Raw genomic sequence first — 288,358 nt, 5'->3', positions numbered from 1 at the left:
TGTGAGATGCGCTCACTTTGAACCATTGCCCTGATCTTGGGAGCTGGGAACCAAAAGATCTCTTGCGCGCTCAAACTGGAGTTTCCACACGGGATAAATGCCAGATCCAAATGCATTTTTAAAACGGCTTGCTGGAGAAATTGCACTTTCCAGATATGGAAGAGATAGAGAAAAATCAGAAAATTACAATTGCCGGTTTCCTGACTTGGATTCCGATAATAAATGAAAATTTAGCTTTCTTTAGATTCTTCTAAAATTATTAATTAGTCCAAAATAATCTCCCATCTTGTTGATGCTATTAGTATTAGTCGTGACTGCTATTTAATAATAACCTGGGTTAACAACCGCCTTTACTCCCGAGTAAGCCTGGTTGGCAGGAGGCGCCAACCTCTGTCCCAAAAGATAGAATTGGAGTAACCGCTTCCATAAGGTTCGCAGCCTTAAAACACTGTCTTGTTTGCTCAGAACTAAGCCAACTGAGGCTTACTTCCTCGGTTAAGTGTGCTTGGAGTCGTCGTATTTAGGACAAGATGGAAACCAACTCCCGTGGAAATCGGTTGGTGTTGGAGGGTCCTCCCACGAAAATGTTTTGAGGGTTGAGTCTGGACAATGGATTAAAATTCATCTAAAGGGTGCTCGGTGTGGACAGAGGCCGAGCAAAGTTTTGTTTGTTTTTTAAACATTCCCAAAATCGATCCCTCCCCTCTCCTCACAATATTATACTGTGTTCCGTGGGTCTTACTCATAGGTAAACGTACAAAGGAGTGCAGCCTATTGAGTCATGACAATTTTTTTATTATTAATATTATTATTTATGGCATGTGCTGTGTTTACGCATGTGTATGATGCTACCTAATCTAGTTGCTATAACTGGTGGTTAATGTAATAGTGCGACACTACGCACACACTTACCTGGGATTGGACTCATTTAATTCAAGGCTACTTACGTCTGCATAGACGTGCATGCCCCTCTGGGAAGTGCAGAAGATTGCACCGCAAAGCAGCATCGGTACGCCTCAACATAGTGGGGGGCGAATTTATTTTAACCTCTTTCTTTACTTGGGATGTGTGAAGACGGCTATTCTCTGTGGAGAGGGAACTGAGATTAATTTTTTTAAGAAACAAACACTTAAAAAAAAATATCGAGACTTTCTCCCTTAATGAATCTTGTTTAGACGCTTTCGTGATCTTCCCCCATCGATCAGAAGCAGGACCTGGAGAGAGAAATTTGCAAAATCCAAAAGGGATCCCACTGAATGGCGACCTAGAGGGGAGCATTCAGCCACAAGGAACTTTACCCAAAGTAGCAAGCCATGCTCAGGGCTGCCCCCTCAGCTGCCATTAGGAATGTTAATTTAGGATAATATTTCATTATTCCCCGTTCAAGTTCCTCCGAAGGGAAATTGCGTTGATTAAAAAAGATAGGATGTGCCTTGAAATAGAATAATTTCACCAACCCACAGTCTGTACTTTGCGTCCTGAGGTTCACTGGAAATAGCCGAAGAAGAAGAATCACTGACTCGGCATGTTAGGACAGTGACGAAACTCTAAACTTGGCCATCATTGTATAATAACCACTACCTCTATTATTACTGTTATTAATTACGTACAAAGCGCCCCATTTTTCCTTAGTGTTAAGCAAGCAGAGTAAAGTAATCCCTGCCTGTAGGCTCACAATCCAATAGGCACGACATAAAAGGAAAAAGCGACGCGGAGGGAAGAGGAAATCAAGGCTTGGCGCATCTGTTGCTTCTCTGGATCGTGAAGCGGGCCAAGCTGGTTTCTCCCTTACCATAATGATCATTTTGCTGTGTGTCGTTTTAAACATGTTTCTGTATGCAAAGCACCCGGAAGAAAATGCTAACTTTTCTTTTGTGGGATGTGATACATTTGGATAATCGGAAGCAGGTAAACCCCCAGGGTTGGGATATTGCAGACGATGACCGGGCAAATAAGTTTTTTTTGAGAGACGGTTGCTTTTGTTTTTTATTGATTGGCTCATTAATATTGGCTAGGTCCACTCACATGATGAGTCCTTGTGAACTTCATGGAACTTCTTCCCCAGGAAACGTCCTTAGCAATGCGGACAGCGCTCTGCGCTTTTGAGAAAGTGAAACAGAACCTGGCTGAACAAGCGAGACTCTTTCTTTCTTTCTTTCTTTCTTTCTTTCTTTCTTTCTTTCTTTCTTTCTTTCTTTCTTTCTTTCTTTAAACTAGATTTACGGACATGTATTTAGAGACATTCGGGATTTCGATCGGCCGCCTTCGTTGATTTCTAGCAAAGGTGAAGCGCTTGGAGCTGCCGGATCAGAAAAAAAAACATTGCTTGCACCAATCTTTCCCACTTAACCGAGGCTTATTCAAAATTTGTTTGTTCTAGCCATTTCAATGACACCTGCCGCCGCGCCCCCCCCCCAAAAAAACCCTGTCCTCATTTTGTCCTCCGAATTATTCTCTTGAAGCTAGGCTGCGGTTTTGTAGCTGGCTTCCGTGAGCACGTGAGGTTCTGCTTAAACCTAGGATTGGGGCCCTAGTGTCTATGAACTCAGTTAGGTGGGGTGGGGTGGGGTGGAAAGAAGCCCCGTCGAATTAAATGGGGACTTTAAAAGTCACTCGGGATATATATTACAGCCCCAGTAGCATGGGCGTAGCCAGGATTTCTGTTGGGGAGCCAAAGTTGTTGAGCTTTTCTTAGGAAATCACCCCGTAAATGGGACATTGAGGGGGAGGCTTCTGCTGGGGGTGGGGGCAGAACCTGAGATAATTGAGTACTTTCAATGCTTTTCAATAATATTTGTGGATCTTGTGGGGGAGGTTAACTACCCCCTACGCGCGCCCCCCCCCCCGGCTACGCCCATGCCCCGTAGAGTTTTAAAAAACATTTTAAAAGTACGACAGACACACAGGCAGCAGGCTAAAGAAAAACTCCCATACCACCAATGTACTTCTAAACTGGGGGGGGGGGCGGTTATAAATGAGCGTCGGGATTAGCCCCTCCCCCATCCACATCCACATCTGGCACGGCTGCTGCGCCCTCTAACATTTTCATTACAGACAGAAATTCAGAAGGCAATGCTCCGCAAAGAACATCATGACCCCTCCACGCCGGGAAAAGGTGTTCTCTGTCTAGGTCACTACGAGTCCTGGCGATTGGGAAATAGAACTTCCAACTTCAGTAGAAGTCTACCTCCCGGTGCTAGTCATCTATCCGGCTAGGAAACATGATGCTAAACTGGATGGAACTTGGAGTCAGCAGGGACTCCTCTTATGCTCCTTCCTAGCTGTGATGGCTATCAATGGACCCTCCACATTCCGCAGCAGTCTACACCCGCATCTCAGATGCTATCGGAGCAGAGAACGCCGAGGACTTTTACCCTTTCAAGCCCTGTGTTGGTGTGAAAGATGGGGAAAATATATCTAAGTTCATTCACAGATAGATAGGGTGTATGCGCGCGCGCGCGTGTGTGTGTGTTTTCACAGTGTCATGGGACAGCTAGAGGTGTGCTGCAGGAAACAATAGCCGCTTCCCTTACTTACGCCGGCTTTCCAAGCCCCACTTCAATGGGAAGGGTGTTCCGGACAGTGGCCATTTAGGCAGACTAATCTGACTGGGGGGGCTGCAATCCTATAAACATGCTTGCAATTTTGGAACACAGGGCGCCTCCTTATGCCGAGTCAGACTACTGGCCCATTTGGATCAGAACTGTCGACACTAACTGGCAGCAGCGGCTGCTCTCCTACCAGGATATGCGGGAATTGAACCAGGGACCTTCTGCGTGCAAAGTAGATGCTCTGTCACTGATACAAAGTACAAAGTAGATGCTCTGTCATGCAGAGCTGCTGCCAGTCATCCGTTTGTAGACAGGACTATGCTAAATCGACCAATGGTACAAGGCAGCTTGCTATGAGACTCCCAGCTTCTACCTGGAGATGCAAAGGATCGAACCCCGGTACCTTCTGCGTGCCAAACAATTGCTCTGCCGCGACTCTTCCCCTTGTTCTGCAAAGGAACAAAAAGCTCTTTTGTTTTGCTAAGCGCGGCTGCCGAGTCCCTCGCGTGCTTCCCGGAGATTTCTGTTGCTTAGTGTCAGGTGAGTCATGCAGACCCGGAGCAACCATCTTGCTTGCACGCAAACGAAGTCTGTTCCTTTCCACTGCGAAAGAGAGACAGGAGATTCTGAGCTCCAGCAACAAGAAGACCCACAAAGGAACGAGGGAGGAAACTCCGAATTAAGTCACTCTCCGGGTCAAACCGTGGATGGAAAAGTTAAGCAAAGTTGAGGGGGGGGGCGGGGAACTAAGCAAAATGTATTTCGGATCCTCGGTTTTAACTCTGCCTTTAAAACCTGTAACAGATCGAGCATCACCGCACCGCATCCCGCTCAGTATCTCAGATCAGCTTTTGCCAGCCTGGTGCCCTCCAGATGTTTTGCAGTGCAGTCCAAACATCTGGAAGGCTACAAGTTAGTGGAGGCTGTTCCAGCTGATGAGAATGGAAATTATTTCAATCATTACATTCTACCAAGGCAAAGCATATACATTTGTTCTCTCCAATGCACTGTATCCTCTCAACAGCACTGGAGGGGGGGAGTTAAAAAGTAGTGACCTTCTCAAGCTGAGTTTCACTAGTGAACTCACATGGGTACTCCTTGAACACACACATTTTCTGCAGTGCCCATTAGTGGTATAGTTGTGAATTATGAACTATGGAAACCCCCAGACTCTCACCTCCCAAATTCACACTCCTTCTAAGACATATATGAAATCAAATGGATATCAAAATATACGCTTCTACCTGAGCTCTATAAGGTATGCTTAGAAAGCTGGGTGCCTATCCTGGCTTATTTACTGCCATAAACAACATGAGTCAAATGCCCTCTGGATGGAAAATGAGCATCATTTTCCTGGTGTATAAGAAGTGGGGTAGGAAGGAGCCACAAAACCACCTGTCAATCAGCTTGTTGGGCATTTCATAGCTATACATATGGTATCATAAATTATCAGGCTGGTTGCAAAATAATAACCTTATTCGTCAACAGCAAGCATCATTCAGGGGAGAACACAATATCAATGTTCTTTAGTACCGTATATAAGGAAATATACCAAAAACATTAAGAATAATCTTTTGTAGCTTTTATTGATCTTTCTGCTGCATTTGACTCTATTAATCAAAGGAGACTTTGGAAGAATTTCAAATTGCTAACATCAACTGCAGACTTCTGCTGTTGATCCAAGAACTATACAACAATACAGAAATAGGTTTATATGGCGGGTATGCCTGATGCTTTTAAAATTTCACAAGGAGTGAAGCAAGGTTGCATTCTGGCTCCCACTCTTTTAACTTTTACATTAATAATTTGGTACCATATTTAGCCAATGCAAACTCTCCTCTCCAGTAATTAGGAATGGAAAGATTTCCCCCCTTGGTATGCATTGTTGAGAAAAGAGCAATTTAGAGCTAGTTATCTGGCCAAACTCTCACCAGCTTCCTTAATAAATGCCCTTTTGGAGCTGTGTTTCCAAGTGACGCCCACTGCAGTAATAAGGCAGACAAGTGAAGACTGGCTGAGGACATACGGAGGTTGGTGGGACTGTGCCTCATTGACCTTACCCTCAACAGACCAGCTTCCACTGGTTATCAGCCTCATCTGGGTGCTTCCAACCACCTCAGGACTGGAGTGTCCTCATAATCTTTCCAGTGCAAAAAAGTGACTCTGCACCATTTTTATTTCTGTAGTAAGAAAAGGACTGTAGCAATGAGGTGTTACCGACATTCCAGAGAGAGACAGAGACAGAGAGAGAGAGAGACTATCTCTTTTAGCACACATTTCTGCTTGCTTTCCTTGCTCCGTAAGTTCTTTTGATTCAGCAAGAAAAAGAAGCTGATGGAGTCGGGAGAACTTTGAAAGTGGTTTCAAGGGTCTTTTGCAACAAGGGAGTGGATCAGAGGTGGAAATGAAGTTCCCTGTGCTAGGTCAAGAAACCTTTTCAGGAGTAACATAAGAGAAAAAGGAGGAAGTCCCAGGCAGCTGAAAGAATATCCATAATCTCTGTGGCACCTCACATTAGATTTTTCCATTCATTCATTCATTCACTCACTCACTCACTCGCTCGCTCGCTCGCTCGCTCATCACAGCAATCCTCCTACTTCCAATAGCTGGGCTCTGTGTGCTGTCCCTTAGGTAGCCAAAATGGCATCATCCACCTACAAGCACTGGGGAAACCCTGAAGATTTCAGAAGTACCACATTTTTTAGGAAGCACTTGAAGGGGATTGGGAGGTGGGAACAGTTCATTGAGGACTGAGTATGATCATGCAATAGAAGGGTAGAATAGGAACACCAGGGAGAGGACAGGGCCGGCTCACCCATGAGGCGGGATGCCTTGGGCAGCAGAAGCTGAAGAGGTGGTACCTGCAGGGCACCAGTTTTCAGTGCGACCTCCTTGCAAGATTTCATAAGATTTCATGGAGCACACAAGATCTCATGAGATTTTGGTGAGATCTCACTGGAAACTGCCACAGCTGTTGCTGCTTTGCGGGTGCCACCGCTCAACGCAGGTAAGGCAGGCTTTGGTGGCAGCATAGTGGCACAAATGCATGTTCCTGTTTTGCCTTAGGTGGTGAAGTGGGACGCATGTGCACCCTTCCCCAGGTGAGGAGGAATGGAATGAAATAGCTGAACAACTTTCAGCAGCATTTCATGGCAAATCTCATTTGTAAGACTCAGGGCCCCTCCAGATTTCATCTTCACTGTGCATTCATGACTATTTGTGCTCATAATGAAATCAGGGTGTTTACGCAGTCTTGTTTTCTATACTGTTTGTTCCTGTAAAGGTTACAGGGCAAACATACTGCTTTGTTTCCAATTGGTGCGGGTCCTGTAGCTTCCTGCTGAAATCCTGCAAATTTGTATACCACAAATGTTCCAGGGGTTTGTTTTTTCTCCCACTCTTTATGCACCACAGCACAAGTGTGTCTCTCCGGGCAGCAATCATGTGGTAACATTGGGGAAGCATCACAGAACAGCTAATAAAGCAGAATTATGTGTGGATGGTCCAGTATTAAATCCACCACTAATGTGCTATTATTGCAGTCAAAGACATGTTGCAGAATACAACTGCTGAAAAACAAACACCAGATGATTCCTGTGGTGATTATGCATCTCATCAAGTGACTGTTATCTGCACATTCCAGTGTATATTCTTGTCACTTTCATTGCCACAAAATAAATATGTTTCTTTTCTTTCTTTCTTTTTGGAAGAGCTCCAAGTCCACTTTGATTACACAGTGTACATTGACTGGCATATGGATGAATCAGGCGTAACATTATAGAATTTTGCACGGCATAGAGAAAGTGGAGACAAAGGTTTTGGTCCCTCTCTCATAACATCAGAACTCAAGGACATCCAACAGAGCTGAATATGTTGGGAGATTCAGCAGAGACAAAAGAAAGCCTTTTGCACAGAGCATAGTTAAACTATGGAACTCACTCCCACAGGAGGCAGGGATGGCCAGAAACTTGGATGGCTTTAAAAGAGGATTAGTCAAATCTTCTATCAATGGCTACTAGTCGCAATGGCTAGTGCAACCATGGATGGAGGCAGTAATGCTTCTGAATGCCATTTGCTGGAAACCACAGGAGAGGAGAATGCTCTTGTGCTCAGATCCTGTTTGCAGATTTCCCCACAGCTGCTGGTTGGCCACTGTGAGAGCAGGTTGCTGGACTAGATGGGCCATTGGCCTGATCCAGCAGGCTCCCCTTATGAATAGCAGCGCCTGCAATGGAAGGATGGGGAGGACACTCAGAGTGTGCTTCTGATCATTTACGTGAAGGTTGTGGTGCCTGGTGCCATGATAACATCAGGTAATTGACAGATAGGCAGGCCCACACACCTGTCAAAGTGGCCCCCAGGATAGAGGAGTCCAGGGTCTGGCCTGCTAGCTGGATGAAGTCCACTGTCCCAAATTAAGCAGAGGGCAGGGGGGCAGCATTAATTGGGTGACCCCAAAGTTGCTAGAAGAGGATGCCTACACGTTGTTCTGGGAGCTGATCAGTGGTGTAGTGCTGAGTTCTGGAGTGCAGGAGCTCATCATTACAACCCCTTAGACATAAACCCCTTTTGAGACTAGAGAGCGACATCCCAGTAGAGAGGAGTCTCTTCTGGTAGTCACCAAGTTGTGGAATTCCTTTCCCACAGAGGTGTACCTGGCGCCATCCCTATGCAGGTTATATCATATGCCAAAGACACATCTGGTCTTTGACACCTGAGATAGGTATACAGGAGGACCCACCCTCCTCTTGTGACTGCAGCTTGTTTTAAACTGGTTTTAACAAAGTATTTTAGATGGGAGCAACCTACCCTGGTTACCTTATGGAGAAGGGCTAATAATAAATTGAAGTTGTTGTTGTTGTTCTTTTATTGCATAATTTTTTAAGCTATTTGGTTGTGTAAATAAAACCCTTCGTAGTGATTTGCAAAAAGAATAACACAATGACATCTGAAAAAAACACATTCAAATATAATTAAAATCAACAATAAGCTAAAAACAACAACAACCACAGATTAAAACAAATGCAACATTCTACATGGTTGGATAGGCTTGCCAGAAAAAAATATTTTTAGAAGGCACTGAAAAGTGTACAGTGAAGGTACTCACCTAATGTCAATCGACAGGGAGCTCCAAAGTGTGGGTGCTGTCACAGGCAGAGGAAGAGGAGTGCGGGGGGAGTGCACCGCCCCTGGCAGCACACTCCCGGTGGGGTGCCATCATGGCTGCCCCCCGCCCACACTGGGCACCGCACCCCTGCAGGCAGCTTGACCTGCCCCCAGGACGTGCAGCACGCCCCTGCAGGCAGTGCACCACACCCCTGGGACGCGCACCAGCCCCGCCCCTGCCTGCTCTCCACACACACACACACAGTGCCTGAGCATGAAGCTCCGCCACTAGGTGTTGTCCCACTAAAAGATTGGTTTCTTCCAAATTTTCCAAATTTAAAATGTTTTCATTTTTGTTCCTTTGCTTATGCAGATATCATTGCTTCAGTGCCCAGTCAGCTTTATTTCTTTATTTTCCTATCCCTCCCAAATCACTTTGCTTAACACCCAGCTTGACGAAGCAGTTCTAGTGGACTCAAAATCTTGTTAATGATTTTGTGATATTTTGATTGATCACAGTAAAGGAAAATAAAAGTGTCAGTTTAACCCTTAGCCATGCAGGCTGATGTATCCCACTTTTCCTCTGCTCAGCTTATTTTTAATGAGTTTCTATCGAAGCTTATTCATTTGACATACAGAAGTTTGATGAATAGCACATGAAGATACACAACATCCTCATCCCTCCTGTGGAACAAGCAGCAGAGTTTGATCCCTGCCCACCTTTCCTCCATTTCACCAGTGTGAAAATGGGAGCCACACTGTGTGGCTCCCATTTTGAACTAGGGGTGGGGAGCCTGTACCCCAGGAATCAAAAGTTTAGAAAACATCTCCTGAGCGTACAATAAGAAAGTATCAGTGAAGAGCAGCACCCATCCAATCAGTGAAAATCACGAGCTGCATTGTCTAATAAAAGGAAGTGGCTGTATACACACCATACTTTTGGAGCACATGTTAAGCACGCACATGCACACACAGACTGTCGTTTACCCATCACAGAGGTACAAATCCCAGCATCCTTAACAAACTACAGTTCCCGAGATTCTTTGGTGGAAATCATGTGCTTCTCATGGTTCTTGGAGGGGGGGAATAAGATGTTTGAATGTCTGGTGTGTAAGCAGCTTGTGATGAGGCGGATTTGCAAAGCACATTAGTGAAGAAAAAGGCAGTTTAACTGCATATGATGGCAACCATTTAGATCAGAAAAAAATGGGGGAATGAGGAGAGAGAGAAAGCATTCTGTTAGAATATTTGCAGCCCATCTTTGACTATTTCTTTTTTAAACAACAACAACAACAACAAAGTTTGTTTGAACTCCAACGAAGAAAAATGTGCTTTGACATCTAGAACCATAGGACTCTCTCCACAGTCTGGCTCACAAAGGCAGACTGTCCAATCTGAGTGTTTAATTTGGAAGCCCACAGCCAAGCTATCTTATGGGCTCAGAGGAAAGACTCCAATTGGCATGCTTGCGGTTCACATGACAGTCAGTGTATCTCATCTGGCCCTGCATGCTTTATTTATTTTTTACTTGGAAACAGCATCCGAGGGAAGGGCAGGGGAAGGGGAAAAGGATGACCAGGATCAAGTCCACAGAAAGGAGGAGGCGTAATTTCACCTCTGTGATGAAATCCTGACAACACCCCTCCCCAAAAAAGCTGAATTTTTTGTTGGAATAGAAACTCTCATTGATGTCAACATCACACAAATAATTGGTCAATTTATCAAGCATGTCACTTGGCAAACTGGTCAAAAAACAGGCATTCAAGCTAGGCTGATCTAAGAGATTCTGGTGCTCAAGGTAGAAAAACCAAATGGCACCATTCTCCCGCAACTAAGATGGACATAAGTATATCCCAGCTGAACCAGGCCAAAGGCTATCTAGTCTAGCATCTTACATTCCACACAAGCAAGCCATGAATGCAGTAGCCTCCTCTTGCTGTTCTTCCTCAGAGATTGGTCTTCAGAAGCAAGCATCCAGGGGCAGAGGCAGCTGGTGCCCCTTGGAAAGGCAGGGACACCAACAATTGGTGGCACCGAAGCCAATGATAGGCAGATAAATCTGTATTTGTTGCCATCCTCTTAGAACTAAAAGGCAACTCTGAGAACCACCCCATGAACCTGAATGCAGTGGAAGCTGAATCTCCACTAACAGAAGGTAAATCTCGACCTGCTGGTAGATTCTTGGTGATTGGCGACAGATCCAGAAGAGTTTTTGAAGGTGAATGTTGGGAGAGTCAGAATAAAACAAAGTCCTGCATAGATTAACAGTGGACCTTCCTCCCAAAGGAGGCAGCGATGGCCACCAACTTGGATGGCTTTAAGAGAGGATTAGAGAAATCCATGGTGAAGGAGCAGGCTATTGAGGGCAACTAGCCACAAGGACTATGTTCTGCTTCCGTGGTCAGAGGCAATAATACTTCTGAATACCAGCTGGAGGAAACCACAGGCAAAAGCTTGTGGAGAACTAAAAGAATGGAATCATCTGTTGAAAGGTCTCTGTGCTCAGTTCTTATACTGAAAACAAATTCTTGGGCTGAGCATGCGTCCAAAAACACGCTGAGCACTAAGTATGTCTGTCCCCCATTGCCTGGAGTCACTATGTTGCTCCTGTTGGTGGCTCTCAGAATTTCTACTGAAAACAAAGTCAATTCCACAAGCCTGAAGTAATGCTAACACTAAAGATCAATGTGGAGCGTGATCCCATGTGTGTTATCCTGCCAAGATTCATTGAAATAAACAGGAGCGACCCAAGATTCATTTCACTGGGGCATTCATTTTAGTAGAGGTTTCAATGCAATGCCTTTGCTATCTTGGAGGAAGCCTCTTGGGTCGGCACTAGTGGCATTGTGATGTCGGGTGATTGACATCCACCCACCTGCCGAAGTTGACCCATGATGGGTAGGGCTGACACAGATCTAGCCCACTGGCAGTGAGGGTGGGGGGAAGTTTGCTACCCCTGTTCTGCACTGAGTAGGGTCTGCACTGTACATTTACAGCAGTGCTATTCCTCTTTTAAAAAAAAACCAAAACCCATTGCTCCCCACAGATAATCCTGGGAACTGTAGTATATTTAAGGTGCTGAACATTCTTAGGAGACTTCCTATTCCCCTCACAGAGCTACAGTTCCCAGAGTCCCCTAGAAAGAAGGATTGATTGTTAACATAATCTGGGAATTGTAGCTCTGCAGAGGGAACAGAAGTCTCCTAATCAAATATTACGTTAAATAGATTATTCATAATCCTGTTTGGAGGAATGTAATCTGAATCCTGAAATACTGTTCATCGAGGAGGAGGTTAATTTGTATTTATATTTTAATCAATATTACTTTCGCAATACAGTTTGGTGTTGGAAAAATAAAAATCAGTAAAATTTGAAAGGGTTGAAGGGATAACAGTATTAGAAACATAAGAAACTCCTTGCTGGAATAAGTTGATGGTCTATCTAAGCCTGTTTCCCACACTGGCCAATCGGATGCTTCCAGGAAAGGTAGTATGATGTAGTGGTTAGAGTGCTAGGACTGGAACTGGGAGGCCTGGTTTAAAATCCCCATTTGGCCATATAGCTCACTGGGGGCCCTCAGGCCAATCACTCACCCTCAGCCCAACAGCCTATTATTATTATTATTATTATTATTATTATTACCTCACAGGGGTGTTGTGAGGATAAAATCAGGAGAAGTATTTGTGCCGCCTTGCACTCCTTGGAGGAAAGGTAGGAAATATATATGTCATAAATAAATAATGAAGGGTGCAAAGTTGCCAGGCCTTTCGTGCTGGGTGTGTTTTAGGACAGTGGAGGAATTCAAATTGGTTTGCATTTTTTAAAAAATAGTAACTAGCTTTCCAAATAGAAATGCGAACCAAAACACAGATATCTATCAAGATTTGTACTTCTCTGAATTTTGCAGTGCTCTTTTCCAACAAAACAAAAGGTCCAGAAACGAATTTGCTACAGGAAAATGTGGATTAGAATGCCTATATTGGTGAGTTTAATGGTATTAAAAGCAGTATAATAGAGAAAATTGCTTGCACAGATGTGCATGTTACTCGAAACAGCACCTGAATGTGTTTATTAGAATAAATTTGTACTAAAACATTTCACAAAGATTTTATTTTATTTCGAAAACATTTGCAGATTGCTTCAGAAATGTGGAGATCTGAGAGAAACTGAAACTGACAGTTTTGCCCTTTCCTTATGGCAAGCTACACCTCCCGAAATCTCCCCTGTACAACCATAGGAAGGGCTATAGCAGCTGCCTTAAACTGAAATCAGACCTCTGGTCGGTCTAGCTCAACATGGTCTACACTACAACAAGAGGGCACTACCCCCCCCCCACACACACACATGTGCTGCTACTGAGCAAAAGGGCATCAAAGATCCAGGCGCACAGGGTTCCTCCCAACTTGTGGGTGCCTGGCACGTGTGCATGATGTCACACAGCAAGAGGAGGCCTGACAGGGCCCACTGCGCCCTCCAAAAGGCCCAAAGGGGCCTGCCGCAGCTGTGAGGGGCTCTGTCAGGTCATCCTGCAGCAGCAACAGGCTCCATAGGGCCTTTCGTGGGACACAAAGGGCCCCTTTGGCCCTGCTCCCACCATGTGGGCTGCAGAATATTGAGGGGGCCTGACCCCCTTATAGAAAATTGGTGGGGTTTGTCCCCCACAGCCCCACAGAGATGGTGTCCCTTAATAAGGATGGAACCCATGCTGTAGAAGACCTTAATATACTGTGAATGAAAGCTAGGGATCACATTATAGCAGGCAAAGCTCTATGCAGTAATGTCTACATTGGGAGAACTGTGCAGTAAGATGTTGGTTAATTTTCATAAGTGCTTAACATTTGCAAAGTGATCTGGAAACTTGGAGAACCGAACTTAAAAATGGAAAAGTGAGAAACAGAGAGAAACTGAAATGGACATATTCACTCGTTCCTCCTCAGAGGTCCCCTGTAAGGGGGTGAACAAAAATATACTGTCCCCTTCATACAAGCAATGCTAGAAGCAAAATTTAGGCAGAATCAATTGCAAGCTTCAAAAAATTGTGCAGAGTTACTGACTGGAAAGCTTGGCAGAATATTTGAATTCAAGGATAGCAACAACCGCAGCAATCTTAGTTGCCTTAACCCATTATTATTTTTAATATACTGTTACTTTATCTATACTTCATTTCAAGTGCATTGATTCACCAAAGAGAGAAAAACAAGAATGCAAATATCACTATTAAACAGAAGTGCAAACTTTTTCTTTACTGGTAAGGCAAGCATTGAATAATCGCCCTCTTGTCACTTTTCAGAATATTATTGCCGTAATCTCTAAAGTCTGCCTTTTTATTTTTAATGGTCCAAGCTTATTTACTAATCTTCAAAGGACCTTTATTTTACCTAGCGTAGCAATGCAATCCATTAGAGGTCGCAACCCCGCAGGAAATATGGGTTGCCACGGTAACACAAAATGGCCGCTCCAAAGCGGAAAGTCTGTCATTCTCTCCTACTGAGTAATGAAAACAACAACAACAGGAGATCCTATATTTTGCAAACAATTTTGTGCTTGCTATTTGAAGCCCCCATATTGATCTGGTTTTGTAGAAAAGAATATTACATCAAGGTGGAGTTTGTGGGGGGGGGGGGTGGAGGGAGGGCATTTCTTAGATCATAAAAGCAGGATTAAAAAACATTGCCAGACATTTCACAAGTCTCTTGATATCACCAAACAGTAAACATTTCAAGACTCCCAGAATGTTACATTTCCAAAACCAGCATCCAAAGAACCGTGTGATTAGTTCTGCACATTCAACAGAGTTTTTGAAGTCTTGGACAGGAGTTCCATGTGGGGTCATGGTAGACTCTCACAGCTAAATCCAGCCTATGGTCACTTCTGAAAAAACTTGCTTATTGCACATTCATCTTGAATTGTTTGCACCAGGGGCCCCAACCTGCACTATTCATTTAAAGCCATATCATACCACTTTAAACACTCATGGCTCTTATTTAGATCAATTCTGATCTTGGCTGGTTAAGACTCGATACATCAAATTTAAAGAGCGGCTGGCTGAAACTGTAAATCAACTCACTTCCTTTTGTTGAAAGCAGGCAGTTAGCAGCTCACTCATGAAGAAAACTACATGTATCTTTAGATGGGGCTGATTCAGCTACTCTGAGGGCTGTTTCAAATCTTAAACTATAAAATTAACTCTCGCAAGGCGTTGTGATGGCCTCCAACTTGGCTGGCTTTGAAAGAGGACTAAACAAATTCCTGGAGGAAGATAAGGCTACCAGTAGCTTCTAGTCACGATGACTGCGTTCTACCTTCACCATTGGAGGCTGTGAATACCAGCCCAGGGGAACACAGGTTGGGAGAACATTGCAGTTGGGCTCAGGTTCTGCTTGTTGACAGGGTATTACCACATTCTCACCACAACTCAGACATCTTAGGAAATGGGGACAGGGGAGTCACAATACTCTCCTCGCCAATATCCAGAGATGTGATTTGCTCTCTTCTCTAGCCAGGGCCAACCCAAGATAAATGGCAACTCCAAGCAAAACTGGAAGTGCCACCCCCTTGCCACTGCCAGGCAAAATGCAGTCCCTCCAACAGCCGGGAGGGGTGGTGCCACTCCCTGCCTGCTGCTCACTGCCAGGCACAATGCACTGAGCCTCCGCACACATGCCAGTACCTCCTCCTCCACAGTACCCTCCCTTCTAGCTGTCTGGAGGCTGCCACCCTGAGGCCACTGCCTCACCATGGACGAGCAGTCCCTGACTGTAGCTGAAACTGCCATATGGGACACTTTTTAAGGAGGGTGCACACCAAATGGTTTTTGTAAGTCCTTCCTAAGTAAGAGTTCCAGGATGATGGTGAAAGGAAAGTATGAGCATTACTGCCTTAAGTCCAACCATTGGCACACTCCAAGATTTCAGACAGGAGTATCTCCCAGTTTTGTCTGGAGATATTGGGGACTGAAGGTCCAGCCTTCTGCACTGCACAGCATGTGCCTTCCCATGACACTATAGCTTGGCAAACCCTTTACATTCAAACACAAGTATGTTTTCTAAATACCAGTTGCAGGAAACGTCAGGAGTGATCTTGTGCTCAGGGTTTCTCAGAAGCATCCAGTTGGCCCCTGTGAGAACAGGATGCTGAACCAGAGGGGTCATTGGCCTGATCCTGCAGTGCTCTTCTTACATTCTTAAGTGCATACAAACCATGAAAATGTTCCAAAATGTACACTCCAATTTCTTTCCAAGAAACAAGCAAGAAAGAGGGATTTTTAGCAAGGGATGGATCCCAGAAAATAGGAATTGTCTCCGATAAAGAAGTACAGGTTACTGTATTTTTCGCTCTATAAGATGCACCAGACCATAAGACGCACCTAGTTTTTGGAGGAGGAAAACAAGAAAAAAAAATCTGAATCTCAGAAGCCAGAACAACAAGAGGGATTGCTGTGCAGCGAAAGCAGTGGTCCCTCTTGCTGTTCTGGCTTCTGGGATAGCTGTGCAGCCTGCATTCACTCCATAAGACGCACACACATTTCCCCTTACTTTTTAGGAGGGAAAAAGTGAGTCTTATAGAGCAAAAAATACAGTAAGTTGCTGAATGTGTAAGAACTGCAGTAATTTCTCTGTAAAGTGCCCAGAGTGTGCCCAGATTCCATGATTATGGAAGCTAAGCAGGTGTGCTTCTGGTCCATCCCTGAATTGCAGGCCATCTCAGGACCTGCATGTCCACTCCCTTAGTGCCCATTAGGGAAGTAAGATAGAATGTGCATGTAAAAAAAGAAATAAAGGCACATAAGAAGCACAATATGCCCCATTGCATTTCCAAAATCGCATTTAAAAAAGAAACAGCTGTGCTACCGTCCATTCATGAACAAGCCGTTGCCTCAGAAACCAGGGCAGGGCAGGTTGTTGGAGGGGAAAATCAGTGCAGTATAAAAGATAAAGAAGGAGACGCGCTGTAGCTCAGTGGCAGAGCATCTGTTTTGCGTGCAGAATGTCCCCAGTCCCTGGTATCTCCAGATATGGCTGCCTGCCTGAAACCCTAGAAGGCCACTGCCAGTCGGTGTAGACATTACTGAGCTAGATGGAACAATGGTCTTGCTTAGTATAAGTCAGCTTCCTGCGTCCCTAAGGCAGGGAGCAACCCAGTCAATTATCCTTGGTGGGGCTATAGAGGTATCCCCGCCCACACACACAACCATACTACAGTGCCTCTATTTTCAGCTATGATGTGTTGCAGGGTGTGGCCGTGTTGTAACAATCAGAGAGGCTTGGACACTGCTCCTTGGGGATAAGGATGGAGGGGCCAGAAGGTTGTCCAAGTGTTTTATCTGCAAAATGTTGGTGGTTCTGCATTTGTCAATGGATGAACTGAGTTTGCACACCATAAAATAGTTCTAAATCTTATTTTTGACACTTTTGTGTGAGGTTGCTCTCTGGTGATGTATAGGTTTTGATTCTTGGGGGGGGGGGAGCTGGCAGGGGAAGGGTGGGTGGAAATGTGGTTTTAATTTATTGGCAGAGGTGCCACCTTTTAAGAAGGGTGTTTTTAAATGTAAGGTGAGTGTTTCATCATACTGAGCTTTGAAGACAAGAAAGAAAGAAAGAAAGAAAGAAAGAAAGAAAGAAAGAAAGAAAGAAAGAAAGAAAGAAAGAAAGAAAGAGGAATCTGATTTAAATTGTAGATCCTGGCATGAAGATACATCAAGCTCATGTATCAAATCAATTCTTCAAGTTGAAAAAGAAGGGCAATTTTTGTGTCAAAATGTGGCAAGTGCAACAATATTTGGGGATATTGGAGTGTTGGTTCTTCTTCTGCAAAGTAAAGGAATTCTTATGATTTGACTGATGGGTGCTGTGAGTCAGTAAAAGGTGAGAGATTTGTTCGATCTGAAGACAAACCAGAATATGAGGATACTGCAAATTAGGTCTAGTTTACATGCTGCCCTTTCGTCTAGATTTTGTGAATCACTCTGAGGTTGCAATCAAGCAATTTTACAAAATAAATAGACAAATTTTAATGCTATAAAGGAAAAAGTTGCAGGAAACACCATATCGCCTGTCTTATTTTAATGCAAGTGAATGCAAGCCTAGAGCAGCCCATTTACTGTCCTTTTTTTGGGTGGGGGAAGGATTCCCATTTGTCTCCATTGTAAATTATCTCCTTTCAGTGTTCTTTTTAGAGTAGGGAAAATGAATCACTCTGCAGTTTGATAGCTAAATCAAGACCATAAAATGACAACTAGTGTAAAAGACAACTGAAAGTGGTTTCTAAGCAGCCTCCAGAATGTTCATTAAAGAAAATAATAACCTTTGTGGAATGTAAATATAAAGATCTGTTTTGACTATCTGAGAAACCAGAAAATATTCTTTCTCCTGTATTACCAGGTGGTGTATTTTTCCCACCCTAACTCTGCTGCAATTTCCCTCTGCTGTTTGCGGCTTGATAAAAATTCATAGGGTAAGGTAAACATCTTTTGCTATGGCTAGCAGGGTCACAGAATCACCTGTAAAGAATTAGGTCACAAGAAGGATCAGGAAATGCGACTCGCTGGACTTAATTAGAGGCTGCAACTGAAAACCCTTAAAAACAAAAACAAAAAAAGCTTCTGTTCTGATTCAAAACTGCAAACTCCATGTTCTGTCATTTTTTGGGTGTTAAAAAACAAATGCATTGGTTCATTTTTATCTTTCCCCCCCAACAAATTGTTACTTAGAAAACCAGCAATTTGTGTCAGGATCTATATAATGTATTTCACAGTATCATTGCAAAGATATCACAGGTCCAATCCTGCCCTAGATGACGGATGTGTTGAAGCTAACTTCTAACTTCATTAATGTGGGGCCAAACCATTCTGTGCATTATTTCAAATTGCACATGATGGATGAATGAGTTTTCTTTCCTTTTCCTCACGCCCTGCCATATATGCACATTAAACACCAAACAAATGAAAACGACATGCAAAGTTAACAGTGTTTCCGCAGATTGTTATCCCCTTTAAGGGAGAATAAAATGACATTATTTATTTACTATTATCATTGTGCAAATATTTTTAAACATCTCTGCAGAGGCCCCCAATGGTTATTCATTAGAGGCCATAATCATTTTTAGCAACTCCCTGGGAGCACTAATATCCATATTAAATTAGGAAGTGTTCAGCATCCTGAAGATACAGGAAGTATTTGATCCTCCATTTATGTCAAACTGCATTAAACCTCTCCCCCTAAAATAGTTTATACATATTCCCCCACAATAGCTGTTTAGGTTTTTCTCTTTTAAAATGAAGACTTTCACTTCTAGCAGCATTGCCGGTAGATGATGGAATATCTGCATTTTATTACTACAGTTTATTTACAAACCCAAGGCCTGCCAAAGTGCTGATCTGCATATTAAAACAAAATATACAGTAAGGTACAATAAAATGCCATGAATCAATCATTAAAAAAAGAAAACACCACAGAACAGAAGGAGAAAGCTTTTCCAAACAAGTGGCTTAAAGCATGCTCTCACCTGTCCTACTACCCCCCACAAATGTAAGGGACAGAACCCCAAACAAATAGAAATACTTTTTTTAAAAAAGGCTTACCCCTACTAGAAGAATCAAGGGTGCTCTGAGTATGATTTACTGTTACACATATCTGCGTTTCTGTACATCTTAGCCCCCAATTTTAAGTCTCCTCAAACAATATATGCACATAAGCTTTAGAAAAAGAAAAAGAGAGATTTAGTTAAGTGATCATGCATCTAATCAGACTTTTTAACAGCAAGGCGCTCACGGCGGAGACCAATGTGGTGCTTTTTAGCTGGGCAAGGCATCAACTGCAAGCATAGCAGCCCGTTCCAAATTTCTGGCCTTTAACTCAGAGCCATATTGCATTTCAGAAACAGCAGCGGGATCACTTCCAGGTTTCTCCTCTGCTGCCTGCACTCGCATTTGAGAAGGACACAATGTGTAACCAGATATATTTACAGCCAGAATTGTGGGGGGTTTTTATATAAAGAGAGTGAGAGAATTCTTTAAACCCTGATCATAAACACATTGGTCAGAGGAGGATTTCCCAGTGTTTTGTGATCTCAACCACTGAGGGAGTCCGACTTTGAAGCAGAATGTTTAAGGGTAAGGTGCCAGCAAGTGGGGACTTTGCCCTAAATTACGGAAAACGTAAAAGTGCAAAAGTGGTGCGGATGAGAAAAGAGCACTGCTGGATCTCACCACGAAAGGTCCATTTCACTCAGCGTCGTGCTTCCCACAGAGGTCAATCCTGTAGGAAGTTCTCCCCCAAGCGAAGCAAATGGGGGCAGTCTTCTTGCATCTTTCCCTATCAGTGGGGCTGCAGAAGGAGAACTTCCCCCTGGGTAGTCTCAAAATCCATTTGTGAAGTATGTTTAGAAAGAGAGGGGGGGGGAGAAAGAAAATGCACCAGCTGTACCTAATATTTTCAAAATAGTCTCAGGAAAGCAAAACATGTCCCTGTTTTTCCCCACCACAGAGAATCTGGGAAATGTGAATCCTTGCTTTGCTACACCTGAGGCTAAGCAGTGCATAAGGGGTCTCTTCTCACTGTGGCTGAACATAGCAGCCAAGCAGCAACATCAGGTGTCACAACCAGCACGAAAAACGATCAAGGAGCCTTACACAATGCAGAGGTTTTATAGTCTCTTGTTAAGCCCAAGTGCAAAAGGATCTTGACTTGAAATTAAAATCTTATTTAGAGTTCTTCTTGAGTTATTTTATTTTGTTTCTATTACTTTGCTATCCTTTGGGGCTAAGCAAAATCAAGCTGGCTCCATGTATCTGTCCCGAACTCTCAAACCTGGACAGTATACCAGTTCTTATTCAAGGAACTAGCCCAGAAAGGTTAACCAGTCAATGCAAGCCCCATAAGAGCTGTGCAAGAACACTTTTTGTATATTTTATTGTGGCTCGTGAGAAGAGGAACTACTGGCATATCATACCCCAAAGCAGAATTGCTATCCTATATGATAATGGCATGGGTCAGAGTGTGGAATTTTGCCCAATAACTGTTGTGATCTAGCTGCTACAAATTTCAGAGGTGTTTGTACTGAGCAGTGAATACTGCCCAAAATGAACAAATAACTATGTAACACAGAGGCAGGAAGGTGGAAACTCATCCTTAAAATGCATCGTGAATATACAGTAGGTTCTGATTTTTATTAACCAGCAGTATATGTAACTGATGGAGGAAAAGGGAGCTTTCATAGTTTAGACAAATTGGGTTGGATTTAAATTGCAGGTTGCACCCAACACAACATCCATTAATTTCAAGCAGTTTTTCAAGAGGCATACAGTTCAGGATGCAAAATGTAGGAAGCAGAATCAGCACAAACCTATAGACTATCCCAAAAAGAAAAGAATTTTAAAAAAAAATCCTTGGCCTTTCTCTTATGAAATAAAGACAATTCAATATATTTCCACCTGACTCCCAAACCCCGCACACACGCACTGAGGGGAAGAAATGTTCACAGAAAAGTATTTCCTTTTTTCACCTTTTTTAGGGAAGCTAGGCCAAATTTCATCCCAAATGTTTTTGATATGAAATGCCTTTGTATATTCTGTGACTGGGGAGTTTTGCATTTGGGCAGCAAATGTTTGATGGCCTTTCCAGCACGTTATTTAATCTGAATTTTCATGCAATTGATTTCTATGGCCTTTGTTGTCAATCCTTTTGTATCAAAAGGACCCGGAAGTACTTAACATGAAAGTATAAGTCGTGTTTTCCTGGGACTGGCAGATATTTTAGCTAATATTTAGAACAACAATTTATAATTGTTACTACAGAGGAAATTCATGTTGGTTCAGCTGATCAACAGTCAATACAATTACAAACCTAAAAGTAATTTGAATAAACCTCAAATTGACAATTTAGGACCTAAGAGGCAATCTGTTTATGAAAGAAAACACAGAATAATCTGTCTTTTTACCAGCTGCACTGTGGTCTGAAAGAAATCAGGAAATATCCCTGTGCTCATTATAAGTGTACTAAATCCATTTCATAAACTTGATATAGTTGACTCAGCGAAAGAACAAAGCTAATCATTTTACAAATGTAGCAGCATGTTCATTTTTTAAAAAACCCCTAAATAAAACTCATTTATTGGCTTTATATTTTGATAACAAATCAAAATGCATTCTATGTAATCATCCCTCACCGATAATAACCACATCTTAAACACTACACTGCTGATGAATTATATGCATTTGGAATAATCAGAATTTTAGGTTTCAGAAACCAGTTTCTCCAATTTAAACAAAGAAATTAGCTATATTAATTTCAATTGTTAATGTAAAGCTGTTTAGCCTTTCTTCATATATTAAAATAGATAAGGATGTAATGGTGGGGGGGGCAGGAAATACAAGAAATAAGCATTGGCTTAGGATGCAATATTAAATGGTAACATTTAAATGAGAACCGCTTTATGTATCTCAGGTCATCAAACACATTTCAGAACTTAAAATGCAGGGTTCTTGTCCCCCCCCCCCCAACATACAATCACATATGCATACCTATGTAAAAGATACTGAGAGTAATGAAATTGTTATCATTTTAGCTTCATCTGGCATAATGAAAAGTGAAAATACAGGGGCACATTTTAAAAGATTCCTATTTCAACTAAATAGAACAAGCAAGAACAAAGTATTGCCTCTATGAAGGAAGACAGATCCCAGTACCAAACCTTGGAGATTTCCTATTAATTCACACAAAGACAATGTTATAACAAAAAACCTTAAGTGCAGCTACTCATAATGGAGGCAGGGTACAAAATGGTTGCTGTGTTCGACTGTTAACTAGGAATAACACACTTTCAACTTTGGATTGTCACAACTGTTCAGTTCTAATTAGCACAATTTTAAAAGTAAAAAAGAGAAAGAAAGAGATTTCCCTCATAGTCAGTATGATTTCCTTTCAAATGTTCCACAGTAAATCATTCCCGTTTGAGACATCATCACATTGATAATGACATCTGCCACTACACTGAAGAAGCAGTTAACACATATTTGAAACAGAAAGAACAAGAACATATTAAGACAGAGAGAAAATGGGTCCCAACTCTAAGCAATTAATTGCAAGCTAATGAAACTTTATTTTAAAGTGCCTTTAAAACAACAGCCCATTCTCATGTTCATTTCCCCCTCTGAAGCAAAACACACTCAGACTTTGCTGTTTATAAACTTGTAACAACTTAATAAGATAACTTAATAAAACACTTACTTAAGCATACAGCTGCTTTGAATAAAAGAGTTGTTCCCCATATAAAAAACAACAAACCTTTAGAGACTTGTCTCAACTTTTACTGTGATTTCACACACCCACACACCCAAACAATAGCTAGAGAAAATGAGAAGTCAAGTCAAATATTAAACTTTAATTTAATGGCTCAAAGCAACACAACTTTTGCTCTTTTTTCCTTCAATATTCTGGTGCCCCCTTTTGGCCTAAACTGTTCAAGACATTTTCTATTTAAAAAATTAATAATATACAGTAGTGTTTAACTTGTGAAGTCTTAATTTAGACTATTATTGACTCATCCGTCCATTGTTCTCCAGTCCTATTAGAAGCGACTTATCGACCATACATTAAAACAAAATTCTCCATTTGAAGTTCAAAGGCAATTCTGCCTTCTCTGATTAGGGGGAGGAGGAGGAGGAGAAAGCCTCAATATAGCTTTAAGACCAACATTCCTTTTTTCCTTGATAGAGTTTACAGCAAACCACATAAAGGACACAAAATTGCCAGTCTTTACCTTGGCTACAGTGCATTCAGGAAGATAAACTGATTCCTTGTTGCCAGGTGTTTGGGTTCTACATATACAAAGCGGGAGGAGGAAAAAAAGACTTTTGAAAAGGTGTAAGAAATTCCTAGTGGTTAGATCCGGAGCTTCCCATGAACTCTGACATATTTGCCAAGTGAGCCTTAAAAGAACTATTCCTTTTTTAAAAAAAATTAAAAAATTAAAAAGTCAAGTTTACAGAGTTAAGCAAAAACAAAACAAAGCCCTAAAAAAAGGTGGGGTGTTGTTGTTTAAAAAAAGAGAATCTCCCATAAACTTGAGGCTGGTTTCTTAAGAGGCAGTAATTATGTTGAAGAAGAGTAACAAGGTCTTTCCACGTTCAACACTGCTGTTCAGAGAGACAGACTCATTTCCTGCCGGGATATTGAGTTCCACTATCTGAAGGCCCAATCAAGTGTGAAGTACAGTATAGTTTTAGGCCAGACTGAAAGGGAAAGGGTTGGCTACTAGCTTAGAGCATGACAACTTTCATGGATTAGTTCAGACCCTATTCTGTTCCTTGAAAGGGTATCACAGCATGAAGAAAGTTCTCAATGCACTACACTTTAATAGCGGAGTAGCTGACCAAAAGCTTCCTTTCGGTATCTATAGAAACAGCCCGGCCAAAATTTGAGGCAAAGTGAAGAATCTTGAGCTCGGGTGCTCTGTTTACTCTTCATTCATAAAGAGATTCCATCTTTGATTTTGGAGAGGAAGGAATTGGGGAGTGAGGATATTGGAGTTACTCCACACACACACCTCACACACATACATAGACATCCAAAAAATCCTTATTTTGTTGTTTGTTGCCTGCTTCCACAGCTGACTTAACACATGCAAAGTCTGAGCAAATTTATTTATTTATTTATTTGTTTAAAAGAGAGAGCTCGCTGTGTACTTGGTGTTTTACCCAAAGTCCTGGCACAAGACCGCAAGTATGGGTGGAGGGGGTGGAGGAAGAATGAGGGGGATGGAATTAATCCTGGGAGAGAAAGAAAAGAATAGAAAAGAAAGAAGAGGGATTTCCTGAGTTTGTCCTTTTTTCTCCCCCAAAACCAGCATCAAAAGAGAACAACACGCTATCCTGAAAGATTGCAAAACATTCAGTATAGGCAGCATTCGCCATCTGACTCTGTAAGCACAGTTATTATAGAGTTCATAGGCTGTACCCAACTACATTGTACTCAGAGTAGAACCCACTGATATTAATGGGCGATGTTCATTCATTTCAGTGGATCTACTCTTGAGTAGCAACAGCATTGCTTACAACCCCAGGGCTATAACATCCAGTCTAGTTATTATACACCCCCTAACTTGTATAACATCTTGTCCGGTGAAGAGTTCTGTAGAACTGGAAAGCTGGCCACATTTCTGTGACCATTTTTGGCTGGTCCTAATAAAGGCATTGCTCAGCTATGGACTTTACAGGTGTAATTCTTCCTACTGCCCTCCACTGCCTCCACCTTACAAAAACCCTTTCAAAGTTTCTGTGTTGAAAGGCAAATGGCTGGGTTTTTGTTTGTATGTTTGTTTTTCTTTTACATTATCTTCCCCCCTCTAAGCATCTAATAGTTAGCCATTAGTTACTAAGGGCACTTCCAGATTGTCGCTATTTTGGGACAGGATTCTGCAACAAAAAATGCTCTTCCCTCCGACTTAAAAAAACAGAGCTTTTGCAAAAAGCAAAAGGATGGGGCAGTGCACTGGAAAAGGTAGGATAAGATTTATTTGATGCAACATTATCTAACCTCCTCACAAACAAATTGGAATGGGTGTTCAATAAATAGCCGGTGTTGTCTAACCTCCCCATGAGCTTTGTGCAAACAGGACGAACACTCAAAAAACAGGTCATCTGGAAAAAAACTTAAAACTCTCCAACATTTTTCTAAGGGAATCTTTGGGTAGACCTTTGTTTCCATACAGGAGCCGTTTATCATGTCCTGATGCAGAAGGGAAGCATTTATGGGTGCTTAATCTGCAAACAGGTTGTTAGCAACAGCGCTGCTGTTGTTTTTCAGCTTAACAGTATCCCACGCCCACATGTATGCACCAGGAAGGGTAAATCCTGAAAAACTGAGGAGGGAAAATAGAGGCTGTCATTTTAAAGCTGGTGATATCATGTAGATTATATATATATATATATATATATATATATATATATATATATGCATAAGCAACACCAATCCCACAATAAATCCCCACCTAAAACCATTTGAAGACATCACATCTTTGTCCCCCTTGGCATCCTATGTTCAAAGCGGTATCATATCATTTTAAACAGTCATGGATTTCCCCAAATATTCCAGCTGAGATTGGGAGATCCTTATTCCCCAAAGAAAGCTACAGTTCCCTGGGAAGAGTGACTGGTTGTTAACCAGGGGTGTCCCACCCTGTATAATCCATCACACACCATCTGAATGGCAGTGCCCATCAACTTGTGGGGGGGTGCTCAAATATTTTATAGGGGAGACCGAAGGGACCTCAGCCTCTAGGCGCTGGCTCCTGTGTTTTTAACCCACTCTGAGAATTGCAGCTCTGGGAGGGGAATAGCAGCCCTCAGCCCCCTTAACAAGCTTCAGTTCCCATGATTCATTGGGGGAAGCCATGAGTATTTAAAGTGGTGTGATAGTGCTTTAAATGTATAGCATAGATGAGCCTTTGTCTTTGGGGACACCTTCTATACAGGCCCCACTGGAGGAAAATATTGTTCAATTATTCTCAGGCATCAGCTCAATAACGTCATAGAATACTGTACAGTTCTATGCAAGTTATGGTTGTGATGAGTATGATCGACAGGGCTGGCCCAAGACATTTTGGTACCTGAGCCAAATCTCAAAATGATGTCTCCCTGCCTGCCAGGGAAGAAGGGGTGAATTAAGATCTACCTCATGAACAAGGGGAAAATAAAGATCTACATCAGAATCTGCTGCCCCTGTGGAACCTGCCGCCTGAGACGGTCACCTCACCTTGCCTCATGAGTGTGCTGGCCCTTGTGATCAAGCATTCCTATTCCTTACAGCAGTTTGCCATTACCGTACAGGGATTGAATGCTACCTGAAGGTAGCAGCAGTCTGGAAGTGGCCTTAAAGTCCTCCTGGGAAAGTACAGCAAGAGCTCTGCTGCAGGTTTGCAATGGGTTTGTGTGCCCAAATGCAAGAGGCACACTCACAGGCTCACCACACTGGCATAAAGCCGTATGAAATATGAAATTTCTGCAAGCGAGGGGCACAGCAGTGACATGCAGTCATTGGACTAAGACAGGGGTTGGCAAACTACAGCCCCCGGGCTGGATCAGGCCCACCTGGGTCCTAAATCTGGCCCACGCTGTGAAGCCAGAACCCGCCACAAAGCCAAGATTCCTGGCAATGGCAATGGGAGGAAGAGGGTGAGTGGCGCGCCAATCAAATGCCACACCTGGTTTACCTCAGTGGCGTTTGATTGGTCTGAGGTCAACCAGGTGTGGCGTTAGATTGGCAGAGCCGCCGTCGCTTTGCCTCTTCCTCCCATCGCTGTCGCCGCCGCCCTGGTGCTCCTGTGGGCCAGAGAGCGGAGCAGACAAGCTCCCTCTGCCTACCTGCTTCACAAGAAGCATCAGCATCAGCGGCGGTGGTGGCAGTGGCAGCCCCTGGGAAGCTAAGTGCAGCACCTTCTTTCTCTAGGTGGGGAGGAAGCCTGTTTTGCGCCACCACCGCCAGCCCTTCGGTGAATGAGGAAGGCAGCAAACCAAGAAGGGGGCTGGGGTGAGGGCTGGGGAGGAGGACTATTTGCCCCCCTTGCAGTATACATAGGAATTTGTTTTTAAAAAATATATCGTCCGGCCCTCCACAAGGTCTGGGGGACAGTGGCCCCCTGTGGAAAATGTTTGCTGACCCCTGAACTAAGGGGACTAAGCTAGTCCCCTCAATGTTCCCCTGGTTCCTCCTTCCCATGGCCCGGGAAGCTTCTGTCTGGCTTAGGGACGGAGGCACAACACTACAACGTCACATGCCCCTTGCAAGCTAGCACCTCTGGCCCCAACTGTTCCCCTATTAAAAATTCCACCTCATGCCACTGGGGCAGACAGGGCTGGCCCACCCATTAGGCTTGGTGAGGCAGTCGCCTCAGGCTGCAAAGGGTGGAAGATTTGGGCCCCTGAGGTGCACAATGCTCACCACCTCTTGAGCTTGTTATCCAAAGAAACCATCTGAGAAGACTAGGGCTGCTGCTGCTGCTGCCACCACCTGTTCCTCTCCATATTTTCTTCTCCCCACCATATTTAGCACACTGAGGGTTTCCCCGGACCATCTCCAGTCACCTCAAATGGCAGCAGCAGAGGAAGAGGTGTGGAGAGGGAGGAGGAGGAGGCTGCAGGAGGCAAGGATGACAGGCGCCATTTTATGTTTTGCCTCAAGTGGCAAAATGTATTGGGGACATTTCAGGAAACCCTCCTTCATTAGGGTTGAGGAAGAATGTTCCAGAGAGTCCATGTGGAGAGGTGCTTAGAGCACTGGCCTAGAACTGGGGACTTGGTTTCATATTCTGGCTAAGTCAAGAAGCCTGCTGGATGACTTTGGACCAGTGACTATCTCTCAGTCAAGTCTACCCTGCAGTGTGGCCATGAGGAGAAAAATGAGCCACATAACCCTCCATTAGTTTTTTTAAAGGGTAGTGGGATATTTTATTATTATTATTATTTGCATTTATATACCCCGCCTTCATTAACTCAGTCCTCGGGGAAGTTCACTAGACACAGATTCATTTCTGGTTCTGTTGGGTATTCAGGGTTACATCCCACCAAATCCTTACTCATGTCCATTAATTTCAATTAAATTTTATTCTAAGTGGCATAGCGGATTCAGCAGCCAATTCTCCCCTGCCTCCCTTTTTTTTTGGGGGGGGGGGATATTGAGTGTGTTTGCCTTGGGGGTTGGGGGGTTGGGGAGGCATTCCCAGGAAACTGCAGGCATTTAGATTTCAATTTGTTGTTTCTGCATGTCTCTTTTATTTGTCAAGCTAAACGGGGGCCAGAATCTCCCACTCTTGCATAGGGGCATATTTAGTGTGGTGGTTCCCCCTCTCCCCCCACTAAAACCAAGCCTTGCACTTTTTATTTTCCCCCCTTGTGCACACAATCTCTATTCAAAGGGAATATTACACCTGCCTCCTTGCAGCCAGGAGGGTTTTTCTTCTCCTTGCCTTCCCTCCACTGCAACTGCGGGTATCTGGGCTTGGACACAGAGGCCTTTTTCTCCTCTTCATCTGCAGAGATCAGTAGATGCCTCCCACAGCGAGCAGCTCAAGGTCTAGATTGCCCCACAATGCTCTCCTCTGGCCTTTGTAGAAAGCACTAATCCTGAGTCGACTCAGACCCAGAAATTCTTCACACAGAGAATTGGGAGGGGGTGTATTTCTTCCCCCCTCCCCCTCCCAAACTTAATCCAGCTTGCAGGCATTGATGCCCTTTAATCACAACCCCAGCTAAGATATCTGGGATCAACGATCATAAACTCCTCCAAGAAGGGACTCAGCTCAGTCCAGACCCCCAAACGCCCAGTCCTTGGACAGTAAAGCAGACGCTGACCAGGCCACATGGTAGGACTCCCGGCCCTTATCCTGGTGGTGAACCTACTTGATTCACGCTTTCCGAAACAATACTGATCCAATGCACAACTTGCTTTTGAAATCTGCACTTCCTTGGGGTTTGCACTGCAGTTCTACAGCTGCAGGATGAGGGCAGAAATCAGAGAATCAAAGAATCACAGAGTTGGAAGGACCACAAGGATCCTCTACTCCAATCCCCTGCAATGTGGGAATCTTTTGCCCAGCGTGGGGCTCAAACCCACAACTCTGAGATTAAGAGTCTCCTGCTCTACCAGCTGAGCTACATGTCCTAAAGTAAAGTGTGTGTAAAGATGCACCTATTACTGAAAGAAGCGCGTGCGCACACACACACACACTAATGCATTATACTAGCGGGTGGTGGGGAGATTGTTTTGCACACAATTCAAGGCCTTGGCTGCTCTCTCTTCTTCTTTTCTTCTTTTCTTTCTTCATAGTATTACTCTGAGAAAAAGAATGCTAAAAACAAACAAAAAGGTACCTAAGAGTAGCACAAACCACCAGGTGTTCCAGAAAGAATGGTGTAAATTTGTAACATATTTAGAGACTTATTGTGTACATATAAAATCACTAGCAGGACTGAGATAAAACTCACCACGTGAAGGAAATTAACATTCTAATAGGGACCGAAGTGAAAAGTTATGGAGGATGTGAAAAGGATGGAGATGTTATAAATGTGCAAAATAAGTTTAAAACAGAGAGAAGCCAGAAGAGGGATGGAGGGAAGTAGAAGCTCGGCAGAGCAAATGATATAATGGTGGTTATGTAATGGTAATATATAATGGTTGTATACTTTTGGAAAATCAATAAAAATTATATGGCAAAAAAAGGGTGGCACAAACCACATATCATGTTCAATGGCAAAATAAATTTAACTCCAGAGTTCCAGGTCTTGCGGGAAATCCATGTAAGCTGTTGTAAGTGGTGTTTATTCATGCACAAAACAGAAATTCTGCAAAACAGCGCATCATGTGTCTGGTGTAGCAGTGACTTTCAGTATTAGGAGGTGGGGTGTATTTTCCCAATATAGCCTCGGGTTAAGAACTTAATTTGTTCCAGAGGTCCGTTCTTAACCTGAAACTATTCTTAACCTGAGGTACCACTTTAGCCAATGGGGCCTCCTTCTGCTGCCGCGCTGCCAGAGCACGATTTCTGTTCTCATCCTGGGGCAAAGTTCTTAACCCAAGGTAATATTTCTGGGTTAGCGGAGTCTGTAACCTGAAGCGTCTGTAACCCAAGGTACCACTGTGTTCCAAAGGTTCTCATCCCAAAGCATAAGGCCCAAGTCCCATAATGTTTAATGTTTTCCATTTCTGTATGATGGGGAAGCATGCAGTGGCCAATATAGAGATTACTAGATCATTTACTATAGATCTCATGGGCCAGCCAGCACTGGCTGTAACTTACTGGTGAAGCACATGCTTTGCATACAGAAGGCTCCAGGCTCAATCCCAGCATCTCTAGGTAGGCCTGGGCATGTCCCCTGCCAGAAACCCTGGACAGCTGCTACCAGCCAGTGTAGACAATGCTGAACTAGACGGACCAAAGGTCTGTCTCCATATAAGGCAGCTTCCTATGTAGTCAGCTAGATCAGACCAAACATTTATCTAATCCAGCAAAGTGACCTCTCCAGACAGCAGAACAACTCTTCTTATCTCTGCGGTTGCAATCTCCTGGGTGACATGGATGCTGTTGAATGTGCATGTGTACATCCGTTTCCCTCCCACCCACCCTCCCATCTGCACAGCCCCGGGCACTGGCAACAGATGCTACACCACTGCTTGCAGGGACCAAGTGCCAGTGGTGGTCAGGGCTGGAGGCAAAACTGGGCCGAGCAACCAATATAGATTTTACCTTTGCACAGTATGCTAGTTTCCACACACACTCATGCAACCTTCTCTACCCTCCATCTTGTTAAAGATATAAGCTCAATATGCATAAAATGTAATATTTGTATGCATTGAAGTTTGATTTTTTTTTTTTTACAAAGGTCTGAAAAAGGGGGTTCACTCTGGCAAAGGCACCAGAAAAGTTTGGATGCTTCAGTTTCAGTATTCAAGCTAACTGATTACTTGTTGCTGGAAAACCACACAGAGTTATCTCTCACAGCAGGAAGGTGAAACCTGAGAACTAAGCGTTTGGCCAGCGCTGGAGCCAGTAACAGTAGTAACTAAGCTCTGCGATATTGAACAGGAAAGTTGTTAAGGATCTTTCTCTGGGACCAGAGAAAGGAAAGTTCATTGAAGTGTATTAAGGACCTAAAGGAAGATGGGACTGCCCTGCTAGTTTGTTAAAGAGCAATGTGTTACTTTGTATCATGTAATGTTTATTTGTAACTATTTCAAGGCTGTTTCCAGCAAAGTTTTGAAACTCGTTTTGTGGTGCAGAGCATCCATTTCTACTCTGCACAAGGTCCAGATTAGGGATTCCATTACAGCAACCCTTAACACATCCAGACAAGCAAGAGGCATATCAAAGTTCAAGAAAACGAGAGTGCCAACTTTAAGAAGTTATAGTGTGGGTGCCCAGGTTAGCCCCATAACTGTTCACATGACACAGTGTGCATGCACCATTTGAATGGCAACGCCCATAAACTTCGTGAGGGCCCAGCCCCCTCAAATATTTTATTGTGGGGGCCAAAGCCCCCACAGTCCCAGGGAGTTGGCTCATATGCAAGGAAACATTCCCCAGCCAGACAAAAAATAATAAAAGAGAGTAAGAAAGAGGGGTGGTGAGTGCTATGACCTGGTAAGCTGAGGAGGGGGCCAGGCCTGGGGGAGCCAAGGGCTTGGAGGGGCACATGTGGATCCTGTGCCTGAGATTCCCCCCCCCCCATTCCTGCTTTAGGATCAAGGCTTTAAGTAACTGCTGGGTATGGTCTGAAGCACAACACAGAGTAACTAGCACCCAGCACTACATTTCCTCAGCGCTGCCTGCAGGGCTTCCTTGCACATAAAGTCATACCTCGTGCTGTGTTTGCTTCATGATACGTTTTTTCAGGTTGTGTCCCGTGGCGACCCGGAAGTACCAGAAAGGGTTACTTCCGGTTTCGGCACTTGCGCATGCGCAGATGCTCAAAATGATGTCACACACATGCGCAGACGCAGCAAATCACAACCCATGCGCACACAGATGTGGGTTGCGTTCTGCTCATGTTGCGAATGGGACTCCGGAACAGATCCCATTCGCAACCAGAGGTACCACTGTACTAGTCTAAGATACACAGAAACAAACAGAATGCAAAAACTGGCTCAAAGGCCATCTTCAGAGGCAGCAGATGCCTCTGAATACCACTTGCTGAGAATCACAAGAGGGAAGAGAGGGCTGCTGTGCTGCAGTCCTGCCAGCAGGCTTCCCATTAGAGGCGTAGCTGAGCAGTAGAGCAGTTGCTTTGCATGCAGAAGGTCCCAGTTTCAATCCTTGGCATCTCCAGGCAGGGCTGGGAGAGACGCCTGCCTGAAACCCTGGAAAAGCACTGCCAGACGGTGCAGACAATGCTGAGCTAAGTGGACCAGTGGATTTGACTCAGTATAGAGCAGGTTCCTATCTCCAAGGGCACCTGGTTGGCCACCGTGAAGGCAGGGTGCTAGACTAGATGGGCAGGGCTCTTTCTGCATTAATGTTGTCTTGAAACAAACTTTCTGTTACAGGGTTGTTGCTGTTTTCTACTTCAAGGGCCATGGGTTTCTTAATGAAATCCTTTTTATGCTTTGCATCTGAAATGTCAAATTGAGGCTTTTTCAACATTTTGTTCCTCTGGCTTCAGCCATAAAGATACCATCAATCAAAATGTCACAGTTTTGAAAGAGATCTTTTTAAAAACAACAACAACAACAACAACAACCCATTCAAAGCCAGAGTGATCATCCTATTTAGTTTCATTCTGGAAACAAGGAAAGGCGTGTTGCTGTTTTGCTTTGCTTAAGTCACTGTATCTTTAGATCTTTTCCTATATTTTAGGGAAGGCCAGACACGAAATGCTGAATGCTTTTGGGTTGTGGGGGAAGGAAGAAGACTTCTCATTTATAGTACAGAGGGAATTCTTCAAGACCAAGATGAGATGAGATTGTTTTCAAAGCTGCCCAACTCAGTGTTGGTGATAGAGCTTGAAATTAGTTTCACAGGGTTTTTAGTCTCACACAGAGTTGGTGCGGCAGGTACCAGTGCCATTAGGCGCCTCATCACACACACAATCACATAATTCGTTCTCACCATGTGCTGCATCAATGCTTCTTTCTGGCTGAACCTCCCTTCCACTGCAGCTCCAGGGTTTCTGAGAACCCAGAGCTCACTCTCCTGTGGGCACAGCATGGGTTGATACAAGAGGCTGGGACAATGCCAGTGAGAGCTTTTTACTGCCTTGGTGCCACCTGCTTTCCTTCTCAACTCTATCGATCCAAAACCCAGAGCACCATGGTGGCATAGAGACTCCAAAACACAAAAAGGGGTGGGAAAAACCCCACAGGTTGATAATGGACAGGCCCCGGGGGTTCCTCTTTGTTCTCTACCTAGGATGCACATGGTGAAAAGATTCTGTTCACTATTGGAGACAAATATAGGAGCATTCCCATTCTTAGAGGTACCAAGAGATGGTGTCTTCCTAATGACAGTGGAGGAAGGAGATCCTGTTTTCCACCTGTCCCCAAAGCACATTAGTTTACTCCCTGCTAAAGTTTCACAGGGAGATGTGGCAATTAAGGATATATGCTAATCTGAAAGTTCTTCCTTGGTGTGTTGTGCGACAAGCACACAGAGTGCAATGAGATTGAGTGTTTGGGGGGGGGAGGCTCGGTTAATTGCATTGTACACAGGTTGTACATGGACAATAAATGTTGTTGTTGTTGCCTTGGAACTGGGGTGTTCATACCCATTTTGCAGCAAACTGTTTAAGGCTGTCTCAGGTATGCAGACTGTCAATATTTTGAAGGATGGATTCAAGTACATTTTGAGAATTTAGGTTTGTGGAGTTGAAGTGGATTGAAGTACTCTTGTCGCCCTAGCACAACAAATCCACCTTTTCTTTTCTTTAAAAAAGGCTTTTGTGATTTGGAAAAGTCGCAGGGAAATGCACTGAAAAATGTGGGAGAAAGGAATGGATGCAAATCAGGATGAATGCAATAGGATGCTTATTGTCAAATAACCACCCCATAAACTAATGAGAACAAATGCTCAATAGAGAGTGGGTGTAATCTAACCTCAGCATAAGCTTTGTGCTTGCAAATCGATATGAATGCTGAACAAAGGTTGTCTGGGGGAACCCTATGCAAGCCTACGCATCTACGGTGATACCCAGTGTAGAATTTGGATCCATGACAACCGGTGTAGGGCAGATAGAGACACCCCAAGCAGCAAATCCCCCACCCAAAAAGCAGGGTTGAAATCACTACTCATCAGCTGATGGGCAGAGAGCTCAGCTCTGCTGCACCAGCTCCACGTACGCCTACAACACAAAGAGCTGTGCCATCCATAGCCAGGTGCAAATGTTGGCTCAGGGGGTGGAGCCAAATATCAGCTGAGCTCCATAATTCACCCCTGGTAAAAACCAGCATAAGTGAGAACAAATCTACAAACAGCGAATTAGAAATCTGAACACTAAACAAAAACCCTCCCGCATAACTGCCCAAAGATCTGGTCAAAGGCACCCAATTGAGAAAATTATTATTTTAAAGGAGATCCTCACAAGGGCAGCCATGGCAGAGAATTTTTCTTCTTCTATTTTTTTTAACCTTGTGTTTTTTTATTACTCTCGTTAAATTGCTGGGATCCGGAAACCCTTTCTGATCTTCTGCAAATCAGCTGGTAGATCCTGGTAGACTTTGAAGCCAGCCCTGCATTACAGTCAACCTGTCAAGATGTTGCAGGCTAAAAAAAGTGGGGCTCAATTACTTTAAATGCACCCATTATACCATCACAGTGACCATCTCTGCAGACCAGTCTCATCAACTGCCATTCCAGAGCCTTAGCTCTGTTGACTGTCAGTCCTCCATAGCCAATGAACAACCAACTGGGAGGATGTAAAGAGTGGCATGGTCCTTTTTTCAAAATATTTTGCAAATAAACAGTGAGCGGTAGGTACTCCTTTAGAACACACATTCCACTTTCTCTCTCTCTCTCACACACACACACACACAGGAAGGAACGCTTCTTATTTCTAAGGTGGCATTCAGCATGCATGCGCTGTTGCAAAACTAACTGAAGGATATTGATTTGAAGTGTAATTTTTGCACGTATGCAAATGTTAATTAATTGATTGATTTGCCCAATTCACACATGAGGATTTATTTATTTGGGTGACAACTTTAGTTGAAGTGCTCCCCCCTCTTTTTTCCTTTCTTTTTTTTTACTTTCTCTATTCCACGTGTTGATTGAAAACAGGGCAAAGAAAAGAAACAAACCTGATTGCTTTGCATCTGATTCAGCAGAGACAATTAAAAAAAAAAAAAGACATTCACACAGAAGTGCTTGAAACACCCCCTTGTAACAAAGTGAGCCCCCATTTGTTTGAATGCAGGACAAATTCACAACAGTTTCCTCCAGCCAAAGCCATGAAGATATTTATATATAATTTATCTTTCCAAGTTGTCATCCTGGCAAAAGACCTCATGCTGTGCAGCAAGATTCTCTTGCTACTTAAGAGAGAATTACGTGATTAAATTGAGACCTGAAAAGTATTGAACAAGTGCGGGGGAAGAAAAGGTTCCCTCTTAAGGCCTTAATGAAGTGGACTCCGGGCTCCTCCAACATCAACTTAGCCTTGTGTACTTTGTTTTCATTCTGGTTAATCACCGGCCAAAGCTGCAGTGCGGACCACCAGTTCCCAATAAACCATAAAAGGCAGATCAGAAGGCATTGTTCTTTTCTGCAGAGCTTAGCAGACAGCCGCTGAATTAAACCTGTTCAAAGTCAGAACACTCAAGGAGAGGAAAGAGGGGCCATAGACGGCTGTGGGGATGGGGGCGGGGGGGCGGGGGAGGTGGGATCTGAAAAGTACATTAATGTCTTAGGACATAATTGATGGTGCCCCGTACAAAAGCACCAAGCTGAAGCCTCATGCCGTCGTCAAAAATTAAAATATTGGACGGCAACCACAATTTGGGAAATCAAGGCAACAGCAGCTAGCCAGCAAACTTTTGCATGAACGTCGCTCAGAGAGGCTGCAATGTGGTTGTTTTGTTTTTGTTTTTTCTGTAGGGCAACGAGACGCATCACTCTTTATAAAGAAACAAAGGTGTGTATCGCTTACTCCCCCAAAAAAGATTGAGGAAAGCACATGCTAATCTTGCCAAACACAAGTTTTAAAACCTTTAAAACAGGAGTACAGGAGAAGATGTAACTGAATGAGAGAATCAGCAGGTGGATGAAGGGACTCTAAGCTGCTCCCCTCCTCCTGCAACTGGGCTGGTTTTGGATTCCAGTCCACCCTGGGGGGAGTGTTAAAACAACTGGGAAATGGGCATGTGCAGAAAGAATCTGTGTGACAGAAGAATTAAGATGTGCTTCCTACATGCCATGTCTCCCCACCAAGCGCCCTCACTGCACCCTGCAAATGTCCTTGCTTTGGAAAGAGATAACTGCTCTTTCAGAATGCAAGATCTATTGCTGCTCATGACACTCGTTCTTTTCTCTGCCCACTACAATCAGTCCCAAATAGTTTGTGCATGTTCTTTGTAGTGCCACAAACCCTGCAAAATTTTAAGGGGTAGTAACACCAATGGGATAAAAGTGCATGACTGGACAGTCACTGTATGGAGGTGAATGGGGCGAGAGAGTCAAGCCCTCTCTCTTACCATTACAATCTCAATGCAGGGGCGTAGGAAGGGGGGCAGTGGGGATGGTCTACCCTGGGTGTCATCCCAGAGGGGGTGACAAAATGCACCCTGGGCGGATCACCACCACACCGATCGCCCCCCCCCACCAGGTAGGTGGACCGCCACCACGCTGATCGCCCCCGTGGGTGGATCACCCTGCCCCAGGTGCACGGTATGTGCGCCACTCCAGGTGCCCGAGCGGCTAGCTCCGCTGCTATCTCAATCCAGTCCAGATCTCCAGTGTCTTGTTTCATTTGGCCCAACCCCAGGTTAGAAACAGGAAATAAATTTAGTTCAGCCCACGTTTTAATGCAACCTGACCTAATTTGCACTCCCCAAAATATGCAAACCAAAGTCCAACTGCTCCTTGAAATTTGTGCTTCCCCAAATTTTGTGAGGCAGTTCTCCAACCAAAAATTGTAGCAATAGCAAAGCCACACAACAGTAGCTTCCTGGCCATGGAGTCACTGCTGCTTACTCAAATGGGAGAGGTGGTGGCCCATTCGGGGCTGTGCTGGCATACTGGCAAAGCCAGTCTGGCACTCCCACCGGTGTCCATGCAGCCCCAACCTCACCACCGCCTCATTCTTCCCAGTACGTGCCAGCAACTCCACAGCCAGGAAGCTGTTGTGACTCCGATCCAGCAAGTGAGCCATTCCTGCTTTGCACTGGGGCTCCCTAAGGGAGCTGTAGCTTCAGCAGTGAGCAGCTCAGTCTGACTCTGGGTGATTATATGAGAGTGGAAGGCTCCACCCCTTCTGGCTCTCAGCCAGCCCTTGATCCATACAGGTGCTCCTCCTGGGCAGCCTCTTGGGCAGCTGGCCAGGCTCTGAGCTGACATTCAGGCTCTGAGCTGACAGTCTGGTCTACCTGTGGTCCTCAGGGTACTGAGGGGAGCCTGAGGTTTGGCCACTCCAGTCTGGGAGTGTCAGGAGCAAGACAGCATTAAATAATGCCATGCAGGTTGCAGCTAACTCTTTATTAGCAAAAACACATTCCCCAAGACCTAATGAGCTCAGCAACCCATCTCCAAGAAGTCTTGCCCCCATGAAGCAGTTGCTGAGGCTGAAGGTCCCCACCTCCCCACAGCTGTTTAAGTCCCTTCCTCACCAGGGCTTTTCCCAACCAATCAGAAACTGTGTCTACTTGTCATCAATCTCTCCTCTGCCCTTTTCACTTCTGATTCTGGGACACAAGTGGGGAGGAGATCTTGTTGCAGCAGGAGGGGGAGACACCTGTGGCTCTTCTCCAGCCAGACTCATCTCTGCCTCTTGGTCCTCTCGTGCTTCCAATTCTGAATTTGATTCTGGACTCCTCTCTGCCACTGACTCTCCCAGCTCACTAAGCCCTGTTACCTGTTCAGCTTCTGACACCTCCTTCTCCCGGTCTTCTCCCTCTGACTACTCATCATCGTCTCACCACCAATTCCCCAGCTCTGAGATATCTTCCCCTGGGAGCCCCCCACCATTCATCTGCATCCAACCAGTCTATGACATGGACTGGGAAAGGGCACATCCCTTTTCACTACCTGAGGCAAAAGGGGAAGGCACCACCCTGCACTGCTGCAAAAGCCTAGCTTGCCAGGGTCATGCAGCTGCCCCTTGGATTCCTCTGCCTGAGGCAGCTGCCTCAGTCTGCCTTATGGACAGGCTGGCCCTGGGCCTTGGTTCAGTGGTAAAGCACCTGCTTTGCATGTAAATGTCCCAGATTCAATCCCCAGTATCTCCAATAAGACTGGGGGAAACATTGGAAAGCTGCTGCCAGTCAGTGTAGGTAATCCTGAGCTAGAAGGACCAATAAACAGCTTCCTATGTTTTGGATCCAAGGGCTCCTCACAGTTGCTACCGATGTGGAGGAGAGCCCAGGTTCCAAGTCTGGGCAGGCCTGAACCTGGAAAAAAGAATGTGACCCTCAGTTAATCAGGGATGCCTTTTCAGTTGATCAAAAAGCTTTGAATCTAACCAATGCATTGACTAACTGAATCCTGGGAGTAAGCCCCATTGAAATCAATAGGAGTTACTTCTGGACAGACACAGCCAGGGTTGTGCAGTAAGGCTGAGATCCATCTAAGCCAGCAGTTCTCAACCTGTGGGTCCCCAGATGTTGTTGGACTACAACTCCCATCATCCCTGAACTCTGGCCTTGCTAGGTAGGGGTGATGGGAGTTGTAGTTCAACAACATCTGGGGACCCACAGGTTGAGAAAGGCTGATCTAAGCCATAAGCATGGTAGGCCCATTGACATTTACGGGCATTCTCCGTGTATAGCTAACCCTGAATATCATCCTATGCGCCCGTGGTCCTAATTGCTATCAAACCCTTTGTGAAAAGAAGCAAACTCATTTCTCCTTTCTCTTTGAAGTCCCAAATCGGTGCCCTTCCCCATTCCATCTGCCATTCCCACTGGATGTGCTGCCACCTACAGGGCAAGGGTGGATCAACAGCCCAAGCTGACTCCCATCTCCAGAGCTGGCAGGTGTCTCTTCCATGTCCTAAAACAAAACCTGTCCAACACTGGCAAGCAACCGAAGCCATAACATGATTGCATGCTAAGAGCAATTGGACCTGCATCAATGGAGACTTTGCATCAATGCAGCGATCCCCAATAGGTGGAGTTGTGAAAGGCCAAAATGCTTCATGAGCAGGCTCACTGCTCTCTGTACGGATTGCCCTTTATAAAACTGGGGGTTTAAACAGCGGGATAAAACAGGAGTGGGCAGTCTTGGGCCTGGGAACCACATAGGGCCATACACTCTCTTCAGGCACACCAGCCCTGCTTCATACCATCCTTGAGTGTTTTTGCCTGGCTGAACTGTGTCCTTGAACTCTGATCATGCCTCTGAGGTCAGAGGGGGTGGGTGGGTGGAAGTTTAGAAACTAGCATCAACAGGCTGCATCAACAAAAGTCTAATGTCCAGATCAAGGGAAGTAATAGTCCCACTCTGTTCTGTCTTGGTCAGGCCACACCTTGAATACTATGTCCAGCTCTGGGCACCACAATTTAGGAAGGGTGTTGGCAAGCTGGAAGGTGTGCAGAGGAGGACGACCAAGATGATTGTGGGTCTGGAAACCAAGCCTTATGAGAAGCGTTTGAAGGAGCTGGGTATGTTTAGCCTGGAAGAGAGGCGACTGAGAGGAGATATGATAGCCATCTTCAAATATCTCAAGAGCCGTTACATGGAAGATGCAGCAAGCTTCTTTTCTGGGGGGTAGGACTCAAGGCAATGGCTTCAAGTTGCAAGAAAGGAGTTTCCTACTAAATATCAGGGAGAACTTTCTGACAGTAAGAGTTGTTCGACAGTGGAATGGTCTCCCTCAAAAAGTGGGGGACTCTCCTTCATTGGAACTTTTTAAGCAGAGGCTGGGTGGTCATCTGTCATGGATACTTGATTTGAGATTCCTGCATTGCAGGAGGTTAGACTGGATGACCCTCGGGGTCCCTTCCAGCTCAACAATTCTATGATTCTATGATTGGCAGCAGCTCTCCAGGATCTCAGTGGGGTCTTTTGAAGGCCTACCTGGGCAGCCAGGGACTGAACCTGAGACCTTTTAGACACAAGGCAGATGCTTTCCCCCTGAGCTGTGGCTCTTTCCCAAGGTCCTCCTTAGCAGAGAAGCTGCTCACAATAATTCCAGCATGGAATGTGCCAAACTCTCCTTGGGGATGTTTTTATGGCTAAAGCTTGAATGCTGCAAATTCTTAATTTTCTCACTTTCAGGGAGAGAGTTCCCTCTGCCAATCCCCTCATATTATTACAATTAAGAAGACATCTTTTCAAAGGCACCAACACCTCATGTTGAGCAGCCAATATACGCTACACAAAGCACATGGCTTCTCACAAAGAATCCGAGGAACTGTAGTTTGTGCAGGGTGCTGAGAATTATAGCTCAGCAACAGCTCTCTGGATTCCTGGGGCAGGGAGATCTACATGCTTTCCATGTATGTTAACTGTGCTTTAGATGTATGCTGTGGGTTTGACCACTGTTTAAGAATTTTTGCCAGACAGCAAAGTTCAGATTTGTTCACCCTGTGCCAAAACTATGAGAGCACCATATGAGATATTCACTCTCCCAGGTCTTTTTGATGCTGCACATATTAAACAAAACCAGCCACTTCCAAACAAAAGGAAGCTAAAGACCGCAGCAGATCACTCCTGCCTACCTTCTGCCATCATATCAGGAGGAACATCGATGGCTGAGTTGAGGGGAACTACAAAAATTCAACAGACCAGCTAAGCTGTGTGGCCATTAAAAAAAAACCCATCTAGCTTCCTTTTAACAAGTTCTTTTCTCTTTAATTGAAGACTATTCCCATCATTTATTCCTCTCTTTCTCGCTCGCTCTCTCACCTGCACTGCATCTCCATGGGATGGAGGGGGGGAGGTCAGGATGCGGGGGGGGTGGTTTAAAAAACAAAACAACACCTCTCCTTGATTACTTTTAACTCTAGCATTTGGAGTGGAACTCTTTCACCAAACTCTGCTGGCTGTGCGACTCAAAACGAAGCTTCTCTCTTTTCACCCCGCTCTACCCTTCTCCTCCCCCCCCCCCCACTTCTTTTTTCCTTTTTTCTTTTTTCCCCTTTTTTTCTTTTTTTCTTCTCACAAGAAAATCAATTCCCTTGAAGAGCTCCTTAATCCCACTTTTGCAATCAACAATTGCCACTTGTATATCGCTCTAATAGATTAAGAAGTGGGATGATGCGGTTGTCTGGTCTAATTCAACCCTATTCAGGTAACCGCCAGCCCAAGGCACTTTGTACTGGCCGGCTCAGAACACTACAGGAAGACTTTTGCTATCATAATTTCCTGTGGCGCTCGGCGCTGCCCCTACTGAGTGTCCTGAATTACTTTGAATTAGGCCCGACAACCACAGAGACCAGAAATACAACGAGCGACAATAACCAAGTCTTTGAGCTTGACTCGCGCAGCTTAGAGGGGTTCTTTTTTCCCCCTTCCTCTTCTTCTTCTCCTCCTTCTCCTCCTTCTTCATTCGCCCTTCTTCTTTTTGCGTTAGGGGCAGAAAGGAGGGTTTTTAAGACGCACATCTATTTAGAGCGACAGCAACCTGCCATAAATCAAGGGGGGAGTAGGGGAACCACAATAGAGAAAACAGTTTAAGTGCGTGAGAGAGAAAGTTGAAGTGGAAGGAGAAAAATTAATCAAAACAGTTCAGGGGGGGATTTCCCCCCCCCAAAAAAAAACTTCATAGTTAAGGGCCTGTGAAAAATTTCAGGCCTGTAGCTTCACCATGGCAACAAGGGAGCAAGCACATACAAGTGCGGGGCAGGGGGGGGCCTGTTGATTGCAGCTGAGGAAAAATGCCAAAATCATATAAGATTTGGGGGGGTGGTTTTGTTTTTGTTTTTTAGATGAAAGAAACATGTGGATGGGCATAATTTTGTATTCATATGTGAAAGGTTCACCAGTATCAAGGACACACAGGCTCGATCCAGAGACAGACTCCTCCTGCATTTATTAATTTATAAGAATCCGTTATTGGTTAGAAGTTGCTCTGAAACTGCGAAGCAAAATCAAAATATTCTGACTTGGGAGCCTCTTCTTAAACAAACAACTTGATGTCTTGAGGCACACACAGAAATAGGTCTGAGTCATAAAACAACCACTACAAAGAAGCTACGGAGTCAAAAACCCACACAAAATATTGGCAGGGCTTGTGTCATTTACCTCCCTTCAGAAATCCGCTGATGTGTTTGTTTGTTTGTTTTAAACTGCATATACTCTCTCATGGACTATAAAGTTTTTTAAGTTGATGCAAACACCCCCCCTTCTTCTTCTTCTTCTTCTTCTTCTTCTTCTTCTTCTTCTTCTCCTCCTCCTCCTCCTCCTCCTCCTCTCAATCTCTTTTCTTTTATAATTGCCATGGCCCCTTCATAATTACCAACATGGCAAAAATGAATGAAATCTAAATAACTATCGAAGGTTACTCTTCTTAAGAGTTTCAATCGCTGTTCCTATTCTTTTACCTTTTCTGTGTTCCAAAAATAAAGGGAACAAAGGGGGAGCCCCTGCCGATTCAAAACCAGCAGAACAGAGAAACAAGAGGGGCGCAACTGCTCCCTCATGCATGACTGGGATTAGGATAAAAGCAGCAAAGACTTCTGAGAAAAAGAGAACAACAAAAGAGACAGGAGTACTGACAAAACTACGACTTTCTCCCCCCACCCCCTTGCTTTCCATGGAGAAAAAGTGAGGGGCAGAGAAAGGAAAGGCTTGCAAATTATCATCATCATCATGATCGTCGTTATCCTTGATTCGGATGCTGATGATGAAGAATAACTGGTGCAATAATTATAATTTTTGTAATAATTAGTGGAGCCTAGGGAGATGCTTTATACTGAGTCAGGCTGCCGGTCTGCCTAGCTCAGTACTGTCTACTCTGATTGGCAGCAGGGTTTCAGGCAGGAGATATTCCCAGCTCTACCTGGAGATGTTGGGAATTGACCCTGAGACCTTCTGCATGCAAGGCAGTTACCCTACCACAGAGCTAAGTCCCTTTCCCTTGTCCCTGACTTATTCTTAAGGCATATTGTTCCCCCCCCCCCCATATCCTGTCATGCACTGAACTTTGTTCTTTCCTATTTTTTTTAAAAAAATGAATATTCTAGGTTTTGTGATTCTAACGAAAGGGAATGTAAGAAGCTTCCCTAGGTTGAGTCAGATTCTTGATCCATAGAATTGTAGTGTTGGAAGCAGCTACAAGGGTCATCTAAGGAATCCAAACCCCCTGTTATGGAAGAAATTTTTCCCCCAAAATGGGGCTCATACCCACAGCCCTAGTTTAAGAGTCTCATGCTCTCCTGACTGAGCTATCCCAGGGAGAGATCTTGTAGCTCAGTATTGTCTACACTGTGAGAGGCTCTCCAATGTTTCAGGAAGGGGACAATTCACAACTCTACCTGAAGATGCGAAGGATCAGACTTGTGACCTTCTGCACACCCAGCAAATGCTCTGCCACTAAATTACAGAACTGTGGATTAGGAAGTCACAACTCACCTCTGCCATGAATTTACTCAATACCATTAAACAAGGTCTCAGCCCTCCCCATCTGCAATATGGAGGGTGTTAATATTGGGTTGTCATAAAAGTTACAACTACATAAGTTTTCCTTAACCTCAGGTCCCTAGATTAGGGATGGTGCCATCAAGTCCAGCATCCTGTTTCGGACCAGTGGCCAACCAGATGGCAAAAGGGAAGCCTCAAAGCAGTATTGTTTAGATTGGCTGGCAGAGTCTCTCCATGACTTCAGGCAGGAAGCCTCTCCCATCCCTGTCTGGAGATGCTAGGGATTGAACCTGGGACCTTCTGCATGCAAAGCAGATGCTCTACCACTGAGCTACAGCATTTTCCCAATGATGACAGGGATGCACAGTGGTTAGAGTTTCAGGCTAGGACCTTGGAGACCAGAGATCAAACGCTCTCTTAGCCATGAAACTCACTGAGTGGCTTTGGGCCATTCTCCTTCTCAAACCTGGCCTAGCTCATAGTGTTGTTGTGAGGGAGAGGGTGGACCGCGTATGCCACCTCAGGCACTTTAGAGAAAAAATGGGAGAGAAATGTAACAGCAACAGTCATCATCTGGGGTTGTTCCTTCCAGGTAAGGGTCCTTTAAGATTACAGCAGGAATTTATTGAAAGCCCTACCATTTAATGTATTTCCGCACCCATCTGCAAAAATGTGTCATGGGCTAGTTGTGTACTTGGCATTGTCCCTCTGGTTGCCAAATCCTCTGCAGATAAAACTCTCTAGAATCTCATAACGGATCGGCAGCCAGAAAGTCAATATTTCAGCAGCTTCAGGAGATCACTGAAGTCCAGAGAGACTAGGCCAAGAGGAAGCACATTGATTTTCCTTTCGAGGGGAAATTGACCGGCAAAGAAAAGCTTCGTCCCTGCCCATTTAAATCGGGACGGTCTTGGTTTCCTACCAACCTGCAACTCCCAAAGGCTGTTCCTGATGAAAACAACAAAGAGTCCTTATGGCACCTTAAAGACCCACAGATTCATTGTTGCATAAAGCTTTTGTGGGCTGCAGCCCACTTTGTCAGATACATGAAGCTGTTGCCCTCAATTGGCAAAATACAAACATACCCAAAGGGGAGGGGCGGCGGTGTAAAGAGCAGAGTTAAATGGTCATGAATTGCAAGAGACATAATCAGGGACAGTCCTAGCCACAGTTCAGTTGTGTACTGGAGAGATGCAGTCACTATAATAAAACCGCTTCCGTGTAGACATGGCATAGCATCTGATTTCAAAAACTGCCTAAAGTATTGAGCTAGGACCGGGAAGATCCAGGCACAAATCTTCACCTCGTTCTTTAAGATCAGGGGTGGGGACCTTGTGGGCTCCACAAATAGCTTTTGGACACCAGCTCCCATCAGCCCCTGCCAGCACAGCCAGTGGGCAGGGGACATAGGAGTTGTGGGTCCTAGAACATCTAGGGGGCCACATCTCCCACACCTTGACTTCAGTCTCACCAGGTGACCTTGGGCCAGCTGGCCTATTTCTACTCCTCAGCCTAATCCACTGTGCAGGGCCACTGTGAGGACAAAATTGCTGCACTGAGCAGATCCATGAATGGCACACACAGAGGTTGCTGAACTATAACTCCCATCATCCAAGAATATTGATAAGGTGGCCGTGGGTGATGGGAGTTGTAGTTCAGCAACCTCTGGAGGCCCAAGGTTGGAGAACACTGCAATAGGTTGCTCCAGGTATCATAAAACATGGAAATTCCTCACTCCTGTGAGACGGTCGTACACTCATAGAAATAAATTGTTCATTGGACTAAAAGGACAAAGATAAGATAATCTGGTAGCATTTATTTATTTATTTACCATATTTATTTTTTTAATATAGTAAAGGTAAAGGTAAAGCGACTCCTGACGGTTAGGTCCAGTCACGAACAACTCTGGAGTTGTGGTGCTCATTTCACTTTACTGGCCAAGGGAGCCGGCATTTGTCCGCAGACAGCTTCCGGGTCATGTGGCCAGCATGACTAAGCCGCTTCTGGCGAACCAGAGCAGCGCATGGGAATGCCGTTTACCTTCCCGCCTATTTATCTACTTGCACTTTGATGTGCTTTTGAACTGCTAGGTTGGCAGGAGCTGGGACCGAACAATGGGAGCTCACTCCACCACGGGGATTCAAACCGCTGATCAGCAAGCCCAAGGCTCCAGTGGTTTAGACCACAGCGCCACCCATGTCCCATTCAATATAGTAAGTACAGGCAATGCACATCTTACACTTCACTTATGCAATTGCAGCTTTGCATGGATGGGGTAAATTGCAGCTTTGCATGGATGGGGTAAATAAATAAATGGAAGTGGGAGAAACCCACTGTTCCCTGCTCTCCAGTTATTTATTTTCCTATCCCACCTGCAGACCCAGCGGGTTTCCTTCCTTGCCAGGCTCTGGAAATATCATAGGAGGGTCCTGCAAAGCCGCCAAAGAATCTTGTGCCTACATATATTCCTGAAGAACATACGCAAAAATGTGTTACATCATGGGACATTGCTTTGCAAAAAATCTGCATTACATTGGGCAAAAAGATGTAAGACAAAATCGCATTAAGAATATGCATCTTTGGCAAAACTCACACAAAATGCTGGTGAATTTTCATGAGGGTGTTTTTGTTTGTTTGTTTGCTTGCTTGCTTGTTTGTTTGTTTGTTTGTTTGTTTGTTTGTTTAAAAAATACAAACTAATGTGAGGAACTGAACTTCAAATTGGAAAAAGCGAGGAAAATGGGAGTCACTGCAGTTGACAGATTCACCCACCCCACTTCCAGGGGTAAGTATAAGCCTCAGCAAACAGAACCGGTCAGCTGACTGGTGTCTGTAAGCAATGAATATGTATGGCCTGAAACATGGGAATGCACAGCTGTCCCTCACAGAACCTCTCAGCTTTACCAGAGAAAAAGACCAGGGATCCTATGTGAGCCTCACATCATTTTCCTGCGTGTTTGAAACTGAGTGTGCATTTTAAGTGGCAAGTTCACCTATATTTAAAGAGAGCACTCTTGTTAATTCAACACCCATGTCAAAGAGCGGATGTTATAGGCTCAATACAGGTCCAACGCCTTTCTTTTTTTTAAGATCCTCGCTTGCACATCCCTCAGTCTCCCATGTGTTGCTCAGGAAAGCATCACCTGACCAAGAAGTGATACAGTTGAATGTTTCCAAGACTCTCTCAAGGTTTCTCGCATTACGTCATGTGGAAAACACAGTCTGGAGGGGGGGGTATCATGGTATCTTGAACCCCCCGAAGGCAGCTTACTGCATGTTTAATGGTTGGTAAACTGACAGTTTTTTACACACTGTGATTCTGATGTGATTTGAAATTCACAAAATTGTTGATTACAAATCAAGGCCAGCGAAAGGTCAACGGATGCCCCAGCTGGCTCCAGAGTGTACCAGCGCCTGCCTCTCTGCTCCAGTGCTTTGAAATAGGCACAGAGGAAAAAGTCAATTGTCCATTTGAATCAAATCCCCACCTGGATTTGCGATGTGGCGTGCGGAGGTCTTGCAGAGTCGGGAGTGCTAAGAAATGGAGTCTTGTCGAGGTCCAAATGTGCCTTCGTGCAAACAAATTTGTGGGGGGCGGGGGGGACACCCACGCAGCAGTGTGTAAGGGGAGCGCTGTGCTGGCAGCGAAGGCCCACGGGTGTGGCAGGGATCCAAGATGGCCAATTTTCTTCTCGCCAAAGGCACAGAGAGCGCATCGCATTTCATCCGGCACACAACTGAACCATGCAAACAGAGGGAGTGACTGACAAGAGAAGGTCGCCAAAAAGTCATACGTGCCATGAGATTCTTGCACCAGGTGGAGGGTACAGCATGGGCAAGTGGTACAGCGGCCACAAACCCAGCTGTGCTCCACATGCCTGCAGAAAACACTTGTCAGAGGCTGTAAGGGGTGGCCAGGGGCACTGGCTTTGCTTTCCTTTTATAACAACTGGACAAACTCAGAGAGAAGTAAGTTCATCGCTGGTAGGAATCTGGGGAGAAATTGGTTCATCTGGCAATTTTATGCAGACCCTGCCTCGTTTGCATTTCCCAGAACAGTGTGCAAACTGAAGTACACCTGTCCTTCCAAATTCCCAATTCTCCGAATTTGGCAGTGCAGATATCCAGCCAAAAGATGTGTCTAAAAAATGTGTATGTTAGAGGAAAGTTCACATAATAATGCATATTTTATTGAAAATAGCACACTGGATAAATATTGCTTACATGTGGGGGGGGGGCCAAAATTTCATACAAATGTGTATGCTAGAAGAAATGTGTACATTTTCATGAGGCTATATTATTATTATTATTATTATTATTATTATTAATCAAACTGATGCAAGAAGGTGTCAAACTGCACTCAAGACTGGGGAAATTCAGAAAAGGAAATTGATGTATTTCTTCAGCCTTGTTCACTGTTTCATAGCTTTGTTTCATAGCAACCTTTGCTTACCCTCTAGATGGCTTGGACTACAACTCCTATGGTCCCCAGGCTGCATAGCTAATGGGGAGAGATGATGGGAGCATTGAGATGGGATCTCTGCTGCCGTGTACCAGAGAGTAACGCCCAGATGAAGCAGGCCATACTGGGCCTTCTTCTTCTTCTTCTTCTTCTTCTTCTTCTTCTTCTTCTTATTATTATTATTATTATTATTATTATTATTATTATTATCTCCCCAGATGTCATGGGATCCACAGCTCCCATCAAACCAGATCATTGGCTGTTCTGGCTGGAGCTGATGGGAGCTGGCATCCAATAATAGTATCTGGAGGTTGGGGGAGGCTGGCATACATGACATGAAACTGCCTTGAAGGCCTATCTGTTCCAGGTGGCATCCTGACTCCCAGCCTTTTTCCATCCATGGTTGGCACCTCTGCTTATGGACAGCTCCATCCGGCAGTGACACTGCTAAGATGCCAAATCTCTTGACCTATCATCCCTATTGTGGAAGCCTAGTTATGGGGCGGTGGAGGTGAGCACTGGTTACATGGTGGTGACTCAAAGGGGTCCTCACCTCATGTTCAGAAACCCTCTTTATTATCACAACTGGCTCCCTGTTCATTTCCGAGCCCAATTCAAGGTGCTCACACTAGTGTCTGAAGCCCTAAGAAATATCTGAATGACTGCCTACTTTCCTCCAGGCCTTCATGGGTGTTAAGATCAGCAGAGAGAAACCTCTTGCTAGCTCCACCACCCTCAGAAGCTCAGGAGAGGACAACCTCTGCGGCAGCGTCTAAGCTGCAGAATTCCCTCCCCACAGAGGTCTCTGAAAACTTCACTATACAGCTTTCAGCAAATGCTAAGGACACACCCTAGCTCTTGACACTTGAAGTGTATGGGGTTTGGTTTTTTAGCTCCCAACTTATTTTTATGATTCTGAGTTGTTTTGACTGCTTCTAATTTTGAATTTAAAATTGTTGTAACCCACATGCTGGTGACGGTTTGGTATTAAATTTAATATTATAGTAGTTAGTCACAGTAATAATAGTATTTCATTATTGTTATTTCATGTTGTCTTTTAAAGGCAAGTCCCTTTCAGAGATGATATTGGAAGCCACCTGGAGTGGCTGGGGCAACCTAGTCAAATGGGGGGAGGTATTATTATTATTATTATTATTATTATTATTATTATTATTATTAATGAATTGCTTCCCATGAAGCATCTCAAACGGATTTCACAGTGCAATAAAAACTTATGGGATACAATCACTTATTCATTCCCCTCCCCAATATTAGTACTTTGGCTTTTCTTCAAGGGGTTCAGGGCCAGTTGCCTCATGACAGACCTGCAAGGTAGGATAGGCACAAAGTCATCTGGGGAGCTGTAAGTTCAGAAGGGATTTGAACCCAGCTCCTCCTTCTTTCCCAAGTCCAAGTCTCCATCCACCATGGCAGCTCTCCCCCAGTTTGGCACACAGCACCTGTTTCCCAGTCAGCTGATAAAATGAGATAATGGGTGAAAGATTAACATAATTAGCTGGAAAGATAAAGGTTTTCTCTTTAATAGTGTTTCATTGCCATTTATCTGTCTGAACAATATTCCAAATTAAAATACAAAAAAAGAAGCCTACTAAGCGAGCGAGCAATGAAGCTTTCTTCCTGGGAGAAGCTGTCAGAGTTTATGGGTATTCATTAAAATCCTGCCTTAATTGCTCCCTCATCAGCTATGAATTTTAAGAAGCTTAGCTACTAAGTGTTTAAATTCCGTTTATTGACAGAAAATAGAATATTCGCTAATGACTACTGGGTGATGAGTCAGTATTATCGTGCACAGTGCTTGCTTTACATACCCGTACAAAGGATGCTGGTTTCAAGATTTCACCCTTCCTGATGAAAGCCATCGCTGTGGGTAGTCAGTCTGGAGAGCAAAGCGCCCAGACAATTTGAGCTGACTGGAGGAGGCCTCCTGCCTGTTTGCAGAAACTGAAGCGCCCTCAAAATGAAACAGGATGGAATGAAAAAAATGCTGAGTGAGTCCTAGAGAAGGGGCCTCTTCACCTGTTACACAAGCAGGTGTGTGCCTGAGACTTTTTGAGTGTACACCTAAGTGTGACGGTTACAAATTGTGTGCTTGTTAAGACGGATGGCTGCTCGGTTAAAGGAATCTGAGCCGACCACTGGGTTAATTAAGAACATAAGAAGAACCTACTGGAGCAGGTCAATGGCCCATCTAGTCCGGCCTCCTGTTCTTACAGTGGTCAACCAGAGGCCTGTGGGAAACCCGAGAGCAGGATCTGAGCACAGGAGCAACTCTTCCCTCCTGTGGTTTCTAGCAACTGGCATTCAGAATCATTGCTCCAGCTATGGTGGCAGAGCATAGCCATCACGACTGGTAGTCATTGGGAGCCTTCTCTTCCATGAATTTGTCTAATCCTCTTTTCAGGCCATCCACATTGGTGGCCATTACTGCCTCCTGTGGATGTGAGTTCCATAGATCATCTATGTACTGCATAAAGAAGGCCTTTTTTTCTTTTTTAAAGATGATCTTTTTTTAAATGCTGGAAGAAGGAAGGAGGGAAGTCAGCTCTTGAGATCAAGAATAAATGTAAAATGTAATATAATATGTGTATGTATAGTATGGAATTATAAGAAGGGCTTTCTTTTAGCTTCACTGGATTTCCACGGGTTCTAGTGTTATGAGACTGGGGGGATCTCAATTGAGCCATGCATAATTTTATAAACTTCTATCGTGTTGATTCAGTTTGCATCCAAGTAAAACAATTGTTCTGAAACAAGCTGAATATGATTACTTTCTTTGACCTTAGTTGCTTAGGAAGTTGCCTCATACTATTGCCAGACTCATGCAGAGCTGGCCTGACCATCATAGGTGCCAACTCCAGTGGGAGCCTGGGCGCCCGAGCACCCACAAAATTCCACCTTAAAGGGTCTGGGCACCCACAAATTTCAGTGCCAGGGCCATGTACACTGCATGGCACCCATAGCCCCAGGCACCCACAGTCATGGGGCCAAGTTGGCACTCCTCTGGACCATTGTCCAAAGGGAGGCAGCTGCCAGGTTGCATGGGGAAGCAGTAGCTCCCTCAGTCACCATTCGCTCATTCACAGGCTAGGTCCCCATGTTTCTCAACATTTGTGTTAAAGCCAGAGTTCATGAAGATGACGCAGTGTTTGAGAGATGGGGAGGGAGTTGTACTGGTTTAAGCCTGGCTGCAATCCTTTGTTATATGGGTTGTTAATGTTGTGGTGCAAGCGTGGTTTATGTATGAGTAGCTGGTTGATTGTTCAAACCGTCTTTATAAATGACTTGGATGAAGGAATTGAGGGGATGCTCATCCAATTTGCAGGTGACACCAAACTGGGAGGGGGAGCTAATGGGCAGAAGACAGAATCAGAATTCAAAACGATCTTAACGGATCAGAGAACTGGGCGCGAGCTAACAAATTAACTTCAGTAGGGACAAAAGTCAGGTTCTGCACTTAGGCAGGAAGAACTAAGTGAAGAAATTTAAGATGAGGACACCTGGCTGCCAGTAGTACATGTGAAAAGGATTTAGTGGTCTTAATGGACCACAAGCTTCACATGAGTCAACAGTGCGATGCAGCAGCAAAAAAGGGGGGCACAGCTAATGCTATTCTAGGCTGCATCCACAGAAGCAGATCAAGGGAAGTGGACTCTCCTTCCTTAGAAGCTTTTCAGCAGAAGTTGGATGGCCATCTGTCATGGATGCTTCAGCTCAGATTCCTGCATTGCAGGGGGTTGGGCTGGATGACCCTTGGAGTCCCTTCCAACCCTAAAATTCTATGATTCCATGAGTGGAGCAGCCTTTTAGTTGATTAAATCTTTATAAGCCAAATCTAATTAATCTGTTAAACCTGAGTTTGGAGAGGCCACAATAAATAATAATAATAATAATAATAATAATAATAATAATAATAATACAAAATGACCTATAATAAATAAATAATGACCTTATCCGAAGAAGAAGAAGAAGAAGAAGAAGAAGAAGAAGAAGAAGAAGAAGAAGAAGAAGAAGAAGAAGAAGAAGAAGAAGTGATACTCTTGCCTTAACTGTTCTATTGCAAAATATATTTAAGTTTGAAAGGGGAGGGGATTTCTAAAAGAAAAGGGGGAAAACCTTGCTACATTTGTTCACTGTTGTGGGACAAACTTTCTCAGGTTACTTGATGTATTTATGGTCCTCTGACTTCTGAAAATATGACCAGCAACAGGTCATAATTCTCTGGTGTGTGACCCTCCATTTTTCATTAGTGACCCAAACATATGAGCTATTGTGAAGAATTGTGTTGCGGGGCTGGGTTCCCTACCAAGTTCTCCTTTGAGACATATTTATTGAAACATTTTTATGACCTCTCAACGATGGTGTGTAATTTAAAGCTGTGGTTAGGAACTTGACTTTTAAGCAACAGGCATTGATCACTCTGACAGGGTTCCATTGTGAAGGAATCACATTTTCTCAAATGAGTCATCCTCTGACAATATCTTACAAAATCCCCCCAAAAAAATCTCTCAGAAAAGGGGAGGAAGGGAGCAACCACCAATTTGCAAAGGAAAGGGGGGCGGGGAGCAAGGAGGGTTTTCAATTTAAAGGCTTAGTTTGAAGGTGAATCCAAAGCTTTAACTTTTGCCTTGGGAGCTGTTAGCAAAAAAAGGTAACCACTTCAGATGGGAAAAATGTGTGAATTTAATTAATGTTTTCTAAACAAGAGAAACAGTTTTAAAAGAGGGGGTTCTTTAAGCCATATGAGACCAATGTGTTGACTTATCAATGCAAATTTAATTAGCCCAATGCCAAATGCCCGTCTTCATCTAATTATCACATTTATACAAAGCTATTTTCACATCACTCTGAGCCTCGAAATGTTTTGTCATACAATCCAGCCCATTATTCGGGTGCAAAAGTCCACTTATAATAAGCCCAACATGCTCCTTTACTGGAGCAACTTTCAGGCACCGAAACTTTTTTAATTGAATGCAGGAGAAGTGATTAAATGAAATCTTTTCAGAAGGTCGTTCTGCCGTCATCAGAGCCTCCCAGCGCAAACGATGTTAACCAAGGCTAAGCTCAAGTTACAAGCGATCAAGGGTCCTGGAATTCTTTTTAAAAACACACACATACACACGCACACCATTTGGAGTTGTCAAAGGCTCAGGATACAAAGTATTTTGGAGAACAGGAGCACCTTCACACACACATACATGTAGAAGTGGGACATGATAGAAATTTATAAAGTTATGCATCATCCAGAAAGCGTATAAAGAAATGTTTTCCTCCCTCTCTTATTACACTAGAATTCTTGCAGAGAATTCCAAGAGATGAGAGTGTTGTTGCACTTGGGTTCTGCTTTTGTATAACCTGTGGGCATCTGGTTGACCACTCTGAGAGCAAGATGCTGGATTAGACGATCCCTTAGCCTGATACAGCAGAATGATGCTCATTGCATCTCCTCTTGATGCCAAAATTCATTGAGGTCATCACCTGAGAGATTTTAAGCAAGTGCTGTCGGTGCCAATCACAAAGTGGCTGCAGAAAGAGCAAGAAAAAAGAAAGTACCACGAAACAGTAAAAGCAGACTCCTCTCTCATCAATGGAACAACGACAACTGCATTGGCCAATGCTGCAGTTGCTCTTTGCCTCTCTCTTCTGTTCAGAACAGAATGGGTGGTGAGTGTTAGGTCCTGTCATCCAATGAAATGTGGGCATGTTTAAAAAAGTGCATCCAACACAGAAGAGGTCTAGCAAGTGCAAAAACAAACCAAGAGCAAGTTCCTCATGTGCCTGGAAATTTTTGATGGGATATTTGCTGAGACCTTTTGTGGGCACCATAAGTAGGTATTGGCAGGCACCCAGGCACCCCTGGCCTGCTGCTGGGGTGGGGTATGGGGAAATGACTTGGAGAGGCTGACCCAGAAGCAAACTTTGAAGTAGAGGGGAAATCTCCAGGTGACAGTACAGCAACCCTCTTCACTGAGGAGGGATTTGAACCCAAGACTCTCCACACAACATTAACCACTGAATCACATGGAAATATCAAGCAAAATGCTAAAGGAGAAAGAGGGTGGATCAGGGATGTACATAAGCCACAAATCTGCTATCTTGTATTAAAAGCTCCAATTTGTCTTGCTTGTTTCCCATTCTGTGCATTTGTGCAGAGACAACTGAAAGAAACCATGAGTCATTCCCTCCAGCAATGGCTTTCTTGTAGTTTCTTGCCCTTTAGTAGGTTTCCAGAGCACCACCTCAGTTTCCTGTGCATCAATGAAGCTATTATCCCCATTTGCAGCTGTTCCCCTGTTGTCTGTAATATTGTCTCCCTTCCCCTCAGGATTTAGTTTAAAGCTTTCCTGATCAGGTTTGCAAAGACTTTTAGCAAACACATTCTTGCCCACCCCCATGAGGTGCAACCCTTCTCACCAGGAGTTCTTCCTCAAGAAAGTGGAGACCAAGGTCCAGGAAGCCATGCCCTTCCATACAACACCACCTGTGCTGCCAGTGGTTTACTTCCAGTATTTTCCTCTCTCTTCCTGGGTCACAACCTTCAACAGGGTGGTGGGGGCAGGGAACCCACCAGTGCCCCAAGGTACAAGCTTCCTACCCACTCTCCATTTTTCGGACTCAGAGGGTTGTAGCTGCTGAGTTTTACTCTGAGTAGACCCACTGAAACTGATGAGCATGACTAACTTTGATCTATTAATTTCAATGGATATACTTTGAATAGAACTTAATTGGTAGGAACCCAGAATTTGGAATACCTGGGTAAAGTGGAATTTGTTTTTATTTTATGTTACTAAGTATGGTGTGTGCATACTACAAAAATAAAGGGCTCTTGCCAGGCCTCTCATGTTTACCCTTATTTAAAGTGGAACATCACTTTTCTGGGTGATTTTTATTTTTGTTACTTTGTATCACCTTTCCTCCATGGAGCAGGAGCTGGAAAAAAGACTTCTCTTCATTTTATCCATAATCCTGCGAGGCTGGTTAAGCTGGGAGGCAGTGGCTGGACCCCCAAGGTCACATCCAGTGAGTTTCATGGCCATGTGGGGATTTGAACTCTGCTCTCCCAGGTCTTAGTCCAACACTGTATCATAGTAATACTGTTCATTTCCAAACCTTTTGATTTGCAACATGGAGCCTCCAACTTTCCCTTGGTTTGATATTGTGATCAAGCAAGCCTAACCCTAAGCAAGAAATGTGGAACAGACTGTGACAAAAATGAGGAGGCTATAATATTTTTTAAAAAAACAAACAAACAAAACCTGGATTCCCTTTCAGCAAATGGTTGGACAAGGCTTCAAGTTTAAACACAAGGCTTTTCGAAGCAGTTTCGGCTTTAATTACAGAGGAGCGCCCTCTGCTGGGAGAAACAGCCCATCATTTGAGCGCTCTCGCTGTCACAAAAGTCAAGCCTTTCTGCGGGACTCAGGACTCTCATCCTAGATATTTCATATATAATTAGCTAAAGCAAACACTTCTAAGGCAGCGCTTTATTGGTTTGTAAGCTGCAAAGATGGGCCTGCATGAGAAAGGAAACGAAAGTTAGCAGAGGGAGGATGCGGAGACGGCATTCGCCTCATAGCTCCTGTTCCACATCTGCCATTCGGTGTGAAGCTGTGTGGCTGTGGGGACTGTGGAAGGAGCACGACTTGTGTGCACACGCTGTACCTTGAAATCACATTTTAAAGCACATTATTTCCTTCAGAGGATTCTGGGCACTGTAGTTTGTGAAGGGTTGTTGAATTGCAACTCAGTGTGGGTCAACTACAGTTAACGACAGCAATCATTTTTGAACCCTGCAACAACGACTATGTCTGCTAACAGAAATTAAAGAATGTAAAGACTGGAGTCCTTTCTCCCCCCCCCCACCCGCCCCCAATTCATTTTTACATGTAAAAAAAGGGAGGTATTCATTTCTCCTTAGCCCAGAGAGTTGTAAGGCAATCCGGCCATTTCCCCTAGTTTGCAAACGATTCCCAAAAGCGAACAGGGCTGCAGCTTGGCCTTCCGTGCATCTGCCCCACACAGGCTGAGCTGGAGGCACCAGAGTAGAACACTGATCTCCCTGGCATTTTCTTCTTCCGTCTGTTAGTTCCAGCTGATGAAGCCACTCCATGAACCAGTCACCTGAAGGATACAGCCCCACCCCTCACCACCTGATCCCATCCCTGTAACTTCGCTTCCTGCAGGGAGGGCACCGCCAGAAGGCCCTCGGAGCTGGACCTCAGTGTCCAGGCAGAACAATGGGGGTGGAGATGCTCCTTCAGGTATTGGGCCCAGAAAAAAGATGTAGGACCACAAAAGGGAGAGAACGTGTCCCCCACCCCATGTAGTGCATTCAGGGTTGGAGAGCATGAGGCCATGCAAAGAAGAGCTGACCAGGAAGAATGAACAGTCTCTCAAGTGTTCTGGATTTTTTTAGGGGATATCTTCTGAAATGCCATAGGAGGCCCTGGCCAGCACACCACTGCCCAGGAGCACTGCCTTGGTGGCCTCTGTTTTAAATACTGTTATTAGATTAGCACCCACCATGTCTGTTAAATAGTGGATCTCAGAATGGAGCCAAAATGAGCCCTACTGTTGTGCTCTGCTGAAGGATTTGCAGGTAGGGTTTTTGAAATATACTCGGAGTCGAGAGTGGATTTCATGCTCTTTATTCAGCTCATAGTGGTGAGGAGGAATGAAAGCCCCCTCAAAGTATCTGCTTTATATACATTATTTACACAATGGGCTGCACATGATTGGCTAATTCCGGAATTCTCCTGTAGGCCATTCAGGCTGTGGATTCACTTGAATCTGGAGCCGGATTGGGTGGCTCCTGCAGACCAATCAAACTGCTGCATTGTTCTAGGACAAATCAGACTGCTGCATTCTGAATCCTATTGTTCTAGGACCAATCAGACTGCTGCATTTTGGATCCTATTCAACTCAGTACATAACAGTTTTTGACTTAAAGAATAACTGGTTCTAGTGCATTGCAGTATCGTGTCTGGGAAGACCCAGGTTCAAATTTCCACTCATTTGTGAAACTCACATACTTAAGGCGGTCAGTGTTCTCAGCTTTACCTTCCTCACTGGCCTGTTGGGAAGATAAAATGTGGGTGGCAGGAACAGGGAATCAGAAGTCCTGAGCTTCTTGGATGAACAGTAGGGCAGGAATACAAATAAATAAATCTGGCAGGACAGCAGAAGAAGCAAGAAGAATGTGGCAGGTCAGAGGAACCACAGGAGAAGGAACGCAGGTCAGTGGCAAAGCACATGGTTTGCATGCAGACAGTCCTGGGTTCAATCCCCAGCATTGACAGTTGAAAGCATTCTGGGTAGCAGGCCATGGGAAAGATAATCTGCCATGTTCCTGGAGGGCTGCTGTGACTCAGGGAGGACAATGCTGAGCTAGATAGGCAAACAGGCTGCCCTGGTGTAACACAACTTCTTGCATTGCAGACTGGAAGTGGCATGATCAGACCACTGCCAAAAACCCTGTTTGTGCTGCCTCTTTGCAGACAGCCATCTTAGCTATCCGATGGGACAGTTTTTAACATTTGTGGACTGTTAAAATAGTAAGCAATTGGCAAACATATTCATTGCCCTATCAGCTCCTTTGCACAAAGGCACAGTCTTTTCTTTGCCTAACCTTTAGCTCTCCCAAAGTGCAACCTCCGGTGTAAGCAAAAGCAAACGCATGCGCACACACACACACAGAGAGAGAGACTAACCACTTCCACCTTCTTTAATAAGCTGCACCCCACAATATGCCACTTTGAGTGACATACACACTGGTGGAGCTTGCACAGGGCCCTTCATGGCTGAAGGTCAGCTTGCTGCCGAGAGCTCAGGGTCATTGTGATTAGGTGGTGATTCTGGGTAATCTTCTTACAGGACCACTCCACCCTATCAAGCTTGCCTGGATTTCTAAGCCACTAATTTCCACAAGGCATCTTACTTCCATATGTGCACCTTCTTAATATCTTCATTTGCCATTTGACACTCCCCAGAAACAGGCTTGGCCTGGCCATACTTTTAGAGGCCTCTTTCTATCAGTTCAAAGGAATCTTGGGGCAGATGTTCCAGCAGCACCAGACCCTCCTGACCAGAAAATGTAATTGAAAGAAAACCACGACCAAATATGCTTGCAACCCATCCTCCCTCTGTGGTTCCTGCATTAGTGCCTGTGCAGTTGACTCCTCTTCCACTGAACTCCCTGCTCTGATGGCACGATTGCTTAATGCCAGGTTGGTTCAGAGCAAGACTTCACTCATTCACAATTGGATCAGGAATTAGGGTGCCAACCTGGCATTCATTGCCAAGATCCCTGTAAGCCAAATCTTGCTCAGCTTTCTCTGCCTGAGTAGTCAGTGCAAGGCTAACCAGATTGGGGTCAGGGAGGTGTTGCTGTAGCTCACAGGACATCCATCTTCAACATCAGGAAATGATTCTGCCCTGGAACTGGACTTGAGGGTCTGAATCTGGCAACTGGCCATAGAGACAGACTGACTGGGGGTGCTGCTAGTATAATACTTACCTGACTGAGGTGGAGTAGGAGGAACCCAGGATGGTTGTTTGGGGCAACTTCAAGATTCCCACTGAGGTTGCCTGTTGGTCAGCTCAGGACCTTGTGGCTTCCATGACGAGCATGGAACTGTCTCTGGTTGTCGTCAGCCCAACACACAGATGGGTTGTTGCCCCTAGAGGCACACAACTGGATCCCAAACAATGTGAACTAGGCTACCTCTGGAAATGCCTATCCTTGTCTTTGTGGGGTGTATCCAGCCTCATATAACCAACATGCTTAATTGTGATTAATGCATGGAAGGGTTAAGACCATAGAGTAAGCTGTCCTGCCAGGCTTAGCTAGGTCACACACCTTGGCAGGAAGGTTACCAACCTCTTTGTTCTCAGTCTTTTTCACCATGTGAACCCTCCCAGAAAGGAGGGGGGCTTCCCCCAAAGGATCCTGGGAGCTGAAGTCTGTTAATGTTGCTGAGAGTTGTTAAGAGACCCCAGTTCCATTCACAGAGCAGAGTTTCCAGAGAAGAGGGATTGATGGTTAGACCACTCTGGGAATTGTAGCTTCATGAGAGGGGAATGGGGGTCTCCTAACAACTCTCAGTGCTGTTAACAAATTACATTTTCAGGGGTTCTTTGGGGAAAGCCATAATGGCTGAAAATGATAGGCTGCAGCTTCAAATGTATGATTTGGATGCAGTACTTAATAGTTGTCTCTCTCCATCATTGACTCTGGTTCCACCTGTGCTTGTCCTCCCTGCCTTCTGCCCTCAGCCCCAGCCACCACTGAGAAACTCACACCAAAATAACTCAGAAGCGGGGTTTTAGATGGCCGACCCTGTTCTGTGGAGCAGAATCCCCTGTTGAGACACAGCAAGCACCCACTATTTGTCATTTCCAGAGTGAAATGAAAACATTCATTGTTTCAACGAGCTTCTCCAGCCTTATGGATTGTTGTTGTTGTTCTTGTTGTTGTTGCTGCTGCTGCTTTGAAATCTGTCTTGCTTGCTTTTGCAGTTGGCCACAGCATCTGGAGACAATCAGTCAGATACCATATCCAGAGCAGTGACCAGAGGAGAAATGACTGCTGGGAGGAGCACAGGAAGAAACGCCACAGTGTACCTACATCAGCACAACCCGGCACCTGCATCTGCCCCAACTGCAACAACACATGTCTCTCCCATATTGGTCTCAACAGCCACAGCAGGAGCAGCAGGAACAACAACAACGTATATTGGATTTGTTTTATGGATATAAACTTAGAGGTATTTTGTTGTTCATTGCTGTGTATTTTTTCCTTAATGATGCAGTATAGACATTTTTGCAAACAAAACAACTAAACGGAACCACCTCACGCTGCAGCATTTTGTGCAGGTTTCACAAGATACTGATTGGCTCCTTCCTCCCAGTGTTCTGGCCAATGAGTTCAAAGGCCCTGGACTTACTAACAGGGACACTGAATTATTATTTCTCCTAATGTTAGTACTTTCATGCACATTTGTTGCATCACCAATTTCAGAGAAGTGCTGATTTAAAAATAAATAGCTGTGTTTTGGTTTGCATATTGCATTGGGGAGGGCAAATTAGGTAGATTCGTATTCAAATGCAAACCAAACTGAACTCCCCCCCACCCCATTCTTAATAAATATCTGTTATTTGTGGCTTTCGGTGAGTTGTTTTTCTTGGGGAGGGGCTGTAGCTCTGTGGCTACTGAGCTAGATGAACCAATGGCCTGGTTCAGTATCAGGCAGCTTCAGCTCAGTTTGCGGACCCTCTTAATCTCAGGGGTTCAAGCCCCATGTTGGGTGAAAGTTCCCTGCATTGCAAGGGGTTGGACTAGAGAATCTTTGTGGCCCCTTCCAACTCTGCAATTCTAGGATTCTCTATTTTTAACTGCCTACTGTGATTTGTGAGCTGCCTTAGAAGATGACGCACTAAAGGCTAAGAGATTCATTTACTAAGGCTGTGTGCACACTTTGCCTTTAATGCACATTCAAAGCACATTCTTCCCCTCAGAGAATTCTGGGCACTGCAGGTGACCCCTTAAAGAGCAAACAGTTCCTGACAACAAACTACAGTGCCCAGAATTCTTTGAGGGGAAAGCTGTGCTTTGAATGTGCGTTAAAGGCAAAGCATGTACATAAGGTCAAAACTTGGCTCCCACGACATGAACAAGGCTTCACCCTTCATCAATTCCAGGGTGTGAAAAAAATTAGATACATTAAACCCCATCTTCATTAAAAGCCAAGCAGGAGTGATTGAGCAGGGAATATGGGCTCGGCGGCTCGCTCCTCGCGTGACGACTTTGCTCTGTCTCCGCCAGCGACCAAATGGCACCTTCTTGGCAAGCAGCCACTTAAATCCAGGAGACCATCTGCCTGCTGCTGAATCACACTGATCCACCCCCCTCCCCACCTCAACCCCACACGCTGCCCTTCCCAGGGTAAACGCATGCAGGCAAGATGGTATGGGAATGGTGTTTTTAACAGAAGCAATTAGTTTAATCCTGGATTAAACTGTTTAAATGCCAGCTTGTTTGGAGCAAATAAATAAATAATGCCCCCTTGCACGCTGCTGCACACACACGCCCCTCTCTCTAACCCTTCCAGCTTTCCTCTGAGCACACTCCACAGAGCAGGCCCATCCAATAAATACTATGACTTCTATGGCTTCTGAGCTTAATAGCAGCAGGTACCACGCAGGCCCCACAGCCAGCATATAGGTTTATGGGGGGGGGTTGTGATTTGGGGGGAGGGGTTGTCTTCTGTGGAAAGAGGGGACAATTGCAGAAAAACCAGAACTCATACACAGATAGCAGCACCATGTTTTGTTTCGTTTTAAAAATTACTGCATTGCATTTGCTTTTCAGCAAACAATTCGGTTAAAGACGCCCTGTCTGTTTTCTCCTCGAGTAAAAGATCTGCTCCCATATATTTAAAGCATATTAATCCCACCCACCCCTTGCAAAAGAACTCTGGGAACTGTAATTTGTTAATAGACAGTGTGAGGTAATGGTTAGAGTGCTGGGTGAGGGTCTGGGAGACGAGGGTTTGGATTCCCACTCAGCTGTGAAGCTCTCTGTGTGATGCTGGGTCACTTGCTCTCAGCCTAACCTACACCACAGGGCTGTTGTGGTGATAAAATGCAGTGCGGGGGAAGAGGTCTGTAGACCACCTTGAGCTCTCTGGAGGAAAAGCATATGTGGGAACTATAGCTCAATGAGGGGCAAACTATAGTTCCCAGGATTCTTTGGAGACTGCTTTAAATGCATGGTGTGTATACAAACATAAAAACTGAATGCCCTGCATTTCCTTCCAATTTGCCAGTCATATTCAAATATCCACGTTCAGCATTTAAGCCTGCATATGTTTACTTGGGAGTAAGTCTCCCTGTGTTTCATGAGGGGTGTGTGCCCCTAGCAAGTGTGTTTAGGACTGCAGCTATAACTACTGAGCCGTACAGCCACAGGTTATATTTTAGGTAGAAACCCATCCTTGGCTTCCACATGTCCTCTCCAACTAACCTGATCTTGAACTTAAAGGCTCCTCCCTCTCCCCTCCCCCCAATACCTTTCGTACATTTTTTAAAAAAGAGCAGAGTGGGGGGGGGTGCTAATAAGATTCACCTCAGTGGAAATTCTGCAAAGGGTAATCCATTAATATCCTGGAAGCACTTTAAGAGATTTTATAGGAAAGAGGAACTGAGTTAGCGTACATTAACAATACTAGCTGGTTATTACTTTGATCCCTGCTCCACAAATTATGTTTATTCCCTTGGAGTGTGTGTGTTTAAAGAAATGTTTTATTTCTGCCTCTCCCTCCCTCCAATATTACTTCTAAAGCTTTTACACGGAGGTGGGGGGAGGCAGGAGAGTATATGAGAGAGAAAGCTGGATGGGATGCTTATTCACAAATAAAAGAAATTGCCTGTAATTTGTGGTGTTCCTTTTGCTATTACTGGAAAATTTGCATTTGAATAGGGGCTCTTTTTCCTCTGCAATCCAGCTTCACCTTGATCCTGCACTATAATCGCCCTCCCTCGTTTATGAAATCACAGCAGGCCGCCGTAGAAATTATGTCACACATTCAGCTTTATAGATTTTGCTGCAGGTGAAAAAGGGATGCTAAATTGTGCAGGGCGGAGTTGGGGGGGCCTTCCCTTTGTCATTCCTATATGAGAATTAACGATTTTTAACAAGCCCCGTTTTAAATATATATTTTTCAGCTTCTTTGTAAAGGCATTGTAAAAGTGGAGATCATCTTCCACCCCTAGGGATTACGCTGTTACACGTCCTAAATATCAGAACAATACTCATTTCTGTAAAATAGGGTTGGGAGGGGGAATGCAGTAAGCTCAGCCGTTCTCTATGCTCTGAATGCGGTCCCATGTGCGCTATGCATTCAAAGAAGGAACATGCTGCTTTAAACAGTCATAGCCCCCTCCCCGGACCCAAAAGAATCCCAAAGCTGTAATTTGCTGCGAGCTGCAAGGAGACCCCCTATTCCCATCACTTGGCTGCAATCCCCAGAGTCTCCTGGGATTGTTGAACCGCTTTAGGCAGCGGGATCTGCAACAAAATATTGCAGTGCGGAGTGTTCCTGTCTGCCAACCATTCCGTTTTCTGCAAGACCTCATTTCATTCCCACTCCTACCAGCACCAGATTTAGGGCAGTGCAGGCGGTTCGCCCACACAGCCAAGGGGGCTAAATAACAACAACAACAACAACAACAACAACAACAACAACAACAACAACAACAACAACAATCCTATATTTATACAGGTAGTTACTGAGAAGATCCATAATAGAGCAACTGTACACAATTTTGAAATAAGAAATATTTTGCAGGAACCAAATTTTATCCTTGCTCTGGGTGCCATATTACCAAAGTCTTCCCCAGTATTCCCCTCCTCCCCTAACCATCTGTCAGGGGAAGCTGCCTTATACAGTGGTACCTCGGGTTACATACGCTTCAGGTTACATACGCTTCAGGTTACAGACTCCGCTAATCCAGAAATAGTACCTCGAGTTAAGAACTTTGCTTCAGGATGAGAACAGAAATCGGGCTCCGGCGGCACGGCGGCAGCAGGAGGCCCCATTAGCTAAAGCGGTGCTTCAGGTTAAGAACAGTTTCAGGTTAAGAACAGACCTCTGGAACGAATTAAGTACTTAACCCAAGGTACCACTGTACTGAGTCACATCACTGGTCCATCTGGATCTGTACTGTCTACACTGACCAGCAGCAACAGTCTGGGGTTTCAGGCAGTGGTATCTCGCAGTCCTGCCTGAAGATGCGGGCGATTGAACCTGGGACCGATGCTCTACCACTGACCCATAGGGCTTCCTTCCCTATGGTCAGTGAGCAAACACTGTCATTTCTGGGCTGTTTTGGGGGCTCCCTTGTTAGAGCTCCTCCCCACCACCACCCCAGAAAAAACCCTGTACTTCTGCAAACCCCCAAGATCCTCCATGTCTGTTGATTCCTCCCTCTTCCTGACAGATGACACCATTTTATTTATATTGACTTCATACACATGGGCACTCAAGCTTGAGACACCAGAAACAGAGGGAATTGCATATATAACAGAGGGAGTCACTGTGGTGTAGTGGTTAGAGCGTTGGACTTAGGACCTGGCAGACCAGGTTTCAAACCTCCACTTGGCCAGGAAGTTCACGGGGTGGCCTTGGGACAGTCATTGTCTCTGGGCTCTAACCAGTCTTGTAGAGTTGTTGCATGAATAAATGAAGGAAGGAAAGAACCATGGGTGTAGCCAGGACTCTTGTTAGTGGGGAGGCCTTTCGTTGTGGGGAGGACAGAACCTCAGTTAGCTATGCATTTCTATTGATTTTTATTGATTGGGGTGGCAACTGCCCAACCCTGTCCCCCCAAGGTACACCCATGGAAAGAACAGTATATGTCACCTTGAGTTCCCTGCAGAAAAAGTGGGATATAAGTGTAATAGAGTATAACTGTCTATTGTAGCAACTTAAAAGAACTTTCAGAAAGCTGATGATTTGCATTCTGAATGTCTTTTGATCCAAGTTCTGAAGTTACCCACTGCCATGAGATAACTCATTAACAGGGAGAGCAAAGGAAAGCACAAAGTATATGGGGCAGTGGATAAAAAAAGGCCAGCGCTACAGAACCCTAGAAGCAAAAGTCAGAAGCGGGTACTAATTGGTAAGGGACAGTTTTGTTCTCCAAATGGAATTCACATTTCTGAAGCTTAGCCATTGCTGATCCAAACAGATGAACACTTTAATGACGCCGCACACTGGAAGTGAACATGTTCATAGCAATACAGTCATCTATGAATGGATGCGATCCCCTGGGACTGGTTTTTGGGGAAGCATGCCATCTAATCTAACGGGGTGGTGCAGAGTAAGGGAATGCTGAACATTAATTCTGCTGCGCTTTCCACAAATAACAACACAGAACAAATGAGCCCAGGACTGCAGTCATCAGGTGGTAACTGCAACATCCAGTGAGGATATGACTCTCAACAATTAAATTATATCCAGGTTAAACCCATTTAAATTAATGGACATAAGTTAGTTATGTCCAGTAATTTCAATAGGTCTACTCTCAGTAGGACGAACATTTGGGCAACACCCATGGGACCAGTGATTTCCAAATGTTTACCTCCAGGACACTCTTTTCTCAATAACTTAAGAGAGTTGTGGGGCATCCATCTTTCTGGACAAAGTGGGCACATTTGGAATTTTGAGAAAGTGCCATGGGCTCCAGCCACAAAATGGCAACCCCAGAGATACAGGAGCAAAACAGGCTGCCCCCAACTGCTCCATCAACTTCTCAGCAATGGGAAAGCCATTACTTACAGGGAGTAATTACTATGCACCTTCCTTGAACAGAAGGAACAGGGATGTCCAGCCATAGCATTCAAGGTAGGTATGATTGGGGGGGGGGTGTTTAACACAGAAATGCTAGGCCAGTGCAAACATAAACTGAGGGCTTTTACTGCAGCCTTTCATGGGTGCCAGATACTGGCAGGTAGGATGGTATCAATGGGTGCTGTGCTGCCGACTCCCTGCTTTATACCCAGCCAGACCACTGGTCCATATGGTTCTGTATTGCCTGTGTTGGGGAACCTGTGGGACTCTAGATGTTGTTGGACCCCCAAATCCCAGCAGCCCCAGCCAGTATGACCAAAGGGCAGTGTTGGGGGAAGCAGGAGCCAAGCGATGCCTGGAGGACCACTGGCTCTCCAGCTCTGGTTTAAGGAATGCCTACTCTTTTATGCAAGTTCCTCGGGTGACTGCTTTCATTGTGTCCCAAAGGAGGGGGGTTGTTGTATTGTCTATATCATTTTCTTTGAAGTAGTTTTGGAGTTTTTGTGAGACTTTCTCTAATTATTTTATCTGTGGTTAGGATGGGACTGAAGGACCATGATGTTCATGTTTCTTCTCCTATTTTAAGGTAGCTTCTACTGGGGTGTGGTCTGTGATTTTAATGCTATGTTCATTGATTCAATGCGGGTGGCGCTGTGGTCTAAACCACAGAGCCTAGGGCTTGCTGATCAGAAGGTTGGTGGTTCGAATCCCCGTGACAGGGTGAGCTCCCATTGCTCAGTCCCTGCTCCTGCCAACCTAGCAGTTCAAAAGCACGTCAAAGTGCAAGTAGATAAATAGGTACCACTCCGGCGGGAAGGTAAACAGCGTTTCTGTGTGCTGCTCTGGTTCGTCAGAAACAGCTTAGTCATGCTGGCCACATGACCCAGAAGCTGTCTGCGGACAAATGCCAGCTCCCTCAGCTCAAGGCTCAGTGGTTTAGACGACAGCATCACCCGCGTCCCCTTTCCTGTGGGTAGGTAAAAGGTAAAGGGACCCCTGACCATTAGGTCCAGTCGTGACCGACTCTGGGGTTGGGGCGCTCATCTCGCTTTATTGGCCGAGGGAGCCACCGTACAGCTTCCGGGTCATGTGGCCAGCATGACTAAGCCGCTTCTGGCGAACCAGAGCAGCGCACGGAAACGCCGTTTACCTTCCCGCCGGAGCAGTACCTATTTATCTACTTGCACTTTGATGTGCTTTTGAACTGCTAGGTGGGCAGGAGCAGGGACCGAGCAATGGGAGCTCACCCCGTTGCGGGGATTCGAACCGCCAACCTTCTGATTGGCAAGCCCTAGGCTCTGTGGTTTAACCCACAGCACCACCCACGTCCCTCCCATGGGTATAGGGCAGTAAAAAAATTCAATATTTATTTATTTATTTTAAAAAATCCACCTTGATACCTACTTGGGACCTTCTGTCCACAACAAATTATCTCTACCACTGAACTGCAGGCCCTCAATCATCTTTCTGTTGACAGATTAATGTGAGTTGCAGAGGATGCTGGGGGCCTGTTACTGAACAGACATTTGCACTTATATGAAACAGTGGGGGTTTCTGGTTCCAAAACTGTCACTGATCCAGGTTCTGAGCAGACTCAAACCTACTTAGCTTCAGCAAGCTGGTGCCTTTAAGTCATGCACTCAGCCTGGGTAGGCCTCTTGGCTGACCCACATAAAGTGGGACCATGGCTAAACCATGCATTATATGGCAAGGTATCTTTGCAAGGAAACTTATTCTTCATGGCAGGTCTTCTCACTAATAGGGTATCCTAAAAGGCTTTCCAAACCACTAAAACCCAGGCAAGGGCTGTGTGGCTCAGTGGTAGAGCATCTGCTTTGCATACAATAGGTCCCAGGTTCAAACCCTGGCTACTTTGGATAGAAGTGGAAATAGCCATGGTCTGAAATCCATGGTAGAGCTGCTACCAGCTAGTAGACAACACTGAGCTACACCAATGGTCTGACTCTATATAAGGCAGCTAGCTTCCTGTGTTCACAGGAAATACCTGTAACAGAGCAACTTCCAGAGGGACAACCATTTTAGCATGCTGAAAGAAAAAGAGTCACTTGATGCCTTAAAGACCAACATTAATCGTAGCTGATTCTATAGTAAATCTGTTCATCTTCAAGGGACTGCAAGACTCCACCATCAGAGAGCAAGGTACTACAACAAGTGTTTCTATATTCAAATAATACCTTCAGTGAAGTTGGCCGTTCACACATTTGGCTTGAAAGGAAAAGTTGAGCCAGAGAAAGATATATACCTATGTGTAAATTGTTCTAAAAGTTGCATGGTTGCATCAGGACTAGCACGAAATCCACCATCCATGACAAGGTGTTGCTGCCACCACCAGGAGCCCTGAAATTAGGGCTGTTACACGTTCAGAAAAGAAATCACAGCACAATGAGACACACTGGATTATACCCAAATGCAGCCTGAAATTTAACACAATGTATATTAAGTAGTTGCTGCAAAAATGTAGAATGATTAGATATACTGCGTTTTAGGAGTCAATTACATATACTATGATTGTAGTAATAGTGCATTCAAACATTTATACATGTTGCATACAATTATACTTTTCTCACCAATCCAGACTAAAATTCTAGACATTTCCTTCTTCAAAATAAATGAATACTGTGTTGTTGAGGGTGGGCCTTGTGGACATGCATATATGAGGGTGCATTCTACGTTATAAGTGGAAGGGATGGTATGATAGTGATTGGAAGGTATACTACATGTACTGATGAAATTACGACAAACTTGATAGAACAAAGGAAGAAGTACTGATTGCAGAGAAACTTTTAAATGCAAGACTCCAGCCTTCTCCCTACCACCTGTAACACACAGCTCAGAGTTACTGTGCATTGTTATGGGGAAGAAAAAACCCCGATCCTTAATCTTCGTGGAACCAAATTGCTCAAGAGTTCGGCCGCCAGCTTTCTTCTTTTTCCTCTTCTTCTTCTTTAGCCCTTTCCAAAGGTAAATTTTCCCTATTTTCCTCCTCTGCAATTGGCACCAAAGGCAGAGCAATCCGTGTGTTTTACCCATTTGTGCGGGTGCCCTTGAGTGATAACGACACAAATGTTTTCTGAAAAGCAACATTACTAGTAAACTACCAGTTTGGTTCCAGTACTGTCATTTTCTCACAATTTTACGGTTAAGGTGTGCTTCTTCTCCCCTTCACCCTCCCCCCCCCCCCACTCTCCCAAACCTTCTGGTAGAAGTTGCAATTTCAATGGGAGCCTTGATTCCGTACACGGTTATTTGCCCATTATTCTGTGCCTGAAAAGGAGAATTCCCTGGAGATGTTTTTTTTAAAAAAAGGAATATATACAATCTCCAGGCCATATAGTCTAAGGCATTTTGACAACGGCTCCATGGCCTTTCAATATATTAAGATGCCTGTCAACAAACAGCACAGGAGGGGGAAGTAAAGCAAAACACAAAAATATGGCCAACGTGCACAACTGATTAATCTGGCTCTTTATGGAACAACCCAGGGGCACCCTCTGCTTTGCTGTTGCAATAAATCTGTGTTTTCAATGCAGCGAGTCAGACGTCCAAGTGTTTTTCCTCCAGTTGAAAACAGACAATAAATCACATTGGCTACTACAGATGCTTATGTCAACTATAAATCCCTGGCTCCATCACTGCAGAAGGGCGGACCTTCCTAGCAAGCCAAACAAAAGGAGGGGAACAGAGGAGAGGGTTGTAGACCTTTGCATGTAAAAGGTTCTGGGGTTTGATTGCTGGTATCTCTAGGTAGGTGTGGAACCAGGGGTGGAGAACCTATGGCCCGTCAGATGTTATTATTTATTATTTGGTTATTAAATTTATATACCGCTCTTCATCAAGAGACCACAGGGTGGTTTACAACATGGAACACATAATAAAAAGGACACCACCACCCACTTTAAAAGGCCATAGGTTGATTAACAGCCAAAGGCCTGGTTGAAGAAGAATGCTTTTGTCTGGCACCTAAAGATATGTTAGAAAGGCGCCTGGCAAGCCTCCCTGCAGAGAGTATTCCACAACAGGGAGCCAACACAGAAAAGGCCCATTCTCATGCTGCCACCCTCCAGAACTCTCATGGAGGAGAAACACAAAGAAGGGACTCAGGTGATGATCTCAGGGTCTGGGTCAATTTCCATGTGAAGAGGTGGTCCTTGAGATATTGGGGTCCTGAGCCATTTAAGGGTTTATAGGTGAGCACCAGCACTTTGAATTGGGCCTGGAAACTAACTGGTAACCAATGCAGCTGGGCCAGGGTTGACATTACTGTATATGCTCAACCCGCCAAGACCACCGGCCATGCTTTTTGGGGCTGATGGGAGTCATAGTTCAGCAACATCTGGAGGGCCAAAGGTTTCCCACGCCTCATGTAGGTAAACACTGCATTAGATGGACGAAGGATCTAACTAGGATAAGGCTGCTTCCTATGTTCCTTTTATTACAATATATAAACAAATGGTTTTGGGACTTCAGCAAACTAACTAGCTCAAGGTAACTGATGAAGCAGCCACACACAGGTCTGTTGGAACTGTGCAGCTTTATTCAAAACGAAGACAGTGTGGTGGTTTCTCCTCCTGCCAAGAGATCTGTACTTGACACTAAATGCTTGTACATTTGTATAAGGTGACCAGCTAACCTGCAAAGGAGATGCAGACTATTATGTACAGTTGTACTTAAATGTTAAGTTTTTAAAAGTCACATTTTTTTTACATAGGATTCTACCGGACGGTCCTATACTGTGAACAGAATAATCAAATAACTGTGTAAAAAAAGAAGTAGCAAAGTCACAAGAAACCCCAGCTTGGGAGAAGCAAAGTGCGCAGCACACACATTGTTAAACTGGATTCGTTCTTTCAGCTGCAAACAATAATAATAATAATAGTAATAGTAATAATAAACAACTTGGGATGCAGCATTTGTAAAAAGTGATAGAAGTCAAGTTCTCTGGGATTGTCCAACATTCCTTGGGTCCCGTTCTGCTTTTTGGTGCCAAGATACCAACTCTGCATGTCTATTTTAAAGGTGTCATGTTTATCCCAGTACATGGTTAATATATATATATCCATTGACTTGCTGGATATGTTCAAGAGAGACGTGGAAGATCTTCAGTCTACTTTCACAACGCTGTAAATCTTACTAACGAACCAGAAGCACGCAAAAAATCCAATCGTTCCTAAAAAAGAAGAAGAGAAGTTGAGATGTTTACATGCTCCTGGAATGCAAAAGGCGCCCTTCCTGAACAGGGTGAAATGTTAGGTAGTTCTTGTTACACCACCTAGCACTTGGCTTAGGTTACTTTCTCTTTTGCCAGAGAATGGTAGGCTAGAGGGAGTGTTGGTTTGAGTTTGCAAGGCACATCTTGCCTTCTTAAGCAAAACCGCATGCTCAGGATCACTTAACATGCACATCAATTACGCGAAAATTGTTAAAGTGATCCTGAGTGTGAAAAGTTGCCTTGAAAACTTAAGTCACATGCAGGGATTATCTATTTAAAATCATAATAGACCGCGTAAGGCTGTAGTTAACTATCCTTGCTCAAGAAGAAACAAAACTCCTGTTAACCTAGCAGCCAAATCCAAGCTGAATATCCACTGTATTGTTCACCCAACATTTTCTCAGTGGCAATGCCATTGGCCTAACCCTGTGACTCACTACCCAGAGTCACTTCTGGGAAGCTGGGAAGAATGTACAGTACACCACTATGAGAATGGAGACAGAAGGACTCAAGTCAATCATTCTGGACTCATAGTGCTCTGTGAGCCTTTAGAACAGCCCTGCTGGATCAGGCCAGTGGTCCGTGTAATGCAGCATCCTGTTCTCACACTGGTGAACCAGGGGCTTCTGGGAAGCCTGCAAGCAGAGCCTGAGTGCAAAAGCAACTCTCTCCTCCTGCATTTTCCAGCAACTGCAATAAAGCAGCTCCCAGAGTCCTGGAAGGCACATGGAATTGCCTGCCTCTTTGTGCACTGACTCTATGTTACAAACGTGCCTGCAAACGTGACATGAAGGCTTGCAACATGAATCCTGCTGTGTGGAAATTCCTTGCAGATGGTCGCAGTGCCTGGAGACAGGCAAGTTGTGCATCCATAGCAGTGACCAGAGGAGGAACGCAGAGAAAAGAAATGCCATGGTGCATCTGCAGCAACACAACCAGGCCCCTTCGTGTGCCCCACCTGCAACAACACATGTCTCTCTCCTGCATCAGTCTCTACAGCCACAGCAGGAGCTGTAACTCTCCAACAGTTTGACTTTACCCCTGAAGGTGCACTCTTCCATTGTCTCCCAAGACAAATGGATGCCAATAACAGTATGTGCACTGAGGTCTACCATGGCTGAGCATAAAGCCAGAATTCCAATACTCCAAATAACTACAAAGCAATGCTCATGTCATGTGTTCCCTCCAGATCATACACCAAACATGAAGAGGGAGTGGAGACGTGCCCTACTGGACACACCTGAGCTTGATTAGTTATGCCTGCCAAGAGGTCCTTATGTGTGTGCAACAATCTTCATGCATGCATCTTCCATGTGATCAAGGGCTCATGCACAGCTAGGTGCACACAGGTGTCCCTCTGCAGGTATTCAGCTTAGCACGAATCCATTGGAAAGAGGAGCACAACGACGGAGGTGAGAGGACACCAGACTGGGTCCCAACTCCCTTGCCACCCTGTACAGAGGTGGGTGGCTCTTTGCACCATATGTGGACATGGCAAGAACACAACAACCTGCCCCACATTCTTTTCAGGGAAAGGACATAGCTCAAGTGGTGGATGGAGCATCTGTTTTGCACACCGAAGTATCTGGGTTTAACCCCCAACATCTCCTGACAGGGCTGGGAGAGACCAGTAACTGCGATCCTAGAGAGTCACTGCCTGGGTAGACAATACTAAGCTAGGCATGCCAACATTCTGATTCCTGCTACTTAAAATTTACTACTTAAATTTTGCATCTGTGTCCACTCTTCTGAGCTGCCTTGTTTTTAGGGGGGGAGGGGGGTGTTACTGGTTGGGGGGGGGGAGAAGCATTAAGAAATAAACTCTGGTTGCTGCCTGTTTCCAAGACATTCACATTTCCCACAGAACTATCTCTAGCGCAAATGCATTGCATACGCCCTTCTAGATAGCAAGCCATGAGAGAAGCACAATGGCTTTGCGAGCACCTCCTTATGAACTGAATCCTTATGCATGCATGCAGATTAGGCAGGTCAGTAGCTGCTGCTAACCAAAAGAAGGCACCCTTACAAAGGAAAAATAAAAGGGTTCACCCCGACCCTCTCCCCCTGCAAGCACTGCTGCCCTCTTCCCCACCACCACAACACACCTGGCTTGATATTCTAGTCCCCTCATATTGCCACTTCTCTCTTTTCCCCCAGTTAAGGCCTTTTTTTCCCACAGCCTGCTATTATGTTCTGCAGATTACCCTCTTCCGCAGGGTTTGCAGCTATCATCCTTTCAAACAGTGGGGGGACGGCAGATTTACTGCGCTTGATAGGAGATCATACACCAGCCACAAAAGGATATTTAATTCCTTTATGGGCTTGACATCTCAAAGTCTTTCCAGTCTGCAGTCGATTCTCACTCCTCCCCACTGTGTGAGGCACTCCTATCTGGCGCTAGTGTGACCTCTGTGGCCTCCCGGATCTCACATTTAAAATTTTTGTTTTCTAGGGATCCTCAGATGGATAGATGGAGAGTTAGACAGACAGAGGGCACATAAGCACACACACACTCCCCATGCACACATAAGCATCTAGGAGTTCAAAAAAAGGATTTCCAGTTCCTAGATGTTCCGACAGGCTTTACACATATTGCACTGGTGGTGAAAGATCTGCACTGACTACCTATTAGCTACAGAGCCAAATTCAAGGTTTCATTGTTGATATTTAAAGTCCTAAACAACTGGGGGAGGGCAGCATAAGAGCATAAGCAGAGCCCTGCTGGATGAGGCCAGTTCCCCCTCAAGTCCAGCATCCTGTTCTCACTGTGACCAACCAGCTGCCAATGGGATGGATATCTAGCACAGCTTTCTTCTAAAATGATAAAATAAATCTATCTTTTTATTTTAGGAAGTAATGGGTGCATTATAACCTTCTGAGCTAAGAACACTCACTGAATCTGGGAGGGGTAGATTTGGGGTGGGAAGTAACCTCTCCTCTCGCCCCTGGTAGTTCCTTGCAATGAGACAGTTCTAGCCTCCCTTAGGACCAAGGCTCTCCAAACTCCCTTGGGATCCTACCATCTCAAGCAGAATAAAACACAGCCAAGAGCCTATTGGTGTTCCAGTATAAACTCAAGCAGGCATAGGGTGGAGAGAGTGGATAAGAGAAAAGTTTTACTCCTTATAGAATACTAGGAACTCAGTAAAGCTGAGTGCTGCAAGACTCAGAGCAGGCAAAAGGAAGTGTTCCCCCCCACAACAATACAAGTTAAACTATGAAACTTGCTTCCACAAGAGATAATGATGGCCACCAAAAGAGGATTTGACAAATGCATGGAGGATAAAACTATCAACAGCTACTAGTCACGACGGCTATCTGCTCCCTACACTTGGAATATCCGCTGCCGGGAACTGCGGGTGGAGCAAGTGATCTGGCACTCAGGATCTGCTTGTGCGCCCCCACAGGCCTTTATCTGGGTTGCCACTGTGAGATCAGGATGCTGGACTAGATGGGCCATTGGCTTGATCCGGTAGAATGCGTCTTATGTCATAAACATATTGCATTCCCAACAAAAAAGCTGAAGATTTAGACAAGTTCGAGCAAACAGAGAGCCTTAATACATGAATAATAAAATGGGCATTCCCATATTAATTATTTGGACTCAAAGTCAAAGTGTGGCTTCCAAAGGCTCCATCAAAGTAAAGAGCAAAGGTCAGAATTCCCCTACTGCAGAATTACTGCAAACCAAGATCTCCTTTAGCAAAACCACAACGCCAGCGATCAAGCGATACGGTAGTGACTGGAAGGAAACTCAATAAAGCTGTTCAGCTATCCAAGTTCAGCCGTCCTTGCCAACACCAAAACCTGTGATCAATTAGTGCAAGCAAAAGAAATAATTGGAAACACAGGTCAAGAACAAAGCTGCATTCCCCACTCCCCGTGTTTTTGCAAACAGAGACCCTTCAACGCACCTCTCTCACTACAGAGGTAGCTGTCCAAATCCAAATTCCCTATAACATCCAACTTAAAAGTGCCTGGCTGACAAGGCTGTTTTGCATTATCAGTAGCTTTCACCAAGCGAAACAGGATGTTTTCCTAAATAAAAGCATTTTATGGAACATAAAATACCATTCTGATAGCTCATAGTAAACTGTCAGAAGGGTTCCTATCTTAAAGGTTACAGAATGATGTGAAGAACAAGGAGGCTACTCTGTGCAGCTTGTCAGGCAACATGGGGGGGGGGAGGAGATCCATTAAGTTGCTCATGTCCTCCCCCCCAAAAAAAATTAAGCCTGAAAAAAAGGCCTTATCAGGAGAAGAACAGCTTTTAAAGGCAGAACACCACATATCTCTTATATGGCATTTTATGGAACACTAGATAGTAGGATTTATCAGAGGTGAATATACTAGAATAAATGAACCACTTGCTCTCACCAGTAAGGGAGTTCTTGTTATTTATCTGAAGAAAATATGGAATTCCTGAAGATGGAATTTAAGTTTCATGAAGCAATTAAGTCCCCCTCCAGTGGTTGATATCTATTTATTATAATTGTGCATTGCCTTTCAGCAAAAACAAATACAAAACTCATAATGATAAAAACAAACCAGGAAATCCCCCAGGGCTATCTGGGAAACCATTAGATCCATCAAACTCTGAGAGCCGACCATCCTCATAGGTCCCTCACCACTGGGGGGGGGGGGTGCTGAGAGCCTAAATCTCATCAAGAAGTGGTGTGACCATGACAAGGGACTGATGTCAATATTCCCTACTTTCAGATCACCCTTGTCCTGCCCAGACAAGAAAACAAGGTCCAGAGTGTGACCTGCCACATGAATTGGATCAATGACATGTTAGAGCAGCCCCGTGCTTGTTGTGGCAACGATGATGTCCTGAGCCACCTGCTTTGGCATGGACGCTGAGGTCCCTCCACACGGCTTCAGTCTCAGTGATACAGGCCAGATCGGCTCCCTCATTCCCAATCAGATCAACAGCAGCAGCACCGCGGACCTGAGGGCTGGCTGATAAGACAACCACAATTCCCCAGGTTTGAGGGAGCCACTAACTGCCTGTGCCCCTCACTAGGCTTGCCCCACACATGGTATCTCCCCCTTGCCTAGAACCACTGCAGTTGGGATTTCCCCTGCTCTCTTCAGCTCCTCTCTTTCCAGGAACACCTTACCTCCCTTAATTTAGAAAAGGGGGGGGGGAACCACCCAAATTATAAAAAAAAAGATAAAAAGCAGTTACAGTGGTGCCCCACAAGACGAATGCCTCGCAAGACGGAAAACCCGCTAGACAAAAGGGTTTTCTGTTTTTGAGCTGCTTCGCAAGACGATTTTCCCTATGGGCTTGCTTTGCAAGACAAAAATGTCTTGCGAGTGTTCCGATTTTTTTTCGCTTCCCCCCCTTTTTCTAAGCCACTAAGCCGCTAATAGCCTTTTAGCCGCTAATCCGCTAAGCCTTTAATAGCCGCTAAGCCTTTAATAGCCGCTAAACCGCTAATAGCGCTAAGCCGCTAAGAGGGTTGCTTCGCAAGACGAAAAAACCGCTAGACGAAGAGACTCAAGGAACGGATTAATTTCGTCTTGCGAGGCACCACTGTAAAACAAATTTAAACATTTTAAAACATTAGGGCAAGGCCATCCCTAGAGAAAATAATGTTATGGGGATGATGCTTGCCTCTCCCTGATGCCGTTCCCTACGAAGGGGGCAGTGCCAGCCCCTACTCCTCTGGTAGATTCAGCCCAGGTGGGTTCTCAGTCAGCCAGCCAGCAGGGGGTGGAACAGGGCAGTCTTCCCTCTGCTGGCCAGAGGTGCAAAAATGCCTGCTTCCTCGAGAGGAGGGGGAATTCCAGTGGCTGTGGAGGTGGGCCAGATGAACAGCTCTCTCCTCCATTGTTGATCTCTGGCTGCTGCTACCCCTGAGAGTGAAGTATCTTGGGACTGAAAGGGCAGAAGGCTGAGAGGCTAACCATGGGTGGGGAAAGAGCCAAGGGCAGTTGGTGCCAGCTATTTCTGGTTTTGTCCCCATCCTCCTCCCTGCTAAATTCCACAAGGAGAAACCTGAGGCTAAGGAAGACAAAACTGACAGCCACACAGACCACCCACACTGCTTGTTGGTGGAGGCTGGTAAAAAGGCAGAAGTTGGTGGGGCAGCGTCCCATTTGCCCTAATGGTCTAGCCTGCACTTCCACCCTCTGCAAATCTACAGAGGACACTTTTTTCAATGGAACATTAGCTAAACTGGAGGATTCACTGTACCACACTGAACAAGGGGTTCGTGAAATACTCTGGTGATGTGGACGGCAATGCCTTCTAGTTACAGGCCTGAGCAGAGGGAACTAGCTATTTCCAAACCATGTATTTACAGGGACCACTTCTCTAATTAAAACACAACATTGAAAGACAAGCACACATCTGGTAGCAGATTCTCTTCCTCATAATCTTGTCTGGATTAGACCCCTCCCCCTTTATTGCATTATAGACATCACTCTAATAAATGTCTGAAGCAGCCTGTTTGTCCAAAGTGTCCTTTCTTCTAGAAAGGGCACAGCATTCACGTACCTCTTGCCGCAAAATTTTGCAAGCCAGAGCCTCGGTCACTAGCTCTGGAAGCTCTGAGTGCACGAAGAATGCAAAGGGCATGACATTGCACACAAAAACGGAGAGGCTCACCGGGCAGGATGCATCCCAATGAGGTTCGGCTGGATATCTCATGTGTATGCATACGAATTGTGAATGTCTGCACAGTGTTTATAGCCAAGCTACAAGGTCAGTCAATTCCCTTTTCTGTTACATCTCGGTGTTGTGTGCGCACACATGAGATTATGGGTTGTATCCAGTACAGCAGTAAGTTAAAGTCATTCGGTGGTATACCTGTTTCATCGGAGAAATGCTTTGCGCTAATGAAACGCTGCTGCAATGGACAAGCTGGTTGCTGGTAACTCTGTTGCACAATATACTGCCCAACAAGTTTCCGCTAGCAAGAGAGTTGTATTTTTATTCCTCTGTTGCACAACTTTGCAACTCACCCATATGCTAGTGAAAGAGCCTTGGTGGTAGTACGCAGATAGCACTGGATACAGCCACAAATACACACACACACACACACACACACACACACACACGTAGATATGTTAGAACCAGGTGCCTCCCGGGAACCAAGAAAGCACAATGACCCTTCATCCAGAAGTGCCATACAGCTACCATGACTAATAAACCTTGACGGAGCTCTCCTCCTCCCCGGAATGATAGGTATGTACGCCTGTATGGTGGTGTGGTTCGAGAGTAAGAAGACGACCTGGGAGACAAGGGTTCAAAACCCCACTCAGCCCCAAAGTTCACGACCTCTTAGCCTAGTCCACCACACAGAGTTGTTTCAAGGATGAAATGGGGGGGGGGACCATGTACCCCACCTTGAGCTTCCTGGAGGAAAGGTGGGACATAAGTGCTAATAACAAAACAAGTACCGTAATTCCTTTTTAGAGCTATTCAAGATGGTGGTCATTGCCATAGTCTTGTGGCAGAAAATCCCACAAGTTAACTATGTGTGTTTTACTGCCGGTCACCCTGCATTCCCCAATTTTATAGACAGATGGAGGAACAGCCTTGCTCACTGAAGTGCTGCCCTGCCATAAAAGTGTTAGATGGGATGTTTCAAACCACCCCCACCACCCCCCAAGCCTAAGCATCCTCTCTAGTCAACATGCAGGCTCATTTTATTATGCTCAGACTAACATCCCAACCTCTTCTCTCTATTGTTCTCCCCCTCCTCTAAACACCATATGTCAGTAATGCAACAGATCAGGAACTACTTCCAGTCTGCATGTGCTCTATAGAAGTACTCTGTGCTGACATGGAGAAAAGCTGCATTTTTATATTTTGTGTGTTTCTTGGTTCCCCACCACCAATGACCATAACTCAGTGGTGAAGCAAAGGATCCTAGGTTTCATCCCCAGCATCTCCAGCTACAACTGGGAAAGACTTCCTGTCTGAATTCCTGGAGAGTCACTGCCTGTCAGTGTATACAATACTAAGCTAGAGGAACCAATGGTTCATAAGGCAGCTTGCTATATTCCTAGGTAATGTCACAATACTTGAAATGAGTCTGTCTATACTATATTGCACCTGACTCTTTGCAAATGTGCATTTAATGGAGAGAGAGAGAGAGAGAGAGAGAGAGAGAGAGAGAGAGAGAACTCAAAGCTCTGGCCAACTGCAAGAAAGCAAAAAACAGAATATATCCTGCACTCTGGCAACATGTGTGTGTGTGTGTGTGTGTGTGTGTGTGTGTACGCACATTGGTTTTCTGCAACCAAGAACTCTCTACATCATACCGCTTTCAATCACCACACAGTGGGGGCTGCTTTCGGAATCTGGAATTCTAAACACAATTTACCCAGGAGATCAAAACTCAATTTTGAAAATGGCATGAACTCACAAGTGAAAATGATGATCACAAAACAGAGGGTGTAGAGTAGCCACCTGCTTCCAACTAAATGCAGCATTTTCTTCTGTGTCCAAGCACGTAAGAAGGACAGTAATCATAAAGCTATCCCTGCGCAAAATATACCCATTCACTTACCATATTATTATCCGGAGAATCATACTGAAAATTGCTAGCTACAAATTTAGAAGAACAGAAATAATAATTGCAAGAAGCAGCATGGTATTAGGCCAGCACAATGAGGTCCTCATGGGCTATTGGGGGAGCCCCGAAGATGCCCAAGCTAGGGGCCCAGAAGGGGTGGGAAAGGGGTGAGAGTCAGACACACAAATCCAGGCACTGCCATCTCACCCATAAAACCACTTGTCTTCCGTGGAAGGGTAGAGAACCACCCAGCCACATTCTCCTTCAGTGCTCTGGCCCCTGTTGCCTGGGCATGGGAACCCAGTTAGGATCACTGACTGGCAGCAAGGAAAAGACCTATTGCACAAGATGACACAGGGCTCTGCTCTTTTGAAGGTCCCAGGTCAAATCCTGGCAGCCAGAGAGCTGTGGAAGCCCCTCCCCTGAGACTTCAAAGAGATGCTAAGACCAGACCAACGACACAATGCTGGATGAAAGACATCTTAGCAAAGGCAGTTTCATATAATGTAGGGGTGGGGGACCTTTTTCACCCAGAAGGCCACATACCCTAAAGGGGAATCTGCCTTGCCCCACCCTCCAGCCCAAGGAACCTTAAGGAGGGTGTTGCTGCTGGAGGAACAGCTGTGAGGGGTGAGAGACTCAGTGTTGGCCAGCAGATAAAGGCTTTCCCCACCTGCCTTGCTCCGCCCTCCAGCCCTAGGAGCCTTCATAAGGGAGCTGTTTCCAGAGGAAGAATTGAGGGGTTAGAGACTGTCTGCCATCAGGGGGTGGTTGGTTTCATCTGTGCCGTTGCACCTCCAGCCTGACAAACCTTTGGAAGGGGAGTCTTTGAAGTATGTGTGCATGAACTTAGCAGTGCTTAGTTTATTTTTTGGCTGCTATTTTGTTTAGGTTGTTTTATAGACTACAAATGCTGTATTGTTTTGCTCATCATATAATATGACCTTTGCTTTAATTGTGATGTTTAGCCATTTTTAAAGTTGCTGCTTTGTTAACAGTGTTTTATGGATTGTAATTGTTCCACCGATTATTTGTTGATTATTGTATATGGCTTATGCTGTACGTGGGATGTTCTATAATGTTATTGTATTGCTATTTATTGTTTTTAAACTGCTTTGGGATGCATGGGAATGAAAGGCAGAATAGAAATATAATAAATCAGCTTTCTGGGGGCCACATAGCAATGCTGGGTTGGACTTGATGCAAAAGTGGGCAGAACAATGGACATAACTTACTGAAGTTCAGTAAGTTATTTTCCACTCATGCAAGCCACAGGTCTACACACACACACACACACACACACACACTTCATTCCCCCTCTTACAGGCACACAAGAGACATCATTATTATTCACGGACACATGCCAACCAGGCAAAAGCACTCAAAGGGGGGGGTGTTCTGGAGAGAGATCAGAAGGCAAAACAGAGAGGTCTGGATATCATGGTTGCTTTGTATTTTCCATGGCACTTGTTTGGTAAGACTGCAACTCTTCGGTGAGTACAAACCTCCAATCCAAAGTCTGAAGGATAAGGAACACACCCATCTTCCTTCTCACAAGCTGATTACCTCCTTTTTTTCATGGTTTGCCAATGGTGCAAACCAGGAATTGCCTTCAAGCCATGATTCAAAAAGGTGGTTTGAAAGTGGGTTTGCAAGCCACAGTTTGGAGACAATAATCAGCACTCAGAGGGCTAGAACAAGCAAGCAAAGAGATATGTTCCTAAGCCTCCAAACTGTGATTGGCACATGACGTCTAAATCAGACCTTAACGCGAGAACACACAGGTGTAAACTTTGCCACGGCACATTTAAGCCTCACTGCCCTTCGTATCAAGGAGATCAGGGCCGACATATCTGACTATTTTAATCCCTTTCAGCAGCAGCTGTGACAATTTCAATTATCATTTCCTATATGAAAAGGATATTTCTGATTCTAGCAATTTATATCACACAAGCGAAACTGAAATTGGCAGCTAACCCAAGCTAAACCCAGACAGGCATTAGCATACTGCTTTAGTTCAGAATTAAAACATTTTTTTGTTTTAATGCTAGAATTTATTTGGGGTAAATTATAGGGGGGCCATCTGGAACTTGCCTGCAGAGCTGTGGACTTAAAGAAGGGTTTAGCTGGGAACACCAATTCCCATATTTACTTACTAATAATTTTAAATTGGTGAGATTAAATCCTACTCGCTTTCTACTTTCATCCAACTGAAGACAGCTAAAGAAGAAATCCTTCTGCAAGGCCACAAGCAAGGATGAGAAAACCCTTTAATGAAAGCTTCCAGGAGAGCAGCCATGTTTGCTTTTTTATGCAAAGGGGAGTAGGAACACAGGGAGTTGCCTTATACAGATTCAGACTACAGTATTGGGTCCATTTAGTTCAGTAATACCTATACTGACTGGCAGCAACTCTCCAGGGTTTTTCCAGACAAAAGGCTTTTCCCACCAGCCCCACCTGGAGTTGCCAGGGATTGAACATGGGAACCTTCTGCATGGAAGGCAAATGCTCTGCCATAGAGCTAAAGCCCCCACTCTACCCCTGCCTTCAGCCGAAAGCCTTTACGGAGTCTTGTGGCACCTTAAAGACTCAAAATATCATAATAAACACTTGATAATTTTATTTGTCTTTAAGGTGTCATGAATAGCAAGAGAAACATGATTCTAGCAGAATTTGGGGAATTATTATTTTTTTCACTTTTATCATGTTATGCTCCCTGAATACTCTATCCATTTGTAAGCTCAATCCACCCTTCAAATGCACATTGTCCTGGTTCACATGTACAGTAAGAAATCAGCATATGTGCGCATTTGATTACCGGCAGGTGAATGTTAGAAAACACCTTTCAGTGCTGAATGCTCTGAAAGAAAGCACCCAGAATAAAATGGCCCAGGAATGCATGAATTAATGATGGCCACATTCAAACCCAACATTTAAAGCAGTATCACACCACTTTAAACAACCATGGCTTCCCCCAAAGAATCCTGGGAACTGCAGCTAAGGGTGCTGAGAGTTGTTAGGAGACACCCCACCCCATTCCCCTCACCCCACCCCATTCCCCTCACCCCACCCCATTCCCCTCACCCCACCCCATTCCCCTCACCCCACCCCATTCCCCTCATGGCTGCCTTCCATGCAGAAGGTTCCCATGTTCAATTACCAGAGTTCCCTAGGAAGGATTGGTTGCTGAACCATTCTGGTACCTGTAGCTCTGCGAGGGGAATAGGAGTCTCCTGAGAACTCTCAGCACCTTTAACAGACTGATTTCCATAACTCTTTGGTGGAAGCCCTGTGCTTTAAATATATGTTGGGAAGGTGGTTGATGTCTTTGTGCTCTGAGTGGGTCCCATGTGTCACATACTAATCCCACCCATACTCCTATGTTGTGCCCTCCAGATGTTTTAGACTACAACTCCGAACATCGCTGACCATTGGCCTTTTGTAGTCCAGATCATATGGCAGCCACCCAGATAGGGAAGGCTGTTTAAGCCCATATTCTGCCATACTGGGACTTTAAGATACAGGGGTGGGGGAGAAAGGAAGAGCTTGCAGCTGAGTAGTAGAGTATGAACCCTGCAAGCAGAAGGCCTCACCTTCAGTCCATAGCACCTCCTGTTCAAAGGAGCACAGGACGACTCACCTAAGGCAGAGGGCAGACAATCCTGACTTGCATGGAACCAAAGTCTAGCTTGGTACAAGGTGCCTTTGCATATGCTCCTATACGAAAGACGTATCTCCCAACTCTGAGATGCTAAAAGACTTGAGAAATTGACTCACCAGTGAAAAGGAAGAAAATCAAGACCATGATCATTGTATATCCGAAGTATAAAATGGTGCTGGCAGTTCCTGTGATCTGAAGTTTTGAGAAGAAATAATGGACTGCGTAGATGAAGAGATAGACGGCGGTGAAGCTGCTGGTTAAGAATGACCTCCACCACCAATGATAATCCTAGAGGCAAATCAAAAGAGGTTGAGAGGCAAGGAAAGCATGAAAGACCCCAAAAAAATGCTTCCCATGTTTATTTAGTGGACCAGCTTTAAGCTGGTCCTTGCACCTGTCCACACTTACTAGTCTGAACTATGCTTTATTAGATTTGTTTCCCAGAATTCTACTTCACAAATTCCTGCAGGACAAATCTGGCCTACCAAGCCGCTTCCATGGCCTGCCATCCCCTGCAAAATCAGGTGCTTCTTGGGTTTGCCCTTCTCTTCCTCCTCCTGACACTGTCCTGTTGCTGCATCTTACCAGCCAAGAAAACTCACATCAACACTGCCATGAGAGCAAATGCTGCAAAGGAGAGGTGAGATGAGCAGTCTGTGCCTACATGTTTTTCTCTGTGGGAATGTGTCTGCATGTAAGTTTGGGTGGGTGGGTGAAAAAGAGAGATGTGTGCCTGCGCATTTTAGAGACAGAGAAAAAGCTGATCACCCCCAGCCTAGTGCCATTTGACCAAAGAGCTGTTCTTCTTCACAGCCCAGGTGCACAACAAACGGTTCAGAACCCAGTTTGTGGCTCACCCATGTTATCTAGAAAACTGAAACTAATTCCTACACTTAAGAGCTTATTTGCATGGCAGGCCTCAGGTATCTTTACTCAATGCAGCTGGTTCCACAAGGCATCTGTTTGCAGCTTGCCTAAACCCCCAAAATCTGTCTACCACAAGTATGAGAATGGAGTGTTATAGACTGTCCACATAACGAAGCAATATCTCTGTGACTCCGCCACTAATATCAGCACCAAGATAAAACACCACCACTTTTATATTACAAAATCTGCATATATTTGCATGACTTTTTTTCTGCTGCTCCTGCAGGTCATGGGGAGGAGTTTAGTGCAATCCACCAAAGCTTTAACCAGTCCACCCCTTTGGCTTTCAAAATCATCATGAAGCCTATACACTTTCAGAACTAATGTCACATTACACCCTCTTCCCTTTAGTTAGGGGCAAGATCCCAAAGGGATCTGCAACCAGACTTGCAATTCTTTCTTCGACTAGCTAAACTACGGCTTTCATGGAGCCCTAGATAAAAAGTAATTTTCAGGATGGAGCTACTTAGCAAGGGAACAGGACACAAAGATGGCAAATGTAACAAGGGGACAACCTATGCTTTTTGGTTTTTTTCATTCCAGCTGGTATGCAGATGCAATTGCATCTTGATGATACATTACAAAGACTGATTTGGCATGAAAGCTGCAGCAGTCTGTTACGTTGGCAACAGCAAATAGAAAGGGAGGGGAGCCTCAGTTTCACTCCCCACCCCTTGGCATCTTGGCCTACTGCCACCATGCAGAAGTGTTATCCTCTGCCGCTACTCCTAAACAGTTGCCCTCACAGCCAAGCTGCTTATTCCACAGAAAGGAATCCAGGCTTCCCAAGCACAGCATCACCCACTTTCCCTTCCTACCAGCAGGTCTACTACGCACAGCTGGCAGCCACAACATGCATAAATCTTTCCAACACAATGGGGCACAGATGCACCAGCAAGCTGCAGGTGTTGGCTCAGCCTCCCTGATGCTGCCAGCTGGTGGCTGATTCCCGTCCAGCAACATATTAAGCTTGGCAACGGAAGTGGCAGGTCAGTTTTACCTCGGCACATAGATGAAAATAGCACAGCAAGACCGTTGCTTCTGAGCATGTAATCAGGAGGATGATAAAGACTAAGAACAAGAAGCCAAACATGTAGTACATCTGGTGAGACCTGGAATGATAGAAGTCAGTGGGTCAACCTTCGCCCAAGATCTCTGCACCCACCCTCCTTTCTCAAGGTTCAGCATCATGAAGGACTGCAGGTGGCATTGTCACAGCAGGAAGAGTTCCAGCCCGCCACCTGCCCCAGTTGGTTAAAGACTACAGTTCATGATTTGTTTAATGCCTGGCAATTAGGCTGTGGTTTTTGAGAATCCAAAGCCTCAAATTCTCAGCCAAACAAGTTTCCCTCTGTCAGGTTCCCACCTCTCACCTACATGAACTCAGAAGCCAACTTATGCACCTGTGCTTCTGAATAAGTTGCTGTTCTGTACATAGATTACAAACTGGAAGGCAATGGGTCCAGAACAGTGACTCAAACAAACACACAACAGCTTCAGGGTGTGATTCAATTTTAGAACCACTTTCTAAGTATGCAAGATCCTCTCTGGCTCCTTTTGTGGCTCAACTGAAATTCTATATAAAACATTCTATGGGACTTTATAAATAAACTTCCAGAACTGGATAACACCAACTACTGAATGATATATTTGTTAGTTTGGATGTTGCTTCATTGTAAAATATATACTTTTTTTCCTGCGCTTTTTGTTCCTTTCCCAAGTTTTTTTGATGTCCCTCCCCTTTTGGGGGCATTTGGGAGCTGTATTTCAGCAACATCTGTATTTCACTGCACTCTCTTCCCTTCAGTTAGGGGCAAGATCTTTAAGGGATCTGCACCCAGACTAGCGCCTGCTGTTTTGAAGAACAAATGAATGACCAAACCCCAGCAGGAGGCAATGGGAAGGAGACAAACCCAGAGCAGTAAACCATGCAGAGAGCCAGCAGGCAACCTCTTCTACAGATGGGTGCTTTGGGCCCACACAGCAGCCTTTCTTCATTTAATCATTTCTCACAAAGAAACAGCAGTGTGCCTGGCATGTAGCTTGGTAATTTCGAATTCAGGAAAGGGGGAGATACTCACCAAATGCTGTTTAAAATGAAGAAGAGCTGGATGAAGATACACCCAAAGGGGAGGATGCCTCCCATGACGATGCCCGGAAGAGGCTTGGTGAAAAAGGACTGCTCCGGGATTTGACGAGGAATCTGGTTTGTACGCACCGGGTGCTCAATGGGCTAGGGGAAGTTAAAAAAAACCCCACAATTAACATGGCAGACACATCTAAGGAAACAGCAAAGCCACATTTAAAAGGTGCAACAATTTCAATATGTAAAAATATGATTATTCCCACAACAGGGAATAATTATGGCTAATGCACCCATGTACCTGGAGGGCCATTTCTGATCTGAGTGAAAGACCACTGTGTAAAAGCAGTCCCAAATCCAGAGATGTTCCTCTCTTTGCAGAAGACCCCCTCAAAATCTTTCCATGGGCTGCTGTAGTCGAAATGCTACAGCCCGGATCTTCTTTAATTCGTGCTGCAACACAACATAGTGGTGCTATACCGCAAGAAGTCTTCGGGCAGTGATTGTGCAAAGGTTGCCAAACAACATGAATATATTGTCTCCTTCTGCTCATCATCCTTTAGACCCAGGTCCATAGGTTCAGGAAAGGATAGGAATTCTCAAGTGGTATAATAAGGAGCTTTAAATATGTATATATATAAAATAAACTCTACTGAATTTCTAACCCACCTTCTCCTTGAATCCAAAGTATGCACCAACAAAGGTTAATGGGACAGATATTCCAAACCACATGGCCAAGATAGCAACCAGAGTGCCAAAGGGAATAGCAGCTGAGGATCCTTTCACCCAAAGAATAAGGTTCATTATGAAGAAGTCAGCAAAGACAATTCTGAGGGAACAGAAGATGACCAGATTCAGTATTGGCATGGCATTCCTAATTTAAGAACCTAACAAGAACCCAGATGGATCAGGACAAAGGTCCATCCAGTCCAGTAGCCTGCTTTCACAGTGACTAACCAGGTGGCCCAACAGGAAGCCCGCAACCAGAACCTGAGAGAGCAACAGCAACTCTCCCTTCCTAGTATTCACAAGCATTACTGCTTCAGACTGTGGAAGCAGAACCCTGAGGTTCCCCAGCCCTTTCCTAACAAACAGGTGCATGTAAGGGAAGGAATTCATTTCTTTATCCTACAAGCAGTATCTATGCCTGCACCAATATACTGCGTCCTACAGAAGCCATAGTTTCACTGTAGCACATCAGCAGCAGCTGAAACCACTACCGTGCAACGAACAGAAGGTAGTGTCAGTGGAACATCAGCTGGCTTCAGACAAGGATGTTGCCACACTCTGCAGCCTGGGACTCATTGCAAAAGCATTCTTAGAGCCAAAGGTACAATGTTCCATGCACTGCCATATTGGACCAAAAGCAAAGAGGAAGCCAATTCTAATTAATTCATACAAAAATTATATCTTTCTTTTTTAGCCTGGAATATTTAGGGGGCAAATGTCATCTAATCTCCTGAAAGATGGATATCCTTGCAAACCTATCACTGTTGTGTATAAAGGCAGGTTGTTGTTGTTGTTGTTGTTGTTGTTGTTGTTGTTGTTAAGCTCTGCCTAAGCAAAGCAAAGCAAATCTCTCTTTCACTCCTCCAAAGGGAGAAGGGGGTTGGGAGCGGGGAATCCTGCTAGTCTACAAATTCTCAAAATCAATCCAGTGTACGTAACTGCCTCGGGCTGTTTATGGCATTATGCAAATTTTCTGAACTAGCACAGCATAATCAAGACATCTGTTCTTATTTTGTGCTCTCCCCACCACCCCAGGCAATTATTCAACTTCTATGAAATGGAATTTGCACACTGGAATTTAAACTATCAGCATGGTATTTTGCCATTTTGGACTCTGCCAAGATAGTCATCTAGATGACAGCCAGGATGTACATTTCTGGTTGGGACTTCTGGTATCAGGCTATTTCACACCCTGCTGCCAAACAGTCTAATTTCTAGTCCACTGTCTATTGATACTTTTTAATTTTGAAATGAAAGAGTTAACACAACCATGCTTCCTAAGACCGCCAAGTCCCACATGTCACCTTGCAAGCAGAAACACTGGCAACACTGCCCTAACCATAGTTTGCTCAATGCAGAAGTGACTCTTAACCATCTCAGCATTGCTGATGTGGTCCAAACAAAAGCAGAGCAATATGTTTAGCAATGGCTGGGCTGAAGGAGTTGCTGGAAGGAAGCGTAAAAAGGTGCCACCCAACTGCCTCAGGGACTCCCACTCCAGATTTAGGTAGAGTTTACTCCTTAGCCTTTTCTCCTCCCAAAGATGTCCCACAAGGCAGCGGAGGTTTTGAATCAGATACTCTTGAATTATTAGCACCACTAATAATAGACTAAAAGCCAATGCATGACACCATAGCTTGAAGAGTTTGCAAACCACAGTTAAGTTTTGCTTCAATACTAAGCAAACCACAGTTAAGGCACTCAAGACTTTCCAAAGATAGTTAAAAAAAGGAGAGGGATTTTAAAAACAAAGTGAAACAGGAATATCAGTGCACTTACAAACATGGAGATCTGGTTCATAGCTACATGCACTCAAGAACATGGAAATGAAGAGGAGCTGCATGTGTACAACTGGATTAGATTACAACTGGAGTAACTGAATATACACACTTCTTCAGATACACTGAAACAGAAGTCACCAGACCCTTATATATAGTGGGAGGGTGGGGTGGGGTTTTTCTCAGGAGGGTAGTAGAAAATGGATGGTTGACTCAATGGGTATGGTAAACCTGCTGATATCTGGTGTCTTCTGTTTCAGTGTATCTGAAGAAGTGTGCATGCACACGAAAGCTTATACCAAGAACAAACTTAGTTGGTCTCTAAGGTGCTACTGGACAATTTTTTAATTCTTTTATATATTTCGACTGTATCAGACCAACACCTACCTGAATCAAGAACTCGAGTAACTGTCAGTCATGTGAGTAAGAAGCATAGGCCTTTGTGCATATTAACCAATTTGCAATGCAGAAAATGAGTTTTATAAAAAGAAAGGTGTGAGGAATACTAACCCTGGACACAACAGAGCTGTCAGCAACACATTTGTCTTCCATTTTTCACCTCTAAATGCTGAGAAGAGGAGAAAAAAAGTAATCACTACATTTAACACATTTGAAGTAGCTGGAAGAAATTTATTTATTTTTAAGTCTCAATAATTTTAACACTAGATTGCTTACCATAGTACTATGAACTGCTTTGAATCTTCCCTGCTTATAGAATCTGAACCCCAAGGAGTGCTGATAACGATCCTCTGCCATAATTCAAACCGGCTCAATATCCTGTTCATAATTGACAGCCAGGATCCAGGAAAGCTTTTCAGGTTCTCTCCCCACCCTATGTACTTGTGTTGCATTTCAAGCAAACCTCCCCATGTTTCACAACCAATTTGCAAAGGGTCATGAGAAAGAGAGAGGGCACTGCAGTTCAGAAAAGGAGTGGGTAAGTAAAAACTGCTAAGAACACCATTTTCTTATTCTGTTACCTCATGGTCTTTCCTGTCCCTGCTAAACCAGTGAAAAATCACTGGCAGTTCCCATTCTACAAAGGCAGAAGAAAGGCTAAGAGATTTGACCTAGGACAGCCAATCAAGGGCTGGGCAAGAACCACCCTTGGCTTTCCACTTCCAAGTATGATCAGTGGAGGTGAATGGGGGCACTGCCCCCCCTCGCCCCCAGCCAGCCCACACTTGCCTGCCTTCCACATATAACCAACCCAGGGGGTGGTGCTGTCTGTCGGCTTCCTTAGCCTCAGAGCTGCCCTTGTAGAATTCAGATGGGAGGAGCATGATTGCAAAACTAGATTCAGCAGGCTCTGCCAGTCATTGGCTCTAACTCTGCCTATCACTGTCCGCCTACTGTTCCCCCACCCCACCCCACCCCACCTTCTGCCCTACCAGTCTCAATTGGGTACCACCGGCCGCTGAGCACAATCTCTGTGGTTTCAACAGCCTGGCAACATTCCATTACACAAGGCTTGCACTTACTTTTGTACATCCGAGCAGATACATAGCCTGCTGGGGTCCCCAGCAAGACCCACAGCACGACGGCACAGGTCATCAAGGCCCCCCTGTTGGCTGGCGAAAGGAATCCAAGGCAGGCAAGGACTGAAAGTGTCAACACAGAGAACAAAAGTGTGTTACAGAAGAGGTTCCCTGGTGTAAATTGGTGCAATGTTCCAAAAATGCAAATGGGCCCCCAGGGTTGAAACTTTCAAAACACAGGGTGAAGACATTTCCTATTTGTCCAGGCATTTAGATCTTGAAGTATATGATTTTCCAAGATATTTACCAACTGCTGGTTTTACTGTATTTCAACTGCAATATTGTGGCTTTTTTTCAGTCTGGTTGCTTTATTGACCTGCTGTTAGCTGCCCTGTGCTCTATAAGGGAATAAGGGCAGGATATAAATTAAAAATCATAAATGCGCCCACCCAAAATCGGAATGTAAGGAGTTGCCTTATGCTAGTTCAGACCATTGGGTCCATCTAGCTCAATACAGGTATCTCCCCACTAACGTAACAGTCAACGTTCCTGGGTATCGTGCATATACATGATATCGCATTTAGTGGGGAAAACCATCTAAGAAGCCAAACTCTGCCAAACTCCACCACAATCTCTCCCTCCTGACTTCCTTTCTCAAACTCCAACTCTCCACAGGCCTCAAAGGTCGATGCAAAGGCTCATGGGGTCAAAGCTGTAAAGGCCTCTGAGATTGCTACCCATTTCCCCACTCTTCTCATGCCATATTTGCAGTTTTCTTGCTCTTTTTCGGGCTGTTTCTGCCCCTTTCCAGCCATTTGTCAAAGAAAGGAACAACTACCAGACTTTTAGAAGACATCTGAAGGCAGCCCTGTTTAGGAAAGCTTTTAATGTTTAACAGACCACTGTATTTTAATATTTTGTTGGAAGCCGCCCAGAGTGGCTGGGGAAACTCAGCCAGATGTGCAGGGTATAAATAATAAATAAATAAATAAATAAATAAATTATTATTCAGTTTAAAACAAGTTATTTAATTATTTCCTGTGCCATACTTGTACACAGTTGTGGGGAGATAGCAGCTCTCCAGGATTTCAGGCCAGGGGCGGGGGGAGTCTTACAGCCCTGCCTAGAGACATAAGGGGGGCTTCTGCATGCAAAGCAGGTGCTCTACCATTGAAATAAGGCCCTCCCCTCACCCACCAAGCTTTTGAAAGGGGTGAGGAACCTGTGGGTCTCCAGCTATCATTGGACTGCAACCTGTGTCAGCCCTGACCAATGGCCACAGCAGCTGGGGCTAATGGGAGTTAGGAGCCCAGCAAGCTTTTGGGAGGCCAGAGGTTCCCCATCCCAGTTTTAGAACAGCTTTATGTCCTGTGAGGAATCCTTTCCCCATGAGAATCACCTGACAAGGAAGACCCACCGCAGGACCCCAGTACTCTGCAGAGGCTTCTGGGACATGTTCGCAGGCAAATGCATGGGAGCACTAGGCAGCCTCACTGAACTGCTGGGATAACTCGGTTGGCGGAGCACAGAACTGCAAATCTCCAGGTTGTGGGTTCGAACCCTACTCTGGGCAAAAAAGATTCCTGCATTACAGGGACTAGATGACCCTTGGGGTCCCTTCCAACTCTACCATTCTGCGGTTTGAACTGTATCAGTATTGATAGCATGGCTTCTTCTGAAAGGGAAAGCCTGCTTGTCAGTACTGATCCTGCCAATGAAAAGAACCATGGAATTGTAGAATTGGAAAGGACCCTGGCAGCCATCTAAGTCCAACCCCCTGCAATGAAGGAATCTCAGCTAAAGCTCGGAGTTTCCTGAAACAACAAACAACGAAATACTCTGCCTTAGAAAACTGCACCATTCCTGTCTTTCTTTCTTTTGTGTGTGTGAGGGAAGGGTTGCAGCTAAGCAATACACAGAATTTGCTTTGCACAAAGAAAGCCCCAGGTTCAACCCTGCTGCATCTTCAAGTAGGACTGGGGATGCCTCCACCTTAAGCCCCTGACAGTCAGTGTAGACAATGAAGCTAGATGAAACAGTGGTCTGACTTGGAATAAGGCATCCTCCTAGGTTACTAGTCCTCAAGATCTCAGTTGGTTTTGTGACTACTCAGCTCCACTATGCATAACTGTAGGGTGATGAGCTTACACATTTTTAAAAAAACAAATCTTTTCTCCTGATGGCTACTGCTGTTGCCTCAAAGTATCTGTCTTCCCAGTGGCCAGCTGTCCCCAGGTTTACACGGGGTGGAATTGCATATGCAAAACAGGCAGCACAAGAACACACAGGAAGCTGCCTTATTCAGAGTCAGACCACTGGTCCATATAGCTCAGTTCAGTGAACACTGTCTGGCAGCGGCCGCTGAGAATCCTTGTAGACAATGCTGAGCTAAGTGGACCCAAGGTCTGACTTGGCATAAGGCGGGTAAATATTAATAATATTGGTAATAACATAAACACACAGAAAGCCAGTATTGCATAAATAACGATGATGATTTCAGCCAACCTCCTGCTACTTACATAAGGTAATAAATGTCATTATGAAAATCTGTGTCCCTTGCCCCAGGAAGACAGAGAGCAGCATGCCCTTCCTGGGAGGCCTAAACACATCTCCATGGACCAGCTTCCACCCAAACTCCTCCTGGGCGTCCTCCTGTAATAACATCTCTTTATTAGGCATACATCATGCAACAGTGAATTAGTACAAGCCAGACGTGAAATTCACTTTCCTAGCCTGATTATCTTCCAGGTTTTGTTTCTGAAGGGGACTAATTGCATCAGCGTTGTTACTCACTGGTTTTACAACTCCCTAATGGACTGCTGGTTGGGGGTGGGGGACTTGCGTGTGCAGAGGATGTAGATATATTAAGAAACGCTTATCTTGGGGAGGAGAAACAAACATTAACATGCTTAGCTAGAGTGCCGCAATGTTAATTGATATTAAACAAAAGATCATGTTCAATTTAAGTGGTATCGCGAGCACTCAACGCATTTATCCATCTTTGTCTTCTGTTGCCTAACAAGCCAGTTTCAAATCTGACATGAAAGGAAAGGAAATACCATGCCACAAAACCAAGGCCTAGGCTCTATCAGGTGTCAACTCCTGTGGTTTCCACACACTATAGGCTGGCAACAAGGCAGCGGAATAAAACATGAAATAAAAAACACTGTTCCAAATCAAAGATGCTGTTCTGCACCCCCAACACTGCTGAAGCATTAGATTCCCTCTTTTTCATCTGGGGTTAGTTACTGCACCAATGTGACCAAATGTTAGCTTAAGTTCTCTAAACAGATCTTTGTGGCAGAATACTCCTCCCCAAAACAAGTCACCCCTCTTTTCAGTCCATATTGTCAACATCCTTAACTTTTCTTCTTGTTCCCAATGGCAGAGAACAACACCTTCATGGCAAAGGTTTAGTGGCAAACTCCCTTTTCCAAGCTCAAAATTTCCTTTCAAATCAGACATTGTGTAATGTATCTCAAAGCACTTGGCAATGGGCATCTCCATTTCTGTCCAGTTAACAAAAGCCAGTCTAGAAAAAGGAGGTGCCAACACTCACTTAAGAAATAACTGAGCACATATTTTGCTGAGCCTCGATGATGAGATAGCTCAGGGGAAATTATTTTTAATATTTTTAAAGGGTTGTTCTGATACTGTTAAAAAAATGTGTTTCTAAGATGCCCCAATGAAGGCAATTCATCTTTCCAAAATGCACTGGGAGAAATAAAACACATTGGCAGTTTGCAAACATTTTTTTATTTCTCTGTGTTTCCACCTGTAGCAATGCATACATGTGATACACCACATATGTTCATGGTGTATGCTATCTTTTTTTAATGGTGCATGCTATCTAAAGGCAAGGGAACCATGCTTGTTTCCCTTCAAAACGACAGTTCCAATCAAAAACAAGTACATCAGAATTTCAATCAAATAAAATTCATTTTCTTAATCAACTGAGATGCATTCAGTCAGATGAGAACCCCACGTCAAAATACCAGGAGTCCTCTACGCGCCAAAACAGAGGGTATTACCTATCTGGTGGAATTAAAGAAAGTGAGGTGAACATTTTGGACTCATCCACACAACTTGCTTACTGAGCATCTGTCCATATTTGCTGATCAGCAACTGGTTTGACTGGAGGTTTTCTGGGAAGTGTGTGTTAGTCAACAGGCCACACAGCTATTCTGAGAGTAACTCCTCTTTCTCTAACAAATTTGCAGTTGGGGAGAACAATGAAATAGAAACTCAGTAACTTTTCTTCACTTCCCTATCATTACCAATGCAAGCTACATTCCTTATTGAAACGTGGCCTGGGAATTGTTTCTTGCCCTCTGCAATCTTGTTCCTGCACTAAACAAAGACACTTTAGGTAGGGAAAGCTTTAAGAAGGATATTGACAAGCTGGAAGGTGTGCAGAGGAAGGAAACCAAGATGATCAAGGCTCTGGAAACTAAGCCTTATGAGGAGCGCTTGAAGGAGCTGGGTATGTTTAGCCTGGAAAAGAGAAGACTGAGAGGAGATACAACAGCCATCTTCAAATATCTCAAAGGCTGTCACATGGAAGAGGGAGCAAGCTTGTTTTCTCCTGCTTTGGAGGGTAGGACTCCAACCAATGGCTTCAAGTTACAAGAAAGGAGATTCTGACTAAACATCAGGAAGAACTTTCTGACGGTAAGAGCTGTTCCACAGTGGAACGGTCCCCCACTGGAGGTTGTGGACTCTCCTTCCTTGGAGGTTTTTAAGCGAAGGTTGGGTGGTCATCTGTCATGGATGCTTTAGCTGAGATTCCTGCATTGCAAGGGGTTGGGACTAGATGACCCTTGGGGTCCCTTCCAACTCTAAGATTCTATGATTCTAGGTACAGTGGTACCTCGCAAGACGAATGCCTCGCAAGACGAAAAACGCGCAAGACGAAAGAGTTTTCCGTTTTTTGAGTCGTTCCGCAAGACGAATTTCCCTATGGGCTTGCTTCGCAAGACAAAACGTCTTGCAAGTTCTTGCGAGTTTGTTTCCTTTTTCTTCAAGCCGCTAAGCTGTTAACAGCCGCTAAACCGCTAAGCCGTTAACAGCCGCTAAACCGCTAAGCCATTAACAGCCGCTAAGCCACTAAGCCGTTAATAGCCGCTAAGCCGCTAATAGCCGTGCTTCGCAAGACGAAAAAACCGCAAGACAAAGAGACCCGCGGAACGGATTAATTTCCTCTTGCGAGGCACCACTGTACTCAGGCACCCAGCAATTCTTCCACCCTCCAAAGGTGGGCACTTTCCACAGAAGGGTGTGGCGGGACACATTCTATTCTATGTAACCTTGGTTGGAATCTTGGGAGCCAAATACCTAGGAAGCTGAAAGGAAAAGCTTCTATGGGGTTGGTTAAGAATATAAGTTTAAGGTTCCCCAACATACGAGATTTAGGTGTCTAAATCACTGCTCATGCAGCATATCTGGGAAAGTTAAGCCATGATTAAACTCCCCCTGCAAAGAGACAATGCAGCAAAAAATATTTTCCCTAGAAACCTGAGACATAGAAAGTTCTTGCCGCACCAACACTGCTGCCTTTAAAGCTTGATAGTGTCTTGCCAGAGAAGAAATCAAATTACCTAAGCAAAGCATGAGAGCTGAGCCCCTGATTTGTTTCATATGAAGCAAGGCACTCCTCACCTTGGGAAAGCAGGATTTTTGTAAGGCTGTTCATTACTTCCAAATGACAGCTGATGGAAAGTCTGTATTTTGCAGACTTTTGTTTTAATTAGCTAAGTAAATACGGCCTATTTGCTTAAAGTTTTAAGAGCTCTTCACTGAGGCGGCCACAGGAGCCACTTCCCAAGCAGACCACCTGTAGCTTTCTAGCTGGGAAAATGGAAAGACAAAGGAAAGCAAGAAATGCCTGGCCTTTAGGAATATGGCTCCCAAGGAAGGCAACAAATGGTTGCTGCAGAAGGGGCAAGAGTTCCTCTGTCACCTCCTTCTCAGCTCTGCATCATCTGTTCTCCTTCTCCCACAAGACTAGAACTTGGGGTCTTCCAGTTAAGCTAAATGTTGGAAGATTCAGGGCAGGCAAAAGGATGTACTTCTTTCACGGTGCAACTATGGAATTTGCTCTCCCTAGGGGTAGCCATGGTCACCACCTTGTATGTCTCTAAAAGATTAGAGAAATCAGTGTAGGTCAAGGCAATGAATGGATGGTAGTAGCCATATTGCCTAGGTTCCACCTCCACTATGGAAGGCAGAATGCCTCTGAATACCAACTGCTGGGGATCAAAATTGGTGAGAAGTGATGTTGCACTCATGTCCTGCTTGTGGGTGTCCCAGAGGAATCTTTCTGATCACTGTGAGAAGAACAGGGTGGTGGGCTAGGTGGGCCTTGGGCCTGGCCCAGCAGGGCTCTTCTTATGTTCTTGTGTTAAGGTAGGGAGCAAAGTGCCCATCTTTTCTTTCCAGTGTTGCAACAGTTACAGCGGCACATCTTGCCCTCAACCGTGAAAGAGGACTGCTATGCTAGCCTCCAGGCTTCACAAACCTACTCAGAATCCCCCTTGCTCCAAGGGGCCTTGCAGCACCGGCACATTAGTACAGCTCTGCCCCACCCCTCCATTTCAGAACTTAAAAAGGCACCCCATTTTACTTACCGAGGAGTCAATCTGGTTGTATCTTGCAATATCTTTATGCAAAGTCCTCAGAAGGATCATGGCAACCATTCCAGACAAGAAGAGCACAATTACAAGGGAATTCATTATGCTGCAAGTGAAAAGCAAACTCAAGAGATAGTAAACCGATCCCATGTGGCATCAGACACAATTCTTAAGTCTATGATGTGGCACTAAACACTCAAGTCCAGGGGGCATGCGATCATTGACAAAACTAGCAGCATTGCAAAAGTGATTAGAAACTTTAAATAGGATAAAATAGTCAAAACTGAACAAGGGACGGTGCTATGATGAACTGCTTGATGAAAAGTATTTTAGGTTGGGTTTTAGGTGTTGCCCTGAAATCTCCGGGCAGGACTGGGAAAGACTCATGACTGAAACCCTGCAGACCTGCTTTATGACAGGCTCTTATAATATTTGACCTATGCCTTATAACACTACACTAAGCATTTCATGATTAAAATTTATGTATCAGAAGCACACATGCATATGAACTTCATGCCCCTTTGAACTCCGACACAAACCATGATTTGCACTAAACCGAGTTTACATTCTAACCCATGAAGTCGGATTCCAAGTACAGACAAGCCACAGTTTGGTCATTTCGCCTCCAGCTGCACATTGCAGATAGTATCTCAAACATCAGACACCAAGGGCAGAGCAACTTCCCAAACCATAGTTTGTTGGTTTGGATGTGAACAGCAAGCTACAGTTTTTCTTCAGCTGTGGTTTTCAAACATAGTATCAGATCCTAGTTTGTGGCCATTTACAAAGTATGGTATGTCAGGTGATACTTGTTCAGATGTAACAAACCACAGTCTGGTTTTTCAAAACGTAGTTTAATGGTTGATACATGCTTACTTTGCACTGTGTGCCTCAAGACTGAGAAGAGGTTTCCTCTTTATCATCATTTTTTTTAAAAAAAAAAAAAAGGTGATGGGGGAACTCAATCCATATTCACTGTGAGCTTTTTTCCTTAACAGTAAATACTAACTTCAGAGATAAAACTCCAAAGCAAATCACATGACAGCATTAAAAGAATGTGATCAACTGTAACATCTCAGAAATTCTCTGAAACGAGAAGATAAAAGTAAAATGTGCCGATTGCTTTTCTTCAGGATACAAAAGGCACATTCTTTGCATGAAACACAATACTTCGAGCAGCTCCCAAGAGGGCCAGTCCTGAGGAAAGTAAGTCCACAAATGAAAACATGAGACGTTGGCTGGCTTGAATGCTAGCTGCCTTCTTTCTAACCACAAGTTCCAATTCCCAAAAAATAAAGCAAGGTTCAGATCTTCCAAGTTTTGCTGCAAGCTATTTCTTTCAGAACTTTCAACATCTCTTACCTAAACCACTGGATGTTGGTATGGGGCATGGATTCCAAGATGTAGTCCCATCTCGAAGCCCACTTAATATTGTTGTTCTCCTGCATGGAAAAAGTATGAGATGAACAATGGAGCACTTCTCAGAAAACAAGTCTTCATGCATTTAATTATCACTGGCTAAACTAATCCACTGGGTAAGCTAACCTGGGAGTAGGTGCAACTGTGTCTGTTAGCACCAGAAAACACACCACTAGTTGTAACCAAAAGCTAAAAGGAGGTCTCAATCCATGTGCTCAAGAACTGTCCTTTTCTATAGCGAGGAATGTGCAATGGTGCTGCATAGAAAAATCTCTGATTGATAGAAGGGGGGGCAGTACCTGCATATACTGAGTTCAGTGTGGACACTACAGCTACTGGTACAAGGTGATTTACCTGTAAAAGCTGATACTCCCATAGGGCACAACACATCTTGTGCTTTTTAATGAAGTTAACGTTACATACCCAAGTTAAATTAAGTCTTCTTAAAAAGCCAAATAATGACAGGCAGTTCATTCATGTTGTCAAATTAAGAGGACCGAGTGGCTCAATGGAATGGTAACAGGATACAGAAGCTTGCACTTCAAGGTCATGGGTTCAAGTCACATTCCATTTGGAGGGGAAAATGAAAGTTGTTAGCCCATGACGGCCATTTGGCTGCCTGGACTAAAGCTAGCTAATGGTCTCCACCGACTTCCTTGCAATACAGGTGTCTTGCATCACAAAAACCTAACTTTAATTACCACCCTTTGGGGTTAGTCTCAACACAGCTATTGGGACTGGAGCGGATATGGAAATCAAGCTACTAAGCCCTCTCTGCAGTTGACCATGCTGTGTCATATTCAATCAGGACTCTCCTCTAAGCAGGCTGTCAATCAGTCGTTCAGTGCCAACACCAACTTTTCATTAAGAGATTAAAGCAGAGTCAGTCCTTCCACCCCAATTTGGATCAGCAACTAAATGCGTGCTCAATATAGGCTAAGCAACTAGAAGAGAAGGATTTGTTCCTTTGTGACGAAAAGGCTTCCAATCTCCCTTAGAAAAAAGTCCAAGATTATTCTTGGATAGCACATGGTATATATTAATCATAATCATGAAAAACAAGATCTATTTGGAGAAATATCAATCCACTATTTATGTCATTTGTAACTGAGTGCAGTGTATATTTACGTGTTCAACTGTGGGATGTTTGTACGATTACTTATACTTCGAAAATAAAAAATGAACTACGTTAAACAACTTATAGGGGTTTCAGGCTAAATAGACAGCTAACTCTGAATTTAAAGTAAGTACCCAGGTTGCTCCCCCACTGCCTATAAAAACTGATAATCTGAACCATTTTAAGAAATTATAGCTGCAAAACATCTCTCTTGTACTTACTTCAAATTTCACAGAGTAACTGTAAATCAGATTCAGCTTGCTGTTAAACTCTGCAGAGATTTCCATGGGGGGGCCTTCACAAGACAAATTGTTTATATCCGTTTGTTTATAACTACAAAGATAAAATATAGTTTTATCACACATGATGATGTAAGAACCTTCGTTGCAATTTTTACAGATTCACTGGCATAGTGTTAAATGTTTTCGTTTTTCTGAATCAATTTGCCTGAAGTGCCAAGTGTCCAGAGACATTTTGTGAATTAAACGCACATTGCAAAAACTTCCCCATGAACAAAAACAATGAATATGGCTTCTGAGCACAAAAACAAGTCTGAATGTAAACTCCAGTGTTGTTTGGGGGCTTATTCCTTCAAACCACAAGCTAGCTTTATGCACCAGCCCCAAAACCCAGAGTCATAACACATGCTACTTCCCCCCCCCTCCAAAAAAAGTTTATTAATATTAGCATTAGATACACTGCATGTAAGTGTCCAAGAACCAGGCATTCCAGCATACATGTCAGGTATAATACAATCATTTCACAATTGTCCCCCACACTATGTTGACTAATTCAAGATGGATAACCATACGCAACCTGAAGAAAGTGAGATCCAAAGGATCCGCAGAATCAAGAGCAGCATTATAAGGTTAAGGGCCACTTTGCAAGTTACCAACTATCAATTTTTCCTTAAGAATATGGACATTGCTATGTTATAAAGTACAAGCATCCCCTCCCACCCAGCACAACCCAAGAATACATGAGACAGCTATTGCACAACTGAGGAACCTTGAGCACCCCAGATGTTGTGGGACTAGAATTCCCAACATCCCATACCATGCTGACTATAAGCATAGGAACATAATGGCCCATCCAGTCCAGTATCCTGTTCTCAGGCTGGCCAGCCAGATGCCCATAGGAAGCCCAAAACAAAAACTGAAGCACAAGAGCATTTCCCCCTCCTGCATTTCCCAGCAACTGATATTCAGAAGCATACAGCCTCTGGCTGTGGAGGCAAAGGATGGATTCCACTGGAGGGCCACAAGTTCCCCATCCCTGATGTATCAGCTGCTTTGTTGTGATAATTGCAGTGGAAAAGACACTTGAGCCATTTTTTATGTTTGACAATTGAAAGCAGCCTGCGGAATTTACTTGTGAAAGAAGACTGGGAACAGACCCCAAAGCAAAGGAATATAACTTGCAATTTATTTATTTATTTATGTATGTATGTATGTATGTATAAGAATCTGCAGCAAACAAAGCAATGGGAAGACATTTAAGTTACCCTGCAGCTATGAATTCAAAGGGCAGCTTTTAAAATTATTATTTCAAGTCCTGGTGAGTTTTGTAATAACTTTCATGTTGTGTGAACCTAACAATTTGCAATGTGAGAAAAAAGAGGTCTGGACACCCTGAATAACCTGCAACTGACTCATTGTGCCCCAGTTACAATACCTGCCCGTGAATTAGGGGGTCCTAAACATGAAAGTATGCCCACTGAAGAGGTAAATGGGATTGAAATCTTAGGATTCCCTGACAAATAAGAGAAGTACCCACATATTAATTTCATGCAAACAACTCAGCTTAAGGTTGTTAGATTTACCATGAACAGAGCTCATGTACTTCTAAAGAGCAATACAGCTGGGAAAGGGTTCGTAAGATGCAACTTTCACCATCCCTGCAGACCTGCAGAAAAAGCAACACCTGTGGAGATGCTTCTGACATCAGAGAGTTGTCAGAAGGGAAGGGAAATGACCATGGTAGAATCTGGACCACGTAGCTCCTAATGCGCATTACCCATCCCTATCTGGTATGTAGTTCACACCCCTTTCCCATCATTCTGGCAAGGAGCTTCAAGACACAGGAAGCAGACCAACTAGAGGGGCAGGGAGAACAGAGCAGAGTTTAACCTAAGGAGGCTACTCTTGAGACTGAGCCCTAGAAACAACGCTCTCTCAACAGTCCTCCAGGAGTTGTGGGTCAGCACCGACAGCCTGGGAACAGCTACTATAAGAGCTCTTTTGGACCCATTATACATTTACAGATTTCAACCCTCTCAGTTAATGTTTTGGTGCCAGTTATTTCCTTGAAATAGCTGTAAAACAAGGCTGGCCAATTTTAGTTTTATTTTTAGCCAAGCAGCACATGAAAGCGGAGGGTGTGACCACTCCACAATCTTGCACGCACATTCTCATGACACACGTACAGCCCACTCATGACACACGTACAGCCCACCCTCCTCAGCTGACACATGCAGATTGGCTGGGGGGCGGGAGGTATTGCCCTCACCACCATTTTTGATCTGATGATTGGGGTATCTGCATTCCCACCAGGGCACAGAGCTTTGCCCAACCAGCATTGCATCTAATTTATTTTTGATGCTGCTTCCAAAACTGGGGAGCCAGAACATGGTATAAGGCAGCTTTTCGTGCTCCTGGTTCAGCTTGCTCAGGATTGTCCACAATGACTGGCAAATGGTATTCCAGAATTTCGGACAGGGAGCATCCCCAGCTCAATCTGGAGACACCAGGGACTGAACATGACACCTTCTGCTTCCAAAGAACTATCACTGTGCCATGGCCCTTCCCCAGTTTGCTGGGGTGTTGGATCAAACAATTGAATACCTCCCCACTGCTGTTTAATGCTAAGTTTCCAGAATGCAGAGCTTAAAAAAAAAGCAATCTTCATTGTGATTTGAGAAGCCTTACAAGATGCAACTCCATCCACATTTTGCCAGCAGTGCCCTCCCGCTACTTGCAGAGCAGGTTCAATGCCACTGACAGCAACACAGGAGAAACACAGGCCAGGTCAAGCTCAACTCCAAAGGAAAGGGCTAACTTTTTCACTCTAACCCATCTCCTTCCCTTGAAGCAAAGTAGATCAGTACTCTTACAAGGAACTATAGGACCACCTAATGGAGGGAGAAAAGATTGCAGGCATTGCAGGTGAAGCAACCCGTATTTTCAAGCACCTCAAACCATTCTCTTACAATATATCTTCAGACTACACGTGGCAGCAAACATCAGTTTTGTGATGATAGATAGATAAATAGATAGATAGATATTGTAGATACACACAGAGAGAATGTGTTTCAACCTCTTTTTGAGCACAAAATCTCACAGTGCCTCCCATAAAGACAAACACTAGGGAATGAGAGATGGGTAGAAACAAGGCAGTGAAAGAAAACTTAACTATGCCCCCTTGTGGAATGCATTACCCCAAAACAATTATCGCAAGCCATTCAGGAGGGCAGTGGTTCCCAAACCGTTTTTTCCCCACCTGAAAATTGCTGAGACTCTTGGTGGATCACTTAATGATTTTTCTGCCTTGTTCATAATGAGCTAAAGGCTGTGTGGTTTTTAATTGCATTTTTGCAGCTTCTCTTCCTTCTTATATAATGCATTTGGATGCATTCCATAGATTTCAGATTGCAATACAATAAGAGAAATAAAATAAACAATCGAAAATACCATTAAAAATCAATACGTGTATTTGGTGCAACATGCTGGTTGACTGACCAAACCCAAAGAGCGCTCGCTATTGGTTCCTCATCATCCTGGAAAAAAGGGAGAAGTGGAGCGGCACAGGATTCTATGTCTTTATAAACAACTTGAACAAAGGAATTGAGGGGATGCTCATAAAACTTGCAGATAATAATAATAATAATAATAATAATAATAATAATAATAATAATAATAATAATATTTATACCCCGCCCATCTGGCTGAGTTTCCCCAGCCACTCTGGGCGGCAGATGACACCCAACTGGGAGAAGTAGCTAATGCCACAGATGAATCCCAGATTGGAGATTGGAGAAATGGGCCAAAACTAATAAAAATGAATTTCAATAATGATAAATGAGGTTCTGCACTCAGACAGTAGGAACCAGCGACACAAATATAAGATAGGGCACACCTGGATTGCCAGTAGTACAAGTGAAATGGATCTAGGGGTTTTAGTAGGCCACAAGTTTCACATGAGCCAACTGTGTGATAAAGCAGCAAGACCACCCCCATCGTTCCGCCCGGACACTGAGATCCAGCACAGAGGGCCTTCTGGCTTTCCCCTCATTGCGAGAAGTGAGGTTACAGGGAACCAGACAGAGGGCCTTCTTGGTAGTGGCACCCACCCTGTGGAATGCCCTCCCTTCAGATGTGAAGGAAATAAGCAGCTATCTTATCTTTAAAATACATCTGAAGGCAGCCCTGTTCAGGGAAGTTTTTAATATTTAATGCTGTACTGTTTTTAACACTTGACTGGGAGCAGCCCAGAGTGCTGGGGAAACTCAGCCAGATGGGCGGGGTATAAATAATAAATTATTATTATTATTAAAAAATCAAAAGCTTCTGGAACACAATGTATGATGAGCTTAAAAAAAGTTTAACCTTATGAAAAATACAGAAGCTTTTCTACTAGGGATAACAGACACAGGCATAGCAAGAGAAGATCTGAAAATATTCCTCTATGCCACAGGAGCGGCAAGGATCCTAACTGCTAAAAACTGGAAAAAAGAAACTGGGCCAGCAAAAAAGGAATAAACTGTTAGAGTATATTGAACTGGCTAGATTAACAGAGACCACACTAGAGATCACACTAGACAAGAGTTTCAAAAAACAAGGGGAAAATGCAGAGAACACTTCACAAAACAGTGCCCTAAAATACATACCTAGATTGTCTGCAGGAGACTTTGTGCATATCTATTCATAAAGGACACAGTTTATAAGAAGTAAATAAGGAGGCCAGATACATGATAAAATAAGTCTTCTATTTGGTTGTTTGTATTGTTGTATGTTATGTTCACTGTATGTTATGTTCACTTTTAACGTGTATTGGGGGGTGAAGGGTTGTGTTATGTTGTAAATAAAATTCCAGTTTTTTTAAAAAAAGCAGCAAGAAAAGCAAATGCTCTTCTAGGCTGCATCAACACAAGTATAGCATCCAAGTATAGAATACTGCTCTATTCTGCATTGGTTAGACCACACCTGGAGTGCTGTATCCTGTTCTGGGCACTTCAGTTTACGGACATTGACAAGCTGGGCAAACAAGATGATTGAGGGTCTGGAAACCAAGCCTTATGTATGAGAAACGGTTGAGGGAATTTGGTATGTTTAGCCTGGATAAGAGAATACTAAGAAGAGATATGATTACCATCTTCCAACATCTAAAGGACTGTCACACGGAAAACAGAGCAAGCTTGGAGGGTGGGACATAATCCAAAGGCTTCAAGCTACAAGTAAGAAGATTGCAACTAAACATCCTGGAAGAATTTTCTGACAGCAACAGCTGTTGGACAGCAGCACGGTCTCCCTTGGGAGAATGTGGACTTTCCTTCTTTGGAAGTTTTTAAGCAGAGGTTGGATGGCCAGCTGTCATGGATGCTTTAGCGGAGATTGCAGGGGGTTGGCGTAGATGAACCTTGGGATCCCTTCCAGCTCTACAATTCCACAATTCTCTAATGAATGTGCTGTCTCCCACCTTCAACCACAAATCCACAGGCACAGCACAGACCACCTGAACGACATTGAGGGTCCAGCAGTGGTCCACAGATCACAGTTTTAAGAACCACCACTGTATGGTAAATTCAAATCGTACATCCATTGAGCAGATGTGAACAGGACAAAGAGTGTTTCGAGTCTGCACTTCCTTAAGGACAGATTTTAACAGATTCAGTATCCAGCATAAACGGGAAAGCGAACATTTATATGGGTAAAGAACAATGCAGGAACAGAAATAGTTGAATGCTCCCAAGAACCTCGTGCTGCCTCCTTAAAGCCTGAGTAGACTCTCTGAATGCAAAGGGTTGAAGGAAAAATAAATAAATGAAAAGCAGGGAACTGTGGGCTTCCCCTACTCTCCATTTCTTTATTATTCCCCACCTGCGAAAGGTCGGGACTACATAAGAAAGCAGGTCCATGTTGCAGGCTTCTTGTACTGCTTAGCACCCCAACACCAAATAGAGCAGGTAACCAAAACGGAACTCAGTACGAATAGTATCTGCCTGTGAACTGACACGCTGTAAATTGTCAAGTGCCCAGCAGTTACCTTTTGGGTTCCAGGCGAGCCGTAACCAGGCGAGCTCCGGGCCAGTTCTCATTCTGCGCACTGTGGTACGTGATCGTAATATCAACGTGATTGAAAAGATAGTAGGTATTCTTCTTGTTGAACTCAGACTGGGGGTGTGGGGGAGAGAAATAGAGCCATTAAATGCCTAAAAGGATTTATTATTATTTTCAGTATTATTTATTCAATTTTTTTAAAATGCAGCTTAATTTTTTTAATAAAAAAGAAGAATCCCAAGAATTTTAGGAATTCACCCCTCATGGAGCTACAATTCCCAGCACCCAGAACAAACTATAGTTTCCAGGATGCTTCAGAAACAGTCGTGCACTTTAAATGTGTGGTGTATCTTGTGTCTGTATCTTGTGTGGATAGATCCAACCTTTGGAGTCGCACTGAAGGTTCAAGGAAATCAGAAACAAGTTACGGAATTACAGATACTTTTCTTGGAATTACAGATGCTTTTCTCCTCCATTCAACTGTTCAGGCTCTACTTTTTCACGCACCTCCAGCCTTACCCAATAATGCACACTGTTAATTTCCAATGCAATATGTAAAGCAGCCCTTTGTTTCTGGCATATAAAGGGTGGACTTTGGAATAGTGGCTGCAGTTCCTCTATGAGAACAAAGGTCTTTTCCAGGCTAATGCAATAAGGCTAATGACTCTGGGAAGTCTGCTGTAGAATCTTTGGGAAGAGAAATGACAATTTCAGTTCTTAACCTGAAACTGTTCTTAACCTCAAGCACCACTTTAGCTAATGGGGCCTCCCGCTGCAGCGTGATTTCTGTTCTCACCCTGAAGCAAAGTTCTTAACCCGAGGTACTATTTCTGGGTTAGCGGAGTCTGTAACTTGAAGCATATGTAACCTGAAGCATATGTAACCCGAGGTACCACTGTACATTATTATTATTATTATTATTATTATTATTACTATTATTTTAAAAACCTACTTTGGAGAATGAGTCTCTCAATCTCTGAAAACCTACCGACAAATATATTTAATTACACTCTCACTACTTGACGCTGGTTATCTACTGTTTACTTTTCATGGACGCAGCTCCAAAGCAAAGGAAATAAAAATGCACTCAACTATCCTTGCAAATTAAACTTTTAGTATACATCCGCATCAATGTGTTCCCCTGTGACCGTCATTGATTGCTTTCTTGGTCCTATGCCTTGTTAATAATAATAATAATAATATGCAATAATATCTTTATAGCCAATGAAATTTGCCACTGTACAAAGAGACATTAAGAAGCCCTTCCTTCCTGTAGATATTCCAATGCCCAGCAATACCTACTGAGAATTCTCCTGCAAGACCTGAACCATCATCGCCTAATTCTCACATTACTTCTGGGCACGTAATGCATACTCTGGGATGGGCAGAACAACACACAGGAGCAAACAACACAGCATCTGAGCTAGCCATGGAATCAAAACTGCTTTTCTATTTTCCGGCCAAACTGTTCCCAAGTGAAAGTGCTGGGAAAATGAAATGTAGCTCTGCTCAGATATTTTAGGTCAACCAGAGACACTCTGGCTGTTTTAGACAGATGTTTTAGGCATCAGTCATGTTGGCTGCAGCTGATGCCAATATCCAGAGGGCACCAGACTAGCAAAGGGTGATTTTGGTTCCATGACGGAGCGAGCTTTGAACACCTAACAGATCATCTCATTCCATATAGACCCCAACCAAACCCTGTGTTGCAGGAGAGGGAATCCTGCAGCTACCATCTTATCAGGAGGTCTGTTCTGTACCATATTGTTAATTGACCTATTATGTGGTGACGCCTACCCTTAGGAACTTTTTCCCATTGCATATGAGACAGGTGCTGTCTCTGTTGTCTTTGAGGTGCTTGTTGAGGACTTACCTCTTTCACCAAGCCTTCTAAGTGGAGTTTTGTTATCTCAGTTGGCATCTCTGTCAGATTTGAAACTGATTTTACATTATTGTTTAACCGTATTATATGCAAAATATATATATATATATATATATATGTAATTGTTTTACATTCTTTTACAGTACAGTGGTACCTTGGTTTAAGAACAGGCCTGTTTACGAACAATTCGGTTTACGAACTCCGCAAAACTAGAAATAGTGTCCCGGTCTGCGAACTTTGCCTTGGTCTAAGAAAGGAAGCCGAACAGAGGAAGGGCACCAGTGACGGGAGGCCTCATTAGGGAAAGCGTGTCTCGGTTTAAGAACAGTTTCGGTTTAAGAACAGACTTCCGGAACGGATTAAGTTCGTAAACCGAGGTACTACTGTACTGTAAATTGCTTTGAGGTCCTTCATAGGAAGCAATTCTTAAATGCGATAGTAATGATCGTGATAGGAACATAGGAAACTGCCTTATACAGAGTCAGACCATTGGGTCCATCTAACTCAGCACTGCCTACACTGGCTGGCAGCAGGTCACCAGGGTTTCAGGCAGCAGTCTCTACCAGCCTTACCTGGAGATATCGGGGATCGAACCTGTGACCATCTGCATGTGAAACAGATGCTCTACCAGTGAGTTATTGTCATTCCCAGCTGAGTTACAGATGCTGGTATTCTCTTGTCTACTTTCTTTTATCTTGTAATCTGTAGCCTACATTTATTTTTAATTCTCTTTAATTATAGGCTCTCATTGATTATTTAATTTTGGCTATGTTTAGAGGGCCAAAAATTCAATCAAAATCAAGAGTCAGCAAGTGATAATCAATACACAGCTGGCAACCAGTCCAAATAAACATGCTCAGACTCATCCTTCATGACACACATTTTGTATTTCCTTCCCCCATCATATCTCTTCTTAATTGTTCAGCAGGAGTTTTTGCACGTACCAACATGGCATGGTTCAGGCATAACATTTGCATAACCAGCTAAACCACCATTTAGTGCAGGGGTGGGGAAACTTTTTCAGTCTGAGGGCCACATACTATCATGGGCAATATTCCAAGGGCCACATGCCAGTGGTGGGGAGGCAAACCGGATTAGTGTGGCATGCACGAGGAGGAAAGAGCCGCTGTGAAGCTTGGGTGCATACACTCCCCCTCCTACTCCACCCATGACATGGAAGGTGATTTTTGCAGTGTGTAGTTTCGGTTTCCTAAATCTTGGCTTATCATGTAATGTAACCAAGTAACTGCAGTTTATTCCCAACTATGGTCAATGTCAAAGACAAGCCACCCATCTTGATAAACCATGATTTAGTGTGACACAAAAACACAGCCAATGCCAAGCCACAAGAATTCAAGAGCAACTCTGCTAGATAAGACGAAAGGCCCATCTGGTCCAACATCCTGTTCTCACCAGATGTCTATGGGAAATTTGCAAGCAGGACGTGAGCACAACAGCATCCTCTTCATATGTGCTCCCCAGCAGCTGGCATTCTGAGCATACTCTGGAGGTTCTATGCAGTCGTTGTGAGTAGAAGCCACTGACAGTTTTATAATCCATTAATTTAGCTAATCCCTTTTAAAAGCCATCCAAATTGGTGACCATTACAGTGGTACCTCGGGCTACAGATGCTTCAGGTTACAGACGCTTCAGGTTACAGACTCCGCTAACCCAGAAATAGTGCTTCAGGTTAGGAACTTTGCTTCAGGATGAGAACAGAAATCGGGCTCCAGCAGCGCGGCAGCATGAGGAGGTCCATTAGCTAAAGTGGTGCTTCAGGTTAAGAACAGTTTCAGATTAAGAACAGACCTCCAGAACGAATTAAGTACTTAACCTGAGGTTCCACTGTATTACATTTCATGGTAGAGACTGCCTTTTGCTAAGCATAGTTTAGACTTCATGCCATGGTTTGTGTTCAAAAAGTGCAAGCATGCTAAAGAGTCATACTGTTTTGCTTTCCCCTGAGAATTCCCAGATGCTATCCCACACAATAGCCACTGAGGGCAGAGCAACATCCCAATCACTGTTTTCCTGTTCAGTTTTAATGCCAAGCCACTTTGTTCAAGCTCTGCTCTGCAAGCCAGCTTCATCCAATGGTTTCAAGTGGTTATTTGGTGGCCGCTTCTAGACCATGGTTTGAAGGACACTGTGAGTTCAGACACTGCTCCAAGGTTTGGTGCTGCATCTGAACCTTCACGGGATTCTAAAAAATGCCAGAGGTCTATATCTAATACCTTATCAGAAAACATTAAGGAAATGCACCCTGACCACCTACATTTATAGTGCAGGAATCTTTAGCTCTGCCATCTGAAGCCACGAAGCATCCAACTGGAAATCCTGGATTACAGAATTTATGTAATTCTCCAAAATCGTAACACCAAGTCACTGGCATGTTATCGATAATCCTACACAAGAAAAATTGCAAGCAGATAATTCTGTTAAGAGTCAGAAACGCCCTCGAGTTTATTGGCACATTTGCTTTTAAAATGCATTTTAGAATTGCATGTGAATTACTTCGCTCTCTTTTATGAAGTCAGTATTGGACAAAATTTGGGGTATCTTTCAAATCTTGATAGACAATTTCCATTCCTTCCTTCCATAGACTGTTGATTTCACAGAATGTATGGACTCACCAGTGATGTTGGTAATTCAACCGCATTCCTTTCTTCAAGAATTCCAGCTTGTTTTTGTCATTTGTATTCTCCGGGTCATAAGACTTCATACAAGCCACTTGGCATTGTTGGTTTTTCTTAAATGTAAACTGATATAAGCACAGAAGTGTTTTAACATTTTTACTCCATGCCGCTGGAAATGACACATTTTCTTTCATTCAAAATTACACTTTTGTAATCATCATTAGCCCAACCCTTAACTTGAAAGCCGCCATTTAACATCTAAACACCTTTATGAATTCTGTGCAGTTTTATTTTCTCTTCAGTGATCCCAAATTGAAATCTCTTCCCTCCTCCTGCTCCCCCAAACACACCCCTGTGCAAATTCCAGGTGCAATGCATGCAACCATATAGGTATTTTCAGAGAATCCTTGCTTTCCCTTTCAAAAGCAAGTTTTCAATCCCTAAGCTAAAAAAGGAAAACACAAAATTAACTGATTTTTTAAAATACAATTAGAAGGCCATTGAAGTTAGCCCATAACAAAAAATTCTATAGGGAGGATACAAATACCGTAATTTACGCCCTATAGGACGCACTTTTCCCCCTCCAAAAATGAAGGGGAAATGTGTGTGCGTCCTATGGGGCAAATGCAGGCTTTCGCTGAAGCCTGGAGAGCGAGAGGGGTCGGTGCGCACCGACCCCTCTCGCTCTCCAGGCTTCAGGAGAGCCCAGCGCTAGCACCGCAAGCTTGGGGGACAGTGGGGAGGTGCAGCGCGTCTGCCCGCTGTCCCCGGGCCTGGTCTGAAGGCTGGCGGCAGGGAGAAGAGCGCTTCTCCCCGCTGCCGGTCCCGCAAGCGCCTGGGGGGGAAATAAAATTTTTTTTCTTTATTTTCCCACAAAAAAACTTGGTGCGTCCTATGGGGCGAAAAATACGGTAAATACTTTTTTAAAAAGTTTTAAACACAAAATGAGGGGCATAAAGCCACATCTAAAGCTACTCAAAGTACAAGAAGTAAAATAATAATAATAATAATAATAATTATTATTATTATTATTATTATTATTATTATTATTATTTATGTGTACCCCGCCCATCTTGCTGGGTTTCCCCAGCCACTCTGGGTGGCTTCCAACAAAGATCAAAAATACACTAAAATGTCACACATTAAAAGCTTCCCTAAACAGGGCTGCCTTCAGATGTCTTCTGAATGTCAAGTAGTTGTTTATCTCTTTGACATCTGATGGGAGGGCATTCCACAGGGTGGGTGCCACTTCCGACAAGGCCCTCTGCCTGGTTCCCTGTAGCTTTGCTTCTCGCAATGAGGGAACTGCCAGAAGGCCCTCGGCTTCAAGAAAACGGCTTCAGGGAAAAACGGGGGGTGGGGAACTGCTTTTTTCCCCATTTTTCTGGGTCTTTTCCAGGCCTTCCCATCTCTACTACAGACCAAAACAAACAAACCTTCAGCATTTAGCCACACACACACACTACACACACACACAGAGTCATCCAAATCGTACTGAAAAGTTGCATGAACCTTGTAGGGCGATGATGCTATTCGCTCTCCAAACAAGACTTGTCCAAGATTTTCTGAAGGCCTTTTTTCTTCTGCATCTTGACAAAAGTCAAAACTATGAACAAACAAAGAAGAAGAAGGTTGTTTCCGCTTTGCATTACAAGAGTTGCACTTATAACTAGGTTCTAATCTAAATCAAGCATGTGGTGTTCTGTTCTTTAACTACACCTCTCATCATCCCAGACCACTGGCTATGCTGGCTGGGAAAGATGGCAATTGGAGGCTTCAGGTTCCATGTCCTTGCTCTAAGCATTTTTCAACTGGTGGATTATGTTGTAGATACAACACAAAACATGGTTTTCATTCATTATAGTTCTAATGCCAAACCATGATGTATATTCTTAATGTACAGGCACATCATGATTTCTGTACTAACTCTCTTCACCAACCTTCACTGAGAATCCCTTCCCAAGCAGTAGGCTCTGACAGGGAGTAACATCCCAAACCACAGTTGGTTGGTTTGGATGCAAAGTTAAACCACAGTTTGCCAAAACCATAGTTTCAAATCACGGTTTCTGGTCACTCATAAACCACCATTTGTCAGATGGTGTTGGCTAGACCCCTAAATCATCTCAAAGCCAATTCTGCCTCTATCTTTTACCTGTGCAAACTATTCCAAAGAAGTTTTACCATTCAGTTAGCAATCATCTGAACACTCTGAAAATTAGATGACACTTTGCTTAAACAAACATTTTAATGGGGAAATGCAAACATTTGCTTAATGGTATCTGGGTATACTTACGCATCATATTCATATGGTAGAACTGATTCAACCGAGTCCAGTCTGTTCACAAACAGCTCTATTTTTGACTAGAAGAACAGAAAAGCTGATTTAGACACTTCGAGTTGAGTGTAATAATCCAAGACAGAATTTTTAAAAAGTTATTAAAGAACATTAAATCATTCTCCACACTTAACAGTTCTAAAGAAGTTATCCCAACACTGTAATCCTAAGCATGTTTACTCAGAAGTAAATCCCACTGAGTTCAATGACTCCTACTCACTAATAAGTGTACTCAGGATTTCTGCACAATGCTGTTATTCTAAGCAGGTTTAATAGGAAGCAAATCCTATTGGAATCAGTGGATTTTCTGCCCAATAAATACAGTTAGATCAGACAGTAAATTTAATTACTTCTGTGTGCAATCACAATGAGACATCCTGCAGATAGCATCCTTTCAGGAGGGCTATTCTGTGCAATGTCAGTCAGGCCTTTAGTGTGGTGGCACCTCCCCTTTTGGAACTCGCTCCCATTACATCTCAGACAGGCACTTTCTCTATTGCTTTTTCGGCACCTACTTGCCTCTTCAAACAAGCCTTCCAAGTGGAGGCTGTTATCCCAGCCAGTGCCTATACTGAATCTGAAATAGTTTTTATATAATGCAACTGCTTTATATATTGCTGCAAAAGTTGGATGCCACCACCCCTCACTCTCAGCTGAGTGGTAGCAAGATTCCAGGAGGTTCCAAGAACTCACACAGGATCTGTGTTCCTTTGAGAATCAAGACACAGCACAGGCTGTCTTGGCTTTAAGAAATATGACTTATTCACATATTTACACCCAAGTTTAGTTGGAGGGAGTCCAGACCTTACAGTTTCTTCTTTTACTTCTTTGCCAATCACTCCTTAGCCAAGTAAGATTGTCTTCCATGAATACAATCTTAACAGTGAGCCCATAACTGACTGTGGAGGCCAATTCTGGATACACACGTCCTTCCACAGTGGGGACATAGATTTCCAGGCAGGAGTTGATCATGGTGATGATTTGCCAAACATGCCTTCCTCTAAGCACGTTTCTCCCTTTCATCCTGAGTTCGAGCGTCTTCAAAGTCCATGACATCTTTGGTAAAGGCTGTTCTCCAGCTGGAGCACTTGTAGGCCAGTGTTTCCCAATTTTCAGTATTTATACTACATTTTTTTAGATTTCCATTGAGAGAGTCTTTAAACCTCTTTTGTTGACCACCAGAATTGTGCTTTCCATTTTTAAGTTTGGAATAGAGTACTGTAGTTGCTTTGGAAGATGCTAATCAGGCATCCAAACAACATGACCAGTCCAACAAAAAAGCAATGTTGAAAAATCATTGCTTCAACACTGGTGATCTTTGCTTCTTCCAGTACACTGATATTCGTTCGTCTGTCTTCCCAAGTGATGTGTAAAAATTTTCAGAGACACCGTTGATGGAATCTTTTTGAGGAGTTGGAGATGGCATTTATAAGTGGTCCATTTTTCACAAGCATACAGTGGTACAATAGCTTTGTAAACAAGCATTTTGGTTTCCCTGAAAATGTCCTGATCATCAAACACTCTGCACTTCAATCAGGAGAAAGCTATGCTTGGCTTATCCCCAGCTAGCTGGGCTTGTGATCCTAAAATGCTTGACTTTTTAATTAACCAAACCTTGCTTCCTTTATGAACTTATGAGTTTGCTCAAATTCTAGCTCTTTACTGCATCTAGAGCAGGGGTCAGCAAACTATCAGCAGGGGGCCGGTGCACTGTCCCTGAGACCTTGTGGGAGTCAAGACTATATTTTGGGGGGGAAATGAATGAATTCCTATTCCCCACAAACAACCCAGAGATGCATTTTAAATAAAAGCACACATTCTACTCATGTAAAAACACCAGGCAGGCCCCACAAATAACCCAGAGATGCATTTTAAATAAATGGAAACATTCTACTCATGTAAAACACGCTGATTCCCAGACCACCCATGGGCCGGATCCGGCCCCCGGGTCTTAGTTTGCCTACCCATGATCTATTCTAGAGGTTATGGCAAGTCTCCCCCTCAACCAAACTCATAGCAACATGTTCTTACCACATTGTGAAACCACTTTGAGATGTTTCACAGGAAGCAACTGATAAATAAAATAACAATAGCAATAATAACCACAGAGCTGTGTGAGGTAAATTAGGTTCAGAAAAGGGCAACCAAGAGCAATTCCCCTATGAAGAGAAGGTGACTTTTGCGACTTTTTAGCTTAGAGAAAAGGCAAGAGCTGACATGATCGACGTGTATAAAAATATGAATGGCATAGAGCAGTGATGTCCAACTTGTCAGCCGCAATCGACAGGTAGATCCCCGGGTGATAGCGGTCGATCACAGGATCCTTTTTGATTGTGGGATTAAAAGCAATATATAATGAATGTTTCCATCCCCGTCCCCGTCCCCCCGCTCCCCTTGCTCTGTCCCTACGTCGTGTCATAAGTGTGATCCTTTTTAGTCTTCTTCCAACGTTAGTTGGCTTTATTGTTTTGTGCAGTTGTTAGTGTCGTAGTTAATGGTTAGCCTTCCCCCCCCCCCTTTAAAAAAGCTCAACAACTTTTGCTTCTCTCAGTTTTTTTTATACTGGGAGTAGATCGCAGTCTCTCGGGAGCTGGATGTGCCTGGCATAGAAGACGTAGCTAGACTTTCTTCCTCTCTCATAACACTGAAAGTCGGAAGATTCAGGATAGATAAAATGCTTCTTCACGCAGCACGGAGTTAAACTATGGAACTCGGCAGCGATGGCCACCAACTTGGAAGGCAATAAAAGAGGATTGGACAAATTCGGGATAAGTCTATCAGTTGCTCCACCCCCACAGTTGGAGGTAATAATTAATTATTCCAGATTCCAGTTGCTAGAAACCACAAGGGGGGAGACTGCTCTTGTACTCGGGTCCTGCTTCAGAGCTTCCCACAGGCATCTGGATGCAGGACTAGATAGGACATTAGCAGGCTGTTCTTATTTTATGCAATCCCAACCATTAGGTGCACCGACTGGGAGAAGTTAGGTCCTACCTGCTTCCCACGCCTGGATGAAATATACAGTGGTACCTCGGGTTAAGTACTTAATTCATTCCAGAGGTCCGTTCTTAACCTGAAACTGTTCTTAACCTGAAGCACCACTTTAGCTAATGGGGCCTCCCACTGCCGCCACACCGCCAGAGCACGATTTCTGTTCTCATCCTGAAGCAAAGCGGAGTCTGAAACCTGAAGCGTCTGAAACCTGACGCGTATGTAACCCGAGGTACCACTGTATAGCCAACTGAATGTCAAAAGCGGGTAGGGCAGTATATCCAGGTGGAGTGGCAATTAAATATGAATACATACTTTTTTTTCTCAGAGCAAGACAGAGGAATAGGGCTGTACAGAGGGGATGGGAGATGCCCTGTTTGGTTGGAATAGAGCTTCCCTAAGCCTGAACTACTGTGGGTGTGACATAACATAGATCTATTCAAGGTCAGTGGGTGGATCAGGGGAAGACAGGAAATGAGTCATTGTGGCGCAATAAATTTGAACGTTGAAGTAGGAAAACAGGGTTTACACAGGGGTAAAGCCTTAAGCAGATACCACCGTCTTAATTATTTGCCTCAGCACTATTCCACCTTGTAACTCTCACTTATAGATCTGAAGGTTGCAACAGCAACCTGACACACAACCAACACAGGTGAACGTTAGCAGGAAAACAAATTCCCTGTTGTGGAGATAAAAGAAATGAGGGAATTTCCCTTGCTCTATTACTAATTGCTAGGCCAGAGACGATGGACCTTTTCAACCAAAGAGCCTCCCAGGAGTCAAAGACAAGTGGAAACAGAACTAAGAGGGGGCAGAATAATGCATGCAAATTTTACCTTCCATCCAGGCAAGCAAGATACCCCAAGCAGGCAAAAACACTCAAAAGAATGAAGCACGGCTACTGGGGAGTGTGGCCTGGAGGGTCTCAAGGGCCAGGTGCACAGGCCTGGAGGGCCACATTTGGTATCTAGGTCTGATGTTCCCACTTACTCCACGCTAGGCCACTGAAGGTGCAAAAGGAGTCACAGAAGCAAGTGGTAGCTCTAAGGGCCTTAGGACAGTCTAAATCATTTAGCCTGACCCATTTCATGGAGCTGTTTCAAGGACACATTATATGCATATATCTTATATTTATATACTTAGAAAAAATCATGTCAAACTTCTTCTCAGAGTATAAAGGAAAGACCACATACAAGTGGCAGCCAATGATTTCATTTACCGTATTAGGCGACTGGGCGTATAAAACGACCGCCCAAACTGGCAGCTGCCAATTTGGGGGGGGGGGGGGTTTGCCTTATACGCTTTGGCAGCTTCACTGGGCAGCGGCAGTGGTCGGCGGGCTCCGCACCAGGATGAAGCTGCCCGGTGAAGCTGCCTAGCAATGCTAGGCCGGCTTCGCTGGGCGGCTGCCTCCCGGCGTGGAGCAGAGCCCGCCGCCCACTGCTGCTGCCCAGTGAAGCTGCTGCCGCCGCAGCAGCAGTGGGTGGCAGGCTCTGTGCCGGGAGGAAGCCACCCAGCGAAGCCAGCTTAGCATCGCTGGGCAGCTTTGCTGGGCAGCTTCATCTCGGCGCGGATCCCGCCACTCACTGCAGCCATACCCGGCGTATAAGACGACCCCCAACTTTTTAACCTCTTTTCCGGGGTTAAAAAGTCGTCTTATACATCGGAATCTACAGTAAATTCCATATTCTGAAAAATATTTTGGAACACAAAACTATGTCCGCTCTGCCACTACATTGTACAGAAAATATTGGGGCAGTGTACAACGTTAAAACATAGAACACAATCTTTTTTAAAAAAGCAGATAACCATTTTAGGAAACTGACTAATCAAAAAACAAAAACTGAAGAGCTGCAAAAGCCTGCTGGCTCTATACGTACTGGTACATACATACATACATACATACATACAAACATACATACATATCTGGTTTCAAACGATTTTACTTTGGGGGGGGAATGGTTAAATAAAGCATCAGGGTGGATTTGATTTAAATTCAAATCGATTTAAATCACAATTTAAATCACTAGTCAGTAAGACTTGGTTTAAATATTTTTTTTTACAGAAAGACTCATTCTTGCTGGTATAATCTTAATATTTACAACCAGATGAAGGTTTCATTTTTAAAATAATAAATTTTCAGAGTATTTTTTACAGTTATATCAAAAATTTGATTTGGTTATACTATTAGAAATACATAGACAGTTATGAAATTATTGTGATGCTTAAAATGTTAACTATTTATATTTGGACAACTTTTCTGCTGTACTTTATTGGAAGGAAAAAAATAATAATTTTCTTAATAATAATTTAAACAATTTATTTAACTAAAACAATAACATTACAGCATATGTATCCATGTTTGATAACTGATGTGGTTAAACAATTTTTTATTTAAAAAAAAACACCTCAGACTGAGTTTTAGCACACATGAAAAACTTAAAACAAATCCGTATTTCCTGATGAGTAGCCTTTGAACTATAATGTAACTTAAATAGAAAACTATCTATAGAAAGATTTTTCCTCCAAAAGAATTTTATTTTAAAAATCCGATTTAAATTTTTAAAAAATCCAATTAAAATAAAAAAAACCATTTAAATCAAAAAAATCCAATTTAAAATTTAAAAATCTGATTTTTAAAAAAATCATTGATTTTTATCCACCCTGTAAAGCATTGTGCACACCTATGTACGCTGAATACATTTTTATTTATTAAATTTGTATACTGCCCTTCATCCAAAGATCACAGCCTGGCTCACAACACAAATATACAAAATGAGAACACAAAATACATAAGAAAACAAGCACTACAAACCAATAACCCCCCTCCCACAAGCACATTTAATAGTCCATAGAATGTTAATCAGCCAAAGGCCTGGTTATAAAGAAGTGTTTTCACCAGGTGCCTAAAAATACGTAATTAAGGCGCCAGGTAAGCCTCCCTGAGGAGAGCATTCCTCAAACAGGGAGCCACTGCAGAAAAGGCCCATTATTGTATTGCCACCCTCCTGACCTCTCGTGGAGGATGCACATGAGAGGGGCCTCAGAATGATCAAAGGGCCCCAGTTGGTTAATATGCCATGGGAAGAGGTGAATTGGGCCCAGAAACTAATTGGCAGCCGGTGCAGCTGGACCAGAATTCATGTAATATGCTTGAAGTGTTTTGCCCCAGTGAGTAACCTGGCCAATGAATTCTGCACCAGCTGAAGTTTCTGAACAGTCTTCAGGGGCAGCAATAATAATAATAATAATAATAATAATAATAATGCATTGCAGTAATCCAGCCTAGAGGTTTCCAGAGTTTTTAACTGGACAAGCGGGACAAGCGCCCAGAGCACAAGCGGTCGCCTTGACCGACCCAAGCACCTTGCCCATGGCTGACCAACTGAAACTCATCCAACACAGCAGGACTGGATGGTGCTCCGGACACCCCTTGAGATTCATCTGCTCTAACAGCCGAGTCAAAGTTCCCGGGGGATGCAAAAGCGATTTCACCCTTCAAAATGCTTTGCAAACTCCTCAGGAGAGAACGCTGCTACCATTCTTCCTGCCACCTCCTTCAGACCAAACTGGGTAAAAAAAGGTGTCCCGCACTACCCGGAAAAGCTCTGCCAGTCAAGTTCCCACTGTGTGCGTGTGTATTTAAATGCTCGTTCTATCGGTATTTAATGATTAAAATAAAAAAAAACCCCATCGTTTCCTCCTAGGTTCTCATCTGTTTCTGCATTTATCCGTAAGATGCGTTGAGCCCCTTGTCAGGGAAAATGAATATATTATAGAGGAATATATATATACACATGAATTAACTACTACTACTACTAGGTATAAATTATTTAAAGCGCATGATAAGCTTGGCAGTGGGGGGGGTCTTCCCACCCAGGAGAAAAGCTTAAGAGGGGGGTGTTTAGAACAAGGGGGGGTACACCTGGGGGAAAGGGGAGGGGCTGGGCGTGTGCCCCCTCCCCCACCCCGAGGAAGGGGCTCCTCCTCTCGACCCCCCTCCCTCTCTCCTACACACCTTGCATCCGGCTTTCTCGCCTCCCTCGTCGCAGAAGCTGACAGGAGCCAAGCCCGGCAGGTAGAAGGCGCCGCACAGGGACGCCCAGCCCCCCAGGAGCAGAACAACCAGAGGCAGCGGCGGCGGCGGCGGCGCTCTGCTCCTCATCGTGGCGGCTCCGGCTGATTCCCGCGGCCCGGCCGGCGACCACCGCTCTTTTGCCAGGCACTGAGGGGAAAGGGAAGCCCAGCCGGGGTGGAGAGAGCGCACGCGCAGGAGGAGGGGGGGGAGTAAGCGCTGGGGCGGGGCGGGCCTTCTTCGGCGGCCTCGTCACAATCGCCTTGCGCTCGAGGAGGAGGAGGAGCGGGAGGGGGTGGGTCTGACCACGTGAACAGAACACAACGCCGCCGACGCCATCTTGGGTGAGGGCATCTTGCCCCGCCCCCTTGCCTTCTCCAAAACCTTTGTAGCGAGAGAAGGGTTGGAGTGGGGGGGCTTTCTTCCTCCCACACCGCTTACGTTTACTTTTTTTTTGCACAGACTGGTATAATTTTATACAAGATATAAATATAGATGTGTGTGTGTATTGCATTTATTTAAAATTACGTATAATTATTTACATAAATATTAACATGCTAATACTTATGTGTCAAAATATATTATATAATCTATAATAATACATGTAGGGGAACCATGCATTCTCTCCTGAATTTATTGGAGCAAGTATAAATAAATGTGATAGATATCTAGAAATAGGCACATTTAAATTGTACGTATTTAAGCATTTGTTTGTTTGTAGTCTTTGAATACCACCCCAAAAAGTGGACCCATTTATTGTTTCTTGTTCTCTCCCAGTTTGTTGAGGCAAGATGTCTGCCATCTCTCTCTCATCTCCACTCATCCTGCAAATAGTTCCTGCGTGAATAAATCCTTTGAATTCCAGAGTAAGCAATCTTTTCAATCCAATTCACCCAACCTGCAAGATCTGCTAACGCTGATGCCCACCCAGCAGCAGGCATTCAGAGGCATACTGCTTCCAACAATGGAGGCAGAGCATAGCCTTCATGGCTGGTAGAAATTGATAGCCTTATCCTTTGTGAGAACAGACCTAAGGATTCACAGGACTGGGCTATATGAAATTAAGAATTAGGAACCAACTTGAGGCATCTAGTGATGTGGATGCTATTAAGATGCTAAAATGAATGTGAGGCACTGCAATCCTAATCATGTCTACTAATCCCATTCAGTTTAGGCTTACTTCTTAGTAAATGGATATCAGACCACAGCTTTAGTCTGGACGGTGATTCTCAATATCAGTTGCTGGTAACTACTGGCCAGGATAGTACTTTGTGCTCAGATCCTGCTTGCAGGTTTCTCACTACATGCCACATGTAATTATACAGTGGTACCTCGGGTTACATATGCTTCAGGTTACATACGCTTCAGGTTACAGACTCCATTAACTCAGAAATAGTACCTCGGGATAAGAACTTTGCTTCAGGATGAGAACAGAAATTGTGCTCCGGCGGCACGGCAGCAGCAGGAGCTAAAGTGGTGCTTCAGGTTAAGAACAGTTTCAGGTTAAGTACAGACCTCCGGAACGAATTAAGTACTGTATATGCAAACCACTGTATATGCAAACATCTAGTTGGACTAGATGAACTAGATCAGGGGTCGGCAACGTGCGGCCCATGGGCCGGATGCAGCCCACGAAGACCGTTTTACCGGCCCCCAAACTGCCCCTGAACCGAGCCACCCACTTGGCGAGTCCCCTGCATGCTGCGCTAAACCAGTGCAGTGCAGCGCAGTGCGGGGACTCACCGAGCAGCGCAGGAAATCGCATCTGCACACACGTAGATACCGGAAATCGTGTCTGCGCATGTCCAGGCACCGAAAATCACTTCTGCACATACACGTCTCACTGCGCCAGTCTGATCCACAGACAATCTCCGTGGGAGTGACCTGGCCCATGGCCGGTAAAGCTTTCCGACCCTTGAACTAAATGGCCTCTTCTAACTCTACAATTCTATTCGGGGGGGGGGGGATGATACTAATATATACCTGCCAGCCAGTGAAGACTAGTCCATTAAGGAAAATGGGGCAACTCCCCATTAATTTCAATCTGGCCTCAGCTAGTCCCCATCATCCTGTCGTCTTACATAGGGGAGAGGAGTTTCAGCTTCCTCCTCCATACAAAACTATGGTGTAACTCAATGGTTTTCAACCAGTGTGCTGTGGTACCCTGGGGTGCCTTGAAGGATGGCCAGGGGTGCTGTGGGCAACACTAGTCTTTGTCCCTCTTTCCTTCACTCCCTCCTCTGACGCCCTCTCACATCTCTGCTTCCCAAAGGCTTGCACAGCTGTTTATTGCAGCAGCCCTGGCTACAAGTTCTGCAGATGAATGGTGTCTCTGGGGCTGGCCAGGGGGTGCTGGTTGCCAGGAGCTGAGGTGGCCTTGGAGTAAGCAAGCAAGTGGGCGAGGGAGCCAAGCCAGCTAGTCCACCAGCCCTTGCTATTGGAAATGGACAGACAAGTCCCAGATCGCTGGGGACACCTCTCTTGGGGGAGGGGGGCAGCTCAGAGACCGCGGTGACTCCCAAGAAGAGGGGAGAGGAGACAAGGCTCCACAAGAGAGGGTGTTCGATAAAGGGTGAGAGGCTGCCAGCTCTGCAGGCAAGGGGTGACAGAACTGGGCTCCTGAGCCCCACAGGGGTGCTGCAAAAAGAATGTAGTTGGTCAAGGGAGGTTTGGACTCAAAGAAGGTAGAAAACCTCTGGTGAACTGCATAGTTCTGCACAGAACTGTTATAGTTCTGGTTGCCTCACCTCAAAAAGGATATTGTAGAGCTGGAAAAGGCTCGGAAAAGGGCAACGCAAATGATCAAGGGGATGGATTCCTTCCAGTAGCACCTTAGAGGCCAACTAAGTTTGTTACTGGTATGAGCTTTCATGTGCATGCACACTTCTTCAGATACACTGAAACAGAAGTCACCAGACCCTTATATATAGTGAGAGGGTGGGGAGGGGTATTACTCAGAAGGGTGGTGGGAATGGGTGATTGGCTGATAGGTGTGGTAAACCTGCTGACGACTGTTAATGTCTGCAATTGGTCTTACAGGAAAAAGCAAGGGGTGAGATGGCTAAAAATAGCTTTATATATGTATAATGTATATGTATACATGTATAAAGGTAAAGGTAAAGGCACCCCTGCCCGTACGGGCCAGTCTTGACAGACTCTAGGGTTGTGCGCCCGTCTCACTCAAGAGGCCGAGAGCCAGCGCTGTCCAGAGACACTTCCGGGTCACGTGGCCAGCGTGACAAAGCTGCATCTGGCGAGCCAGCGCAGCACACGGAAACGCCGTTTACCTTCCCGCCAGAAAGTGGTCCCTATTTATCTACTTGCACCCGGGGGTGCTTTCGAACTGCTAGGTTGGCAGGCACTGGGACCGAGCAATGGGAGCGCACCCCGCTGCGGGGATTCGAACCACCGACCTTTCGATCGGCAAGCCCTAGGCGCTGAGGCTTTTACCCACAGTGCCACCCGCGTCCCTCGTATACATGTATAATGAGATAAGAATCCAATGTCTCTATTCAGACCAGGTCTCTCCATGGTTTTAAGTTTGGTAATAAGTTGCAATTCAGCAGCTTCTCTATCCAGTCTATTCCTGAATTATTTTTTTTGTAATAAGACAGCTACTTTGAGATTTTGTATAGAATGTCCTGGGAGACTGAAGTGTTCTCCTACTGGTTTCTCTGTCTTGTGATTCCTGATGTCAGATTTATGTCCATGTATTCTTTGGCGTAGGGTTTGTCCTGTTTGTCCAGTATAGAGAGCTGAAGGGCACTGCTGGCATTTGATGGCATACACAATGTTAGAAGATGAGCAATTAAATAGTCCTGAGATGGTATGTTTGATGTTGTTGGGGCCAGTGATGGTGTTGTCCGGGTGTATGTGGCAGCAAACTTGGCACCTGGGTTTATTGCAGGCTCTGGTGCCAGTGTCCATGTTAAGTCTGGTTGTTGTATTATTGTGGGTGAGGAAGGTGTTTAAGATTGGGTGGCTGTCTGTAGGCAATGAAAGGTCTTCCTCCCAGAGCTTGAGAAAGAGAACTGTCATTGTCTAGGAGAGGCTGTAGATCTCTCATGATGCGTTGAAGTTTCATTGCCTACAGACCTTTCATTGCCTAACAATGTAACAGTTTTTGAGCTATCGAAACCAGGTAATGGGTTTTTAATATAATAAGTCCATTGTTCTTGCAGCAGGCGGCCACTCAGCTGCTTAATCAAGCGGGCAAAAGCTCGAGCTGAGCTACCTTGCAGAATGGTAAGAGAAAGGCAGCTTATGAGGGGAAAGAGTCTGTCCACTAGAGGCCGCTATTTGCTTACACGCTATTGGCTGACTGTCAAATTTCAACACTCCTCATTGGTCATTGCATGTGGTAACATGCAAATACAGAGTTCATTCACACGCCTTTGTTTGTATTGGTACAGATTTCAAGTATAAGAAGGAAGCCGAGTCTTTATTAACGAAATATATGTTATGCTTGGTGCGACGATCTATGTAAAGGGCTTTCTTGAGCTCATTGTCTCATGCCCTAAGTGTGTGTGGAGGCTTTTCTGGGTGTGCTAAGACCCGAAACGGAACTGGGCTCTCGCTTGTGTGCCCCCCCCCCCCAGTAATTCCGTAACAGCTCTCCTTTCGGAAATAGATTTGCTTAAGGTTCTGAAATCCACAACTACACTAAATAAGATCCATTTAAGAAGTTGCCTGAGCCAGCCTAGTTTTGGTAACCAATCCCATAAATTATAGTCCAACAACCCTTCATGTTTTATGTTCGTTAGTTTACCCGCTCATTCATGTATGACATTTAAATATCCCATAATGTTCAGGGATTGGTCCGTCACATAGGGACAGCATTCTGAACCAATTAAGGCACATGTCCAGCCCCAATCCGCAAGCAAAAAAATGAAGAGCAAGCCTGTTTTGTAAGCTGAGCTGTCTTACCTCTAAGAGTTCCGTCACCAGAGATTCTGTGATTTGGTCGCTTTCCTGAATAAATTTCTTTCTTTCTTTAATATAATCTTTATTAGTTTTACATACTTCATACTTTAAATACATATATTACAATTTACATTGTACATTTATAGTTTGCTCCTGCGAGCTGACTTCCCTCCTTCCTTCTTCTGGCTTCTTTATGTCACTTCTAATTTTTCGCATTGTATTTATCCATTCTAAATGTTATTATTCTGATTACTCAATTGTCTGTGAATTGTCTATGAGTATATAAACCCTTTTATACATACAATTTTTATTTTCATATTGTGGTTGTCTATCCATATACTATTTGTAAATACATTTGGTTATATTGATTACATTGCAGTTTTTGTGTTCCAATAAAAATATTTGTGTTACACATTATGAGGTTTATTTCTATTCTGCTGGTTTTTCTATTTCATACAAATTTTTCCTATGTACACCATAAATTTCTTCCATTCTTTTTGAAAAGTTTCATCACCCTGTTGTTGAATTTCCCCAGTTAATTACCGTAATTTTCGCCCTATAGGACGCACTTTTCCCCCTCCAAAAATGAAGAGGAAATGTGTGTGCGTCCTATGGGGCGAATGCAGGCTTTCTCCCGCCGGGCTCTCCAGGCTTGTGGATAGCAGCCTGTACCCCGAAGCCTGGGGCGCGCTGAGCTGCACACCCCGGGCTTTGGAAAGATATCCGCAAGTCTGGAGAGCCCAGCGGGAGTTCCTGTTCTGGGGGCTGGGGTCGGGGGAAGCCCAGCCCCGCACCTGGGGGGGGGAAATATTTTTTTTCTTTATCCCCCCCCAAAAAACCTAGGTGCGCCCTATGGGCCAGTGCGCCCTATAGGGCAAAAATTACGGTAACTGTTTCTGTGGACTCCATTACCTTCTGTTGCCAATCTTCCACTGTTGGCAATCGCTGTTGTTTCCAAACCTGTGCTAGCAATAATCTCGCTGTTGTTGTTCCATATAATAACAATTTCTGATCACTCTTTGCAATATCTTCTCCAACCATACCTAACAAGAATGCTTCCAGTTTTTTCTGAAACGTGTATCTGAAGATCTTCTTTAATTCGTTATATATGTTATCCTAGTACGTTTTCACCTTGTCGCATAACCACCACATGTGAAAAACCCCCGCCTTCTTTCACCCCACATTACCAACACTTTTTACTTCCTTTTTTATACATCCTTGTTAGTTTGGTTGGAGTGAGGTACCACCTATACATCATTTTTAACAGATTTTCTTTTAATGGTGTACATGCTGTGAATTTTAACCCTGTATTCCATAATTTTGACCATTTTTCATATTCAGTATTATGTCCTATATCCATTGCAAATTTGGTCATAACATCCTTAATTTCTTTGTCTTTTGTGTGCCATTCTAGTAGAAACTTATAAGTTTTAGACAATGTTTTTATATTATTTTGTAGTACTGCAGTTTTTAATACAGTGGTACCTCGGGTTACATACGCTTCAGGTTACAGACGCTTCAGTAAATTGTCTTTTATTTTATTTATAATATTTTGGCTTTGTTTTTTCCTTAATTGCCAAGCCAGCAGTTTCCCAGTTTTGTTTGCTGATTCAAAATTTTGTTGTTTTAATACTTTTAATCCTTTATGTTTCATGTTTCCTTTAGGTTGGTGGGTTTTTTTAATGTGGTTTCATATATCCCCACAAGGGGTCGTATGTTACCTTGTTATCCAATAAACTCAATAAACTTGTTCTCTTAGCTGCTATTCCCCCTTCCACCAGCGGACGTCTCTGACCTCCTTTCCTTAATTTCCCCTTAAGTACCTTTTTAAAATGTTCCTTCTTATCTAGATGGTTTCCTTATATTGAATCTCCCCACTTAGAAAATGCTACACATAATTAAATACCCAAGAACATACATAACAATCACTAATTTTCAGGTTACAATCTGACTGCATCTAACCCCATATACCCTCCGGTAGTTTGTCTCCTCCAAGTCCTGGAGAGATCTTTTCTTTTTTAAAAAATAAAAAGACATTGAGCACCTCCCCCTCCAAGGTCTTCAATCTTTCCTCAATCTTCAGCCTCTTATTCAGTTTCCATTTACCACCTCCGACTGAGGCAGTGGGGGTGGGGTGATGTGCATTGCACATTTACTGGTTCAGTACCTTCAGAACGGTCTTTACAATGTTTTCAACATTGGTATATAGAGAGGGTAAACTGTTGCCCAAAGTGATATTCTGAAAACTCCTCAGCAGGGATACAGTGGTACCTCGGGTTAAGTACTTAATTCGTCCCAGAGGTCCGTTCTTAACCTGAAACTGTTCTTAACCTTTAGCACCACTTTAGCTAAGTGCCGTCGGAGCACGATTTCTGTGCCGCCGGAGCACGATTTCTGTTCTCAACCTGAAGCAAAGTTCTTAAGCTGAAGCACTATTTCTGGGTTAGCGGAGTCTGTAACCTGAAACGTATGTAGCCTGAAGCGTATGTATCCTGAGGTATGTAACTGTACAAAGTTCCAAACCTCTCTCAGGTATGCTGAGTTTCCTGGGCATTCGAAACATTGTCTTAAGTCCCACAGTCAAATTTATTTTATCCACCTTTCGTCTATGCCTCCTTTTCCCCCCTTAGGGTACTGAGACACTTTCCCCCTTATTGCTCACTTCTGGAAGCAAAGGCTTGGAGAAGCATGGCGTTGGCCCATGGCCTCCTTCAATGCACTGGTGAGGTCTGGGTAAGTCCTAGACTGAGTGATGTTAGAGACAGTCACTTGCCCTGTGATCAAGATGTCAAGGTTTATGTCACAGGTGCTTTTCCCAACAGGGGTTCCTTCCCCTGCGAAGAGGTGGCTGAGGGGTCCCATCAAGTACAGGTATTGATGGGTAAGGTTCAGGGATGTCAGGTTCCAGGAAGTGATGTCCCCGGTGGAGTATTGGTCCAAGGTCACAGCCACTGCTACCAAGGGCAGGCCTTGCCTCTGAGATCCAGCAGTTGGGGTAGGGAGCTTCTCTGGCCACCTTGTTCCACATTTGAAGATTTCCTCCTGGTCCCAGGAGCAAAGAAGATCTTGCTCTGGGTACAAAGGGGTTGGGTCAAAATGCCTCAGTGCAGTGCCTAGGGGGTGCAGAGGGTCATTGGTTTTCAGAAGCCTCATGTCCTTGGCGACCCCCCGCACCTCTGAGGCCTGGTGTGGTCCACTCGGGGTTTTGTGCAGCCCCTGCAGAGTGAAGCCAGCCTTCCAGGTATTCTGGCCCTTCCCAGTCATTGGTTACTCCAATGTCCCAGAGGCAACAAAATTGCCGTAGGAAAAGTCCTTGTAGGTGGGTTTTCTGGGGCTGAGAGTCCATTCAAAGGCATTGGAACCCCAAAATTAAGTTCTCTGTGGGGTGGTTGGAATCTGTGTAGATATAAACAGCTCCCCCATTGTCCACCTCTGTCCAGTTTGGGTGCTTGGTAACTTCCCCTTGGCTGTAAAGGAAGTAGCTACCGTTTGTACATCGCAGGCGATTTTGTTGATTATCCAGGGTAAAAATGGCAGTACCCAGGCGGATGTAATGTCTGTCTCGTATAAAAAGTTCCCAGTATTGAGTTCCTTGGAGCTGGGGTGTCAGTGAGTGTCTGAGCAAGGCTCGTAACTCAGGCTGACAGAAGTCAAATTCCCCCATTCAATCCATGTTTGACTTGCCCCCCGCAGTCTACAGTGTCATAGTCAAGGAAATTGTAGTTCGTTTGTAGACCTGGGGTGTGCAGACCAAGCGGTGTGCACATGTGAAGTCCTGTTTCTCTGCATGATTATCAGTGCTGGTGTGAAGTTCCGCTCTGCATACTTTTATTAATTAAACTGATTTTATGTTGCATTTTGTGTGTATTCACGATGTCATTTGTAGACCCAGTAGGTGGCGCTGTGGTGCTTGAAGGCATTTTGACAGTTTGTGAACGGCAGAATATTGACAGATCAAGTATACGGCAATGGAAAGTCAGACAGAATAGAAAATATTTTGGCTACATTCTTCCAGTTACATTTTTCTATTCTAGTCACATCTCCTAGTGTAAGAAAACACCTTTTAGAAAGATACAAAAGGGCAATACATTTGATAGAGTCCACAGTTGCATTCCTCGGCTACGTTTTTTAGTGGTATTACAGCGATACAGAAGTAAAAGATACAAGTAAAAAGATGCAGTCTTTGTTAGCATAGAAATACACAACACTGAGAGGTTCATTTATTAACTCCCCTCTCTGATCAGGGCTTCTCTTATGACAGCATACTGTACTCTTGTGCTTGTGCTGATTGAGCCCTCTTTCTTTCTTTCTTTCTTTCTTTCTTTCTTTCTTTCTTTCTTTCTTTTTCTTTTCTTTTGCTCATACCCCAACAGTTCTCCAGAGCAAGCTGCAACACACCCACCCACCAACTGTTCGCCAGATCCAGCGGCCCTCCTCCGATCTGAAAAGGCCACGCCTCTCTTGCCTGGTGTGTCCCTGCTTGCCCCGCCCTCTTCTTTTCACTCCTACATCCGGGCTTTCTGGCCTCGAGACGAATGTGCTGACGTCAGATATATAAAGGCCCTCGGCTCCTTTGTTCCTTCTCAGTGCGTCGTTGCTGATCTACTGGCGGTTTGGAGGTAAGCTCGCGCGGGGGGGGGGCGAGAGAGAAGCGCACGCGCGCACGCCTTTCGAATCGCCCGCGCTTTACTATCCACCCCCCTACACACACCGATTGCTTACACCGGCGGCAGTGAGGGTGGGGGGAGATTCGCCTTCTTCGATCTCCCGTTTATTCCTTTTTAATTCCGCACACGCACACGCCCTCTCAACGCCCGTTCCTCTCATTCATACGGAGGCGCCATTTTAAACCGTGAGGGAGGGGCGGGCGGGGGCCGATTGCCGCCTTGGGCCAGCTCTGAGGGAAAAGTGAGCCGGAGGGGAAGGGGGACTAGGCTGGGCTGGGCAGGGAGGGAGGGAGGGTCGCCAAAGCCGCCATTTTGCGATCGCCTTCAGCCCCTCCTTTGTGGCCCCCTCCGCTTTCTCCGAAGTGCGCGTCGCGCGCGAGGGCGCCGGGTGGGCGCTAGAAACCGCGACTGCGCAGGCGCGACTCGTTCTTTTCTTGTGTCTTAACGGAATGCGCTTTCACCCCCTCCCCTATTCTTGGCGGTCTCAGCGTCGCGCATGCGCGGCCGCAGGGTTACCTGAATGTGGCCTTTTGTCGTTTTGGGTATATTCAGTTGCTTGCTTTTCTTTAATTTCCGGGTTTCCCTCCCCCCTCTCTATTGTAGCCAAGAAAGGCTCGGAGAGCGACTTATAAAACCACTATTACAAGAGCATAAATCGGCAGCCGCTGTCCTTGGGCTTAAGAGTCTAAAAATAAATTTTAAAAGGTGTAGGATGGAGGAGGGGAAAGCAAAAAGCCTCAAGTGCAAGTTTGGGGGAAGGGCTGTAGCTCAGTGTGGGGCATCTGCTTGGCAGGCAGGAGGTACCGGGTCCTGTCCCCAGCATCTCTAGGCAGGACTGGCAAAGACCCCTGAAACTCTGGAGAGCAGACAATACTGAGCTGGATGTACCAATCAGCTTACTGTGTTGGACCTTGTTGAACAGAGTTTTTTAAAATCCTGAAAGTTCCCCACTGAGCCTTTAGCCAGTAATGTTGTGATGGTGGAGTATAGAAACATTGCAAAGCATACATACATAGTGGTGGTCTAAAATATTCAGAAGTTACTTGTTTATGTTATTGTTTAGTGAACTGTTCGATAGAATTCTGAATGTATTCCTTGTCTCAATAAAAGGGCTAAGCAGTTTCCCCGCCTTCCCTTTAATGGAAAAAAAAAATTCAGGTGGGGGGCCGACTTAAATATCCCTGTGGGATATTTCTGTGTAATATACCAAAAAATAATGCAAATGGATATGAAAAAATGTAAGGAAGTATAAGGTAAAACAGAAACAGAAAAAGTAACAACTATTAGTACAACAGAAAAAAGAAATGGTAAATACAGTGGGGGGGGTGATGGGAAGTCTTATGTATATGAATAAGAATGTATGGTGAAAGGAATTGCATAAGTTTGAATAGATTTTTATTAGTATATTTGGACATACCATACAAAAGAATGTTTTGTTATTAATCAATTTCAATAAAGTTTTCAAAAAGCAAAATAAATAAATAAATATCCCTGTGGAAGACAGCTCCCTTTGTAGTAACCACTGTGGTGCATTTTCAACCTTTTTCAGTTTTAAAAAACCATAGGGCAGCTGTTGTATTTTCTTCCCCTGTGAATGTTTCCTTATCTTAAATTAGGTTTGGTTTTCTTTTTTTAACATTGTAACAGTTTCTTGCATTAGAGCTTTTGCTTGCAGGTAGTAATTAAAGGGCCATTGTTCTGGATTTTGGGGCACTGTGTTTGTAGGGTCAATATTTGTTCTCAATTAGATGCGTTTAAGCAAGGCCTTGGTCACCACAGAAATGATGCTGCCATTTCTGTTTAGCAACTAAGGGCATGGACAAGCTGATAAGAACCATCAAGCCCTAATCAGATTTTTCAATATCTGCATATTGTTGTCTGAGGAATTATCCTGTTGTTTTGTCAAATATTTCCAAAGGACCCAAGCTTCTCCCATTTCAAGTTGAATGTGTGTTGTTCCAGATCCCAAACTGTGTCAAAATGGTTGAAGCAGATCGTCCAGGCAAGCTGTTCATTGGTGGGCTCAACACAGAGACTAATGAGAAGGCTCTTGAATCTGTCTTTGGCAAATATGGCCATATAGTAGAGGGTAAGCACACAGCCTTTTTAGGGCATAATATTAAGTTAAAGGTCTGCTTTGATGAACTTAACAGCTTTGATCAGTTGAAGTGATAGAGCTTATACGTCCTCTAAGAAGTTCTGAGCAGGCTTGTATACAATTTGGGATACATCATTCTATGATGAAAGTGGAATAACACTTTTGTCTTTCTTCAGTTCTCCTTATGAAAGACCGTGAAACCAACAAATCAAGAGGGTTTGCTTTTGTTACCTTTGAGAGTCCAGCAGATGCCAAGGATGCTGCCAGAGATATGAATGGAAAGGTAGTAACTAATGTGTTAATTGCAGAGTGTCAAGCTGAGGGTGATTGGATTGATTGGTTGACAGAGTTGCTTTTATTCAGTTAATGAGACAAGTTCAGTGATGTGTTATAATGGAGTGAATGCTTGGGTAATAGCATTTAGGGATGCTAAGGGAATTTGTTTAAGGATGTTAAGGGTTATCTTTAAAACAAATAAAGCCTGATGGCATATTTTCTTCCAGAATGCTAGTACGGGCATTCTATGGGCTACTCTTAAATTAAGAACGAAACTGGATATCTCAAGAACTGCTGAAATAATACAGCATTGTTTCCTGATTGTGATGGCTCAATCAGTTATTTCTAGAAAATACCTGTAGAGACTGTTACTTTTTAATAACATGCACATCATGGCAAAACCTTTGCTTCTGAAAATTGGTTTGAATACACTTGGAAACTAAAGATCTAGAAGAATTCTGTGTAAACAAATAAGATTGACATACTAAAAGCATGTAGCCGTAGAATATGGGTGTTCAATTTTTAAGTTGACCTTGGTTGGTTAAATCCTTGAGTGGTCTACAAAATGTGGTTAAAACAATATATTCATATTTAAAATTAGGTTTTTTATCTGCATAATACAAAACCAAATGTATTTGCCGGAAACCAGAGCAGGGATAAGAACGGAGGCACTCTATCCTACAAAAAGCATTTGCAATTAATGCTGAGTTAGATTCCTTTGTTCAGTCTTTAGACGGAAGATCAATTAAAGTTGAACAAGCTACCAAGCCATCCTTTGAAACCGGTAGACGTGGGCCCCCTCCCCCTCCAAGGAGCAGAGGTCCTCCAAGAGGTTTTAGAGGCGGAAGAGGTGGAAGTGGAACACGGGGTCCTCCTTCAAGAGGGAGTTATTTGGGTATGTGTGTTTTCCCATGTGTAATTGTGCAGCATACAAGCCACTGCATAGAGAATGCTGGTTTACAGCTTCCTCTCAAAATCAAGACACAATTAGGACTGTGCAGTACCTGGTTTTCAACATTCTTATACAGTGGTACCTCGGGTTAAGTACTTAATTCGTTCCGGAGGTCCGTACTTAACCTGAAACTGTTCTTAACCTGAAGCACCACTTTAGCTAATGGAGCCTCCTGCTGCTGCAGCGCCTCCGGAGCACGATTTTTGTTATTATCCTGAAGCAAAGTTCTTAACCTGAAGCACTATTTCTGGGTTAGTGGAGTGTGTAACCTGAAGCGTCTGTAACCCGAGGTACCACTGTATATCAGCAGCTAAATATTGTGATATACTGATACATTCCAAACATCATGATATATCTCAGCTGCTGCTTTTCTCCACCTTAGGAGAGGAATAAACAGCCTAGATACATATTCAATGCCCTGCAGTTAAGTAAGGCCCCATATTGCCTTAAACTGCTTGGCTGAGGGGCAAGAAGCCCCTCAAAATGTCTGAAACAGATACCGCTTCAGACAATTTACCAATATATCACCCAGCTCTAGACACAATACAAATGATGAATTTCTGGTGGTTATTTTACCCTTTTTGGAAGTTGGGAAAAATATTGCCGTCCTGCTATTTCACAGGATGAATGCTATTCTTGTGTTTGATGTACTGGGGTATAGAGATGAAGCGAGCGAACTTGTAGGCTTGCTTAAAACATTGAGGTGTATTTTGGAAATTGGTCCACGGGTTAATCTCATGTTAAGCAAATTGGTGATATGCCTTAACTGAAATTTTGCAAGCTTAGGCAAAAGTTATTCAATCAGTGTTTTGATGTTCTTCAATTTTGATGTTTTTTGATGTTGAAACAGTTTATACTGCTCCACACAGTTGGTTTTTTAATGTCTTAAACAAAGGTGAGTTTCTTAGTATTTGCGTATAAGCTATTGGCAGTGATTTTTGCTGTTTATAGCTGTCCTGCATTATTTGCTGTTTTGAGATTAAACAGAAAATAGCAATTTGAATCTTTTGTAGTCCATGGTCTTGCTTTGTTGAACTCCAAATTTTAGAATCGAAAGTTTGATTTGATTGATATTTGTCTTCTACTTTTCCCACAACAAATGTTGAGCTCAAAGGGGGTCACAAAATTCAAAGTAACATTAAAAAACAAGTATTGCAATCCCTGTAATAACAAACACAGCAGCAAATAAATAAACAACAAGTTCATTAAAATAGAACAATAAAATCATAGTAGTTCAAATTATTGGAAACAGCTGCTGAGAATCAGTTCTGTTCCAAATGACATTCTCTCTCTGGGAAGGGACAGTGCAGGAATATTCTGTGTGTATCATGGGTACTGCCACAGTAGTACATTGTGCTCCCAGTGAGGCAGATCTGTCTGAGGAATCCTGTTTCTGTTATCTAGCTGACACATTGCTGCTCTTTTAGGTTCTTCTAGAGGCCCTCTACCAATGAAAAGGGGTCCACCCCCACGTAGCGGTGGCCCACCACCTAAAAGACCTGCTCCTTCTGGACCTGTTCGTAGCAGTAGTGGAATGGGAGGCAGAGGTAATTTTTTTATCACTTTGATGCCAAACAGCATGTAAATGTAGTAAAGTATTTTTTTATTGTCCATTGCATGGATCCACAAACTGGTGGTTGGAGAAAAGCTTTTACAACTGTGCTGAGTTTTTCTGGCACTCAGAAATAGCAAGGTAGTTGTGCTGCTTCCAGGACCCTCCAGCAGTGCTATGTTGGGAGCAAGTCCCCGCTAGTGTCTCTGTGTTAGGGCAAATACCCCTTGCTGGATTAAGAGGTGTGAATTGACACTCCTTAGTTATGCTGGATGACTGCAGTGTTCAGCATATCTCCACATGTTGGTCGTATGCAACACATTTGAAAAGGATTCTTGAATTGTATAATATGGGCTAAATACTCCCTAGTCAGCCCTTGTCGATGTATGCTTAGTTTGACTAGGCCTCTGTTTACAAGAACTGAAAGCAACTTTACTTTCAGTACAGTGGTGCCTCGCAAGACGAAATTAATCCGTTCCGCGAGTATCTTCGTCTAGCGGTTTTTTCGTCTTGTGAAGCAACCCTATTAGCGGATTAGCGCTATTAGCGGTTTAGCAGCTATTAAAGTCTTAGCGGCTTAGCTGCTAAAAGGCTATTAAAGGCTTAGCGGCTTAGAAAAAGGGGGGAAAGTGAAAAAAAATCTCAAGACTCGCAAGACATTTTCTTCTTGCGAAGCAAGCCCATAGGGAAATTCGTCCTGCGAAGCACATTGAAAAACGGAAAACCCTTTCGTCTAGCGGGTTTTCAGTCTTGCGAGGCATTCGTCTTGCGGGGCACCACTGTATAATGTAGGACTTTGCTATCTCTTCATCTTGCTGATAGAGGTTGTGTTGAACTTAAAGCACCACAGAAAAGTTTGATCCAGTATGGTGTGGTCTTATCTCATGGTGGGAACATCTTTCTTTACTAATACCTTGTTTTCAGAAGGCTTTATTTCAAAAATATTTCATTTTCTGCTTGATTACTTAAGCACCCCTTTCACGCGGTAGAGACAGTTATGGAGGACCGCCACGCAGAGAACCACTGCCATCACGAAGAGATGTCTATTTGTCTCCAAGAGATGATGGTTACAGTACTAAAGACAGGTAAAATCAAACCCTGTTGGATATTTTTCAGATCAAGGAACTTAATTATTGAACTTAATGCATTTTGATTGCAGAAGCAGTGATTTAATGGAAAGGGTGTAAGGGGAGCACATCTCTGGGACATTTTTTGGACTGGGCGTGTCCCATCTGTCAGGACAACCAGACAATTGATTTGTTCTGGCAAATCAATGAGATAATGAGGCTTTCGGTGTTTACTGTTTATGAACAATTTGTTATCTGCATAAAGGAAGAATGAGGAGAATCAAAGTGGCTGGCTATTTTAATTGAATTTGTACTTAATGCTAGCCATTTAAATTGTAGCAAGTAATTGTAGAATTGGTTGTATTTCTTATTTAAAGCTAAATGCTAATCAGAGGTGTTAAGTCAGGTTTCTGCAACCTAAGTTTAAGATGCTAGCGGCTACACCACCTTTTGAAGTTCAGTATTCTATGACTTGTCAGCCAAGTCTAATTAGATGTTACACTACGTCTCCTCCGCTTTGTGGTAGGGTGTCTGCTGCTGCATTAGGACTCTGCTTGAGCGTATGGCTGTGAGCTGTTATGAGGAGCTCCTGCACTTCACTACCGGAAAAAATACTTTAGTTTTCATTTCCATAGCTATTCAAGTCGGGACTATCCAAGCTCCAGAGACACAAGAGATTATGCCCCACCGCCAAGAGATTATGCCTACCGTGATTATGGTCACTCCAGTTCACGTGATGAGTACCCCTCAAGAGGCTACAGGTAGCTAATGTTCGATTTTGTGTCTTGTTGAACAAATCTCTCATATTCCATTAACAAGCTAGTCAAGCTCATTGTTCAATTGGCAAGTTCCAGAGACACAAAGGAATATACTCCACCTCCAAGAGATTATGCCTACCGTGACTATGGTCATTCCCGTTCACGTGATGAGTATCCCTCAAGAGGTTACAGGTACTTAACGTTCACTTTTGTGTATTCTCAAACAAATCTTTTAATATTTCATTCAACAAGTTAGTCAAGCTTATGTTTCAGTTTGCAGTGTGTCTCTTTCTACTTGATTCAAACAATAAGCACAATAATATAACAAGTGTCTTGTGGCACCTTGAGCAGCTTCATTATGCCAGAAGGTTTGGTGGACTACAGTCCTTTTCATCAGACACTTTTGAAGTCTTACCATACCTACTTGCAACTAAGGATAGTACTTCATGTGTCAGGTGAAGTGGAATGTGGTCCATGGAAGCTTATGCCATAATAAATCTGTTTATATTTAAGATGCTACAAGAACATGTATATCCCTCTTACGTTACAGAAGAGAAACCAAATCTCCATACCTCACATGAACAATTGTTGGCTTTCTTTACGCAGTTCTAAAGCCACTAGTGAGCCATGTGAAGGTGAATAATGTAGGTCTATGGGAAGCTATATGTCATTATTTTCTAGAGCACCATCTATGTTTATCAGGGATGGGGCAGATTTCAGGCTTTTGGAATATACTTTATTTGAAACTAAAACCTAGGAATCTATTAACAGGAACCTAGTGTAAATGATGTACTTGGAATTGAAGAATTTTGAGCCCAGGAGTTCAACTGAACAGCGCTCATGTTCTACGCACAGATCCATTAATGGTTGCCACAAGCTTTCTACATTTTGCTGCTATAATTGGGAATAACAAATCTTTTCTGATCTACTAATTGATCCAGATCTATCTTCTGACTACCACCCCTGATATTCATGATGATCTGCAAAGAACAGCTTTGGCTAGTTCTTACCCCAAGCGACTTATGTAGACACAAAGGAAATAGTGGGGAGGGTAACTGAGGCAAGGATAGATAGATATTTGATTATTTTAGTTATGTGTACCTAGACTGAATCAGGCAGGGTATTGGGACTAAAGGGTGGGTCATCTCAAAACCACTTGGATGGGAGACTACTTGGGAACCAAATCTAAGATTCTTTTGAGGAAGAACAGGGTATAAGTGAAAGGGCTACCTTACTCTGTGCAAAACTCACCTAGCGATGGCCTGTACTAACCCCCAGCAGTTATTCCTCTTACAGTGATCGTGATGGCTATGGAGGGCGTGACCGGGACTACTCTGATCACCCAAGTGGGGGCTCATACAGAGATTCCTATGAGAGTTATGGTAAGTGCTTATTTTGAAGGTCTTAAGGGACTCCGTAGGCCTCACTCTTGACTTAATAGACTGCATCTACTTAAGTGGGGAATTGGCATTCTGGGCTTGTCCACTGCAGTGAAAATACACCGATACTTCATTTTTAACAAAATGATTGAATTACAGTTCCCATAAACTAACGAAGCAAAAGTTCAACTGTTCTGAATTGCATCTATCACTGGAAAAAAAAATGGTGGAATTTCTGCTGTAAAAATAGCAAGCTGTTCTGGAATAATCCTAAAAAGAGCTGCCTTGAGAAATATCATCGTCTTCAAACAGCCTTTATTTCGTTCACTATCCGATACTCCCCTGCCAAATGTCCCAACATGTGAGATTATATTAAAACTTTCAGTTAATACAAAAGAGTAACAGACACCATTGATACAAATTCTTTTAAACTCAGATGTAAAGTTGTGGTGATATGATTTATAGTGTTGTCCTATTACCTGACCATTGAACCTGCAGGTAACTCACGTAGTGCTCCACCTGCACGAGGGCCCCCTCCATCTTATGGTGGAAGCAGTCGCTATGACGATTATGGGAGCACCCGAGATGGGTATGGTGGAAGTCGAGAAAGTTACTCAAGCAGCAGAAGTGATGTCTACTCAAGTGGCCGGGATCGTGTGGGAAGACAAGACCGAGGCCTCCCCCCTTCTATGGAAAGGGGTTATGCTCCTCCACGTGATTCTTACAGCAGCTCCAGCCGCGGAGCACCCAGAGGTGGCGGCCGTGGAGGGAGCCGCTCTGATAGAGGCGGAGGCCGAAGCAGATACTGAAACCTTTTAAAGTGCTGGACCAAATCAGTTTTTTCCTCCAACAAATGAAATGTGGAAATTCTTTCCTTACTCCAGAGGACTACTGAAACATATGTTTTTATCTTTTTTATTGTTGCTTGTTAAGTTCCCCTCCATTACTTAATGTTTTTTGTGAGGAGAAAGTAAACTTGTTTTAATTTCATTTCAAAATTGTTAATATTTGTCTCAGAAAGCAGATGTTAATGTATGACATTTTTAGCCTGTGTACTAGTGTTGTAACTTTTTAAAGTAAAGGTTAACCCTGAAATGCAACGCTCTCACCTCATCCATGAAACCGGCAACCCTAAGGCTTCCCGTACAACGTGCAGCCATCTAAAATGGCCATGGATCGTTCTACACATGCAAACGTGTGCCTTCTTTCTAGCAAACCCATTTTAGCTTTTGGAGGGTGGTGGGATGTGTGCCAAACTAAAATGTTAAAACATCCTCTCCATGCTGAAATGCACACAATGCTCCAAAATAGAAAATTTCTTCAGTCTTGTGTAAAAATTCAGGATACCATTCAGTCATTAAATCAAAACGACATACGGATAATGCTGAATGTACGTTGTTCCTTTCTACATATTTCATTTGGGAATTTGCAAGAACATCACCCCCCAAAATAACATATTAACCTGTAGTAAGCAAGCTACAGATCTGTAAGTAAGAGGTTTGGCCAGTTCCATCAAAGAAGCTGCAAAACGGTACTTGCTCTTACTGTTTCAAATTTTTGCAATCCTGTAGTGTCTCATTTTTAAAGGAACATCTTTGACTCCAAAGGCAAAATGGAGAAAATAAGATAAGCAAAGAAGTCTTTCTCTCCAACTTCTGAAAGGCTTATGGCTTCATATAAACAAGTTTCAACTTTCAGCATTCCACAACAGATTTAAAGCATCAAATGCGTGTGAAACAGCAAAGATGGTAAGCAAAGCAAACTAGTTTTTCAGTCTAGTCAAACTGAAACCAGAACTACTGTCCTTAAATACGGTAGGACATGCTGTACATCATGGCAATGGAAGCTTTTAAATTTTAAAGCAGCACCCAATGGAAAAACTGCTGGATAGCCTTAGGCGAAGCCTTACAAATTCAACATAACCTTACCTTAGATGAAACTGTATGGCACAAAGCTTTTGAAAGCAACACTAAGAAAGCAACTCACTGTAGACAAACATTTCTTTAAAGGGTTGGGAGGGGTTATTTTTTGCCCACTATGTTTCGATGAAGAACTTAAAAAACAACAACTGCTTGTACTATACTATACTATACTAGGAAATTAAAATGCTAACAAATCAGAAATTGGCTTAAATAGCCAAAATCTATACCAGCTTGGGGAATTTCAGACAAGCCGTTAATACGAACCTGATGTTTAGTTGGATGCCTGACTTCTTTGTACTAAGTCGGGTGGGCAGTTTTGATACAAATAGCAGAACCTGTGGCAAGTTGTCATGACCCAGGTGCAGCCAGGAAGTCCAAAAGATGCTCTTGAAATGTAGTAAGACTTGAAGACCTCCAACTAAAGTTCTGCTATAATCCTCAAAACATATGCCAGTCAAGTTATGGATTTACCATGAAAAGCACCATTGGAAAGGAAATGAGAATCCATAAGCCATTCCAGTTCATTCCAATCCAGTGAACCTTCCACCTCTCAAACTTAAAGCATTAGCGCTTGAAGCAGGTTAATTGGCAAACGCAGGGGTTCTTGCTGTGTTTCTGGGGGTGGTTAGGGGCTTGGGCAGTTTGTGCTAGAATAATTTTTCATGCCTGTTTTAATTGTTGCAGGATGACTGCTGTTTTTAAGATGTGACCTGGTGCATGGCAGTGCTGATGGACAACATGGGTTTCTACTCTAATAGTACAACAGGTAAGCTGTGGATGGATGCAATGTTAGGAACACTTCATACTTTTTGCAAATTAAATATGGGCAGATAGAGTGTACAACTTAAATTGCTGATACCTTCAGTGAAGTTTGTGGTGAGTTCTTGGCTGCTTAATTTGGGTAAATAAATAACCACCCTGTTTTGGAATCTAGCCTTTGCAAATTTCTGAAGGAAGAGGAGAGAATAAACTAGATTTCTTTTAAAAGGAAGCTGCGAATGGCATTTCGGTTTAAGAATATGCAGGTGCCACTGATACGAGTGCAAGCTTTGGAGAGGCTCTGCTAGGAATGGTGACTTCAATACCAGTGTAAATGAGTTATGCTGTCAGGGTTCAGTTCACTTGTTGCCCTGATACCTGGAATGCCCATAATGGTGGCATAGAAAGCTGTAGACTTTAATCTCTGATGAAAACTGGTTAAAAGGTTTGACCAGGATTTCAGACATGCTGTTCAGTAGCCTTGGGAGTATTACTATTTTTCACCTTCCACATACGTCCCAAGGTGATGTATGAAATAAAATAAAAATAGCAGAAAAATAGCAAGACATTCGGGGCAAAGACATAGTCATCCATCTAGGGAAGCTTGCTGGAATTGAAAAAAAAACACTTCCTGTTTCCTGCTTGGCAGGGGGTTGGACTCGATGGCCTTGTGGTCTATTCTGATTCTATGACTTCAGTTCTCTCTCTCTCCCCCACCCCACCCAAAAGGAAAGGTAGTGGGCGGATGCCATAGCTCAGGCACAGGCAAACTGCCCTCTAGGCAGTGGCGTAGCGTGGGGCGTGCCAGGGGTGCCGGCCGCACCGGGCGCAACATCTGGGGGGGGCGCGAGTCCAGAGGGCCCAGCCGCGTCGTGCCCTCGGCCCGTCCCTATTGTCAGAGGCTCAGTGCGGAAGTCTTAACAAAGTTTCAGAGGGGGGAGCGAGTGGGGGGGACGCGGGGAGGGGAGGGGGTCCCCGCTTCTCCAGCCGCCTTGCAGAAGCGGCCACCGCCCGGCGGCTCTGCCTTTGCTCGCAGGCCTGCCTGGGGGCTCCCTCTGCTCCAGCGCTGAGCTGGCGGCCCCGATCCCGGGAGCAAAGAAGCGTCGCGGGAGCGGCTAGGCCTGCGCCAGGGCCCTAACCTGACAGCTTCCCCGGCTCCCCAAGCCAAGGACAGCTTCGGCTGTGAAGCTGCGCCTTCCGGGCTGGCCCCTTCTCAGCTGATCCTCGCCTCTCCAGCTCCCGGTATGTGTGCTCCGCGGTGGTCCCCGCTCCTGGAAGGACCCTTCCACCGCCCCCTGCCAAACTGGCTGTAGATACAAGAAGGGCAGCTGGGGTGGGCTATAGAGGACCCTGCCTCCCCCTGCGGGGCTCATCTCTGGCAATTGGCTCAAGGAGCCCCCTGAGTTTTGGCATTGTCTCTCCGCGCCCCACCCCCCACCCCGCCTCTCTCCAGGAGCTTTATGAAGCCGCCTGGATCGGGTCTACTTTGGAGGAGGGGAGCCTTCCTTGACCAGCATGTGGGGCGCCCTTTGCGGCCTTTCCCTCTGGAGAGATAGTCACGCTCCCTCTAGCGCAGTTCCTAATCACCAGTCGCCCTTCTGTGGCGTGGGTTCTTCCGGGGCCCTCCGGCTGCTTCTCTTTCGGGCGGCGGCGACCCTCCAGCTAAATACCCCTCAGGGGTTTGTGGCAGCCTCGCTTATTGTTCTCGGGACTCTGGTTTTACCTCGCCGCGCAATTAAGCACAATTGCAGCGCCTTCACCAGCAGTGGCGTAGCGTGGGGGGTGCAGGGGGGCGGCCGCAACATCTGGGGGTTAGGGGACGCAAATCCACGGGTTGGGCGCAAATCCACGGGTTAGGGGGCGCAAATTACTTGCCTTGCCCCGGGTGCTGACAACCTACGCTACGCCACTGCCTCTAGGTGTTTTGGGACTACAACTCCCCTCATCCCTGACCACAGCTCCTGTTAGGGATGAGGGGAGTTGTAGTCCCAAAACATCTGGAGGGCCGAGTTTGCCTATGTTTGCCATAGCTAAACAGTTGCAAAAAACAAACATTAGCAGTGAGCAGAATAAGGCTTTCAGCAGTCACAATGCACCTAATAAGGATCCTTGAGTATCTAATGTGTTTGGGTTTGGCTGCGCTGTGTTAGAAGAAGCCTCTTCTATCCCTTAAGGATCATGTGCCCACTTCTGACTCTAAAATAACACTTGATAAAAGTGTTGAGTTGTAGACCATAGTAGTTTATACAGTCTGTATTTTGAGTTTGTTATCTGCATCAAAGCATACCTATTCATGACTGTCCCTGAGCAAATCATAATTTTCTGATAACTTCCTTTTGAGACACAGCTAATGTTACTCTTTTCATCTTAGGTACAAGGTTAATTGTGGCTGACATTTGAGGAATGGATGCCCATGGAGAATGCAGCTGCTGAGCAGCTTAAATATGTCTACAGTGTTTAATGAAGACGTTTCAGAGGGAAGTCAGATCTTAAATGCCAGTATCAGTCATTGCTGTGAGCATTGGATGTTCATAGAAGAGAAGAGGAAGAGGCCTAAATGTCAGAAACAGCTGGATACAGATTGTTTGTGTCCTCTTACAAATACTGTGTAGCAAAAGTTGTTGACATGTAATGTGCTACTCTGGCAGTACAATACTATATGATCACATCTTCTGCAGGAGTTTGGTTCCAGGGGTTCCATATATATGCAAAAACACTTACTCTCTAGCCTGTGAAACTCCCACACACTTGAGCATCCCAGGGTTTCCAGAGCTGGCATGCCAAGAGGGCTTCAACACCCCCATCCCAAGCAAGGCAGAGAGAGCCTTGAACCCAATGCAAAAAAGAGCTCTCTGCCTTGCTTGCTTTTCACTTTGCAGGATTTCAACCAGGAGTCTTCAACCATGTATGTTATGTTTTGTTTATTGAAAATTTTAAAAACAAAGTTTGTAAAAATGGCTCAAATCCTGCAAGTTAAATGCTTGTAACATTGTATTTGAGTCTTTGGTATGAGGCAAGTTGAAGTGTTATCTATGATAGATGTAGGGTAATTTTTACAGCCTGGCAAATTAATGTTTAGAGCTAGAAGGCAAATGAAATAAACATGCCTTGGGCATTCTCTAGAGCATTTTCAGGAAGCACAAAATTGCATGTGTTTTGAAAAAAGGGGTTCTGAAAAAGGTGTGAAGATTGGTAATGAAGAAAACTTGGGGTGTCTTTCTTGTGGTTCCAAGTGAGTTACTGTTACAGATGTAAGAAGTTGCCTTTTTCAGACATGTCAACCAGAAAAAGGTCCCAACCCCAAAATGGAAATTCTGACAACTTTAAAGTTCCACTAATCAAGATAATTGTATCAAATCCATTGTTGGAATAAAAATGTTCATTTTTTTCTAAGACTCATTTCATTGTTTCAAAGTTGTTTGTCTTTTAAATGGGGGTACTAGTTGCAGAATGAAGCACAGTGCCACATAGGCCAAACTCAAATGGATGGAGGAAATGTAGGGAGCGCACTAACCTCAATAAGTCCCTGCTGATTCAACCCTCAGCCTTCCTATATGAGCCAAGAGGTCTGAAAGAGACTTCTAAACTTCTCCTGAATTTGGAATGTTGGTAATTGCACTTTCTGCTAGACACCCCTGGGAGCATCAGATCTTGCTAGGTGGAGGAGGCGAGGCCCCTGTGGGGGGGTGTCTCATACACATTTTTAAGTCCTCCTACTGAGCTTAACTTCTGAAGAAAGCTCCAGTGATGGACAAGAGAAGGCCTTTTGTAGCTCATGCTTTGTCTGAACCCCTTCTTACAGGTGCGAAAGTAGGGGAGCTTGGAGGTTCAGTGCTTACATGTGTGGGGCTCCACAACATTTACAGCCTGTCCTTAGACAAGAATTGAGCTATAGTGCTGCAGCAGAGGAGAGTCCCAAGAAATTGACTACCCAGACAATCTTAGTACTGATGCTTGAATTTTGGTGGAGACCAGCCAGGTTTAATGTAGTCAGCACTGCTATTGTGGAATTGTAAACTGCTTGCTGTTTTTGAGGGGGTAACTGAAGAAAGGAAGATAGAGCCTGCTGCTGTTTTAAAAACAGCTGTAAGCAACCATTAGATGTGCCATGTGCATTACAAAGTAGGATGTGCTGCTGCTAAGCTGAGAAATGTGTTGCTTAAAAGGCAAGGGAAGAAATCCTGTTAGGAAAAAATGGTGCTGACCAAGTCCTATAAACACTTTAAAACAATTTTGCATCAATGCCATCACACTTCACTAAAAACAGGTTTTGCAATATGTCACATATTGCCCACATATTTGGGAGTGTCCTAGCAATAAATTATGTGCCCTTTTCTAGCTTGTAAAGACTCACAAGTCTAGACATTCTACACATCTCCATCCAGGCCTACAAGAGACAAGGCTTTGTTCAGCCATGCATTCTAGTATAAAACACTGGAGAACAGGCCTGGTGAGAGTCTCAGGGGGTGCATAGGTCCGAAGGGCCACATTCAGTTCTTGGGTATGAGGTTCCCACCCCTGGTTTAGGGTAACAGTGGATCTAAAGAGCAATTATCTGTTCATTTTTCTACCTTGCCCAGCATATTTGGTCTGGGTCTTGAGTTCCCCTTTAAATTGGGATTAGGTACACATATTTTTGCATTGTGTGAATGTGCACAGGTGGATGCATTCTTTACAAGGGATCTCTTTGCCTCCAAATGTTGCTGGACTACAACTTCCATCCCTAGTGATTGGCCATGCTGGCAGCTGTAACCTGTCATGGGAGCTGGAGTTCAACAAAACCACTAACCTGCATGTGTGGTGGCTTATGCAAAGGAATACCTGCTGAGTTTGCCCTCAAGTGCAGTCAATAGTGAGTTTGAACCAAAGCTGTCCAATAGATGTTTCCTGTGTCCACACATTACAATTTTAAGGAGTATGCAGCAGGAGCGGATATGTTGACTTTAAATGCAATTTTTTTGTGTTTTGTGTGCTGATGCCTAAAAAACATTATTTCAAACTTAAACAGAATTACAACTGCCTTAAATATAGTTTCTTAAAAGATGGCTGCTGTCTTGAAAGTTATAACACTTCTTTAACATTTCCTGTGCAGGTCTATCTGCTGAGCAGAACAGAGTGAGAATGAAGTGACAGACTGAGGTAGACTTCCCTGTATCACCTCAGGACTGCAGGCGGGGGACCACATTTTTAATTGATTCCTGCATTTAAAGAGTCCTGCATTTAAAAAGCTAGAGCAGCAAGGCTGAGGCTGGAATTTAACTTGCTTACTGGTGAGCTTTTTATTATTTTTGCACAGGGGAATACTCAAGGGCATCTCCCATGATCCCCTCTACTGGCTCATTCTGCTGCAAGAGTAGTCAAGGTCTCTGTTTTATGTTAGGCGACATGCAAAGTAAACATTTGAGAGATGCAGGATAAGGGCACCTCTATACTCACAGCAAAACATCCGCCACAAGAGCTCTTCCCCTTCCTATTTCTTCTGAAGTTATCGCAGAAGACCAGAAACCATTATGCAAATGAACACTAACCTGTTCCACCAGTCAGAGGAAAGTCTGTTTCTGGTAACCTCCCCCAACCCCCCACAATCAATCCGTTTGTGGCTTTAAGTGCAGAGCAGTAAGTACGGTAACCTCTACTGCTGCTCTGCTCACTCCAGTAGAAGCAGGAAGATACAGTCACGGATGTGGGTTAGGCATCGTTGCATGCAAGATCTGCAAAGCTGAAGACACTAAATCTTCAACCATGAATCCAGAAGAGCAAATCGTAACCTGGCTGATTTCTCTGGGGGCTTTAAATTCTCCCAAAATGATTATTGACAACCCTGTGCAGTTCCTGAAAACATCTCTGAAAGATGGGGTCGTTCTGTGCAAACTGCTTCACCGTCTTCTTCCAGGATCTGTAGGAAAGGTAAGACCATGAAAGTTTATTCCGGGCTTTGTAGGAGGGGTACCATTTGGGAGTGATCCTATATATTTTCCAATGCCCTGTTGCAAGGATGTGGCCATTGCTTTAAATCTGAACCCCTGGTTCTTTCCAACAAACTTTAATATTTGCAAGAAGAAAAGAAAGTTGATGGTGATAGGCATGGTCCTGGCACGCAGTGGTTGTGTTACTCTGCTAGTATGGGAGCAACAACAGGCCTGCTACACTAAGACAACAAGCCCCAGACTACATAGAAGCAGCCAATGCTTTGTCAACTGGGTTAAAGCTGCTGTCAGAATCAGCCACCAGAGTGACTAAGGTGTCTTGGCATTAAAAAAAAATTCTTTTCATAACAGCAGTTATGAAACTTTGCAATAGCCCTGTAAAGTAAGCTGCTGGTGGTGGTGTTATCTCCAAATTGCAGAAGGGGGGGGGGCAGTAACGCAGCTAAGAGAACAGTGGTTTGCCTATTTCTTTCTATTGATTTCATGGAAGGTGGTGATATGAGAATTTGAGACATAAGCATCTGCTTTATAACTGGTCACATTATTTCCTCAACCAGTAGCTTTCTGGGGCCTCTGGCAGAGACGGCTTTCCTAGTTCTGTTGCCTCTAACTGACTAGGCTGAGGGATCCCAAATGCAACTGATCCCTCCCCAAGACCTACTGATTGGACACAGCGGTGAACCCTGCTATGGAAGGAAATTGGCTTCTGGGAGGATTTTGGTAGGGGCAAATGTAAGGTTCTACACTTAGGTAAGGTGTCGGATTAAACCCTGTGGAGGCCCCTAGGCAGTTGAAATCTCGGGGGTCCCCTTCTTGTTGGCATAACATGGAACTAAGAAAGCTTGATTGTAATTTTCTTTCAAGATCAAATCAATATTATTTTGATCCATTGTTATGGGGCTCCTAAAAGGCATGGGCTTATTGACCAGTGTCTATTCTGCCCATTTGGTAATCTGGCACTGGTTAGGCAGGAAGAACCAGTTGCACAGATCACCTGGCTTGTAAGCAGTTCATGTGAAAAGGAGCTGGGGATCTTAATAGACCAAAAGCTTCACATGAGTCAAGAGTGTGATGCAGCAGCAAAAAAAGCTAATGCAGTTCTAGGCTGCATCAGCTTGAGTATAGCATCCAGATCAAGATACTGCTCTATTCTGCATTGTCAGACCACACCTGAAATCTTGACAAGCTGGAAAATGTGCAGAGGAGGGTGACCAAGATGATCCAGAGTCTGGAAATCAAGCTTTATGAGGAGCAGTTGGGGGAAATTGGTATGTTTAGCCTGGAAAAGAGGAGACAGAGAGGAGAAAGGATAGCCATATTCAAATATCTAAAGGGCTGTCACATGGAAGACAGAGCAAGCTTGCTTTCTCCTGCTCCAGAGGCTAGGACCCAAACTAATGGATTCAAGTTACAAAAGATTCAGGAAGAACTATGTGACAGTAAGAGCCATTGGTAGAACAGACACCCACAAAAGGTGATAGACTCTCCTTCAGTGGAGATTTTAAAGCAGAAATTGAGTTGGGATTCCTACATTGCAGGGGTTTAGACTGTGGGACCTTTGGGATCCTTTCCACTCTACAATTCTGTTATTCTATGAACTAGGCCCAGCTAGACATGTGTGAGTGCACTTTAATGTTCCTGGCTGTACTTTTCTGTACTGGTCTCTCTACCAGCCCTCATACCTGATGTTGCATATGATGGCGAGGTATAGGGGTTGGGCAAATCTTGTCAAATCCAGGTTCTGTCGATTTATCCTTCTTCCATTCTTGAGTTTAGTTCTCCACATTTCCATATCTGTTTGTAATGGTAAGAAATCCTTTTGAAGTCCTTTTGAAATCTGCCAGCATTGTACTGTGGTTTTGTCCTAATATACACACTTTTGCGGGTATACAGTAGTACCTTGGGTTAAGTACTTAATTCGTTCTGGAGGTTCTTACTTAACCTGAAACTGTTCTTAACCTGAAGCACCACTTTAGCTAATGGGGCCTCCTGCTGCCGCCACACCGCCAGAGCACGATTTCTGTTCTCATCCTGAAGCAAAGTTCTTAACCCAAGGTAAAATTTCTGGGTTACCAGAGTCTGAAACCTGAAGCGTATGTAACCTGAAGCGTATGTAACCCGAGGTACCACTGTATAATGCATTTTTTGTATTTAATAAAATACAAACGCAAGAAATAAAAATGCATGAAATTCTGAAGCACATTTTACACCACTATGAGCAACGTATACACATGGTTGTGTTTACGTTTCAGAAAGTGCAACTTAGGTAGGTTCACCTTTAGACATGAACTGAATTAAGATTTATTCACTGTTCCTAGCTGTGTGTGGCCCAGATAGAAATCGGAGAACAGGCTCCCAGAGCAAATTAGGACTCCTACTGGACCAAATGCGGCTCATGGCTGGAGGTTCCCACTGCTGGTAGAAACAATATTGAGGCTGGTGGACCTCTGATCTTGAAGCTTCATAAGTTATTGATCTGTATTGATTGCTTCCAGCCCTGGTTTTACCCTTTTAATGGCTATGGACCAGGTTACCCGAAGGGCTGCTTACCTCCATGTGAATCTGTCCAGGCACCAAAATCTTTCCATGGAGGTTGTCCTTTGTGTTTTCCAGATAGGGACTATTGCCCTATGGCAGAGGATTCCCCCCCCCCCCACCATGTATATTGTTAACTTATTTTCATAACGTGTAAGAAGCAATAATCAACAAAATACACAGCCACACTATTACCTCTTTGAATGGCACACTGTGAGAAGTTGTGCACATTTACTGAAATCACCTTAAAGAATCATAGAATGGTTGGAAGGGATCCTGAGGGTTATCTAATCCACTCCCCAACCCCGTGCCCAACACAGGGCTCAAAACCATGACCCTGTAGAGTCTTATGCTGTATTGGCTGAGCTATTGCAGAGACAGATCCCTCCATGGATCACCATGCATTGATTGTGGATGTAATGCATGGCCTGGTCCATTTGCATGTGTAATGAAAAGCAATACTAATTGGTGGCTCTATGGCAGAACTGACACTTTGCATGCAGGAGGTCTTGATGTGGTAGCAAATGATGTGATGGGCAAATTCCTGGCCTGGTAAAAGGCAGCTGCCTATGCCTTGCTGTGGTACCGCCAGGGCAAGACTTTGGAGCGGAGTCATTGAGGTCACTCTTCTGCAGAATGAGCAGGAAGTATCCTCCATGCAGCAGGACTGGTAGCTTGCCACATTTTGGAGTTATGCACATTGCCATCCAAGAAGGAGTCCTCCATAAGGCCCTCCTTATGTCCAAAGCCTAAAATTATCTCACTGCACTGCTCTGTCTTGCCGGTATGTTTGCAACCATATGGCTCAAAAGCTCTAAGGGATTCCAATGACCCAAAGGGCCTTGTGCACACAGAGAGACACCTGGATTCTCTTCTACGAGTCATTTGTCATTTTGTGCAGCCCTGAAAACACTTTTGCGACTGACTGTGGCTTAGGGCCCTCGTATTTACAAGACCGCCTCCTGCTCTCCCCCGCAAGGGACCTTAAGGTCCATGAATAACCATAGTTTAGAGGTCCCGGGCCCTAAGAAAGTCAGACTATCCTCCACCAGGGCCTGGGCCTTCTCGGTGATGGCTCCGACCTGGTGGAATGCTCTGTCCCATGAGACCAGGGCCCTGCAGGATTTAACCTCCTTCCATCGGGCCTGTAAGACGGAGCTATTCCGCCTGGCCTTTAATTTGAATTCAGCCTGATCTTTTATTTCCCTTCTCTTCCCTCCCCCTCCCCTTTTATGAAGATTACCTGCTCTGAGACCCCACAGCTAATTCTCCCCTGGCCTCCTCGCTGGCCCAAGTTGGACAAATTCAGCCAGCTAGCCCTGGGGATTATCCAATGCTTATTAGATTGATTTACCCTAAATTGATTTCTGAACTTTGAATTTTATTGTTATTCATGTTTTTATACTGTATTTTATGCTGCTTTTCTAATTAAGTGTTTTAAATTTTTTGTTAGCCTCCCTGAGCCTGGTTTTTGAACCGGGAAGGGCGGGGTATAAATAAAAAATTATTATTATTATTATTATTATTATTATTGATGCAATCAAGTTGATTGTGATTTTAACAGTTAAATCCTCAACAGCAATCTCACTCAATGGAATCTACTTTCCAGTAGGTGGGTGTCATTAGGACCCTTAAAAACATGAGACCCTATGCATGTTTGTTTGGACATAAAACCTCCCACTGTATTCAGTGGGGCTTACTGGTTTGAAAAGTCACAAGGGTCATGGCTGGTGCTGCAGTCAGGGATGCCCAAACCCTTTTTTAAAGAAAATGATTATGGTCCATTTAACTGCAGCCCTCTCCCTGCAGAGGCTAGTGCTGCAGAAATGGATCCAAGAGGCAGGGAGCTTGAGGGAAGGAATGGGTCAGGGTGGGTAATCAGATATATTTTTCTTAATACACATCCTGTTTTCCTGTTTTCACCAGCTGTGTCACTGAGTAGAATGTCAAAGCTCTTTTGCAAAGCACCTGGCTTTGCAGCTTATCTCCTTCTGCATCCCAGGGCAACTGCGTAGGATGATTAACGTGAATGAAAAGATGAGCTGTTGCTGGCTGATAGGTAGGCACTGGGTGGTATCAGACCTCCAAGAGTCTCCATTTTCCAGGGACACTCCCAGATTTACAGAAGCCTTCCCGGTTTCTGATTTGATCCCGGAATGTCCTGCTTTTTCTTAGGAAGTCCCTATTTGCATCAGATAAATATATTGGAGGGTATGGTAAAGGTAAAGGGACCCCTGACCATTAGGTCCAGTCGTGGCCGACTCTGGGGTTGCAGCACTCATTGCTTTAATGGCTGAGGGAGCTGGCATACAGCTTCCAGGTCATGTGGCCAGCATGACTAAGCCGCTTCTGGCGAACCAGAGCAGCACATGGAAACTCCGTTTACCTTTCCGCCGCAGTGGTACCTTTTTATCTACTTGCACTTTGATGTGCTTTTGAATGGCTAGGTCAGCAGGAGCAGGGACAGAGCAACAGGAGCTCACCCCGTTGCAGGGATTCGAACCTTTTGATCGGCAAGCCTTACAGGGTATGGTGGGACATCCCTATTTTCATTAGAGAAATGTTGGAAGGTATGGTAGGATGTCCCTATTTTCATCGAAGAAATGTTGGAGGCTATGTAGTTTTTGCACATGATCCATGTCACTAGCCTATCAGAGGGTCAAGGACATCTTCTATAGAACTGCAGCATGCAGAGGTCAAACAGACACCACCTATGTGGCATAGGTAAAGTCTTTCAGCAGCTGTAATGTTTGGAAATGCAGCAGTTCAGATGGCAGTGGGAAAACAAGGCAATGAGATTGGAGTTTGGTGGAGAATAGCACATATAGCAGCAGCGTAAGCAACATTTGAGTTTAAACACTCATAAGCCCCCCTCCCCATTCCAGCTGTACAGGAGGATCTGTGGGTCGCAGCCTGAATCAGCAACATTTGGAAAGGCAAAATGGAAAGAACTTGGCAGGAAAGAGGAAACAGCAGTGCAATAAAAGACGGTTAGCAAGGTGGGATAGTAAATATTCACCCACCCAGCCTGTCCTTGGCTGTTGCCTTCCAAGTTCCTCCCTGTTCTCCAAAAAAGGGAACCTTTTAGCTGCAAAATCACTCTGATTGGCTAAATGTATACCTCAAGGGCAGGCCTGTATACTTGAGAAATGCCCCGTAAAAGGATGTGAGGGTCTGGGGCCGGACAGAAACGTTCAAGGTAGTGGTTGGTTGATCGGCATCCTAGACAATTTTTTTGTTGTCGTGGAAGGAAGCTCAAGAGCAGGGCTGTGTGTGTGTGTGTGTGTGTGTGTCTGCAGCTCAGAGATATGGCATCGGTTTTGCATGCAGAAAGTCCCAGGTTCAACCCCTGGCATCTTCAGATAGGGCTGGGAATGTCTGCTGCCTGAAAACCTGGACAGCTGCTGCCAGTCAGTGTAGACAACACTGAGCTGGGTGGACCAAAGGTCTGGTTCAATATCAGGCAGCTTCCTATGTTCCTAGCTGAGAGGAAAGCCCAATTATATTGCACAATTAGTTTGAAAATGTATTTAATGTTGTAAATTGCTGCAACCAGCCCTGAGACCTCATGGTGGAGGGTGGGTAAGAAATCAAATTAACTGCAAGAAATAATAATTACAAATTCTGCACTCTGGTGACCTAAATCAGGATTCTGGATATGTGTGGTTTCCTCTTTATCTGTCACACTGGCTCAGAAAACCGTTACTATTTTACTGCTTCTGTTTATTCTGATTGTCTTCCAAAGCAACTACTCTATTCCAAACTTAAAAATGGAAAGCGTAATGCTGGTGGTCAACAAAAGAGGTTTAAAGACTGTCTCAAGGCAAATCTAAAAAAATGTAGTATAAACACTGACAACTGGGAAATACTGGTGCTCCAGTAGGAGAACAGCCTTTACCAAAGGTGTCATGGGCTTTGAAGGCACTCGAACTCAGGACGCAAGGGAGAAACGTACTAGGAGGAAGGCACACTCCACACCGTGATCCACACTGTGATCAGCTCCCGCCCAGAAACCAATGTCCCCACTGTGGAAGGATGTGTGGATCCAGAATTGGCCTCCACAGTCACTTACAGACTCATTGTTGAAACCGTGTTTAGGGAAGACAATCTTACTCAGCTACGAGTGATCGCCAAAGAAGAAGAAAGAAGAAGTGTGTGTGTGTGTGTGTGTGTGTGTGTGTGTGTGTGTAAGGCAGGCAGGCAGGCAGGCCGTCTGCAGGCTGCTGCAGGACACAGCCCTATCCCCCACCCCTCTAAGCAATGGAGCTATTATTAAGCAATGCCTGTGGCTTCTGAGATTTCGCCATGTCTTGCTTGCAAGCATACCTTTGCAGCCTCGAGGCTGCTGCTGCTGCCCAGAGCCTTGCTGTGGGGACTGCACTTTTCTTCACTTTAGCAGCATACTCATGGTCCTAATGCACATTGTCCCAGGTTCAGTCCTCAACAGGTAGGACTGGAAAAACACTCCTGCAGGGCTGGCCCTACCACTGGGCAGAGTGAGGCAACTGCAGGTGCTGCAGTGGAACACAATTGTCTTCTATTTGAGGACGAACCTGCTTCCCCCCAGGGGAACATGCAACATGACGAATGAAGCAACAACAACAACCAAAAAGTACAAAACCAATGAACTAAACAGCTTTAGGAAACAGCAACACCAGCAGCTAAAAAAGGAAAGTGCTTTTTAAGACCTGGGTAAATAGAAAGGGTGGTCACCCAGCACATTGGGAGCTGACATCAGGCATATTCTCCTCCAAAAAATGCTCCACAAGAAATCTCTATGTGGGACAAGAAGCTACAGTTAGAATTGGATATGGAACAACTGATTGGTTCAAAACTGGGAAAGGAGTACGACAAGGCTGTATATTGTCTCCCTGCTTATTTAACTTATATGCAGAATTCATCATGCGAAAGGCTGGGCTGGATGAATCCCAAGCCAGAATTAAGATTGCCGGAAGAAATATCAACAACCTCAGATATGCAGATGACACAACCTTGATGGCAGAAAGTGAGGAGGAATTAAAGAACCTTTTAATGAGGGTGAAAGAGGATAGTGCAAAATATGGTCTGAAGCTCAACATCAAAAAAAGAAGATTATGGCCACTGGGCCCATCACCTCCTGGCAAATAGTAGGGGAAGAAATGGAGGCAGTGAGAGATTTTACTTTCTTGGGCAGATGCAGATGGTGACAGCAGTCACGAAATTAAAAGACGCCTGCTCCTTGGGAGAGAGGCGATGGCAAACCTAGACAGCGTCTTAAAAAGCAGAGACATCACCTTGCCAACAAAGGTCCGTATAGTTAAAGCCATGGTTTTCCCAGTAGTGATGTATGGAAGTGAGAGCTGGACCATAAAGAAGGCTGATCGCCGAAAAATTGATGCTTTTGAATTCTGGTGCTGGAGGAGACTCTTGAGAGTCCCATGGACTGCAAGAAGATCAAACCTCTCCATTCTGAAGGAAATCAGCCCTGAGTGCTCACTGGAAGGACAGATCCTGAAGCTGAGGCTCCAATACTTTGGCCACCTCATGAGAAGAGAAGACTTCCTGGAAAAGACCCTGATGCTGGGAAAGACTGAGGACACAAGGAGAAGGGGACGACAGAGGACGAGATGGTTGGACACTGTTCTCAAAGCTACAAACATGAGTCTGACCAAAATGCGGGAGGCAGTGGAAAACAGGAGTGCCTGGCGTGCTCTGGTCCAGGGGGTCACAAAGAGTCGGACACGACTAAACGACTAAACAACAACAAAACAGGGAATCATAGCTGACCTCCAATGGTTTAGTGACCACTTCTGGGTTCCTTTTACAGCAGGAGGGATAACATCATCTGCTGGTGTATCAATCAGGATAATTGGCTGATCTTCCTTGTTCTGGCAAGAGAATGGGACGATAATGAGACTTCCAAGTTTGTGTTTGGCAGATTGGAGCAGACAAACTCAGAATGCAGGGAGAGAAGTCTGGATCCTAAATTCCATTGTCTTTAATGGTGTTCCTACTTCACACCAGCATTTTAAAGGATAGCACTTTGTTGCTGATTGTTTGCATTCCCAATCAAAAGCTAAAAGTGGCATTTTGTTAAAGCGCAAGGTGTTTGAAAACTGAACTTACTGGGTGTTAGGAACAAGCACCCGGGAGTTCAGTGAAGGTTACTCCCAGGCATTTCTGCATATGATTTCAGTCATGGGGATCCTTATAAATTGGGGGCTATGCTATGTACTTATCTGCAGTGTCTATGAGGGTAACAATAGACTAAGGCAACCAGCGGCATTTTTGGACTTTCCTTGGGAGAATGGCTATGGGAGGTGGGCATCACGAGGAGAGGACTCCTGTATTTCAAAATTTACTGCTTCACCCTTCTCCTCTCACAATGCAGCTACTCTCTGATGGTCTGCCTCAGTGAAAGGGCTTCTGACAATCGTTCAAAGCACATTCTTTCCTTCAAAGAATTCTGGGCATTATAGTTTGTTAAGGGCTGCTGGGAATGGTAACTCTGTAAATGCAAAACTACAGTGCCCATAATTTTCGGGGGCGGGGGGAGGATGTGCTTCAAATGTTCTGTGAAGGATATAGTTTGTACACAGTCTTTGTGCATGAGAAAAATATCTACCCGACCCTTCAAGTCTTTTTTAAAAAAATGAATCAGGAACAGAATAAAAGAACAATTTAAAATAGGCCCACAATATACTAAAAAGAGCAGCAATCATCTAGCATATTCATGTGAGAACATGGGCTTTTCTGATATCTGGGTCTCTGTGACCTTAAAAGCCTTTCAAGGTTAAAAAACAGCGCATGTATACAGTATTCCATGCCTTTGGTCTCCTTCAACAATCTAGCTACAGTACATCTTGTGGTTCAGCATAAAAAAACCCCCAACGTGGTGCATCAGTCTGAATGTCAGACTAAGACCTGGGAGTCCAGGGTTCAAATCCCCGCTTGGTCAAGAAGTTCATTGGGTGACCTTCGGCCAATCACTGTCTCTCCCAGCTGCTCTGGGTAGGTTCCAACAAATTAAAAACTTTAAGCACAGTAAACATCAAACATAAAAAATTTCCCTACACAAGGAAGGGCTGCCTACAGGTGTCTTATGAAAGTCAGGTAGTTGTTTATCTCTGTGACATCTGATGGGATGTCCGAATCGGAGATAAGGCGGTACAGGTGGTCCCTCCACACAGGGCACCAAGCCAAGGGGTGCAAAATAACGATAGTGATAAAAAAAACCCTATATTTATATGGGGACCTACTGAGAAGATCCATTTTAAAAAGCAACAGTACCAAAAGGAATCACTGGGAAAATATTTAGGGATGATGCCAAGTTTTGCCCTTGCTCAGGGCACCATATTACCCAAGTCTGCCCCTGCCTTAACCTACCTCTTAGGGTTGTTGTGTGGATATAATGTGGGTGGGGAAAACCATGGTGGGGGGAACCAACAAACAAACAAACAAACAAACAAATAAATAAATAAATAAATAAATATGCATTGCCCAAGGCATCTTCAAAGACAACTGGCACTGTATAGGTGCCTCATAATACTCCTTCCACATTTATAAGTACCGGTAATTGATATTTTAGTGTGGCAGCACCTGCACGTTTGGAACTCTCTGCCTATTCACATCAGGCAAACACCTTCACTTTACTCTTTTGGTGCCTGCAAAGAACATTTTTGTTTAGGCGAGCCTAGCCAGACCTGCAGAATGCAGGGACATGTTTTAAGTTATTGCTGGTTTTAGTTATTTTTGAAGGTTTTAAACGGTTGATTCCCCCCCCCCCCATAATTCCACTGATCCTTCTATGTAAACCACCTTAAGTCTTGCTGCTGTTAACAATGAAGTGGCATATAAATTTCGAAAAGAAAGACAGCCCCACAAATCATGCCTCCCAGAGTTGCAGAGGGAGCGCCTCTGTTTGCCCCCTCCCCTAATTATTAATTAAACTCTCAACTATTTCTTGGGGTTCTTTTCTCTCTCTTCCCCTTCCCCATCTCTTGGTCCACCCGTTTCTGAAAGGATCCGGTTGCAATTTGGGCAGGAGGAGGGGAGATCTTCAGGGGCCATCAGTGTCACCCTCTGACGTTCAGAGCAGGGATGTGAGCTTGTCGCTTTCTGGTTCGCTCGCTCTGTTGCCTGTTTGTTCTTCCTGGGCTGACAGCTTGCCTCCCTCCCTCCCTTCTACCGCCCGCCACCCACGCCGCACTCCACCTTCTTCTGCAAAATCCATCCAGCAGCAAGCTTGCCTTACTGCCAACAAGCGGTCTAACATCTTCTCTGGCTTTGCTGCTGAGAAGGAGCCGCGAAGGCTCGTAATCTCTTTCTCGCTGCTCCTATAGGTGATGTTTTCCCCCCCTAACCTTTTGCAAAAAAAAATTCTCTCTTTAGTTTTGCCGGGAGCCCAGGACAGAAGCCGACTGCATTGGCAACATCGAGGAGTTCCTAAACGGGTGTGCTGCACTTAAAGTCGAGGTAAGTGCCAACCCTTTGTAGCTGCCTCGTACCACGGCCACATTCACACCACGCATTTAAAGCGCCACGATACCACCACTTTAAACAGTCACGGTTCCCCACCCCCGCCCCAATAATTCTGGGAGCTGTAATTTGTTTAGGGCAGCTGAGAGTTGTTAGGACTGCTCCCCTCGCAGACCTACAAATCTTAGAGTGATTTAACAGTCAATCCCTCTTCAGAGGGAGCTGTGGGAATTGTAGTTTTGCATGGGGAATGGGGTCTCTTAACATCTCTCAGCACCCATAGCAAAGTACAGTTCCCATAGTTATTTGTGGGAAAGCCAGGGCTGCTTGAAGTGGCATCACAGGGCTTTAACTGTATGGTATGAATGTGGCCCAAGTCAGGTTGTTAGTACCACTGCTTGAACAAATTCTGATTAATGATGTTCACTGAATAATCTCTGAATTACATCTGAAAGTATTTCCCATAACTGTTGATTGAAAGGAATGTGATTTAAGTCCATTTTGGAGCAGAAGGATTTCTTATTCAAGTTCGTTCTCTTACACCTCCATAGCTCAGTTGATTGGGCTGTGGTGCTGATAATGTCAAGGCTGCAGGTTCGATCCCCCTATGGAACAGCTGCATATTCCTGCATAGCGGGGGTGGGGTGGGGGTGGGGGGGTTGGAGTAGGTGATCTACAATTCTATGTGTTGTGGGGTGTTTTGGTTGCTTTTTACACTTTAGACTCTTTAGGCCTTTAAGTTTAAAGATCACAATAGCTGAAGCAAATAAACAAAATAATTTACATTCCAGTGGTTTTTTTGTTTATGTTTTCTTAGCATGCTGGTGTTTAAAACGTTGAGAGCTTTTGTAATGTGGTTTGAGAACAAGGTATTGCAAGGCCTGCCTGCTCCTGGATCATAGTATCATAGAGTTGGAAGGGACCCCAAGGGTCATCTAGTCCAGGGGTCAGCAAACTTTTTCAGCTGGGGGCCGGTCCCCTGTCCCTCAGACCTTTTGGGGGGCCAGACTATATTTTGGGAAAAAGAAGAAGAATGAATTCCTACGCCCCACAAATAACCCAGAGATGCATTTTAAACAAAAGCACACATTCTACTCATGAAAAAAACACCAGGCAGACCCCACAAATAACTCAGAGGTGCATTTTAAAGAAAAGCACACATTCTACTCATGTAAAAACACGCTGATTCCTGGACCATCTGCGGGCTGGATTTAGAAGGCAATTGGGCCAGATCTGGCCCCCGGGCCTTAGTTTGCCCACCCATGATCTAGTCCAAACCCCTGCAACACAGGAATCTTAGCTAAAGCATCCATGACAGATGGTCATCCAACCTTTGCTTAAAAACCTCCAATGAAGGAGAGTCTACAACCTCCTAAACCGCTCCTGAACAGCTCTTACTGTCAGAAAGTTCTTCCTCATGTTTAGTCAGAATCTCCTTTCTTGCAACTTGAAGCCATTGCCTCGAGTCCTGCCCACCATAGCAGGAGAAAACAAACTTGTTCCCTCTTCTATGTGACAGCCCTTCAGATATTTGAAGATGGCTGTTATATCTTATCTCAGTGTCCTCTTTGCCAGGCTAAACATACCCAGCTCCTGCAACTGTTCCTCACAAGGCTTAGTTTCCAGACTCTTGATCATCTTGGTTGCCCTCATTCCCCACTCTGCCCCCCCCCCCCACTCTCAGAGATCATCTGAGTACGGTCCTCTGAAAACTATTGACTTCTGTGATTCAGCTTGTGGGTACCAAAAAATGGACCCTCTCTTTAGTGCAGAACAGTCAGTGGACTACAACTCCCATAAGCTCCAGCCAATGCAGTGGCGTAGCATGGGTTGTCAGCACCCGGGGCAAGGCAAGTAATTTGCGCCCCCTAACCCATAGATTTGCACCCCCTAACCCTAACCCCCAGATGTTGCGCCCGGTGCGGCCGGCACCCCCTGCACCCCCCACGCTACACCACTGAGCCAATGACAGTAATAATGGGAGCTGTAGTCCATCATCATTTGGAGGGCCAAAGCATGGGCAGAATTTTGTCTTCCAAATTTCAGCGGTGTCCTGTGTGAGGCCAAAATTCTGCTCAGTTCACGATGTCATAGTTGTACCAACCTACAGCGCTCCCTAGGCTTGGCACCCAGTGCGGAGGAACTGGTCATGTTACCCTGAATCTGCCTCTGTCAGCAGGTCCCTCACCTGCACTCGAGGGACACTGCATGTTTTGAATACCTAGCTCTGTCAATATTTACAGCCTTCTAGCACAAGACAGAAAAATTTTTCTTAAGGGGAAAAAAGGGATTGAATTCCTGTTTCTTGCCACGGTTTTAATCTCCAGCTGCTATTGAAGATTTATTTGGTTTTCTGTTTCTGTGGCTTTGTACTAGTTCTCTGATGAGTTGTTTTAAAATGCATATTTTGTTTGATTCCTAATCCTTATTTGGGCTTTTTTCCAGGGTGGGGGTTGGGGTGGAGTTATCTTCTACCTCCGCTGTCAGAAGCTTTATCTGTTTGGCCACTATGAGAAAAGGACGTTGGACTAGATGAGCTCTAGTTGTTGTTCTCTAGTGGCAGGATATAAATCTAGAATGTACATAGCTAAGACAGTAAAAGTATGAGACTCTCAATCTCAAGGTTGTGGGTTCGAGCCTCAAGTTGGACAGAAAGATTCCTTCCCAACTCTATGATTCTATGTGCCTCGATTGTCGTTTTGCTGTGGCACCACACTGACCTAAGCCATGGCTTGGCTTAGTGTAGCTGCAGAGAACATTTTCCAAGCTCAAGGGCTGCATTTCATCCTGGACAATCTTCCAAGGCCACATGGCTGCGATGGGGCCAGAGGCAAAAGAGAGATTTCACTGAGATTTGACAAAGCAAGTGGGAGGGATGCTCTGTGTGTGAGAACCCCACGGTTCAAAATAATGTTGCACACCACCCCAGTCTCCGAGCACTGCAAGATTCTAGGGGTTCCAGGCACTCACAAGGGGTTTGTGATTCCTTTTGCAAATGTGGGGCAGCAGAGACTGTGGTGTTTTTATGATAGATGGTTTGTTTACACATACATACACATATCTTTTGATGGAGGGGCTCACAGCATTAACATCCCAAAAGGGTCTGTCTCCCATAGCCACAACCTTGGATTCTAGCAGAAATCCAACAGTGCTCTCCGGCCCTCTGCTTACTCCTTTTTCTGCTTCTAGCTCACAGCACAGCAAACTGCCCTCAAACTCAGGGTTGGTCCTTCTCACTATGTAAGAGCTGGAGGAGAGCACCCACCCATTTTGCATCTGGCACAGAGACCCATTTCCTTTGTTCTCTTAGTGGCCTGTCACCTGGGCAATCAGATGAACACTGGAGGGGGGGGGCTGAAGCAGCTAGCCTGATTTATGAAACTTTTAACACTTGCTGGATCCACAGATTAGAATTGTCTGACCTGCAGCTTAACACCCCATGCCTTGATTAAATTATAACACTTGCCAGATCCAGGGATTAAAGGAGTATGGCACCCACAAACTCATAACAATAGATTCGGGTGCTGAGTTGTAGCACAAATTATGCCCTTCTTTTGAGTCAAGCTACACAGGGTCCAGAATCAAAGGCACCACTTTTCACAGATGTGTTGTTGCAACATTGCAAAGATTGGGAAATGATGGTTTTGCTGGGTTTGGGGGGGGGAGCCTCAGGCCCAGGGGCTCCAATGTCTCCTTCTGGGCCCCAGTATCTTTCAATGTCTCCTTCCGGGCCCCTTTAGGATTCTTCTCAGGTCATGCCCCCTTACTGGCCTTGCTATGCACCCTCCTGGAGAGCTGTTGCCTGGCCTGGAACATGTTCTTGAAAACTCTAATGTTAACCCTTGCTTGCATAGGTGGAGGATGGAGAGGGGCATCTGTGAGTGTGTGAACTAGCCTGCTTTGCAAAGGTAAAAAATTAGCATTTGTTGCTCTGTCCACTTTGGCCTTGACCAGCACTAGCATGCTCCCCCAGGAAGCTTGTCCGGAAGGGAATTGGTTTTTTGGTGTTTTTTTAAAAGGTACCAGCAGGACAGCAGCAGGAGAGAGAGAGAGAGAGGATAGATGAGAAGGAAGAAAATAATAGAAAAAGAAGTTAGTTGTAGCTACATATGGCAACTCCCACCAAGTGCCATATGTGGGGGAACAGTTAATTCTTCTAACAAGAGGTGGGGATGCGAGAAGTGGAAATGCTGTTTTGCAGCCTAATGTGACTGTCACTGAGGCAGAATTGCTTCTGAATATCCCTTGATTTCTGCGCCACAGCAGGGGCTTGATAGAATACCAAAGCAGATGCCTGGATTTTATCTAGCCATCAGAAGTGGATGATTTTGACATAATGTGGAATGGTGAAATGTCAATTGTGGCATTCCAGCATCCCCCCCAAGGCCCGCTTTGCCCTCCACTGAGTCATGCTCGCAGTCCCTATCAATCAAGCGTAAATGGTTATTATTTATTGGATCTATACCCTTCCATTTACTCGGCAGCAAACAAGGATGCAACTTGAAAACAAAGCAAAAACATGCTGGAACGGTTAAGGCATTCTAAACAAAAGCAATTGCATTTTTAAAAAAAACCTACAGGAGCTACAGCGGAAAACATTCCTCCATCCCGTGGTCATGGGGTTGCCAGGACCAGCGTTCTGCAGCCACCAAATGCCTTGGGAAACCCATGATTTGATTTTTTTAAGGTAATAATGCTGGAGATGGCCACATCTCACTGATGACCCAGCACCTCGTGGAATGCCAAAGCTTAGCCACGCACTGGCAGACCGTGAAGATAAATCCGACAGGGTTTTGCTGAGAGACGAAACAGGGAAGGTTGACAAGGAGCAGGCAGGTTGGGAGAAACTGCTTCTGAGCTGCGTTTGGCTGGTGGTGCTGGGTGCTTATCAATAAATCAGCATGCAGAAGGTTTTAACACATCCCCAGAAGAAAAGACAAGCCCACTGGGTGTGGCTTGTTGGGCCAGCCACTGACTGCATACAGACTATACCAACAAATTCTGGAAACTGTAGTTTACCCCTCACAGAGCTACAATTCCCAGCACCTTTAACTATAGTTCCCCAGGATTCTTTCAGGGAGGGGGTTTGTTCTGGGTGTGCTTCAAAGGTATGGTGTGTACACAGCAGTCTTCTGGCCTAACCTTATGAGTGTAAAATGGATGGTGGGAAGCAACCATTGATGCCACTTTTGAGCTCCTAGGCAGGAAAGCGGGATATAAATATAGAGATATATAAATGCTTGTGCACGCTCAGGTGTACTCTTTTCTTGGCTATCCCTGGCCTTACATGCCTTGGAGAAAGCTAGACCCCTGGATGTCAGAAAATCCTAAAATTTTAGAGTTGGAAAGGACCACAAGGGTCGTCAAATCCTTTGCCCAGTTTGGGGTTTGAACCCATGTCCCTGGGATTAAGAGTCTCATGCTCTCTCGCTCTCACTCTCTCTCTGTGTGTCAGGCAAGGAAGCACCCTACCTCTTCTTGAAATCCCTGTTTCTTGGGATACCCTTAGTACTTATCAGTGGCGTAGCGTGGGGGTGCGGGGGGGGGCAGCCGCACCGGGCGCAACATCTGGGGGTTAGGGTTAGGGGGCGCAAATCCACGGGTTAGGGGGCGCAAATTACTTGCCTTGCCCCGGGTGCTGACAACCCACGCTACGCCATTGGTACTTATAATGGACCTGATATGACAGTCTTGGAGCAACCTCTATCTGCCTCTCTGGCTGTCCTACCTCACAGGGCTGTTGTAAGGGCAAAATGTTAGCGTGAAAGCCAGGCATGCCACCATAAGCTCCTGACAGGAAAGGATGACATGTACAGACAGACACAAAGGCACCGCCCCCCCCCCCATCAAACCCTTATTTCCAGCAAGTAAAACTCTGGGCAAAGGGTAGGAAGAAGAACTGCATCTCAGCAGTGGAGCTGCTTTCCAGGTCTAATCCCCGCTGGCATCTCCACGCAGCACTGGGAAATGAGTCCGTGCCTGACACCCTGGACAGCCGCTGCCATTCAGGGTAGGCAATACTGAGCCACACAGCTGCCCATGTTCCTGGAATCATAGAATTGTAGAGTTGGGAGGGTCCCCTGAAGGTCGTCAACTCCAACCCTCTGCAGTGCAGGAATCTCAACAAAATCATAATAGAACCCATATCCCGGCTCCCCGCAGGGTTCGTCAAGCTCTGACAGACCCTTGTGGAGAAGGAACCATTTGCGTCCTACTACTAACAGTCCAGTGTGTGTGTGCGCGCGCGCGCGCGCGAGCGCGCGCCTTCGCTCTACTGCCTGCAGGAAAGAAGGCACTCTGCGCACGCCCCGACGCTCTTTGCTCCCGCCCCGAGTTTTGAAGCGACGCTGAAGGAGGCGCGAGGAAGGGGGCGGGTGAGTGCGCGCAGGCTTCGGCAGCGGGCAGCTGGCTTTCCTTCTCCTCCTCCTCCTCCCCTCCGCACCTCGGGGACTCCCGGCTCGGCTGGGGGTGGTGCTCCCGAGTCCCGACCCTGCCTGCCTTGCCGCCGCCGCCGCCGCCGCCTGCCACTTCCCCTTCCTTGCGCCGCCCGCCTGCGATCCAGCTCCGGGTCAGAGCGCGGCGCCTCCCCGGCCCTCCGTCTGCTGCACCCAGCGGCGGCGATTGCTGCCAACATGGGACGTTCGCGGAGCAGAGCCTGAGCAGCCGGGTGAGTGCTTGGCCGCCCCCTCCTTCTTCTCCAACTTTTCCTCCGATCCCCCCTTCCTCCTAAGCCCCTCCATTCATGGGCTCGGCGTCGCCCCACCGCCGCGTTCGCCTCGCCTTTCCTGCGCCCCCTCTTCTCCATAGCAGGGGCGCCCATACTTTGCGCGCCTCAGCAAGCCCCTTCTGCGCCCCCGCCATCTCCGCTTGCAGATACCCAGATGTCTGCCTGCGCCCTTCAAGTCTCTTATCCACCTTCCCCTTGCTTCTCATCAGCTGGTCTCTTCTGAGATCTGTCCCTCCGTTGGGAGGCTTACTTTCCCCTCTCTGGCCGGTGAGTGCTTGGTCTTTTTGGCCGGGAGAGCTTCAGCTCTTTCCTGCCCGGACCTACATACGAGGGTCAGTTGTCCCCATGCTTCCCCCTCCAGGCTTCTAACTTCCTGTGCCCTCCTTCCTTCTCCCTCACTAGGGTCTCTTGCCTCGTCTACTTGCCTTCCCTCCCCGCTTTATTACACCGCTTTCTACCCTGCAGCGGGCAAGAGCACGGGGCACTTCGCACGGGGACTTTACAGAGCAGGAACAGGAGCAGGTCCCTGCCCAGATGAGCTTACAAGGCTAAAATTGGACACATGGGAAACAGCAGTGGAGGCACCGCTAAGCAGGAGCACAGTATGGGGCTATTTCAATTGCACATGCTTTGGGAGAGTTACAGGCTTGCATGGGACTGCCTTGGTCTCTAACACTTCTTTCTCGCAGTGGGGGATGTGAAAGACCACCAGAGAACCCCACTTTGCCACACCCAAACCAACACCCCCAGTGAAACATCCCCTACCCATTGCATCCACAGATGTCTGCCTTTTCTGTCCATTCTGGCATGTGCTGAGTGTTTGCGTTTTCTGTGTCTGACTTCTTATGATCCACACCTCCCAGGTGTATGTGGCTTTTCTGCATGAAACTGCCATAGAGGTGGGGAAAATTTATGGCCCTCCAGATGTTGCTGGACTAAAAACTCTACAAGAGCAATACTGGGGGGGGGGGTTGCTGACTGACAGCCAGGGCAACCCCTGGACTGATTGTACATAGGAAGGCAGGCGGGGGGGGGTACCTGGGGGCCAAATGAGCTTGGTGGACAATGGATCAGCCTGCATCGAAAGGCTGAAAATTCGAGAAACTGGGATAAATGTGTTTCTTCCAAACCAACGTCTGATAGACTCATAATTTGTGTGAGTGTTTTCTCAGAGAAGATTATACAGTATATGAAAGGCTGTCTGTATTCCACAACAGCCCATATTTTGGAGTTGGGAACAATTCACTTACCTGAATTTCCTTTAAAAAAACAAAAACAACCCCCCCCAAACCCAGCCAAGTTTCTAGCTTTTAAGAATACCTAGAAAATTCTATTTTATATACATGTTGCGGGTGTGTGTGTTAAGTGCAGTGCACACCTAGCCTGGTTGTTTGTTGTTGGCATCGGTCTGTCTCAGGAGATAATGGAGGAGTGCGCCTTTGGGGGTGAGGTCAATCTGTTGGGAGGTTGCAGTGCCTGCTGTGATTGTAGAGACCAATACGGGAGAGACATGTTTTGTTGCAGCTGGGGCAGATGAAGGCATCTAGTTCTGCTACTGCATAGAAGCAAAATGCTGAAAGGGAGCTTTCAGGAAAGATCTGTGAGCAGAATATTGTACTCCTGCTGGTTACTGGTGGGTTGTTCCTGAAAAATAAAATCCACAAGACATGGACAGTCATGACACAGTGGCTTTTGTGTGAAGACCTATACACTAGCCATAGGTAGGTTGACTTCAGTCTTGCTTCTCCATCATTCATGGGCCACCTGTGAGTTTTAAAGCAGGAATGGTTCCTCAGGATCTCTGAACAGTTAAGGCAGAGCTCAATGTCGGTACCAACACCTGACCAATGAGGAATTTGTCAGTAAATGGCAGAAAACCATGGCTAAAAAAGCCACCTCTATTGGTCTGTCACACCCCCCCCAACTGTATTACCTGGGTTATGAAGGCACCCAAAAGACGTAAAGCAAAGATTATGGGATAATGCACACAGTGACTTGCAATCTCGATCACACACAGTCTGTAGTCTGCTGGCAGTAGGAGTACAATATGGGCATGTCTTTAAGTTAACATCTTACATTAAAAACCTGACAGTACCAAACTATCGAAGGTTTTTCACCAAAGCCAGACTAAATGTCTTTCCTTCTGCAGTGTTGGATGGCAGGTTGAGAGGAGTTCCTCACCAGGACAGACTTTGCTCGTGTGCTCAAGACATCGATTCCATAAAACATATTTTGTTGCACTGTGCAAAATATAAGCAAGCCAAGGCTGAACTGATAATACCCTTGCTGGTACCTTTCCCAGGAAAATCAGAGGCTCACTATGTCAGGTTTCTATTGGAAGACTGGACAAATGTTAGAACATTAGCTGTGGCAAAGTTTTTATCGGTGGTTGCAAGAACCAATGATCCCTATATTCTGTACAAATTGCTTGTTTAACCTGGAGGTAGGCTGTATGAATTGTGTATTGCTTTGTAACGATTTGTTGGGTCTCTGGACTGTAATAAAGATTGTTGTTGTTGTTGCTTTTTAAAACAAACAAACAAACAGGAATGCAAGAAGAGCCCTCCTGGATCAGACCAAAGGGGGCCCCATCTAGGCAGGTGGGAGCTTGGTGGGGTATTTAACATTTGTATGTTTTAAAGTCTAGTTGTGAGTTCTTTTTGATTCTATAATTTTATGTTTTGTAAACCACTTTGAGGGTGTGTGTGTTTTTACACAAGGAAACGGTGTATAAACACTATGAAATGAATGAATGAATGAATGAATGAATGAATGAATGAATAACGCCATTTGCATCTTCTCTGACCATTGGCTAAGCCAGCTGGGGATTATGGGGGTTGTAGTCCAAGAACTCCTTGGGGGTTAAAGAACACTGACCATTATAATGGACAGCCAAAACAGTGCCCTCTAGATATTGTTGGATCCCAGGCCTGATCAGCCCCAAACAACATATCCAATGGTCAGGACACCACCATGTTGACTGACTCTGGTTGGCTGACTGGCCCCCAACCTTTAGAGTCTCCGACAGAGGGAAGAGGAGGCCAGGGATTGAACCTGGGATCTTCTGCATGCAAGACAGGTGCTCTACTACTGAGCTACAACCCCTCCTCTAAATAAAGTGTTCATGTCAACACTGAAATGCAGCAGCAAAAAGAGGGCAAATGCTATTTTAGGCTGCATCAACAGAAGTCTAGCATTCAGATGAAGGGAAATTATAGTAGCACTTGGCTATAGTACCACTTCTGCCTTGGTCAGACCACACCTGGAATACTGTGTCCAGTTCTGGCTGCACAATTTAAGAAGGATGTTGACGAACTGGAAGTTGTGCAGAGGAAGGCAACCAAGATGATAAAGGGTCTGGAAACCAAGGCTGATGAGGAAAGGATGAAGGAGCTGGGTATGTTTAGTCTGGAGAAGAGGAGACTGGGGAGATATGATAGCCATTGTCAAGTATGTCAAGGGCCGTTACATGGAAGACGGAACAAGCTTGTTTTCTCCTGTTCCATAGAGTAGGACCTGAACCAATGGCTTTAAGTTACAAGAAAGGAGATTCTGACTAAACATCAGGAAGAACTTTATGACGGTAAGAGCTGTTCTGCATTGGAACGATCTCCCTCGGGAGGTTGCAGACTCTCCTTCCTTGGGGGTTTTTAAGCAGAGGTTGGATGGCCTTCTGTCTTGAATGCTCTAGTTGAGATTTCTGCATTGCAGTGGGGTTGGACTAGTAGATGATCGTTTGGGGTTTCTTCCAACCCTAAGATTCTGTCATTCTATGTGAGCGAACAGCTGCCTGTTCCTGCTCCACAACTGCTCACATGGATGAAAGCATTTATGGCTGAAAAGTCACACAGAGAGGGAGAGAGAACACGCAGGCATTTTTATAGAAGCATAGGGTGCACTTCAACCTAAGCATCTCTAAAGGGTCACCTGCAGCTATTATTATTTAAATGAATTTATGTAGCCACTTGGGATGCGGGTGGCACTGTGGGTTAAACCATAGAGCCTAAGGCTTGCTGATCAGAAGGTTGGCGGTTCGAATCCCTGCGACGGGGTGAGCTCCTGTTGCTCAGTCCCTGCTCCTGCCAACCTAGCAGTTCGAAAGCACATCAAAGTGCAAGTAGATAAATAGGTACCGCTCTGGCAAGAAGGTAAACAGAGTTTCTGTGCATTGCTCTGGTTTGCCAGAAGCGGCTTAGTCCTGCTGGCCACATGACCCGGAAGCTGTACACCGGCTCCCTCGGCCAATAAACCAAGATGAGCACAGCAACCCCAGAGTTGGTCATGACTGGACCTAATGGTCAGGGGTACCTTTACCTTTATGTAGCCACTTATTGATACATAATCCTTACGTGACTTACAGCAGAACAATGTTTAGAAGCACAACATGGAGTAGTTCAAAATCATCAATGGGCATCAAAAGACAGTGGGGAGGAGGAGCACTTTCTTTATGTAGGGCCTTTGTTGAACTTACTGAAATTACCTGAATCTAATGCTCACCTTTTTTGGCCAAATTACGTTGTGAAAATTAAGGTTTGCATTAGATTTGATGGTACATTAGACTCGAGTAAATACGGTAGGTTCCAGCAGATGCTCTCAGCATCCTTAGAGGGGAGAAACATAGGAATAGCTCATATGGCATGTTGTTGTTGTTGAGTCGTTTAGTCGTGTCCGACTCTTCCTGATCCCATGGACCAGAGCATGCCAGGCACTCCTGTCTTCCACTGCCTCCCGCAGTTTGGTCAAACTCACGCTGGTAGCTTCGAGAACACTGTCCAATCATCTTGTCCTCTGTCGTCCCCTTCTCCTTGTGCCCTCCATCTTTCCCAACATCAGGGTCTTTTCCAGGGAGTCTTCTCTTCTCATGAGGTGGCCAAAGTATTGGAGGCTCAGCTTCAGGATCTGTCCTTCCAGTGAGCACTCAGGGCTGGTTTCTTTCAGAATGGATCGGTTTGATCTTTTTGCAGTCCATGGGACTATGGATGAAATCAGGATATCATGCACTTTCCGTTGTTTTGCCCTTTATATATGATGCCGAGAGAAAAATTATTCTCTCCTATTTTTTCTTGGTTTTCAGATCGACACACCCCCCCCGTCCCAGAAGTGATAGTTGAGCTCTTAGCCAATAAATATATGCAAATTACAACACCTGGTAGCCAAATTTGCTCTGGGAGCTAAGAAGCTTTGCTCCAGTTATGTTAATGCATTGAAATTTTAAACTTTTATGCTATAAACTCTTACAGACTTCAGTTGTGTGATTTTGCCTTGCTTTTGCCCTTTGTCATTCATTGTGAAGGCCTCGGCTATATACAGTCAACTGGCATAATAGAGGCAACATAAAATAAAATTTAAAAGCCTGGGTGAATGGAATGAAAATATGTTTGCCTGTTGTTTCTGAGAAGGTATCAGGTGAGGAGGGTTCTGCTACCAAAAAAGTCCCTTTCCTGGGGAAGACTCTCTGTTTGAAATCCTGGCGATCCGCCGTCACTTGGCAACATGGAGCTCGGAAGACCAAGGCAGCTTCCTGTAGCCCTAAACAGCTGGAGCAGGCCCCCTGAAAGTGGTCTTTAACATTTTGGGATTCCAGATGTTGGACTACAATTCCCGCCCGTCAGCTTTAACTGTTAGCCATGCTGACTGGGGTTTGTGGGATATGTAGTTCAGCAAAACCAGGAGGGGTGGGTGATACCCAGCTAACTCATTAACATCCTTGGCATCAAGGGATATATAAACCAAACCCACTGATTTCAGGGGGTCTTGTCTGAGCGTGACCAACACTGACCATCACCTGACTACAACCATACATAAGAGTCTACAAGGGTCTTACAGTCATCTTCAGAAATCTAGCTCTTCGACAGACTCACTGGGGAGATCAGAGTGGCTGGCTAACAGGCGCAGGGCTTTTTGGGTGGTGGCCCCATCCACATTTCCTGAATTCTCTTCCCATGAAGCTCTGTCCTGCCCTCTCCTCCCTCCTTTGAAAGGGTGCTGGGAGATACTTTTCTGTCCCTCAAGGCCTCTTATGCTAGGGAATTTCCCCTTCCCTAGCATGTTTGGAGGGTAGAAGGTTTGCTGTTGCACTGTATTTAATGGACACAACTAACTTAGGTCCGGTAACTTCACTGGATCTACTCTGAGTAGGACTCAATTGAATAAAGCCTGTGGTCTTTACTTGTATTTAAAATCGGGTGGGGTTTTTGTTTGTTTGGCATGAGCTGCTTTTGTGGGATGGTAATAACAGTACAGGCAACAACCTTTTTACGCTTGTCCGACATGTGCATGACTATGCGCATGTGCATCACCACAACCCAGAAGTGACTGGCAGAGCAGGGTAGGGGGCATAGCAGGGTGTAAGGAGCTCATGCATGCTCCACTGACATGCATGGGCGGGGCTGGGAATGTCCTCCCCACAGAAAATGGTCGTTATCTGTAATAAAAATAAATAAAGCCAATTGCACCCTCCCCTCCAAGACTATCCCCACGTAGCTCAGGCCACGAGGAAAGCCATGCATAGGGAGCAAGACACTAGGAGATACATGGCCCAAAATTCCCTGCAGCTTCATTAACTCCAGATGTTTAAAGGGAGCCAAATTGTGGGTGAAAGGGAGAGGCGCATTGGCGCAAAATTACCCACAACCCAGCACACACTTCAGTATGATTTCATTGCCCACTTTGCAGTCGGCTGTGCAGATAGGCTGAAAATAAACTTGCCCCCTCCCCTCCCGATTCAAATTATAGTTTGGAGCCTGAGGGCGCGGTTGGAGAAACGCTTGCCTGCCTTGTGGTCTCAGTGTGGCCACCAAGGAGAGCCTTCATGAAAACCAAAGACACAGAGGCAACTGGCAGTTCTCAAGGGGTACAGCTGCAAAATTGCTGGCATGGGGAGCGAGATGTTCCTTCCTCCCTGCCCTGCACACATCTAGTATTGCACAAACCACTGAGACTTTTGTCACGAGGCAGGACGTGCTCACTGGCAAAAGAATTTTTTTTCTAAAAAACTAACCTGTTGCTTTTAAAGAATTCATTGATTGGTAAACTCTGCGTAATTTTTTCATGTAGCTCAAAACAGACATTCGGAAGGAAGGAGGTAGCGGGATTTAATACACTATGGCTTCTGACCTACTCCAAGTAGACCCTTTGAAATTAATGGACCTAAGTAAGTCGCAATCATTCATTCCAATGGGTCTACTCTGAATAGGACTAGCATTGGATACAACTCGTTTTTTGTTTTATTTAAAAAAGACACATGATGGCATTTAGCACGCTTGCCCTCACAGCACCCCTGCAGTGTGGGCCAGTGTTCAGACCATGTGTCTTTATTTGCTTAAAATGAAAGATCAGCACGAAACAGCCAAATGACCTGCGCCAAACATCATCAACAACAAAATGTATCTGGTACTGTTGTACGGATGGGAAGCTGAGGCTGAAGGCAAATGCTTGTCCACCATGGACTCTGAGCTCAGGGCAGAATGGTGGGTAGCTGAAGCTAGAGAAAGACTAGGGTCACATTAGCCAGGATTCTCTTAAGGGCATACTGCAGTGAGGTCGTTACCCCCTGGCATCTCTGCACAGAAACCCTGGGAACTGGAGTGAAAGCCCAGTTCTCTTTTAGACCAGCAATGTGATGCTTATGGTTCCAGTCTTTTTCGGAAGGCAGGAAGCAGTAATGCAGTTAAGCACTTTCAAACTCTGGACTTAATGTTCTTGTGGAACACGCCCACCTGTAGGTGACATCTCCCCTCTTTGCCTTATTTAAAATGTGCTATGCCAGCCCTAGCTGCATTTAGGGGGCCCTCAGGCTCATTGTCCTGAGTGCGGTCCTGGCAGCACCAAGGGAGAACCTAGGAGCTGCATTTTACCAGAGCAGGCAATTTGCCCATCTACTATGTATTTCCTGCACTGACTGGCAGCTGCTGCCAAGGGTCAAGCAGAGGCATAATATCTTCTGCTTCCATTTTCTTTTTAAACTGGAGATGCCAGGGATTGAATCTCAGATCTTCTGAGTGCAAAGCAGTGGGTCAAATAATTCTAGCCTCCTTTTTCTATATATTTTTAAAGCTTTTCTACCCCACTTGCCTGCTGAGGTGTTCTGGAGAACTTGAAAGCTTGGCACATTTTTATGAGTTTTAAAATGTATTTTTTGATTATATCTTGATAGCTTCGTCTCATTCATTTAATATGGCTGCAAAGTGGGAGCTTGGATGACTGACCTGATGTTCCTTTCTCTCTCTCTCTCTCTTTTTCCGGCCACAGTTGTTTGATGCACACGATCTATACACGGGAGACAATTTCCCCCAGGTACTGAATACCCTTGCAGCTATAAACAAAGCTACAGAAGGTAAGAAGAAGGGGGGAAAGAGTTGAATTGAATGAAATGTTTGCTGTGGTGATGGACTGATAAAATTAAATACACTATTGAAGTCGTACAACTGGTTAAAAAAAAATTAAACTGAGAATCCAACAAAACATTTCTCCTAACCTGCACTGAAGTCAGATAATTTTTTAAAAAATTTTTGCAACCTCCTGTGTAATATGGGAAGAAACATTCCTGAAGCAAAACAGTTCCAAATCTGCAGAAGATCTTCCTAGCAGGGTTCTTCATAGGGAGAGAATCAGTCCCTCAATGTGCACTCATTGTACAAGTTACAAAGCAAAAGAACCTGATCAAGATACTCTGTTGCTGCAGCTACACACAGAAAATGACATTCGTTGACCAGGATATTATTAAATCATCTGTTTATCAATGCAGAGAGTAGCACATGAATGCTCTCCTTGATTTGGAGACAGTCAGTTTATGCATGTATGAAGCTCTAACAATTCCATAATTTAGGATATTATTAAGGAGTAGTGGAGAACAAAATTCATCAGCTGCACTTCTCAGATACTGTATATCTAAGCCTTTCTATCTCTGTGATAATAAGAGAATTTGGCCTTCTTTCAACTGTCAGTTGTCCACACACCCAAAAGAGTTTTCTCCATATGCCTTTTCGGCTGAATGTCTCTACCAGAAGCATCTCCCAGCCCCCATCATTGCAGCATTTGCACTTCCCCATTGGCAGTTTCAGTGCGAGATCCAATTTCGGTTCATCAGGTGCAAAGCAGGCAATGTCCCTTGTGCCTTTAAAGAGGTGTGGCCAGTTTGCTGAAGCAGCCTGTCAGTGAAGAAGTGAGAAAGCACAGCATCTTTTTCCTCTACAGCACAACTGCTTCATGTACAACTGAGTTCTTTCTTTTGTTGTGAAGAAGCAGGAGCAATCAGAACACGCACACACAAACATCCTCCTGCAATGGTACAGTGTTGGAGAAGCTGCGCCACCTAATTGTTGAGTATATAAATTGGCTTTTGCACCAATCCAACGAGGAGAATATATTTCTTTTATTATTGTACCCCTATATTAAATTTTATAGTCCTATTCTCCCCCCCCCCCCTTTAACCAAACTCTCATGACCTGGACCGTTAAGCAGGGCAAATCCCATATCTGAATGCTAGGAAACAAACCTTACACTTAAACAGCTCAGGACCACAATACTCAAGGACCGCCTCTCCCCATATGAACTGACCTGCACCCAGGGATCATCACCTGAGGCGCTTCTTCATGTGCCTCTTCCATGAGAGGTCTGTAGGGTGGCAACATGAGAACGGGCCTTCTCTGCAGTGGCTCCCCATTTGAGGAATCCTCTCCCCAGGGATGTTCGCCGGGTGCCTTCATTATAGATATTTACGCGCTAGGTGAAAATGTTCCTTTTCAACGAGGGGGGGGGGAGTTGTTTTGTTTTTGTTTTAACTATTTATCTTTGTGCTTTTATCCTGTATTTTTATCTTGTGAACTTCCCTGAGATCTTTGGATAAAGGGAGGTACATATTGCTCTGCTTTCCTTTGGACCACTTCAGCAAGGCCAGGGGGTGGGCGTGTCTTGTTGTCAGGGTTGTGCCCTGGAGAGGTCACTTTGGCACTACTAATGCAATGGTTTGACTTCACCCCCCAGAGATGCAGTCCATTGTCTCTTGAGACAGAAGGATGCCATCAGCCTACTGGTGTGAGTGAAATGTAGCGTGACATAGCTGTAAATTGGTACTCAGGTGTGAAAGGGGGCAGAAGCATTAGCCTTACAGGGTTCGTCCACACTTTTGCTTGATCTGTATTCTGATTGTATTGTGTACTGATTGGGGGTTGGACTAAATGACCCTCGGGGTCCCTTCTAACACTACCATTTTATGGTTTTCTGGGCCCAATACCTTTTCTCATTATTACATGGCTGTGCTTTGCAAAAATCTTAACTTACCGGCTGAATTGTGGAAAATCCAGAGAGAGGTTTTGCTTAACCAAGCTTCAGTTCAGCAGGTAAGACTGGGTTTTTGCAAAGTTCAACCATGGAACAAGAAAAGCGCTCAGACCAGGAATTAATTGGTGTGCAGTACGATCAGCTTCTCATGCAAAAGTGTGGCTGAACCCTGAACAAGTAAAACTAACAAAATAAACCCCACGTGTGAATGCAACCCTATTGTTACTGGAGAAGGCAGCAAATCCAGAGCTCTTATTATTGCCAGATATTTGGCAAGCAGTGCCCTTCCTGCCGAGTTGTCTGGCTGGCAAAGCGCAATGGAACCCAATGTTTAAAGTTTAAATCCTTACAAAATGCAAACAGTGAATTGTCAATGTATGTTGCCGAACAGACGTTTCAGCTAAATTCTAACCAGATTCTAATAATAGACTTTGGCTCCAGTGTCTCAGCATGCATCATTTTGCTTGCAGAGTTCTGTCTAGAATAAATCAATGGACTCTTTGGGAGAAAGCATGGCAGGGTAGTGCCTTGTTACGGCTGTGAGTTCTGTATTTGTGGTTGGTATTTAGATACTGGTGGTTGCTGATCTTTTGTTTTCTGCCGGAAGGAACTGGGAAACAGGCAATGAAACCACAGACCTTTGCAGTTCAGTACAGCTTATCGAGAAATGGCGAAGAGATATCTTTTGGACAGAGAGGGGCATTGTTAGATGCTCATAATACCTGAGGCACAGGCCCACAATGCAAAACCTGCATAGAATTTGCATATGCTAACATAGATATATAAGAGGTTATATGCATTGGTACTCATACACACAGGAGACCCATTGAAATTAATGGATACTATTTACTTAGGTCCATTAATTTTAATTATTTTTACTCTGAGTAACAAAAAGAAGGTCCCCAAATATGAATACCAAAAGACCAAAAGCAAAAGAAAGGATATAATGGAATCATAGAATTGTGGAGTTGGAAGTGACTATAATGGTCACCTAGTTCAACCCGCTAAATAATAAATAATGATTATTTAAACATGCACTTGGAGTATATGCATATTAAAATAGTCATTATTTTTGAAATCTTTTCATTGTATCTTGAATTCCTGTGACCTTGTATTTTTGTTCTCTGCTCTGAGTAAAACATAGTGGCATACAGCCATGTATATGGGTGTAATTATATTACTAGCAAAAAGTGCCTAGCATTGCTCAGGTATGATAAGAAAAAAAAAACAAAACAGTGCAATTTTGAATGGGTCATCTTGATATCAGATGGTGCCTTATGATATCCAAATATATTCCCACTCCTCCATTTCAGGAACTATCACAACAAATGGGGTGACTGCATCTTCAGAAGTGTCCAAACCCGTGAAGCTTGGAATGGTTTGGTCCACCATCTTGATTCAAAATGGTGTCTAGTGGTATTCAAATGTAGACAGAAACCTGCTCCCCCCATGTTGGGCAACATTATCAAAATGCATATGCTGAACTTTACAAGAAGATAATGTCTATCTCAGCAGTGAGAGCTAGCAACTTATGAGGAAGCCATGCATAGGCAATGTTAGGTGCTGCCCTTCCCCAGTTATAGATGTGTGCAGGAGAGGATCAGGTATCCTGCCCCGGGCAGAGTTCACACAGAGAACTGGGAAAGCAAAGTGAGAGTTCAAGCAAGGAACTAGACCCATGGAGACCTCTGGCTGGATCTGTAGGACCAAGAGTAGTAGACCAGCAAAATGCTAGAGCCAACCGAAGGAGGCTGCAGGCAGGTCAAGGTGGAGTCTCTGATGCCTGGGGATATCAGTGGCCATTGGACAAGCTACTGGGGGTCCCCTTACACTGAGGGTTCCAACAGGGTGGTGCCTTCTGGAGGTGATTCCTGCCCTCGGGACTTCCTTGTCTCCTCCTCTTCATCACAGAGGGTCTGTCTTCTGGGGTGTGACACCTTGCTGATAAGAAATAATAAAAAGGGGAAGAAATAATAATTAGGCCCCCTAATAATTAGGGTTGGTGATAGAGCATCTGCTTTGCCTGCAAAGGTCCCAGGTTCAATCCAGGTCATGTCCATAGACCTGGGCATGTCCCTGCCTCAGATGCTCCAGAGCTGCTGCCAACTGGTGCAGATGCTACTGAGCCAAATGGGCCAATGGTCCGATTTGGAATAAGGCAGCTTCGTTTCTGGTACTAAGGCTCAATGCTAGAACACTTGCACTGCATTCAGAAAGGCCCAGGTTCAATCCCCTGGGGCATCTCCAGGTCGGGCTGGGTATGTCCCCTGTCTCAAATGCTTGAGAGCAGCTGCCAGCCAGTGTAGTCAATACAGAGCTAGATGGACCCATGGTCTGTAAGGCAGCTTCCTGTGCTCCCATGAAACGACATGCTGGCAGCCCTTGAGCAGCAGGAACTGTGCGAGGTTGGATCATCTTTTGCCCTCCAACAGCAAGCCATCCTTGGCAGCATGCCACCCTGGAGGGAAAATAACGTGGGCTGTGAACGTGATGCGTCTTCAGCAAGCAGCTTCCTTGGAGCGCACGATGTAAGCTCGGTATTTTGATCTTTCAGGATTCGCCTTTGAATCCGAGGGGGGAAATGAAACTCCAGAGTGTTGCATTGCATAGAATGTGATTGCAAGATTCGGGGGGGGCAGTATATAGCACTGATGTGTTGTGGGGAGGGTTGCCTTCCACAGTCAGTGAAAGGAAGGCGGCAGTGCAAGGGCGGTGGGTTGGAAACAGAACCCCTCCATCTGCGATCCCTCCCACTTCTCCGCAAACAGCTGTGGTGACTTGCATCAAATGTCAGCATGTTTTTCAGTCGTGTGCAGAGTGTGGGTTTTGCGTACAATCCGTTGTTCTGCCAGAATCCAGGGTCCTGTTTGGCAAGCAAATCATGCAGAGCAGTGAGCAATTCGACCCGCTCTCTGTGGAAGAAACCCTCCCCTCCCCTCCCCTGATCTTGGAAATGGCTTGCAACAAAATTGCTCTCCATAGGAGAGGCCCCCTGGAAGCTTGGTATAGTTGCAGCAAGGGCAAGAGCAGGGAGGTACAGATCAGGGTTTTCTCCTTCCACCCCCAGCCCACCTAGCCAAGGAATCTGCCACTTTGGTGTGCGAGCACATGCCCCGTCTTATGTGAGAACAAGTCTGCACTTTGCTATAGGTCAGAGGGAGAGTGCATGATTTGAACCCCAAAGGTCCGTCTCCAAGTAGGGCTGCATATGCCTCCATCTGAAATCCCGGAAGGTGTTGCAAGCCACTTGCAGTGTTTCTCAAGCTTGGGTTGCACAACAACTCCCATCATCCCTAGCAAGCAGGACCAGTGGTCGGAGATGATGATGGGAAATGTAGTCCAACAACAGCTGGAGACCCAAGTTTGAGAAACACTCCCACAGTGTAGACACTACTGAGCTAGATGGACCCAGAGTCTGATTCAGGATAGGGCAGTTTCCGATGTTCCCATGACATACTGTAGAGGAAGAGCTGTGGCTCAGTGTCTTGCATGCAGAAGGAGGAGTGGGAGACACTTCCTGCCTGAAACTCTGGAGAGCTGCTGTCAGTCCATGTGAAACGTTACTGAGATAGGTGAACCAAAAGTCCCATGACCCTACAAACTTTTTGTTACGAGATTTCCGATCAGTGCAAGGAGAATTTAAGCCGTCAGACTTACTGGGCTTTAAAAGAAAACCAAACAAAAGCCATAGGGTTTGTATCCAGTGCTAGTCCTACTCAGAGGAGACCCGCTGAAGTTAATGGACTCGAGTAACTTGGGTTCATTCATCTCCGTGGATCAGCTGCATGCAACCCTAAATGGAGTAGGAATAGAAATTGAAACGTAACTTCTGCTAAAGAAGTGCTAAAGAGACGACTGTGCAGACTTTAATGCCACAGTAGCTAAAATATATTTAAATGACACAATAAAATAATGAATACAAATAGTTAAAATGCAATAATATATCCAAATGAATTCTTTGATCCACAAATGAGTGTGAGAAACAGTAAGACCAAACATGTTTCAACCTAGGGGTGTCTTCTTTAGTGGTCCACAATTCCTGCCTCCCTACAATTTATCACAGAAAGGCTAAAAGAGTATTAGGCAGATTCATGACACTGTGCATGTTAACCAAGATGGCTAAATTTATTTTAACTCATAAAATGCATATACAGTGGTGCCCTGCAAGACGAATGCCTCGCAAGACGGAAAACTCGCTAGACGAAAGGGTTTTCCGTTTTTGCGTTGCTTCGCTAGACGAATCTCCCTATGGGCTTGCTTCGCAAGACGAAAACATCTTGCGCTTTTTTTTTAAAGCCGCTTGAAGAGGCGCAGTTGCGACGGACCGTGCTTCGCAAGACGAAAAACATCGCAAGACGAAAAGACTCGCGGAACGAATTCTTTTCGTCTTGCGAGGCACCACTGTATATACTCCTTGATTGTTAAAAAAAAGTCAAAGAGGATTATGTAAAAAAATAAAACAATAAAATTATCAGTAAAAATGATTTAAAACATTCATAAATCATTAATGATAAGCTAAAAACCAGATTAAAACATACCTCAACATTCTGCATGTCTGGATAGACTTTTCTAAGCAAGTAATGTTTTTAACAGGTGGTGCCTGCCTATATCAATAGGCAGGGAGTTCCAAAGAATGAGTGCAATCACACTAAAATAACAACTTCTTATAAATGCAGAATGAGTATTATGTTGCACCTGTAACAGTGCAGGTTGCACAGTTTGAAGCCGCTGAGTGGGCATATATGTGAGTAAAGCAATCTTGCAGGTGAGTTGTTAAGAGCCTTATAACAGTGGTTCTCAAAGGTGTGATGTGCCACACTGGTGTGGCAGGAGAGGATGGCAAGTGTGGCAGAACAACCAACATCATATTTTGGGAATGATTCATGTTCTTGCGTAGCTCAGCTGCATTGTTCTTTTACTTCCTGGATGTCCCATGATTATAAAGTAAAAAAGGGTAAAGGGACCCTTGACCATTAGGTCCAGTCATGACTGACTCTGGGGTTACGGCGCTCATCTCGCTTTACTGGCCAAGGGAGCCGGCGTACAGCTTCTGGGTCATGTGGGTAATCAGATATATTTTTCTTAATACACATCCCGTTTTCCTGTTTTCACCAGCTGTGTCACTGAGTATAATGTCAAAGCTCTTTTGCAAAGCACCTGGCTTTGCAGCTTATCTCCTTCTGCATCCCAGGGCAACTGCGTAGGATGATTAACGTGAATGAAAAGATGAGCTGTTGCTAGCTGGTAGGTAGGCACTGGGTGGTATCAGACCTCCAAGAGTCTCCATTTTCCAGGGACACTCCCAGATTTACAGACGCCGTCCCGGTTTCTGATTTGATCCCAGAATGTCCTGCTTTTTCTTAGGAAGTCCCTATTTGCATCAGATAAATATACTGGAGGGTATGGTAAAGGTAAAGGTACCCCTGACCATTAGGTCCAGTCGTGGCCGACTCTGGGGTTGCGGTGCTCATCTCACTTTATTGGCCGAGGGAGACGGCGCACAGCTTCCGGGTCATGTGGCCAGCATGACTAAGCCACTTCTGGTGAACCAGAGCAGCGCACGGAAACGCCGTTTACCTTCCCGCCAGAGCGGTACCTATTTATCTACTTGCACTTTGACGTGCTTTCAAACTGCTAGGTTGGCAGGAGCAGGGACCGAGCAACGGGAGCTCACCCCGTCACGGGGATTCGAACCGCCGACCTTCTGATTGGAAAGTCCTAGGTTCTGTGGTTTAACCCACAGCGTTGTGTTCTATTATAAATCAAGCACTGCTGGGAGTTGTTTCATTTTCCAATGTACTTCTTATCAATTAAAAAGTCATTGTGGCATGAACAAATTTTTAATCTGAAAGTGTGGCGCAGAGGAAAAAAGTTTGAGAACCACTGCTTTGTTGTCTACTAGCTCCTTCTGGTACGCAGGCTGAGACCCTACCTGCCCGTGGACTGTCTCGCCAGAGTGGTGCATACTCTAGTTATCTCTCGCTTGGACTACTGCAATGCGCTCTACGTGGGGCTACCTTTGAAGGTGACCTGGAAACTGCAATTAATCCAGAATGTGACAGCTAGACTGGTGACTGGGAGTAGCCACTGGGACCAGATAACACTGGTCCTGAGAGATCTGCATTGGCTCCCAGTACATTTCCAAGCACAATTCAAAGTGTTGGTGCTGACCTTTAAAGCCCTAAATGGCCTCGGTCCAGTATAGCTGAAGGAGCGTCTCCACCCCCATCGTTCAGCCCGGACACTGAGATCCAGTGCCGAGGGCCTTCTGGCACTTCCCTCCCTGCAAGAAGTGAGGCAACAGGAAACCAGGCAGAGGGCCTTCTCGGTAGTGGCACCTGCCCTGTGGAACGGCCTCCCAGCAGATGTCAAGGAAATAAATATCTGAAGGCAGCCCTGTGTAGGGAAGTTTTTAATATTCTGTTGGGAGCTGCACAGAGTGACTGGGGAAACCCAGCCAGATGGGTGGGGTATAAATAAAATTATTATTTTTATTATTATTACACCATGAACTTGGCCAAGTAGCACATTGGCAAGCATTGCAGATCTCTGAACACAGGCATTATATGCTGACAAGGCCTCTTTCCTGTCAGCAATCGTGCTGCAGCATTCTGCACTAACTGCAGCTTCCAGATCAAGTGCAAGGGAAGTCCCACATAGAGCACTGCAGTACTCCAGCCTTGAAGAAACCGGTGCATGTGGCAGGAAACCTCTGGATACTGGCCACTGTGAAGCAACAGCCAGGGTGGGCTCCTGCCTTCAAGCCCCAGTTATGGGCTTCCCATAACAGGCATTGATTCAATGGGCTGTTGGCCTGATCCTGCAGAGTGGGCTCTTCTTACATTCCCAGTGCTGACTTTTACAGTATTCATTTTGTTTTCTTTGTCTTTAAACAGATCGGAGCGCCACCAGGCCATGCTTCAATCTGTTGCCGCCTAGTTCCTCTGCGGGTGACGGCCATCCCTCGATGCAAACAACATCTCCTAAGTCGCCGAAAGCACTGCACGGGCAGTCAAAAGGAGTGGTAGGTTTTGTTCAAAATCTACCCCAGGATCCTGGGGAGACAGAAAGTGAAGAAGAAGCAAAGAGTCTAAGGTTTCAGCCTATGCAAGTTCTGTGGCCTGGGGGGGGGGCAGGAAGGTCTAAGGGGCAGAGAAATTTCCCAGCTTCAAGCCCACTTTCCCCAAGAATAAGCTGCTGCCTCCTCCCTACCCCACCAGAAAACCTCCCCCACAAATCTGCAGCATGGGAATGCTAACATGGGTCTACCCTACAGGGTTGTTGCAAGAGCAGGTGAAAGTGCATAGCTGAAGCATGTGAATGTATGGATGGCTTTCAGCTTAGACAGCTACTGGCCATGATTGAGATGTTCTACCTCCACTCATTCAAAGGTAGTTTTGCCTCTGAATGCTAGTTGCTGGGAGCCACAAATGGGGAGTGTTGTCATAAAGACAAATTTTTGGCAAGATACCAGGAGGACCTACAGAAGGGGACTGTGGACGTACTTGCAGAACAGAGGAGAGCACTGGATATCCTGAATCTCTCGATTGGACAAAAACCACCACCATCAGAAGAAGAGCAACAACTTGGAGCTGTTGGAGGAGCCTCAGGAAAATAGCAAGATGGCTCTGCAATTCCTTAGTTGGAACTGTAATGGGCTCAACGGGCCTTTGAAGAGAAGACAAGTATTTCATATATTGAATAGAGAACAACTGGACTTGATATGCCTACAAGAAACTCACATAACCAGAGCCCACAGGAGATTACTTATAAATAAAAGGCTAGGACAAGAATTTATTTCATCAGACAAAGTTAAGAAGAGAGGAGTTGTAATATATGTGAAGGAGAAATGGGCTCCAAAAATGATATTCAAGGACGAACAAGGGAGATATCTGGCAGTGGAGATACAAATACAAGGAGAAAAACTTCTAGTGGTTGGAATTTATGCACCAAATGAAGGCAAATCTGACTTCTTTAAGAGACTCCATGAAACCCTCACTGACTATCTGGATTACAATATGATAATCATGGGAGACATGAATGGCGTGGTCTCCACCAACATGGACAAGGCACAAAGACTAACAGTTAGCAAGGAAGGGAGACTCCCTAAGACTTTTTTCGAAATGACAGAAAATATGGACTTGATAGACATATGGAGAACAAGGAACCCTCTGGAGAGAGAGGGAACTTTCTTCTCCCAAGCAATGATGACCTGGACCAGAATCGATCAAATCTGGGTTACTAGTGGAATGGCCCCAAAGATTAAGAAAGTGGAAATCTGCCCAAAAACTTGCTCCGACCATAACGCCGTGAAGATGGAGATGAAACTCATAATAACTGGTCAATTTAGATGGAGAATGAATGACACCCTCTTTCGAGATAAGGAGATTCTCACGAAGGCCCAAAAGACCCTAAAAGACTATTTTGAAATAAATTTGAGGACCGACGTGGAGAAAAGAGTGATCTGGGACGCAAGTAAAGTGGTTATGAGAGGATTTTTGATTCAACAAAATTCAATAAAGAGGAAAAAACAAAATGAGAAAAAAGAGAAGATTTTGGAAATGATAAAGGAAGGAGAGAGAAAATTAAGAACAAAACCAAAATCTCAGGACATTTTAAGAGAGATCAAGTTATATCAAACACAATATATGGAATTGATGAACCAAGAGATTGAATGGAAGATAAAGCAAATGAAGCAAAAGACTTTTGAATCAGCAAATAAATGTGGCAAACTTTTGGCATGGCAACTGAAGAAAAGGCAGAAATTAAATACAGTTACAAGCCTAGAGGTGGATGGAAAGAATATATCTAAACCTAATGAAATTAGAAATTGCTTTTTAAGTTATTTCAAAAAACTCTACACTCAAGGCCCGCAAAATGAAGAAGATATAGACAAATTCCTTGGAAAATATGGATTACAAAACATCTCTCATCAAAGTAAGATGGACTTGAACCAGAGAATCTCAGAACAAGAGATAGAGGCTGCCATTCAGAATATGCAACTGGGCAAATCTCCGGGACCAGATGGACTGACTTCCAGATACTACAAATCGCTGAAGGAATGGCTGACTCAACCACTAAGAGAAGTTTGTAATGAGATCCTTGAGGGAAAAAGGGCACCTGAATCGTGGAAAGAGGCATATATTTCACTCATACCAAAGTCAGAGACTGAAAAGACCCAACTTAAGAACTACCGCCCAATATCACTCCTTAATGTGGATTACAAAATTTTTGCAGACATTTTGGCAAAAAGATTTAAAAGAGTCTTGATGGAGAAGATTCATAAGGACCAAGCAGGTTTTCTCCCTAAAAGACACCTGGCAGACAATGTAAGGAATGTAATAGACATTCTGGAAAAGCTAGAGGTGAATATAAACACTAAAGCAGTATTGATTTTTGTGGACGCGGAGAAAGCCTTTGACAATATTTCTTGGAGTTTTATGAGGAAGAATCTTCATGGGATGGGGGTAGGCCAGGGCTTTGAGAATGGTATGGCTGCAATATATTCTGAACAAAAAGCTAAACTGATTGTAAACAATGTTGTGACTGAGGAACTTAAGATAGAAAAAGGAACACGACAGGGGTGCCCGATTTCCCCACTACTTTTTATTTCAGTTCTGGAGGTGTTGCTGAACATGATAAGAAATGACCAGCAGGTCAAAGGTGTGCAGGTCGGAGCTAAACATTATAAGTTAAGAGCGTTTGCAGATGACCTAGTATTGACTTTGCAAGAGCCAAACACTAGTACGAAAAAGGTTTTAGAAATAATACAACAGTTTGGCCAGGTAGCTGGATTTAAGTTGAACAAGCAAAAAACTAAAGTTTTAGGGAAAAACTTAACAGATATGGAAAAGGAGAAATTTCAAGAGGAAACAGGTTTGACTGTGGTAAAGAAGGTGAAATACCTAGGGGTTTACTTAACATCTAAGAATGTGAATTTGTATAAGGACAACTATGAAAAATGTTGGTCAGAAATTAAAAAAGATCTAGAAATATGGTCAAATTTGAAATTGTCAATGTTAGGCCGAATTGCAGTAATTAAGATGAATGTATTGCCTAGAATGTTATTTTTGTTTCAGACCTTGCAGATTCTTGACAAGATGGAATGTTTTAAGAGGTGGCACAAAGACATTTCGAAATTTGTCTGGCAGGGCAAAAAGCCCCGAATTAAATTTAAGATATTGACAGATGCTAAAGAAAGAGGGGGTTTTGCCCTGCCGGACCTAAAATTGTACTATGAGGCAGCAGCTTTTTGCTGGCTGAAAGAATGGATGCTCCTCGAGAACACGGACATCTTGGATCTGGAAGGTTTTAATAATGCTTTTGGTTGGCATGCATATCTTTGGTATGATAAAGTTAACAGTGCCTTTAAAAATCATATTGTTAGAAAAGCATTGTTTAATGTTTGGATAAGATATAAAGATCTATTGGAAAATAAAACCCCTAGATGGGTGTCACCAGTGGAGGCTAAAGCAGTGAAGAAACTCAATATGGAGGTCGGATGGCCGAAGTATTGGGAGATTTTAGAACAGGATGGAGATAAGTTCAAACTACAAAGTCAGGAGAAATTGAAGCATAAAGTAGAAAATTGGTTCCAATATCGTCAAATAATGGAATTTTTTAAACAGGACAGGAAAATCGGTTTCCAGGTGGAAAAATCAAAATTAGAAACCGAACTGTTAGAACCCAATACTAAGAATTTATCTAGAATGTACAACTTGCTGTTGAAATGGAACACACAGGATGAAACAGTTAAATCGGCTATGATTAAGTGGGCTCAGGATGTTGGACATAACATTATGTCAGCTGACTGGGAATGGTTATGGAACACCGGTATTAAATTTACGGCATGTAATGCCTTAAAGGAAAACATCATGAAAATGGTATACAGGTGGTACATGACCCCAGTCAAGCTGGCAAAAATCTATCATTTGCCCGATAATAAATGTTGGAAGTGTAAAGAGACTGAAGGTACCTTTTATCACCTTTGGTGGACATGCCCGAAGATTAAGGCCTTCTGGGAAATGATCTACAATGAAATGAAAAAGGTACTTAAATGTACCTTTCCTAAAAAACCAGAGGCCTTTCTCTTGGGCATTGTCGGCCAATTGGTGACAAAGAAAGATAGAATTTTTTTTATGTATGCCACAACAGCAGCAAGAATACTCATCGCAAAGTATTGGAAGACACAAGATTTACCCACTGTGGAAGAATGGCAGATGAAAGTGATGGACTATAGGACACTGGCCGAGATGACAGGCAGAATCCGTGACCAACGAAAAGAGACGGTGGAAGAAGAGTGGAAAAAATTTAAAAGCTATCTTAAGGACTACTATAAACTTAATGAATGCTAAAATGTTGTGGTTTCCAGAAGCAAAAGGGTACAGGGATACAAGGTTAGACTATAAAAGAGGACTAAGATGATAGAGATTGGAAAGTAACAATTGGGAGTTGCTAGTTGAATTATGGACATTGGGATGCAGAGAGGGGGGGTATGGGGAAGTCCAAAAAAAGAGGTTTATGAAAATATGTTTGAAATTATACGTGTATGTTTGTCATTTTTAGTGTTTGTTTGTTTTTCTTAAAAATGTTGTAAAATCAATAAAAATTTTATAAAAAAAAAAAAAAATGGGGAGTGTTGTTGCTGAGCTCAAATCCTGCCTGTGGTTGCCCCCTTAGGATGTCGACTGCAAGAACAGGATGCTTCCTGATCTGGCAAGGCTCTTCTGACATCCATCATTTCTGCAGAGCACTTTTGAGAGTAAAAAATGCTGCTTAAAAGCTGAGGAACCTGAGATGGCTCAGTCAGTAGAGCACGAGACTCTTAATCTCAGGTTGCAGGTTCGAGCCCCATGGTTAGGCGAAAGATTTCTGCATTGCAGGGGGTTGGACTCCATGAACCTCATGGTCCCTTCCAACTCTATGATTCTATGATTTTATTTTCCCCGACCGCAATGACTTGCCTACCCAGAACATACAGAACTTATTGTCAGGGGCTGGCAGGATGCTGTGTGCACGGGGCTGGAGTATGGACTATGGATTTGTGGGGAAGTGTATCAGCCAGGAGGAAAAAGTCACAGACAGGAGAAGCTTCAGAGCTGTAGGGTGCAGCACTGGAGGAAGAGGAAGAAGAGGCAGGTTGGGCAAGTGAAGGGCTGGATGCTTTTCCGCCCTTTCTTGCACTCTTGTCTCCCAGAACCAGGAGGGAATTGAAGAGGAAAGCACAGCGGCAGCTTCCATGCTGGTGGAAGGAGTGTGTGGCCCCCTGCTGCTGCAGGTGCTCCGTAGAGCGCAGACCTGGGAATAGCTGCCTAGATGCTAGATTGGTGTGATTAGATATCCAGAGCTGTAGAAGCCGCTGTTAATGTTCTCCTTGACAACAAAGAGTTACCCTTCAGCAGTGCTGAGAAGCAGCCTTGGCATTTATTTCCTTGTTTGTTTGTTTGTTTGTTTGTTTGTTTGTTTGTTTGTTTCCATCATCATTTATCTTGATGTTCCTGTGCATTAGGAGATGACTGAAAATGGCAATCACCAGATGTTGGTCAAGGTCCGATTCCAGTTTAAGCAGACCAATGAAGACGAGCTGTCAATCAACAAAGGCGACATCATTAACGTCACCCGGGTCGAGGAAGGAGGCTGGTGGGAGGGGACCCTTAATGGGAAGACAGGCTGGTTCCCCAGTAACTACGTCAGAGAAATTAAATCTACTGGTAAGAGAACCTATTATTAATTGGTATTAATATTAACTGTTACTCTTTTTCTTCTTCCGCTTATGGGGTTGCATACTTTTTGTAAGCAGCTGCCCCCAATATGATTCATTTGGATGGGCAGGATGTAAGATTAATAAATGAAATGCATTTTTTATTTTTTTTGCTGTTTTCCCTACTATATGATTTTTAGAGCACACTTCCCCCTATTGTGTGCCTTTTGTGCACAGTGCTTGTAGAACTGTATCACAAAATGTGGAAAAACTGCAAATACCAAAGGATGGCTGTGTTCCAGTTCCCATGTTGTTTTGATAGGTACAAATCAGGAAGGTTTGCATTAAAATCTGTGGCAGACCAAATTTCACCTCCATACCTAGCCAAGGATGATGTGAGTTGTAGTTCAGCAATATCTGCAGGGCCACAGATTCTACATTCCTACATTAAACTGTGTGGCTGCCTATATCTCAATAAGACCGGAACCTTCATATGGTCTAGCCTCTTTGTATGTTCGTTGAAATTGGGATGGTGATGATATCGATTTAAGGATCTTGTTCCAGGCCCCCGGCTGTGCTTTCATATTTTTCAGTCTGTCACTGTAAGGAGCAGAGAATGCTTCCTTGTTCCTGTTCCAAAATGGACCATTTGGGTTTGTCACCCAGTTTTAAGGAAATAAGCCAAACAGCCCCAAGTTTATCATTACAGCCATCGAGTCATGTGTTCCTTGCATCAGGTCAGCAAAGCTCTTACTGAGATGGTGATCATACTCCCGCCCACAAGGACAACGTCTCCAAGACAGGCTTTGATCTGTTCCAGCATGGCTGTCATATGATGGTCATCTCTCTTGGCATCCTGGGATGTCCTGGGGCTCAAAGGCTGGCTTGCCACTGTCCTGCTTCTAGGGTCATCTGGGAAGTGCCACAGGGGCTGCCCTCTTATGGAGCCAGGAAGCACTGCAAGGGAATGAGCAATAAATAGAGGCAGAGTGTGACCTTGGGGGGAAATCAGATGGCTCTGCTCATTGCTGCTTTCACTTCTGCCTTGTTCTCTGGGCAAACAAACCATAGGCTCTTTATGCATTAGGTTTCTAACACTGGGTTGCAAGCTCTTCGGGGCAGGGAGCTGTCCTTACAGCAATGCTTTAAAAAAATGGCAATGTAATATATACGGTAATAACATTGCAATCGAACAGATACAAGTATGGATACAAATAAGGAAATAAAAGGAGCAAGTAAATCCGAAACGGATAAGCTCAGACCTGGGGCTAAACAAAGCTCTCGTTACTTTTTCCAGGCCACATGGCTTAACAGCCTTGCTCTGCATTCTCTACAACTGCTTTTGCCTGGCTGGAATGTGCCCTTAAATAATGCCTTCTGTTTGTTTTATTTTGTTTAACTTTTAGAAAAGCTTTGAAGGCAGCCCTGTTTAGATAAGTTTTTAATGTTTGAAGTTTTATTCTGTTTTTAGTGTTGTGTTGGGAGCCACCCAGAGTGGCTGTGGAAACCCAGCCAGATGGGCAGGGTATAAATAATAAAATTATTATTGTTGCTGTTGCTGTTTTGTTTGTTTGTTTTGTTTATTTGCTTCCTTGCTTGGATGAGAGATGGGCAGGGGGAGGGTTGAGATTTATTTATTTCATAAAAGTTACACACAGCTTGATTGTAAAAACCCAACCTCAAAGTGGTTTACAAAAAGAATAGAACAACGAAATTCTCAGCTAAAAACAACAATGTAACAACCTTCAAAAATAATAAAATCCAATGATAAACTAAAAACCAAATTAAGGCACATGTCAGCATTCTACATGTTTGGAGAGGCTTTCCTAAACAAAAGTCTTAACAGGAATTGAAAAGTAAACAGTGAAGGCACCCACCTCATGTCAATAGGCAGGGAGTTCCAAAGATTGGGTTCTGTCACGCTAACAGGTTGCAAATGTAAAAACCTCTGGCTTTTGTGTAGCTGGAATATGGCCAGTTTTACAAATGTGAGAGTCACCCTGGTACACCAGGGTTGTACTGGGTGGTTTAAAAAAATTGTGGTTTGCTGGCTTTAATGAAAGGACCTATTGTCAACATCAGTCACTACTACAGTCTGGCAATTGCAATCTGTTTCTTGCCTGCACAGTTGTTTAAATTTTGCTTGAGATGCCATCTCTTCTCACCATCACCTGACAGAATAACAATTCCCACTGCTTCTCTTCCAGATAAACCACTTTCTCCAAAAGCTTTGAAAGCAGTTGAAAGCCCTCAGCTCACCAAAAATTACTATGCTGTGGTAAGTTCGTTAAGTCCCCATTATCACTCAGTACTATTAATTAGAATTATTACTCTTATTATTCACAGGGGAGTTGTTGTTATTGTTGTTGTTTGGAAGACTGCAGGTATAGTCCTTGAGGTCTTATGATATTCTCATTTGAACCAGAGAAGTTACTAAGAGTTCCAAATGGGGGCATATTTCCCTCAAGGCATTTGAACATTTGCTGTCATCATTTATACATAAAGTAAATAAAAAATATGTAAATATTTATTTCTTTATTTTTAAGATGCATTATATGCTTTGCCACAAGATTTAGAGAAGTACCAAAAAACCTTTCGAGGGAATTATTTACTGAGTGTTCATTCTGACCTGTTTGCGGGGAGGAGGTTAGACGACGATGCATCAAGCAACTGTTACCCTACCTTCTAGTGCATTTTCCTCACCACTTTCCTTCCTGCAAAAGGTCCAGTTTTCCAAGGGGAAACAGGTTTTGTTGCACAGGGCCATTGAATGAGCATTGATTGCTTCATCTAAATTTGCCTGGATGTGACTGAATCCCAAGATCACCACAGTCTGGAAGTGACCAGACGTGAGAGCTCCCCCTGGAGGCATTTACAAAAGCATTCTGCCATGCGCAGAATGATTTAAGAGTGGAGCAAAGTCTGAACCACATGCTCCTGCTGAATATTTATATATATAATATCATACACACACACATATATAATATTATCACATAATCATAATATAAAATCATAATATCACACAATCATAATACACAATCACACACTCATAATATGATATCACATAATGATATCATACATAAAATCATCACACAGTCATATCCTGTAAATATGATCATTAGTGAAGGAAATTAACCCCTTCCTATATCCAGCTACTCGATGACCTGGAGCATGGAAGGCAGACTGAGGCAGTCTACTGGCTGCACAAGCACAGTGTCACAGCCTGTCCATGTGTGTTAAATATTGGGGCAGGGGAACCTGATCTTCCCTTTGAAATCTGAAGTTCACTGAGAAATGCTGGCAAGCAGCCATCTGGGCAGAAGCTAGCAAGTTTGGCTACCCCAGCGATCTGCCCCAGGGCTCCCATTTAATGAGGTCATTTTGTATGTCTCTGCTTACCCTTCCTTTCTCTCTAAATCTGCTTGACCTACCATTAAGACATCTTGGTGCTATGTGGCTGAGTTTGACACACAGGATGTGACACTAATGGGGTAGGAAAATGCTCCAGACTTAGAACAGAGTGGGCCTCGAGAACCAGGAGGCAGAATACATTGGCATTTAAAATAGATCTGTATCGTTGTGTTGAATTCCCTGGCTTGGTGTTTCCAGCACAAGCAGAGTCCTTTGAACAGAAACCGAAGAGAGGAATGGACATTGGGTCCTAACTAAGTGCTGCATTTTTTTGCATAGTGCTGGAAATTGTAGCTCTGTAGGGGAAAACTACACTTCCCAATATTCTTTGCAGGAAAGAATGAGCTTTAAATACATGTTGTGTGTGCAGCCTAAGATCCTGCCATGTGAGATGGGTGCACCAACAGCCATGCCTGAAGTTAAATGTGTTCCTACAGCGTATGCCAAAAAATATTTTGTTATTAGAAATAATCAATAAAGGATGCCAATCTTAGACTTCTGAAACTCCTTACAAGACCTGATCCTCATGATCTCTGCAGCTGGAATATCCACTTGCCCTGTTTCATTATAGAGAACAACTCAGCTCCTCCACCGTGTCCTCACAGAAGTAGAGATTGAGCCGGATTGTGAGAGCAGGGATTGAATAGTGGGGAAGATTCTGCATATCCTTTTGTTTACCAATGACCAGTGCCTTTTTAAACTATGGAGTGATTGCCATAGCATGCAAGGGGCACAGAGTTGGCTTACGGACAGCATCTGATCCCTGGAAAATTCTGGCCCTGATGTTAGCACCTTGGCTTCAGCTGGTTCCTTCATCGGAGCTGCAGGCTTTATGGCGCAGTAATTAGGTGCTCAGCCTGCAGAATTCAGTCCTCTCCCTCAACACTAGATCTTGTGGACACCCAAGGAAGCTGGATGTTGGGAGATTGAGGACAGAGAAAATAAAGCACTTATCCATGCACTGCATAGTTAAACTATGGAACTGGCTCTTCCAGGAGATGGTGAGGGCCACCAACTTGGATGGCTTGAAAAGAGGATTGTACAAATCCATGGAAAAGGAGGCTGTCAGGGGCTGCTAGCCATGATGCCTGTGTTCCACCACCACTGCCAGAGGTGATTCTGCCTCTGAATGCCGCTTTATGGGGATTATGAGAGAGAAGGAAAATTATAGCTTCTGAAGAAAGACCACAGCAGGCAGGAAAGGGTTAAATTCTCCCTCCACACCCCATGGTTATCACCTTCCCACCTCCCACTCCAGCAGCTGCTGTGTCTTTTCCTTTTTTAAAATCATCCATCTTAAATGCAATAAATAAATCCAGGTTCAAACCCAGAAGCTTCCCAAAAGCAAAGTCCTTCATGCATGATATGCTGGTCTCATGGGGAAATGTAGGAAAGTGGCAGAACATCTGCTTTGCATGCAGAATGCCCCAAGATTTAATCCCTGGCATCTCCTGGTAGTTGTTAGCATCCATCTGTCTCGAGAGACAACGGAGTACGCCTCCAGGGGTGAAGTCAAACTGCTGTGTTAGCAGCACCAAATGACTTTTCTGGGGTGCAATCCTGGTCAGTGTGTCTGGAGGTCCTGGGCTGCCCAGAGGACAAGACCTCCCCTTTGGCCTTGCTGATATGGTCCAAAGGAAAGCAGAGCAAGGCGTTTGCACCCGCTTGGCTGCAGGAGTTGATGAAGGAGGCATGCAAGGCACCACCCAACCATCTTAGGGTCTCCATTCTGGATTTGTGTAGATTTCTTGTCCTGACTATATCTCACAAGGCAGTGGAGGTTTAGGACCAGAGTTTCCCTTCTCCTAGGTGGGCTACCTGCCCAGGTGGATGAGCCCCTGATAAGGTTGATACATATCTCTCTCTCTCTCTCTCTCTCTCTCTCTCTCTCTCTCTCTGTGTGTGTGTGTGTGTGTGTTTTCAAAACACCCCCCCTCTCTTTCTTACACACACACCCTCACTTGCTACAGGTACTTCAGAATATTCTGGAAACAGAACGGGACTATGCCAAGGAGCTGCAGATGCTTCTGGGAACGTACCTGAGACCTCTCCAGTCCTATGACAAGTAAGATCCAACTTGCTATTGAGTTGATGTCTTCTGTTAAGATGGGTAGAGATTAATCCTTGATTAGTACAAATTCTTGAACGGTTATTTACTATTTAGATTTCCCCAGCTCCAAAGCCTGTCGCTGGTTAGACTTGACTCTTTAAAATATATTTTTACCTGAATGTGCATCTCTGAATCCAAAAGCCATTAGTGATGGACACAGCTTTAAAACTTTTAAACACCCTACTCACAGATTTTAAAGGTTCATTTTAAATGTTATATTTCTTTTCCATTACTTAAGCTTATCCTGAAAATGGACAAAAGAGTCTTATTAAAGGAGGAGTGATATACACTCAAAATTCAAGTGTGTTGTGGAAATTGAGGAACAGGTTGTTGGTGATCAAAACACTGTAACTGATATGATCACAGTCTATTTCAGGGCTGGGCAGCCTCTGACCCTTGGACTGGACTTGACCCACCATGCCTCCCCATTTTAGGAAAGCCCACCCATGCACCCTATGACAGGTGTCATGTGTGATGTCAGGGGTGGAGTGGGTAAGGGCAAGGCTTCAAAGGGACAATCAGGAGCTCAAAATAGCCTCTTGATTGCTTGTTGCTGAAACAGAACAAGGTAGCAGGAGCGCAAGGAGGGGAAGAAACTGCTTTTTCCTCCCAGTGATGCTCCTTGAAGCCTCCCCATGCTGATCCAATGTCCAATGCCCAAGATTGAAAGGACCAGTGCAGAGTGGACTCTGCAAACCTTCCCATACACCCGCTTCCAACCTCCAGTGGAGAGCCAGTGTGGTGTAGTGGTTAAGAGTGGTAGACTTGTAATCTGGTGAACTGGGTTCGCGTCTCTGCTCCTCCACATGCAGCTGCTGGGTGACCTTGGGCCAGTCACACTTCTTTGAAGTCTCTCAGCCCCACTCACCTCACAGAGTGTTTGTTTGGGGGAAGAAGGAAAAGGAGAATGTTAGCTGCTTTGAGACTCCTTAGGATAGTGATAAAGTGGGATATCAAATCTAAACTCCTACTCCTCCTCTTCCTCCTCTTCTTCTTCCTTGTCTTCTCCTTCTTCTCCAGTGTCTCCTGGTTCCTGTAGCTTCTGTCCTCAGTGCTCCCAAAATTGAGACAAATTAGTCTGCAAATGGTTGGGAACCCTGCATAGGATTTTGACAATGTGCGTGGCTTCACCCGCCTGCCAAATTTGACCCACAAGGCCAATTCTGATAAGGATTCAGCCTGTGGACCCTAAAAGGTTTTTCTGCCCATGCCCAATGGAAGCTTCCTATTACATGAAATGAAAGTGCCATATTCCTTCAGTCCTTTTTAATGAGCAGATTTTATTTGCCCACTGTCTTGGTATTTGAATTCTTCTAGGCTGAGTGCCATGGATATTGCATCTTTACTTGGAAATGTGGATGAAATCTGCACCTTTCAGCAAACTCTCAACCAGGTGCTGGAAGAATGTTCTCAGTAAGTGCTTGACATTGCATTCAGGCAAATGTTTCCCATTTCTTTGAAGCCTGCTAATTGGGAGGGGTGGGGTCAAGAGGAAAGGATTGTCCAGTTGGAATATATGTAGTGAAGAGGGAGAAATTCATATCAGTTCAGCTTTTAATGTGAGCCTGGCTAAGCCACACTTGCCAGAGCAATGCACAACCCAAAGTACTGCCAGCCTTTTAAAATTCTCACTTCTCTGAATTTTCCAACTCAGTTCTCCAACCAAAAAATGTTGGATGCATGCATTCATGAAAATCCCATCCATAAGTGCTTTATTCTAGGGGAAATCGCACACAAGGAGGTGCACACTTGGCAGAATTGTGCACAAAACTATATCTACCAGGCGAAATGTAAACTTAACACGCTGACATATCTTTCGGGGGATCTTTTTAAAAAAATATAAGCTGAAATATGGAAAACTGAATTTAAGGTTATGGGGGAAATGGAAGTGATTGCTTGACCCTTGCTTAGATATAAGAAAACCTGATTACCAAATGCTTTCTTGTCTTTGGAAAGATTCTGTGACCTTTAGCAAATTCTTGGCCTTGCTTGCTCATATGCATGGTGTAGGCAAGGGCTTGAACTTGGGAGATTGCGCTTTGCTAACCAGGTGAGCTCCTGACTGAGGTGCAAGACATGACCTCCTGACCAACTCCCCGTTCCCTTAACCATTGCACAGAAGCCTGCTCTGAAACCCTTCCCTTGTATATTACCTGCAGGCTCCCAGAGCACCAGCAAAAAGTGGGGAGTTGCTTCATAAGCTTGATGCCCCAGTTCAGGTCTCTGTACCTCACCTATTGTGCTAACCACCCTTCTGCAGTCAACGTCTTGACTCAGCACAGGTAAAAATTAAAATACTATTCTATTAGCTTTTCTCGCTCCCTGTCTTCTTCCTCTTCCTCCTTCCCTTTTAAATCCCCCCTTCTGCCCTGTGCAATCCAGGAACTCTAAAATCCTGAATTATGGAGAATATGAAAAGGCAAGTTAAACTTGGCACATCCTAGTTACAGGTAGGTAGCCGTGTTGGTCTGCCGTAGTCGAAACAATACCATAGATGGTATCTGAAGAAGTGTGCATGCACACAAAAGCTCATACCAATAACAAACTTAGTTGGATTCTAAGGTGCTACTGGAATAAGTTTTTTTTATTTTGGCACATCCTGTTATTCCTCTATTACCTTGTTGCTGATTAGGTGTGATTAAATAATATTATAAGGTATGATATTTATGTTGATTGCTTATCTACGTGTAGCAACAATAAGTTACCAGATCTGGGAATTACAGTATATTTTTAAACTCATAAACATTTTATTTTGTTTTAAAAGTGCCATTCAAAATGCTGCCAGCTAGAGACCCTAAGAGCTGCCATGTTGTTTCAGAGCAAGAGTCCATCTTGTTCAGTATGTTTTTTGTGTGCACCTGTCTTCCAGTGATGAGCTGGAGAAGTTCATGGAGATTCAGGGAGCCCCCTGCCCAGGGATACTGACCTTAACCACAAACCTCAGCAAACCATTCACACGACTGGATAAATACATCATCCTTCTGCAAGAGCTTGAGAGGCACATGGAGGTGAGTTCAGTGGCTGGGAGAGGCATACCTGCTAGCAAAAGAAGGGTTTGTTTGCGCCCTCTGAGCAATCATGTCCCTGGTACTTTTGGCCAACTCCCAACAGCAGGGTATGGTCAGCCATTCAAAGACCACATTCCCCAGGGGATTGTAAGTCAGAGGCCACATGATGAAAATGCGCAGAGCCAAAGGCAAAGTGGCCACACTCCTTTACTCTTCCTTCAACTCCTCTTTCTCCTTTTCATAAAATTGTAGAGTTGGAAGGGACCCAAGGGTCATCTAGTCCAATCTCCTGCCATGCAGGAATCTTTTCTTTCTGCCTCCCCCCCCCCCACTTTCCCCTCATTGCCACCCATGTGAAATTAGACCAAGGGCCACAGGTTGTCCACCCCTGCTCTGTGGATTTTTATTTGCAGCTCTTGCTGACACGAGTAAGCCAACTTCAGGCCTCAAATACTTGCTTGTCTTGTTTCACCTTACCTTCTGGGCACCAGGTAGGTCCAGAGGCAAAAGCAGGCAGAGAAATGAAGGTTCTCTTTGTATACAGTAGGCTGGTTTCTGCATACACTCTCTCTCAAGCTCTCTATGCTCCCATTCAGGCAAGTAAAAAAGCAGTTTCAGAGTCCAAGGCACATTCCAGTCAAGCAAAAGTGCTTCAGGAGGTGACACAGCAGGGCTGGTAGAGAGGCTTGGAGGAATCTGAAGCCCAGCCCTGTGGAAGATTAGCAGCAAAACATAACTGATGCATGCTCTTGCAAGCATGAGAAGTGGCTCAGACCACAGAGCTGTATTGCTGAGAGGCAGCTACTCAGACCATAGAAATGCAATGGGTAGAGAGGGTTCTCTGTGATGTCATTTCCCCTCCTCATCTGCAGAGGAAGGAAGAGCTGGGATAGCTCAGTTGGTAGAACATGAGGCTCTCAGGGTTGTGGGTTTGAGCCCCAGGTAGTGTGAAACTTTCCTGCATTGCAGGGGGTTGGACTAGATGACCCCTGTGGTCCCTTCCAACTCTACAATTCTATAATCAAACTTCTTCCCTCTCTCTCTTCCTTTGACCAGTGATGGATGCAGACATGGCTCCACTTGCCCCAGCTTTAGGCACATGCCTGAAGCTGGTTATGCAGTAAATATAAATACCTTGTCTGCATAGTTTTTATGGCTACTATTGGGCAAACCAATGCATGATTATAAAGTAAGTAAATCATATTTTTAAACTTAGTTTACAGGTTGTTGCCTAGCTCTGTGTTAAGCGGTGTCTAAGAAAGAGAGAGCCAGCTTACTTCGTTAACTGGACTTGCTCAAAACAAGATTTTAAAGTCTAATTCCTATGCTTTTACTTTTGCTGCCAAAGATGGGATTTTGAAACCGTCCAACCTATAGATGAGGACACCTGGAGAGATAATTGCAATTAATATATCCTCTCTTATCCATTAAAACCCATCCCACAAGTCCTGAACCGCCCCACCCCAGTTTTAGATGGCTGTAAACTGCCTAAATATCTTGGGGTAAAATTCAGTATATAAATTATTCCAAAAAATAAGAATGGGTCTTAATATACGCCCCCTTGATCTGCTGCACTTTGACTCTCTCTCTCTCTCTCTCTCTCTCACACACACACACACACTTAGATATACCTGCCCTTTTGCACTCGCTAAAGCTTCTCTTTTCCTAGGAAGCTCATCCGGACCACGAAGATGTCTTGAGAGCAATCACCTCCTTCAAGTCTCTTGTGGTAAGTCTTGGAAGCAGGCTCTGTGAGCCACACATCACCAGGAGTGGAGCAACCTAGGGGGATAATGGAGGGTCAAAAACCCAAGACTATTTCTGCAGCGGGGTCCCGTCTCCAATGTCTGCCCATTCAGCATGAAAGGGGAGTTTTTCAGCCACTGAGAAGGTGTCTTCTCACCCTGCAGCCAATCAAAGTGGAAGGAGGTGAGTCAGCCGCTGAGGATTGGCTCCTAGGGTCACTCTGGAGAATGTGCACAGGAAGAACACAGAGAACAGATTGTTCTGTGTGTTCCAAAGCTCAGCATTTAGGGAAACTGGGGAAAAACCAGGTGCTTCAGTTTCAAGAAGGTGGTTGCAAGTTCTGCTACGTACAAGGAAAACACAAGTTAAGCTACTCTGAAATAATATATTGGAGCATATCAAATCGTCTGCCCATTCTTTTGCACAGAAAATAAGATGATCTGTTTGAAAGGCAACACATAAAGGTCTGCATTGACCATTATAATATTTAATATTTTTATTTTTATTTTTGCAAACCTTGGGTCTTCCTAATCCTTCCTCTGACTTACGCATGGATGGTGCCCTGATGTGGGTCTATGCTTGTAGAACGAATTCACTATTTGTATGGGATAGGAGTAAGGAACCCACCCAAGGGCCCAGTTCACTTCTGTGCGACCTCCCTGGGGCCACGTGCCAGTGGTGGGAGGGGGGCTGTAGACAATAATGGGCAGAGCAACAAATGCACATTTTACCTTTCCATGGCATGCTCCTTTCTACCCCCACCAACACCTCTATCATCCATCCAGGCAAGCAAGTTATTGGAGTTCAGGGCACATTCCAGCTAGGCAGAAAAATATTGAAGAAGCATATGAAGTGAGGGCTGTGTCTTACAGAGAGGTTGCTGGGGAGGGAGTGTGGCCTGGGGAGAATCTGACAGCGAGGGCCACATCTGGCCCCCAGTACAGACATTTCCACCCCTAGTATGTGTAAGGAGTGCCCCTTTGAATCCCACCCCCGTGCATTTTCCTAGGAATGTTCATTCACATAAATTCAGAAGCTGTAGAGATTTAAAAGCGGGGATTTAAACTCTCCACATGGGGGCACTCTTACCCCACTCAAAGCTCGATCTTCTGTTCTTAGGAAAGCAAAGGTTCTTTCTCTTGCCTCTTCCGCTGCCTTCACTGTAGCCCAGTCTGGATAACCTCATCAGAGAAGAAGCACATGTTGTGGTGGGAAGGTGGGCAGGAGACTTCTGAAGCTGGGTGCAAAGAAGGAGGTGGATGTTGGTTGAAAACAGGAAAGAAAAGAGGCGTTGAGTTAGCTCAGACGGCTGGGGAGTGGGGGCATTGCTGTGCTTCTCCTGCACAAGGTCCCTGGTTCAACCCCCTACATTTCCGCAAAGAAAGAGCAGGAAAGATCCTTCTCTTCTGCCTGAGACCCCAGAGAGCCGCTGCTAACCATAAGAACACCTGAAGAGCCCTGCTGGGTCAGTATAACGGGGAGATCTGGTCTTGCACCCTGTTCTCTCAGTGGCCAACCAGATGCCCAAATGGGAAACCCACAAGAAGGACCTGAATCCCTTGCGATTCCTAGCAACCAACAGAGGCCTATTGACTCTGATACATGAGGCAGAACGTTGCTATTTTGTCTAGCTGCCACTGGAGCCACGAACCACCTTTGTTGCCATCCCTTAGTTCTTAAGTGAGGCATCCAGAACCAGAAATCTATTCCCTCTCCTCCCATTTCTTTGTGTTTTTTTGGGGAGAGGGAAGAAAAACGGGGGTTTGTGTTTTGCCTTGCTCTTTATGCTTGCCCTCTGATCTGTAACCAAAGCCTTTCTTTTCTCTCTTGGCAGTCCCAGTGTCAGGAGATGAGGAAGAGGAAACAGCTTGAGCTCCAGATCCTGTCAGAGGCTATCCAGGGATGGGAGGGCGAAGACATAAAATCAATGGGCAACGTCCTGTATATGTCACAAGCCTTGGTCCAGTATGGAGGGAGTGAGGTGAGAGCAGCAGGACTTAATATCCTAAACCCCGAGGGCTGGACACTTATCTCCATCACCTCTTTGTCCGTTCTCTGTGGTCAAGGGCCCTGGTATGACCCTCTTCCCCCCAGCTCCACCAAAAAGGAGGTTTCTCTCATTTACACATCTCAAGTCCAATATGGGAGAAGTGGGGAGGTGAGAGGGGCAGACTAAAAAAAGAAGAAGAAGAAGACAACCCGTGAATACCACTCATGTTTGCCTCTGTGATTTCCTTCCCTGACCTTAAATGAACAAGAGGATTGTGGGGATTTTCACTCGCATTTACATTTCTGGCAGAATTCTCCAGCATATCTAATTCAACCCCTTCCCAGGCTTGTGATGGTGTGAGACTCAGGTAGCAGCAGGCTGTGCCATTTTAGGGGTGGTGAAACTTTATGTTTGCAAATTTCTACAGTGAGGAGTCTTTAAAAATGTGTTTTTAGGTGTGAGGAATTCAAATCTCCTAAAGTTTTTGGAGAACAGTTAGCTTGGTAAACCTATGTTTTGATGAAGAAGAGCACAAACTGCTTTTGGAAACCCGAATAATTTTAATTTTGCCTTCTGAAAATGCTGGCCATTGCTAAATAATATTGATAATATTAATATTAATATCAATTTATAACTGCTAGTACTTGGCAATCTTTTTAATGATTTCTGTGCAGTTTTACACATATTTTACTTGCCGGTCAAAACAAAATTATATTAATTTAAGCAAAATATCTTTTAGAATCCCCAAGTCATGTTACAACTTTTTAGCATTTTCCTCATTTCTGGAATTTGAAAACTGAAAAAATCAATATGCCCTAAGTCAGGTGGGCCTCAGTGTAAATTTCTCTTTTTTGTTTCAGGAAAAAGAAGAAAGATACCTCTTGTTGTTTTCTAATGTCCTGCTGATTCTCTCTGCCAGTCCTCGGATGAGCGGATTTATGTATCAGGTGAGTAGTGTCTTCTTGCGATTGCAGCAATTTGGCTTTTTTTTTTTTTTTGGAAGGACAACTGTGTATTATGGCCACATGTCCTCCCCCCCCCAAAAAAAAATCCACCAGAGGGGGGCCTATGACTTTTTCTAGCCTTTTTGCTAATTGACCCCTGCCATTCATAGCTGCACCTGGAGTTGGACATTTCTGTCAATTTCACTTTCTACTCTTTATTTTTTCTAACCTTACATTTGGTTCAGTCCATTTCATCAACAATTTGTGGTGAGAGAGATGGCGTTCTTTTTAAAAAGTCTGCACAAAAATGCCCATACATTGATGCGCTTGCACTTGTCCTAACAGGTGCAATTTTTTCTGTAAGCAGGCTGCCTAATATACACAGCTTTCCCTGAAATAATGTAGTTTTGTACATTATTTGCAGCAGAATATGCTTTTTTGTGTGTGCGCACACTTTGCCTGGGGAGCTGAATCACAAAATTTAGAAAGCAGCATGAAATTTCAAAGGAGAGCTCCATTTTAGTTTCCTTATTAGTTCAGGAAATGTAAATGAGGTAGGTTTGCCTTAAGAAAAAAGAAATCTATTCATTTGACAATTATTAACAATAATCAACAAAACTGCTCCAGAAAAAAATACTTCAAATCATAATATTCTACAGTAAAGTATGGCTTAAGATGAAATGACAATATTTCTTCCAAAAGAACCCCCTCAAAATCTACTTGAATTTGCTTTTGCGGGAATAAATTATTTTCTTGACAATATTGTATAAGGGGCAACCGGTTTCCCCAAAATTTATTTCCATATTCACTTGCAATTCTCATCCTTAGATGTTATTTTTGACAGTGTAGCCAAATTCCAGACTTTATGAAGCCAATCTTTCCAAGGAGCAATGCAACTTTTTATTTTTTATTTTGTATAAATACTTACGGAAGCACCACAAACCTGGCACTAGATTAGAGCAGGCATTCTCTCTTCACACTTACACAGGAAGGCACACATTATCTTCAGATGCACTGATGTATATGTCTACCATTCAAGATCAAAGAAACCCAGCTCCCCTGCTCCCCCCCCTTTCAAAACTACTCTTTGAGTCATATGCCGATTTGAGCATATTCAGCTAATTGATTTGATGAGTTGACTTGGGTTTCTTTTATAAGGTGGCAGTCCCTAGCTAAAATTTACATATTGCAAAAAAAAGTCGGTCAAGGTTTCTCAGAAAAACGTTGATATAATACCTTTCTTTCTTTCTTTCTTTCTTTCTTTCTTTCTTTCTTTCTTTCTTTCTTTCTTTCTTGGGAGCAGGGAAAGCTCCCTTTAATAGGTATGATGGTCACAAAACTAGAAGATGTGGAAGTCAATGAACATGCTTTTGAAATTTCAGGTCAGTGTGCAGCTAGCGCCTTAGATGCATGCATTGATTAGATTAGATTGAATATATATACCCACTTTTCTACTGTAAAGATACTCAAAGCGGCTTGCAATAGAAGGCAAAAAAAGAAGAAGCAACATATAGCAATGATGCAAAATGCTGAATACAATATAAAATACATAGGAACGCAAGAACATCGGGAGAACCTTGCTGGATCAGGCTAAAGGTCCTGTTCTCACAATGGCCGTGCCTACATCCTGTGGGGAAACCCACAAGCAGCAACTGAGTGTGCCAGCCACTCTCCTCACTTGTGAATTCAGAGCTACTGGTATTCAGAGAGATGCCAGGTGGCATTCAGCTAAGTTTTATACATATTAGACTCACTGAAAACAATTACAGACTGAGGTCCATGAGTTTCAGTGTGCATATTTTCAGTAACACTGAGTTGAATCCTTCTGATGACCTCTGGCAGTGGAAAGAAGATGCTGCCACCATGGTTGGTAGCCTTATTTAGTGGAAATAAATGGTATATTGCAATGGTGGTGAACCTCTGGCCCGTAGGCTAAAATCCTGACCTGGCAGGGCATCCCAGTTTGGCCCATGGCGCCATTTTCCACAAGCCCCATCCTTCTGTCAATCAAGTGATGTCACTTGTGGCAGCAGCTGATGAGCCGGGAGGGAGGGAGGGAGGGAGGGAGGGAGGGAGGGTGGGTGGGGTTCAGTTCTGCCTTGGCTGTGCAAACAGGTGCTTGAAGCCAAAACAGAATGAGTGGGCTATTATTATTATTGTTGTTGTTGTTTTTAAATGAGTTAACCTGGTTTGTACAGGGAGCCTGCTTGACCGGATTACGGTGCATTGCAACAGCAGCCAGGATCTGCACGACTGGCTTGACCATTTGCACAGGCTGACCAGAGGGACGGTTTCAAGCGGCAGCCTCTCCAAGACACACTCCTGGGGCTCTCATTCTGTAAGTTGATCTGCTTAGTGGGGCAATCTTGGTCTGTGCCGGGCTCCTGGGGAGGCAACACACCTTCTGTTCCTGCAGGGGGTGCTAGTGTGCTGGAAATCCACTATCACCAGAATCCTCTTAGGAGTTGAAGAGAGAATGGGTTGCCTTCACCCTCTGCCCTTCAGATCCCTTTTGAAGCCTCTTAGATTGGGTGCTCATTTATTAAACTATTTGGGTTGGATAAAGCTGCAGCTGCTTATTTTGTTTCCTTGATGTTTCCCTAATTGTTGATTTCCACATTATAGCTGAGCTTTCACCAACTGTGAAAAGCCACTTCTGGATTTTTTTATTTTAAATTATATTTTTTCCATGTTACAAAACCACATTCACATTAAAACAAACATTTCCCCACTCCTATCGCTGGTGGCGCTGTGGGTTAAACCACATAGCCTAGGTCTTGCCAATCAGAAGGTTGGCGGTTCGAATCCCAGTGATGGGGTGAGCTCCCGTTGCTCGGTCCCAGCTCCTGCCAACCTAGCAGCTCTAAAGCACGTCAAAGTGCAAGTAGATAAATAGGTACCGCTCTGGCGGGAAGGTAAATGGCGTTTCCGTGCGCTGCTCTGGTTCGCCAGAAGCGGCTTAGTCATGCTGGCCGCATGACCTGGAAACTTTATGCCAGCTCCCTTGGCCAATAAAGCGAGATGAGCGCCGCAACCCCAGAGGCAGCCATGACTGGACCTAATGGTCAGGGGTCCCTTTACCTTTTTATCTTTAAAAAAAGCCAGCCATTTACAACTTCCCTTCTTCCCTGGTTCCTTTAATTTTCCCACCTATCCCTTATTCCTTTGCTATGTGTTAAACTGTTGAATTCACCCTAATCCTACCAACAATTTCACATGTTTACAGTTTTTTTCCAGATACTCCACAAAAATTTCCATTCCTCTGCTACTTCTGGAAATTTAATAGTGCAAGTTTAGTGCAAGTTTCCAGAAACAAAAAATGGGGGGGGGGGGGGAGAGACTAGCAAAAAAAGTTTGCAAATACAGTGGTACCTTGGTACTTGAAAAACTTGGCTCCTGAACAAATCGGCTCCTAAATGCCGCAAACCTGGAAGTGAGTGTTCCAGTCTGTGAACATTTTTCGGAAGCCAAATGTCCGACGGGCTTCCATGGCTTCTGATTGAGTGAAGATGGCCAATCAGAAGCCATGTCTTGGTTTTCAAACCATTTTGGGAGTTAAACGGACTACCGAAATGGATTAAGTTTGAAAACCAAGATACCACTGTAGTGGAAATGAGCAACATACTTGTGCTGTGCTCGGCTATATTTCCCTTTGTGGCTTTTACGTTGTGTGAAAGCTCAAGTGGAATCTGAACATCAAGAACATAGGAAATTGCCTTATCCTGAGTTGAGCCATCTAGTTCAGTATTGCCTACACTGACTGGAAGTGGCTCCGCAGGTTTGCAGGCAGTGTTCTCTCCCATCATTATCTGGGGATAGTACCCGGGGCCTTCTGCTTGCAAGGCGGGTGCCCTTCCCCAAATGAGGCAGCACAACCAAAATGGGCCCTCTTTCCTTTCCTTGGAAGATGTGGGAACTCTCAGCAGGTTAACAAGCTAAATCAATAAATGATAACTGTTTTATCATCAGACTTTCAGCTCTACTGGACAAGCCCGTGGCCCATTGGAGCCACCCAAAACCGTTAAGCCCTGGACCTTAAGTTGCCTCCGCCCCGCACCTCCCCTCAGGCCATCGGTGGCACTCAGCTACAAAGAGGTAATTGTCACAAATGGGTCTGGGTTGTGCTGCTGGATGAATACTGGGCATTGCTGCCTCGCTTTGTGGCTGGATGTGTAAGCTTAACACAGGAGGCTGGTCCCACTAAGCAACAAGTTTACAAATCCAGGCAGAAGGGCAACCCAGAAGCAAGTTTTTCCACTGCCGTAGAATTTTAGCGTTGGGATCGACCTTAGAAGTCATCTAGTATAAATCCTGCTGTTCAGTGCAGGAGCTCTAATTTGGGACACACCTCCAGAATCCCTGAGGGATGGCTACTTGGCTTCTGCATAATACTTCCAGAGAGGAGAGCAGCTCCTACCATTAGGACGTTTCTCCTGCCGTTTAGCTGAAATCTGCTTTGTTGTCCAACAAAGTCCAACAAAGACACCTGCTCTGCCTTCTTCATGACAACCCTGCAAATATTTGAGGGCTGCTCTTATGTCTCCCCTTTTTTGGGGGGGGGGTCATGTCAGTAGCTCAATGAAGGCGTTGACCCAGTATGCACCAGCTGCGGAAAAGATAAAATTCCATGCCAGGGATCATTATTGGGAAAGGAACCAAATAGAAAACTGCCAATATCATAATGCTATTATACAAATCTATGGTGTGACCGCATTTGGAATATTGTGCACAGTTCTGGGCTCCTCGCCTCAAAAAGGATATTGTAGATTTGGAAAAAGTTCAGGAAAGTTCAGCCAGAATGATCAAGGGGGTGGAGCAACTCTTATATGAGGCCCCCCCATTTTATCTTTTGGGTGTATTTTTGTCTTTTTTAAACCCATAGAAGAACTGGGATTCTTAGGAATAAAGTATATTTCATATTTGGTAAAAAGGTAAAGGTTTACTGCTCCAGCAGCCAAACGTCTCGCAGAGAAAGAAAACCACTTCCCCACTTAATTGCATCTATCCAATTTCTTCTCACACTATAACAGTGTTCAAATCTAAGCCCACAGGAAACTGAGCTGGCATAGGGGAGTTATTTGCATCATACAGGAAACTTGTGTCGCAACCCCCGAAAGGTGTTACTATAAAATCACTCTTCAATACTTTTCAGGGATTTTTTTTTTAATGACTCATTTTTTTACACGACTCGCCCCTAACACTGCTTGTGCTGGAGGCTTGCTGGCTTCTGTACACGGGTGCTGGATGGTCTATTTTTGTTCCTAAATTTTCATAAACATTGTCAGACATTGCCAAAGATATTTTGTTTTGTTTTGTCTTGCTCAGTATTCTTGTGTCCATTTTTCTTGGGAGTATATTCCATTGTTGTCCATGGGTCTAAGTAACTGAGCACTGGTGTGGTCACCAGTTTTTAAGTGTGGGAGCTCATCATGGCAGTCAGCATTGCCCCACTAAAGAGAAATATCAAGTGGGCGTTGGAAATTCAACAACTATGCTATAAGATATTTGGATAAAGCCTTGCTCACAGGGAGGCTGTGCTGGCTTCTGTTTTGTGCTCTGGCCCCACCCACCATTGGCCAAGGCTCCCTGATTGACTTTCCTCTGTGAATCAATGGTGCTTCTTTGCGAAAAGGTTCTCTATTCCTGCCCTTGAGTTTCCCGGATCCAATTCTACTGTTCCTTGTAACTGCCTATTCATCTGCCCTCTTTGAGTAAGCAGTAACTCTCCTTTGGGGGATGCGTGTGGTGAAGCCGGGAGGTGAAGGTGGGTGGAAACAGGTCCCCCTGAGAATGCAGTGCCCAAGTGCCCCTTGAAACCTGGAGCCCACACCGACTCGTACAGAGACATGACAGGCAGACTCCCCTTTGAGGGTGGATGACCCTTTCTCAGGAGCAGTTGAGTGAGCTGACCATATCCAACATGGGTGAGTAGAAGATTTAACCCCCTTCCTGCAGCAGAGGCTAACTGGGAAGAGGGGAGACCCTGAGCAGTGAGTCATTCAGAGTTGCAGAAGGAAACTTCCTCCATGAATGGAGAGCCTCTGGTTCCACGGGAGTTTTCCAGTGTTTAATCAACGCCTTTCCTCTTCCTTGTTATTATGAATAGTAATAGTCAAATGTGTCAGTCATTTTACAGAGCGGCTTAACAAGATATGAAATGCAATAAGCAAAAGTAAAACTTAAACCGTGAGCAATGCAAAAGAAATAAAACGCTCTTCGAATGGTGTATCAGTAAGGGCAAATCCTACCCACCCCGTTAAGATACCAGGCTGAAAAAAGTCAGCTGCTTTTTTCCATGAATCATGCTTACCTTCTCATGTTTGTCTTTGTCTTCTTCTTTTTATGTTCATTCGGTAGAGGATGACTTACATTTTAAAGGTAAGGATGGAATCATCTCCATGATTTCCTGGGTCGCTGCATTGCATGTATGTTTTAACAAAGGACAAGTGGGTTTTCCCCTTCTCTCTCCACCCCACCCACCCACGACCTTCTGCATTCGTGTGTCATATTTTCCCAGAGCAAAGCTCTGTGTTTGTTTGTTTTGCAATTCATTGCCATTCACTTTACTGCGTTGTCTTGGCTGCAAGCAATGGGACTTACTCCCTAGCACCTCTGCAAAGGACACTTAATGCTGCTGTTGAATTCAGAGCGTGGGGAAAAAAGATTCACCTGCCTGCGGCTCTTAAGTCATCCTTTCCCAACCTAGTGCCTTCCAGATCATGGGAGCCCACAGGAATGTTTGGGGTGTGTGAGGGAGCAAGCTGATTTCTATCAAAAGAAAGCCCTGGGAAGAATAGCGGCTGTACATTCTGCATCACATCTCAGGATCTGCAAATATTAGAAATTTCCTCTTTTTTTTTTTAAATGAAAGCTGGAAATCTTGGGATTATGGTTCAATAATGCACACAGAGTCCAGATGTTATGGACTCTGTGTGCATCCATGAGGCAGTTTATTCAATTTCCCCGATGTTTTCCTAAGTGTTAATTTCCGCATTATATTTTGAGCTTTCATGTGACATAAAACTATATTAGAGTATAGCTCTCACTTCCATTTTATTTGCAGAAGATTCCCTCCTCCACCCCCCCACCCCCCAGAAACAAATAACACAAAAACTTGCATTGTGTTCAGCTATGATTCTGGAAGTGACTTCTAAGTCGTGCAAGAGCTCAGAAATAATGTGGAAATCAACAGTTTAGGAAACAGCATAAACTAGCCCGTGAGTGCAGCCAATGGCTCTCATCTACCCTCGCCAGCGCAGCCAATGGGCTGCGGGGAGCGCAGGGGAAGGAATGGATCTTTATTTGCATTGGCCATCGGCCGTAGCAATAAAACAACAATACGATACACAAAGAATAGAAATAAAAAGTCAATTATATAAAATACATTTTAGGGGTATGAATCAATAGTCAAATAGTGGATCTTATTCTGATTGCCCCAGCTAAAAACCTTGCAACCTTTGCTGTCACCTGCTCAGCGGGGAATGGAGTTGGAGTTCAGTACTATGCAAAAGGCACTAGGTTTGAAATCATTTGTATTTTCCATGATGGAAAACATTTGTAATTTTCCATGATGATCTCAAGATGGCATCCACATCGGTTCATAAATATATGTTCCCATATGAGAAAAAGGCTTAGCCTACAGAATTTACAAAATAGGACAGAAGCAGGAAAAGTGCATTATAAGCGATGGGAAAGTAATATCCCTTCTGGACCCCCAGAGATTTATATTGCATGGTGTCCAAACAACTCACTCACCAATCGCACCTCTGAGTTGACGAGTTGACCAGATTTGCTCATTTCACAGAAATCACTTAGAAGAGTACCTGCCCATTTTGTTTCATAACTTTCTTTCTAGAAGGGCTAGAGACTGGGTTGTCTCGTGGTTTCATCTAATTTTTACTAGCACCATCAGATAAAACAACTTTTGACTGCTAAAAAGATACCCCCAGTTAATTGGAAAGATGAATAGATACTCAAAATACTTATAAAAAGTGCAGGTGGTTCAAGCTCCACTCTCCCTTTTTCTTGAACATAGAAAGGAACACTTCTTAGGCATCTCCTCGGGTGAGAGACAGGCCTCCTCAGAGAAGCATTCATTCCCTTTCTCTCACATTGAATAGAGTGCCTCTTCTAAGTTGAGATCTGTTGTGTCACAAACATGGGTTGTTTAAATTCAAATAAACTGTTTTTCACAGAGGCAGATTTTGGACTGCACGACTGGTTCCCTTGCACAGGGTGCCAAGCCCAAGGGACGCCTTCCCACCTGCTTCCCAAAATCTAGTAATCCCTTGCTTTGGGAAGGAGGGTCCCAGAGTCCTCCTGCCTTCCTCCTTCCTCCTTCCTAAAGCCTAGTTAGCACTTACCCAGCATTGGGAAGGAGACGGGAGGTCTCTTGGACCCTACTACAGCCCTCATTCTTCCTTCCCAAAGACCAGCACCTTGCTTAGCCATCTTTCAGAAGGTGACACAGGTGCTGGGGTGTGTGTGTGTCAAATTTTGTTTTCACACAGGGTGCTGTATTCAGGGCCGTCTTGAGCATATCTGGCATCGTGATGCAAAGATCCCTCTGGTTCCCCTCCCCCCCAAGTTTCCCAGAGTTGTCGACTTGTCAACCTTTTCCCAAGCCTCTGTGGGCATCGCTCTCCTCCTGGGGAGGCTTGGGAGGCAAGCTGCACATCCGCCAGCCATATGGTTGACAGGGCACAGCTGGTGGGTGTGCAGGGAAAGGGGAGGCCGCCGGCAAAGCCACGCAGCTCCCCCACTCGCTGGGGCACCCCTGAGAGGCCAGTGCCATGGCGCAACGCACCAGTAAGCCCAACAGGAAAGACGGCTCTGGCCCTATTACCAAGTTCCAACCCTGCTTTTTGTCCTATAAGTATTGCTTTGTCCCACAACCCCAGATTTACCAGCTGAGACCGAGATGATTGTCAGCTAAGATTTCTCTATTCATAACCTTGGTTGTCTCATTATTAAGTGAAGTATGTGTTGTTGTTGTCGTTTTAAAAAAATAGGACTCAAGCAAGAGCCCAAAGACAATGAAGAAGTTCCTTCCAAAAAGGAAAGACAGGAAAGCATCTGATGAGGAATTTGTCGTTAGAAAAAGTGAGCTGACTTACATGACTTGTACTTGTAGTGATTGCATTTAAAAGAAAACCTGCAGATTCTCCAGTGTAATATCTAAGACCCCCCATCTGCACTGTATATTTAAAGCAGCATCATGCCGCTTTAAACAGCCATGCCTTTCCCCAAAGAATTTTGGCAACTACTAGAAAATGTAGTTTAAAGCTGTTGAGAGTTGTTAGGAGACCCATCTCAACAGGAGATTCCCCTCACTGAGCTACATTTCCCAGACTATCCTGGGAATAGAGATTGGTTGTTAAACCACTCTGAGAATTGTAGTTCTGCAAGCAGGGGGTGGGGTCTCCTAACAACTTTCAGCACCTTTTAGCAAGTAGAATGTGACCCTGGTCAGCCAGCAACCAGATGGGCAGCTGCTGAACCACAGACTTCTGCTGGAGTTCTGCATCCCCTGAATCAGAGCAGGCATCCCTAGAGGTGATTTTTCACTACACTCTACCAGCACAGTGGAAAGAGCTGGTCAAATTAAGGACAGCGGAGTCCTGCTAGTTCTGGCCAAAGGCTTGTGTAATCCAGTGTCCTGTTCTCACAGTGGCTAACTAGATGCCTGTGGGAATCCTGCAAGCAGAACCCGAATGTAACCTGCTCTCTCCCCACTTGTGATTCACAACAACTAGTCTTCAAAGGCATGCTGTGGGTAGACTCCTCCACACTCCTGTATTTTTGGGGTCACGTATTCTGCATAATAGTGCATTAGTGATGGATTGATTATACTGGACAGTCCACTTAGCATTCTGCTTTATTAGTTGTTCTGTGATGCTTCCCCAGTGTTACTATATGATTGCCATGCATAGGGACAGGGAAAAAAGTGAACTGGAACATTTGCAGTAAAAAGAAAAGAAAAGTTACTGGGTTTCTGTAGGAAGTTGCAGCTCATGCACTGTTTGGAAATGAAGAAGACCACCCTGAAACTTCTGCAGGTGTGAAAGGTATTGAAAGTGGGTTCACGTATGACCGCCCCAATACCATCGTGAGCAGAAAACTTCATGAATACACAATACAAACTGCGTCTGGAAGGACTCTGACTGGTATAAAAAGATTTCTTGCTTCACTCAAGGTTACAGGGGCCAAGATAAATACAGTGGTACCAGTGGCGTAGCGTGGGTTGTCAGCACCCGGGGCAAGGCAAGTAATTTGCACCCCCTAACCCGTGGATTTGCACCCCCTAACCCTGACCCCCAGATGTTGTGCCCGGTGCGGCTGCCCCCCCCTGCACCCCCCACGCTACGCCACTGAGTGGTACCTCAGCTTAAGAACAGCCCTGTTTACAAACTATTTGGTTTATGAACTCCGCAAAACTGGAAGTAGTGTCCTGGGTTGCATTTCACCTCGGTCTATGAATGGAATCCGAATGGTGGAAGGGCACCGATGGCAGGAGGCCTCATTAGGGAAAGCGCACCTCAGTTTAAGAATGGTTTTGGTTTAAGAATGGACTTCCAGAATGGATTAAGTTCGTAAACCGAGGTACCACTGTACCTGCTTCCTCCATTTTAAATACAGTGGTACCCCGGTTTCTGAATGTCACCGTTGACGAGTATTTCGGTTTTTGAACGCTGTAAACCTGGAAGTAAATGCTTCGGTTCTCAAACACATCTCGGAAGTTGAACATGAAACACGGCTTCCGCTGAGTGTAAGATCCTGAGGCCTGGCTGTCAGCTATTGGGTTTTCGGTTTTTGAACATTTCAGAACTTGAATGGTTTTCCAGAATGGATTACATTCGAAAACTGAGGTACCACTGTATTAGAAAATCAGCAGTTTCTCAGGGTTGTATTCAACTACATTTTATTACTCAGGGTAGATCCATAGACCTAATTGATGGCTCATCTACACTTACCTTTTGCTCCATGCTTTCCCACAGTCTCTGCTCAAGGACTTTTCATTTTTATTTCGCCCTGCACCTTTCCTCAGGAAAAACCTCTCTTTAATACTGGGGTTTTTGTAGATTGCAGTAAAGAGTGGGTTTTCATGGTGAAAGCACCACAGCAAAAAGAAAAAAGTGCTTGGACACAAAAAGAAGTCTGGATGATCTTAGTCATTGCCATTAATTTAACTGGGCCTACTTTGAGTAAAAGTTAGTTGAATACAACCCTTGCTTCTGACTGGAACACTTGAGTGTTCTAGCCCTTGTGAGGCAGAGATGAAACATAAAGCAAATTGTGCTGCTCCACCTAACAGCAAAGCTAGAAATCAGTGTTAGATGCTGAGCTAAGTCTTCTCAAGTTAATAGAAGCCAGATTGGGTGAGAGACGTCTCTTGCATTCACCTGCCTTTGCAACATTTGACAGGTACTGCTGCCTTGGAAGAAGATGCACAGATCCTTAAAGTGATTGAGGCCTATTGCACAGGTGCCAGCACCCAGCAAACCCACAGCTCAGGTGAGTGGCTTAAAGGCGGCCCCTTGTACCTAGAAACTTTTGAATGTGGGGTAGCTTTGAGATAAGTGAGGTGCACCGAGCTGGCAGCTTAGCATATGCCTGGTGCATTCCTCTCGCAATGTGTGGGAGGCTCTCTGCCAAGCATTGCGTGCTAGTTGGGGTTTGAACTTACAAAGCTGTCTTCCAGTGAGCCAGACCATTGGTCCTTATATGCCTTGGATTATCTACCTTTGTCGTCTTTAGCTCCTAGTGAGGTTCTTCTTTTGAGCTAAACCTCTTCAGATGCTGTTGGACTCCAATCACCATGAGTCCCAGCAAACACGGGCATTGAGCAGGGGTGATGGGAGTTGTAGTCCAGTGACACTGGGAGGGCCTGTGTTTAACCTTTCCCTTTCATAAGAACCTACAAAGAGCCCTGGAGGATCAGACCAAAAGGTCCATCTAAACCCATCTTCTTTGTTGCTCTCAGGGGCCAACTGGATGCCTCCGAGAAGTCCACAAGCAGGGCATGAGAAAGATGTTTACTTTCTTATTTAACTTCTTAACCATTTATGTCTTGCCTTTCTTCCATCATGGAACCCACAGTAGCCTATCTGTGGTTCCCAAGAGGTCTTCCATCCAGGCACTGACCAGACCCAGACCTGCTTAGCTTCCATCAGAGCAGCATCCTCAGCTGTCTTAAGACCATAAACTGGGATTGGGCGATTGCCCTCCTCTGCTGTTTTCCCCTAGCAATTAGCATTCAGAAGTAGACCATCTGTTCTATATGAATGTTTCATATAGGCTTCATGGCTAAATAATGTGCCATGAATTAGCCCTCTCCATAAAGAGTGGTCAAAAATGCCTTTTAAGTCACAGTCTACTACAAAGCAGGTGTTGTGCATAAGAAGATCCTGCTGTACCAGGCCCATGGCCCCTCTAGTCCAGCATCCTGTTCTCAAAGTGGTCACCCAGGTTCCTATGGGGAGCCCAATAGCAGGTCCTGAGCACAAGAACTCCAGCAAGTGGCATTTGGAACTTTGACTGGTTCCAACTGTGGAGACAGAGCAGAGTTGTAGTGATGCGTATCCATTGATAGCCTTCTCTGAGAAATTGTCCAGTCCTCTTTTGAAGCCATCTTAAGTTGGTGGCCAACACTGTTTCCTGTGGGAGGGAGTTCCATGGTTTACCTGTCAGCCTTCAACCATCCAGGTCAGTGGTCGTCCTGGCCTCCTTGGGGAGCAAGTTCTTAGTTTATGTACGTGCTGCAATGAAGAAGGACTTCATTTTATCTGTCCAGAATCTTCCAAAACTAAGCTTCATTGGATTCCCAACGTTCTGAACGGGGGGAGAAAAACTTCTTCATATCTGCTTCCTCCATGCCATGCTTAGTTTTTTAAACTTCCATTGTGTTTCCTCTGCATCTGTCCCAAATGCTGCATCTGTTCCTCATGGGGGAGTTGCCCTTGATCATTTCACTTGCTGCATCTGTTCCTCATGGGGGAGTTGCCCTTGATCATTTCACTTGCTGCATCTGTTCCTCATGGGGTAGTTGCCCTTGATCATTTCACTTGCCCTGAGCTACAAGGGCCGATGGTCTGCCTATAAATAAGGCAGTTTCCTATGTTTCCTATCCGCTGCCTCACTCTTACCTCATGCCCTGCAGCAAAGGAAGCACAGTAGAGGACGATGGCAGTCCCTTCTCGCCCAGCTTCCTCCTATTCCACTGTGCAAGCAAACTGATGGTTATCTTAGAATGCAAGAGATAGCTTTGACTAGGAAGCACAAGACGCTATCATTTAATCTGCTGCACCTTTCAGAAAAAGCTGCTTCCTGAGTGAGGTGCTAACATCTTCTGAAGTGATGGAAATGCAACCATTTAGTCAGTCGCATTGACAGGGCAAATTAAAATCCGTGTACTCTTAGAGGGGAAAGAGAGGGGTAGTAAAACGGGTGTGGCCCTCTCCTTCCGAAATGTGGCTGCTTTGTACAACTTTTGTCAGCTGTTAAGCTATCAGAAAACACATGCCCATTTCCTGGTCTATTATAAAGTGATGGTTTTAACCAACGAAGCCAGAAAGACTTGGAACCAGGTTACCTGAAATAGTGTCTTAGCATAGAAGAGCTGGTGGCTGGATCAGGCCAACGTCCCATCTTGCCCAGCATCCTGTTTTCACAGTGGCCAACCAGATACCTATGGTGAAGTCCACCTATGGTGTCGGCCCACAATAGCAACAACACTCTTGTTATTTGTGATTCCCAGCCCCTGATATTCAGTACCTGCTCCATGTCCTGCCATCAAGTGAGGTGAAGTGGGTAGCTAAAAAGGAAAGAGCCTTCTTGGTGGTGACACCCCATTTATGGAATACCTCCCTCCCTCCCTCCCTCCCTTCCTTCCTTCCTTAAAATATTTTTTATTAAGTTTTCCATTTTAACAATCCAATAAAAACCACATTAAAACATTCCAAATTATAATACAATCAAAAAATATTCAATGCCGAATTATATATCTTTGGGTGACTTCATATGCTCTGAAGTTCAGGGAGTGATGATCTAATATTTTACTGCATTCCTTAATTAGCCCAAATAATTCTAATAAAACATTTCCGATGTTGATCCTTCATTTATTTTTAACAGCCTCTGAATTAGTTTAGCAAGTGGGTTAGTCCTTTGTAGTTCTGTGTGAAATATTTTTAATTTTCTTCTTCTTTATGTTCCTGTTGTAGTCCAAAGTCCTCATCGACGCCAGTTTCACTTTCTGCACACAAAGGCAAATCTCAGTGCATCACATCCAAGACAAAGGGAGATCTAGCCTTCCGCTGTTAGCGCTGGGCTAATATACAAAATTCCCTTCTGTGATCTCGTTCCAGCTGCTAACAAGCTGATGCCTCAGGAAAACACCATAGCTCCCACCATGAATCCTTTTTATCATTCCATTAAGAGTTGTGGCCAGAATCATAGTCAAAATTTCACACACTCAATTTTGTAGTTGAACCATTAACAATAACAATAGCAAGATACTCTTTCAATCCTGCTTTCATATTTCAAACAGTCAGCCTTTCGGGCGAGATTTGCCGAATAAAACAGCAAATGCAAAGTATATCAAGAGAGAATAATGGAGGCTCACCTCCCCCAACATACCGATCCAATTACGACGAAAGTCCTTCTCCAGGTCGAATCCTTGGCACCCAGCGGCTGAATCAATTAGCAGAGTACTTTATCCGCCCTAGTTCAGAGCATGCCTGTTAATTAAGTTTGAATTTTATTTTAAAAAAACAGGTGTCCACCGCTCATGGCGCAAGTTTTGGAGAGCTCCCGAAAGGCGCGGTGCAATGCACCCAGCGCCCCCTGCCACCCACATTCCTTCAGGACGGACGGCAGGTATCGGATGATCTGCGGGTAGAGCACCCCCCCGCCCGGCCCTGGGGGTTTTTGGGGAGGATAATTACTCCCATATTATCTTCATTAGCTGCACAGAAAGGCTCCCCTGGTCTGGGGACAGCCGTTTGCCATGGCGGCCAGACAGGAAGTCTTTTTCTTGCTGTTTTTTTCAATCTTGACAATGATGATGCACCAGTGGGGAAAAGAGCAGGGAAAGGCTCTTCTCCTGTTAACGTTCTTGTTTATTTGTTGTGTGCGCCAAAACAGAGCTGTCCCCTGATTTGTCCTCTCTTGCCACCAGGTTCCCGTAAGGATTCCGTCCCCCAGGTCCTGCTTCCGGAAGAAGAGAAAATCATCTTTGAGGAAACAAGAAGCAACGGGCAGACTATCACAGAGGAGAAGTGAGTGAGATTGGGGTGGGCCACAGAAAAAGTGAGCCTAAGAAATTTAATTGTGGGTGTCCTATCCCCACCCACCCAATAACAAAAGGAGCAAGAGGAGGTCAGTGTGTGAGGTCGACTGCAGGGTGGCAAGAGTTCTGTTCTGGGGGGCAAAATATCTTGCTCCTGCCCTGCATTCGGTATCCGTGTTTAGGTAAACAATTCAATGAAGAAGGCATTCAATGAAGCAGCATTTAATGTTGCCAGTGTCCACATCCTGCCCCTTGATTGGAATGTTGCAAACCTTTGTACTGCGTAACGTCACCATGAAACCACACAGCACAAAGCTTTGCAATGTAATACAACTCGGGCATTTTGCTATGTACCAGGACCAGGTGCGCAGCCTGGGAGTCATTTTGGACTCACAGCTGTCCATGGAGGCACAGGTCAAATCTGTGTCCAAGGCAGCTGTTTACCAGCTCCATCTGGTACGTAGGCTGAGACCCTATCTGCCTGCGGACTGTCTCGCCAGAGTGGTGCATGCTCTGGTTATCTCCCGCTTGGACTACTGCAATGCGCTCTACGTGGGGCTACCTTTGAAGGTGACTCGGAAACTACAACTAATCCAGAATGCGGCAGCTAGACTGGTGACTGGGGGCGGCCGCCGAGACCATATAACACCAGTCTTGAAAGACCTACATTGGCTCCCAGTACATTTCCGAGCACAATTCAAAGTGTTGGTGCTGACCTTTAAAGCCCTAAACGGCCTCGGTCCAGTAATACCTGAAGGAGCGTCTCCACCCCCATCATTCTGCCCGGACGCTGAGGTCCAGAGCCGAGGGCCTTCTGGCGGTTCCCTCATTGCGAGAAGCAAAGCTACAGGGAACCAGGCAGAGGGCCTTCTCGGTAGTGGCACCCGCCCTGTGGAACACCCTTCCAGCAGATGTCAAAGCGATAAACAACTACCTGACATTCAGAAGACATCTTAAGGCAGCCCTGTTCAGGGAAGTTTTTAGCGTGTGATATTTTACTGTATTTTTGGTTTCTATGGAAGCCACCCAGAGTGGCTGGGGAGGCCCAGCCAGATGGGCGGGGTATAAATAAATTATTATTATTATTATTATTATTATTATTATTATTATTATTATTATTATGTAACTCCACAACACTGCACTTCCCTGCATATTCGTCTTATGCCTAAGCAGGCAATAGGACCAAGCATTGCCTATAAAAGACAAAACAAATATGTGGAATTTTCTTTCCCCCCTTCAAAATGAGGGAGATTTGTGAGTTTTTGCCACTTTTTAAATGCTATTTTGTTTCTGTTGCTTATCCCTTAAGCTTTGGCCAGTTTCTTCACTTGTGGGAATCCTTTCCTTACAGGCTTGTTTGCCAACAAAGAAACAAAATGAAACAAAAAAACCAAAACAGAACCCTGCAAAGCTGTTCTGCAGAAGGCCTGAACTTTGCAAAGGGAACATGCTGTAGGGGCATCCATCCCATTCCTGTTGAGGTTCACTGCTTCTGCATATGACCTATAGAATCATAGAACTGTAGGGTTAGAAGGAACCCAGAGGGTCATCTACTCAAAACCTTGGGCTGCCCAATCCAAAGCTGAAAGAAAAACAGATGGGGACAGGCAAACTGTGTTTTCAGCACATTTCTGTCTCTTTTTTAAACCACAAACAGTCCTCCCCCCCCCCAGAGGATCTGTTGCTCTAGCAGGGTTCCCCAAACATGGGTCTCCAGCTGTTGTTGGATTACAGTTCCTATCATCCCTGACCACTAGTCCTTCTAGCTACGGATGGTGGGAGTTGTAGTCCAAGAACAGCTGGAGTTCCAAGTTTGGGAAACCCTGGCAAAGAAGTGCTTTAAGTCACTTTAATTGCACAAACCTAAATTTCCCAGAGCCCAGCTGAATCCCTCCCAGAAGATATGAGAGTCTGGGTGTGCCTTGCCACTACCTACCTGGTGGGCAGGCACTGTTGCTACGTATCTTTAGGCACCAGGCAAAGACATTCCTCTTCTCCTAGGCCTTTACACTAATTAAATAATCTATAGGGCCTTTTGAAACTGCAGGGAGTGTGTTTGTCTATGAGTTCTCTTTGGTTGCTTCTTAGCATTTTGCTGCTGACTGTTGGGTTGTTTTTCCTAGGAGTCTGGTGGACGCCGTCTATGCACTGAAGGATGAGGTCAAGGAACTTAGACAGGTAATCAAAAGCATCACTCTATTCCAGGATGACATGTACATAATGGGCATCCACCGGGGGGGGGGGAGAGACAGTTGCCCCACCTAGAATGAACCCTAACTCCATCTTTCACATAAAAAACAGAGGAAGTTTCAAACATTAGTAGAACCTAAGATAAGAAGTAAAATGTACAGGTGTTGTTCTTTTCAAAGGTGGAGAGGTTGTGAGAAATTAGCCTGCTCCCCCCTTTCAGTGTTTTAGTTCCCCCTCCCCTGGAAAAATTCTTATGCACACCCTCACATACATGCACAATATTGCAAGATGTGTTTGCAAGGTCCTGCGTAGCATAGTGGTGAGAGCATTATGTCAGGATTAGGAAACTTCCATTCAGCCACAACACTCATTGGGTGACACTGGGACAGTCGTCATCTCAGCTTAACCCACCTCGCAGGGTTGTTCTGAAGGTTGAAGAGGGAAGAGCTAGGGATAGACAACATGGCATAGCCTAGATGTTCGTGGACTGAGAGGCCTCTATTGAGGTTAGTGAAACCTTAAATTAAATATGGTTTTAGCGTCATATCATTAGACTGCCAGTGTTGTGATGTGTACCTTCTGAATTTGTGCACTGAGGGTTGATGGGACCTGTAATTGTTGAGAATGACAGAGTGAGGAGCCTGCTGGGTCAGACACATGGTGGATCCAGCATCTTGTTCTCACAGTGGCCAGCCAGATGCTGTGGGAAACCTGAAAGCAGGACCCCAGTGGGTATTCAGTAGTATCACTGCTTCTGATCACAGAGGCAGAATGTAGCCATGGCCAGTAACCCACAAATACCTTTCTCATCCACGAATCAGCCCATTCCTCTTCGCAAGCCCATCCAAGTTGGTAGCCCTCACTTCCTCCAGAGAAGGGAGCTCCACAACTTAGCCATGTGCTGTGTGAAGAAGGGCTTCATTTTTACCTGCCCCAAATCTTCTAATGTTCAGCTTCATTGGATACTCATGAGTTCCAGAGTTAGGAAAGGGGAAGCAAACCTCCCTCCCTCTTCTGTCTACTCTGTCAAAGCCATGCATTATTTTATGCACTTGTAACTTATCGCCTTTTACTTGCCTTTTCTCTGAACCAAAAAGTCCTAAACGTTGCAGCCTTTCATTTCTCGTTTTGTCAAAGGCGCTGCACCCTTAGATTATTTTCGCTTCCCTTTTCTGAACCTTCTCCTGCTTTGCAATACCTTTTTTGAAGTGAGGCAACCAGAACCGTACAGTTTTCCAAATGCAATGAGTGGGTGGGTGGGTGTGGATGTGTAAATATGGTGGGGGGGTAGGTTGACTGAGATATGCATATGTTTGTGGGTGGGGGATTTGTGTGGGTACTGAGTGAGTGGAAATGTTCTGAGTGAATGGAACCCTACTTCATTGATGTTGATTTTTTCATCTCTTTTATTTAATTGTCATATCTAATTGAATTTGATTTCCTCCTAGACTGCTTTGTGACCTTTTCTGGTAGAAAAGCAATACAAAAATACTTCAAGTAACACCATCCCATCCCTGACCACTGAATCTGCTGACCAGGGCTGATGGGGCTTGTTGCTCAGCTACATTTGGAAGGCACCATCTTGGCTGCCCCCCCCCCCAAAAAAAATCTGTGCCCCCTGAACATACACTAATGAATAAATGTATAAATCAGGGATCAAAGTATAGGCTGTAATTTCTATCAGTGTTGCAGAGGACTTAGCCTAGCAGGTGGCAAACAGGGTGGTATTCAGCAAGGTTTTACTCAACATAGACCCATAGTAATGAATGAGCATGACCAGGTTAGGTCTATAAGTTTAAGTGTAAACTAAGTAAAAACTTAGTTGAGTACCATACTGGATCTGTCCAGTGGACCAGGGTCTCCTCCACCCTTCCACAGGCCAAATTTGGCATGAAGGCTGGCTTTTCACCAGTCGATAGACTGTGGAACTCTCTCCCACAGGAGGCAGGGATGGCTGGTAACTTTGATCAGTTTGAAAGAGAATTAGACAAATCAGTGGAGGAACAGGCTTTCAGTGGCTACTAGCCATGATGATTATGCTCTTCCTCCACAGTCAGAGGCAGTAATGCTCCTGAATACCAGCTGCTGGGAACCACAGGAGGAGAGAGTGGCTCTTGGGCTTGAATCCAGCCTGCAGGCTTCCCACAGGCATCTGGTCATCCACTGTGAGAACAGGATGCTGGACTAGGCGGACCATTGGCTTCACCCAATAGGGCTCTTCTTATGTTCTCATGTTCTTATCTGACAATAGAATGACATCAGAGGACCTGTTTTGGCTCCTGTGGAGCTTTGAAGTCCTGACAGTCACCTGGCTATTGTGCTCACAAAGTACTGTGTACGGTTCTTTGCAGGCCATGGGCTTTGCAGGTTCTGCCAACCAGCTGATGGACGTTGCTGAAAACACCCCTTTTGGGGCTCAGATGTGCCTGACTTGGCTAACCACCCCTGTGGTGACCTGCCTGGTGAGCCTACTTAGGCTCAGCAGTCAAGATTTCTCTGCCGCTGACTAAGATATCATTGCAGATGGGTTGGTTTTGGGGAGTGGAGAGAAAGTGAGAAGCTTCTTATGTGGAATATTAACACCCTGCTTCCTCTGCCTACAGGAGAATAAGAAGATGAAGCAGTGTTTGGAGGAAGAGCTGAAGTGCAGGAAAGATCTAGAGAAGTTGGTTCGGAGGCTACTGAAGCAAACAGATGAGTGTGTCAGGGAAGACGCCGGGCGGAGGTCCTCAGTCCTCGCCTGATTTCTTAACCCTGCTCACACGGGGTGGTTAGCTCACAACATCAGGTATTCCCTGGAACTGAGGGGTTTGGTGCCCCTTCTCGTCATACTGGAGTTTGTGTTCTGCTTTTGTTTCGGGGGTTTTTCACAGCATCATAGACTTTTAGCATTGCAAGGGACCCCTCCTGAGGGTCATCCAGTCCAACTCTCTGCAATGCAGGAATCTCAGCTAGAGAATCCCTGACAGAAGGCCACTCGACCTCTGCCTAAAAACCTCCAAGGAGGGAGAGTCCAGCACTCTCCGAAGGAATCCGTGCAACTGGCAGACAGCTCTAGTTTTGTTCTGTTACAAACAAGAAAGGAAAAGGCTCTGCTGATTTCTTTATTCCCCCCCCCCCCCGCCCAATTCAAAGAAGCCAGCAACAGCCAGCGAGCAATTCTTTCTTTAAAAAAACAAGAATCAACCCAGGCCATGCTTCGGCCCCTGAGTCTCTGTGACCCACCTTTGTAACTCTAGGTACCTCATTGCACCTTTTTCTAAGAACGTGGACTTTGCAACTGACCAAATGCCATTCGGAGTGAAGATCCGCTGAGTGGAAGCTGTAGAGGAAACGCTTTCCCCCACTTTTTTTCTTTTTCTTTTTAAATGCCTGTTACTTAATTTATTGGTTTGGTGGGCAGAGAAAAAAGGGGGAAATGGTTCCTTGAATCACAATCAGGAAAGAAAGTTAAAGGTGATTTGCACTTCTTTAGATAATCAGGAAAACCGAGTTAGGTTTCCCCGTCACATTAAATGACAACTGTTTGTTACCTGCACCCTTGAGGCACAGAGCACAACAACACAGTGGTTTCTGAAATGGCCTTTCTATGGATATGAATATGCAATGGGCACCACAGTGCGTTGGACTACATTTGCCTGGGTGCCTCTGATCTGGAGTCTCTGGGAGTTTGCAGAGATCCCTCAGTAGTGCTTCTTTTGAGCAGCGAGGGCTTAAGAGCACAGCAGCAAGCTTTGCTCACCACTGTGGAGTGTGTGAGCTTCACATGCATGTGTGTGAATGTGTGTGCCCTTTGGGTTTTAACTAGGGCTTCAACATATTGGCTAGATGAATCAACTTTAAAACATCTCAGTCGAGTTAAAACAGTGGCCCCAATCAATCCGAGGGGCTGTACCCAGCATGAGTAATACCCAGAGTCGACACACTGAAATTAGCAGACCTAAGTTATAACTGTCCATTAACTTCAGTGGGTCTACTCTATGTAGTACTAGCATTAGATGCAACCCTTTAAAAATGATGAGGGTGGCCTTGGATTGTATTCACCAAGTTATACTCTGAATAGAGCTATTGATATTAACGAACCTAGGTTCGTTTAATTTCAGTGAGTTTACTCTGTGCAGGACTAGCACTGATTACCACCCTAACTTAAGCCGATGGATTTAAATTGGATCAGATTCACATTATACATTTAAAGCACCATACATTCCCCCGAGAATCCTGGGAACTGGAGTTTCACACACAGAGAGAGCTAATATTCCCAGCACCCTTAACAAGCTATAGTTCCCAGGATTCATGGAATCGTGGACTTGTAGAGTTGGAAGGGAGCCTGAGGGATCCTCTAGTCCAGTGTTTCCCAAACGTTTTTGGGCAACGGCACACCTGTTTACCGGGAAAAAATCTCGCGGCACACCACCATTAAAGCCCCGCCCCGTGACGTCAGCGCGCAGCGTCACGCCGGGAGGGACGCACAAAAGTGAAAGTTTTTTCCCTTCCCCTTGCCGGGGTGGGAGGAGGCAGCAGAGCGAGGGACTGAGGGACGGCGGCAGCTGAGGCGGCGGCGGCTGTTGTGGTGGTGGCGGCGATAGCGGGCGGAGGAGGAGCCGTCGCCGGGAGTTGCTGCTGCTGCTGTTGCTGCTGCTGCCCGGACATGCCGGCCTCCTCCTCCTCCGCTGTCTCGCGCTCCTCCCTTTTGCGCGCGCTGCCCCGCCGCTCGGCACCAGCACCGCGGAGCCGCCCCCGGCTCGACGCGGATCCTCGCCGCCGCCGCCTCTCGCCGCCCGACTTGCCCGCCTCCCTCCCACGGCACACCAGCCGGTGTCTCACGGCACACTAGTGTGCCGCGGAACACCGGTTGGGAAACACTGCTCTAGTCCAACCCCTTGCAAGCAGGAATATGCAGCTGTCCCCTTTGGGGATCAAACCTGCCACCTGTAGTGTGGATAAACCTCAACTCTGAGTAAAACTTATTTGGGTATAGCTCACAACTTTTTAATTATTATTATTATTATTTTAAAAATAGTTTTTGTAAAAACCATTTGCATTGAAAACAATCAAGCGGCAAGGGGCATCTGGGAAGTGGCTTTCCCTCCCATGTTTGAGAGAGAGGGAGATTGCATGAGCAGCATCAGAAAATGCCTCTGCTGGCTTAGAAGAGGCATTCATACCACACATGGAAAGCTCTCTGGCACTGCTTTCCCCAAAGCGCCCTGGAAGCTTCTGTTTACTAAGAATGCTGAGAGCTATTCCTCTCCTAGAGTTGCAATCAAGCCTTCTTCCCAGGAGACTCAGGGAACTTGGAGGCTGGCAACTCTGAGCACTATCAACACATTAGACTTCCCAGGGTTATTTGGGGAAAGCCTTGACTGTTTAAAGTGGCAAGATATTGCTTCAAATGTATGGTGTGGCCCCAGTCTCTCTCTCTCTTTGGATATGCAGAGCTTCTCTTCTAACAGGTTAGACCTATAGCCCTATATTGGCTACTCCAGGGCTCTGGAGACTTAGAGGCCACATGTCCATGTTTTGTATTGGCCAAAGGCAAATGTAGGCAAGGAGACAGACACAACTGTTTATACACACAGAGAAAACATGTACTGCTCACAGTTCAGAGACACAATCTAGCCAGGCAAAAGCAGTCAAGGAAGAAGTGAAGCAGGGCCAGCAAGGGACATAGCCTAGGGAGAGTCCTGATGGCCAGTTGAGGAGGGGGCACACAAGACCCCCGGACCTGAGGTTCCCCATCCCTAATCTGGACTCTCTAGCAAGGCCTCTCCTTGGTCTCAGGCTGAGAAAAAATGCCCCCGTCCTCCTGCTCCTTGTGAAACTGGATTTAACTGGATCTTTTAAAAAAGAAAATATTCTAGTCCTTATTGACTTGTATAAAGGGATGTGATAAATGGGGAAGCCACTGAGGACTGAGTGTGGCGGTTGGTCCCTCTAGCTCAGGATTATCAGCACTTAATGAGTGGCTCTTTAGGGTTGCACTTGGAGGTGCCGGGAATTGAGCCTGGGACTTTCTACATGCAAAGCAATGCTCTACTTTTGAATCTGCAGTCCCTTCCCTCTTCTGTCGGAAGGGGGTGCCTCTTCTGAGAAGACACTTACTGGATGAAAGGTAGTTCTGACAGCTAAAAACAAATAATACTTTTCCTCAGAAGAGTGCATTTTGTTGCAAGCTAATTTATGTAGGTGGAATCAAAGCAAAATCTGTCCGATTCAGTCGGTTTTGTTGATCAGCTGATAGCCCTTGTAGTATGTTTCCTTTTCTCCTTTGACAGAGTATTTGCTGTTCCCCTTCAGGGTGAGCACTGATGCTGAAGTTGTGTGCTGAGACTTAAAAAAATAAAATTAAAAACAGGATAATATATTCTGTGATCATAAGTGGGAAGGGAGATAGTTCAGATATTCACAACCATGTGAGAAATGTTTAATGGAAGCTGGATGAATTTCATCCAGCTCCATCTAGGATAAGAAGAGATTATAGATGCTTAGGGAACACAAACTAAATCAAATGAAGAATGAATCTCCTTTTTGTATGTGCTCTTAAAGGAAACATTTAACCTTAACAATATGCAAGCCAGCCAGGTCTGCCTATAATATAACCTGCACATTTCATTTATTTCCAGGTTCCTCAAAGAGTATTCCTGCTCCCTTTCCCCTGGCTTTATTTTATAATTGCTGGCATAATTCCATTTTACCAATAGCTCTACGAAACCAAACTTGGAATTTTAATGGTTGTTAACTACGTCACCGCAATGCCTGAACTCTGGCCTTCCTAATCCACCCACAGTCAGCTTTTAGCTGGGAGGGGAAATCCTTGCCACTAGGTGACCCTAAACTTTGTAAGGGAAAGCACTTTTGTTGAAGCAGCTGGCACCATCTTGGTGCAGCAGAAGGGAAAGGAGGACACAGAGTTTCATGCCGTTAAAGGTCTCAAGACTGGCTGTGCAAAGATTTGGAATATAGGACTCTGCCTTGTGCTGAGTCAGAAAATTGGTCCAACTAGGTCCATACTGGTCCATCTAACTTCTCCCGCCCATGCTGCCCATCCCGCCCATTTCTTCTTCTTTCTTTTGAACATTGCATGAATGTGCATGTGTTTGTTTGCTCATTTGTTACCTTATAAAAAGAAACATTTTTAAAAGCACAAAACTGATCTAGGGGCTGGAGTGTCTTGGTGACGTTACAGATACTGGTCAATGAGCCTTTTGCATCGCCATCTTCTGCTCCCAACATGGCTGCACCATCTCCCCCAGCTCCAGAACACAACCCTGGTGAGGAAGAGGCACATAATGCAATGATGGAACTGACACAGAGTCCTTGACGCTCCAAAAACATGTGTTTTCAGCTTTCATTAACTTGAAAACGTAGCAGGTTCCTTCCCTACCAGCTGGGAGCAGAATTTTTAAGGAGCTGGATAAATTCTTGCTTAGAAAATCCCAGACTTTGTGCCAGGGCGCACATCAGCAATGGGACTCTGCAGGTGGAGCACAGCTCCCATGAGCCCCTGCCAGCACAGGTGTCCGGCACAAGTCCCCCTTAAAGGTAAAGAACCACAGGGAGAGGTGTCCCTCATCCCATTTCGCTACCTGAGGCAAACCAGGAATTTGCCCCCTTCTGTCCCCACCCCCATGGCCCACTACCCACTTCCAGTGCTGCCAGAATGCTCCCCTCTTGCCAAATTCAGCAAGAGTGGCTGGAGCAACCTAGCCAGATGGGTGGAGTATAAATAATATCTTCATTATTCTCCAAGGCGTTTCTGTGCACCTTCTCTGCCCCAGGGGCAGCAAGACAAGCAGCAATGCAATATGCCACATTACTTCTCCTCTTGCCGAAATTCGGCAAGTGGGAGGGTGTTCCACTGCCTGTTTTCATTTCCACTGCCTGAGGCGGGTGCTTCACCCTCACCTTTGGGCCGGCTCTGGCCATAAGAAAGGAGACCAGCTAGGGGAAGCCTTCAGACTTGCTTGTTTTCCATCATGAAACGTTGGAATTTGGATATCTTTTAGGTTGAGGTGCACACTAGGTGACTGTGTGCCCTACTTGTACAGGGCACACTTCTCTGCCTGCAGGCATCCTCTGCTTGAATGGCTGCCTGGTCCAAGACAGCAAACTGAGCAGGCACAATATTCCCCTGCTCATCATCTCATCCATTGGGGCAGTATGTGTTGTATTTCTCTTAGGGTAATTCTTTCTAGATTTGCATCTATGCATATACTTTAGATTATGCAGGCACGTGTCTTTTTTGCCTTTGTTTGTGGCAATGCAAAAGCAGGCAACACCCTTAGTCTCAAGGAGATTGCCTGCCCTCTTGTTTTGAGGACTAATATGTGGTTTCTTTATTTTTTTTTCTGAGTTATAGAGAGTGCCTACAGATTTGAATGTAGGAAAGCTGCATTATATAACTGAAGTCTGCTTAGCAGGTCCTGATACGGGCCATGCCAGCCTTCCCCAATGGTAGAACCCTCCAGATATCTTGGGCAACAACGGTTATCAGTCTCAACAAGCTTGTCCAGAACATCTGGAACAGGGGCAGGTATGGAAAGGTACCAGCTGATAGTGGTTTTCCAAGGGCCTAGTTGAGACTTTGCCAGCCCTGCTTACCTAGGCTCTGCTTAAGAAAGGAAACTTGGAGAGTGCCAGGGGATGAATCTGGGAACCCCTGCATGATAAAGCTGGGCTGCAGCCCCTCCCATAGATCCAGTTAAAAAGCACTGTGACCCACCCAACCACCACCCCAGGTGTCAAAAGTTTGGGAAATTCTGGTATTGCTATTCAAATTCAGCATTTGCTTGCACTGTGTGAACCTGATGTGAATAAGAGAGAGAGTGTGTGTGTGTTTAAGGAAAATTAAGCCTGCAATCCTAAACACCCTTTCTCAAACAGAAGTCCCATTGAACTGAAAGGGACTTACTCTGAATAAAACACCCACCGGATTGTGCTGTAAAAACAAAGAAGAATATGCAGCTATCATAAAGGAGCAGAAGCCATGTGTGAATCTGACTTCAGTGTTCTCAAAAATATATATATTCTTTGTTTACAGCTCTTTGTAAATAGGTTCCTGTTGCATCCCACACATTAACTCTTTGCCTCTCATGTTTCCTTCCTGTCATACATGTTCTTATTTTCTGTCACGATGACTGGTGCGTGTTCAACTTTTTCTAACCTGCTTTTATTTTGAGCAATTTTTTAAATTGTGGTTTTCAACAAAAATAAAAAAGGGTTTTAAAGAAAAATAATTTTGTGTGCGTGTGTGTGTGTGTGTGTGCTTTTCCTTACGACTTATCTTCCAATCTCTTTTTAATTTGTTTGCTTGTTAAAAATTGTTTAAATAAAAAACCCTAGTACTCATTGCAAAACATCCACAATGATTCTGAGCTGAAAAGGGGGAAAGAACTATTTTTTAAAAAGCAGGTGGATAGAGGCTGCAATTCTATACCCGTTTGCAAAAGAAGGGATGCAGGTGGCGCTGTGGTCTAAACCACAGAGCCTAGGGCTTGCCAATCAGAAGGTCGGTGGTTCAAATCCCCACGACGGGGTGAGCTCCCATTGTTCGGTCCCTGCTCCTGCCAACTTAGTAGTTCGAAACCACGTCAAAGTGCAAGTAGATAAATAGGTACTGCTCTGGCGGGAAGGTAAATAGCATTTCCGTGCGCTGCTCTGGTTCGCCAGAAGTGGCTTAGTCATGCTGGCCACATGACCCGGAGGCTGTCTGCAAACAAACGCTGGCTCCCTTAGCCAGTAAAGCGAGATGAGCTCCGCAACCCCAGAGTCATCTGCAACTGGACCTAACGGTCAGGGGTACCTTTATCTTTAAGTCCCAATGAACTTCCTGGTTCTTCCTTCTTAGCAGCTGCACATTGGACTGCACTGCACACAAAGAAGCCACAGCAGTAGAACAACATGTTTTATTTAGACAAACTTCAGGTTCTTTTAAGAAGCACGACAAGATCTCAGGAGAGAGTAGCACAGAATATCATTTTCCATAGGTCACCTCCAACACAAAATTACTAAATTACACATCTCTTTATCATCACTGCTTTTAAGGCAGATTACATAAGATAGCAAAATAAAGTCTGACTTGTTTAGAGTGTGATCGTATGGCGTCTCGGAAGCTATAGGATGCACCATCAGGTCTCTCTTTGTAAAGACAGAGGATTTGTCTGCACTGTATATTTAAAGCATTTTCATATCACGTTAACTCTTGGGATTTTCCCCAAAGAATCCTAGGGACTAGTTTCTTGAGGATGCTGAGAATTGTTAGGAGACCTTGTGTGTCACCCTCAGAGAATGACAGCTCCCAGAGTTCCCTGGGAAGAAGCGACTGCTCATTAAGCCACTTTACATATGTCTTGTGGGTGTGCTGAGAGATAAAAAAGTTCCAAAATCAGAGGAGATCCAATACGGAAAGGGTGGAGAACCTTACTTCAGCCTGGAGACTACACTCCCTATTGGGCAACCCTCTAGGAGCCACATCCCAGCAGTAGGTAACTCTCTGTGCTTTGGATACAGCCCAGCAATGTTTTTCTGCATGTGCATCTCTCCATCCAGCCAAGGAGAAGGTGTTATTACAGTTCAAGGCAAGACACTCCAGCCAGGCAAATGAAAACTCAAGGAGAGAGTGAAGCAGCGTCAGTGAGCAGTGGGGCCTGGGGAGGAGATGGGGCCTGTGTGAAGCCCCCCAAGGGCCAGGCAGAGAGGCCTGGAGGGCCACATCTGACCCCATGGCCTGTGGGTCTCCACTCCTGCAATACTGGACCTCCTGCTCCTTCTGCAGACACCCTGAAACAACTGGTACCAGAAGCCTAATGAAGGACCCAGTCCAACAGCGAAGCTGTGCTGGCCTCCCCCACCCCCAAAGCAGGAGTGATTCAGGAGCTGGTCTAAAACACACACACACACACACACACACACACACACACACCTCTGCCCCGGGATGCAAGTGAAACTGTTTAACAATGGGGGAAGGTGCTAAAGGGAAGGAGGAGCACAGGAATGTGTCTCCATTGCCACTCCTGCCTTGCCAGAGAGAGTCTGGATTCCCAGCAGCAGCAGTGCCTGGACCTCACCTGTAAACCTCTTAAAATATCCACTTCAATAAAAAAAAACAATAAGCCAATAAGGCACAGGAAGGATGCATCAGTTTTAAACTTTATGGGGTTTCCCACCTCAAGAATTGAAGGCAATTTGAAAGAGGAATTGGCACTCATGGTCCGTAAACTCATTGCACATATGCCCTAGGCTAAATAGGTTTTGTAGGGTTTTATGCTTTTGAAAACTTGCCAAACCTCTTTGACCAGAGGTGAGAATGGGGGCAAAAGATGCATCTGAATATCTTGTGGGAAGTGAACCTTTCTCAAAACACTTTTAGTTCTTTTAGAGACTGTTTTCTCTTTCCAACTTAACTTGCAAAGGAGGAACTGCACTAAATTAAGCAAGGTTTCAAACAATGTTCACAAAAAGTATGGGAAGGTCATTATAAAAAACTGATCATTAAGTACACTCATACATTTGGGATGTGGGATTGCTGTGGAAGATCTGCCTGAGCTCTCCCTACAAGGCCCACAAGCCAGCATATACTGTGCTTTCCGCATGCCAGTTGCGACTTGGGATAGTGAGATGCATATAGTGGGATAGCTGGACTCGGGGGCATCCATAAAGATCAGGAAGGGCTGCATGAACATTGTCATCTGCAGCTCCTTCTGCTTCTGGAGTTCTCTCTTATTCAGTCAGATCTCTTGCACATAACATGCTCTTTCCTGTCTTGGAAAATAATGTTACACAACTCTGCATCATATGTACTTCAAGACTGTGACGCTAAAGGTGAGTTGGAAAATTGCTGCCTTTGCAGTGGTAGCTTCTAAAATAAGAGCTCAAAAGCTACAGCTTGATCAGTATTGCCTGTTCTGACTTGCCGTGGCTCTCCAGGCTTTCAAGTAGAGGTTTCCCCTCGCCCCATTCTGAGATGCCAGGAATGGAATTTAGGACCTTTTGCATGCAAAGCATGCACCACTCAGCTATGGGCTTTCCCCCATGTCATGTCTGAAAAGTATGAGTTGCACTTTGATTTTTCTAACTATTTGGCTAGTAGCTCTGGAAGTGGAAGCAATGTGAAAGGCGATCCCAAGACTTGTTGTGCCAGCACACAAGTGCTTAGGATGGAGCGTATCAACAAGCCCAGTGCAACTTCTGACACCTGTGCTGCATCTGTTGGAGCCTGGCTTTCCAGTATTACATTTTGGTTCTGAGGAGCCACGCTCATTAATAAATAAAATAAAATATACAGAGTGGAAGGAAAAATAAAACAAAATATGAAGTGGGTTATTATAAATAGGATTTGGGGGACCAGCTTTGTTCAACAAAGCTCCATCTTCTCAGCCTCTCCTAAGATAGTTCAGACATGCCGAAGTATGTATATCCATGGTCATAATTCACTCTAGATAAGTCCGTCACATTGACAAAGATGACATGACCTTCCTGGAGCTCAACAACTCTCCCTACATGAATTGACTGCAGGCTGCACAGATCGTCTGATGTGCCGTGAGTCCCCACTCCTTTCAACAGCAGCTGATCTGCCTCTGACGGAAGGTTCAGATATACGTAGAGGCTGAAGGATGCATGCGTCTCTGGCTTGGTGCAAAAGGCAACCTGGGAATAAATATAGTACCGTCCTCTTTTGCCAACTTTGATTTTCCCATCTTGGTATGAAAATGTGTCATTATCCATTGGAGAATAGGGTGGCCTTTTCCACTGCAAAACTGTGGGGAAGAAAAGATAGGCTATATTTATTCAAGGAGCATTTCTATCAGCACTGCTGGGCAAGTTCATGCTTAGCATTTCAGCTCTATAGCTCACTTCTCGCTTAGCCTCATGCTAATCTTCTCCGTATTGTTTCAGTTTTAGCATATGGGCTGCTAAAGTGAAGACATCCCACTCAGTATCACAATAATGTCCACTATTCCCAGACAGAGATGTGTTGTCTCTAGGGATGGGCAAATCTTGTCATAAGGACATAGGAAGAGCCCATGGCCCATCTAGTCCAGAATCTTTTCCCCACCGTGGCCACCCAAACACCTCTGGGAAATGGGAAACCCAGTGACCCAAGCACAAGAGCGCTCTCCCATTCTGTGGTTTCCAGGAACTGGGATTCAGAAGCATCACTGCCTCTGACCACAGAGGCAGAGCAGAGCTATCCTGGTTAGTAGCCGTTGATAACCCTCTCCTCCAAGAATTTGTCACTGCCTCCTGCAGGAGTAAGTTCCATAGTTTAACTGTGCATTGTGTGAAGGAGGACTTTTCTATTTTCTGTTCTGTATCTCCCAACATCCAGCTTCATTGGATGCCCACGAATTCTCACTGAATTACTAAATGGGGCTAATTTCAAGAGTTCAGTGGGTAGAAGCTGACCCAAATTCCTCATGAAGTATTTTCCTCTGTATTCAATGCTGAATGCATATTCAATTTATCACATGAACAGGAAGAAAAGGAGAGGAAAGTGTTGATCACTTTGCTCTTTCCGTCCCTCAAAAACCACACACTCTCCTCCACGTGGGTATGAGTGATAGACTATCACAAACTCTCACTCCTCACCTCTCTTGTTGCTCTTCCAGCCAGCCAGGTGGATGCTCGCAGCTTGCCTTTTGTCACCTGGAAGAGAAACAGCCTCCATATGACTTTGCCCATGTTCATCTCATTTCAGGGCCATCATGCATGCAGGAAGATGCCCTATACCAAGGGCAGACAACCTAAGGCCCGGGGGCTGGATGCAGCCCAATCGCCTTGTCAATCCGGCCCGTGGATGGTCCGGGAATCAGCATGCTTTTACATGAGCAGAATGTGTGCTTTTGTTTAAAATGCATCTCTGGGTTATTTGTGGGCCATAGGAATTCATTCATTTTTCTCTGTCCAAAATATAGTCCGGCCCACCACATGGTCTGAGGGATGGTGGACTGGCCCATGGCTGAAAAAGGTTGCTGAGCCCTGCCCTATACTGAGTCAGGCCATTGGTCTATCCAGCTGAGCACTATCTGACAGGCAGTTGCTCTCCCAAGATTTCAGACTGGTTCCCCTCCAGCCCTACTTAGAGATGCCCTTGAACATTCTGCATGCAAAGCTCTAATGCTGAGCTATGACCCCCTCCTTGAATTATGGGATTGAAGGTACAACCTAGGGGTGGACAAACCGATCAGTCTGCTTTCTGTCAGTTTCTGATGTTTCCAGTATTAAATTGAGTCCCTCACATTAGCTCAATAAACAAATGCTACAACACTCAGTTGGTTAGGGCATGGTACTGATAACGCCAAGGTTGCAGGTTCGATCCCCAAAGGGGGCAGCTGCATTTCCCTGCATTGCAGGGGGGTTGCACAAGATGATCCTCAGGGTCCCTTCCAACTCTGTGATTCTATGAACACCACCAGTCTCCTGCAGAGGAGTGGAGTGTGTGCAACATTGGTGTCAGAGAAGTAGCCCATTTTGGTAAGCATAGGAAGCTCTCTTTTCCTCACCCAGACAATTAGTTCCTCTAGCTTAGTACTGTCAACACTGGATAGCAGTTGGCTCTCTAGAGGTTTTTTGGAGGGGGAAGTTCCCCACCCCACCTGGAGATGCTGGGGATTGAACATGGGAGTTTCTGCGTGTGACGCAGCAGCTCTACCACTGAGCTACAGTCCAGCAAGGTTTGCACAAACAAGAAAAAGTGGCCAAGTTTTCAGAAGACCAGCTTAGGTACGATGACTCAGTCTCCACCCAGAATGTGCAGAACAGATCACATTCACATACCCTGCCTTTAAAGTGCATTTATACCATAGTAACAGTCATAGCTTCCCCCAAAGCAGGGACAAAACTAGATTTTGTTTTCCTGTAGCTACAGCTCCGCCTGAAGAATCTTGGGTACTGCCACATACTCCTGACAAAGCTACAACCCTGAGTCTTAACAAAATACATCTCCCAGGATTCTTTGGGGGACGCTGTGTGATTTAAATGTAGGGTCTGCAGATGTGACTAAGTACATAGCCCACCCAAACCTGAGCAACTTATACCCAACCCTCCTTCTTCAACTTGCTGCTGGGGGGGGAGGGAGAGTATGATTTGCCCCCAAATTACATCACCTCTTTTTTGGTGCTGGAGTTTTAAAAGTGTCATCTCCACCCCAGCCCTGGTGCCTCAGATTCCGCCAGCCCCCCCCCTTTTTTTTTTTTTGCTCTGTGGCCTGATTACTCTCTATTTGAGTTTTCATTTCAAGGGTTCCTTACATACCTGTTCTCTTGGCTAGGAGGCTTTCTTGTTGAATCTAGAGCAATTTGAAGAGGCAGGAGATAATATTAAAAGAATGGCAGCATCTGTGCGATACAATACATGCTTCTCCAGTTGTAAAAACCCAGGAGCAGCCAGCCAGCATTGCATCTCTGTGGCAAGCCCATTGTTGCATTTCTTGCCCTCTCACCCTGAATACATTCCAAATAGGTAATTGTTTTTTCATCAGCAGATATGCAAAAATGAGCTATTGTGTATCTAGACCAGCCTTCAGCAACCAGCCATGGCTGTCCTGGCTGATGGAAGCTGTAGTTGAAAACATTTGGAAACATTTGAGTGAAGGCTGTTCTAGATACTTTCATGTATCTCCTCCCTTCTGAAATACAACCGCTTCCTCTCTGCCCCCTTGCTGAAAAGTTTGATTCACACATTGGGCATCATCTTTCACTTTGCCACAGCTTCCAACTTCTCCTCTGTGATTGTCCATCATCTCATCTCGGGTCCTTCATTTCTACGCAGCATCCCAAAGCTCTTATCACATGACCCCCCTCCTTAAATTCTTACATGGCCTTTGTTGTTCTCTCCTGGAACTAGGAAAGTTTCTTTTTCCTTCCTTGTCTTTGTTAACCCCTCCTTCAGGTGACATTCAGTTTGGCCACCTCCATTGCCCTCAGCTGCCCAGAAGATTCTGCTTTGCCTATTTCTCACTGGCTGCAGAAAATAAACCCTTGTGTGTGGCAGAGCTACTGCTTACAAAGCAGATTTTCAAAAAGAAAGACAAAAGATTTTGCTTTTCTTGACTTTGCATGGTTAAAATGCTGGGAACAAGTACAGAAATGACTCAACAAGCTGAAGTAAAAATGAGGGTGCGAAAACGCAATGGGCATATTCTAAGAAGAAGCTGAGACACGGCAGGTTTCCTTGCTCATTAAAACATATAAGAAGCTAATTTTAGAATTGTCAACTTTCTCTCTCTGACAGAGCGCCTGTGCATTCGCAGCTGCCTGACTGGTGTGCATTCTGCAAATGGCGCTTTTCTGCATTATTAATTTAAAAACATGTTTCAACAGCTTAATATTTTGAAATCTAAGCCGTGCACCCTCCACCCCACCTCAATAAAACAGGATCATAAATAACAGGGTACAATATTGTTGGTCAGTGAAAGCTTGTGTAAAAAGACATCTGAAGCAACTCAGGACATAGGAAACACCTTTTACTTAGTCAAACTGCCTATCCATCTTGCTCAGTGTTATCTACATTGACTGGCAGCAGTTTTCCAGGGGCTGCTCCCAGCCCTACCTGGAGATGTTGGGGATTTGAAGTGGGGCCTTCTGCAGGCAAGGCAGATGCCCTCCAAGATGAGCTTTGGCCTTTCCTGGCATCAATGAACATGTGATGCTTGCCATTGATTGTGCTTTCCCCATCACTCCATCACCTCCATGGTGGGAAAATGTTTTTGTCCATCTATGTATGTGTGTAAGGAAGTCCCACTGAATTTAGCAGGGGCCTGATCCCAGGCAGATGTGCATAGGAACAGACCCCGCATTTCTGTGCATCAGACTGCTCAGGAACCATTAGCTGATTATCATTTGCTCGGGTATTGTTCTTTAAATGTATGGCATATATGCAGTCAGTGAGGACCCCTATGAAGGGGAAGGGCAGGGCTGGAGGGCAGGCAATGGGTCTGGATAAGGCTAAAGGACTGAGCCTACCAGACCCAAAGCTTTGCATCGCCACATTCAGCCTTGCTCAACCTTTTGGTCGTATAGCAGAGAGCAAGAATGGGGAACCTTGGTCTCAGGAGCCACATGTGGCCCTCCAGGCTTTTCTGCCTGGCCCTCAGAATCCTCCCCAGGCCACACAGTCTGAGTGTTTTTGCCTAGCTGGTCTGTGTCCTTGAACTCTGATAATGCCTCTTGCTTTCCTGAACAGAGGACAGAGAATATCTCTGTGTGAGTGTATATAGCACTACTGCTCAAAAGCAAAATCTGCATTCATTGCTCAGCTTACTTTTGCCCTTAGGCTTGCCCATCACTGGTATGTGGCCCTCAAAAGGCTATCCAAAAGGGAATGTGGCCCTTGGGCTGAAAAAGGTTCCCTAGCCCTGGTGAAGAAGAGCAACCCAAAGATGCTAAAATTGCTGAATGGGTGGCCAGGTTAGTCTCTTGCAGGGGAAAGAAACAGGCTTGCAACTCCTGACACATTTATTACAGCACATGCCTTCATGGATTGCAACTAAAAAGGGGGGGGGCTAAAGGGACACAGGTGGCGCGGTGGTCTAAAGGACTGAGCCTCTTGGGCTTGCCAATCAGAAGGTCGGCGGTTAGGTAAATGGTGTTTCCGTGCACTCTGGCTTCTGTCATGGTGTCCCATTGTGCCAGAAGCGGTTTAGTCATGCTGGCCACATGACCTGGAAAGCTGTCTGCGGACAAACGCCAGCTCCCTTGGCCTGAAACTGGAGATGAGTGCCACACCCCATAGTCACCTTTGACTGGACTTAACCGTCCAGGGGTTCTCTTATCTTTTTTTAAAAAATGAGAAGTCATTAGCTTTCACAAATAAGGAGGGAGATTGTTGCCTATCAAAATCAACTAGACCAGTCCTGGACAGGCTTTAACCCTGTGGAGGCTGATTCACTAGAGTGAACAAGGCACTGCCCCACCAACCTCATTCTCCCCCCCCCCCCCGCCTGTCTTCTTGCATAAAAACCAGCCCTGCTCACCAGTTTCTTCCTCCACAGTCTCAGTATTCCTACCATGCAAGTGTCCTGAAAAAACCAGGGCATCCCATTTTATATTTCAAGAGGACGGTGGCCATTTCGAACTGCAATTTCCTCCCAAAAAACGCTTTTTCAGGGCTGTGATCTCACATAGCATAAGGTTACCAGATTTTTTCCCAATGAATCTGGGGACATTTTTCAACTTCCTACTAAACAGATGGATTTTGTCAGGGGACTGATTTGTAAATCTGGGGACTGTCCCTGGGAAATGGGGACATTTGGTAACCTTAACATAGCACCCCAAAACACACAATTTTAGTGGCTTTCTTCAATGAGAAATTTCTGCATGAAATCACATGAGATCATGGTGCCCAAAATGGCCACTATCCTTTCATGAGAAAAAATGGGAAGATGGCGCACCAGTTTTTGCCTTCAATGTGTTGGAGGGTACGCAACATTCTCCTTGCAGAACTCAGACAGGAAGAGACTGGCTCTGGTTCCACTTCCTGTTGGCATTCCTGCCTTCTGCTCTACCAGTTCCAATAATCACCCTCCCCCATGTCTCTTCTACCTTGCTCTTTTGATCCTGTAGTAGGTCCTGCAAGCTGCTCAATATCTTTGCGCAGTCCAGGAGGGTTGCATCACCGTCTTGTGGCTTCCGACACTTCTGTAGTCTTCTGAGGAACACAAAATCTTCCCGCAGGCTGATCTCATCTCCGACCTGGAAGATGGAATGATCACGAGAAGTCAGCTTGCCACCAGATAGCAGAACTAAGGACTCATTAGTTAGATGAGTTGATTGAAAAACCATTTCATAGTGTTCAATCCTACACATTTTATTTTATTTTAATTGGTATTTCTTACCCACCCTTTATCACAAGATCCCAAGGCAGGTTACAATAATAAAAAACAAAATAATAAAACAATTAAAATAGCTGCAGTAATAAAACAAGCTTAAAAACAGTTCCCTAAATATAATAATCAAAACAATTCCATATATGAAGATAATCAGAGGCTCCAGCTTGCAAGGGTTGATTGGGGGAACCAACATCATGCACGATGTCAGGACATTGGGAAGAGCCAGGGGCAGAGCTGACCAGTGGCTCCTCCTCCTCCTGACACCCTCACTCATGGGGGGCTGCTTCGATCCTCTTCCTCTCTGCAACAGCAGTAGCACCATCAGGAGGAAAAGACCTCCTCTGCTCCCTGGTTTTAGGGGACATTGGGGGGTTCAGGCCCCTCCCAAAAATATTGGGGGCCCCAAAAGGGCTCGGCCTTGATGAGTTGGTACCCTTAAAGACAATACAATGCTTTAAAAATAATTCAACCTGTAAAACAGTTCCAGTAATAGAATTGGACCCAAATTAATTCAGCGTACTCCCACCAAGTAAATCTGTATAGGATTGCTCTGCAAATTGACTAAAGAGGCATTCTCAGCCAACTGAGTCATATGGTTTTCTAAATGTTAATGTGTTGTTTTCATATAATTTCTTATAGAAAAATCAGGCGGCAGACAGCGTCTTGGAAGAGGCATCCTTTCCTCACTCTTACACAAGAGAGAGTATCTCTTCTAACAGTGCCATCTTATTATACCTGACAATTCAGAAGTGATTCCCACTGAGTCCAATGGGGACTACTCCCAGAGATGAAATACCAAAAAAAGAAAAAGGGGTAAAAAGGTCTGCAACTTATTCTTGAACGCAACATCAGCAGCAAGAATAGTGTACGCTAGAAATCGGAAACAAAGAGATTCCAGGAAAAGAACGACGATTGTAGAAACTGACAGAATACGCAGAATTAGCAAGCATGACTACTAAATTAAGAACTCAAAATGAAAAACAGGTGATGGGTGAGTGTGGAACTTTGGGGAATATCTACAATGATATGACGTTAAATTTAACTTTAACAACAGTGATAGGGAAAGGGATAAAATAGGGTGGATAAATTAATGGATATATAAGATAAATAAGATGTAGCTGAACTGCCATGGAAAGAAAGTTGGGTGGGGAAGTCTATGTGGAAGGGTTAAAATATGATCTGTAAATAGAAAACTGAGAAAAAAATCATTAATAATAATAATAATAATAATAATAATAATAATAATAATAATAATAGATCAAGCATACAGAATAAGTACCCAATCAGGAGAGGTTGTTTTGTGGCTTTTTATGTTTGGAGGAAAGGCAACTAAGGGGGAACATGATGGAATTTTATAAAAAGTTAAGCACAGCATGGAGAAACTGGATAGAGAAAAGCTTTTCTCTTCCTTTCACAACACTAGACCTTGTAGACATTCAGTAAAGCTTAGTTTTGGAATATTCTGGACAGACAAAAGGAAGTCTTTCTTCATGTAGCACATACATAAATTAAGAACTTGCTCTCCCAGGAGGCCAGGATAACCACCGATTTGGATGGCTTGAAGGCTGGTCTACTCACCAGTCGATGGTTACACAATGGGCCCCTGGTTCCACAGGAGGCAGTAATGGCCAACAACATTGATGTATTTGAAAAAGCACCTGTAAGGAGCTGTCCCCCCTAGATCACCTAGCAATGGCCCAATGGCCCTACTCATATCCTGAGGAAACTGCAGTTTACTAATTATTAACGTTTATTTTCCCCCAACTAGCAAAAAAAAGGAAAAAAGGGGAAAAAATGGCATTGAGGGCAACTGGAATAGACTGGATTCTTATGTCAGGTTACTGCTAGTAGATTATCCAGCAAAGGTCCTGCTGGTGGGCGACCTAAATGCAAGGTTAGGGCCTGATGACCCCAGTTTAGAAACTAAATACAGGCATAAAATAGGGTACCCTGATGACTCTAGCCCGGAGGCTTTCCAACTACCAAGGCAGTCGTAGGACCAACATTCGAATTTTGCCGGAGCCTGCCTCTTCAAATTCTCTAGGCAGCTAAATTTTCATATCCGAAATGGTTGCACCAGGGGCAATATCCCCGGGAATATACATTCATGTCAGGGGCAAGAACCAGCACAATTGATTATGTGTTGGCTGATAGTGAATTGCTAACAAAAATAGTGAACTTAAAAGTGCTCCCATTCATAGAGGAGGACCATTTCCCTTTCCACCTGCAGCTGTCTCCTATAAATGAGTCACCCTTCCTGAGAACAGTATACCCTGCAGAGATCACTGCATTAGAGCGACCTGGCTGCCAAGTCAAATGGACCCCCGCACTTGACTCCAAAGTGAAGGAGATTCTAACCTCTGAAAAACTCTGTACAATTTTAATTGGCTCTGGGGACCCAATTTCTGAGTATGAGAGCCTGCTCCAACAATTAAAACTCCATCTTTTTAATACCACAGAGAAAAGGCCAGATAAACCAATAATATCAAATAAACCCTTGTTTGATGACACCTGTTTTGAGGCCAAGAGAGCCCTGCAAAATGCTTACAAAGCCACCCTGACAGCTGAAACTTCTGTCAGACACCAAGCGTATCTTGCCGTCCATGCCCTAAAAAAAGAGTAAAGGTAAAGGGACCCGTGACCAACTCTGGGTTTTCGGTGCTCATCTTGCTTTATTGGCCGAGGGAGCTGGCGTACAGCTTCCGGGTCATCTGGCCATCATGACTAAGCCGCTTCTGGCGAACCAGAGCAGTGCACGGAAATGCCGTTTACCTTCCCGCCGGAGCAGTACCTATTTATCTACTTGCACTTTTGCATGCTTTCGAACTGCTAGGTTGGCAGGAGCAGGGACCGAGCAACAGGAGCTCAGCCCGTTGCGGGGATTCGAACCGCCAACCTTCTGATCGGCAAGCCCTAGGCTCTGTGGTTTAACCCACAGCACCACCCGCATCCCTAACTTTACTCAAAGCACCTCCTTAATAAGTTTACAGAATGGCTAGAGAATGATGATATCCTGGCAATAGAACAAGTCCCGACAGATCACTGTCTAACATTACAACATCTCATTGACAAATACAAATCAGAAGGGCAGGCCTCACTATATGCTGCCTTCACTGATCTAAAAGCAGCCTTCGATACAGTCACCAGAACCAGACTCTGGGACAGACTACAGGGTACCAATATAGATAGAAGGCTCCTGCTCTTAATTCAGGCACTGAACACAAACACGGCTTTTAAGAGTCAGGTGTAGCCACCTAGGACACCTAACCGACCCCATTAAAACCTTCAAGGGAGTCAGGCAAGGGTGCCTTTTGGCCCCTCTAGTATTCAATTTCTATTTAAATAGTTTAGTATCTGTACTCAGTGACTTAGTACTCCACCCTCTGAAGCTCCCAAATCAGCATAGCTCGGTCCTGTCATATGCCGATGATGCAGTAATTTTCTCTGGAACCCCCATTGGACTCAAAAGAGCACTAAGAAAGCTCGCAGCATACTGTGAAACTGAATGTCTCAAAATCAACTATCAAAAGACCAAGATACTCACTTCGGGGGGGGGGGGGGAACCAAAGCTTAGAAGCTGGGAACTCCAAGGCCATAAATTAGAACAAGTCACAAATTATAAGTATCTAGGAATGGTGGTACAGGCCTCAGGAACCAACAAACTACACATAAACTCCATCGGGAGCTCAGCGGGGGGAAACACAAACTGTATCCTTTAATTTTTCAGAGCACAAGGGGGATTTTTTGTCCTCACGGCTCTAAAATTATACAAGGCCAAAATGTTGGCACAGCTCCTTTACTGATCCTTTCTGGGCCCTCCTTCCTCTGCTTTCTCCTTCTCCTTGAGAGAGTTCAATCCAAACTCTTTAGAGCTCTCCTCCAAGTCCCTAGATGTGTTTCAAACGCATGGGTTAGACTAGAAACGGGGATGATGAGAGTGGAGACTTATATCTGCCTAACATCAATCTAAAAATGGCCGACATTGAATCTGCTCCCTCGAGGAATAGCTCCACTGATCCTCTGTGACCAGTTCCAGTCAGGCTGGCAGACTGCAGTCCTGAACACCCTTCAGAAACTGGTCTTTGCCCCTCAAGCCCTTCTAAGTCTGGGTTTGGGCCAGGCAAAAGCTACGATCAGGCAAAGAATCATAGACACCGAGAGACAACAGGACTGCTCAAGGTACCCCGACTATAAAATTGGAGAAATCAAGAGATATATAGCCGCACCAGCAGCATATCTCTTCTTTCTCGTATCCAAAAATGCGAGAAGGGCCTTTACACTCACCAGAAGCTCGGCTCTGCCCTCGCCGGTCCTGGAAGGATCCTTTTAAAAAGTCCCATATGCTCAGAGACTTTGCACCTGTTCATTGGGGGAGATGGGAAGCCCAGAGCACTTGTTCTTTAGATGTCCCTTTTATGAAGAGGCACGTAATGAGAACATTGATCCCCTGCTGGTGAGGCTCGCTGACCTCCCAGAAAAGCAAAAAATTGACCTTTTCCTGTTAGGCAAAGATCATAAGACGACCCAGATGGTCGTCAGATTCTGTGTACAGATCTGTAGGCGCAGACCATCCCCCGACCCAAACTAGTTCGTTAAGAAAATCCCCAAACTCGGTTCCATGGGTGACTCAGCTCTCTGCAATAGTTTATCTTAAAGTTTTAAGTGTCTATACGCTTATCTCATTTATAAATTTTAAATTTATTATTGTACATTGTTTTAAATGTTTGCTTTCCTTTTAGGATTGTACCCCCAAGTGTGTTTTATAAGCTGGTCTCTGACCGTAATAAATTATCTATCTATGTATTTGAAAAAGGATTAGACAGATCAATGGAGGAGAAAGCCATCAATGGCCACCATGGCTAGGCTATGTTCTGCCTCCACAGATGGAAGCAGTGCTGCTTTTGAATACCAGTTTCTGGAAACCACAGGAGGGGGGAGCACTTTTGAGCTTATATTCTGCTTATAAGCTTCATGCAGGCATCTGGTTGGTCACTGTGAGAAGAAGGTGGTGGGTTAGATGATCCATTGGCCTGATCCAGAAGGCACTTTTTACGTTGGTAGGTATAGGATTGCAGCTGAAGATGGCACCAGATGCAACACACAGGCACCATCAATTTTTAGACTCTAAAACACAGATGGGGAACCTCTGGCTCTCATTGGGGTACAACGCCTATCACCCCTCATCAATTACCATGCTAGTGGGAGCTGGTGGGAGTTGGATCCCAACAACATTTAAAAATAAAATTTGTCCTTTCGCTGCAAATGTATACAAATTTATCTTGGTTATTAATCTGTTAGCCTCGGTGACTCAGGGAAAAAACGCGTTCCAAGGACATAGGAATGCTGATCCATTTAGCTCAGGGGCAGGCCCACGGAGCTTGCCCCTTTGACCAGTGAGGCCATTTGGGGCAAACCACACCCACATACCCTACGCATGAGGCTGTACATGAGATCAGGTGCATTTCCTTGCCTTGCTCCAGATGGGAAAGTTTCCCATTGAAACTTTCTGTCCCAGATCGGCTCTTTGAAGCTCTGACAACCAAATGTTCAAAGAGCTGCGCAGGGCTGTCTGAAAGCCCTTTTGCAAACAGACCAGCACAGCTCTTTGAGACTCCTTTTTTTAGGTTCTAAGAGCAGCAGGGTATTTGTAAAAGGGCTTTTAAACTGTCCCACACTTTGTTTTGAAATCCTGACAACTGGAGCTTCAAAGTCCAACATTGCCTGGTGCTGTAGTGGCATCAGGTGACTGACAGGTGGGATGCCCCATCCATCTGTTAACATTGGCCCAGAAGGGGTGGGGACATAAGAATCTGGTAAGATAAGAAGCCAGCAAAGATTTCCATCCCTGATCTATCTGCAATCAATTCTCCACAATTCCAGGCAGGGGACTTTTCCAGCATTATCTGGAGGTGCTGGGAATTGCTTTTCTTCTTACAGCTTAAACAACAACACATATACAACAAAATAAATAGTCCTTCCCCCTTAGTAACTATTATATGGCACAGAATGAAGCCATTATGTAGAACACAAAAAAGAGAGTCCAGATTATCCAATCCAATGAAATAAAAATAGTACAATCTCACAAATCAAACCAGCCAAAGGATTTCACATGTTGCAGGAAGTCCTCTGTTGTCTGTCTTGTTCATGTTTAATAAAACAGTACCATTCTGCCAAGAATTTGTCTGTGGCTTTTTTAGCTTATTCTTAAGTTTTTCTTTTAAAGCAATCTGCCACACCTTTCAGTACCATGACACAAGATTTGCCCCTTCCAGCCTCTTCCAAAATCTGGTGATCAGCAACACGGCTGCTACCCAGACCCTGAGACCTTTTGCATGCAAAGCAGATGCTCAACCACTGAACCACAGTTGTCCCCCTAAAACATAATGTGAATTAATAGCACCAACCAAATTTGAAGTGATTTCACAATGGAAATGTCTCTAAGTAACATCTGCTAATGGAGGGGAGGGTCATTTGGCAAAGGTGGGAAGTGCTTATAGTGGGCAAGATATCTGCGTAAGTTACAGTGGCTTCACACCCTAATTTCAGACATGAGACTGATCTACACTGGGCAGTTATAATGTTAAAAGTGTGTTATAAAAATGTGACACCCGACTGGGAAATTGCCAGAACCAGATGGACTATCAGCTAAATATTATCAAATATCATATAAACAATTATCAATACCATTACAGGAAGTAAAGAATGAAATTTTAAGACCTGGTAAGGTCCCAGTGACATGGAAAGAGGCATATATAACATTAATTCTTAAACAAGAGGCAGATCCAACTTTAATAAAAAATTATAGGCCAATTTCATTATTAAAGAAGGACTATAAATTGTTTGCACATATAATGGCTAACAGGATGAAAATAATCTTGAAAGAATACATTCATCATGATCAAGCAGGATTTCTTCCAGGGAGACAAATGAAAGATAACATGAGAAATATTGATATTTTAGAATACCTGGTGGTGAGAAATGAAAAACAAGCAGCAATTATGCTTATAGATGCAGAAAAGGCCTTTAACAATGTCTATTGGGAATTTATGAAAAAAGTTCTTGAAATAATGGATTCTGGAGAAAATTTCATAAAAGGAATATAGGCAATATATTCAGATCAAAAAGCGGAATTAATTGTCAATCAGGTGGTGACGGGCGAATGTAAAATACAAAAGGGAACAAGAAAAGGATGTCTGCTATCACCATTGCTTTTTATTTTAGTCCTGGAGGCCTTGGCAAGAAATATAAGAGCAGAAGAAAATACTAAAGGAATTAAGGTAGGGAAAAACTCATATAAACTGAGAGCATATGCTGATGACCTGATTATTACAGTGGAAAAACCAAAAAATTCTCTCCCTATGCAGGAGTTTGGGCAAGTTGCTGGTTTTAAAATAAACAAAAACAAGACTAAATTATTAGAAAAAGATAAGAAAGAGTTAACAAATTACAGAGACAGAGATTCACAAAAGAGCTAAATATTTGGGAATTTGGCTCTTTACTAGGAATGTTAATATCTATAAGGACAATTATGAGAAATATTGGAATGAAATAAAAAGGAATAAAAAATTTGGGGTAGAATGAATTTATCATTACTAGGAAGAATTGCGGCAATTAAGATGAATGTATTGCCAAAAATGTTGTTCTTGTTTCAGACAATTCCTGTGATAAGTAATGCAGCCTGCTGTAAACAATGGCAAAAAGATATTTCAAAATTTATCTGGAAAGGGAAGAGGCCGAGGATAAAATATAAAATACTTACAGACACCAAAGAAAGTGGAGGATTTTCTCTTCCAGATTTTAAGCTTTACTGTGAGGCTGCTTGGATACGGGAATGGATTAAATTAGAAAACATAGAACTTTTAGATTTGGAAAGACATGATAATAGATATGGCTGGCATGCGTATTTATGGCAAAACAAAGTGAAAGTACACAAAGTGTTTCAGAATCATATAATTAGAAAGTCACTTTTAAAAGTGTGAGGAAAATATAAGGAACTACTAGAACAAAAGACACCATGGTGGTTGTCCCCAATAGAAATAATAACAGTCAAAAAAATAAATAGAGAAAAACTCTGGCCTACATATAGAGAGTTGTTAGAGGATAAAGAAGGAAAATGGAAACTTAAAGACTTTGATGAAATAAGAGAACATGTGCAAGATTTTGTTGTAATATCGACAATTAAAAGAGATATGTAAAGAAGATAACAAGAAAGGTTTCAGTTATACAGTATCTAGATTCCAGAAAGAAATTGCAGATGAAAAATTTAAACCATTAATAAAGATGTATAATATCTTACTAGAATGGGAGACCAAAGATGAGGAGGTAAAATCTACAATTATCAAATGGGCACAAGATATAGCTCATAATATACAGAGGACTGGGAGAAATTATGGAGAGTAAATTTGAAATTTACTGATTGTATGTTATTAAAAGGGAATTATATGAAAATGATGTACCGTTGGAGTATCATGCCAATGAAAATGGCCAAAATGTATAGAGCAAGCTCCAGTAAGTGTTGGAAGTGTAAAGAGAAGGAAGGTACTTTTTACCTTCTATGGTGGAATTGTAAAATAGTTTAAAATTACTGGGAAATGAAATGAAAAAAATGTTTAAGATAACTCTTGTTAAAATCCCAGAAGCTTTTTTGTTAGGAATTTTAGGTCAAGATTTGCCAAAGGAAAAACACAGACTCTTTATGTATGCAACAACTGTAGCAAGGATGGAAAAGCGATAAAATACCAACTAAAGAATGGCAAGAAAAACTTACAGAATATGCCGATATGGCAAAACTAACTGATAGACTACGAAACAAGGACAAAAAATCATTTAAAGAAGATTTGAAACCATTTTTGGCTTATCTACAGAAACAATGCAAAGATTTGAACTCATTAGCAGGTTTCGAGTTAACATTTAGAAGTAACAAAATGTACATAAATTATAAGATTAAAAATAAAAAAGGCGAATTGAAAGGTAAAAAGCAGGAATTGATATTATGTAAAAATAAACCAGAGAGGGAGGTCTGGGGGGGGGGGACTATTTGGCAATGATGAATTATGATATTTGCTATAATGATATTCTGGGGGAAATGGAAAACTTAATCAAAAATATTTACAAAAATAAAATAAAAACGTGACACCAGAGGGCGCTGTACAGCTGTGAACCGGCATCAATGGGAAATTGCACTGAGATATATATTACAGGGCTTTTTATTAGTGTTTTTTATAGATCAGTGTAGATCCAGCCATGGTTTCTTGGGGAAATACTTTCTGTTTCTGGTATATATGGACCTTTAAGAAAGGATGTGTAATAGGCCAGCTAAATTAAGTCTTATATAACCATGTCCAGAAGAAGAAGAAGAAGAAGAAGAAGAAGAAGAAGAAGAAGAAGAAGAAGAAGAAGAAGAAGAAGAAGAAGAAGTAGTAGTAGTAGTGCAGGTACAATTATGAAGAAGATCTGCAGAAGGGACATGGAAAAGAGTTAAGAGCCTCGGACATAAGATCACCAGGTTGATGAACTAGATGGAACAGATAAATAGGACTGACAGAACCCGAGACCAGGAAGAAGAGACGGTGGATGAAGATTGGCAGAAAGTTTAAAAATTCATTTAGAGAAATATTGCAAAATTAACGACTGTTAGGAAAATCTTGGAATGAAACTATTAGGCTTTAGTAGAAATGTTATAAGGAGTTATGTATAAATAAGTTTTTAAGTTCTAGGGTTTTTTATGGTAAGATAAGGCTAAAATAAATTAAGACAACTAAAGGACAGAATACAGTGAAAGATGGAAAGGATTTGCTGAGATAATTAATAATTAGAATACAAAAAAGGGAAGTGTGAGGAGGTCAAGGAAACAAGTTAATGAAGATAAGGGTATGGGAATATTGGATTTGTTTTTAAATTTATTTTTTGTTCTTGTTTTTGATTTTGGTGTATTGTAGGTTTGGTACTTTTTATTTTCTTTTTATTGATTTGTATTGTTTAATCTCTTTTTTCTTTGCTTTTCTTTCTTTTCTCTTTTCTGTAACTTTAAATTCCCAATAAATATCTAATAATAATAATAATAATAATAATAATAATAATAATTCATTATTTTTACCCCGCCCATCTGGCTGGGTTTCCCCAGCCACTCTGGGCGGCTTCCACGAAGACAAAAAATACACTAAGATGTCACACATTAAAAACTTCCCTGAACAGGGCTGCCTTAAGATGTCTTCTGAATGTCAGGTAGTTGTTTATCATTTTGACATCTGATGGGAGGGCGTTCCACAGGGAGGGCGCCACTACCGAGAAGGCCCTCTGCCTGGTTCCCTGTAACTTGGCTTCTCGCAGTGAGGGAACCGCCAGAAGGCCCTCGGCGCTGGACCTCAGTGTCCGGGCAAAACGCTGGGGGTGGAGACGCTCCTTCAGGTATACTGGACCGAGGCCGTTTAGGGCTTTAAAAGGGGTGACCCCTGTTTCCCTCACAGAGCAATGGTTTCCAGAGAATTCCCTTGGGCGAGGGATCGGTGTTTAAACCATTCTGGATTTAACTGGGTAACAATAGGGTCAGCCCTTTTCAATAGCTACAACTCCAGCTCAGAGTAATGTGTGCTTAACCCTTCTGATTTCACTGGGAGTGTCGGAGGGGAACATGATTGATTCCGTTGGGTTATGGCCACAGCTTGTTCATGATGAATCTGCAATCATTTGAGTTTATACTGAAATCCTGAAAAGGAAGTGGGTTTCTCTCTCTTTCTTAAACATTCAAAACCCTTATGAGGGTTGGATTAAGGGTGAATGTGAGCTATCAGGGCACCTATGTTTCTGTAGGGCAGGGGCACAGCCGGCCCAAGACATTTTGGCACCTGAGGCTAACCACAAAATGGTGCCCCCTCTCCCTGTCAGGGAAGAAGGGGCAAGTGAAGATCTACATCAGGAACAAGCGGGAAATAATGATCTACATCAGGATCTGCTGCCCCTGTGTAAACCACAGATTAGGAAATATCCCATCAAATCCAAAAGGATGACAATGTGCTTGAAGGCAAGGAGAAAGCTTCCTTCAGAAAACTGGAGACTTGCAAAAATTAAAAGAAACCGAAGTAGTCATATTTAGCACATAAGAAGAATGGGGGGGGGGGAATCCATAGTAGGGAAGTTCCTTGCTAAGGGCCAACAAAATAATGAGGATGCTTTCAAGTTCTCCAGAACTCACCATCAGTCAAAGCAAGGAATGAAGACAGAGTTGGGTTGTAAAAAATGGTCCTTTAGGTACCCTGGTCCTAAGCTATTGAGGGCTTTATGGCTATAACACCATGACAGTTTCTTCCTCCCACCCCCCACCCCACCTGCCAAAAATAAAAATAAGCAAAAATCCTGCTTTGCTCAACAGCCAGCCTGATAAAGAATTTTGGAGAACTCAAAAGCTCGGTCACACATTTTGGTGGGCCCGAAGAGGATAATTCCCTGCACTGCGGATTTTAGACTTGCCCAGATGTGTAGGAGGCAAACAAACTAACAAAAGAATTTAAGGAGCATTCTTTTCTTTTTTTTTAATGACCACCACTAAACATTTATTTAAATATGTGAAAAACAGGAAATCATTCAGGGAGGCAGTTGGACTGTTATATGACAAAGGAGTGAAATGCATGCTAAAGGAAGATAAGGAGGTTGCAGAGAAACTGAATGAATTCTTTGAGTTTTTCTTCACTAGATTTTCACACCACCCACCTCAACTGATATATATATATATATATATATATATATATATATATATATATGAAGGATGTCTAAAGAACTGAGGCAGACAAAGATGGCAAAGGATGGAATTTAATGGCTCAGAGACAGATTAAAAATAAAAAAATATCACAGAGTCCAGATGGCATCTATTCAAGAGTTCTTAACCCAAATATAAACTGCTGATTTTCTAATCACGTGGTATGGGAACCGTACTTACAGGGTTGGACTAGAACCTGGGAGACAAGGGTTCAAAACCCAACTCAGCCATGAAGCTCATTGGGTGACCTTGGAGTCAGTCACTTAGCTTAGCCTATCTGGGAGGGTCGTTATGGAGACTATGCATGCCACCTGGAGCTCCTTCGGGAGGAAAGGTAGGATATAAATGCATTCAATCAATCAATCAATCAATCAATTGGTATCAATATTAGAGGGTTGCACTTGGAAGGTAGCCAGCACAACGCCGTTTTTAAAAGAAAAAGAGAAACATTGCTGGCTGGTTAAGTAGCTTAACCCCTATTAAATGGTTGGGAAGTATTATTTTAAAAATTGTTTGACTTCACTGCAAAGACGCGCTCCTCAATTGTCTCCTGAGACAGACAGATGCCAACCATATTATTAAAGATAAAATTGTTAAGCATGTTGAAGAACAAGTCTTATTGCAGAAGAATTAGTATGGCTTCTGCAAAGAGAAGTCCTGCCTCATCAACAATCTGCAGCCTTTTTTTATACGTTATAGGTTTTGAGGAATGATTTGTTAGATTTTATACCAGATGATCCCTCATTAGTTGTTCCTGAGCAAATTTAGTAAGAGAACAGAATGTCTTTTGAAAGGGGTAGAGAGGCTGATTCATTTATCAAGTCCTAAATGACTTGGGAGCTAAACACAGTGGAGTAGCATGGGGGCCAAGGAAGGTCATAGCCCCGGGCAAAGAATACTGAAGGGGGCTTAACCAGGTGCTCCCATGACAGGCTCCATCACCAAGACCACGTGGCTGCCACATTCTGGAGCCATGGGAACATGAGCTGTGCCCGGGCTGGGCCTTCAGGGCTGTGCAGTGGCTTCTTCGCCATGCAGCCAGCAAAGGGACACTTGCTCCTGGGCGGAACTCCTGCTGGCCAGAGCCCAGCCCTGGCCCACGCTGGCCCTTCCCTGGGGCCTCTCTCCTAGTGTGTCTCTTTAGGCAAGGTGCACACCCCATGGTGGAAGCAATGGAGAGGACAGTCACCCACTCAACCGGGACCTGCCAGTGCCCATCCTCGGACTGTGTGGCCAAGGAGAGGCAGACAGGCAGGAAGGGCTTCACTTGGCGTCTCAGCCTGTTCTCCGTCACCCTCCGTGACAGGAACTCCAGCCACCACTCCCCCCCCCCCCACCTGAGATCTTGCCAAGCGAAGAGGGTGAATGTGGCAACTGGCATGGAACCTCCATGAGGAATGGCTGCCAAAGGTGTACAGCAAGGTCCACTTGTTGCCTACCACGCAATGCCATAAGGAGGTTAGAGGGAGCGATCATTGCCTTGCCCCGGATGCTGCCAACCCATGGTATGCCACTGGCTAAACATATACCTCTTCACTAGGGATGGTGGAAGAAATTCAGTTCAGTACATATTTGATGGTGAACCTGCCTAATCCACACTTTCTGACACACAACCAGCTTTTGAAATTTGCACTTCTCTGAAATTTATGACGCAATTCTCTGACAAACCAATGCTTAAAATATAAGTGTGCAGGAAAAATACAGATGTTAGTGAAAATAACATACTGACATTTAATTATATAGGGAAAATTGCTTGCTAAAATGTGTACATTAGTCAATATTCCATACAAAAATGTGTTTTCAGATAAATTCACCCTAAAATGCTGGTGAACTTTCATGAGGATTAAAAAAACAAAAACAAATTGCAAATTGCTGCAGAAATATGATTTTAAGAATGGAAAATATGAAAGCAGGAAAACGGAAAGTGACAGATCCATCCCTAGTCTTTATTCAGGCTATTGAAAGTGGCTGGTTTATTTCAGAGAAATGTCCAACTATTGTACCATCTCATTTTGTTTTGTACCACCATTATGTATAAGCAATGTTTATAAACCTCCCTGAGTTAGGGATTTCAGTTCCCTGTGTTTCCAATCCTACATTTACTTCTACACATCTCTAAATCTCTAAAATTTATTTATTTTTAAAGGTCCTCATGATAATCCATCAAAATTTTAGTGTGAATTTCAGGCACAGTTTTTGTATGCAACTTTGCTTAATGTACACATTTTTTGAACAGCAATATCCCCACATATAATGCATTTTTGTATGTTTTCTTTTCTTTACTAATATATGCATTTAGATGTGCACTTCAATAGATATACCTGGGCTGCAGAACTGCGTTGTAAAATTCAGATTTCAAAGAGCGGCTGTGATCCTCTTCACATATTGTCTCAGAAAGTGTAAATTGCAAAGGTTGGCCTTTATATGCAAACTGAATCAAATTGCTCCCCCATCCCTCCCCTCATCTTGCACGGGATAGAAGCATAGTACAGTGGTACCACGGGTTAAGAACTTAATTCATTCCAGAGGTCCCTTCTTAACCTGAAACTGTTCTTAACCTGAAGCACAACTTTAGTTAATGGGGCCTCCCGCTGCTGCTGCGCTGCCGGAGCACGATTTCTGTTCTCATCCTGAAGCAAAGTTCTTAACCCGAGGTACTATTTCTGGGTTAGCAGAGTCTGTAACCTGAAGCGTCTGTAACCTGAGGTACAGAAATATTTTTAATGTTTAATATTTTTATCTGTATGGAGCAAGCTTTTCTCCTCTCCACATTCTGTCTCCAGCTTTCCCTAAATGGCACCATCAAAGTAAGACTTTGGGGCAGACATTGTGGTCTGCAAACAGCAGAATGAGCAAAAAGAGCCCCCAAGCGCAACAGGACAGGCACATCATGTTTTGAGGTAAGTAAAGCACTTGTTTTAAGTACGTGAACTTAAAGCAGTCTTTTGACCACCCAAAATGTGATTAAAATCAGCATGTAAAATTACCGCAGCAGACCACTGCTTTCTCCAGTGGGTTCTCACAGTTGCCACTGCAGTGCCCCCATTTATGTGAACCAGCCGCTGGTCATGATCCACCTGCTGATGCCCAATGTTCCAGTCAGCCATTCTGCCTGTGAGCACAGAAGTAACTACTTCATGTTCTGGAACACAGAGCTCGTTTCCTTGGGATGCTTGGAACTCCTGGTGGGTCTTTCTCCCGTCAGAGTCACACGAGAGAGTTGAAAGAGGTGGGTTAGAAACACAAGAATAGGGATGCCAGCTTCATTTTCTCATTTTTCTAATCTTAAGTTCTTCACATTTCCATATCAGTTCGCATTTTTTAAAAAGACTTTATGAAAATTCTTAAGCATTTTTGGTGCAAATTACTCCAAACAGCCACATTCTTGAATGCAGTTTTGAAAGAAAGCTGTGTTTCACTGTGTTTCAGAAAGTGCAAACAAGGTAGGTTTGCATTCAGCTACAAACCAATTTAATTTCTCACCGGTCTTTACTGAAGGTCTTCAGAAGTGCCCTGCCATAATTGCAAAAGACTGGAAAGGTGAAAATGGAGGTTCAGTACAAAAATGGGCATCATTTTATCTGGCCAAACACTTTGGCAAAGAAACTGAACAAACAAATATGAGTTTCAAGAAAGGCTGGATACAAGAAAGACTTTGCAGCTTTACAAAATAATGTTTTTATTCAATAGACTAATAAGCAAAGTGGCAAGAGCTTATTCCATCCCTGGATGGCTAATTCCAGTCACAGACGCATGGCACACTGTAGATTGATACGCTATTATGCCATTGCTGTATAGCTCAGTTGGTCAGAGCCTGTTTGCTGATAACGCCAAGGTTGCAGGTTCAATCCTTGTTTGGAACAGCTGCCTATTCCTGCATCTCAGGGGTTGGACCAGATGATCCTCAGGGTCCCTTCCAACTCTATAATTCTATGATAGATAAGAGGCAATACTTCTATACTCATGAAGCGAACTAAGATTTCTTCTCCACCTACACTCGCAGACGGAAAAATGGTGTACCACATCCTTTCCTAAAATAAAAAAATAAATGCTTTGGTGTGTGTTTGTTTTTTTAAGTGCCCTGTTGAATCAGACCAAGGGTCTATCTATTCTAGCCTTCTTCCAGCAAGGACCTGCCAGATGTCTCTTAACAGCTCACAAGTAAGAGCAGGAAGTCAAACCCCCGGCTGTGCTGCTCTGCTGTGACTACCTAGGAACTGGCATTCAGGGGCATGTTCATGGAGGTTTTACCTCGTAATGGGAATTGTGTGCGTGTGGAGGAATTGTGTTTGGAGCTGCAAAGTGTGGGGAGGGTTTAACCCTTTCCTCCTCTGCCTTATCAGTTTGCATTTTTTTTCAAGACTTTATGAAAATTCATAAGCATTTTAGTGCAAATTTCTGCTAACAGGCACATTCTCAAATGCAGTTTTGCCTAATGTACATGTTTTTGCAAACAATTTCCCCATAATACAATAGAGTTTTCTGCATTGTTTTCTCAAATATACTGCTTTTTGTGCAGACGGCTTGGTTGAGGAACTGCACCACAAAACTCAGGAAAGTGCCCAATATCGAAGGAGTGCTTTGTTTCATTTCGCTCATGTGTTTGGGACGTGCAGATGAGGCACGTTTGCATTAAAATGTGAAGAAGAGAAATTATCACTAGTCCCCAAATACAAATGTCATGCTCAGCACTGTGTGAAATCTGGCCTCAATATTTATCTATTTAAAAGCATTTATATACAGCTTAATATTTCAAAAATCTCTGAGTGATGGTTAGAGCCATTGATATGCTTCCTTTCCCCCATTAATCTATCCAATCCCCCCCCACACACACACACCCTAAAGCTAAGAACATGAGCAGAACCTGTTAGATCGGGCCAAAATCCCACCTAGTCTATCATCCTGGTCAACTAAATGAAAGTGAGACCTGCACTCAACAGCACTCCCCACACTTGTGAGCATTAGGGCACAATGGGTGCGTTCACCGAAGGACAGCTGTGGGCAGGATTCCTGCATTGTAAGGGTTTGGACTAGATGACCCCTGGGGTCCCTTTCAACTCTACAGTTCTGTGATTCTAGGATTCCTAGCAACTGGCATGGGGGGGCACACACCCTCCGATGCAGGAGATGGTGCATAGCCATTGTGCATGAAGTGTTGTATCCCCCAAGCTTGTGGAACTTCCTCCCAACTCAGATTGGACTGCCACTCTCCTTGCTGAAGTTCAGGCACATGGTAAAGACTTTCTGATACCAGCAGGCATTTAAAGGAAGTGCTGAGGATTATATTATTTTTCCGTTATTTATTTATACTATTTATATACTGCTCTTTATCCAAAGATCCCACCATCATTATTTATGTAGCAAAATTATAAAAGCACAATACAGAGCATAATAATACACAGCATAAAGATAAAATGATCAGTGGCTCAGAGTGCCTTCCGTCAGCCGCGGTTGGTGGCCCAGCTACACCCCTATCTGGACAGGAATAACCTAACTACTGTTGTCTATGCTCCGGTAACCTCAAGGCTGGATTACTGCAATGCGTTATATGTAGGGCTGCCTCTGAAGACGATTCGGAAACTTCAGTTACTGCAGAATTCAGCTGTCACGTTGCTCACCAGAGCACGACAGTTGGAGCATATTACACCGATCCTGGTCTGACTGCACTGGCTACCAATTAGTTTCCAGGCCCAATTCAAAGTGCTGGTTTTGAAAGCCTTAAACGACTCAGGACTGCAATACCTCAAGGACCGCCTCTTTCCATATGAACCTACTCAGACCCTGAGTTCATCTTCTTGAGGCCCTTCTTCATGTGCCTCCTCCTCAAGAGGTCCGGAGGGTGGCAACACGAGAACAGGGCCTTCTCTGCAGTGGCTCCCTGTCTGTGAAATGTTCTCCCCAGAGAAGTTCACGTGACACCTTCATTATTTTTATTTTTATTATATATTTTGTGGTTTTATATTTTGATTTTGTCCTGTAAAACACCCTGAGACCTCTGGGTATAGTGTGATATATAAATTAATAAATAAAATAAAAACCATAAATAACAGCCCCCCCTCCACATAAGTATTTAACAGGCCATAGATTGCTTAATGGCCATAGGCCTGGGTAGAGAGGAATATTTTCACCTGGCAGCTAAAGATATGTAATGATGGTGCCAGGCGAGCCTCTCTAGGGAGAACATTCCACAAACGGGGAATTTGGTTTTATGATTAATTTTTACTGTTGCCTTATGGTGTTAATTTATGTACACAGCTTACAAATGCTAATGAAAAACACTGGAAATCAACAAAGGGTCCTATGTGGGAACCTTACAAATGTATGGAATGTTGCTTTTTCTGAACATCTGGTCAGATCCAGACATGCAATCTGGGGTGAAGCCAAATCAGACAGTTCTGAGGCAGACTGCTTCCCATTTTCTGATTATATAAATTGGGAGAGTCATATAAGCAACTCCTCCCGCGACTCACTCCTCATTGCAGCAGTGCTACATAGACGTGTCTTACATATTCAGTTACATACAGCAAGAGTCTTACATATGACTCTTGCTAAATGTAACAGCATGTCTATAACATGTCTATAACCAAAAATGTGCCATCTGTGCTTCTGTTACTGCTTACATGGTTATGTGTTAGTTTGCTTCTGCGGCAAAGAAATAAAAATTATTATTTTAAGAAGGAAGAAATGCCAATGATTAAAACTCTTTAAATAAACTAGTTAACTAGCTAGCTAGCTAACTAACTAACTAACTAACTAAGTAAGTAAGTAAGTAAGTAAGTATGGCTAATAGCCACTGAAGCCTCATGAATTTGTCTGATCATCTTTAAAAACACCCAAGCTAGCAACATCACTACATTATTGAGGGAGTGAATTCAATAGTTTTGACTATGTGAAGGAGGACTTTGTCTCTCCTGAATCATCCCAACATTCATATTCATTCATTCATTCATTCATTCATTCCCTCCCTGCCCATCTGGCTGGGTTTCCCCAGCCACTCTGGGCGGCTTTCAACAGAACCTTAAAAACAGAATAAAACTTCAAACATTAAAAATTTCCCCAAGCAGAGCTGCCTTCAGATGTCTTCTAAAAGTTGGATAGTTATTTATTTCCTTGACATCTGATGGGCGGGCGTTCCACAGGGCGGGTGCCACTACCGAGAAGGCCCTCTGTCTGGTTCTCTATAATCTCACTTCTTGGAGTGAGGGAACCACCAGAAGGCCATCGGAGCTGGATCTTAGTGTCTGGGTTGAACAATGGGGGTGGAGACGTTCCTTCTGGTATACTGGGCTGAGGCTGTTTAGGGCTTTAAAGGTCAGCGCCAACACTTTGAATTGTGCTCGGAAACGAACTGGGAGCCAATGTAGGTCTTTTAGGACCAGTGTTATATGGTCTAAGTGGCTGTTCCCAATCACCAGTCTAGCTGCCGCATTCTGGATTAGTTGTATTTTCTGGGTCACCTTCAAAGGTTGCCCCACATAGAGCGCATTGCAGTAGCCCAAGCGGGAGATAACCAGAGCATGCACCACTCTGGCAAGACAGTCTGCAGGCAGGTACGGTCTCAGCCTGCATACCAGATCGAACTGGTAGACAGCTGCCCTGGACACAGAATTGAACTTTGCCTCCATGGACAGCTGTGAGTCCAAAATAACCCCGAGACTGTGCACCTGGTCCTTCAGGGGCACAGTTACCTCATTCAGGACCAGGGAGTCCCCCACACCCGCCTGCCCCCTGTCTAAATTCTAGCATGAGGGCTAGAGAAACATTCTGCCTCTTCACTTTTTCTGCACCATGCTTAATTCTTTATATCTCTATCACTTCTCCTCTTAGTCATATTTTTTTCAAAACTAAAAAGCTTCAAATGTTGTAACCTTTTCTCAGAGGAGAATCATACCACCTCCTTGGTTCTTTTGACTGCCCTTTTCTGAACATTTTACCAGCTCTACAACATCCTTTCTGAGGTGAGGTAATGACATCATAGCATTTTTTCAGCAGCAAATTGCCCCAAATTAGCTACACATGAAGATATCCTATTATCTATCTTGACTCTCACCTTGGTCCTTGGCTGGATTCCAGCATTATGAGAAAGAATGAGGGGGGGGGGGAATCTCTCTATTGACTTTCTCTACATAATGCAAAACTTTTATATATATACGTACATCTATCGTATCTGCCTGCTATTTGTTTCCCTCTGGATCTCAATTTGCTGGTTTAAAAAAAGACCGCAGATCCTACAACTTGGAAGTCTTGACAACCATGGTCTGAAGCAGTAAACCCTGAAGTTGTTCTCACACTTGTGAAAACCCTTCCTTCTCAATTTGGCCCTTCACTGTCCTACAGAGTGACACCAGAGCAAACGAGGAAGCAGCCTTACCTTGTCCACCTTCATGTGAAGATATAAGCCAAAAAGCACTGTCCCAACGAGCTGTGCGATAACGAACACTGCCACCAAGCTTGTGAAGGCTTTCATGGTGAAGCCAGCAGGTCTTGGGGTTGTGGATGGATAAGGCTCACCAGAGTCCATGTGTCTCTACCTCCTGAATTCTTGCGTCTCTGAGCCTCTTGAAAACCACCTCGCTACTTACTCTGCGCAAGAGAGCAACAAGTGCTCTCTCTCTCTCTCTCTCTCTCTCTCTCTCTCTCTCTCTCTGTGTGTGTGTGTGTGTGTGTGTGTGTGCCTGCCCACCTCTTCCTGGGGAGGAAACTCATCTTCCATTTGTTCACACTCCTCTTCCACAACAACAGCGACAACAAAGTCATTTCCTGAATTCATCGTTTGCCATTCGCTTCCATGGGTTGTCACAAGTTCCTCCTCCAGCAACTTTATTCTTCTGCCCACCCCCCACCTTTTCCCCCTATCATAGACAGACTTTTTTTTTTTCTTTCCTCTTCACGCACACCCCAACCTCTTCCTGGCTTCAAAGAAAGAAAGCATCGGTGACTAAGGACGGGCAAGTCTGTCAATTTTGGGTTCAGTTTCTCATTTTTCCCATCCAACACTAAATTCTCCACATTTCCACATCAGTTTGCAATTTTTGTTAAGTCCTTGTGAAAATTTGTTGGCATTTTAGTATGAATCGCTCCTAGTACATTCATATTTGTATGACATTTAATGTACACATTTTTGCAGAGCAATTTCCCCCAATGTAGTGCATCTTCACAATTTTCACTAAAAAAAAAATTATGTACACTTTACCCTGGTGTCTGCAATTTGGAACACATTACTTGCCCAAAGAGCTGCATGACAAAATGTGGAGAATTTCAAAGAATGGCTGTGTTTCAGAGGTCATATGGTTTCAGAAAATGTGAATTTGCTAAGTTTGCCTGGATTCTGTTTCCCCTCCCCCTCCTTATTTATGGCAGCCTTTTCCAAGATGGGGCCCTCCATTTGACTCAGTCAGGGTTGATTGATCAACATTGGTGATCAATCTCTTCTTCATGGTATCTAAATAAAATCACAAGCAGGTAGCGTTATCGCCCCCATCCTGACTCTCATATCCTGCACGTGGATGCTGGGGGCATAAGAATATAAGAAGAGCCAACTGGATCAGGCCAATGACCTACCTAGTCGGGCATCCTGTTCTCATAGTGGCCCACCAGGTGTACCAATGGGAAACCATCAAGAAGGACCCAAGCCATAGCTGTCTTTTCCCTTTTCTTGCGAGGAATCCTATTTGAAATAAGGGAGTTTCCATTAAAAAAAGGGAAACATTGACAGCTATGACCCAAACACAAAAGCATTCTTCGCTCATGTGGATTCTAGTAACTAGTATCCAGATTCATTGATCCCTTCAACCACAAAAGCAAAGCATAACCATCCTGGCTAGTAGACATTGATAGCCTTCTCTTCCATGAATTTGCTGAATCCTCTTTTAAAGCCATGCAAATTGTTCCCAACTGTGCACTGTGAAGGACTTTTCTTTTAATCTGCCCTGAACATTTATTTCCATTGGATGTCCACAGCTTCTGGCATTAAAAGAGGAGAACAATTTTTCTCTGTCCACTTTCTCTGTTAGAAGGATCTGGCAACTTCTATTTCAGTGTATCTGAAGAAGTGTGCATGCACACAAAAGCTCATACCAAGAACTAACTTAGTTGGTCTTTAAGGTGCTACTGGAAGGAACTTTTTTATTTTCACTTTCTCTGTGCCATGCATGGTTTTACAAACTTTGATCCCGTCACTTCTTGCTCACGTTTTCTCTAAACCCAGAAGTCTCAAATGTTGCAACTCCACAGGGGAGTCGCCCCATCATCTTGGCCATTGTGGTTGCTGTTTTCTGATCCTTTTGCAACTCTACCATGACCTGTTTGAGGGAAGGCAACCAGAACTGTACACAGTATTCCAAACGTGGTGATCCCTCACGTATCTTGATAACAGATCCAAAACAAGGATGTGTGGAAATAAATGGTTACCCTATCAACCAATCTAGAGGGCATCAAGTACAGTAGCTGATGATTGATATGAATGATAATGGCAACTAAACAGCTGGGGGGGGGGGAGATCCACTCTGATGTTTATACCAAGCACACACAACCATGATTAAATCTGGTCATCGCTGCTAAAAAAATTGCAACAGCTAAATTGCATTCTTATCCATTTTTCTTTTTTCTCCTTTGTTAAATGTGAGATTTAAAAAATGAATTTAAAATGAGTACTGCTAAATGGCTCATGTTTACTTTGTCCTCCTAGGCAAATGCAATTGATGTAATAAAGATAGTTTGTTTCACAGTGAAATGAGCTATATTAGTTCTATTAGACCAATCGCTTTTGAATAGTTTGCAGTGCTTTGTGGCATTTTGATTGATCAGCTGTTTTGTTTTGTTGTTTAAGTTTGTTGTATTTAAATTCATTTTAATCTCTATGGTGCATTTTGCCTTATGATGAAAATGTGGTCCAATAATATGTTAACAGATAAATAAGTACACACACACTAAAGAGCCAGCAAAGCTTGAAGCAAATACCATATTTTTCGCTCTATAGGACATACCCGACCATAAGACGCACGTTGTTTTAGAGGTGGAGAACAAGGCAAAAAAAATCTCCCCCTCTCTGCTCAGCGCCCTTCCATTTCTCCTGCCACTTTGCTGAAGGGGCGCTGCACAGAGAGGGGGAGATTTGTTTTTTTCTTGTTCTCCCCCTCTAAAACAAGGTGCGTTCTGTGCGTTCAAGCTGCGTTCATCCGAAGCCTCCAGAGCGCATCGGGGGTTCCCGCTGCGCTGTGGAGGCTTCAGATGGCTACCTTGGAAGCCTGGAGAGTGAGAGGGGTCACTGTGCGCTGACCCCTCTCGCTCTCCAGGCTTCAGTGAAGGCAATCTGAACCCTCAGGACAACGGCAGGAGTTCCCGCTGGGCTCCGGAGGCTTTGGGTTCCTTTCAACCTGCTCTTTGTGGTTGGCGGGGGGGGGAGCGCTGCTTTCCCCCACTGCCAGCCTCAAAGATCCCTGAAGCCTTCGGAGCACAGAGTGAGTTCCCGCTGTGCTCCGCAGGCTTCGGGTTCCTGAAAGGAACCTGAAGTCTCCGGAGCGCAGCGCGAGTTCCCGCTGCGCTCCGGAGGCTTCAGGTGGCTATCCCTGAAGCCTGGAGAGCGAGAGGGGTTGGTGCGCACCAACCCCTCTCGCTCTCCAGGCCTCAGGGAAAGCAATGTGAAGCCTCCGGAGCGTGGAGGGAGCGCTCCCTCTGCGCTTCGGAGGCTTCGCGTTGCTATCGCTGAAGCCAAGGAGCCTGCATTCGCTCCATAGGACACACACACATTTCTCCTTAATTTTGGAGGGGGAAAAGTGCGTCCTATAGAGCGAAAAATATGGTATATCCAAAACCCATGTAAGGGTGAGAAAAACATAAATTTTACAGCATGTGACCTATTAAGGGAGAAAAAAAATACGAAGCGAGACATTAATGATGAAAATACATAATTGAACATAAATATAGATTGGAAATGGCTGTGTATAGTGAAGACTTATCTACTTTTAAAATTCTCATTCTTGATCTTATTTCTTCCTTTTCTTTATCTTCCTGTTCTTTTCTTTTATATTTTACCTTTCATTTCTTTTCTTTATTGTGAATATTGTTTTGTAGAGGTGCAAATAATTGTAAATATCAGAAAAGGTAAAATGTTTTCTAATTTTTTATTGGTTACATGTATTTTCCTTTTTTTGTATATTTGTATTTTTTCTGATTTGTACTCAATAAAATTAATAATAAATAAATAAATAAATAAAGCTCATCACGTGTCCATCTCCCTGTCCCACTTGGCGGCGTCAGGCAACTTCATGTTTTGTCACATGAAATCAAGGAACATGGAGGCCTGCAGTAACCGGCCCAGCCTCTGGAAGTGCCGTGTATGGTAGGAGAGACTCCACAGCTGCTTTGATCCCTTCGTATTGCAAGAGGCTCTCTGGCGTCTCATGCTTGAGGAGGGTTTCCACCACTGCCTGAGCCTCGAGGTAGTTCCGCCAGTTTGTGTTCCACGTGATGGAAAACTTCAACACAGCCCCTGGAAGAAGGGGTTTGGGGAAGACACGTCAGGAAGGAGTGCAAGTTGCAGGCAGCGTGGCCACCTTGAACCACCACACCTCTCTTGCGAAGCGTGGCCAGGTCTGGGCACACATCTGACCTGCGCCTTTCTTCAAGGCAGGGAAGCAGATCCAACACCCCTCCCCACCTAGTAGAAACAATTAATGATGGGAGGGGTGACTGAGTTTATTCCAGACTACATGGCTTGCAGGAATGGGTTTTATAATATTTATAAAAGGACAACAGCAACAATATGCATTATAATCTTTGCTCTAGTATTACAGAGCTGGTGGAGCTAATTTGAGGCTGTGTACACACCATACATTAAAAGCATTATCACTTCTCCCCTGTAAGAATCCTGGGAACTGTAGATTACCCTTCTACCGCACAGGTACAATTTGTAGCACCCTTTACAAACCGCAATTCCCAGGAATTCTTTGGGAGAAATGTGCTTTTAATGCCTGTTTTTCCTGCAGCAGGCATGCTCAGCTACCCCTCTGGAAGCTCAATCCCACAGAAAGCTGTGACAGCCACCAACTTGGATGGTTTTATGCAGGAAAGGCTATCAATGGCCACTAGGCACGATGGCTATGCTCTACCTCCACAGTCAGTGGCAGTAACGTTTGTGAACAGTAGTTGCTGGAAGATGCAGGAAGGGAATACAGAATGCTCTTGTTTCCACAGGCCTCTGGCTGGCCACTGTGAGAACAGGGTGCTGGGCTAGACTGGCCAATGTGGCCTCATCCAGCAAGCATTTCTTATGTGCTTACGTGGTTCAAGGGTAGAGATTGTGAGAAGGCATCTTCCAAAGCAATCCCACCCTGCAAATAGCTTTGGAGCCTTCTTGCCTCTAGCCTAGCCCTCACCCCTTTTCCTGTTTCCGCTGGAGTCTTCTTTTGCTTGCCACGCCTGCGGGCTCTCTTCCGGCCAACGCTGCCAATGATGGATCTTAAAAACTTGGGGTCGGTGAGATTCGCCAATCGCAGCACCTTGCGCCTGCTGGACCTCCTGAGCGGAGCGTGTTGTGTCTTGCTCCTGGTGAAGTAGGGTGAAATGTGAGGAGTGTTGCAAGCCGGTGCAGAGGCAGAAGGTCTGGCCGAGATGGTGGAGCACGGCTTCTCTGTCAGGGGCTTCTTCCTAACCCAGTGGAACACCAGTATCATACGCCTCTTAGATGGGTTGGACATGCTGAAGTAGGTGCTGGAGGCCCAAAGACCAGGGTGACATCAGAGCGGAGGACGCAGCAGGCAGTTCCTTATCAATGGTGCCAAATCCAAGCAAATGTTAGCTCCAGTCCTGTTAAATCGATCCAGCAATTATGGACCTTAAATAAGGGATTAATTCCTCAGGCAGTAGGAAAAGACTTTCTGTGGCTTTTCAATAGATCGGAGCCCCCCCCCCAACTACTGCCACTGTTGACAGCCTGTTGCCCCTTCACTCTGCTTGAATGGGTTATGTCACAATGGTTCCTTCATCAGGTGTTTGTGAGCATGAAAATGCTGTTGGGAGTTTCAGCAGTGAAGGCCCAGGCATAACATACCGTTTGAAAGTTTGAACATTTCCTCTTTTTATTTAACAAAATTTATACAGCACTTTTATAATTTATATACAAATTATTAGGAGAGTAAGTTAAAAATATACTGTCGTTTATTCACTTATAGGCTAGTTTCCATACTTTATTCCTTCTTATACTTCTATCCCACCTTTCCTCCACAGAGCATACACACTTCAGCCTCCACCTTCTCCATTTTATCCTGACAGCAATATTGTGAGCTAGGGCCATAGCTCAGTGACAGAACAACTGCTTAGCATGCAGAAGGCATCAGGTTCAGTCCCCAGCATCTCCTGGTGGAACTGGGAGCGCTCCCTCTGCGCTTCAGAGGCTTCGCGTTGCTATCGCTGAAGCCAAGGAGCCTGCATTCGCTCCATAGGACGCACACACATTTCCCCTTAATGTTGGAGGGGGGAAAGTGCGTCCTATAGAGCGAAAAATAACCCTCTGTAGAATTTTGCTTCATGTTTCAGAGGGCTTTTGTTTGCAAGTTTATACAAATATAATGGGTCAATTTATCTCCATTGGGTGGTATCCAAATAGCGTTACCACCTTTGGTTGGGCAAAATAAGAGACAAATCTAGGGGAGGGGAAATGAGGGGGGGGGTAAAAATTACTTTACCTGGTGCAGAATGAAATGACTTCAAAGCAATCCATTACACTGGGTTGTTTCCAATGCTGGTCATACTCATAGAGTAGTCCCAAGGAAATTTATGAATCCAAGTTAGCAATGCACATTAATTTCAATGACTCACATCCTCCTCACCTGCTGAATTTCTGCCTGTCAGAAACCCAGCCAAAGAAAGAAAGAGAACAACAAATTCTGTTTCTCTTCCTAACAGAGCTTTGCTTCCAACATCCATTTCTCTTCCTCCCCCCCTCTTAATATTTATGAGATTTTTTTTAATTTTGCAAACTTTTACAATCACTAAATCACATATCATACACTTGACATCGACTTCCCCTCCACCCCCTCCATGGTTTGCTTTAGTTACCCTTTTCCACTGTTTATTCTAATCAGTCCCTGGTCTTTTACTTCTAAGTTTCTCTCAGTTAATCCTATACTGCTGAATTTACTCTAAAAGTGCTAACGTCTTAATTTGCTTACAATGGGTTTTTTTTTTAAGATAACCTACCTATATTTTTCCAATCTTCCTTAAAGAGCCTTTCTTCCTGATCTCTTATTCTGTTAGTTAATCTGGCCATTTCTGCATATTCCACCAGTTTTGTCTGCCATTCCTCCTTTGTTGGTATTAGACCCTCCTTGCATTTCTGAGCATTTATGATTTGGGCTGCTGTTGTGGCATACATGAATAGAATTTTCTGATCACTAGGTGAAGGATGATCAGAGTGAAGGGCAGGTTAACAGCAGCAGCAGCAGCAGCAACCTAGGCACCTTTATCTTCCATCCAGGCAAACAAGAAGTGTTATCAGAGTTCAAGGACACTTTCTAGCCGAGCAAAGAACACTCAAAGGGTGTGCAAACTAGGAAGTGCAGTAGGGAAGGGTCTGTGGCCCTGAGGTTCCCCACCACTGATGTTTAGTGTTAAGGGTAGCTTTATGGAGAATGCATTGCAACAATCAGATCTGGAGACCATTCTTCTTTGCCATGGGGAACCAACCAAGCCAGTGGCTATTTGCAAGCCTTTCCTCAATTGATGACCCTAATGCAAAAAAGGGGGAAAGACTGTGCCTTGCCACCATGCCAGCTTAGTGCTGCTCTCTGCTGAGTCAAGCTTCAGTGAGTCTAAAAGGTGGGAAACCGCAACAGTAGTTTGTTACGCACAGGAGCTGAGGTTTAACACCTTGAGGATCTTCAGCCCATGATACTTCATGATGCTGACTAACTAGACCTGTTCTAGTCTGCTCATGGGAGAATTTCTTGTAACACTAAGCTAGTTATGGATAATGCCTATGTAAAACAACAGCAGCATAGCTCTTGAGTCATGCTGGAAAGACAATGCATATCGGCCAAGAAATCTGGAATTTCAGCAGCAACGAAAGAAAGAGACCAGGAGAAAGAGAGAGAGAGAAAGTGACTGCAAGAATTTCCAAAGTGATAAATTCTGAATCAGGATCACAGTCAAGTTTGATCTTACGAATGCTCAACCCTCAAACGTGTTTATAGTACCAGGATATGTGATATCATCAGTTACTTCAATCTAGCAAACCTTTATCATGTTCAAAACTCTGTTTTTAGGTACCAAGGCACAATGTGCCTCTCACTGTGTGGGTGTACATCTTTACAAATGTTGACTGTTGGTAAGAGCTTTTCAGAAATGCTCCCATCAACTCATTCCCTCTAAGTTGGGGAAGGGGACCAGCAGGCCTCTGGGTATTTGTTGAACTACAACTCCTGTCATCCATAGCCATTGGCCATGCCAGTTGGGAGTGATGGAATTTGGAGTCCAACAGCCATCACTTCCCATCCCTGACCTGACTGTATCACACCCACAAGTTTCTTAGGTTTCCTAAGAGTTTTTTAAAAGTGTAGCTTCTCAGAAGGATTGAACAGACCAGAAGTGTGCAGATTCGTATGTACTATATATGTACCATCCATCTATAGATGTGAGTAATCTTAAAAACCATTTAGACAAGGGTGGGGAAAGATATTGAGCCCTAGGGCCACATTCCATTCTGGGCAACCTTCCAAGGGCCACATGCCATTGGTGGGCAGAGCCGGAGGCAAAAGTGGGTGGAACAGCAAGCGTAAATTTTACCTCCATACCCTAGGCTAGTTTCTACATACACTCACACAACCCTCACTATCTTCCAGCAAGCCAAGTAACCAAAGTTGAAGAACACATTTCAGCCAGGCAAAGCATTCAGGTGTGAAGCCAGGGAGATGTATGGCCTATAGAGAGTTTTGAGGGCCAGCTAGAGACGCCCTCAGACCCCTGGACCTAAGGTTTCCTACTCCTGTTTTAGACCCCATCACCCTGATCCAACAATCTATGGAGCTCCATATACGTTCACAGAACAAGCTCCAGCCAAGCTGAGGCTTCCTCATTCACTTCCATTGCTGAGGTCAGTACGACTCATGGACACAGATGGGAAATCGGCAACCTGGATGCTTGCTGACCTAGTTATGGGACTTTTTCTGCTGATGAGTAGATTGCAAAACAGATACGCTGGTGGCGCAGCGGCTTTTGCGTTCTACGGAAATACTTATCAGCTTCCCGGGTGTTTATGACAAATGCTCACAGGCTTTGCTGTTGCTTGACAAGGAGCAAAGGCTGAGGAAAGGATGTGGTTGTCGGGTAGGCAACTTTTCTTCACTTGGTGTTGCTTGGCTACTTCAAGCAAGAGCTGCTAGTCCCACTGGTGCTTTTCACACCCACGGAGCAGCAGCAGGGCCACGTGCCACTACAGTGCATTTTACTAGGAGTTGCAGCTACAATTTTAACTCCCAAACTGCATGCCAGGAATGGCACAAAGTAGCAAACAACTAACACAGCGTGAGAAAAAACAGTAGATGTGCACCCAAAGCGCCCATCCACAGATAATGCCTTTTGCATCTCTGCATGATGCTTCGTTTTGACTTTGCCTCTTTCCACTCAGTTTTCTTTGCATCAGAGGCACTGTCTTGCACCCAAGACTGGGGGGCTGGCATGTGGCATGTGTGTGTGACATCATGTGTGAGGTAATGCACGTGACACAAGTGTGATGTCACATCGAGAGGAAGCCAAGCACAGAGCCCAGCATTGAGTGGCTTCCTCTCTCATTCTGAGGAGGAGCCAGCCACTGAACTGCACTGTGCTCAGCTTGGCGATGGGTCTTCTCTGCCCCCTTGAAGAGACCTAGCCCTGTGCCAGCAGGTTTTAAGGGAACCCAAGACACCTCCACCGCTAAGAGTTGATGCACCTGCTCTGGACTGAGTGCATTTGCACCAATCAGCTCCTTTATTTGCTCCTGGTGCAGAGACACAGCATTATTATCCACCCTCAAAAGAGCTTAGCTCTTCCCAATCCAGTGTTGGCTACTTGTATATATCCATGCCCCCATTAAATCTACAGCCACACCTTTGTAGTATACATCGCTCTGACTTGTCCTTCTTCCGACTGAGTTCTTCTGGACAGAGTTACTCTATGTCTCTGCACCAGCTGATTCACTGTGGGTGCCCCCAGACTGGCAGTGTTTTGCAGGAAGGATTAATTGGATTAAAGTGCTCTGTCCCCCAGCACAACTCCATTAAAAAAGAAAAGCACCAGAGGCCCTCCAGGCATCCTTTTTATGGTGGATTCATGAAAATATGGTCTCATGATACTACTGAGGTGGCCACATGCGATCCTGCTTTCAATTACTTGGGTTGATCTACACACAGCAAAAAAACCCTCTATAAATAAATCATAAATTAAAAATCATTATAACAAAAGGGGGGGGAAACACTATGGAAAATGGCTTTTTTTCCCTCTCTCTCTCTCCAGCTGAGTCTACAGTTTATGCTTACAAGGGTTTCAGGACAATCATACTGCTTCATTTCCAATTGGTGCACATTCTGGAACTTCCTGATGAAATTCTGTAACCTTTAATACCACAACTGTCCCAAGCTTTATTTTTTGCCCCTTCTGCTGCACTATACCACCTCCCCTGGGCAACAATAATATGATGGCATCAAGGAAATATCTCAGAACAGCCAATAACACAGAATATATCCACCACTAATGTACTATTGCTGTGTGATGTACTGTTGTTTTTACTGTTGTTTTTCCAAATACACCCACCATAGAATTCCAGTCTGGAGGGCCCCATGGACTTTTTGCAGTTAGAAAGTGATGGGGAAGTGCAATGAAAAGTGTGGGGTGAACAAATGATATGTGAGAAGACTACAAGCAACCTACAAGCAAATCAATATGAATGCTCATCATTGCATAACCTCCCTGCGAACAAATCAGAATAAAAGCTCAGACTGGGTTCAGTCTAACCTGCAGATAAACCTTGTGCAAGCAGATCAGGACAAAAGCTCATCTGAAGGGGCCCTAAGTTACTCATTTTTTTCAGAGATAGCTCCACGATTATCCAGTTTTAAACTCAGAAGAGACTCTGGAGGTCCTGTAGTATATCCCTCCCACCACACCCACACTGCTCAGTACAGGATTTTTCTCAATACAGGCCCAGAACGATCTCTCTTCACTTCCCAGATAATTGGGGCAATTTATTTTATACAATTTTATTGACACATCCAGCAAAACAAACTGAATAGTAGAATGGACTACATTTCTTCGAACTGCAAGTGTGCAAGTGTTGGGAGTGGGGAATTGTACTTCTGAATGAAATTGTAATAAAGTGTACCATAATTACATGTGGAATAAGCTCAGATCAGCCATGTCTAGGTCTAGCAAAACAGAGCCAGAGACAAGTCAATCAGCAAGATCCTTATTTTTTAATCTTAAACATGACAAAGAAGCACACAGATCCATTTATAACAACCAGCAAATGAAAATGGAGTGCTTGTACTTGGGAGGACTCTGAAACCAGGATACTGAGTCACGGGGCTCTAGCTGCAACTCAGAAAGATGCCTTATGTCCCATCAAAGCAATGTTCCATTTATTTATTTATCTTATTTATTTCAGGGATGGGGGATGCATGACCTTCTATGGGCCACAGAAGCAGGTAAGACAAGTGGTTATTGGGAGAGGGTGTGCTTTATGGTGGTGTCCCAGTTGTGATGGTCATTTATTTTTATTTAATTAAATTTGTTTACCGCCCTTTATCCAAAGATCACAGGGCAGTTCACAACATAGACACAGAAAATGAGAACACAAAATACGAATAAAACAAACACAAACCAATAACCCCTGTCTGACAGACACATATAAAAGGCCATAGAATGTTAATCAGCCAAAGGCCTGGTTGAAGAGAAACATTTTCAGCTGGTGCCTAAAGATAATGTAGTGAACATGCTAGGGGAGCCTGCCTGGGGAGAGAGTTCCACAAGTGTGAAGCCACCACAGGAAATACCTATTCTCGTGTTGCCATCCTCCAGACCTCTCATGGAGGAGGCACATGAAAAAGGACCTAAAATGATCACAGGGTCTGGGACAATTCATATGGTAAGATTTATTATCCTACTATATTTTTACGCTGCTCAGGAATTCAAGGTGGTGTACATGATTCTCCCCACCTCTGCAATTTTATTCTTGCAACAACCCTTTGAGAGAGATTGGGATAAGATTGGCCTGAGGTTACCCAATGAGCTTCAGGACAGAGGCAAGATATGAACTCTGAATTTCCCTAGGCCTGGTCTGACACACTATCCCAGAACTTCCTCTATCTTTTTTTTTATAAGATATTTATTAAAGTTTCACAAATTATACAGACAAACACAACAATACAAACAAACACAAACAAAAAAAGAACAAGTATAATTTCAAACCCTTATTTTCTTATAACTTACTTCTCCGACCTCCTCATACCTCCCCTTTCTGCATTCCAATTTCAAATTTTAATTCAGCAAATCCTCACCCTTAAATTTATCTAATTTTTAACCTTTCTTTTCTTTTAACTTAATCCTTACAACTGTAATCCACTTAATTTCTAAACCAGCATCATTCTAACATTCATTAATTTTACAATGTTTCTTAAGATAGTTCTTAAATTTCTTCCAATCTTCTTCCGCCGTCTCTTTTCCCTGGTCTCAGATTCTGCCGGTCATTTCTGCCAGTCCCATATAGTCTATCACCTTCATCTGCCATTCTTTTTTTTTTTTAATTCATAAATTTTTATTCATATTTGCACATATATACAGGAAAAACATAAACAAAAAATCCACCACATACCTTATACAAATTATATCCACTTCACAAATCATAAATAAAATACATAACTGAGTTAGTCTCAACTGAGCCTTGGACTTCCCTCCACTCCTTTGGTAAGTATCGAATAGATTATATAGTCGTGTACGTTTTAACTCTTTTACATAGGCCTTTCCCGCTGCTAGAGTTATTTCAACCCCGCCAGTGTCACCCGAACTTTAGATTCCATATACAATAAATATTTCTTCCAATTGTCATGAAATTTCTGTTCGTCTTGGTCCCTTAATCTTCCTGATATTCTATCAAGCTCAGCATAGTTTATCATTTTAACCTGCCACTCACTTATGTTGGGTATTACTTCTAATTTCCAATTTTGTGCCATTCTTCCAAGGTGGGTAGATCTTGTGTCTTCCAATACTTTGTGATGAGTATTCTTGCTGCTGTTGTAGCATACATAAAAAATGTTCTGTCCTTCTTTGACACCAATTGGCCGGCCATGCCCAGGAGAAAGGCCTCTGGTTTCTTAAAAAAGGTATATTTAAATACCTTTTTCATTTCATTATATATCATTTCCCAGAAAGCCTTAATCTTTGGGCACGTCCACCAAAGGTGAAAGAATGTACCTTCCATTTCTTTACATTTCCAACATTTGTTATTGGGCAAATGATAGATTTTTGCAAGCTTGACTGGGGTCATGTACCACCTGTATATCATTTTCATAATATTTTCTTTTAAGGCATTACATGCCGTAAATTTCATACCGGTGGTCCACAACTGTTCCCAGTCAGCAAACATAATGTTATGACCAATATCTTGTGCCCACTTAATCATAGCTGATTTGACTGTTTCTTCCTCTATCTAGTGCTATCCAGGTGTTTTGGACTGCAAATCCTATCAGCTGTAGCAGCCCAAAATAGCTCAGTTTGTTAAAGCATGGTGCTGATAACAACAAGGCTACAGACAGCTGCACAGGGTTTTCCTAGAAGATCCTCCATGATTCAAGATTCAAGATGGAGAAACATATTGGAAGAACCAGCCTGACAAATGGCAGCCACATCCACTAGCGGAGGAAAAGGGGTGCAAGGGGATCACACCGCCCCGGCAGTGCGATCCTGGTGGGGTGCCATTGCGGCTGCCCCCCACCCACACTGGGTGCCACACCCCCACAGGCGGCATGCCACACCCCCGGGACGTGCGCCAGCCCCGCTCCTGCCTGCTCTCTGCCCCCCCCCCCAGTGCCAGAGCATGAAGCTCCACCACCGGCCACATCACACCGACACAAGTAGGCATCAGGTGGAGATTCCTTTGCTCTTCCAGCCTGTTTACATCTCTTTCGTTTCCCTCTTTCACTGGGTTTGAGTGCTGTGTTTTTAGTGATCTCGTGTCACTTGACAATAGTTTCAGGCTCATTTTCTGCTGACAGTGGGTTCTGCATTGATCTTTTCTTTTTTAAGCCTCTCGCTGGTTGGATTTGCATTCTTGACTTCTATTTCTGAACCACCTAGGAGACAGGGTGAGTTGGGTGGCATTATGAGCCAGGAATCATTTCCGTCTCATGATCCCAGGTGAGACTAGGGACTCTAGTTCGGAGGGGGAAATGGCACACAGAGTGCATCCCAGAAGCACATCCACAATATGAGCATGTGGCACCAGAGCTCTTCTGGCTCACAGATGAAGCACTGCCAATCTCTGATTTGGAGGACTCCATCATCACAGAGCCTCCTTGCAGTGAAGGTGGAGCTTGCAACTGGGATACACCTACCACCATAGGGCTCCGTCTGAGGGCTTGTCCATGCTTAAGCTTGTCCCATGCCTAGACAGCATGGGTCTGAGAGGTTTCTGCTTGTCCCGTGCTTTCTAGCCACAGGTCTGAGCAGTTTTTCTGTTTGCCCCACTGCTTTTCCTGGGACAACTGACTCTTCACTGCTGAATCAGAGCAAAAACCAATCTGCAGAAAACCCAATTGATGTTTACTCCAATTCAGTGATAAAGAGGAGGAAAGCAGTGGGGAAAGCGTAAGTTTGGATGAGCCCTGGCTGTCACTGAAGCAACACCTGAGCTCTTCTCGGTGCCTTGCGTAGCCGTCGGCCTAAGCTCTGCACAAGGTGTGGCCTGAGGACATCTGTCTTGGCATTTGTATACAGGAAGTATACAAATGCCAAGACAGATTGAGAGAGGAGGCACAGGTAGCAGGTAGTATCTGATCCTCCTCAATAGTTAGGGCTCTCTCTGCCTAAGATCCTGGGCAGTTGTTCCCAGTTTGGGTTGATGGTAACTGGACTACACCAGCCTTTCCACAAACTGGTGCCTTCCAGATGCTATGGACTAAAAGTCCCATCGTCCTTGGCTAGGGCTGATGGGGACTGTAGTCAAAAGCACACTGAAGATGCCTAGCCTACAAAGGCCAACAGTATAAGGTAGTTTCTAATGCTCATGGCATTAGAAGTCACTAATGGCCATGGAGGAAGTCACTTGCAGAGCCCAGAAGGTGACAACAAAACCTTTTGAGTTTCTGGTCCATGATCTCCATTTGATTTGGAGGCACCAATAAATCTCCTTGCCAAGGGTGGGAGAGAGCCTAGTTACACCTCTGATCTTGGGGGAAGCCACAACATTTAAACTGCAATAAAGCTGGCATAAAGTTGTAGTAGTGTGGACAGGCATCTGACTGGAACTGGCTGGCAGAGAGAGGCAGCAATGAGTCACCTGCTCTCCTGCGCAAAACCTAAAAAGCTGACAGCATCTTCTGATTTCTTTTCCATACAGTAGAGTTCACACTTCGTCACTCTGGTGCTACACTCCAGCAACAAGCAGGGTGGCATTGGGCACTTCTAGAGAGAAGGTCCTCCACTCACCTCCAACTGCTCTCAAAGTTTTGAGCAAGCATGTGTGACTTTGGATCAGTCTGGAAGTCTAGGTGCAAGTCATCAAATGGGCTTGAGGCTGAAGATGCCAGAACAAGCCTCTTCAAGCTAGGACTCATAGTGAAACCACAGGAGTTTTCTGGTTCCTTGTAGGAGGGAGCCCAGCGTCCCTTTGGTTTGGCCTTTCATCTGTTGGCATGCAGGACAAATGGATTTCGAACATTCCACCAGCTGCATTGTTGAAATCCTGGCTTGCTTTTGAATTCAAAGTAGTTTGCAGTTGCTTTGGTGGAGGCCCGCATTTTATGAGAAGGATGAAACACTTGTAAAACTGGAGGCGGGGGAAGGAAACCAAACAAAATGAGAAATTCAGCATGCAAGCAAAAACAAACAAGCTCACTGCAGTTAACTTGCGCAGATGTTTTTAACCATCACATTCAATCCTCAATTTAGTTTCTTGCTTTGGATTCTCACAACAAGCAGCAGGCTTGTGCTTTCCTTACTTCCCTGGGCAGAATAATCTGTTTTGTATCAAGCTTATTTATGGCAGTGAAGCTGCTTCCCCTACTAGCTAACTGAGCACCAAATGAGGCAAAGGAAGTCCTGGGGTTGGATCACCAGTGCCTTTGCACTCTTGCAAAAAGAAAAGAAAAGCTGGGGGCATTTGGATCAGCAGTGCAATGGGGGGGCATTTTACGCCACACCTACATTACCCCTGTTCTTAATTGCTCCCCAAAGTTACTACAAGTCTCCAAGAAGAAAATATGTAGGCATAATACTGATTTCTTTTTTCCTCATGGGCAGGGGGACCAACAGGAGTTTAGAGAGGAGAGGCAGGCTTGAAACAGCAAAGGGACCTAAGTCTTGCTCCAGTTCATTTTCTCCCAAGTTGCTCTTTGCAAACATTTAAAGAGACAGAGGTTTAATCTCCGATCCCCACCGTCTTTCCCAATTCCGACCCTCGCCTAGCGCAATGCTGCCGAAATGTCTGCAAACATCTCCATGACTTGGGGAGGAGATCTGTCAGCAAAAGCAAACATTCACAGCCCAGCTTTCATGAGAAAAGGTACTTGTGCTAAGACCAAAACTTCACCTAGGTCTCAAGGGAAGGCCATGGTTGGGACAGGCCAAGGACTAAAAAGCAACTGGGAAGCAGTCATAAAAAGCAAAGAGCCTAAGGGTCAGAAAACCAAAGGCTGTTGGCAGCTCAACCAAAGCAGTGGAGCAACAGAGGGGAAGGGCTGTGGTAGAGCACCTGCTTTGCATGCAGAAGGACCCAGGTTTAATCCTCAGCATCTCCAAGGTAAGGCTGGGTGAGGCTCTTGCCTGAAACCCTGGAAAGCCTCTGCCAGTCAGTGCAGACAATGTTGAGCTAGGTGGACAAATGGTTGGACTAAGCATAAGCCAGCTTCTGGTGTTTGTTCCAACTCTAACATCCTAGAGAGCAACCAGATAAAGACCCCAATTGAGCTCCTGTGCTTTCAAGAACGGCATAGAAGGGAGAATCCCACCAGCTTTTGCTCCTATGGTCACGGCAGGATTGTAGCATAAGGGACCAAGAGGTGGTAGGCTGAATTTCAGGTGCTGCTTGGAAATAACTAGCCAACTAGCTTTGATTGCAGGCATGCTGGCTCCTCCTATGACCAGGTAGGAGGAGGAGGAGGAGGACCTCCAGGAAGATGGGGGCCACAGTTGCTAGGGGAACGACCAGCCTCTCCCTGAGTCCAGTTTGCACCTCTTTCGATTGGCCCAGGCAGCTTGCTGTTCACCCACTCAGTCTTTCCCTATCCCTGCAGCAGCAAGCAGCTGGTGTGGGCTGCACATGCCTCACTTCCCTGCTCCTTGATTATGACTGACAGCTCGATGAAGGGGGGGTGCAGCTCTATTTGCTCAAGCGCCTCCTCGGATGCTGCAAACAACCAATCTGTGGCATTAGACAAAGGCTCCATCTGCATTATATATACAGCAGAATCACAGCACTTGCACCCCAAAGAATCATGGGAACTGTAGTTTGTAAAGCAAGTTTCTTGTTGTTTAGTCGTTTAGTCGTGTCCGGCTCTTCGTGACCCCCTGGACCAGAGCACGCCAGGCACTTCTGTCTTCCACTGCCTCCCGCAGTTTGGTCAAACTCATGCTAGTAGCTTTGAGAACACTGTCCAACCATCTCGTCCTCTGTCGTCCCTTCTCCTTGTGCCCTCCATCTTTCCCAACATCAGGGTCTTTTCCAGGGAGTCTTCTCTTCTCATGAGGTGGCCAAAGTATTGGAGGCTCAGCTTCAGGATCTGTCCTTCCAGTCAGCACTCAGGGCTGATTTCCTTCAGAATGGACAGGTTTGATCTTCTTGCAGTCCATGGGACTCTCAAGAGTCTCCTCCAGCACCATAATTCAAAAGCATCAATTCTTCAGCGATCAGTCTTCTTTATGGTCCAACTTTCACTTCCATACATCACTACTGGGAAAACCATAGCTTTAACTATACAGACCTTTGTCGGCAAGATGATGTCTCTGCTTTTAACAGCAAGTTAGGAGACTTCTATTCCACTCAGAGAGCTACGGTTCCCAGCATTCTCTGCAAAGAGGGATGGATTGTTAAAGCACGCTGGGAATCATAGAATTCTGAATACCTACCAGCAATCAGCACCCTTTGCAAACTGCAGTTCCCAGGATTCTCTGAGGGGGAGACATGGCTGTTTAAAGCTGTATTGTACTGCTTTTGTTGTACATAATGCCGATCAGCTCCTTCACACAGGCTGTTTGTCCTCCTGTCTTTCATACATCAAATGATAAACACATGTGGGAAAACCAGACCCATTTTTCCTGAGGCAGCTTGAATAGCCAGCCCACCCCTTCATGTGAGGCTCTCAATGGCCCTCAGCTCTATGGAGAGCACCATTGGCAGAGCATGAGACTCTTAATCTCAGGATCGTAAGTTTAGGTTCCTGCATTGAAGGGGGTTGGACAAAATGACCCTCGTGTTCCCTTCCAACTCTACAGTTCTATGATTCTATGAAAACACTGACTGGGTCACAGCAACAAGCATCCTAGCTCAGTATACTATCGCTAAGATTTCTGAAGAAACCATAGCTGACATAGTTGCTTGCTGCCACCTTGTGGCCATCAATGGCAATGCTGACATTTATGCCTGATTTCTAATTTACCAGTAGGGGGAATTCCTTGGCTCCTCAGATGTTGCTAGACTCCAAATCCTTCCATTCCCGACCATTGGCCTTGCTGCCTGGGGCCAGTGGGTATTGGAGCCCACAACACCCGGTGTGCCACAGGTCCCTAATCCCTGATCTACTTTAACTGGCAGCTCTCGTGCAAGAGCCCAGGCTGAGAAGGGTTTGTTCCCATCTGATCCTTTTTAAACTGGAGATGACTGGAGTGAACTTGGGAGTTTCCCCATACAAAGCATGTGCTCCACCACAAACTTATCTCCAGAAACCCAGGTCAGCTGTAAGCACCACCTGTCCCCAAACCAGAGTCTGGGTTTTGCAAGCTGGTGGTATGTTCTAATATGCACCTTTCTCTCTTCTTCCCAATCACACACAAATTCTCCCTCCCTTTTATGGTTCACTGGAATCAGCTGGGGTTAACATGAACCAAGGTTGGTCTAAACCAGGGTTTGCTAAGCCAGCTTCAAACCATGGTTACAAATTACAGTTTGTGTGGGAACTCTAGCCGGCACCAGCTAGAGCTTAGCCCTGATGTGGAGCAAGGAACATGCAGTTCTGTGGTGAATCACTAAACTCAGCATCATGGGCTCAAGAGTAGTGCAATGGCAAGGGAATAGCAAAACAACCGCACATACCCCTTTGGACTTTTGCAGCCCTAGTTACGGTCTGTGAAAGCAGAGAGGGAATTCCAGTTTTCTCCAGGGCTAGAATTTGAATTTGAAGCCTGTGGGGCTTCAGAACTCACCAGTGCCCCTCCCAGCTCCTTACTGCTGCCAGCTACCCCCCCCCCCCCACACACACACTTCTATTGAATTCTATTATGATTCAAAGCAGCAACATGAAGTGGGGTGGGGATGTTACTAATCATCAAATGCAAAACAAAACATGCCCCTCCTTCACTGATGAACCCACTTGGGCACAAGTCTGAACCAGATCACAGGAGCCTGGGAAGCTGCTTATACAGAGCCAGGGTATTAGTCCACCAAGCTCAATGATGTCTACACCTGGGGTCAGCAAACTTTTTCAGCAGGGGGCCGGTCCACTGTCCCTCAGACCTTGGGGGGGGCGGGGTGGACTATATTTTGAAACTAAATAATGAACGAATTCCTATGCCCCACAAATCACCCAGAGATGCATCTGAAATAAAAGCACACATTCTATTCATGTAAAAACCCCAGGCAGGCCCCACAAATCACCCAGAGATGCATTTTAAATAAAAGGACACAGTCTACTCATATAAAAGCACGCTGATTCCCAGACCGTCCACAGGACAGATTGAGAAGGGGATTGGGCCAGATCCAGCCCCCAGGCCTTAGGTTGCCTACCCATGGTCTACACTGACTGGAAGTGGCTTCTCAGAGTTTCATGCTGGGGATTGAACTTGGGGTTTTCTGCATGGAAAGCAGGTGCTCTGCCACTGGGCTCTGGCCCTAGTAGATCTCCCTGGATGCTCTCCCACGAAAGCCCCACTGAAATGAGCCAGGGCTGCACTAGCAGTCTCTCCCTGCCTCCCTTCCAAGGAGCCCTGCCAGGCATTCTTGGGCAGTTTTCGGAGGCGATTGCTGATTCCTGCCCTGGACCCCTTTTCATTTCCCCCACCAGCCTGACTTTCAGCAGCACCAGCTTTCTGGATCTGGCTGCTCTTACTGATTTCCCACAGAGCACCCAACCTAGCGCCACACCAGAGCGCCGTGGGCAACAGAAAGGGTGGCTCTACCCAGGGACTCAGCACTGCTCCGAGAGCCTCCGCCAAAGTCAAGTAAGCCTGCCAAGGCCTGCTACGCCTGGATGATGTCAAACCTGAAACTGACCCTGGGGCTTAAGCAGGAAAACTTCCAGGCATCCAGGATAGCTGTGCTCTCCAGCTGCTGATGGGGGCTGTGTGCCTATGAATATCAGCTCCATATTCAGAAAGCTAATAAACTTCCATGGGCACCACAAAATACTCATTTAGCAGAAGAAAACTAAGACCCATCACCCCATAGCTTAGTCGGTAAAACAGGAGACTCTTAATCTCAGGGTTGTGGGTTCAAGTCCAAGGTTGGGCAAAAGACTCCTGCACTGCAGGGGTTGGACTAGATGACCCTTATGACCCTTTAGGGCAACTTGTTGGCTGCTGTGAGAACAGGATGGTCCTTTGGTCTGATCCAGCAGCCAGACTCTAATGATCCAATGGTCTGGTTCAGAGGTAACCTTTCTCAATCTCCAAATCTCTAACTTCACCTAAGAACAGAAAGTGTGAGAAACACCCTTGCAGCTATTTTAAAAAGGAGGCACAGATATTATTTGTAGAACGAGCCACATGCTAAGTTGCCTGTTTTGCCATTAGCAGGTCACAAAAATGCTCACAGCTTAAGCCTCTCAAACAGTCCTTTGATGCTTTTTCTGCACATGCCTTGTCAAGCCCTTTCCCAAATCATCCTGGCTGTTGAAATATTTTGGTTCAAAACAGAGCAGAAGGAGGCTGGGAAGGTTTCACACTCTCCTATAACAATAGTGCTAAAATTGTACACTCCACACACACACAGCCGCAAGCAGTGCTGCAGCAGCAACCTGCCAAGTCATGAGCAGCAGGTGAGAGTTGGTGATTTAAAGCTTAAACATACCTTGGGGAAATGAGGAGGAGGAGAGGTGGGTGGATTTGCAGAGCCAGGCAGCACAACACATTATTGTTGAGCACAGACTATTATAATACTGTATGTCAGTCAATGAGAAACTGTGTTTGTAGCAGCAAATGGATGCACAGCAGAAGTTAGAAAAGGGAGAGTAGAGGGAGAGGTTAGGACATTGGAAGCCAATGGTTGTACCCAATGCCTATGCCAAACCTCTTACATCTGTAGTCAATAAAGTTGCAGCCTGATTTTACCCAAAATAATGCTGTGCTGCCTGGTTATTCTCCATGATCTGCTCCACCGGGTTCTTCTGATGTTCCCATGATATGCTATCATGTTCTTACCTGCTTGTTCAAAAGGATGTAAAGGATGGGGTTCACAAACGTGCTAGTCTTGGCCAGAATGGACGAGATGATGATCACTGAGGGGCTGATTGTTCTGGGCTGGCCAAATGTCGTGATCAGGGAGACAATTCCATATGGCATCCAGCAGAGGAGGTAACAGGTGACCATTGACACAACCATGGACAGGATGTGATGTTCTCTTTTCTGAGCAGATGTCAGGTGGAATCTACAGACCTGCTAAAATATGAGAGACGGGACATTTTCATAGAGTTTCTTCCTCATTGCACTCTGCACCACCTTACCCAAGCACAGGTCATTCCCCAAATCATTTTTTTGCACCAGCTCCTTTAAGTCTTTAGAGCAACGTTCTGAAGCCTGGGGCCCTCTGTGTGGCTCAGGAGATGTTCCAGTAGCAAAGGTATTTATTTGCAAGCAGCCCCTTCAGTTTCTTCTGACAGCTTCCTGGGTGTGCAAGAACACAAGAGCCACCAGTGGCCCATTGAGTTGGGCATCCTGAGGCCCATTATGGGAGGCCCACATGCAGGATCTGAGCACAAGAGCCTTCTCTCCTCCTACAGCTTCCAGCAGATGGTATTCAAAAGCATTCCTGCCTCCAGCAGTGGAGGCAGAGCAAAGCCATCAGGGTTAGCAGCAGCCAGTGACAGTCTCATCCTCCAGGGATTTGTCCTTGTGGGAGTGAGTGCCATAGCTTAACTGTGCATCTGTCCTGAATCTTCTAGTGTTATGAGAAGGAGGAAAAATTGCTTCTATCCACTTTCTCCATACTTTGCATAGTGTTTTCTTTTCTATCATGCAACCTACTGTATTTTCTTAAGGGGAAAAGGTCCAAATGCTGTAACCTCATAGGGGATAACTGCATCCCCTTGATCGTTTTAATTGGCCTTTTCTGAAACCTTTCTGGCATCTGCTTGTCCACTGTTGGAAATAGCACACGGGGTTGATGGACCAGTAAGATTCCTCTCACCTTCTTATATGGACTTAGCAATACAGTGAGATTGCAATTCTATTCACTTGCCTCTTTGTTTCCAACCCTTCTTTCCAGATGTGGGGAGCATTTGCCACTCCAGATGTTGTTTGAATAAAACTCCCACCAGCCCCACCCAGCATAACCAGTGGTCAGGGATGATGAGAATGGTCCAACCCAACTGGAGAGCACCATGTCTTGGAAGGAAGCCTTGTTATGACTGTTCATTATTACTCTGTAACAATACAGGGCCAGCTTCGTGGTTTTTGGGATGGGGGATCATAAGAAAAGCTAGATCAGGTCAAATGGGAAGCATGCAAACAGGACCAGTCTGCTGCAACATCACTCTCCCTACCTGCTATTTCCAGCAACTGGTGTTTGGGTTCAACAACTTCTGGAGGGCCAGCTGCTCCCCAAACACTCTAGTCGTGCAAAAGCCAGAGGTTTCCACACACATGCACAAGCCCACATCCAAGAAAGATAGAGGATCTGCCATCATCTCAGGACACATTTTTTGCAAGGTGAAAGCACTCAGACATGGTGCTATGCAGGGTTGTGGGGAGAAATATTGGCCTGGGGAGAGTTTCAAGGTCTGAATAGAAAGGCCTTGAGGGTCACATCTGGCATCCAAGTTTCCACACCCAAGGCTGGCACATCTGCACTGACAGGAAGCCACTTCCCACAGGGAGCATTTCACAGCCCTACCTGGAACCTTCTGCAAGCAGAACCCATGCCCTACAGCTAAGCTATGGCCCCACCCCTAAAACTAAATATTCTAGTCCTCATGCCTCTGAATAAATGGGGTACCATTGAATTGTGTCCCTTCCCCAAATCATCTGATTCAATACAAAGCAGAAGAATATGTTCAAAGCCTGGCATTGCCTTTGCTATTTATAAGGAGAATATATCACACTGCTTCCCATGTTACCCTTGCTGTTAATCTGCTTCTATTCTATTCAAAAATCATTTCTGGAGGCTCTGCTCTTTCTTTAGGAAAAAAAAGTCAATGGCAGTAATTGTCTCATTGTCCCTGTGATTTTTCTGAAGCTGCAGTATGCAACTTTCGGCTCTTACACAACTGCCAGCTGTTAGAATACACAGCTACCTCTCAATCCCTGGGAACTTAAAAATGCCGCTGTGATTCAACCATTCATAAGCTTACACCAGAAGTAAATGTTCTTCTCTCTTGAAGTAGGATTCTATAAATAAGGGGAGGGAGACATTTTGTGCAAGTTGCACAATCCTCTGTGGGAGCCCTTCTGATTTTTCTGTTTCCCCTAAATCGCTGGCCTTCCTCTTCTAGCCATTTAACTCTGAGGCATGTTTCATAAGGAATTGCTCTCAGAGGTGAAGATGGAAGAGCTCCTAGACACAGCTCCAAACAAGAGACACACCTGCCTCTCCTAACAAATCCAAGCTAACAACCACAGGCCAGCAACATGACATGTGTGCACACACGACTGCACCACCACATTCTGTCAAAGAGGTTAGGGGGCTTTGGTTTACCTTTCTAATCATCTGCAGGATTTTCCCATAGCAGTAGATCATCATCAGGAGGGGCAAGACGAGGCAGAAGATGAAGAGGCAGATGATGTAGGAGAAGTTGCTGGCAGACTTGGCATGCCAAGAGACAGAGCAAGTCGTGCCGGGCCCTTCGGGGCCATAGCTGCTCCAGCCGAAAAGAGGCGGCAAGGTCCAGAACAAAGAGTAGATCCAGGAGCCAATGATGCAAAGCCAGGACTTGGTGTAACTGGACACAACTGGCTTGGCCTGCTTCCGCAGGACCGTGGCATAGCGTTCGTAGGAGAGGATGGAAAGAGACACAAGGGAAACGACGCCTGCAAGAGAGAGAGCGGCCCAGAGTTAACAGTTCAAAGATCTGCTTTTCGAATGCTGGAATGTAAACCTGTGATGTTGGAAGACAGATGATATCCAGCTCAGGAGGAAGAAGAGGAGGAGGAGGAGGAGGAGGAGCAGGAGGAGGAGGAGAGTTTGGATTTGATATCCTGCTTTATCACTACCCGAAGGAGTCTCAAAGCAGCTAACATTCTCCTTTCCCTTCCTCCCCCACAACAAACACTCTGTGAGGTGAGTGGGGCTGAGAGACTTCAGAGAAGTGTGACTAGCCCAAGGTCACCCAGCAGCTGCATGTGGAGGAGCGGGGAAGCGAGCCAGGTTCACCAGATTACGAGACTACCACTCTTAACCACTACACCACACTGGCTCAATACCTCTCCCTGCTATGTACTAAACCATAACCTGCAATCATCACCAGAGGTCCTTCTCCATGTGCCCCTTCCACCGGGGGGGGGGGTCTGGAGGGGGGGCAGCACAAGAAGGGGCCTTTTCAGTGGTGGTTCCTTGCTTGTGGGATGCTCTCCCCCAAGGAGGTTTGCCAGGCAACATCATTACTTACCATTATGCACCAGGAAGGAAAAAAAAACATTTCTCTGCAGTGCTAAACAGTTGGTCCCTTACCTCTCTCGCCCTGACCTAGCCACTGAGATCCACGCGACGGTCACCTCCAGACTGGATTATTGTAACTTACTCTACATGGGGCTGCCCTTGAGACCGATCCAGAAACTCCAGCGGGTGCAGAATGCCACAGCAAGACTCCTTACAGGGTCCTTGCCATGGGATCACAGTCACCCGGTGCTATACCAGCTGCACTGGCTCCCGGTGGAGTACAGGATCAGGTTTAAGGTGCTGGTTTTAACTTTTAAAGCTCTATATGGCCTAGGACCCTTGTACCTTATGGTATGCAAATAATAACACCTTGGAGATCCCGGGCCTCTAGGCTGGCCTCAACCAGGGCCAGGGCCTTTTCAGCCTTGGCCCCGGCCTAGTGGAATGCTCTACCACAAGAGACCAGGGCCCTGTGGGATTTGACATCTTTCCGCAGGGCCTGCAAGACGGGGTTGTTCCGCCTGGCCTTTGGTCAGGGCTCAGCCTGACTCCCCTTTTCTTTTTCTATAAGAACTAATATGAAAGGGGCCTCCCAGCATTCTCACTGTGGGTGAGTTTTAGCTTTTTCTCTGGGTTTTGTTTTTTTAATGCAGGATTTAATGTATGTGTCATTCATTTATTGCCGTAAGTTGCTTGCAGTTAAATTTGTCCATAAAGTGACTAGTAAGTTTAATGGATAATAATAATTATATCAATACGTGGGGGGGGAGGAACAGACCCCGCATTTCTGTGCATCAGACTGCTCAGGAACCATTAGCTGATTATCATTTGCTCGGGTATTGTGCTTTAATTGTATGGCATATATGCAGTCAGTGAGGACCCCTATGAAGGGGAAGGGCAGGGCTGGAGAGCAGGCAATGGGTGTGGATAAAGCTAAAGGATTGAGCCTACCAAACCCAAAGCTTTGCATTGCCACATTCAGCCTTGCTCAACCTTTTGGTTGTATAGCAGAGAGCAAGAATGGGAAACCTTGGTCTCAGGAGCCACATGTGGCCCTCCAGGCTTTTCTGTCTGGCCCTCAGAATCCTCCCACTGGTCCTGCTTCACAATCTGAGTGTTTTTGCCTAGCTGGTCTGTGTCCTTGAATTCTGACAATGCCTCTTGCTTGCCTGGACAGAGAATATCTCTGTGTGAGTGTATATAGCACTACTGCTCAAAAGCAAAATCTGCATTCATTGCTCAGCTTACTTTTGCCCTTAGGCTTGCCCATCACTGGTATGTGGCCCTCAAAAGGCTATCCAAAAGGGAATGTGGCCCTTGGGCTGAAAAAGATTCCCTAGCCCTGGTGAAGAAGAGCAACCCAAAGATGCTAAAATTGCTAAATGGGTGGCCAGGTTAGTCTCTTGCAGGGGAAGGAAACAGGCTTGCAACTCCTGACACATTTATTACAGCACATGCCTTCATGCATTGCAACTAAAAAGGGGGGGGCTAAAGGGACACAGGTGGTGCGGTGGTCTAAAGCAGTGTTCCCCAACCTTGGGCCTCCAGCTGTTTTTGGACTACAACTCCCATCATCCCTCGCTAGCAAGACCAGTGGTCAAGGACAATGGGAATTGTAGTCCAAAAACAACTGGAGGCCCAAGGTTGGGGAACACTGGTCTAAAGGACTGAGCCTCTTAGGCTTGCCGATCAGAAGGTCAGCGGTTTGAATCTCTGTGACAGGGTGAGCTCCCGTTGCTCTGTCCCAGCTCCTGCCAACCTAGCAGTTTGAAAGCACACCAGTGCAAGTAGATAAATAGGTACCACTCCGGCGGGAAGATAAACTGCGTTTCCGTGTGCTCTGACTTCCGGCACAGTGTTCCATTGTGCCAGATGCAGTTTTGTCCTGCTGGCCACATGTCCCGGAAAGCTGTGTGCAGACAAATGCCATTTCCCTCAGCCTGAAAGCAAGATGAGTGCCACAACCCCATAGTTGCTTTTGCCCGGACTTAACAATCTAGGGGTCCTTTACCTTTTTTTAATGTTTCAGTTAATCTAAGGATCCTTCTCACATTTCCAGTGTCAAAGCTCAAACTAATAAAAACTTGGCAACTATATCAATTGAACATGCCCAAGCATCCTCACTTGACCTGAAGGCAGGTGAAGGTGACAAAATTTGCAAAGGAAAAGTCACACAAAGTGAGATTTTGATGTGCCTGAAATGGAAACTTTTAAGAGACTTAAATTTTGATGTCAAAATCCACAAGATTATTCAAGATGATTTGCATGTTGAAACATTTTCTTTTGTATTTGAAATAATCAATAATTATTATTGTATGACTTACTCTTGCAATTTAAAATAAATTTAGCAGTTTCAAGTTTTGTGCATTTCAGTGTTTCTACAAGACACCTGTTTCTGAAAATTGAATTTAGCAATTGGGGCTGGAGAATGCAAGTAGTTAGCCTAGCCTAGGATGCAAAATAGGCTGGCACCAACCCTACATATATTTAGAGGCCAGAACTAGCTGCCGTCCTCTTCACCCATGCTGGCTTATCCTGCTTGTTTGCAAATTGGCATTATAAAAACATAGAAAATAACCTTCTCACAAGGAAAAAAGCCAGACTGTGATCTTTGGGAAGTTTGTTTCCCGTTTCCTGATTTCAGAGCTGGTAGATCTCATCTTGCATCTATTCCTCAGTAAAGGCCTGGTCTTGCCTTTATGGTTCTCTGCATCTTCATACACAAAATTTCCTTGAAAGGTAGCCAGTCGCTGCAAAGAGGAAAGAGCGCATGCAGGAGAAGTCATGCTTCTGATTGAAGCAGATGGACTGACACATCCCAGGTAGAGAGATTACCTGTGTCACATACGGATAATATCATGAACAATGGATGAGCTACAGAGGTACAGATGCCCAGGAGATTAGTGCAGAATCAGGCTGCACATTGATGCTTTATCCTACAACCCTGCTGGCATCAAAAATGATTTGAAAGAAGCTGGAATTCTAGGGGCAATTAATACATTTGCAGAGATGCCCCTAGCAGCTCAGAGATCAACCACTGAGATCAACTCATGGCAGGTCCAGAGGTGTTTTCTATGTTCAGGTTGCACAATTAAAGTTGATTTGATTCTTGTGCAACAAACTTATTTCCTCCTGAAAACCGGACTTTTGCAGTAGAGAAAGTGATGCGGAAACACTCTTGAAAGTGTGCTTGCCATCTAATTTCCCCACAAAGAAATAAGAAACAGCAACGTGTAAATTGCTGGTTTCATCTAACCTCCCCTCAAGCATTCTGCAAACAAATCAGGATGAATGCAGGTCATCTGGAACCAAACCAAGATGTGTTACTGCCCAAGGTGAGGCAGACAAAGGTAGCACCGCCCCCTGCCCAAAGTTAAGCCACAGGGCAGGCAAAGGTATTTTGGCACTTGAAACAGAAAATTGTACAAATGTCTCTCCCTAGGAGTACAAATGCAATGGTAGTAAATAAAACTACTAAGAATTAGCTGCCCTTTCATGACACCCAAAATCACCCCACCCCACTCAACCTAATGGTAGGGCTGGCCTGGGCTTTCAGATCCACCACCCTGCCAGACCCCCAGATTCTGACACTTTCTGACCTTAAAGATAGTGGCTGTTTATGGTCATTTCACACATTGCATCTTTAGATGTATACCCAAAAAATGTGACCTGTGGATGCAGCAAATGCATGTTTGGAAAGAAGGAAAGGACAAGGTCCCAGGACACACATGGTGGGTGGGCATATTGAAGGTTTAGGTCTGGTCAGTACACAGAATGGAGACTGTCTAGGGTGGAATCTAGGCACATATAAAAGATGCTAAGAAAATGTTTTAAAAAAAGTTTTAAAAAGAGATTGAATTGATCAAAAGCTCGCCATCGCCATCTAGTGTAACGTTTGTATAATGCACTTAAAACGTTTGCAGCTGTATGGCTGAGTCCTAAGATTCCTGAATATGGAGATTGGCTTGAAAGTGCATGAACAGTTTTGAAAGTCTGGAGGAGTTGCAGAGTCAAATTGCCAATGGTCTTGGTACAGCGGACAAAGTCACCCAAGGGCTTGGAATAACTTTTTGCCTTTCTCCATGACCAGCAAAGCAACAGTAAATTATACAAATAATAGTTTTTAAATGCAACATAAATTGGGCAATATAAGAGAAGCAATTATGAAAACTTGCATCACTTATACAATTTGCTAAATTTTGGGGGCCAGAAATGAAAAGTCAGATCTACACCGTACATTTAAAGCACCCTTTAACAGCAATAGTTTTCCCCAAGGAACTGTAGTTAAAGGGTGCTGGCCTCACAGAGTGACAATTCCTATCACACTTAACAAGTCCCCGGGATTCTCCATGACTGTTCCGGAGCACTTTACTGGTATGAATGGGACCAAGCCAAGCATATAGCTTTGGTCAAGGCTGGGTCAACTCTATGGCTTTCTCTGGTGTGGTCTCCACATAGCCAGGGTGCTGTAACAACTAGCATATTGGACTATGACTTGGGAGACCCGGGTCTGAATCCCAGCTCAGCCATGAATCACACTGGCACTGGGTGATCTTTGGCCAATCTATCTGCCTACCTCATAGGGAAGGAGATCTTTAGAACTGTGAAGGAGAAAGGTGGTAGTTAAATCTAATAAATCAATACATAAATGAACTGGAGCTTCAGAAATTTCGATGTTTAAAACGCAGGAACTTTGGATACCCTAAAGGCAAACCCCTCTTGCTTTCCCAAATATTCCACGCGCCTCCTCCCCCAAACCAGAGCCTTGCTCTAAAAACCTACCGAAGAGGGAGTTGGCGAAGCCGTACCACTTGCAGCCGGTCTTGCCTAGGAGCCAACGGCCGTGCACGCTGGAGGCGAAGCTGAAAGGGGTCAAGAAGACGCAGACCAGGAGGTCGCTGAGGCTGGTGTTGAGCAGGATCAGGTTGATGGGTGTCCGGACGGCCTGGAACTTGACGAAGATCAGCATCACCAGGAGGTTGCTGAGGCTGCCCAGGAGCAAGATGACGCCCAGGCACACAGCCATCGTCAGATGTCCCGTCCGTCCCAGGCTCCCAGCAGAAGAGCCCAGCAGCTGGCTGTCAAAACTCAAATTACCGGCGCTTCCTGCCGCGCTCTGGTTGAAAAGGTTGAGGCTCCGGTCGCCCAGCGCCAAGCGCATAGCTCCAAGCCTTTGGGGTGCGGATTTGGTAGAAATTGTCAGGGCACCTCGCGACTTAGGACAGCCTAACACTCGAGCAGCACAGTTCCTAGAGAGGCGTGTGGGCAGCAGCTGGCTCTGCCCTAACCTTCCCGGAGCACCTTCTCCAATCAAGCCCTCAAGTACAGATTCTTCTCCAGAGGGACCCACGCGCCCAGCCCAACCCCTGAAGCGGGCGAAATCTGTGCGCCTTTAGCAGAGGAGCATGGACCCACCAGGAAGCCCCTTGGCCGCAACGGAGCGCAAATCAGGGAAAGAGGACGGAGCTGCGTATTCGCGCAGCAGTGCACGCTGCCTTGAACCGGAGACACAGAGAAGAGTTGAAGGAGCGCACCTTTCAAGCGTTGCCACTCCTGCCTCGCCACGATTTTCTAATGCGAAGTAATGCTGCGCAAAGTTGTGCCCTGTCCTAGTGGTGCCCGCGCATGCACGGTGATCCCTGTGCCTTTACACTTATGAAAACACGCGAGGAGACCAGAGGCCGACGTGAGCCCTCGTTTTGTTTATGGCACAACGCCCACCCACCCCCACCAAGCCTCACGCAACCGCCTTTAACAAAGCCCTACCCCTTGGAGGGCGAGAGGGACCGTTCTTGTGCCTGCAAAGGGGAACCAAAGATAACGACCCCCACCCTTACCGGGCAAGGCAGTGCAGAAAGCAAGCCTTGCGCGGAGAGAGCTCTGCCTCCCGCGCCCCTCTCCTCGCGCCTTTCCAATATACTGTAGCAGAAAGTCTAGACTCTAGACTATCTTTCCCTGTAAGGGAAAGCGGGAGTCCCGCGCGCTTTCGGCACGGCTGTTCCGCAGCGGCTCCTCACCAAGCTCCTAGGCGGATCACCAAACAAAGCGGCTTTGGCGCGGCAGGTTTTTCCTCTGGCTCAGTCAAAAGCAGCGGCGGGACAACGAAGGGATTGGAACTACCTTCCAAAAGGGAGGGTCTGCTCCGCCTGCTCCACCGCAGTTGAGTGATCCGAACCACGCCTCCCTTTTACTTTCGCTTCGCCACCTTGCGCCACAGGAAGGGTCTTCTACATCGGGTGGAGCAAATAGAGGGAAGGACCTCCTCCTCCCCCCCCCAACACACACATAATACTAGAGCTCGAGGCTGTCCATCGACAGCAGACGATTCTAGATCGGTAAAAGGAAAAGACCTCTAGCCGCGCAACGAAGACTTGGATGTAAGGAGCATTATTTGCCAGGAAATACGGTGAAGGGTTTTTTTAAAAAAATATATAAATCACGCTGTTTAATGGGTTTAGAATTACTCTGATAGCTATTGTTGTGTTTGAAAACTGTTTTTGAGATGCAGATTTGACTGGAACATGCGCCCAGAAGGAAGGACGAGGGCTGGAGAAGATGCTGCGAGAATGGTGGCAGCACGTTCTGCCTTGGGAGAGACGTGTAGCTTTGTTGTATGGAATCAAATGCTTCTAGATGCCTTACTCACTTTTTTGTTATTTCTCTATGAGACAAATATTTTACAGATCCCACAGCTGGGTCAGATACTCATTGCTGGGGGGGGGGTGATATTGTGAGCTTGGGTTGGGGACTAGATCCCCCATAATCTCTACATCAGTGTTTCCCAACCGGTGTTCCGCGGCACACTAGTGTGCCGCGAGACGTTGGCTGGTGTGCCATGGGAGGGAGGCGGGCGAGTCGGGCGGCGAGAGGCGGGGCGGCGGCGGCGAGGATCCGCGTCGAGCCAGGGGCGGCTCCGCGGTGGTGGTGCCGAGGTTTCTCTCTCCATTCTCCCCTCACACACACACACAGGAAATAACACAGGATCAGCTGGCTGACAGAACCCGGCCAATGGGGCGGCGGCGGGGCAGCGCGCGCAAAAGGGAGGAGCGCGAGACAGCGGACGAGGAGGAGGCCGGCATGTCCGGGCAGCAGCAGCAACAACAGCAGCATCGACTCCCGGCGACGGCTCCTCAAGCCCCGGGCAACCCTACTCCCTCACCGGCCTCGGCCGCCCTCCTGCTCCACCCGCCGCCGCCTCCCCCGCCGCCGGCGGCCACCTCGGCTCCGCCGCCGCCCCCTCCTCCGCCCGCTATCGCCGCCACCACCACAACAGCCGCCGCCGCCTCAGCTGCCGCCGTCCCTCAGTCCCTCGCTTTGCTGCCTCCTCCCCCCCCCCACCCCCAAAGCTTGGAGGTTCCCCGGCAAGGGGGAGGGGAAAAAATTGAAACTTTCACTTTCGTGCGTCCCTCCCGGCGTGACGCTGCGCGCT

The 288,358-nt window shown here is 44.7% G+C and overlaps 5 protein-coding genes across 13 annotated transcripts; 2 read left to right on the top strand and 3 right to left on the bottom strand.

Annotated features, from left to right (window-relative positions):
* Positions 1-70,235: 70,235 nt before the first annotated feature.
* Positions 70,236-119,770, bottom strand: LOC310698689 (transmembrane 9 superfamily member 2-like). Its single transcript, XM_083486073.1, has 17 exons — positions 119,425-119,770; positions 112,374-112,441; positions 111,593-111,686; positions 110,078-110,205; positions 109,720-109,849; positions 105,549-105,676; positions 99,509-99,620; positions 98,114-98,193; positions 96,749-96,857; positions 92,642-92,774; positions 90,126-90,245; positions 89,155-89,212; positions 86,807-86,966; positions 86,136-86,287; positions 85,055-85,166; positions 83,244-83,415; positions 70,236-70,890 (listed from the first exon to the last, which is right to left on the bottom strand). Exons 1-17 carry the CDS (start codon positions 119,569-119,571, stop codon positions 70,823-70,825), a joined length of 1,971 nt encoding a protein of 656 aa, XP_083342199.1. The 5' UTR covers positions 119,572-119,770; the 3' UTR covers positions 70,236-70,822.
* A 9,114-nt stretch (positions 119,771-128,884) lies between these two features.
* RBMX (RNA binding motif protein X-linked) lies at positions 128,885-143,227 on the top strand. Of its 7 annotated transcripts, none has more exons than XM_083486522.1 (11): positions 128,885-129,023; positions 131,034-131,160; positions 131,346-131,452; positions 132,172-132,340; positions 133,825-133,944; positions 134,920-135,034; positions 135,652-135,777; positions 135,871-135,966; positions 137,071-137,156; positions 137,652-139,841; positions 142,206-143,227. In XM_083486522.1, exons 2-10 carry the CDS (start codon positions 131,052-131,054, stop codon positions 137,960-137,962), a joined length of 1,239 nt encoding a protein of 412 aa, XP_083342648.1. In that variant the 5' UTR covers positions 128,885-129,023; positions 131,034-131,051; the 3' UTR covers positions 137,963-139,841; positions 142,206-143,227. The 7 variants fall into 7 exon arrangements, with proteins under 7 accessions (XP_083342648.1, XP_083342646.1, XP_083342647.1 ...); XM_083486520.1 differs by having other exon boundaries at positions 137,056-137,156; XM_083486521.1 differs by having other exon boundaries at positions 135,865-135,966.
* Positions 143,228-145,359: 2,132 nt separating this feature from the next.
* ARHGEF6 (Rac/Cdc42 guanine nucleotide exchange factor 6) lies at positions 145,360-226,382 on the top strand. 2 transcript variants are annotated; one of them, XM_083486402.1, is made up of 23 exons: positions 145,360-145,741; positions 156,667-156,750; positions 171,731-171,815; positions 180,658-180,785; positions 186,270-186,471; positions 188,669-188,739; positions 191,843-191,937; positions 193,300-193,395; positions 194,142-194,264; positions 194,852-194,990; positions 196,660-196,719; positions 198,571-198,717; positions 199,587-199,673; positions 200,974-201,052; positions 201,869-202,008; positions 203,640-203,765; positions 206,028-206,048; positions 208,682-208,772; positions 211,095-211,184; positions 214,846-214,945; positions 217,080-217,134; positions 219,750-221,493; positions 222,018-226,382. In XM_083486402.1, exons 1-22 carry the CDS (start codon positions 145,577-145,579, stop codon positions 219,888-219,890), a joined length of 2,325 nt encoding a protein of 774 aa, XP_083342528.1. In that variant the 5' UTR covers positions 145,360-145,576; the 3' UTR covers positions 219,891-221,493; positions 222,018-226,382. The 2 variants fall into 2 exon arrangements, with proteins under 2 accessions (XP_083342528.1, XP_083342529.1); XM_083486403.1 differs by lacking the exons at positions 145,360-145,741; positions 156,667-156,750 and adding an exon at positions 163,014-163,420.
* Positions 226,383-227,037: 655 nt separating this feature from the next.
* CD40LG (CD40 ligand) lies at positions 227,038-256,492 on the bottom strand. The gene is made up of 5 exons (XM_083486616.1): positions 256,096-256,492; positions 235,686-235,835; positions 232,399-232,432; positions 230,734-230,790; positions 227,038-229,901 (listed from the first exon to the last, which is right to left on the bottom strand). The coding sequence occupies exons 1-5, from the start codon at positions 256,243-256,245 to the stop codon at positions 229,528-229,530; spliced, it is 765 nt and encodes a 254-aa protein (XP_083342742.1). The 5' UTR covers positions 256,246-256,492; the 3' UTR covers positions 227,038-229,527.
* A 10,528-nt stretch (positions 256,493-267,020) lies between these two features.
* On the bottom strand, positions 267,021-286,328 carry LOC310698818 (pinopsin-like). 2 transcript variants are annotated; one of them, XM_083486539.1, is made up of 5 exons: positions 285,712-286,328; positions 280,030-280,361; positions 277,539-277,775; positions 270,487-271,737; positions 267,021-267,704 (listed from the first exon to the last, which is right to left on the bottom strand). In XM_083486539.1, exons 1-4 carry the CDS (start codon positions 286,088-286,090, stop codon positions 271,522-271,524), a joined length of 1,164 nt encoding a protein of 387 aa, XP_083342665.1. In that variant the 5' UTR covers positions 286,091-286,328; the 3' UTR covers positions 267,021-267,704; positions 270,487-271,521. The 2 variants fall into 2 exon arrangements, with proteins under 2 accessions (XP_083342665.1, XP_083342666.1); XM_083486540.1 differs by having other exon boundaries at positions 277,539-277,772.
* Positions 286,329-288,358: the final 2,030 nt, after the last annotated feature.

Source organism: Podarcis liolepis (assembly GCF_965112155.1).
Source record: "Podarcis liolepis genome assembly, chromosome: Z".
NCBI classification, from domain to species: domain Eukaryota; kingdom Metazoa; phylum Chordata; class Lepidosauria; order Squamata; family Lacertidae; genus Podarcis; species Podarcis liolepis.
This window is presented reverse-complemented; position numbering and strand designations above follow the sequence as displayed.

Bases quoted from the DNA above. Each gene is read 5' to 3' on its own strand.
- ARHGEF6 (XM_083486402.1), top strand. From the start codon at position 145,577: ATGAATCCAGAAGAGCAAATCGTAACCTGGCTGATTTCTCTGGGGGCT. The intron at 191,938-193,299 runs GTAAGATCCAAC...GAATTCTTCTAG, and splicing joins CCTCTCCAGTCCTATGACAA to GCTGAGTGCCATGGATATTG. The intron at 196,720-198,570 runs GTAAGTCTTGGA...CTCTCTTGGCAG, and splicing joins CCTCCTTCAAGTCTCTTGTG to TCCCAGTGTCAGGAGATGAG.
- LOC310698818 (XM_083486539.1), bottom strand. From the start codon at position 286,090: ATGCGCTTGGCGCTGGGCGACCGGAGCCTCAACCTTTTCAACCAGAGC. The intron at 277,776-280,029 runs GTAAACCAAAGC...CTCATATTTTAG, and splicing joins TCCTGCAGATGATTAGAAAG to CAGGTCTGTAGATTCCACCT. The intron at 271,738-277,538 runs GTAAGAACATGA...CCCCGCCTCCAG, and splicing joins ACATCCTTTTGAACAAGCAG to TTTTACAAGTGTTTCATCCT.
- RBMX (XM_083486518.1), top strand. From the start codon at position 131,052: ATGGTTGAAGCAGATCGTCCAGGCAAGCTGTTCATTGGTGGGCTCAAC. The intron at 133,945-134,919 runs GTAATTTTTTTA...TGATTACTTAAG, and splicing joins TAGTGGAATGGGAGGCAGAG to CACCCCTTTCACGCGGTAGA. The intron at 135,778-135,864 runs GTAGCTAATGTT...TCAATTGGCAAG, and splicing joins TACCCCTCAAGAGGCTACAG to TTCCAGAGACACAAAGGAAT.
- LOC310698689 (XM_083486073.1), bottom strand. From the start codon at position 119,571: ATGAGGAGCAGAGCGCCGCCGCCGCCGCCGCTGCCTCTGGTTGTTCTG. The intron at 111,687-112,373 runs GTAAGTATACCC...GTTTGTTCATAG, and splicing joins CTACCATATGAATATGATGC to TTTTGACTTTTGTCAAGATG. The intron at 85,167-86,135 runs GTGAGTATCTCC...CTATCATTCCAG, and splicing joins TTCATTTTAAACAGCATTTG to GTCTCACCAGATGTACTACA.
- CD40LG (XM_083486616.1), bottom strand. From the start codon at position 256,245: ATGGACTCTGGTGAGCCTTATCCATCCACAACCCCAAGACCTGCTGGC. The intron at 235,836-256,095 runs GTAAGGCTGCTT...TCCATCTTCCAG, and splicing joins TTCACATGAAGGTGGACAAG to GTCGGAGATGAGATCAGCCT. The intron at 229,902-230,733 runs GTGAGGAGTGAG...TCTTCCCCACAG, and splicing joins CTGGAAGAGCAACAAGAGAG to TTTTGCAGTGGAAAAGGCCA.